Source organism: Oncorhynchus mykiss, chromosome 2, assembly GCF_013265735.2.
Source record: "Oncorhynchus mykiss isolate Arlee chromosome 2, USDA_OmykA_1.1, whole genome shotgun sequence".
Classification (NCBI taxonomy): Eukaryota; Metazoa; Chordata; class Actinopteri; order Salmoniformes; family Salmonidae; genus Oncorhynchus; species Oncorhynchus mykiss.
This window is the reverse complement of record NC_048566.1, coordinates 30,871,573-31,124,228: the sequence shown is the minus strand read 5'-3', so window position 1 is coordinate 31,124,228 and position 252,656 is coordinate 30,871,573. Positions and strand designations below refer to the sequence as shown.

General features: G+C 43.3%; 2 protein-coding genes and 55 non-coding genes across 59 annotated transcripts; 56 read left to right on the top strand and 1 right to left on the bottom strand.

The window, feature by feature from the left end:
• Positions 1-24,404: 24,404 nt before the first annotated feature.
• trnas-aga lies at positions 24,405-24,486 on the top strand. Its single transcript has one exon. It is a non-coding gene; the product is annotated as a tRNA-Ser (tRNA).
• Positions 24,487-27,297: 2,811 nt separating this feature from the next.
• trnas-aga lies at positions 27,298-27,379 on the top strand. Its single transcript has one exon. It is a non-coding gene; the product is annotated as a tRNA-Ser (tRNA).
• A 2,787-nt stretch (positions 27,380-30,166) lies between these two features.
• Positions 30,167-30,248, top strand: trnas-aga. Its single transcript has one exon. It is a non-coding gene; the product is annotated as a tRNA-Ser (tRNA).
• Positions 30,249-44,511: 14,263 nt separating this feature from the next.
• On the top strand, positions 44,512-44,593 carry trnas-aga. Its single transcript has one exon. It is a non-coding gene; the product is annotated as a tRNA-Ser (tRNA).
• A 2,787-nt stretch (positions 44,594-47,380) lies between these two features.
• trnas-aga lies at positions 47,381-47,462 on the top strand. The gene has a single exon. It is a non-coding gene; the product is annotated as a tRNA-Ser (tRNA).
• A 1,682-nt stretch (positions 47,463-49,144) lies between these two features.
• trnas-aga lies at positions 49,145-49,226 on the top strand. The gene has a single exon. It is a non-coding gene; the product is annotated as a tRNA-Ser (tRNA).
• A 1,969-nt stretch (positions 49,227-51,195) lies between these two features.
• trnas-aga lies at positions 51,196-51,277 on the top strand. Its single transcript has one exon. It is a non-coding gene; the product is annotated as a tRNA-Ser (tRNA).
• Positions 51,278-53,246: 1,969 nt separating this feature from the next.
• On the top strand, positions 53,247-53,328 carry trnas-aga. The gene has a single exon. It is a non-coding gene; the product is annotated as a tRNA-Ser (tRNA).
• Positions 53,329-55,297: 1,969 nt separating this feature from the next.
• trnas-aga lies at positions 55,298-55,379 on the top strand. The gene has a single exon. It is a non-coding gene; the product is annotated as a tRNA-Ser (tRNA).
• Positions 55,380-57,348: 1,969 nt separating this feature from the next.
• Positions 57,349-57,430, top strand: trnas-aga. The gene has a single exon. It is a non-coding gene; the product is annotated as a tRNA-Ser (tRNA).
• Positions 57,431-59,382: 1,952 nt separating this feature from the next.
• On the top strand, positions 59,383-59,464 carry trnas-aga. The gene has a single exon. It is a non-coding gene; the product is annotated as a tRNA-Ser (tRNA).
• Positions 59,465-61,433: 1,969 nt separating this feature from the next.
• trnas-aga lies at positions 61,434-61,515 on the top strand. Its single transcript has one exon. It is a non-coding gene; the product is annotated as a tRNA-Ser (tRNA).
• A 2,587-nt stretch (positions 61,516-64,102) lies between these two features.
• Positions 64,103-64,184, top strand: trnas-aga. The gene has a single exon. It is a non-coding gene; the product is annotated as a tRNA-Ser (tRNA).
• A 4,362-nt stretch (positions 64,185-68,546) lies between these two features.
• On the top strand, positions 68,547-68,628 carry trnas-aga. Its single transcript has one exon. It is a non-coding gene; the product is annotated as a tRNA-Ser (tRNA).
• A 1,964-nt stretch (positions 68,629-70,592) lies between these two features.
• Positions 70,593-70,674, top strand: trnas-aga. The gene has a single exon. It is a non-coding gene; the product is annotated as a tRNA-Ser (tRNA).
• Positions 70,675-72,648: 1,974 nt separating this feature from the next.
• On the top strand, positions 72,649-72,730 carry trnas-aga. The gene has a single exon. It is a non-coding gene; the product is annotated as a tRNA-Ser (tRNA).
• A 1,981-nt stretch (positions 72,731-74,711) lies between these two features.
• Positions 74,712-74,793, top strand: trnas-aga. Its single transcript has one exon. It is a non-coding gene; the product is annotated as a tRNA-Ser (tRNA).
• A 1,981-nt stretch (positions 74,794-76,774) lies between these two features.
• On the top strand, positions 76,775-76,856 carry trnas-aga. The gene has a single exon. It is a non-coding gene; the product is annotated as a tRNA-Ser (tRNA).
• Positions 76,857-78,837: 1,981 nt separating this feature from the next.
• Positions 78,838-78,919, top strand: trnas-aga. Its single transcript has one exon. It is a non-coding gene; the product is annotated as a tRNA-Ser (tRNA).
• A 1,981-nt stretch (positions 78,920-80,900) lies between these two features.
• On the top strand, positions 80,901-80,982 carry trnas-aga. The gene has a single exon. It is a non-coding gene; the product is annotated as a tRNA-Ser (tRNA).
• Positions 80,983-82,963: 1,981 nt separating this feature from the next.
• trnas-aga lies at positions 82,964-83,045 on the top strand. Its single transcript has one exon. It is a non-coding gene; the product is annotated as a tRNA-Ser (tRNA).
• A 1,981-nt stretch (positions 83,046-85,026) lies between these two features.
• On the top strand, positions 85,027-85,108 carry trnas-aga. Its single transcript has one exon. It is a non-coding gene; the product is annotated as a tRNA-Ser (tRNA).
• A 5,284-nt stretch (positions 85,109-90,392) lies between these two features.
• On the top strand, positions 90,393-90,474 carry trnas-aga. Its single transcript has one exon. It is a non-coding gene; the product is annotated as a tRNA-Ser (tRNA).
• A 1,981-nt stretch (positions 90,475-92,455) lies between these two features.
• Positions 92,456-92,537, top strand: trnas-aga. The gene has a single exon. It is a non-coding gene; the product is annotated as a tRNA-Ser (tRNA).
• A 1,981-nt stretch (positions 92,538-94,518) lies between these two features.
• Positions 94,519-94,600, top strand: trnas-aga. The gene has a single exon. It is a non-coding gene; the product is annotated as a tRNA-Ser (tRNA).
• A 1,930-nt stretch (positions 94,601-96,530) lies between these two features.
• Positions 96,531-96,612, top strand: trnas-aga. Its single transcript has one exon. It is a non-coding gene; the product is annotated as a tRNA-Ser (tRNA).
• A 3,273-nt stretch (positions 96,613-99,885) lies between these two features.
• trnas-aga lies at positions 99,886-99,967 on the top strand. Its single transcript has one exon. It is a non-coding gene; the product is annotated as a tRNA-Ser (tRNA).
• A 1,981-nt stretch (positions 99,968-101,948) lies between these two features.
• Positions 101,949-102,030, top strand: trnas-aga. Its single transcript has one exon. It is a non-coding gene; the product is annotated as a tRNA-Ser (tRNA).
• Positions 102,031-104,011: 1,981 nt separating this feature from the next.
• On the top strand, positions 104,012-104,093 carry trnas-aga. Its single transcript has one exon. It is a non-coding gene; the product is annotated as a tRNA-Ser (tRNA).
• Positions 104,094-107,366: 3,273 nt separating this feature from the next.
• On the top strand, positions 107,367-107,448 carry trnas-aga. Its single transcript has one exon. It is a non-coding gene; the product is annotated as a tRNA-Ser (tRNA).
• A 1,972-nt stretch (positions 107,449-109,420) lies between these two features.
• trnas-aga lies at positions 109,421-109,502 on the top strand. The gene has a single exon. It is a non-coding gene; the product is annotated as a tRNA-Ser (tRNA).
• A 2,120-nt stretch (positions 109,503-111,622) lies between these two features.
• Positions 111,623-111,704, top strand: trnas-aga. The gene has a single exon. It is a non-coding gene; the product is annotated as a tRNA-Ser (tRNA).
• Positions 111,705-113,676: 1,972 nt separating this feature from the next.
• On the top strand, positions 113,677-113,758 carry trnas-aga. The gene has a single exon. It is a non-coding gene; the product is annotated as a tRNA-Ser (tRNA).
• A 1,972-nt stretch (positions 113,759-115,730) lies between these two features.
• On the top strand, positions 115,731-115,812 carry trnas-aga. Its single transcript has one exon. It is a non-coding gene; the product is annotated as a tRNA-Ser (tRNA).
• Positions 115,813-117,784: 1,972 nt separating this feature from the next.
• On the top strand, positions 117,785-117,866 carry trnas-aga. The gene has a single exon. It is a non-coding gene; the product is annotated as a tRNA-Ser (tRNA).
• A 2,120-nt stretch (positions 117,867-119,986) lies between these two features.
• trnas-aga lies at positions 119,987-120,068 on the top strand. Its single transcript has one exon. It is a non-coding gene; the product is annotated as a tRNA-Ser (tRNA).
• A 1,973-nt stretch (positions 120,069-122,041) lies between these two features.
• trnas-aga lies at positions 122,042-122,123 on the top strand. Its single transcript has one exon. It is a non-coding gene; the product is annotated as a tRNA-Ser (tRNA).
• Positions 122,124-124,096: 1,973 nt separating this feature from the next.
• Positions 124,097-124,178, top strand: trnas-aga. Its single transcript has one exon. It is a non-coding gene; the product is annotated as a tRNA-Ser (tRNA).
• A 1,972-nt stretch (positions 124,179-126,150) lies between these two features.
• On the top strand, positions 126,151-126,232 carry trnas-aga. The gene has a single exon. It is a non-coding gene; the product is annotated as a tRNA-Ser (tRNA).
• Positions 126,233-128,221: 1,989 nt separating this feature from the next.
• trnas-aga lies at positions 128,222-128,303 on the top strand. The gene has a single exon. It is a non-coding gene; the product is annotated as a tRNA-Ser (tRNA).
• A 1,981-nt stretch (positions 128,304-130,284) lies between these two features.
• trnas-aga lies at positions 130,285-130,366 on the top strand. Its single transcript has one exon. It is a non-coding gene; the product is annotated as a tRNA-Ser (tRNA).
• Positions 130,367-132,337: 1,971 nt separating this feature from the next.
• On the top strand, positions 132,338-132,419 carry trnas-aga. The gene has a single exon. It is a non-coding gene; the product is annotated as a tRNA-Ser (tRNA).
• A 1,981-nt stretch (positions 132,420-134,400) lies between these two features.
• trnas-aga lies at positions 134,401-134,482 on the top strand. The gene has a single exon. It is a non-coding gene; the product is annotated as a tRNA-Ser (tRNA).
• Positions 134,483-138,128: 3,646 nt separating this feature from the next.
• Positions 138,129-138,210, top strand: trnas-aga. Its single transcript has one exon. It is a non-coding gene; the product is annotated as a tRNA-Ser (tRNA).
• A 1,971-nt stretch (positions 138,211-140,181) lies between these two features.
• trnas-aga lies at positions 140,182-140,263 on the top strand. Its single transcript has one exon. It is a non-coding gene; the product is annotated as a tRNA-Ser (tRNA).
• A 1,682-nt stretch (positions 140,264-141,945) lies between these two features.
• trnas-aga lies at positions 141,946-142,027 on the top strand. Its single transcript has one exon. It is a non-coding gene; the product is annotated as a tRNA-Ser (tRNA).
• A 2,787-nt stretch (positions 142,028-144,814) lies between these two features.
• On the top strand, positions 144,815-144,896 carry trnas-aga. The gene has a single exon. It is a non-coding gene; the product is annotated as a tRNA-Ser (tRNA).
• A 9,300-nt stretch (positions 144,897-154,196) lies between these two features.
• On the top strand, positions 154,197-154,278 carry trnas-aga. Its single transcript has one exon. It is a non-coding gene; the product is annotated as a tRNA-Ser (tRNA).
• A 4,494-nt stretch (positions 154,279-158,772) lies between these two features.
• On the top strand, positions 158,773-158,854 carry trnas-aga. Its single transcript has one exon. It is a non-coding gene; the product is annotated as a tRNA-Ser (tRNA).
• A 28,757-nt stretch (positions 158,855-187,611) lies between these two features.
• Positions 187,612-187,693, top strand: trnas-aga. Its single transcript has one exon. It is a non-coding gene; the product is annotated as a tRNA-Ser (tRNA).
• A 22,922-nt stretch (positions 187,694-210,615) lies between these two features.
• Positions 210,616-210,697, top strand: trnas-aga. Its single transcript has one exon. It is a non-coding gene; the product is annotated as a tRNA-Ser (tRNA).
• Positions 210,698-212,670: 1,973 nt separating this feature from the next.
• On the top strand, positions 212,671-212,752 carry trnas-aga. Its single transcript has one exon. It is a non-coding gene; the product is annotated as a tRNA-Ser (tRNA).
• Positions 212,753-226,820: 14,068 nt separating this feature from the next.
• On the top strand, positions 226,821-226,892 carry trnae-cuc. The gene has a single exon. It is a non-coding gene; the product is annotated as a tRNA-Glu (tRNA).
• A 996-nt stretch (positions 226,893-227,888) lies between these two features.
• Positions 227,889-234,414, top strand: c2h8orf37 (chromosome 2 C8orf37 homolog). Of its 2 annotated transcripts, XR_002468109.2 has the most exons (8): positions 227,889-228,423; positions 228,710-228,806; positions 229,110-229,159; positions 229,607-229,672; positions 230,187-230,282; positions 231,529-231,682; positions 232,720-232,794; positions 234,348-234,414. XR_002468109.2 is itself a non-coding variant. In XM_021558578.2 (7 exons), exons 1-7 carry the CDS (start codon positions 228,242-228,244, stop codon positions 232,738-232,740), a joined length of 666 nt encoding a protein of 221 aa, XP_021414253.2. In that variant the 5' UTR covers positions 227,889-228,241; the 3' UTR covers positions 232,741-234,288. The 2 variants fall into 2 exon arrangements, 1 of the variants encoding a protein (XP_021414253.2); XM_021558578.2 differs by lacking the exon at positions 234,348-234,414 and having other exon boundaries at positions 232,720-234,288.
• On the top strand, positions 228,005-228,086 carry trnas-aga. The gene has a single exon. It is a non-coding gene; the product is annotated as a tRNA-Ser (tRNA).
• On the top strand, positions 229,267-229,348 carry trnas-aga. Its single transcript has one exon. It is a non-coding gene; the product is annotated as a tRNA-Ser (tRNA).
• Positions 232,843-250,496, bottom strand: LOC110534689 (T-cell differentiation antigen CD6). Of its 2 annotated transcripts, none has more exons than XM_036945585.1 (13): positions 250,297-250,496; positions 245,410-245,490; positions 244,080-244,379; positions 243,496-243,810; positions 240,719-240,778; positions 240,430-240,576; positions 239,785-239,898; positions 239,542-239,658; positions 239,252-239,398; positions 238,923-239,006; positions 238,672-238,806; positions 236,737-236,838; positions 232,843-233,080 (listed from the first exon to the last, which is right to left on the bottom strand). In XM_036945585.1, exons 1-13 carry the CDS (start codon positions 250,346-250,348, stop codon positions 232,938-232,940), a joined length of 1,797 nt encoding a protein of 598 aa, XP_036801480.1. In that variant the 5' UTR covers positions 250,349-250,496; the 3' UTR covers positions 232,843-232,937. The 2 variants fall into 2 exon arrangements, with proteins under 2 accessions (XP_036801480.1, XP_036801482.1); XM_036945587.1 differs by having other exon boundaries at positions 240,430-240,573.
• Between the last annotated feature and the right edge of the window lie 2,160 nt (positions 250,497-252,656).

Below are 252,656 nucleotides of genomic sequence, written 5' to 3'. Positions count from 1 at the left end.
ATCATGTTTTTCATAAAAAGTGCATTTACGTTTCTTGGAAAGAGTCATTGTATCTCCTCTGTCTGTTCTTCACTCTCCTTGTGTCACTCTTCTTACTCTCTTAACTTTTTCTTCTCCTCCTCTTTTCTTCACTCGTCTTCCTTTCCTTCTCTTCACCTTTCCACCTCACTATTCTACACTCTCCTTGCTTCACTCTTTTTACTCCCTTTATTTTTCATTCTCCTTCCTCTCCAATCTGTATTTATAAATATCATTATTAGATTAAATACTTTGGTTAACAGATTCCCATTGCTTGCCTCATTTCTGTATTTTATCTCAAAAACATTGTTTGGAATAATAAATTGGCAGGCTCTGTAACCATATCTTTACTTTTCCTCCACTGTCTCCTTCACTCTTCTTCCTATCCAGTCTTCCTCCTCATCTTTCTCTCCACTGATAATGTTATCCATGAACATTTCTAAATATATTTTCACACTACTTATAATGCCAAACCATTAAAATTGTAATCTACAAAAATATTCTCAGAATTAATTGTGCATTCATTTAATATAATCATATTTTCAAAATAGCCAGTCCACTGCATGTTTACATGTGAATGTTTTTTAACCTAGCTACCATAACAGTAGCTAGCTAACTTAACTTAGCTAGCTAACGTAGTCTACATAGCTAGTGTTCGCTAGCATAACCTATTTAAAAACTTATAGAGCAGACCATCTATCTATATAATACATTTTGACATTATAACAGCACTAGCTAGTATTTCAAACGATTGTAACTTACCTGACTTGAAAAGACGTTTGAGGTGATGTTGTGGATTCACTTGTGTTGTAATAACATATTAAAACATGTAATGACGCATTCACTGACTGTTGTCTGCCTGGGCTTAACCATACAATTTTGGCTTGTACTCTGTGTTATACCCTCTCTCTCTCTCTGTTTCTCAATATACTAACTGCACGGGAAACCCCCACCAGGGTGGCGGAATAAGATAAAACACACTGACAACCCATAAATAAACACTGCTCAAAACCCTTTGGGATGGGCTCCAAAGACAAAGAACTCTGTCGAGAACCAATGGGATACTGACGCCAGGCTGGAGAGGACTGTCTATCACCTACAAACAACCAACCAGGAGCCAGGACTACTAGAATCTACCTACGTCATTTCAATGTATAATTCTACTGCCCAAATATGTCGTACCTCCTCTTTTTCCGAAAGCTCCCTAAGGGTTGGACGAATAGGAGCCGTGCTGCACGTTTGCCAGATATTATTATGCTTGATTAAAGGCCTCTAATATACCGTATCCGCCTTGTCCAGAGTCTCATCTTGGTCTTGTTTCTCCAATAACTAATCATTTACAAATTGGTAGCTAGAGGATGGTAGAAATCCATGAATTCGGTCCATAGATTTGATGAGAGAAAAGACAAGTTGACGACAGATTCTAGAAGGACGGGCGACCTGTCTACAGGAGCCATCGGGGATTCAACTCGCCTCAGGAAACTGACCAAAGAGCTCGACACTATAAAGGTAAGCAGAACCTGTTTAATCGAAATCTGCATATTATAGTATAATCAGTATCCAAATTATGGTCAGAAGTACTGAGTGCGTGAGTATGAATTGCCGTTAAATTTATGAAAAATGTTCCGATAACCAAAGGCATTTGCATAATGATATCTGTGTAAATATATTGTTCAAATCTGATTCAAATAGTCCAGCAACAGTAATATGTAAATTTGCTGGGTGTCATGGTGAGGAATTATTGTTTAAAATCTAATCCATATAGGCTGGCAATAGTTGATATGTAAATCGACTAGGTGTTACGGTGAAGGATTTGATAACAGAATTTGATGGAATGTGATGCACTGTTTTAATCGGGTCCAAATAGTCTGCCAATTTTCGATGTGGCAATCGTTTAGGTGTTACGGTGAGGGATTCGATATCTCAGTGAAATGAAATATGAATGAGATGATGAAATGTTTTGTTAATTGATCGAGACGTATATTTAAGACTGTAACTAGTGGAGTAGCATCCCACTAGGAGCATCAGTTAATAAGCTAAATAATTGGACTAGGAGTGAAGGAATTAAACCTGATCTCTCCAGATTAATGTCACTGATTCACCGTTCCATGAGACCGAGGGATACTGACCACCGGCTCTAAATTTGACCGCCGAGTCAAAAGTTTGGGCGGGGTTGTGCGGCCGCCGTGCCGTGTAACGAATTGATTTCTGTTCTCTTTGTGCTGTTGGGGTTGCCTAGAATTAATTTGACAAATATTATAGAAGGCATCTGAATGCATTGACATTGACCCAAAAGTAGGCGTTTGGGACACTAACATTTCGCCAGGCAGTAGAAATGTGTGAACCTGTAAAATTACTCCAGTAAAATACCCTAGACGCATAATTATCTCGCGAATATCCCTTTGCGATATTATAGTACAGTAATTCTACAAAACTCTGTGTGCACGAGGGTGAGACACGAGAGATAAGTCTGTGTGGGCACCAGGGATACATCGCTGGTTTCGACCAAGTGACGGGCTAAGTGCACATAGTTGCGGAGGGCCATAGTGCAATGTCTTGTTAGCACATTTAGTTGTTTTTTAATTGTTTTACATAATTTTTTATCGGACCCAGACATAGTGAATCGTCAATATGGCCTCAATTACCGTTCCCAAACTCAAATTCAATGAATATTTAGATCAGAGAATACAGGAAAGGACAGGAGGAAAACAGGAATATAAATCAATAAAGAAGATATGGGGGGAAATTAGGCTAAGATGGACCCAGGCAGGTTACATTAGTGGAGTTGCCCCATCAAGGGAACAACTCAGCACTATGGAAAGAGAGTGAGGCAGAAAAGAATAGCAGCCATTTTTTCAAGAAGAAAGGAACGAAGGAGAGAGAGAGAGCGGAGGCGGAGCTGAGAATAGGGACATGGGCAATAGAGGAGACAAAAAGGACACGCCCACAAAAGAAACCTGATATGATGGGGGTGCTTGCTGGGGCCTCAGATGACGTCAGAGAAGGCACAATCAACAACCACAACACACCACCGCCCACCGTGACCACCCCATCGGCCCCGCTCTCTCTATACCCGCCACTGCCACAGGAAGAGAAGACTGAAGTGCCACCTCCCTATTCACAAAATCCATTCGCATACTCCCACACAACCCATTTAAAACCCACACCACACCAGCAGCCATACAGGCCCCGGTCTTCATGATGCAGGGAGGGCAGCTAAAAGGGAACATGACTGTGGGGATTCAAGAAGGCCACCTCGTCTGTGAAGAAAGGCCCGATTGCTCAAGCCCCACAGCACTACAAGGCCCAGGTGGGTCCCTGCTGAACTACCCACAAGGAAGGGAAGGTGAATCACAAACGGGCCTCCTAAAGAGAGAAGGCCACGATCTTATTCAGTTCTCCTCTACTCCAAACACAGACAATTAGCTGAAATCATAGGCTTGACACAAGCACTGAAAGGAGCAGGAAGGGGCCTACCAACTTCCCCTACGCCCAGCAGTTGATCCACGCTTCGTTGAGTACCAGCCTTGGAAGACCGCTTTGATGGGACAGATGCCCAGCCTACATGGAGGAGCCTCTACATGGCTACACCAACTGCAATGAAAACACTACTACCCAAAGCCACGAACACAGGATGAGGAGGAGGAGGAAGAGGACCCCCTCCTCTACAATACAACCACCCAGGGCCCAGCCACATGCAGCAGCAACAGCAAGATTACAACCAACCACAGTTTCAAGGTATGGCAGGGAACACCATGCCCTGGCCATAAAAGATGCCCACACTGTCTGAAACCCCAGAAGTGTACTGGCTAAAATGCCTACCCACAGAGCCTGCCACCCCTCACATCCAGTTTAAGTTCAACCAACGGAAAGCTCAAATCTACACTGCACCCATATAAGACTCCCCAAGCTGAGATCCATTGCACACTCAATGCAACAGAAACCAATGACTGCCTCTACACTGCAGACTGGGACGAAGACAGGATGCACCTGACCCCTCCTATCAGGTGTTGTACCATTGTGTGTGGCCCAGAGGGGGTGGCAGCACCGGTCATCCTACGATCAAGGAACCTCCATGCACCCCTGGCCTGGACGGCTGAAGCATCAACAGCCATAGCACTCCTGAAAACAGATCTATCAGCGGCAGCAGCTCTGACTGCACCTGACTACAACAACAAGTTCCATTTGGATGTTTCTGAAAGGGAGGGATTTACCTCATCCGTCCTATTCCAGAAACAAGAGGGGGAGAGAAGGGTCTTGATGTACTACTCTTCCAAACTTGACCACATTGAGGTAGAACAGACAACATGCTCCAGATACGTTGCTGCAGTAGCAAAAGCTATTGAAAAAAAAACAGCTCACCTCGTGATGTCACCCTTCAATCAGCCATCATCCCTCAACCAGCATCGGCCCAATTAGCTGAAATCATCGGATTGACGCAGGCCCTCATCAGAGGAAAAGGAAAGACTGTGAATATCTATAGAGACTCAGCCCATGCCCATGAAGCAGTCCACACTGATGGACCCAGAACTTTTATGAGAAGCACATGGCCCCACACACACGAAGGCAAACTAAAGACCCTCCAAAAGGCCCTCACATAAAAAATATGACTGACTTATTTATTTTATGATTTATTTTGTGACGAATGCAATGTTTGTGACAGACACAACCCAAAGAAACCATATCGAACACCAATGGGATCATAACCATTACCTAATGCATGATTTCAGGATATTAGAATAGATTACACTGACATGGGGACGAATAAGGTGGTTAATGGGAAACAATACCTATTAGTGATGGTGGATAGGTTTTCCAAATGGGTAGAGGCAATTCCAATGGCGGGGGAGGATGCGAAGTCAGTTATAGGCCACAATCCCAAGGTCTCATGGAACGCGCAAGTCAAACGTTTGTGCCGGGTCGAAGTTGAAATGGGTCGAAGCCCTGCCCCTGGCGTTGATGGCCATGAGAGCCTCACCAGGATCAGGCACCCATCTCTCTCCTCATGAGATAATGACTGGTAGAGTCATGCCTGGCCCACCAAGGGAGGGAGGTCATATGCCCGCCCTTGATGTGCAATAAATTGTAATGTCTAATTATGTGAAAAAACTGACGGTTCTCTCTGCAGCACTCTCTACCCAGGTTCACAAGGTCCAGGAGGGGGAGCTGCCGGGGGACACGCCACCACTGAAGGTAAAACTTGGAGACTGTGTAAGGGTAAAGGTCCACAAGAGAAAGTGGCTGGAACCCAGGTGGACTGGTCCGTACAAAGTGAAGGAGGTTACTTCACACTCAGTCCAGGTCAAAGGTAAATTGGGCGCACCTTGGCACCACCTCACACATTGTACACCAGCTCCAACCCCTTCCCGCACACTGACGGAAGTCAGAACCGACCTAAGTGGTCTACATTCGGCCCCAAATCTTGCACCTCCTTAGTCAGGGAAAATGGGAGGTTCAGCCCCATATTCACTGACTAAGTCACACCGTACTCCTTGGGAACGGTTGGGGATCTCCGGACCCCTGTTTGTTATTTTTCTTCTCATGGGAGGAGTCACTGTATGTACACTCACATGGCTTATAAACCAACAGATGCACCCACTACAGACTCACACACTGAATTCTACTCTGCCAGGTTAAACTAACTCTCTCTCTTTTCCCTCTTATCTACCACAAGACCATACCGTTTCTAGGCGTGAGGTGGGGGTCACTAAGTGCACCCCCCAGGAGTTGAAGAGCACCACCTTGTGTTTGCCTTTCAATGCCACCACCACCGTTAACCTGCCTTGGGGCCTTTTGGGTCATGCGCAAAATAGTTTGGGGCTACCTGCCTGGACCTATTCCAGTTTTAACTGGTATATAACCAAAGGGGGATATGGTGAGTGGTCTTGGAAAAACCTGGTGGCGGAAACAGGGCATGACTGGTCCAGCTATTCCAAGGGACGGGTTGTTCTTGCCTGGCGCAAACGGCTTACATTTTCACGCACTGGTTTTCAACTAAAGCTGATTGTACGACCTGGGACCACTATGGGTTGTCAGGTTTTTACGTTGGCCCCATATGTAGATACCGACAGGGCTGAAGTCCATTTCACACTATATATCTGTGTTACGCCACAACCACAGCCTACTTCTGTGACGGTGCGTGATGATATGGCAAAGCCACATACCCTACCCCAGCACAGGGATGGGTGGGGTTCTGCTGTTTTAGTGGTCACCACCCCTACCCCGGATGAGAACATTCGGGTTGCTTCAGGTATCTCAGGTTTGTCTAACAATTAGTTATTATTGACCGAACAAGCAGCCAATACAACCCCCACTAGTTGTGTAGTTTGCATGGGTGCCCGACCATTGCTCCGCATTGTCCCGGCTACTGTCGAGATCGGATGTTTAATGCCCCTTATGGACAAAGACAATCCAACTGGTAATTGTTTCTTGTGGGATGCAGTTTACCCTGTTGTCTCCGCTACGGACAGGGCACCAGTATTTTCCTCTGATGTTGCCAGGGCCGAATTCTCCTGTATTAACATGACAGGGGGTATACTACAGTTAGGTTTGCTCCCTGTTGGTTGGTGTACAAATACTATCGTAGTAGTTGGTGGTTTTAAGCCAGTGATCAGGGCTGACATCTGGTGGTGGTGTGGGGGACCTCGGCTTTTTGACAGACCTCCCAATAAGGCTACGGGTACTTGTGCGCTTGTAACACTTCTACTGCCTATCTCTGTTTACCCTATAGGTGTGGGTGATTTGGTGACCCGGATACAGGCTGTGGACCCACAGTTTCTGCCTACCAGAACCAAGCGGGAAGCCCTGACTGTTGGGGATCCCACGTATATTGATGCTATAGGTGTTCCTAGGGGGGTCCCTGATGAGTACAAGCTGGTGGACCAGGTCGCTGCAGGTTTTGAATCATCTCTCTGCTGGTGGTGCACTGTGAATAAAAATGTTGACCGCATTAACTATATACATTTCAATGTCCAAAAATTAGGAAACTGGACTCAACAAGGTTTTGAGGCCGTACATGGTCAACTGGCGGCTACCTCCCTTATGGCTTTTCAAAATCGCATTGCCGTTGACATGTTGCTGGCTGAGAAGGGTGGGATATGTTTTATGTTTGGGGAGCAATGTTGCACATTTATCCCCAATAACACAGCCTCTGATGGCAGTCTCACTGTTGCGTTAGAAGGACTACGTACCCTGAATGGTAAAATGAAATCCCACTCTGGGGTTGATACCAGCACGTGGGATTCCTGGATGGATGCATTTGGTAAATATAAGGTCCTGGTCTCTTCTATTCTGGTCTCTATCTCTGTGTTTGTTGCAATATTAACCCTCTGTGGCTGTTGTTGCATCCCATGTGCCCGCTCCCTGCTTTCTCGAGTTATTACTTCTGCTATTGCACCAAATAATGACCCTGCACTGATGTTCCCCCTCCTACAACAGGAGGATCCTCTGGTGGAGTTTGAAACATGCACATATGAGTAATTTTCACGTCTCTTTGAAGACGTGAAGAGGGGGACTACAAATTTCCTAAAATTGACTATTCTATTTTTCTTACTTTTAGTTTTTGTCACGTCTAGTAGACGTGAAGAGGGGGTGTTGTAATAACATATTAAAACATGTAATGACGCATTCACTGACTGTTGTCTGCCTGGGCTTAACCATACAATTTTGGCTTGTACTCTGTGTTATACCCTCTCTCTCTCTCTGTTTCTCAATATACTAACTGCACGGGAAACCCCCACCAGGGTGGCGGAATAAGATAAAACACACTGACAACCCATAAATAAACACTGCTCAAAACCCTTTGGGATGGGCTCCAAAGACAAAGAACTCTGTCGAGAACCAATGGGATACTGACGCCAGGCTGGAGAGGACTGTCTATCACCTACGAACAACCAACCAGGAGCCAGGACTACTAGAATCTACCTACGTCATTTCAATGTATAAATGTACTGCCCAAATATGTCGTACCTCCTCTTTTTCCGAAAGCTCCCTAAGGGTTGGACGAATAGGAGCCGTGCTGCACGTTTGCCAGATATTATTATGCTTGATTAAAGGCCTCTAATATACCGTATCCGCCTTGTCCAGAGTCTCATCTTGGTCTTGTTTCTCCAATAACTAATCATTTACACTTGATACTCGCTAGCTTCTTGCCGAGTTTCCCACTGCAGTTCTCTTAAGAACTATCGCGAGCAAGTAGTTAGTAGAAGTAGAGTGAATGAAGCCGCACAGTTAAAAACGGGGACATTTCCGGGGACAGGTCACCAAAAACGGGGACTGTCCCCGGAAAAACGGGGACGTCTGGTCACCCTAGGCTATCCGCATCTGCCAAGAAGTTATGCCTGCAGAGAAGAACAAAGTTGGTGATACCATCGACGTTGTGCATCGCCTCGGCAAGAAGCAACAGCAAAACGATTCAAGACCAATATTATCATCCTCTTCACTGCCAGATTCTACAGGGATGCTGTCTGGAAAGCTGCTGGGAAGAATGCCTTCCTTCAGAGCCATGGTATGCGTTTCGCTGAGCATCTCAGCCCGGAGGACATAGCAAGAAGGAACAAGTTGTGGCCAACGATCAAGATAGCACGAAATGAGGGAAAAGCTGCTTACTTCGTCGGAGGACGAGGCTTCATCAATGGTTCAGAAATCAATATTCCTCCCTAAAATCTCACCAGAAGGAACAGATTGATGGTTTCAGCCATGATATTCGCATTTTCCTTATATTGTTAACCTAACAAGCATCAGGTGACTATTTTTCGGAAATACTCAGGTACTTACATTTATTAGTTTGTTCTAGAGGTTGACCGATTAATTGAAATGGCCAATTAATCAGGGCCGATTTCAAGTTTTCATAACAATCGGAAATCTGTATTTTTGGGCGCTGATTTGCCGATTTAATTTTTTACATTTTTTTTATACCTTTTATTTAACTAGGCAAGTCAGTTAAGAACACATTCTTATTTTCAATGACGACCTAGGAATGGTGGGTTAACTGCCTCGTTCAGGGGCAGAACGACAGATTTTCACCTTGTCAGCTCGGGGGATCCAATCTTGCAACGTTACAGTTAACTAGTCCAACGCAATAACGACCTGCCTCTCTCTCGTTGCACTCCACAAGGAGACTGCCTGTTATGCGAATGCAGTAAGCCGAAGTAAGTTGCTAGCTAGCATTAAACTTATCTTATAAACACAATCAATCATAATCACTACACATGGTTGATGATATTACTAGAGATTATCTAGCGTGTCCTGCGTTGCATATAATCTGACTGAGCATACAAGCATACAATTATCTAAGTATCTGACGGAGCGGCGGTAGGCAGTAGCAGGCTCGTAAACATTCATTCAAACAGCACTTTCTTTGCGTTTTGCCAGCAGCTCTTCGTTGTGCGTCAAGCATTGCGCTGTTTATGACTTCAAGCCTATCAACTCCTGAGATGAGGCTGGTGTAACCGAAGTGAAAGCGTGCGCTAATAGCGTTTCAAACGTCACTCGCTCTGAGCCTTCTAGTAGTTGTTCCCCTTGCTCTGCATGGGTAACGCTGCTTTGATGGTGGCTGTTGTCATTGTGTTGCTGGTTCGAGCCCAGGGAGGAGCAAGGAGAGGGATGGAAGCCATACTGTTACACTGGCAATACTAAAGTGCCTATAAGAACATCCAATAGTCAAAGGTTAATGAAATACAAATGGTATAGAGGGAAATAGTCCTATAATTCCTATAATAACTACAACCTAAAACTTCTTACCTGGGAATATTGAAGACTCATGTTAAAAGGAACCACCAGCTTTCATATGTTCTCATGTTCTGAGCAAGGAACTGAAACGTTAGCTTTCTTACATAGCACATATTGCACTTTTACTTTCTTCTCCAACACTTTGTTTTTGCATTATTTAAACCAAATTGAACATGTTTCATTATTTACTTGATTTAATTTATGTATTATATTAAGTTAAAATAAGTGTTCATTCAGTATTGTTGTAATTGTCATTGTTACAAATAATAAAATTAAAAAATCTTCCGATTATTCGGTATCTGCTTTTTTGGTCCTCCAATAATCGGTATCGGCGTTGAAAAATCATAATCGGTCGACCTCTAGTTTGTTCTTGTATGACCAGAATAACTATTTTGTTTACAAACTTACAAAGAAGACTGAAAAGCAGTATTTATTTTTTATGTATACAGTAACTAAGATACTGTTTTAAAGGGCATACAGGTCTGCTCTGACTTTACACGGGTATTGTTCTATTTTGTTATTAATACTTATTTCCAAGTGAAAAAGGTCTTAGGAACATGTTTAAACCAGTTTTTTATTCAACTTTTTTATGATCAGTTTTCATATGCACTTAAAATAGTAGGTACCCTTTTATTTAAATTATTATTTTGTATTTTATTTCTCAGAATAGTTCCTGATTACATTAAAGAGGGTTTTTAGTCTCTCTTACTACAAGAACCCTTGGTTTGGTCTTGAACATCATTTTCAGTTGAGTTGGATTTTAAAGCCAGAAAACGTCTAGCTCAAAGGTTATGGAATAAGTTATTTTCACTTTAAATTGACTTAAATGGTGCAGATCTCGGTTCCTTATCGTTTACGTTCACTGCTCCTACGTCTTTGACTCATCATACTACAGTTTATACTTTTATATAATCATTGTTTTGTCTATAGTTTCTCTTAATGCTAGGGGGTTACGAAACAATGTGAAGCGCAAGGCCTTATTTATATTTGCTAAACAATTTCGAACAGATGTTTTCTTTTTTCAAGTCACTCAATTTCGGCTGATGCCAACTTCCTATTTCTTTAGCCTTGAGAAATTTCACTCTAAAAATAACACTATCCATTAGTTAAATACTACGTACTGTCAGGAATCCACAGATATGTTTTTTTTACTCACTGAATAATGAGTTAATCAGAGATATAGAATCTAAACAGTTGAAGAGATTATAGTCTATCAAGCATCTAAAGAACAATAAATCACCAGGTGTTGATGGAATTACATCAGAATTTTACTAATTATTTTCTAAGCAAGTGGTTAGAGCGTTAGACTAGTAACCGAAAGGTTGCAACTTCAAATCCTCAAGCTGACAAGGTACGAATCTGTTGTTCTGCCCCTGAACAGGCAATTAACCCAAAGTTTCTAGGCCTTCGTTGAAAATAAGAACTTGTTCTTAACTGACTACTTAAATAAAGGTAAAATAATAATTGTAGGAGGGAGAACATTGTTTTTAATACTCTCTATAAAGACTTCAAATAGGAATTATTTTAGAGAGTATTAAAAAAAAAATCTCCCTCCTACAATTATTATTTCAATTTCACCTTTATTTAAGTAGTCAGTTAAGAACAAGTTCTCGAAGGCCTAGAAATTTTGGGCTAATTGCCTGGATTTGAACTTGCAACCTTCCGGTTACTAGTCTAACGCTCTAACCACTAGGCTACCCTGCCACCCCAAATGGTGAGTCAGGGGTTAATGAGTCAGGGATTAATAACACTAAGCCTAAAAAAGAAGTGCTGCTCATCGATAACTGCCGCCAATTTGTCTTCTTAATAATGACTATAAGATATTAGCCTTACTACTTGCAAAAATAATTAAAGAAGTCCTAGATGCAATCATTGAGGAAACACAGTCTGGCTTCATGAGGAACAGACATATTTCTAACAATGTCAGACTAGTATTAGCTTCATATTATTTTTTTGATTTTTATAAAGCATTTGACACAGTAGAGCATCAGTTCCTTTTCCACTCCCTTGAGAGACTTGGCTTTGTGGATGTTTTCTGAAAGGCTATTAAGACTCTCTATGCAAATGGTAACAGCTCTATCAAATTGAAATATGGCACCTCACCTAGATTTGAGTTAAAGAGAGGAATTAGGCAAGGTTGTCCTATCTCTCCGTATCTGTTTTTATTAATCACCCAACTTCTTGCAAATTCTTTAAATAATAATCCTGTATAAGGTATTTCCATAGCTGGTAAAGAAATTATTATAAGCCAGCTGGCTGACGATACTACACTTTTTCTGAAAGACACTAACCAAATTCCCATATCGATCAATGTGATACAATCCTTTTCCAAAGCATCTGGTCTATATCTTAACATGAATAAATATGAACTCATGGCTGTCAAAGATTGTGTGACACCTTCATATTATGGTATTCCAGTAAAAGAAGAACTTACAGTGGGGCAAAAAAGTATTTAGTCAGTCACTAATTGTGCAAGTTCTCCCACATAAAAAGATGAGACATTTTCATCATAGGTACACTTCAACTAGGACAGAAAAATTGAGAAAAGAAATCCAGAAAATCACATTGTAGGATTTTTTATGAATTTATTTGCAAATTATGCTGGAAAATAAGTATTTGGTCAATAACAAAAGTTTATCTCAATACTTTGTTATATACCCTTTCTTTGTTGGCAATGACAGAGGTCAAACGTTTTCTGTAAGTCTTCACAAGGTTTTCACACACTGTTGCTGGTATTTTGGCCCATTCCTCCATGCAGATCTCCTCTAGAGCAGTGATGTTTTGAGGCTGTTGCTGGGCAACACAGACTTTCAACTCCCTCCAAAGATTTTCTATGGGGTTGAGATCTGGAGACTGGCTAGGCCACTCCAGGACCTTGAAATGCTTCTTACGAAGCCACTCCTTTGTTGCCCGGGCGGTGTGTTTGGGATCATTGTCATGCTGAAAGACCCAGCCACGTTTCATCTTCAATGCCCTTGCTGATGGAAGGATTTTATTCCTCATGTTTTCTTTACTTTTGGTGGCCTTAACTTCATGTTGTTTTGCAATTATAATATTGACAAAGTTCCAGTGAAACTTTCTATTTTCATCGACAGGTTTTCTTGTCATGGTCCTTAATGTATAAACACACATTTTCTGTACACAGATATTATATATGGAACAATCGGGATATATTGTATAAAAATACCTCTTTGTTTTTAGAATATTGGTTCCAAAATAATATGCTATTGGTGAGCCAACTGGTAAATGCAGAGGGTCTTTTACTCAGTTATAAGGCATTTTTTTTTATCACTTTACAAGGTCCCTGTAACACCAAAATATTTTGCAATTGTTTTAGATAACATTCCCTCAGGTGTTGCTCTGTTATTCAGGAACGTGTCAAAACCTGACACTCAGAGCCTACCTTCTATTAACCCTGTTGACTCATCAGTAGGAAAGATTTGTTTCTCTTTTGGTCTTTTCAACAACAGAGCGATATGAACCTTGTTTCAGCAGGAAACAAGTAGGTATGTGTGTGGCAACATCCAAACTTTTTTCCAACAGATATTATCAATAAGGCAATGACATAAGGTATACAAGATACCTTATGTCATGCCTTATTGGAATGGATTTATTGATAATATCTGTTGGAAAAAAAGTTTGGATGTTGCCACACACACTTGTTAACAAAATTAAGGAAGTTTCCTTTAAAATTGTTCATAAATATTATCCTGCCAACCATTATATGAAGAAGTTTAAGGAAAATATTAACTCAAATTGTACCTTTTTTTAATGACCACCAAGAAACAGTGTTGCATCTTTTTTGACATTGTATTCATGTAAGAAAACTGGCAAGACATCAGTAGATTTATAATTGAACACATTTATGAAGATTTTACACTATTGTGGAGAGATGTACTGCTTGGATTGGAAGGACTAAAAACATGGCATGTGCTTCATCACAGTGGGTGTAGACGGGCACTTCCACTTCATTAAGATGTAAATGTGATCACATAGAATTGCACACACACCTGAGACGATCACACCAAAATATGTAATTCTATGGGATCACATTGACCCTGGCTGTCTTAATTTCTTACCTGTCTACACCCACTATGTCGAAGCACAAGCATGTTTTTAGTCCTTTGCAGACGGACTGCACTCTACGGGAATCCCCATAGTTTCACTTCCATTTTAGCCTATTATATAAACTGATTCACTCCTGTTCTCGATCATCATCTTCATTGCTGTAGTTCTACAAATATGTTTTTTCAACTCGTCTGCATTCTAGGTATGTTGTCATTTATTTTAAACAATGACTTTGATATCAGTCTAACTGCAGACTCATCTGAAATGATGATTTACCTTGTGTTTGTCTATATCTGCCTCTTTGCAAGGTGGGCTCATACAGGATAGGTCTACAGAAGAGGTGAAGTCAGTTTGTGGAGAGGACTCAATTCTGAAATGTAAAGCAATATGTAAGCCTGGGGTCCAATACCGGGCGGTGAGGTGGTACAAGGTAAGCTTTCTATTATTGTGATAGCACAAACTGTGTGTTTTGAACCATTATTTATATGCAAAAAATATACAGCACTGGTCCTAGACCAGCAACTTGTCTCAGAGCATTTTGTATTATTCTGTACGTAAATCCGAGACACTCCATTTATTGTGATATGTTACGTTTGGTATGGTTACATTAGACAGATGGTTACTTAAAAACTTCTTAGGGCTGCAATCCCGTTAACAGGATTGATATGACAGCCAGTAAAAGTGCAGAGCGCCAAATTCAAACAACAGAAATCTCATAATTAAAATTCCTCAAACATACATGTATCTTATACCATTTTAAAGGTAATCTTGTTGTTAATCCCACCAAAGTGTCCGCTTTCAAATAGGCTTTACAGTGAAAGCACCACAAATGATTATGTCACCGCCAAGTCACAGAAATATTCAGCCATTTTCCAGACAAAGAGAGGAGTCACAAAAAGCACAAATAGAGATAAAATGAATCACTAACCTTTGATGATCTTCATCGGATGACACTCATAGGACTTCATGTTAGACAATACATATGTTTTGTTCGATAAAGTGCTTATTTATATAAAAAAAATCTCAGTATACATTGGCACGTCATGTTCACTAGTTCCAAAAACATCCGGTGATATTGCAGAGAGCCACATCATTTTACAGAAATACTCATTATAAATGTTGATGAAAATACAATTGTTAGACATGGAAATATAGATACACTTCTCCTTAATGCAACCGCTGTGTCAGATTGAAAAAAACTTTACGGAAAAAACAAACCATGCAATAATCTAAGTACAGATTTCAGACAACAAAGCAACCAAAAAGATATCCGCCATATTAGGTAGTCAACAGAAGTCAGAAATAGCATTAGAAATATTCACTTACCTTTGATGATCTTCATCAGAATGCACTCCCAGGAATCCCAGTTCCACATTAAATGTTTGATTTAGTTCGATAATGTCCATCATTTATGTCCAAAGAGCTACTTTTGTTAAACAAATCCAAAGTCCTGAAGCGCGTCCCTAGTTGCAGACGAAATGTCAAAAAGTTCCGTTACTGTCCGTAGAAACATGTCAAACGATGTATGGAATCTATCTTTAGGCTGTTTTTAACATAAAACGTCAATAATGTTAACCGGAGAATTCCTATGTCTGTAGAAAAGCAATGGAATGAGAGCTAACTCTCTCGTGACCGCGCCTCAGAGCCTGTGGCACTCTGCCAGAAACCTGGCTCAAACAGCCCTTATGAGCCCCCACTTCACAGCAGAATCCTCAAACAAGTTTCTAAAGACGGTTGACATCTAGTGGAAGCCTTAGGAACTGCAACATAACCAATATCCCACTGTGTATTCAATAGGGGCTGGGTTGAAAATCGACCAACCTCAGATTTACAACTTCTTGTTTGGATTTCTTCTCAGGTTTTTGCCTGCCATATGAGTTCTGTTATACACACATACATCATTCAAACAGTTTTTAGAAACTTCAGAGTGTTTTTTATCCAATGCTAATAATAATATGCATATATTAGCAACTGGGACTGAGGAGCAGGCCATTTACTCTACGCACCTCTTGGCACCTTTCATCCAAGCTACTCAATACTGCCCCTGCAGCCATAAGAAATTAAGGCAAAAACTAAAGGAGGTTGATTGGTCGGGTTGAATAGGTGGTAGTATAACACAAATATTTAGCAAACCAAAGGTTAAGAGTTTGAATCTCACCATCGCCAATTTTAGCTCATTAGCAACTTTTTAACTACTTAGCATGTTAGCTAACCCTAACCCTAATAATCCTTTTAGCTAACTCCTAAACTTAACCCTAACCCCTAGCCTAGATAACATTAGCTAAAATAGCCAGAATTCATAACATATCATACATACGTTTTGCAAATTTGTAACATATAATAAGAATGGTAATTTATCATACAAAATGGGTGACAGACATCCACAAATTAATATATACCATTCTTATATAATATATATAACATTATACTTAATGTGGGGCGGCAGGTAGCCTAGTGCTGAGAGCGTTGGATTTGTAACCGAAAGGTTGCAAGATCAAATCCCTGAGCTGACAAGGTAAAAATATGTCGTTCTGCCCCTGAACAAGGCAGTTAACCCACTGTTCCCAGGCCATCATTGAAAATAAGAATTTGTTCTTAACTGACTTGCCTAGTTACATAAAGGTAAGATTTTAAAAAAATGTAGTGTCTTGGATTTATGTACAAAATTAAATGCTTTAAGACCAGCTGTTAGAGGCATAGAGTAACCTCACACCCTTTTCTCCCAGCTCAATGAGGAGCCCTCTAATAAGGTGTCTGGTCTATTGATGAAGAGGCTATCACCTAACAGCACCACCCAATGGTACGCAGGTCTGGAGTGTAAAGTGGAACTTTTGGCTGATGATTCTTTCGATATCTTCCTGCCCAATGTAACGGCTGTTGATAGCGGGAGGTACAAGTGTCTCCTGGCAGCACCTGTAGGAGAGCAGAACCAGGAGGGGCAGGTTCACCTCAGCGTGACAGGTGAGTGTGTTCTATTCTCATTGTGTGCTTGTTTTGATATGTAGACCTACTGAATACTCTGTGAGTGTTTTAAATTGGACCCAGAGAGAGATTTCATCTATGCTGTTAAATTCTTTAAAAATGTTTCCAGTGATGCTCAAAGATTTGTGGATACTTGTTTTGTAGATTGCCTTGAGTCCACAGACCAATCAGAAGAAAGGGATACCATTCTAGTTCTTTCCATTGTGGGGATTGTGGCGGCATTGCTGATATTCACCATCAGCTATGTGAGTTACAACACGGCCAGTTGTTCCTCTGACTTATTTGTTTTTTAAACAGATGAAAGAAACTAACATTTTATGGTGATGGTTTCCATGTATTTCATTTTCCTTATTTACTTAATAATCCTCATCTTTACCATAGGTCATCCTAAGGAATATGTTATTGCAAAGGAGTAAGAAGTATCCACAAGAACCACTTCTAGATGCACCCCTTGAGAAGAAAGATTTAATGTTGATTTACACTCTGGGGCCAAACTGGTCGAGACAGGGTTCCATAAAACATGTCTGTGTGTGAGAGCCTGTTCTGCTAGTTTGGGCTCATTGTATACTTGAACGTAGAGAGGAAATGCAGAGAAAGACTAGGGCACATTTGAAGCTGTGCAAGGAGCTTAAGAGTTATGTCTACTTTCCAGGAGAATAATTCATCTTTAGAGCAGATGGAGGCAGACAACCCTCTGGCCGGTCCTGTAGAACTAAGATGTTTAGGCTTTTCAAAGAAATGAAACAAAAACAGTAACCTACACCCTTTCACTCAGGCAGCAAAACAACAGCAGTACAGCAAGGCTAGGGCAGCAGTTCTCCAGCAACGAGTGCCTGTCTGCAGCATCCACGTGTCTGTGATGCACAAGGAGCAGGGCCTTGTGAAGGGACCCCACGATCTAAGCCCCAGCAAGGTGCTTCAGGAAAGGGAGAAGGAATAATTCATGATAAGGGGTCATTTTGCAGGGTCGCTCCATGGCAATGTTGGGGTTAATTCCATTTACATTTCAGTCAATTGAAGTTTCAGTAATTTAAGTTGACATTGATTTTGAACTGGAAAACGATCAATGTGTACTGCATTTAATTTCATGCCTAATTAAATTCTTGTATTGACTGGTATTAAAATGGAATTGATCTGAGCACTGTTTCATGCGGCTCCCGTGTTGGAAGGATTTGGTGGGACACGCTGGACTCTGCACAGAGAGATGAAACCAAACAAGACTGCATTCCATCTGAGCCAAGCAAATCTCTCAATTAACTCTAATGTTCAGGCATTACCGATAACTTTAAGTTATTTTGTGAGGCCAAAACAGTATATAATTTTTTTTAATGCAGAACCAAAAAATAGAATTTTCATCCAAGCAATACAAAAGTGGGCTTTTGTGAATATTGACAAAAAGTAATTGACAGAAAATAAATCTTTGTATAAAACTTTATCCAGTTTTTGAATATGATCAGCAATTCTGTGTATACGTTGAAAATAAAGATGACATAATTAATTTGTAATGTACTGTATCTGACGTACATGTGTTATGTGTTCTTAGATAAATGTTTCTTAACTTTTTCTTAAGACGAGTCCTCACTTTTTTAGTCACCACAGTAGTGATGTTTCTCTTAGATAAGTTGATTGTTACTCAGAATATTTCATGTTATTAAGATAAATGATTTACCCTGCCATTTTACAGAGGCTTACAAACTAGATACATAACTATTTTTCTGCATAGTATACTGTTTGAGGTGCTAAATGGCTGGCAAAAATGTCTACCTTGTCACGTTCTGACCATAGTTATTTTGTGTTTTCTTTGTTTTAGTGTTGGTCAGGACGTGAGCTGGGTGGGCATTCTATGTTGTGTGTCTAGTTTTCCCGTTTCTATGTTTGGCCTGATATGGTTCTCAATCAGAGGCAGGTGTTAGTCAATGTCTCTGATTGGGAACCATATTTAGGTAGCCTGTTTTGTGTTGGGTTTTGTGGGTGGTTGTCTTCGTGTGTCTGCACCAAACAGAACTGTTTTGGTTTTTCCACAGTTGTTATTTTGTAGTGTTCAAGTGTATCATCTTTATTAAACATGATGAACACTAACCACGCTGTGTTTTGGTCCTCTCCTTCGTCCACAGAAGAAAGCCGTTACATACCTATTTCACACAACTCATTCTGTTAGATTTTATACTTAACCTTGTCATTAGTCATTTCCATCACCTGTCAATGTTGTAATGTGCACATTCTCAAAGGGGATGATCACAATTATCCTCAAGGGCTAACACAAAAGTGTTAGCTGAAATATATTTTTCGATAGCTATTTTAATTGTTAAATACATAAATACCTCTTCACTAATCTTTTGAGTGACAACAATTCTGTGAAGTCTCTGTCATTCACCGACAATCACATTACCCCAAACACATTACAAGGTAACATCACACAGCATAACATGTAAGCCAGGTTACATGTGGTCTAAACCACATTAAACATTAAATTCCATGTCGCTTAAAAAAATGTAATACTATAAAATGACTAAATATTTGTTTTTTTATTGCGTCACCATATCACAGGACAGATTTGACATGAGGAGTGCATGGATATGGGTCATATACAATAACAGTGACATTTTTTTTCATGACACCTGTGTGATCATAGCACACAACACATTATTGCACAATAATAATAAACTTAACAGAGTTAAAGAGTGCAAATGCAAAGCAACAGACCTAAAAAAAAAACATGTGCTTATTCGCTGCTCATGTAATACTAGTGTGTATCAAATGACGTCTGTCAGTTAATATAAATAAGAGGAATTAGAAAAACTGATATTTGGTAAGTCTCTTTGAAATGTACAAGGTGATATCAACCTATTCAGTTAGTCACTTGTCTCTAAGCTAATTGTCTGAAAGGGATAAGTGTAGCTTGGAACTTCAACAACAAATGTATTTCCATACCAATAATAAATTGCAGATTATATAGTGGACAGTATAAAAGTATGTGATTAAAAAAAAAAATCCTTGCTAATTTTGACACAGGTTAAGTGAGTATCTTCCTTATACCACAACAGCATTAGGATTTCAGACCAGTAACTCCCCAATTGCCAATTATTTTCATCACTTCGAAGTCCAAGATGAACCGATTTACCTTGAGAGCTTTCTGTTACTGCTTTGCATCTCTAACATCTATAGTGCCTTCTGAAAGTATTCATACCCCTTGACTTATTCCACATTTTGTTGTGTTACAGCCTGAATTCAGAATGGATTAAATACATTTTTCTCTCTCACCCATTTACACACAATACCCCATAATGACAAAGTGAAAACATTTCTTTAGAATAAATAAATAATAATAATACAGAAATATCTAATTTACATAAGTATTCACACCCCTGAGTCAATCAATACATGTTAGAATCACCTTTTGCAACAGTGAGTCTTTCTGGGTAAGTCTCTAAAGAGCTTTACACACCTGGATTGTACAATATTTGCACATCATTATTTTTTGAATTCTTCAAGCTCTGTCAAATTGGTTGTTGATCATTGCTAGACAGCCATTTTCAGGTCTTGCCATAGATTTTCAAGTCGATTTAAGTCATAACTGTAACTAGGCCACTCACAAACATTCAATGTCGTCTTGGTAAGCAACTCCAGTGTATATTTGGCCTTGTGTTTTTAGGCTGTTGTTCTGCTGAAAGGTGAATTTGTCTTCCAGTGTCTGTTGGAAAGCAGACTGGGCCAGGTTTTCCTCTAGGATATTGCCTGTGCTTACCTCTATTCCGTTTCTTTGTATCCTAAAAAACTCCCTAGTCCCTGCCAATGACAAGCATACCCAAAACATGATGCAGCCATTACCATGCTTGAAAATATGAAGAGTGGTAATCAGTGATGTGTTGTGTTGGATTTGCAGCAAACATAATGCTTTGTATTCAGGACATCTACTACTTTCACATTAGACCATCTGACATTAGACCTATTATGGAATATTGTTGTAGACTTCAGACTACTGTCACAGAGCCACATTTAGCCAGCAGCATACCACCCTGCATCCCACTGCTGGCTTGCATCTGAAGCTAAGGTCTCTGGATGATTCTGAACAGGTTTCGGAGGACCAATGCCCCAGGGCAGTGATTGGGGACATTGCCCTGTGTAGGGTGCATGCTTTGCGATTGTTAAACAGGTGTCCCGACTCTCTGTGGTCACTAAAGAGTCCATGGCACTTATCGTGTCCTGGCTAAATTCCCAAACTGGCCCTCATACCATCATGGTCACCTAATCATCCTCAGCTTCCAATTGGCTCATTTAACACCCCCCCCCCAGTCAATTTACCTTGTAAAAAAAAGTGATAAGTGGTTCTCAACCAAGGGACGTAGGACCCCAGGGGAGAGGGACCCAAAGCTTTTAGGAGCCCTTGAAAAAGTAGGGCGAAAACTAAGAAATAGAAAAAAACTGGAGCACAAACTAGAGTTTCACACGCATTAAAATATAAAAAACAATGTTCAATTTTATATACTGAGTGTCAACAATGAATATCAAGCCGTTTACTCTTAAAAATTGCATCTATAATGTTGGAGGACCCCAGATTTTCTTTAACTGTTTTAAGGGGCCTCGGAAAAGAAAATATTGAGATGCCCTGGCCCTCAGGGAAAAGATCAGCCAATGATTTGACTTTTTATTCAAATACCTGTGCTGTGAGGGAAAACTGACTATACTGAGATTAGATGTAAATTAACATTTTGGTGGACCTTTAAAAGAATACCAGTGACTCAACTCCTGCCAGGGGAAGTCCCTGCTAGGGGAACACTAGAGCGTGGAGAGCACTGTCGACCCTGGTTCAGAGCAAGGGGAATTCCTCACCTGGAAAATTCCACCAAAACAGCAGAAAAAGGCCTCGGCTAACGCCTTTTAAATATGGTTAAAATGTAAATTATTAAATTTTCTTCGAAACACAGACCTATATGCGGTCACACACAGGCAGCCAACCCTCGTCGCCATTGCGCACAGGGCAATAAGAGGAGTTACTGTCTGGTGCATGAGACTACAGCAGCCTAGTGGTCTCGATACATTTTTCTCATCAAAATTAGGTTCATGTTACAGTTACAGTCTGAAATATATTACATAGAGGAAATAACTATGTTTCCTGTCAATTGCGTTTTACGTTTCCTTTCCTACTTACCAAAAAAAGTTCAATCAAAGACAAGAGCTCCATGTTTGATGCTTGATGTGCCATCTGTGAAGTGCACGAGTTAATCAATAAATTCTCGGCGAGGAAATAAGATCGTCAACAGATTTACTGTAGTCAAAGATTGTGGATATACTGACAAGATACATGTCTCTCTGCCCTAACAATGGGAGTCGGCTCCCGCTTCTTCTTTCTTTGGATTGGTGGACACATCTCATTATTGTAACAATATTTTTTAAATATTCAATGAGGGTTGGTGACGTCACGGCCCGTATTCAATGGAGAGAGACGCTACACTACTAGCCTCAATGCATGAATACGCATAGCCATCTTGAGACTCTGATGTAAAGTATTTTTTCTCAAAGTTGCCGGGATGTCACGTATCCTACTTATATTAGTACACTCGTATCAACTTCATCATTATGAAATTATTTATATTCGATCAAATAAACCTTTCGTAGCAAACTAATAAGCCATGCGGGCTCTCCTTCACTGCAGCTAACGTGAGTAAAACATTTAAACGTGTTAACCCTCGCAAGGCTGCCGGCCCAGACGGCATCCCCAGCCGCGTCCTCAGAGCATGCGCAGACCAGCTGGCTGGTGTGTTTACGGACATATTCAATCAATCCTTATCCCAGTCTGCTGTCCCCACTGTTCCTGTTTCCAAGAAAGCGAAGGTAACTGAGCTAAATGACTATCGCCCCGTAGCACTCAATTCCGTCATCACAAAGTGCTTTGAGAGACTAGTCAAGGACCATATCACCTCCACCCAACCTGACACCCTAGACCCACTCCAATGTGCTTACTGCCCCAATAGGTCCACAGACGACGCAATCACACTGCACACTGCCCTAACCCATCTGGACAAGAGGAATACCTATGTAAGAATGCTATTCATTGACTACAGCTCAGCATTTAACACCATAGTACCCTCCAAGCTCGTCATTAAGCTCAAGACCCTGGGTCTCAACGCCACCCTGTGCAACTGGGTCCTGGACTTCCTGACGGGCCGCCCCCGCTGATCCTCAACACTGGGGCCCCACAAGGGTGCGTTCTCAGCCCTCTCCTGTACTCCCTGTTCACCCATGACTGCGTGGCCATGCACGCCTCCAACTCAATCATCAAGTTTGCAGACGACACTACAGTGGTAGGCTTGATTACCAACAGCGACGAGACGGCCTACAGGGAGGAGGTGAGGGCCCTCGGAGTGTGGTGTCAGGAAAATAACCTCACACTCAATGTCAACAAAACAAAGGAGATGATCGTGGACTTCAGCAAACAGCAGAGGGAGAAGCCCCCTATCCATATCGACGGGACAGTAGTGGAGAAGGTGGAAAGTTCCTCGGCGTACACATCACGGACAAACTGAAATGGTCCACCCACACAGACACACAGCGTGGTGAAGAAGGCGCAGCAGCGCCTTTTCAACCTCAGGAGGCTGAAGAAATTTGGCTTGTCACCAAAAACACTCACAAACTTTTACAACTGCACAATCGAGAGCATCCTGTCGGATAGTACAGATAATTCTGTACTAACAGTTTTCACCAATGTTCTCTTTATAATACTATGATAATGTTATATCAGTGGAGGCTGCTGAGGGGAGGACGGCTCATAATAATGTCTGGAATGGAGCAAATGGAATCAAACTATGTGTTTGATGCATTTGATACCATTCCACTGATTCCGCTTCCAGCCATTACCACGAGCTCCTCCTCCCAAATGTATTTTACCTTTATTTAACTACGCAAGTCAGTTAAGAACAAATTCTTATTTTCAGTGACGGCCTAGGAACAGTGGGTTAACTGTCAGTTCAGGGGCAGAACGACAGATTTGTACCTTGTCAGCTCGGGGATTTGAACTTGCAACCTTCCGGTTACTAGTCCAACACTTTAACCACTAGGAGGTGCCACCAATCTCCTGTGTTTTCTGTTTGAACAATAAGTAAGGCTTGAGCCTTGGGGTACTCCCTTGGTGACAGGCAGTGGCTGAGACAAAAAAAAACAGATTGCATACCAGAGAGAATACTATAGACATCAAGAAAGCCAGTCAATTGATTATTGACAAGTTTTCCAACACTTTTGATAAACGGGGAAAAATAGAAATAGGCCTATAACAGTTAGGATCAGCTTGATCTCCCCCTTTGGCGATATACCACAATCCCCCGAGGTGCCTTATTGCTATTTTTATTTATTTATTATTTAACTAGGCAAATCAGTTAAGAACAAATTCGTATTTTCAATGAAGGCCTACACCTGCCAAACACGGATGACGCAGGGCCAATTGTGCGCTGCCCTCTGGGCCTATCAATCACTGACGGTTGTGATGATACAGCCTGGAAAAAATGGTTACCAACGTAATTTGAGTTTTGCTAAAACATAATATCAGTCAGTGTCTGATATATTTGTAATTTTATGTTGGCTATTACCGGTTTCTGTCTTCAATAGCATCAGCAGTTGTCGTGGCCGAGTGGTTAAGGCGATGGACTAGAAATCCATTGGGATCTTCCCGCGCAGGTTCGAATCCTGCCGACAACGTGATATTTTTCTCCTGTGATTGGTAATGCCCAGGCGTTTACATTGTATCAGCCTTCCTAAAATGCATTGTTATTTCATCAAGCATGTTAGCTAAATCACGTAGTTAGCTATGTAACGTTAGCTTGCTAAAACTGTTCGACGCTTCACACCGTCAGCACCACTGACGATACACCCAGAAAAACGGACAGCGAAGATATAGATGCCCTTCTTGAGGACATACTTGACGATGGTTTCGATTCCCTTGCGCTAAACGTGAGTAAATAACCTTAGCTACATCGCCTTGCAATGTTGAATGCAGTTTTTTGTTGTTGTTGCTAACAGCATCTACTGTCCAGTAGTAGTAGCTAGCTAAAGTTAGCTGTTTGGATATCACACGGATGTATTAGCTAGCTATAATGAGATAAATATGAGGCTATGTTTGATTGTTTTTAGCCTGTTTCCAATGGAAAGGTTGCTTTCATTTTTGTCCTTCTGACTACAATGCATTAGCTAACGTTACATTGCAAAAGGGCCGGCCCGTAGGTGGTGAATGTAGGAAACAACATCTCCACCCCGCTGATCCTCAACACTGGGGCCCCACAAGGGTGCGTTCTCAGCCCTCTCCTGTACTCCCTGTTCACCCATGACTGCGTGGCCATGCACGCCTCCAACTCAATCATCAAGTTTGCAGACGACACTACAGTGGTAGGCTTGATTACCAACAGCGACGAGACGGCCTACAGGGAGGAGGTGAGGGCCCTCGGAGTGTGGTGTCAGGAAAATCGGATAGTACAGATATTTCTGTACTAACAGTTTTCACCAATGTTTTCTTTATAATACTATGATAATGTTATATCAGTGGAGGCTGCTGAGGGGAGGACGGCTCATAATAATGTCTGGAATGGAATCAAACTATGTGTTTGATGCATTTGATACCATTCCACTGATTCTGCTTCCAGCCATTACCACGAGCTCCCAAATGTATTTTACCTTTAAATCAAATCAAATTTTATTTGTCACATACACATGGTTAGCAGATGTTAATGCGAGTGTAGCGAAATGCTTGTGCTTCTAGTTCCGACAATGCAGTAATAACAAGTAATCTAACTAACAATTCCAAAACTACTGTCTTGTACACAGTGTAAGGGGATAAAGAATATGTACATAAGGATATATGAATGAGTGATGGTACAGAGCAGCATAGGCAAGATACAGTAGATGGTATCGGGTACAGTATGTACAAATGAGATGAGTATGTAAACAAAGTGGCATAGTATAGTATAAAGTGGCTAGTGATACATGTATTACATAAGGATACCGTCGATGATATAGAGTACAGTATATACGTATGCATATGAGATGAATAATGTAGGGTAAGTAACATTTATATAAGGTAGCATTGTTTAAAGTGGCTAGTGATATATTTACATCATTTCCCATCAATTCCCATTATTAAAGTGGCTGGAGTTGAGTCAGTGTCAGTGTGTTGGCAGCAGCCACTCAGTGTTAGTGGTGGCTGTTTAACAGTCTGATGGCCTTGAGATAGAAGCTGTTTTTCAGTCTCTCGGTCCCAGCTTTGATGCACCTGTACTGACCTCGCCTTCTGGATGATAGCGGGGTGAACAGGCAGTGGCTCGGGTGGTTGACGTCCTTGATGATCTTTATGGCCTTCCTGTGACATCGGGTGGTGTAGGTGTCCTGGAGGGCAGGTAGTTTGCCCCCGGTGATGCGTTGTGCAGACCTCACTACCCTCTGGAGAGCCTTACGGTTGAGGGCGGTGCAGATGCAATACCAGGCGGTGATACAGCCCGCCAGGATGCTCTCGATTGTGCATCTGTAGAAGTTTGTGAGTGCTTTTGGTGACAAGCCGAATTTCTTCAGCCTCCTGAGGTTGAAGAGGCGCTGCTGCGCCTTCTTCACGATGCTGTCTGTGTGAGTGGACCAATTCAGTTTGTCTGTGATGTGTATGCCGAGGAACTTAAAACTTGCTACCCTCTCCACTACTGTTCCATCGATGTGGATAGGGGGGTGTTCCCTCTGCTGTTTCCTGAAGTCCACAATCATCTCCTTAGTTTTGTTGACGTTGAGTGTGAGGTTGTTATTTAACTACGCAAGTCAGTTAAGAACAAATTCTTATTTTCAGTGACGGCCTAGGAACAGTGGGTTAACTGTCAGTTCAGGGGCAGAACGACAGATTTGTACCTTGTCAGCTCGGGGATTTGAACTTGCAACCTTCCGGTTACTAGTCCAACACTTTAACCACTAGGAGGTGCCACCAATCTCCTGTGTTTTCTGTTTAAACAATAAGTAAGGATTGAGCCTTGGGGTACTCCCTTGGTGACAGGCAGTGGCTGAGACAAAAAAAAACAGATTGCATACCAGAGAGAATACTATAGACATCAAGAAAGCCAGTCAATTGATTATTGACAAGTTTTCCAACACTTTTGATAAACGGGGAAAAATAGAAATAGGCCTATAACAGTTAGGATCAGCTTGATCTCCCCCTTTGGCGATATACCACAATCCCCCGAGGTGCCTTATTGCTATTTTTATTTATTTATTTTTATTTATTTATTATTTAACTAGGCAAATCAGTTAAGAACAAATTCGTATTTTCAATGAAGGCCTACACCTGCCAAACACGGATGACGCAGGGCCAATTGTGCGCTGCCCTCTGGGCCTATCAATCACTGCCGGTTGTGATGATACAGCCTGGAAAAAATGGTTACCAACGTAATTTGAGTTTTGCTAAAACATAATATCAGTCAGTGTCTGATATATTTGTAATTTTATGTTGGCTATTACCGGTTTCTGTCTTCAATAGCATCAGCAGTTGTCGTGGCCGAGTGGTTAAGGCGATGGACTAGAAATCCATTGGGATCTTCCCGCGCAGGTTCGAATCCTGCCGACAACGTGATATTTTTCTCCTGTGATTGGTAATGCCCAGGCGTTTACATTGTATCAGCCTTCCTAAAATGCATTGTTATTTCATCAAGCATGTTAGCTAAATCACGTAGTTAGCTATGTAACGTTAGCTTGCTAAAACTGTTCCTCGCTTCACACCGTCAGCACCACTGACGATACACCCAGAAAAACGGACAGCGAAGATATAGATGCTCTTCTTGAGGACATACTTGACGATGATTTCGATTCCCTTGCGCTAAACGTGAGTAAATAACCTTAGCTACATCGCCTTGCAATGTTGAATGCAGTTTTTTGTTGTTGTTGCTAACAGCATCTACTGTCCAGTAGTAGTAGCTAGCTAAAGTTAGCTGTTTGGATATCACACGGATGTATTAGCTAGCTATAATGAGATAAATATGAGGCTATGTTTGATTGTTTTTAGCCTGTTTCCAATGGAAAGGTTGCTTTCATTTTTGTCCTTCTGACTCCAATGCATTAGCTAACGTTACATTGCAAAAGGGCCGGCCCGTAGGTGGTGAATGTAGGACCACCCCGCTGATCCTCAACACTGGGGCCCCACAAGGGTGCGTTCTCAGCCCTCTCCTGTACTCCCTGTTCACCCATGACTGCGTGGCCATGCACGCCTCCAACTCAATCATCAAGTTTGCAGACGACACTACAGTGGTAGGCTTGATTACCAACAGCGACGAGACGGCCTACAGGGAGGAGGTGAGGGCCCTCGGAGTGTGGTGTCAGGAAAATCGGATAGTACAGATATTTCTGTACTAACAGTTTTCACCAATGTTTTCTTTATAATACTATGATAATGTTATATCAGTGGAGGCTGCTGAGGGGAGGACGGCTCATAATAATGTCTGGAATGGAATCAAACTATGTGTTTGATGCATTTGATACCATTCCACTGATTCTGCTTCCAGCCATTACCACGAGCTCCCAAATGTATTTTACCTTTAAATCAAATCAAATTTTATTTGTCACATACACATGGTTAGCAGATGTTAATGCGAGTGTAGCGAAATGCTTGTGCTTCTAGTTCCGACAATGCAGTAATAACAAGTAATCTAACTAACAATTCCAAAACTACTGTCTTGTACACAGTGTAAGGGGATAAAGAATATGTACATAAGGATATATGAATGAGTGATGGTACAGAGCAGCATAGGCAAGATACAGTAGATGGTATCGGGTACAGTATGTACAAATGAGATGAGTATGTAAACAAAGTGGCATAGTATAGTATAAAGTGGCTAGTGATACATGTATTACATAAGGATACCGTCGATGATATAGAGTACAGTATATACGTATGCATATGAGATGAATAATGTAGGGTAAGTAACATTTATATAAGGTAGCATTGTTTAAAGTGGCTAGTGATATATTTACATCATTTCCCATCAATTCCCATTATTAAAGTGGCTGGAGTTGAGTCAGTGTCAGTGTGTTGGCAGCAGCCACTCAGTGTTAGTGGTGGCTGTTTAACAGTCTGATGGCCTTGAGATAGAAGCTGTTTTTCAGTCTCTCGGTCCCAGCTTTGATGCACCTGTACTGACCTCGCCTTCTGGATGATAGCGGGGTGAACAGGCAGTGGCTCGGGTGGTTGACGTCCTTGATGATCTTTATGGCCTTCCTGTGACATCGGGTGGTGTAGGTGTCCTGGAGGGCAGGTAGTTTGCCCCCGGTGATGCGTTGTGCAGACCTCACTACCCTCTGGAGAGCCTTACGGTTGAGGGCGGTGCAGTTGCCATACCAGGCGGTGATACAGCCCGCCAGGATGCTCTCGATTGTGCATCTGTAGAAGTTTGTGAGTGCTTTTGGTGACAAGCCGAATTTCTTCAGCCTCCTGAGGTTGAAGAGGCGCTGCTGCGCCTTCTTCACGATGCTGTCTGTGTGAGTGGACCAATTCAGTTTGTCTGTGATGTGTATGCCGAGGAACTTAAAACTTGCTACCCTCTCCACTACTGTTCCATCGATGTGGATAGGGGGGTGTTCCCTCTGCTGTTTCCTGAAGTCCACAATCATCTCCTTAGTTTTGTTGACGTTGAGTGTGAGGTTGTTATTTAACTACGCAAGTCAGTTAAGAACAAATTCTTATTTTCAGTGACGGCCTAGGAACAGTGGGTTAACTGTCAGTTCAGGGGCAGAACGACAGATTTGTACCTTGTCAGCTCGGGGATTTGAACTTGCAACCTTCCGGTTACTAGTCCAACACTTTAACCACTAGGAGGTGCCACCAATCTCCTGTGTTTTCTGTTTAAACAATAAGTAAGGATTGAGCCTTGGGGTACTCCCTTGGTGACAGGCAGTGGCTGAGACAAAAAAAAACAGATTGCATACCAGAGAGAATACTATAGACATCAAGAAAGCCAGTCAATTGATTATTGACAAGTTTTCCAACACTTTTGATAAACGGGGAAAAATAGAAATAGGCCTATAACAGTTAGGATCAGCTTGATCTCCCCCTTTGGCGATATACCACAATCCCCCGAGGTGCCTTATTGCTATTTTTATTTATTTATTATTTAACTAGGCAAATCAGTTAAGAACAAATTCGTATTTTCAATGAAGGCCTACACCTGCCAAACACGGATGACGCAGGGCCAATTGTGCGCTGCCCTCTGGGCCTATCAATCACTGCCGGTTGTGATGATACAGCCTGGAAAAAATGGTTACCAACGTAATTTGAGTTTTGCTAAAACATAATATCAGTCAGTGTCTGATATATTTGTAATTTTATGTTGGCTATTACCGGTTTCTGTCTTCAATAGCATCAGCAGTTGTCGTGGCCGAGTGGTTAAGGCGATGGACTAGAAATCCATTGGGATCTTCCCGCGCAGGTTCGAATCCTGCCGACAACGTGATATTTTTCTCCTGTGATTGGTAATGCCCAGGCGTTTACATTGTATCAGCCTTCCTAAAATGCATTGTTATTTCATCAAGCATGTTAGCTAAATCACGTAGTTAGCTATGTAACGTTAGCTTGCTAAAACTGTTCCTCGCTTCACACCGTCAGCACCACTGACGATACACCCAGAAAAACGGACAGCGAAGATATAGATGCTCTTCTTGAGGACATACTTGACGATGATTTCGATTCCCTTGCGCTAAACGTGAGTAAATAACCTTAGCTACATCGCCTTGCAATGTTGAATGCAGTTTTTTGTTGTTGTTGCTAACAGCATCTACTGTCCAGTAGTAGTAGCTAGCTAAAGTTAGCTGTTTGGATATCACACGGATGTATTAGCTAGCTATAATGAGATAAATATGAGGCTATGTTTGATTGTTTTTAGCCTGTTTCCAATGGAAAGGTTGCTTTCATTTTTGTCCTTCTGACTCCAATGCATTAGCTAACGTTACATTGCAAAAGGGCCGGCCCGTAGGTGGTGAATGTAGGACCACCCCGCTGATCCTCAACACTGGGGCCCCACAAGGGTGCGTTCTCAGCCCTCTCCTGTACTCCCTGTTCACCCATGACTGCGTGGCCATGCACGCCTCCAACTCAATCATCAAGTTTGCAGACGACACTACAGTGGTAGGCTTGATTACCAACAGCGACGAGACGGCCTACAGGGAGGAGGTGAGGGCCCTCGGAGTGTGGTGTCAGGAAAATCGGATAGTACAGATATTTCTGTACTAACAGTTTTCACCAATGTTTTCTTTATAATACTATGATAATGTTATATCAGTGGAGGCTGCTGAGGGGAGGACGGCTCATAATAATGTCTGGAATGGAATCAAACTATGTGTTTGATGCATTTGATACCATTCCACTGATTCTGCTTCCAGCCATTACCACGAGCTCCCAAATGTATTTTACCTTTAAATCAAATCAAATTTTATTTGTCACATACACATGGTTAGCAGATGTTAATGCGAGTGTAGCGAAATGCTTGTGCTTCTAGTTCCGACAATGCAGTAATAACAAGTAATCTAACTAACAATTCCAAAACTACTGTCTTGTACACAGTGTAAGGGGATAAAGAATATGTACATAAGGATATATGAATGAGTGATGGTACAGAGCAGCATAGGCAAGATACAGTAGATGGTATCGGGTACAGTATGTACAAATGAGATGAGTATGTAAACAAAGTGGCATAGTATAGTATAAAGTGGCTAGTGATACATGTATTACATAAGGATACCGTCGATGATATAGAGTACAGTATATACGTATGCATATGAGATGAATAATGTAGGGTAAGTAACATTTATATAAGGTAGCATTGTTTAAAGTGGCTAGTGATATATTTACATCATTTCCCATCAATTCCCATTATTAAAGTGGCTGGAGTTGTGTCAGTGTCAGTGTGTTGGCAGCAGCCACTCAGTGTTAGCGGTGGCTGTTTAACAGTCTGATGGCCTTGAGATAGAAGCTGTTTTTCAGTCTCTCGGTCCCAGCTTTGATGCACCTGTACTGACCTCGCCTTCTGGATGATAGCGGGGTGAACAGGCAGTGGCTCGGGTGGTTGACGTCCTTGATGATCTTTATGGCCTTCCTGTGACATCGGGTGGTGTAGGTGTCCTGGAGGGCAGGTAGTTTGCCCCCGGTGATGCGTTGTGCAGACCTCACTACCCTCTGGAGAGCCTTACGGTTGAGGGCGGTGCAGTTGCCATACCAGGCGGTGATACAGCCCGCCAGGATGCTCTCGATTGTGCATCTGTAGAAGTTTGTGAGTGCTTTTGGTGACAAGCCGAATTTCTTCAGCCTCCTGAGGTTGAAGAGGCGCTGCTGCGCCTTCTTCACGATGCTGTCTGTGTGAGTGGACCAATTCAGTTTGTCTGTGATGTGTATGCCGAGGAACTTAAAACTTGCTACCCTCTCCACTACTGTTCCATCGATGTGGATAGGGGGGTGTTCCCTCTGCTGTTTCCTGAAGTCCACAATCATCTCCTTAGTTTTGTTGACATTGAGTGTGAGGTTGTTATTTAACTACGCAAGTCAGTTAAGAACAAATTCTTATTTTCAGTGACGGCCTAGGAACAGTGGGTTAACTGTCAGTTCAGGGGCAGAACGACAGATTTGTACCTTGTCAGCTCGGGGATTTGAACTTGCAACCTTCCGGTTACTAGTCCAACACTTTAACCATTAGGAGGTGCCACCAATCTCCTGTGTTTTCTGTTTAAACAATAAGTAAGGATTGAGCCTTGGGGTACTCCCTTGGTGACAGGCAGTGGCTGAGACAAAAAAAAACAGATTGCATACCAGAGAGAATACTATAGACATCAAGAAAGCCAGTCAATTGATTATTGACAAGTTTTCCAACACTTTTGATAAACGGGGAAAAATAGAAATAGGCCTATAACAGTTAGGATCAGCTTGATCTCCCCCTTTGGCGATATACCACAATCCCCCGAGGTGCCTTATTGCTATTTTTATTTATTTATTATTTAACTAGGCAAATCAGTTAAGAACAAATTCGTATTTTCAATGAAGGCCTACACCTGCCAAACACGGATGACGCAGGGCCAATTGTGCGCTGCCCTCTGGGCCTATCAATCACTGCCGGTTGTGATGATACAGCCTGGAAAAAATGGTTACCAACGTAATTTGAGTTTTGCTAAAACATAATATCAGTCAGTGTCTGATATATTTGTAATTTTATGTTGGCTATTACCGGTTTCTGTCTTCAATAGCATCAGCACTTGTCGTGGCCGAGTGGTTAAGGCGATGGACTAGAAATCCATTGGGATCTTCCCGCGCAGGTTCGAATCCTGCCGACAACGTGATATTTTTCTCCTGTGATTGGTAATGCCCAGGCGTTTACATTGTATCAGCCTTCCTAAAATGCATTGTTATTTCATCAAGCATGCTAGCTAAATCACGTAGTTAGCTATGTAACGTTAGCTTGCTAAAACTGTTCCTCGCTTCACACCGTCAGCACCACTGACGATACACCCAGAAAAACGGACAGCGAAGATATAGATGCTCTTCTTGAGGACATACTTGACGATGATTTCGATTCCCTTGCGCTAAACGTGAGTAAATAACCTTAGCTACATCGCCTTGCAATGTTGAATGCAGTTTTTTGTTGTTGTTGCTAACAGCATCTACTGTCCAGTAGTAGTAGCTAGCTAAAGTTAGCTGTTTGGATATCACACGGATGTATTAGCTAGCTATAATGAGATAAATATGAGGCTATGTTTGATTGTTTTTAGCCTGTTTCCAATGGAAAGGTTGCTTTCATTTTTGTCCTTCTGACTCCAATGCATTAGCTAACGTTACATTGCAAAAGGGCCGGCCCGTAGGTGGTGAATGTAGGACCACCCCGCTGATCCTCAACACTGGGGCCCCACAAGGGTGCGTTCTCAGCCCTCTCCTGTACTCCCTGTTCACCCATGACTGCGTGGCCATGCACGCCTCCAACTCAATCATCAAGTTTGCAGACGACACTACAGTGGTAGGCTTGATTACCAACAGCGACGAGACGGCCTACAGGGAGGAGGTGAGGGCCCTCGGAGTGTGGTGTCAGGAAAATCGGATAGTACAGATATTTCTGTACTAACAGTTTTCACCAATGTTTTCTTTATAATACTATGATAATGTTATATCAGTGGAGGCTGCTGAGGGGAGGACGGCTCATAATAATGTCTGGAATGGAATCAAACTATGTGTTTGATGCATTTGATACCATTCCACTGATTCTGCTTCCAGCCATTACCACGAGCTCCCAAATGTATTTTACCTTTAAATCAAATCAAATTTTATTTGTCACATACACATGGTTAGCAGATGTTAATGCGAGTGTAGCGAAATGCTTGTGCTTCTAGTTCCGACAATGCAGTAATAACAAGTAATCTAACTAACAATTCCAAAACTACTGTCTTGTACACAGTGTAAGGGGATAAAGAATATGTACATAAGGATATATGAATGAGTGATGGTACAGAGCAGCATAGGCAAGATACAGTAGATGGTATCGGGTACAGTATGTACAAATGAGATGAGTATGTAAACAAAGTGGCATAGTATAGTATAAAGTGGCTAGTGATACATGTATTACATAAGGATACCGTCGATGATATAGAGTACAGTATATACGTATGCATATGAGATGAATAATGTAGGGTAAGTAACATTTATATAAGGTAGCATTGTTTAAAGTGGCTAGTGATATATTTACATCATTTCCCATCAATTCCCATTATTAAAGTGGCTGGAGTTGTGTCAGTGTCAGTGTGTTGGCAGCAGCCACTCAGTGTTAGCGGTGGCTGTTTAACAGTCTGATGGCCTTGAGATAGAAGCTGTTTTTCAGTCTCTCGGTCCCAGCTTTGATGCACCTGTACTGACCTCGCCTTCTGGATGATAGCGGGGTGAACAGGCAGTGGCTCGGGTGGTTGACGTCCTTGATGATCTTTATGGCCTTCCTGTGACATCGGGTGGTGTAGGTGTCCTGGAGGGCAGGTAGTTTGCCCCCGGTGATGCGTTGTGCAGACCTCACTACCCTCTGGAGAGCCTTACGGTTGAGGGCGGTGCAGTTGCCATACCAGGCGGTGATACAGCCCGCCAGGATGCTCTCGATTGTGCATCTGTAGAAGTTTGTGAGTGCTTTTGGTGACAAGCCGAATTTCTTCAGCCTCCTGAGGTTGAAGAGGCGCTGCTGCGCCTTCTTCACGATGCTGTCTGTGTGAGTGGACCAATTCAGTTTGTCTGTGATGTGTATGCCGAGGAACTTAAAACTTGCTACCCTCTCCACTACTGTTCCATCGATGTGGATAGGGGGGTGTTCCCTCTGCTGTTTCCTGAAGTCCACAATCATCTCCTTAGTTTTGTTGACATTGAGTGTGAGGTTGTTATTTAACTACGCAAGTCAGTTAAGAACAAATTCTTATTTTCAGTGACGGCCTAGGAACAGTGGGTTAACTGTCAGTTCAGGGGCAGAACGACAGATTTGTACCTTGTCAGCTCGGGGATTTGAACTTGCAACCTTCCGGTTACTAGTCCAACACTTTAACCATTAGGAGGTGCCACCAATCTCCTGTGTTTTCTGTTTAAACAATAAGTAAGGATTGAGCCTTGGGGTACTCCCTTGGTGACAGGCAGTGGCTGAGACAAAAAAAAACAGATTGCATACCAGAGAGAATACTATAGACATCAAGAAAGCCAGTCAATTGATTATTGACAAGTTTTCCAACACTTTTGATAAACGGGGAAAAATAGAAATAGGCCTATAACAGTTAGGATCAGCTTGATCTCCCCCTTTGGCGATATACCACAATCCCCCGAGGTGCCTTATTGCTATTTTTATTTATTTATTATTTAACTAGGCAAATCAGTTAAGAACAAATTCGTATTTTCAATGAAGGCCTACACCTGCCAAACACGGATGACGCAGGGCCAATTGTGCGCTGCCCTCTGGGCCTATCAATCACTGCCGGTTGTGATGATACAGCCTGGAAAAAATGGTTACCAACGTAATTTGAGTTTTGCTAAAACATAATATCAGTCAGTGTCTGATATATTTGTAATTTTATGTTGGCTATTACCGGTTTCTGTCTTCAATAGCATCAGCACTTGTCGTGGCCGAGTGGTTAAGGCGATGGACTAGAAATCCATTGGGATCTTCCCGCGCAGGTTCGAATCCTGCCGACAACGTGATCTTTTTCTCCTGTGATTGGTAATGCCCAGGCGTTTACATTGTATCAGCCTTCCTAAAATGCATTGTTATTTCATCAAGCATGCTAGCTAAATCACGTAGTTAGCTATGTAACGTTAGCTTGCTAAAACTGTTCCTCGCTTCACACCGTCAGCACCACTGACGATACACCCAGAAAAACGGACAGCGAAGATATAGATGCTCTTCTTGAGGACATACTTGACGATGATTTCGATTCCCTTGCGCTAAACGTGAGTAAATAACCTTAGCTACATCGCCTTGCAATGTTGAATGCAGTTTTTTGTTGTTGTTGCTAACAGCATCTACTGTCCAGTAGTAGTAGCTAGCTAAAGTTAGCTGTTTGGATATCACACGGATGTATTAGCTAGCTATAATGAGATAAATATGAGGCTATGTTTGATTGTTTTTAGCCTGTTTCCAATGGAAAGGTTGCTTTCATTTTTGTCCTTCTGACTCCAATGCATTAGCTAACGTTACATTGCAAAAGGGCCGGCCCGTAGGTGGTGAATGTAGGACCACCCCGCTGATCCTCAACACTGGGGCCCCACAAGGGTGCGTTCTCAGCCCTCTCCTGTACTCCCTGTTCACCCATGACTGCGTGGCCATGCACGCCTCCAACTCAATCATCAAGTTTGCAGACGACACTACAGTGGTAGGCTTGATTACCAACAGCGACGAGACGGCCTACAGGGAGGAGGTGAGGGCCCTCGGAGTGTGGTGTCAGGAAAATCGGATAGTACAGATATTTCTGTACTAACAGTTTTCACCAATGTTTTCTTTATAATACTATGATAATGTTATATCAGTGGAGGCTGCTGAGGGGAGGACGGCTCATAATAATGTCTGGAATGGAATCAAACTATGTGTTTGATGCATTTGATACCATTCCACTGATTCTGCTTCCAGCCATTACCACGAGCTCCCAAATGTATTTTACCTTTAAATCAAATCAAATTTTATTTGTCACATACACATGGTTAGCAGATGTTAATGCGAGTGTAGCGAAATGCTTGTGCTTCTAGTTCCGACAATGCAGTAATAACAAGTAATCTAACTAACAATTCCAAAACTACTGTCTTGTACACAGTGTAAGGGGATAAAGAATATGTACATAAGGATATATGAATGAGTGATGGTACAGAGCAGCATAGGCAAGATACAGTAGATGGTATCGGGTACAGTATGTACAAATGAGATGAGTATGTAAACAAAGTGGCATAGTATAGTATAAAGTGGCTAGTGATACATGTATTACATAAGGATACCGTCGATGATATAGAGTACAGTATATACGTATGCATATGAGATGAATAATGTAGGGTAAGTAACATTTATATAAGGTAGCATTGTTTAAAGTGGCTAGTGATATATTTACATCATTTCCCATCAATTCCCATTATTAAAGTGGCTGGAGTTGTGTCAGTGTCAGTGTGTTGGCAGCAGCCACTCAGTGTTAGCGGTGGCTGTTTAACAGTCTGATGGCCTTGAGATAGAAGCTGTTTTTCAGTCTCTCGGTCCCAGCTTTGATGCACCTGTACTGACCTCGCCTTCTGGATGATAGCGGGGTGAACAGGCAGTGGCTCGGGTGGTTGACGTCCTTGATGATCTTTATGGCCTTCCTGTGACATCGGGTGGTGTAGGTGTCCTGGAGGGCAGGTAGTTTGCCCCCGGTGATGCGTTGTGCAGACCTCACTACCCTCTGGAGAGCCTTACGGTTGAGGGCGGTGCAGTTGCCATACCAGGCGGTGATACAGCCCGCCAGGATGCTCTCGATTGTGCATCTGTAGAAGTTTGTGAGTGCTTTTGGTGACAAGCCGAATTTCTTCAGCCTCCTGAGGTTGAAGAGGCGCTGCTGCGCCTTCTTCACGATGCTGTCTGTGTGAGTGGACCAATTCAGTTTGTCTGTGATGTGTATGCCGAGGAACTTAAAACTTGCTACCCTCTCCACTACTGTTCCATCGATGTGGATAGGGGGGTGTTCCCTCTGCTGTTTCCTGAAGTCCACAATCATCTCCTTAGTTTTGTTGACATTGAGTGTGAGGTTGTTATTTAACTACGCAAGTCAGTTAAGAACAAATTCTTATTTTCAGTGACGGCCTAGGAACAGTGGGTTAACTGTCAGTTCAGGGGCAGAACGACAGATTTGTACCTTGTCAGCTCGGGGATTTGAACTTGCAACCTTCCGGTTACTAGTCCAACACTTTAACCATTAGGAGGTGCCACCAATCTCCTGTGTTTTCTGTTTAAACAATAAGTAAGGATTGAGCCTTGGGGTACTCCCTTGGTGACAGGCAGTGGCTGAGACAAAAAAAAACAGATTGCATACCAGAGAGAATACTATAGACATCAAGAAAGCCAGTCAATTGATTATTGACAAGTTTTCCAACACTTTTGATAAACGGGGAAAAATAGAAATAGGCCTATAACAGTTAGGATCAGCTTGATCTCCCCCTTTGGCGATATACCACAATCCCCCGAGGTGCCTTATTGCTATTTTTATTTATTTATTATTTAACTAGGCAAATCAGTTAAGAACAAATTCGTATTTTCAATGAAGGCCTACACCTGCCAAACACGGATGACGCAGGGCCAATTGTGCGCTGCCCTCTGGGCCTATCAATCACTGCCGGTTGTGATGATACAGCCTGGAAAAAATGGTTACCAACGTAATTTGAGTTTTGCTAAAACATAATATCAGTCAGTGTCTGATATATTTGTAATTTTATGTTGGCTATTACCGGTTTCTGTCTTCAATAGCATCAGCACTTGTCGTGGCCGAGTGGTTAAGGCGATGGACTAGAAATCCATTGGGATCTTCCCGCGCAGGTTCGAATCCTGCCGACAACGTGATATTTTTCTCCTGTGATTGGTAATGCCCAGGCGTTTACATTGTATCAGCCTTCCTAAAATGCATTGTTATTTCATCAAGCATGCTAGCTAAATCACGTAGTTAGCTATGTAACGTTAGCTTGCTAAAACTGTTCCTCGCTTCACACCGTCAGCACCACTGACGATACACCCAGAAAAACGGACAGCGAAGATATAGATGCTCTTCTTGAGGACATACTTGACGATGATTTCGATTCCCTTGCGCTAAACGTGAGTAAATAACCTTAGCTACATCGCCTTGCAATGTTGAATGCAGTTTTTTGTTGTTGTTGCTAACAGCATCTACTGTCCAGTAGTAGTAGCTAGCTAAAGTTAGCTGTTTGGATATCACACGGATGTATTAGCTAGCTATAATGAGATAAATATGAGGCTATGTTTGATTGTTTTTAGCCTGTTTCCAATGGAAAGGTTGCTTTCATTTTTGTCCTTCTGACTCCAATGCATTAGCTAACGTTACATTGCAAAAGGGCCGGCCCGTAGGTGGTGAATGTAGGACCACCCCGCTGATCCTCAACACTGGGGCCCCACAAGGGTGCGTTCTCAGCCCTCTCCTGTACTCCCTGTTCACCCATGACTGCGTGGCCATGCACGCCTCCAACTCAATCATCAAGTTTGCAGACGACACTACAGTGGTAGGCTTGATTACCAACAGCGACGAGACGGCCTACAGGGAGGAGGTGAGGGCCCTCGGAGTGTGGTGTCAGGAAAATCGGATAGTACAGATATTTCTGTACTAACAGTTTTCACCAATGTTTTCTTTATAATACTATGATAATGTTATATCAGTGGAGGCTGCTGAGGGGAGGACGGCTCATAATAATGTCTGGAATGGAATCAAACTATGTGTTTGATGCATTTGATACCATTCCACTGATTCTGCTTCCAGCCATTACCACGAGCTCCCAAATGTATTTTACCTTTAAATCAAATCAAATTTTATTTGTCACATACACATGGTTAGCAGATGTTAATGCGAGTGTAGCGAAATGCTTGTGCTTCTAGTTCCGACAATGCAGTAATAACAAGTAATCTAACTAACAATTCCAAAACTACTGTCTTGTACACAGTGTAAGGGGATAAAGAATATGTACATAAGGATATATGAATGAGTGATGGTACAGAGCAGCATAGGCAAGATACAGTAGATGGTATCGGGTACAGTATGTACAAATGAGATGAGTATGTAAACAAAGTGGCATAGTATAGTATAAAGTGGCTAGTGATACATGTATTACATAAGGATACCGTCGATGATATAGAGTACAGTATATACGTATGCATATGAGATGAATAATGTAGGGTAAGTAACATTTATATAAGGTAGCATTGTTTAAAGTGGCTAGTGATATATTTACATCATTTCCCATCAATTCCCATTATTAAAGTGGCTGGAGTTGTGTCAGTGTCAGTGTGTTGGCAGCAGCCACTCAGTGTTAGCGGTGGCTGTTTAACAGTCTGATGGCCTTGAGATAGAAGCTGTTTTTCAGTCTCTCGGTCCCAGCTTTGATGCACCTGTACTGACCTCGCCTTCTGGATGATAGCGGGGTGAACAGGCAGTGGCTCGGGTGGTTGACGTCCTTGATGATCTTTATGGCCTTCCTGTGACATCGGGTGGTGTAGGTGTCCTGGAGGGCAGGTAGTTTGCCCCCGGTGATGCGTTGTGCAGACCTCACTACCCTCTGGAGAGCCTTACGGTTGAGGGCGGTGCAGTTGCCATACCAGGCGGTGATACAGCCCGCCAGGATGCTCTCGATTGTGCATCTGTAGAAGTTTGTGAGTGCTTTTGGTGACAAGCCGAATTTCTTCAGCCTCCTGAGGTTGAAGAGGCGCTGCTGCGCCTTCTTCACGATGCTGTCTGTGTGAGTGGACCAATTCAGTTTGTCTGTGATGTGTATGCCGAGGAACTTAAAACTTGCTACCCTCTCCACTACTGTTCCATCGATGTGGATAGGGGGGTGTTCCCTCTGCTGTTTCCTGAAGTCCACAATCATCTCCTTAGTTTTGTTGACATTGAGTGTGAGGTTGTTATTTAACTACGCAAGTCAGTTAAGAACAAATTCTTATTTTCAGTGACGGCCTAGGAACAGTGGGTTAACTGTCAGTTCAGGGGCAGAACGACAGATTTGTACCTTGTCAGCTCGGGGATTTGAACTTGCAACCTTCCGGTTACTAGTCCAACACTTTAACCATTAGGAGGTGCCACCAATCTCCTGTGTTTTCTGTTTAAACAATAAGTAAGGATTGAGCCTTGGGGTACTCCCTTGGTGACAGGCAGTGGCTGAGACAAAAAAAAACAGATTGCATACCAGAGAGAATACTATAGACATCAAGAAAGCCAGTCAATTGATTATTGACAAGTTTTCCAACACTTTTGATAAACGGGGAAAAATAGAAATAGGCCTATAACAGTTAGGATCAGCTTGATCTCCCCCTTTGGCGATATACCACAATCCCCCGAGGTGCCTTATTGCTATTTTTATTTATTTATTATTTAACTAGGCAAATCAGTTAAGAACAAATTCGTATTTTCAATGAAGGCCTACACCTGCCAAACACGGATGACGCAGGGCCAATTGTGCGCTGCCCTCTGGGCCTATCAATCACTGCCGGTTGTGATGATACAGCCTGGAAAAAATGGTTACCAACGTAATTTGAGTTTTGCTAAAACATAATATCAGTCAGTGTCTGATATATTTGTAATTTTATGTTGGCTATTACCGGTTTCTGTCTTCAATAGCATCAGCACTTGTCGTGGCCGAGTGGTTAAGGCGATGGACTAGAAATCCATTGGGATCTTCCCGCGCAGGTTCGAATCCTGCCGACAACGTGATATTTTTCTCCTGTGATTGGTAATGCCCAGGCGTTTACATTGTATCAGCCTTCCTAAAATGCATTGTTATTTCATCAAGCATGCTAGCTAAATCACGTAGTTAGCTATGTAACGTTAGCTTGCTAAAACTGTTCCTCGCTTCACACCGTCAGCACCACTGACGATACACCCAGAAAAACGGACAGCGAAGATATAGATGCTCTTCTTGAGGACATACTTGACGATGATTTCGATTCCCTTGCGCTAAACGTGAGTAAATAACCTTAGCTACATCGCCTTGCAATGTTGAATGCAGTTTTTTGTTGTTGTTGCTAACAGCATCTACTGTCCAGTAGTAGTAGCTAGCTAAAGTTAGCTGTTTGGATATCACACGGATGTATTAGCTAGCTATAATGAGATAAATATGAGGCTATGTTTGATTGTTTTTAGCCTGTTTCCAATGGAAAGGTTGCTTTCATTTTTGTCCTTCTGACTCCAATGCATTAGCTAACGTTACATTGCAAAAGGGCCGGCCCGTAGGTGGTGAATGTAGGACCACCCCGCTGATCCTCAACACTGGGGCCCCACAAGGGTGCGTTCTCAGCCCTCTCCTGTACTCCCTGTTCACCCATGACTGCGTGGCCATGCACGCCTCCAACTCAATCATCAAGTTTGCAGACGACACTACAGTGGTAGGCTTGATTACCAACAGCGACGAGACGGCCTACAGGGAGGAGGTGAGGGCCCTCGGAGTGTGGTGTCAGGAAAATCGGATAGTACAGATATTTCTGTACTAACAGTTTTCACCAATGTTTTCTTTATAATACTATGATAATGTTATATCAGTGGAGGCTGCTGAGGGGAGGACGGCTCATAATAATGTCTGGAATGGAATCAAACTATGTGTTTGATGCATTTGATACCATTCCACTGATTCTGCTTCCAGCCATTACCACGAGCTCCCAAATGTATTTTACCTTTAAATCAAATCAAATTTTATTTGTCACATACACATGGTTAGCAGATGTTAATGCGAGTGTAGCGAAATGCTTGTGCTTCTAGTTCCGACAATGCAGTAATAACAAGTAATCTAACTAACAATTCCAAAACTACTGTCTTGTACACAGTGTAAGGGGATAAAGAATATGTACATAAGGATATATGAATGAGTGATGGTACAGAGCAGCATAGGCAAGATACAGTAGATGGTATCGGGTACAGTATGTACAAATGAGATGAGTATGTAAACAAAGTGGCATAGTATAGTATAAAGTGGCTAGTGATACATGTATTACATAAGGATACCGTCGATGATATAGAGTACAGTATATACGTATGCATATGAGATGAATAATGTAGGGTAAGTAACATTTATATAAGGTAGCATTGTTTAAAGTGGCTAGTGATATATTTACATCATTTCCCATCAATTCCCATTATTAAAGTGGCTGGAGTTGTGTCAGTGTCAGTGTGTTGGCAGCAGCCACTCAGTGTTAGTGGTGGCTGTTTAACAGTCTGATGGCCTTGAGATAGAAGCTGTTTTTCAGTCTCTCGGTCCCAGCTTTGATGCACCTGTACTGACCTCGCCTTCTGGATGATAGCGGGGTGAACAGGCAGTGGCTCGGGTGGTTGACGTCCTTGATGATCTTTATGGCCTTCCTGTGACATCGGGTGGTGTAGGTGTCCTGGAGGGCAGGTAGTTTGCCCCCGGTGATGCGTTGTGCAGACCTCACTACCCTCTGGAGAGCCTTACGGTTGAGGGCGGTGCAGTTGCCATACCAGGCGGTGATACAGCCCGCCAGGATGCTCTCGATTGTGCATCTGTAGAAGTTTGTGAGTGCTTTTGGTGACAAGCCGAATTTCTTCAGCCTCCTGAGGTTGAAGAGGCGCTGCTGCGCCTTCTTCACGATGCTGTCTGTGTGAGTGGACCAATTCAGTTTGTCTGTGATGTGTATGCCGAGGAACTTAAAACTTGCTACCCTCTCCACTACTGTTCCATCGATGTGGATAGGGGGGTGTTCCCTCTGCTGTTTCCTGAAGTCCACAATCATCTCCTTAGTTTTGTTGACGTTGAGTGTGAGGTTGTTATTTAACTACGCAAGTCAGTTAAGAACAAATTCTTATTTTCAGTGACGGCCTAGGAACAGTGGGTTAACTGTCAGTTCAGGGGCAGAACGACAGATTTGTACCTTGTCAGCTCGGGGATTTGAACTTGCAACCTTCCGGTTACTAGTCCAACACTTTAACCACTAGGAGGTGCCACCAATCTCCTGTGTTTTCTGTTTAAACAATAAGTAAGGATTGAGCCTTGGGGTACTCCCTTGGTGACAGGCAGTGGCTGAGACAAAAAAAAACAGATTGCATACCAGAGAGAATACTATAGACATCAAGAAAGCCAGTCAATTGATTATTGACAAGTTTTCCAACACTTTTGATAAACGGGGAAAAATAGAAATAGGCCTATAACAGTTAGGATCAGCTTGATCTCCCCCTTTGGCGATATACCACAATCCCCCGAGGTGCCTTATTGCTATTTTTATTTATTTATTATTTAACTAGGCAAATCAGTTAAGAACAAATTCGTATTTTCAATGAAGGCCTACACCTGCCAAACACGGATGACGCAGGGCCAATTGTGCGCTGCCCTCTGGGCCTATCAATCACTGCCGGTTGTGATGATACAGCCTGGAAAAAATGGTTACCAACGTAATTTGAGTTTTGCTAAAACATAATATCAGTCAGTGTCTGATATATTTGTAATTTTATGTTGGCTATTACCGGTTTCTGTCTTCAATAGCATCAGCAGTTGTCGTGGCCGAGTGGTTAAGGCGATGGACTAGAAATCCATTGGGATCTTCCCGCGCAGGTTCGAATCCTGCCGACAACGTGATATTTTTCTCCTGTGATTGGTAATGCCCAGGCGTTTACATTGTATGAGCCTTCCTAAAATGCATTGTTATTTCATCAAGCATGTTAGCTAAATCACGTAGTTAGCTATGTAACGTTAGCTTGCTAAAACTGTTCCTCGCTTCACACCGTCAGCACCACTGACGATACACCCAGAAAAACGGACAGCGAAGATATAGATGCTCTTCTTGAGGACATACTTGACGATGATTTCGATTCCCTTGCGCTAAACGTGAGTAAATAACCTTAGCTACATCGCCTTGCAATGTTGAATGCAGTTTTTTGTTGTTGTTGCTAACAGCATCTACTGTCCAGTAGTAGTAGCTAGCTAAAGTTAGCTGTTTGGATATCACACGGATGTATTAGCTAGCTATAATGAGATAAATATGAGGCTATGTTTGATTGTTTTTAGCCTGTTTCCAATGGAAAGGTTGCTTTCATTTTTGTCCTTCTGACTCCAATGCATTAGCTAACGTTACATTGCAAAAGGGCCGGCCCGTAGGTGGTGAATGTAGGACCACCCCGCTGATCCTCAACACTGGGGCCCCACAAGGGTGCGTTCCCAGCCCTCTCCTGTACTCCCTGTTCACCCATGACTGCGTGGCCATGCACGCCTCCAACTCAATCATCAAGTTTGCAGACGACACTATAGTGGTAGGCTTGATTACCAACAGCGACGAGACGGCCTACAGGGAGGAGGTGAGGGCCCTCGGAGTGTGGTGTCAGGAAAATCGGATAGTACAGATATTTCTGTACTAACAGTTTTCACCAATGTTTTCTTTATAATACTATGATAATGTTATATCAGTGGAGGCTGCTGAGGGGAGGACGGCTCATAATAATGTCTGGAATGGAATCAAACTATGTGTTTGATGCATTTGATACCATTCCACTGATTCTGCTTCCAGCCATTACCACGAGCTCCCAAATGTATTTTACCTTTAAATCAAATCAAATTTTATTTGTCACATACACATGGTTAGCAGATGTTAATGCGAGTGTAGCGAAATGCTTGTGCTTCTAGTTCCGACAATGCAGTAATAACAAGTAATCTAACTAACAATTCCAAAACTACTGTCTTGTACACAGTGTAAGGGGATAAAGAATATGTACATAAGGATATATGAATGAGTGATGGTACAGAGCAGCATAGGCAAGATACAGTAGATGGTATCGGGTACAGTATGTACAAATGAGATGAGTATGTAAACAAAGTGGCATAGTATAGTATAAAGTGGCTAGTGATACATGTATTACATAAGGATACCGTCGATGATATAGAGTACAGTATATACGTATGCATATGAGATGAATAATGTAGGGTAAGTAACATTTATATAAGGTAGCATTGTTTAAAGTGGCTAGTGATATATTTACATAATTTCCCATCAATTCCCATTATTAAAGTGGCTGGAGTTGTGTCAGTGTCAGTGTGTTGGCAGCAGCCACTCAGTGTTAGTGGTGGCTGTTTAACAGTCTGATGGCCTTGAGATAGAAGCTGTTTTTCAGTCTCTCGGTCCCAGCTTTGATGCACCTGTACTGACCTCGCCTTCTGGATGATAGCGGGGTGAACAGGCAGTGGCTCGGGTGGTTGACGTCCTTGATGATCTTTATGGCCTTCCTGTGACATCGGGTGGTGTAGGTGTCCTGGAGGGCAGGTAGTTTGCCCCCGGTGATGCGTTGTGCAGACCTCACTACCCTCTGGAGAGCCTTACGGTTGAGGGCGGTGCAGTTGCCATACCAGGCGGTGATACAGCCCGCCAGGATGCTCTCGATTGTGCATCTGTAGAAGTTTGTGAGTGCTTTTGGTGACAAGCCGAATTTCTTCAGCCTCCTGAGGTTGAAGAGGCGCTGCTGCGCCTTCTTCACGATGCTGTCTGTGTGAGTGGACCAATTCAGTTTGTCTGTGATGTGTATGCCGAGGAACTTAAAACTTGCTACCCTCTCCACTACTGTTCCATCGATGTGGATAGGGGGGTGTTCCCTCTGCTGTTTCCTGAAGTCCACAATCATCTCCTTAGTTTTGTTGACGTTGAGTGTGAGGTTGTTATTTAACTACGCAAGTCAGTTAAGAACAAATTCTTATTTTCAGTGACGGCCTAGGAACAGTGGGTTAACTGTCAGTTCAGGGGCAGAACGACAGATTTGTACCTTGTCAGCTCGGGGATTTGAACTTGCAACCTTCCGGTTACTAGTCCAACACTTTAACCACTAGGAGGTGCCACCAATCTCCTGTGTTTTCTGTTTAAACAATAAGTATGGATTGAGCCTTGGGGTACTCCCTTGGTGACAGGCAGTGGCTGAGACAAAAAAAAACAGATTGCATACCAGAGAGAATACTATAGACATCAAGAAAGCCAGTCAATTGATTATTGACAAGTTTTCCAACACTTTTGATAAACGGGGAAAAATAGAAATAGGCCTATAACAGTTAGGATCAGCTTGATCTCCCCCTTTGGCGATATACCACAATCCCCCGAGGTGCCTTATTGCTATTTTTATTTATTTATTATTTAACTAGGCAAATCAGTTAAGAACAAATTCGTATTTTCAATGAAGGCCTACACCTGCCAAACACGGATGACGCAGGGCCAATTGTGCGCTGCCCTCTGGGCCTATCAATCACTGCCGGTTGTGATGATACAGCCTGGAAAAAATGGTTACCAACGTAATTTGAGTTTTGCTAAAACATAATATCAGTCAGTGTCTGATATATTTGTAATTTTATGTTGGCTATTACCGGTTTCTGTCTTCAATAGCATCAGCAGTTGTCGTGGCCGAGTGGTTAAGGCGATGGACTAGAAATCCATTGGGATCTTCCCGCGCAGGTTCGAATCCTGCCGACAACGTGATATTTTTCTCCTGTGATTGGTAATGCCCAGGCGTTTACATTGTATGAGCCTTCCTAAAATGCATTGTTATTTCATCAAGCATGTTAGCTAAATCACGTAGTTAGCTATGTAACGTTAGCTTGCTAAAACTGTTCCTCGCTTCACACCGTCAGCACCACTGACGATACACCCAGAAAAACGGACAGCGAAGATATAGATGCTCTTCTTGAGGACATACTTGACGATGATTTCGATTCCCTTGCGCTAAACGTGAGTAAATAACCTTAGCTACATCGCCTTGCAATGTTGAATGCAGTTTTTTGTTGTTGTTGCTAACAGCATCTACTGTCCAGTAGTAGTAGCTAGCTAAAGTTAGCTGTTTGGATATCACACGGATGTATTAGCTAGCTATAATGAGATAAATATGAGGCTATGTTTGATTGTTTTTAGCCTGTTTCCAATGGAAAGGTTGCTTTCATTTTTGTCCTTCTGACTCCAATGCATTAGCTAACGTTACATTGCAAAAGGGCCGGCCCGTAGGTGGTGAATGTAGGACCACCCCGCTGATCCTCAACACTGGGGCCCCACAAGGGTGCGTTCTCAGCCCTCTCCTGTACTCCCTGTTCACCCATGACTGCGTGGCCATGCACGCCTCCAACTCAATCATCAAGTTTGCAGACGACACTATAGTGGTAGGCTTGATTACCAACAGCTACGAGACGGCCTACAGGGAGGAGGTGAGGGCCCTCGGAGTGTGGTGTCAGGAAAATCGGATAGTACAGATATTTCTGTACTAACAGTTTTCACCAATGTTTTCTTTATAATACTATGATAATGTTATATCAGTGGAGGCTGCTGAGGGGAGGACGGCTCATAATAATGTCTGGAATGGAATCAAACTATGTGTTTGATGCATTTGATACCATTCCACTGATTCTGCTTCCAGCCATTACCACGAGCTCCCAAATGTATTTTACCTTTATTTAACTACGCAAGTCAGTTAAGAACAAATTCTTATTTTCAGTGACGGCCTAGGAACAGTGGGTTAACTGTCAGTTCAGGGGCAGAACGACAGATTTGTACCTTGTCAGCTCGGGGATTTGAACTTGCAACCTTCCGGTTACTAGTCCAACACTTTAACCACTAGGAGGTGCCACCAATCTCCTGTGTTTTCTGTTTAAACAATAAGTAAGGATTGAGCCTTGGGGTACTCCCTTGGTGACAGGCAGTGGCTGAGACAAAAAAAAAGCAGATTGCATACCAGAGAGAATACTATAGACATCAAGAAAGCCAGTCAATTGATTATTGACAAGTTTTCCAACACTTTTGATAAACGGGGAAAAATAGAAATAGGCCTATAACAGTTAGGATCAGCTTGATCTCCCCCTTTGGCGATATACCACAATCCCCCGAGGTGCCTTATTGCTATTTTTATTTATTTATTATTTAACTAGGCAAATCAGTTAAGAACAAATTCGTATTTTCAATGAAGGCCTACACCTGCCAAACACGGATGACGCAGGGCCAATTGTGCGCTGCCCTCTGGGCCTATCAATCACTGCCGGTTGTGATGATACAGCCTGGAAAAAATGGTTACCAACGTAATTCGAGTTTTGCTAAAACATAATATCAGTCAGTGTCTGATATATTTGTAATTTTATGTTGGCTATTACCGGTTTCTGTCTTCAATAGCATCAGCAGTTGTCGTGGCCGAGTGGTTAAGGCGATGGACTAGAAATCCATTGGGATCTTCCCGCGCAGGTTCGAATCCTGCCGACAACGTGATATTTTTCTCCTGTGATTGGTAATGCCCAGGCGTTTACATTGTGTCAGCCTTCCTAAAATGCATTGTTATTTCATCAAGCATGTTAGCTAACTCACGTAGTTAGCTATGTAACGTTAGCTTGCTAAAACTGTTCCTCGCTTCACACCGTCAGCACCACTGACGATACACCCAGAAAAACGGACAGCGAAGATATAGATGCCCTTCTTGAGGACATACTTGACGATGATTTCGATTCCCTTGCGCTAAACGTGAGTAAATAACCTTAGCTACATCGCCTTGCAATGTTGAATGCAGTTTTTTGTTGTTGTTGCTAACAGCATCTACTGTCCAGTAGTAGTAGCTAGCTAAAGTTAGCTGTTTGGATATCACACGGATGTATTAGCTAGCTATAATGAGATAAATATGAGGCTATGTTTGATTGTTTTTAGCCTGTTTCCAATGGAAAGGTTGCTTTCATTTTTGTCCTTCTGACTCCAATGCATTAGCTAACGTTACATTGCAAAAGGGCCGGCCCGTAGGTGGTGAATGTAGGAAACAACATCTCCACCCCGCTGATCACTGGGGCCCCACAAGGGTGCGTTCTCAGCCCTCTCCTGTACTCCCTGTTCACCCATGACTGCGTGGCCATGCACGCCTCCAACTCAATCATCAAGTTTGCAGACGACACTACAGTGGTAGGCTTGATTACCAACAGCGACGAGACGGCCTACAGGGAGGAGGTGAGGGCCCTCGGAGTGTGGTGTCAGGAAAATAACCTCACACTCAATGTCAACAAAACAAAGGAGATGATCGTGGACTTCAGGAAACAGCAGAGGGAGAAGCCCCCTATCCATATCGACGGGACAGTAGTGGAGAAGGTGGAAAGTTCCTCGGCGTACACATCACGGACAAACTGAAATGGTCCACCCACACAGACACACAGCGTGGTGAAGAAGGCGCAGCAGCGCCTTTTCAACCTCAGGAGGCTGAAGAAATTTGGCTTGTCACCAAAAACACTCACAAACTTTTACAACTGCACAATCGAGAGCATCCTGTCGGATAGTACAGATATTTCTGTACTAACAGTTTTCACCAATGTTCTCTTTATAATACTATGATAATTTTATATCAGTGGAGGCTGCTGAGGGGAGGACGGCTCATAATAATGTCTGGAATGGAATCAAACTATGTGTTTGATGCATTTGATACCATTCCACTGATTCTGCTTCCAGCCATTACCACGAGCTCCCAAATCTATTTTACCTTTATTTAACTACGCAAGTCAGTTAAGAACAAATTCTTATTTTCAGTGACGGCCTAGGAACAGTGGGTTAACTGTCAGTTCAGGGGCAGAACGACAGATTTGTACCTTGTCAGCTCGGGGATTTGAACTTGCAACCTTCCGGTTACTAGTCCAACACTTTAACCACTAGGAGGTGCCACCAATCTCCTGTGTTTTCTGTTTAAACAATAAGTAAGGATTGAGCCTTGGGGTACTCCCTTGGTGACAGGCAGTGGCTGAGACAAAAAAAAAACAGATTGCATACCAGAGAGAATACTATAGACATCAAGAAAGCCAGTCAATTGATTATTGACAAGTTTTCCAACACTTTTGATAAACGGGGAAAAATAGAAATAGGCCTATAACAGTTAGGATCAGCTTGATCTCCCCCTTTGGCGATATACCACAATCCCCCGAGGTGCCTTATTGCTATTTTTATTTATTTATTATTTAACTAGGCAAATCAGTTAAGAACAAATTCGTATTTTCAATGAAGGCCTACACCTGCCAAACACGGATGACGCAGGGCCAATTGTGCGCTGCCCTCTGGGCCTATCAATCACTGCCGGTTGTGATGATACAGCCTGGAAAAAATGGTTACCAACGTAATTTGAGTTTTGCTAAAACATAATATCAGTCAGTGTCTGATATATTTGTAATTTTATGTTGGCTATTACCGGTTTCTGTCTTCAATAGCATCAGCAGTTGTCGTGGCCGAGTGGTTAAGGCGATGGACTAGAAATCCATTGGGATCTTCCCGCGCAGGTTCGAATCCTGCCGACAACGTGATATTTTTCTCCTGTGATTGGTAATGCCCAGGCGTTTACATTGTGTCAGCCTTCCTAAAATGCATTGTTATTTCATCAAGCATGTTAGCTAACTCACGTAGTTAGCTATGTAACGTTAGCTTGCTAAAACTGTTCCTCGCTTCACACCGTCAGCACCACTGACGATACACCCAGAAAAACGGACAGCGAAGATATAGATGCCCTTCTTGAGGACATACTTGACGATGATTTCGATTCCCTTGCGCTAAACGTGAGTAAATAACCTTAGCTACATCGCCTTGCAATGTTGAATGCAGTTTTTTGTTGTTGTTGCTAACAGCATCTACTGTCCAGTAGTAGTAGCTAGCTAAAGTTAGCTGTTTGGATATCACACGGATGTATTAGCTAGCTATAATGAGATAAATATGAGGCTATGTTTGATTGTTTTTAGCCTGTTTCCAATGGAAAGGTTGCTTTCATTTTTGTCCTTCTGACTCCAATGCATTAGCTAACGTTACATTGCAAAAGGGCCGGCCCGTAGGTGGTGAATGTAGGAAACAACATCTCCACCCCGCTGATCACTGGGGCCCCACAAGGGTGCGTTCTCAGCCCTCTCCTGTACTCCCTGTTCACCCATGACTGCGTGGCCATGCACGCCTCCAACTCAATCATCAAGTTTGCAGACGACACTACAGTGGTAGGCTTGATTACCAACAGCGACGAGACGGCCTACAGGGAGGAGGTGAGGGCCCTCGGAGTGTGGTGTCAGGAAAATAACCTCACACTCAATGTCAACAAAACAAAGGAGATGATCGTGGACTTCAGGAAACAGCAGAGGGAGAAGCCCCCTATCCATATCGACGGGACAGTAGTGGAGAAGGTGGAAAGTTCCTCGGCGTACACATCACGGACAAACTGAAATGGTCCACCCACACAGACACACAGCGTGGTGAAGAAGGCGCAGCAGCGCCTTTTCAACCTCAGGAGGCTGAAGAAATTTGGCTTGTCACCAAAAACACTCACAAACTTTTACAACTGCACAATCGAGAGCATCCTGTCGGATAGTACAGATATTTCTGTACTAACAGTTTTCACCAATGTTCTCTTTATAATACTATGATAATTTTATATCAGTGGAGGCTGCTGAGGGGAGGACGGCTCATAATAATGTCTGGAATGGAATCAAACTATGTGTTTGATGCATTTGATACCATTCCACTGATTCTGCTTCCAGCCATTACCACGAGCTCCCAAATCTATTTTACCTTTATTTAACTACGCAAGTCAGTTAAGAACAAATTCTTATTTTCAGTGACGGCCTAGGAACAGTGGGTTAACTGTCAGTTCAGGGGCAGAACGACAGATTTGTACCTTGTCAGCTCGGGGATTTGAACTTGCAACCTTCCGGTTACTAGTCCAACACTTTAACCACTAGGAGGTGCCACCAATCTCCTGTGTTTTCTGTTTAAACAATAAGTAAGGATTGAGCCTTGGGGTACTCCCTTGGTGACAGGCAGTGGCTGAGACAAAAAAAAAACAGATTGCATACCAGAGAGAATACTATAGACATCAAGAAAGCCAGTCAATTGATTATTGACAAGTTTTCCAACACTTTTGATAAACGGGGAAAAATAGAAATAGGCCTATAACAGTTAGGATCAGCTTGATCTCCCCCTTTGGCGATATACCACAATCCCCCGAGGTGCCTTATTGCTATTTTTATTTATTTATTATTTAACTAGGCAAATCAGTTAAGAACAAATTCGTATTTTCAATGAAGGCCTACACCTGCCAAACACGGATGACGCAGGGCCAATTGTGCGCTGCCCTCTGGGCCTATCAATCACTGCCGGTTGTGATGATACAGCCTGGAAAAAATGGTTACGAACGTAATTTGAGTTTTGCTAAAACATAATATCAGTCAGTGTCTGATATATTTGTAATTTTATGTTGGCTATTACCGGTTTCTGTCTTCAATAGCATCAGCAGTTGTCGTGGCCGAGTGGTTAAGGCGATGGACTAGAAATCCATTGGGATCTTCCCGCGCAGGTTCGAATCCTGCCGACAACGTGATATTTTTCTCCTGTGATTGGTAATGCCCAGGCGTTTACATTGTGTCAGCCTTCCTAAAATGCATTGTTATTTCATCAAGCATGTTAGCTAACTCACGTAGTTAGCTATGTAACGTTAGCTTGCTAAAACTGTTCCTCGCTTCACACCGTCAGCACCACTGACGATACACCCAGAAAAACGGACAGCGAAGATATAGATGCCCTTCTTGAGGACATACTTGACGATGATTTCGATTCCCTTGCGCTAAACGTGAGTAAATAACCTTAGCTACATCGCCTTGCAATGTTGAATGCAGTTTTTTGTTGTTGTTGCTAACAGCATCTACTGTCCAGTAGTAGTAGCTAGCTAAAGTTAGCTGTTTGGATATCACACGGATGTATTAGCTAGCTATAATGAGATAAATATGAGGCTATGTTTGATTGTTTTTAGCCTGTTTCCAATGGAAAGGTTGCTTTCATTTTTGTCCTTCTGACTCCAATGCATTAGCTAACGTTACATTGCAAAAGGGCCGGCCCGTAGGTGGTGAATGTAGGAAACAACATCTCCACCCCGCTGATCACTGGGGCCCCACAAGGGTGCGTTCTCAGCCCTCTCCTGTACTCCCTGTTCACCCATGACTGCGTGGCCATGCACGCCTCCAACTCAATCATCAAGTTTGCAGACGACACTACAGTGGTAGGCTTGATTACCAACAGCGACGAGACGGCCTACAGGGAGGAGGTGAGGGCCCTCGGAGTGTGGTGTCAGGAAAATAACCTCACACTCAATGTCAACAAAACAAAGGAGATGATCGTGGACTTCAGGAAACAGCAGAGGGAGAAGCCCCCTATCCATATCGACGGGACAGTAGTGGAGAAGGTGGAAAGTTCCTCGGCGTACACATCACGGACAAACTGAAATGGTCCACCCACACAGACACACAGCGTGGTGAAGAAGGCGCAGCAGCGCCTTTTCAACCTCAGGAGGCTGAAGAAATTTGGCTTGTCACCAAAAACACTCACAAACTTTTACAACTGCACAATCGAGAGCATCCTGTCGGATAGTACAGATATTTCTGTACTAACAGTTTTCACCAATGTTCTCTTTATAATACTATGATAATTTTATATCAGTGGAGGCTGCTGAGGGGAGGACGGCTCATAATAATGTCTGGAATGGAATCAAACTATGTGTTTGATGCATTTGATACCATTCCACTGATTCTGCTTCCAGCCATTACCACGAGCTCCCAAATCTATTTTACCTTTATTTAACTACGCAAGTCAGTTAAGAACAAATTCTTATTTTCAGTGACGGCCTAGGAACAGTGGGTTAACTGTCAGTTCAGGGGCAGAACGACAGATTTGTACCTTGTCAGCTCGGGGATTTGAACTTGCAACCTTCCGGTTACTAGTCCAACACTTTAACCACTAGGAGGTGCCACCAATCTCCTGTGTTTTCTGTTTAAACAATAAGTAAGGATTGAGCCTTGGGGTACTCCCTTGGTGACAGGCAGTGGCTGAGACAAAAAAAAAACAGATTGCATACCAGAGAGAATACTATAGACATCAAGAAAGCCAGTCAATTGATTATTGACAAGTTTTCCAACACTTTTGATAAACGGGGAAAAATAGAAATAGGCCTATAACAGTTAGGATCAGCTTGATCTCCCCCTTTGGCGATATACCACAATCCCCCGAGGTGCCTTATTGCTATTTTTATTTATTTATTATTTAACTAGGCAAATCAGTTAAGAACAAATTCGTATTTTCAATGAAGGCCTACACCTGCCAAACACGGATGACGCAGGGCCAATTGTGCGCTGCCCTCTGGGCCTATCAATCACTGCCGGTTGTGATGATACAGCCTGGAAAAAATGGTTACCAACGTAATTTGAGTTTTGCTAAAACATAATATCAGTCAGTGTCTGATATATTTGTAATTTTATGTTGGCTATTACCGGTTTCTGTCTTCAATAGCATCAGCAGTTGTCGTGGCCGAGTGGTTAAGGCGATGGACTAGAAATCCATTGGGATCTTCCCGCGCAGGTTCGAATCCTGCCGACAACGTGATATTTTTCTCCTGTGATTGGTAATGCCCAGGCGTTTACATTGTGTCAGCCTTCCTAAAATGCATTGTTATTTCATCAAGCATGTTAGCTAACTCACGTAGTTAGCTATGTAACGTTAGCTTGCTAAAACTGTTCCTCGCTTCACACCGTCAGCACCACTGACGATACACCCAGAAAAACGGACAGCGAAGATATAGATGCCCTTCTTGAGGACATACTTGACGATGATTTCGATTCCCTTGCGCTAAACGTGAGTAAATAACCTTAGCTACATCGCCTTGCAATGTTGAATGCAGTTTTTTGTTGTTGTTGCTAACAGCATCTACTGTCCAGTAGTAGTAGCTAGCTAAAGTTAGCTGTTTGGATATCACACGGATGTATTAGCTAGCTATAATGAGATAAATATGAGGCTATGTTTGATTGTTTTTAGCCTGTTTCCAATGGAAAGGTTGCTTTCATTTTTGTCCTTCTGACTCCAATGCATTAGCTAACGTTACATTGCAAAAGGGCCGGCCCGTAGGTGGTGAATGTAGGAAACAACATCTCCACCCCGCTGATCACTGGGGCCCCACAAGGGTGCGTTCTCAGCCCTCTCCTGTACTCCCTGTTCACCCATGACTGCGTGGCCATGCACGCCTCCAACTCAATCATCAAGTTTGCAGACGACACTACAGTGGTAGGCTTGATTACCAACAGCGACGAGACGGCCTACAGGGAGGAGGTGAGGGCCCTCGGAGTGTGGTGTCAGGAAAATAACCTCACACTCAATGTCAACAAAACAAAGGAGATGATCGTGGACTTCAGGAAACAGCAGAGGGAGAAGCCCCCTATCCATATCGACGGGACAGTAGTGGAGAAGGTGGAAAGTTCCTCGGCGTACACATCACGGACAAACTGAAATGGTCCACCCACACAGACACACAGCGTGGTGAAGAAGGCGCAGCAGCGCCTTTTCAACCTCAGGAGGCTGAAGAAATTTGGCTTGTCACCAAAAACACTCACAAACTTTTACAACTGCACAATCGAGAGCATCCTGTCGGATAGTACAGATATTTCTGTACTAACAGTTTTCACCAATGTTCTCTTTATAATACTATGATAATTTTATATCAGTGGAGGCTGCTGAGGGGAGGACGGCTCATAATAATGTCTGGAATGGAATCAAACTATGTGTTTGATGCATTTGATACCATTCCACTGATTCTGCTTCCAGCCATTACCACGAGCTCCCAAATCTATTTTACCTTTATTTAACTACGCAAGTCAGTTAAGAACAAATTCTTATTTTCAGTGACGGCCTAGGAACAGTGGGTTAACTGTCAGTTCAGGGGCAGAACGACAGATTTGTACCTTGTCAGCTCGGGGATTTGAACTTGCAACCTTCCGGTTACTAGTCCAACACTTTAACCACTAGGAGGTGCCACCAATCTCCTGTGTTTTCTGTTTAAACAATAAGTAAGGATTGAGCCTTGGGGTACTCCCTTGGTGACAGGCAGTGGCTGAGACAAAAAAAAAACAGATTGCATACCAGAGAGAATACTATAGACATCAAGAAAGCCAGTCAATTGATTATTGACAAGTTTTCCAACACTTTTGATAAACGGGGAAAAATAGAAATAGGCCTATAACAGTTAGGATCAGCTTGATCTCCCCCTTTGGCGATATACCACAATCCCCCGAGGTGCCTTATTGCTATTTTTATTTATTTATTATTTAACTAGGCAAATCAGTTAAGAACAAATTCGTATTTTCAATGAAGGCCTACACCTGCCAAACACGGATGACGCAGGGCCAATTGTGCGCTGCCCTCTGGGCCTATCAATCACTGCCGGTTGTGATGATACAGCCTGGAAAAAATGGTTACCAACGTAATTTGAGTTTTGCTAAAACATAATATCAGTCAGTGTCTGATATATTTGTAATTTTATGTTGGCTATTACCGGTTTCTGTCTTCAATAGCATCAGCAGTTGTCGTGGCCGAGTGGTTAAGGCGATGGACTAGAAATCCATTGGGATCTTCCCGCGCAGGTTCGAATCCTGCCGACAACGTGATCTTTTTCTCCTGTGATTGGTAATGCCCAGGCGTTTACATTGTATCAGCCTTCCTAAAATGCATTGTTATTTCATCAAGCATGTTAGCTATGTAACGTTAGCTTGCTAAAACTGTTCCTCGCTTCACACCGTCAGCACCACTGACGATACACCCAGAAAAACGGACAGCGAAGATATAGATGCCCTTCTTGAGGACACACTTGACGATGATTTCGATTCCCTTGCGCTAAACGTGAGTAAATAACCTTAGCTACATCGCCTTGCAATGTTGAATGCAGTTTTTTGTTGTTGTTGCTAACAGCATCTACTGTCCAGTAGTAGTAGCTAGCTAAAGTTAGCTGTTTGGATATCACACGGATGTATTAGCTAGCTATAATGAGATAAATATGAGGCTATGTTTGATTGTTTTTAGCCTGTTTCCAATGGAAAGGTTGCTTTCATTTTTGTCCTTCTGACTCCAATGCATTAGCTAACGTTACATTGCAAAAGGGCCGGCCCGTAGGTGGTGAATGTAGGAAACAACATCTCCACCCCGCTGATCACTGGGGCCCCACAAGGGTGCGTTCTCAGCCCTCTCCTGTACTCCCTGTTCACCCATGACTGCGTGGCCATGCACGCCTCCAACTCAATCATCAAGTTTGCAGACGACACTACAGTGGTAGGCTTGATTACCAACAGCGACGAGACGGCCTACAGGGAGGAGGTGAGGGCCCTCGGAGTGTGGTGTCAGGAAAATAACCTCACACTCAATGTCAACAAAACAAAGGAGATGATCGTGGACTTCAGGAAACAGCAGAGGGAGAAGCCCCCTATCCATATCGACGGGACAGTAGTGGAGAAGGTGGAAAGTTCCTCGGCGTACACATCACGGACAAACTGAAATGGTCCACCCACACAGACACACAGCGTGGTGAAGAAGGCGCAGCAGCGCCTTTTCAACCTCAGGAGGCTGAAGAAATTTGGCTTGTCACCAAAAACACTCACAAACTTTTACAACTGCACAATCGAGAGCATCCTGTCGGATAGTACAGATATTTCTGTACTAACAGTTTTCACCAATGTTCTCTTTATAATACTATGATAATTTTATATCAGTGGAGGCTGCTGAGGGGAGGACGGCTCATAATAATGTCTGGAATGGAATCAAACTATGTGTTTGATGCATTTGATACCATTCCACTGATTCTGCTTCCAGCCATTACCACGAGCTCCCAAATCTATTTTACCTTTATTTAACTACGCAAGTCAGTTAAGAACAAATTCTTATTTTCAGTGACGGCCTAGGAACAGTGGGTTAACTGTCAGTTCAGGGGCAGAACGACAGATTTGTACCTTGTCAGCTCGGGGATTTGAACTTGCAACCTTCCGGTTACTAGTCCAACACTTTAACCACTAGGAGGTGCCACCAATCTCCTGTGTTTTCTGTTTAAACAATAAGTAAGGATTGAGCCTTGGGGTACTCCCTTGGTGACAGGCAGTGGCTGAGACAAAAAAAAAACAGATTGCATACCAGAGAGAATACTATAGACATCAAGAAAGCCAGTCAATTGATTATTGACAAGTTTTCCAACACTTTTGATAAACGGGGAAAAATAGAAATAGGCCTATAACAGTTAGGATCAGCTTGATCTCCCCCTTTGGCGATATACCACAATCCCCCGAGGTGCCTTATTGCTATTTTTATTTATTTATTATTTAACTAGGCAAATCAGTTAAGAACAAATTCGTATTTTCAATGAAGGCCTACACCTGCCAAACACGGATGACGCAGGGCCAATTGTGCGCTGCCCTCTGGGCCTATCAATCACTGACGGTTGTGATGATACAGCCTGGAAAAAATGGTTACCAACGTAATTTGAGTTTTGCTAAAACATAATATCAGTCAGTGTCTGATATATTTGTAATTTTATGTTGGCTATTACCGGTTTCTGTCTTCAATAGCATCAGCAGTTGTCGTGGCCGAGTGGTTAAGGCGATGGACTAGAAATCCATTGGGATCTTCCCGCGCAGGTTCGAATCCTGCCGACAACGTGATATTTTTCTCCTGTGATTGGTAATGCCCAGGCGTTTACATTGTGTCAGCCTTCCTAAAATGCATTGTTATTTCATCAAGCATGTTAGCTAACTCACGTAGTTAGCTATGTAACGTTAGCTTGCTAAAACTGTTCCTCGCTTCACACCGTCAGCACCACTGACGATACACCCAGAAAAACGGACAGCGAAGATATAGATGCCCTTCTTGAGGACATACTTGACGATGATTTCGATTCCCTTGCGCTAAACGTGAGTAAATAACCTTAGCTACATCGCCTTGCAATGTTGAATGCAGTTTTTTGTTGTTGTTGCTAACAGCATCTACTGTCCAGTAGTAGTAGCTAGCTAAAGTTAGCTGTTTGGATATCACACGGATGTATTAGCTAGCTATAATGAGATAAATATGAGGCTATGTTTGATTGTTTTTAGCCTGTTTCCAATGGAAAGGTTGCTTTCATTTTTGTCCTTCTGACTCCAATGCATTAGCTAACGTTACATTGCAAAAGGGCCGGCCCGTAGGTGGTGAATGTAGGAAACAACATCTCCACCCCGCTGATCACTGGGGCCCCACAAGGGTGCGTTCTCAGCCCTCTCCTGTACTCCCTGTTCACCCATGACTGCGTGGCCATGCACGCCTCCAACTCAATCATCAAGTTTGCAGACGACACTACAGTGGTAGGCTTGATTACCAACAGCGACGAGACGGCCTACAGGGAGGAGGTGAGGGCCCTCGGAGTGTGGTGTCAGGAAAATAACCTCACACTCAATGTCAACAAAACAAAGGAGATGATCGTGGACTTCAGGAAACAGCAGAGGGAGAAGCCCCCTATCCATATCGACGGGACAGTAGTGGAGAAGGTGGAAAGTTCCTCGGCGTACACATCACGGACAAACTGAAATGGTCCACCCACACAGACACACAGCGTGGTGAAGAAGGCGCAGCAGCGCCTTTTCAACCTCAGGAGGCTGAAGAAATTTGGCTTGTCACCAAAAACACTCACAAACTTTTACAACTGCACAATCGAGAGCATCCTGTCGGATAGTACAGATATTTCTGTACTAACAGTTTTCACCAATGTTCTCTTTATAATACTATGATAATTTTATATCAGTGGAGGCTGCTGAGGGGAGGACGGCTCATAATAATGTCTGGAATGGAATCAAACTATGTGTTTGATGCATTTGATACCATTCCACTAATTCTGCTTCCAGCCATTACCACGAGCTCCCAAATCTATTTTACCTTTATTTAACTACGCAAGTCAGTTAAGAACAAATTCTTATTTTCAGTGACGGCCTAGGAACAGTGGGTTAACTGTCAGTTCAGGGGCAGAACGACAGATTTGTACCTTGTCAGCTCGGGGATTTGAACTTGCAACCTTCCGGTTACTAGTCCAACACTTTAACCACTAGGAGGTGCCACCAATCTCCTGTGTTTTCTGTTTAAACAATAAGTAAGGATTGAGCCTTGGGGTACTCCCTTGGTGACAGGCAGTGGCTGAGACAAAAAAAAAACAGATTGCATACCAGAGAGAATACTATAGACATCAAGAAAGCCAGTCAATTGATTATTGACAAGTTTTCCAACACTTTTGATAAACGGGGAAAAATAGAAATAGGCCTATAACAGTTAGGATCAGCTTGATCTCCCCCTTTGGCGATATACCACAATCCCCCGAGGTGCCTTATTGCTATTTTTATTTATTTATTATTTAACTAGGCAAATCAGTTAAGAACAAATTCGTATTTTCAATGAAGGCCTACACCTGCCAAACACGGATGACGCAGGGCCAATTGTGCGCTGCCCTCTGGGCCTATCAATCACTGCCGGTTGTGATGATACAGCCTGGAAAAAATGGTTACCAACGTAATTTGAGTTTTGCTAAAACATAATATCAGTCAGTGTCTGATATATTTGTAATTTTATGTTGGCTATTACCGGTTTCTGTCTTCAATAGCATCAGCAGTTGTCGTGGCCGAGTGGTTAAGGCGATGGACTAGAAATCCATTGGGATCTTCCCGCGCAGGTTCGAATCCTGCCGACAACGTGATATTTTTCTCCTGTGATTGGTAATGCCCAGGCGTTTACATTGTGTCAGCCTTCCTAAAATGCATTGTTATTTCATCAAGCATGTTAGCTAACTCACGTAGTTAGCTATGTAACGTTAGCTTGCTAAAACTGTTCCTCGCTTCACACCGTCAGCACCACTGACGATACACCCAGAAAAACGGACAGCGAAGATATAGATGCCCTTCTTGAGGACACACTTGACGATGATTTCGATTCCCTTGCGCTAAACGTGAGTAAATAACCTTAGCTACATCGCCTTGCAATGTTGAATGCAGTTTTTTGTTGTTGTTGCTAACAGCATCTACTGTCCAGTAGTAGTAGCTAGCTAAAGTTAGCTGTTTGGATATCACACGGATGTATTAGCTAGCTATAATGATATAAATATGAGGCTATGTTTGATTGTTTTTAGCCTGTTTCCAATGGAAAGGTTGCTTTCATTTTTGTCCTTCTGACTCCAATGCATTAGCTAACGTTACATTGCAAAAGGGCCGGCCCGTAGGTGGTGAATGTAGGAAACAACATCCCGAGTGGTTAAGGCGATGGACTAGAAATCCATTGGGATCTTCCCGCGCAGGTTCGAATCCTGCCGACAACGTGATAATTTTCTCCTGTGATTGGTAATGCCCAGGCGTTTACATTGTATCAGCCTTCCTAAAATGCATTGTTATTTCATCAAGCATGTTAGCTAAATCACGTAGTTAGCTATGTAACGTTAGCTTGCTAAAACTGTTCCTCGCTTCACACCGTCAGCACCACTGACGATACACCCAGAAAAACGGACAGCGAAGATATAGATGCCCTTCTTGAGGACATACTTGACGATGATTTCGATTCCCTTGCGCTAAACGTGAGTAAATAACCTTAGCTACATCGCCTTGCAATGTTGAATGCAGTTTTTTGTTGTTGTTGCTAACAGCATCTACTGTCCAGTAGTAGTAGCTAGCTAAAGTTAGCTGTTTGGATATCACACGGATGTATTAGCTAGTTATAATGAGATAAATATGAGGCTATGTTTGATTGTTTTTAGCCTGTTTCCAATGGAAAGGTTGCTTTCATTTTTGTCCTTCTGACTCCAATGCATTAGCTAACGTTACATTGCAAAAGGGCCGGCCCGTAGGTGGTGAATGTAGGAAACAACATCTCCACCCCGCTGATCACTGGGGCCCCACAAGGGTGCGTTCTCAGCCCTCTCCTGTACTCCCTGTTCACCCATGACTGCGTGGCCATGCACGCCTCCAACTCAATCATCAAGTTTGCAGACGACACTACAGTGGTAGGCTTGATTACCAACAGCGACGAGACGGCCTACAGGGAGGAGGTGAGGGCCCTCGGAGTGTGGTGTCAGGAAAATAACCTCACACTCAATGTCAACAAAACAAAGGAGATGATCGTGGACTTCAGGAAACAGCAGAGGGAGAAGCCCCCTATCCATATCGACGGGACAGTAGTGGAGAAGGTGGAAAGTTCCTCGGCGTACACATCACGGACAAACTGAAATGGTCCACCCACACAGACACACAGCGTGGTGAAGAAGGCGCAGCAGCGCCTTTTCAACCTCAGGAGGCTGAAGAAATTTGGCTTGTCACCAAAAACACTCACAAACTTTTACAACTGCACAATCGAGAGCATCCTGTCGGATAGTACAGATATTTCTGTACTAACAGTTTTCACCAATGTTCTCTTTATAATACTATGATAATTTTATATCAGTGGAGGCTGCTGAGGGGAGGACGGCTCATAATAATGTCTGGAATGGAATCAAACTATGTGTTTGATGCATTTGATACCATTCCACTAATTCTGCTTCCAGCCATTACCACGAGCTCCCAAATCTATTTTACCTTTATTTAACTACGCAAGTCAGTTAAGAACAAATTCTTATTTTCAGTGACGGCCTAGGAACAGTGGGTTAACTGTCAGTTCAGGGGCAGAACGACAGATTTGTACCTTGTCAGCTCGGGGATTTGAACTTGCAACCTTCCGGTTACTAGTCCAACACTTTAACCACTAGGAGGTGCCACCAATCTCCTGTGTTTTCTGTTTAAACAATAAGTAAGGATTGAGCCTTGGGGTACTCCCTTGGTGACAGGCAGTGGCTGAGACAAAAAAAAAACAGATTGCATACCAGAGAGAATACTATAGACATCAAGAAAGCCAGTCAATTGATTATTGACAAGTTTTCCAACACTTTTGATAAACGGGGAAAAATAGAAATAGGCCTATAACAGTTAGGATCAGCTTGATCTCCCCCTTTGGCGATATACCACAATCCCCCGAGGTGCCTTATTGCTATTTTTATTTATTTATTATTTAACTAGGCAAATCAGTTAAGAACAAATTCGTATTTTCAATGAAGGCCTACACCTGCCAAACACGGATGACGCAGGGCCAATTGTGCGCTGCCCTCTGGGCCTATCAATCACTGCCGGTTGTGATGATACAGCCTGGAAAAAATGGTTACCAACGTAATTTGAGTTTTGCTAAAACATAATATCAGTCAGTGTCTGATATATTTGTAATTTTATGTTGGCTATTACCGGTTTCTGTCTTCAATAGCATCAGCAGTTGTCGTGGCCGAGTGGTTAAGGCGATGGACTAGAAATCCATTGGGATCTTCCCGCGCAGGTTCGAATCCTGCCGACAACGTGATATTTTTCTCCTGTGATTGGTAATGCCCAGGCGTTTACATTGTGTCAGCCTTCCTAAAATGCATTGTTATTTCATCAAGCATGTTAGCTAACTCACGTAGTTAGCTATGTAACGTTAGCTTGCTAAAACTGTTCCTCGCTTCACACCGTCAGCACCACTGACGATACACCCAGAAAAACGGACAGCGAAGATATAGATGCCCTTCTTGAGGACACACTTGACGATGATTTCGATTCCCTTGCGCTAAACGTGAGTAAATAACCTTAGCTACATCGCCTTGCAATGTTGAATGCAGTTTTTTGTTGTTGTTGCTAACAGCATCTACTGTCCAGTAGTAGTAGCTAGCTAAAGTTAGCTGTTTGGATATCACACGGATGTATTAGCTAGCTATAATGATATAAATATGAGGCTATGTTTGATTGTTTTTAGCCTGTTTCCAATGGAAAGGTTGCTTTCATTTTTGTCCTTCTGACTCCAATGCATTAGCTAACGTTACATTGCAAAAGGGCCGGCCCGTAGGTGGTGAATGTAGGAAACAACATCCCGAGTGGTTAAGGCGATGGACTAGAAATCCATTGGGATCTTCCCGCGCAGGTTCGAATCCTGCCGACAACGTGATAATTTTCTCCTGTGATTGGTAATGCCCAGGCGTTTACATTGTATCAGCCTTCCTAAAATGCATTGTTATTTCATCAAGCATGTTAGCTAAATCACGTAGTTAGCTATGTAACGTTAGCTTGCTAAAACTGTTCCTCGCTTCACACCGTCAGCACCACTGACGATACACCCAGAAAAACGGACAGCGAAGATATAGATGCCCTTCTTGAGGACATACTTGACGATGATTTCGATTCCCTTGCGCTAAACGTGAGTAAATAACCTTAGCTACATCGCCTTGCAATGTTGAATGCAGTTTTTTGTTGTTGTTGCTAACAGCATCTACTGTCCAGTAGTAGTAGCTAGCTAAAGTTAGCTGTTTGGATATCACACGGATGTATTAGCTAGTTATAATGAGATAAATATGAGGCTATGTTTGATTGTTTTTAGCCTGTTTCCAATGGAAAGGTTGCTTTCATTTTTGTCCTTCTGACTCCAATGCATTAGCTAACGTTACATTGCAAAAGGGCCGGCCCGTAGGTGGTGAATGTAGGACCACCCCGCTGATCCTCAACACTGGGGCCCCACAAGGGTGCGTTCTCAGCCCTCTCCTGTACTCCCTGTTCACCCATGACTGCGTGGCCATGCACGCCTCCAACTCAATCATCAAGTTTGCAGACGACACTACAGTGGTAGGCTTGATTACCAACAGCGACGAGACGGCCTACAGGGAGGAGGTGAGGGCCCTCGGAGTGTGGTGTCAGGAAAATAACCTCACACTCAATGTCAACAAAACAAAGGAGATGATCGTGGACTTCAGGAAACAGCAGAGGGAGAAGCCCCCTATCCATATCGACGGGACAGTAGTGGAGAAGGTGGAAAGTTCCTCGGCGTACACATCACGGACAAACTGAAATGGTCCACCCACACAGACACACAGCGTGGTGAAGAAGGCGCAGCAGCGCCTTTTCAACCTCAGGAGGCTGAAGAAATTTGGCTTGTCACCAAAAACACTCACAAACTTTTACAACTGCACAATCGAGAGCATCCTGTCGGATAGTACAGATATTTCTGTACTAACAGTTTTCACCAATGTTCTCTTTATAATACTATGATAATGTTATATCAGTGGAGGCTGCTGAGGGGAGGACGGCTCATAATAATGTCTGGAATGGAATCAAACTATGTGTTTGATGCATTTGATACCATTCCACTGATTCCGCTTCCAGCCATTACCACGAGCTCCTCCTCCCAAATGTATTTTACCTTTATTTAACTACGCAAGTCAGTTAAGAACAAATTCTTATTTTCAGTGACGGCCTAGGAACAGTGGGTTAACTGTCAGTTCAGGGGCAGAACGAAAGATTTGTACCTTGTCAGTTCGGGGATTTGAACTTGCAACCTTCCGGTTACTAGTCCAACGCTTTAACCACTAGGAGGTGCCACCAATCTCCTGTGTTTTCTGTTTAAACAATAAGTAAGGGTTGAGCCTTGGGGTACTCCCTTGGTGACAGGCAGTGGCTGAGACAAAAAACAAACAGATTGCATACCAGAGAGAATACTATAGACATCAAGAAAGCCAGTCAATTGATTATTGACAAGTTTTCCAACACTTTTGATAAACGGGGAAAAATAGAAATAGGCCTATAACAGTTAGGATCAGCTTGATCTCCCCCTTTGGCGATATACCACAATCCCCCGAGGTGCCTTATTGCTATTTTTATTTATTTATTACTTAACTAGGCAAATCAGTTAAGAACAAATTCGTATTTTCAATGAAGGCCTACACCTGCCAAACACGGATGACGCAGGGCCAATTGTGCGCTGCCCTCTGGGCCTATCAATCACTGCCGGTTGTGATGATACAGCCTGGAAAAAATGGTTACCAACGTAATTTGAGTTTTGCTAAAACATAATATCAGTCAGTGTCTGATATATTTGTAATTTTATGTTGGCTATTACCGGTTTCTGTCTTCAATTGCATCAGCAGTTGTCGTGGCCGAGTGGTTAAGGCGATGGACTAGAAATCCATTGGGATCTTCCCGCGCAGGTTTGACTCCTGCCGACAACGTGATATTTTTCTCCTGTGATTGGTAATGCCCAGGCGTTTACATTGTATCAGCCTTCCTAAAATGCATTGTTATTTCATCAAGCATGTTAGCTAAATCACGTAGTTAGCTATGTAACGTTAGCTTGCTAAAACTGTTCCTCGCTTCACACCGTCAGCACCACTGACGATACACCCAGAAAAACGGACAGCGAAGATATAGATGCCCTTCTTGAGGACATACTTGACGATGATTTCGATTCCCTTGCGCTAAACGTGAGTAAATAACCTTAGCTACATCGCCTTGCAATGTTGAATGCAGTTTTTTGTTGTTGTTGCTAACAGCATCTACTGTCCAGTAGTAGTAGCTAGCTAAAGTTAGCTGTTTGGATATCACACGGATGTATTAGCTAGCTATAATGATATAAATATGAGGCTATGTTTGATTGTTTTTAGCCTGTTTCCAATGGAAAGGTTGCTTTCATTTTTGTCCTTCTGACTCCAATGCATTAGCTAACGTTACATTGCAAAAGGGCCGGCCCGTAGGTGGTGAATGTAGGAAACAACATCTCCACCCCGCTGATCCTCAACACTGGGGCCCCACAAGGGTGCGTTCTCAGCCCTCTCCTGTACTCCCTGTTCACCCATGACTGCGTGGCCATGCACGCCTCCAACTCAATCATCAAGTTTGCAGACGACACTACAGTGGTAGGCTTGATTACCAACAGCGACGAGACGGCCTACAGGGAGGAGGTGAGGGCCCTCGGAGTGTGGTGTCAGGAAAATCGGATAGTACAGATATTTCTGTACTAACGGTTTTCACCAATGTTCTCTTTATAATACTATGATAATGTTATATCAGTGGAGGCTGCTGAGGGGAGGACGGCTCATAATAATGTCTGGAATGGAATCAAACTATGTGTTTGATGCATTTGATACCATTCCACTGATTCTGCTTCCAGCCATTACCACGAGCTCCCAAATGTATTTTACCTTTATTTAACTACGCAAGTCAGTTAAGAACAAATTCTTATTTTCAGTGACGGCCTAGGAACAGTGGGTTAACTGTCAGTTCAGGGGCAGAACGACAGATTTGTACCTTGTCAGCTCGGGGATTTGAACTTGCAACCTTCCGGTTACTAGTCCAACACTTTAACCACTAGGAGGTGCCACCAATCTCCTGTGTTTTCTGTTTAAACAATAAGTAAGGATTGAGCCTTGGGGTACTCCCTCGGTGACAGGCAGTGGATGAGACAAAAAAAAACAGATTGCATACCAGAGAGAATACTATAGACATCAAGAAAGCCAGTCAATTGATTATTGACAAGTTTTCCAACACTTTTGATAAACGGGGAAAAATAGAAATAGGCCTATAACAGTTAGGATCAGCTTGATCTCCCCCTTTGGCGATATACCACAATCCCCCGAGGTGCCTTATTGCTATTTTTATTTATTTATTATTTAACTAGGCAAATCAGTTAAGAACAAATTCGTATTTTCAATGAAGGCCTACACCTGCCAAACACGGATGACGCAGGGCCAATTGTGCGCTGCCCTCTGGGCCTATCAATCACTGCCGGTTGTGATGATACAGCCTGGAAAAAATGGTTACCAACGTAATTTGAGTTTTGCTAAAACATAATATCAGTCAGTGTCTGATATATTTGTAATTTTATGTTGGCTATTACCGGTTTCTGTCTTCAATAGCATCAGCAGTTGTCGTGGCCGAGTGGTTAAGGCGATGGACTAGAAATCCATTGGGATCTTCCCGCGCAGGTTCGAATCCTGCCGACAACGTGATATTTTTCTCCTGTGATTGGTAATGCCCAGGCGTTTACATTGTATCAGCCTTCCTAAAATGCATTGTTATTTCATCAAGCATGTTAGCTAAATCACGTAGTTAGCTATGTAACGTTAGCTTGCTAAAACTGTTCCTCGCTTCACACCGTCAGCACCACTGACGATACACCCAGAAAAACGGACAGCGAAGATATAGATGCCCTTCTTGAGGACATACTTGACGATGATTTCGATTCCCTTGCGCTAAACGTGAGTAAATAACCTTAGCTACATCGCCTTGCAATGTTGAATGCAGTTTTTTGTTGTTGTTGCTAACAGTATCTACTGTCCAGTAGTAGTAGCTAGCTAAAGTTAGCTGTTTGGATATCACACGGATGTATTAGCTAGCTATAATGAGATAAATATGAGGCTATGTTTGATTGTTTTTAGCCTGTTTCCAATGGAAAGGTTGCTTTCATTTTTGTCCTTCTGACTCCAATGCATTAGCTAACGTTACATTGCAAAAGGGCCGGCCCGTAGGTGGTGAATGTAGGACCACCCCGCTGATCCTCAACACTGGGGCCCCACAAGGGTGCGTTCTCAGCCCTCTCCTGTACTCCCTGTTCACCCATGACTGCGTGGCCATGCACGCCTCCAACTCAATCATCAAGTTTGCAGACGACACTACAGCGGTAGGCTTGATTACCAACAGCGACGAGACGGCCTACAGGGAGGAGGTGAGGGCCCTCGGAGTGTGGTGTCAGGAAAATAACCTCACACTCAATGTCAACAAAACAAAGGAGATGATCGTGGACTTCAGGAAACAGCAGAGGGAGAAGCCCCCTATCCATATCGACGGGACAGTAGTGGAGAAGGTGGAAAGTTCCTCGGCGTACACATCACGGACAAACTGAAATGGTCCACCCACACAGACACACAGCGTGGTGAAGAAGGCGCAGCAGCGCCTTTTCAACCTCAGGAGGCTGAAGAAATTTGGCTTGTCACCAAAAACACTCACAAACTTTTACAACTGCACAATCGAGAGCATCCTGTCGGATAGTACAGATATTTCTGTACTAACAGTTTTCACCAATGTTCTCTTTATAATACTATGATAATTTTATATCAGTGGAGGCTGCTGAGGGGAGGACGGCTCATAATAATGTCTGGAATGGAATCAAACTATGTGTTTGATGCATTTGATACCATTCCACTGATTCTGCTTCCAGCCATTACCACAAGCTCCCAAATCTATTTTACCTTTATTTAACTACGCAAGTCAGTTAAGAACAAATTCTTATTTTCAGTGACGGCCTAGGAACAGTGGGTTAACTGTCAGTTCAGGGGCAGAACGACAGATTTGTACCTTGTCAGCTCGGGGATTTGAACTTGCAACCTTCCGGTTACTAGTCCAACACTTTAACCACTAGGAGGTGCCACCAATCTCCTGTGTTTTCTGTTTAAACAATAAGTAAGGATTGAGCCTTGGGGTACTCCCTTGGTGACAGGCAGTGGCTGAGACAAAAAAAAACAGATTGCATACCAGAGAGAATACTATAGACATCAAGAAAGCCAGTCAATTGATTATTGACAAGTTTTCCAACACTTTTGATAAACGGGGAAAAATAGAAATAGGCCTATAACAGTTAGGATCAGCTTGATCTCCCCCTTTGGCGATATACCACAATCCCCCGAGGTGCCTTATTGCTATTTTTATTTATTTATTATTTAACTAGGCAAATCAGTTAAAAACAAATTCGTATTTTCAATGAAGGCCTACACCTGCCAAACACAGATGACGCAGGGCCAATTGTGCGCTGCCCTCTGGGCCTATCAATCACTGCCGGTTGTGATGATACAGCCTGGAAAAAATGGTTACCAACGTAATTTGAGTTTTGCTAAAACATAATATCAGTCAGTGTCTGATATATTTGTAATTTTATGTTGGCTATTACCGGTTTCTGTCTTCAATAGCATCAGCAGTTGTCGTGGCCGAGTGGTTAAGGCGATGGACTAGAAATCCATTGGGATCTTCCCGCGCAGGTTCGAATCCTGCCGACAACGTGATAATTTTCTCCTGTGATTGGTAATGCCCAGGCGTTTACATTGTATCAGCCTTCCTAAAATGCATTGTTATTTCATCAAGCATGTTAGCTAAATCACGTAGTTAGCTATGTAACGTTAGCTTGCTAAAACTGTTCCTCGCTTCACACCGTCAGCACCACTGACGATACACCCAGAAAAACGGACAGCGAAGATATAGATGCCCTTCTTGAGGACATACTTGACGATGATTTCGATTCCCTTGCGCTAAACGTGAGTAAATAACCTTAGCTACATCGCCTTGCAATGTTGAATGCAGTTTTTTGTTGTTGTTGCTAACAGCATCTACTGTCCAGTAGTAGTAGCTAGCTAAAGTTAGCTGTTTGGATATCACACGGATGTATTAGCTAGCTATAATGAGATAAATATGAGGCTATGTTTGATTGTTTTTAGCCTGTTTCCAATGGAAAGGTTGCTTTCATTTTTGTCCTTCTGACTCCAATGCATTAGCTAACGTTACATTGCAAAAGGGCCGGCCCGTAGGTGGTGAATGTAGGAAACAACATCTCCACCCCGCTGATCCTCAACACTGGGGCCCCACAAGGGTGCGTTCTCAGCCCTCTCCTGTACTCCCTGTTCACCCATGACTGCGTGGCCATGCACGCCTCCAACTCAATCATCAAGTTTGCAGACGACACTACAGTGGTAGGCTTGATTACCAACAGCGACGAGACGGCCTACAGGGAGGAGGTGAGGGCCCTCGGAGTGTGGTGTCAGGAAAATAACCTCACACTCAATGTCAACAAAACAAAGGAGATGATCGTGGACTTCAGGAAACAGCAGAGGGAGAAGCCCCCTATCCATATCGACGGGACAGTAGTGGAGAAGGTGGAAAGTTCCTCGGCGTACACATCACGGACAAACTGAAATGGTCCACCCACACAGACACACAGCGTGGTGAAGAAGGCGCAGCAGCGCCTTTTCAACCTCAGGAGGCTGAAGAAATTTGGCTTGTCACCAAAAACACTCACAAACTTTTACAACTGCACAATCGAGAGCATCCTGTCGGATAGTACAGATATTTCTGTACTAACAGTTTTCACCAATGTTCTCTTTATAATACTATGATAATTTTATATCAGTGGAGGCTGCTGAGGGGAGGACGGCTCATAATAATGTCTGGAATGGAATCAAACTATGTGTTTGATGCATTTGATACCATTCCACTGATTCTGCTTCCAGCCATTACCACAAGCTCCCAAATCTATTTTACCTTTATTTAACTACGCAAGTCAGTTAAGAACAAATTCTTATTTTCAGTGACGGCCTAGGAACAGTGGGTTAACTGTCAGTTCAGGGGCAGAACGACAGATTTGTACCTTGTCAGCTCGGGGATTTGAACTTGCAACCTTCCGGTTACTAGTCCAACACTTTAACCACTAGGAGGTGCCACCAATCTCCTGTGTTTTCTGTTTAAACAATAAGTAAGGATTGAGCCTTGGGGTACTCCCTTGGTGACAGGCAGTGGCTGAGACAAAAAAAAACAGATTGCATACCAGAGAGAATACTATAGACATCAAGAAAGCCAGTCAATTGATTATTGACAAGTTTTCCAACACTTTTGATAAACGGGGAAAAATAGAAATAGGCCTATAACAGTTAGGATCAGCTTGATCTCCCCCTTTGGCGATATACCACAATCCCCCGAGGTGCCTTATTGCTATTTTTATTTATTTATTATTTAACTAGGCAAATCAGTTAAAAACAAATTCGTATTTTCAATGAAGGCCTACACCTGCCAAACACAGATGACGCAGGGCCAATTGTGCGCTGCCCTCTGGGCCTATCAATCACTGCCGGTTGTGATGATACAGCCTGGAAAAAATGGTTACCAACGTAATTTGAGTTTTGCTAAAACATAATATCAGTCAGTGTCTGATATATTTGTAATTTTATGTTGGCTCTTACCGGTTTCTGTCTTCAATAGCATCAGCAGTTGTCGTGGCCGAGTGGTTAAGGCGATGGACTAGAAATCCATTGGGATCTTTCCGCGCAGGTTCGACTCCTGCCGACAACGTGATATTTTTCTCCTGTGATTGGTAATGCCCAGGCGTTTACATTGTATCAGCCTTCCTAAAATGCATTGTTATTTCATCAAGCATGTTAGCTAAATCACGTAGTTAGCTATGTAACGTTAGCTTGCTAAAACTGTTCCTCGCTTCACACCGTCAGCACCACTGACGATACACCCAGAAAAACGGACAGCGAAGATATAGATGCCCTTCTTGAGGACATACTTGACGATGATTTCGATTCCCTTGCGCTAAACGTGAGTAAATAACCTTAGCTACATCGCCTTGCAATGTTGAATGCAGTTTTTTGTTGTTGTTGCTAACAGCATCTACTGTCCAGTAGTAGTAGCTAGCTAAAGTTAGCTGTTTGGATATCACACGGATGTATTAGCTAGCTATAATGAGATAAATATGAGGCTATGTTTGATTGTTTTTAGCCTGTTTCCAATGGAAAGGTTGCTTTCATTTTTGTCCTTCTGACTCCAATGCATTAGCTAACGTTACATTGCAAAAGGGCCGGCCCGTAGGTGGTGAATGTAGGAAACAACATCTCCACCCCGCTGATCCTCAACACTGGGGCCCCACAAGGGTGCGTTCTCAGCCCTCTCCTGTACTCCCTGTTCACCCATGACTGCGTGGCCATGCACGCCTCCAACTCAATCATCAAGTTTGCAGACGACACTACAGTGGTAGGCTTGATTACCAACAGCGACGAGACGGCCTACAGGGAGGAGGTGAGGGCCCTCGGAGTGTGGTGTCAGGAAAATAACCTCACACTCAATGTCAACAAAACAAAGGAGATGATCGTGGACTTCAGGAAACAGCAGAGGGAGAAGCCCCCTATCCATATCGACGGGACAGTAGTGGAGAAGGTGGAAAGTTCCTCGGCGTACACATCACGGACAAACTGAAATGGTCCACCCACACAGACACACAGCGTGGTGAAGAAGGCGCAGCAGCGCCTTTTCAACCTCAGGAGGCTGAAGAAATTTGGTTTGTCACCAAAAACACTCACAAACTTTTACAACTGCACAATCGAGAGCATCCTGTCGGATAGTACAGATATTTCTGTACTAACAGTTTTCACCAATGTTCTCTTTATAATACTATGATAATGTTATATCAGTGGAGGCTGCTGAGGGGAGGACGGCTCATAATAATGTCTGGAATGGAATCAAACTATGTGTTTGATGCATTTGATACCATTCCACTGATTCCGCTTCCAGCCATTACCACGAGCTCCTCCTCCCAAATGTATTTTACCTTTATTTAACTACGCAAGTCAGTTAAGAACAAATTCTTATTTTCAGTGACGGCCTAGGAACAGTGGGTTAACTGTCAGTTCAGGGGCAGAACGAAAGATTTGTACCTTGTCAGTTCGGGGATTTGAACTTGCAACCTTCCGGTTACTAGTCCAACGCTTTAACCACTAGGAGGTGCCACCAATCTCCTGTGTTTTCTGTTTAAACAATAAGTAAGGGTTGAGCCTTGGGGTACTCCCTTGGTGACAGGCAGTGGCTGAGACAAAAAACAAACAGATTGCATACCAGAGAGAATACTATAGACATCAAGAAAGCCAGTCAATTGATTATTGACAAGTTTTCCAACACTTTTGATAAACGGGGAAAAATAGAAATAGGCCTATAACAGTTAGGATCAGCTTGATCTCCCCCTTTGGCGATATACCACAATCCCCCGAGGTGCCTTATTGCTATTTTTATTTATTTATTATTTAACTAGGCAAATCAGTTAAGAACAAATTCGTATTTTCAATGAAGGCCTACACCTGCCAAACACGGATGACGCAGGGCCAATTGTGCGCTGCCCTCTGGGCCTATCAATCACTGCCGGTTGTGATGATACAGCCTGGAAAAAATGGTTACCAACGTAATTTGAGTTTTGCTAAAACATAATATCAGTCAGTGTCTGATATATTTGTAATTTTATGTTGGCTATTACCGGTTTCTGTCTTCAATAGCATCAGCAGTTGTCGTGGCCGAGTGGTTAAGGCGATGGACTAGAAATCCATTGGGATCTTTCCGCGCAGGTTCGACTCCTGCCGACAACGTGATATTTTTCTCCTGTGATTGGTAATGCCCAGGCGTTTACATTGTATCAGCCTTCCTAAAATGCATTGTTATTTCATCAAGCATGTCAGCTAAATCACGTAGTTAGCTATGTAACGTTAGCTTGCTAAAACTGTTCCTCGCTTCACACCGTCAGCACCACTGACGATACACCCAGAAAAACGGACAGCGAAGATATAGATGCCCTTCTTGAGGACATACTTGACGATGATTTCGATTCCCTTGCGCTAAACGTGAGTAAATAACCTTAGCTACATCGCCTTGCAATGTTGAATGCAGTTTTTTGTTGTTGTTGCTAACAGCATCTACTGTCCAGTAGTAGTAGCTAGCTAAAGTTAGCTGTTTGGATATCACACGGATGTATTAGCTAGCTATAATGAGATAAATATGAGGCTATGTTTGATTGTTTTTAGCCTGTTTCCAATGGAAAGGTTGCTTTCATTTTTGTCCTTCTGACTCCAATGCATTAGCTAACGTTACATTGCAAAAGGGCCGGCCCGTAGGTGGTGAATGTAGGAAACAACATCTCCACCCCGCTGATCCTCAACACTGGGGCCCCACAAGGGTGCGTTCTCAGCCCTCTCCTGTACTCCCTGTTCACCCATGACTGCGTGGCCATGCACGCCTCCAACTCAATCATCAAGTTTGCAGACGACACTACAGTGGTAGGCTTGATTACCAACAGCGACGAGACGGCCTACAGGGAGGAGGTGAGGGCCCTCGGAGTGTGGTGTCAGGAAAATAACCTCACACTCAATGTCAACAAAACAAAGGAGATGATCGTGGACTTCAGGAAACAGCAGAGGGAGAAGCCCCCTATCCATATCGACGGGACAGTAGTGGAGAAGGTGGAAAGTTCCTCGGCGTACACATCACGGACAAACTGAAATGGTCCACCCACACAGACACACAGCGTGGTGAAGAAGGCGCAGCAGCGCCTTTTCAACCTCAGGAGGCTGAAGAAATTTGGCTTGTCACCAAAAACACTCACAAACTTTTACAACTGCACAATCGAGAGCATCCTGTCGGATAGTACAGATATTTCTGTACTAACAGTTTTCACCAATGTTCTCTTTATAATACTATGATAATGTTATATCAGTGGAGGCTGCTGAGGGGAGGACGGCTCATAATAATGTCTGGAATGGAATCAAACTATGTGTTTGATGCATTTGATACCATTCCACTGATTCCGCTTCCAGCCATTACCACGAGCTCCTCCTCCCAAATGTATTTTACCTTTATTTAACTACGCAAGTCAGTTAAGAACAAATTCTTATTTTCAGTGACGGCCTAGGAACAGTGGGTTAACTGTCAGTTCAGGGGCAGAACGAAAGATTTGTACCTTGTCAGTTCGGGGATTTGAACTTGCAACCTTCCGGTTACTAGTCCAACGCTTTAACCACTAGGAGGTGCCACCAATCTCCTGTGTTTTCTGTTTAAACAATAAGTAAGGGTTGAGCCTTGGGGTACTCCCTTGGTGACAGGCAGTGGCTGAGACAAAAAACAAACAGATTGCATACCAGAGAGAATACTATAGACATCAAGAAAGCCAGTCAATTGATTATTGACAAGTTTTCCAACACTTTTGATAAACGGGGAAAAATAGAAATAGGCCTATAACAGTTAGGATCAGCTTGATCTCCCCCTTTGGCGATATACCACAATCCCCCGAGGTGCCTTATTGCTATTTTTATTTATTTATTATTTAACTAGGCAAATCAGTTAAGAACAAATTCGTATTTTCAATGAAGGCCTACACCTGCCAAACACGGATGACGCAGGGCCAATTGTGCGCTGCCCTCTGGGCCTATCAATCACTGCCGGTTGTGATGATACAGCCTGGAAAAAATGGTTACCAACGTAATTTGAGTTTTGCTAAAACATAATATCAGTCAGTGTCTGATATATTTGTAATTTTATGTTGGCTCTTACCGGTTTCTGTCTTCAATAGCATCAGCAGTTGTCGTGGCCGAGTGGTTAAGGCGATGGACTAGAAATCCATTGGGATCTTTCCGCGCAGGTTCGACTCCTGCCGACAACGTGATATTTTTCTCCTGTGATTGGTAATGCCCAGGCGTTTACATTGTATCAGCCTTCCTAAAATGCATTGTTATTTCATCAAGCATGTTAGCTAAATCACGTAGTTAGCTATGTAACGTTAGCTTGCTAAAACTGTTCCTCGCTTCACACCGTCAGCACCACTGACGATACACCCAGAAAAACGGACAGCGAAGATATAGATGCCCTTCTTGAGGACATACTTGACGATGATTTCGATTCCCTTGCGCTAAACGTGAGTAAATAACCTTAGCTACATCGCCTTGCAATGTTGAATGCAGTTTTTTGTTGTTGTTGCTAACAGCATCTACTGTCCAGTAGTAGTAGCTAGCTAAAGTTAGCTGTTTGGATATCACACGGATGTATTAGCTAGCTATAATGAGATAAATATGAGGCTATGTTTGATTGTTTTTAGCCTGTTTCCAATGGAAAGGTTGCTTTCATTTTTGTCCTTCTGACTCCAATGCATTAGCTAACGTTACATTGCAAAAGGGCCGGCCCGTAGGTGGTGAATGTAGGAAACAACATCTCCACCCCGCTGATCCTCAACACTGGGGCCCCACAAGGGTGCGTTCTCAGCCCTCTCCTGTACTCCCTGTTCACCCATGACTGCGTGGCCATGCACGCCTCCAACTCAATCATCAAGTTTGCAGACGACACTACAGTGGTAGGCTTGATTACCAACAGCGACGAGACGGCCTACAGGGAGGAGGTGAGGGCCCTCGGAGTGTGGTGTCAGGAAAATAACCTCACACTCAATGTCAACAAAACAAAGGAGATGATCGTGGACTTCAGGAAACAGCAGAGGGAGAAGCCCCCTATCCATATCGACGGGACAGTAGTGGAGAAGGTGGAAAGTTCCTCGGCGTACACATCACGGACAAACTGAAATGGTCCACCCACACAGACACACAGCGTGGTGAAGAAGGCGCAGCAGCGCCTTTTCAACCTCAGGAGGCTGAAGAAATTTGGTTTGTCACCAAAAACACTCACAAACTTTTACAACTGCACAATCGAGAGCATCCTGTCGGATAGTACAGATATTTCTGTACTAACAGTTTTCACCAATGTTCTCTTTATAATACTATGATAATGTTATATCAGTGGAGGCTGCTGAGGGGAGGACGGCTCATAATAATGTCTGGAATGGAATCAAACTATGTGTTTGATGCATTTGATACCATTCCACTGATTCCGCTTCCAGCCATTACCACGAGCTCCTCCTCCCAAATGTATTTTACCTTTATTTAACTACGCAAGTCAGTTAAGAACAAATTCTTATTTTCAGTGACGGCCTAGGAACAGTGGGTTAACTGTCAGTTCAGGGGCAGAACGAAAGATTTGTACCTTGTCAGTTCGGGGATTTGAACTTGCAACCTTCCGGTTACTAGTCCAACGCTTTAACCACTAGGAGGTGCCACCAATCTCCTGTGTTTTCTGTTTAAACAATAAGTAAGGGTTGAGCCTTGGGGTACTCCCTTGGTGACAGGCAGTGGCTGAGACAAAAAACAAACAGATTGCATACCAGAGAGAATACTATAGACATCAAGAAAGCCAGTCAATTGATTATTGACAAGTTTTCCAACACTTTTGATAAACGGGGAAAAATAGAAATAGGCCTATAACAGTTAGGATCAGCTTGATCTCCCCCTTTGGCGATATACCACAATCCCCCGAGGTGCCTTATTGCTATTTTTATTTATTTATTATTTAACTAGGCAAATCAGTTAAGAACAAATTCGTATTTTCAATGAAGGCCTACACCTGCCAAACACGGATGACGCAGGGCCAATTGTGCGCTGCCCTCTGGGCCTATCAATCACTGCCGGTTGTGATGATACAGCCTGGAAAAAATGGTTACCAACGTAATTTGAGTTTTGCTAAAACATAATATCAGTCAGTGTCTGATATATTTGTAATTTTATGTTGGCTATTACCGGTTTCTGTCTTCAATAGCATCAGCAGTTGTCGTGGCCGAGTGGTTAAGGCGATGGACTAGAAATCCATTGGGATCTTTCCGCGCAGGTTCGACTCCTGCCGACAACGTGATATTTTTCTCCTGTGATTGGTAATGCCCAGGCGTTTACATTGTATCAGCCTTCCTAAAATGCATTGTTATTTCATCAAGCATGTCAGCTAAATCACGTAGTTAGCTATGTAACGTTAGCTTGCTAAAACTGTTCCTCGCTTCACACCGTCAGCACCACTGACGATACACCCAGAAAAACGGACAGCGAAGATATAGATGCCCTTCTTGAGGACATACTTGACGATGATTTCGATTCCCTTGCGCTAAACGTGAGTAAATAACCTTAGCTACATCGCCTTGCAATGTTGAATGCAGTTTTTTGTTGTTGTTGCTAACAGCATCTACTGTCCAGTAGTAGTAGCTAGCTAAAGTTAGCTGTTTGGATATCACACGGATGTATTAGCTAGCTATAATGAGATAAATATGAGGCTATGTTTGATTGTTTTTAGCCTGTTTCCAATGGAAAGGTTGCTTTCATTTTTGTCCTTCTGACTCCAATGCATTAGCTAACGTTACATTGCAAAAGGGCCGGCCCGTAGGTGGTGAATGTAGGAAACAACATCTCCACCCCGCTGATCCTCAACACTGGGGCCCCACAAGGGTGCGTTCTCAGCCCTCTCCTGTACTCCCTGTTCACCCATGACTGCGTGGCCATGCACGCCTCCAACTCAATCATCAAGTTTGCAGACGACACTACAGTGGTAGGCTTGATTACCAACAGCGACGAGACGGCCTACAGGGAGGAGGTGAGGGCCCTCGGAGTGTGGTGTCAGGAAAATAACCTCACACTCAATGTCAACAAAACAAAGGAGATGATCGTGGACTTCAGGAAACAGCAGAGGGAGAAGCCCCCTATCCATATCGACGGGACAGTAGTGGAGAAGGTGGAAAGTTCCTCGGCGTACACATCACGGACAAACTGAAATGGTCCACCCACACAGACACACAGCGTGGTGAAGAAGGCGCAGCAGCGCCTTTTCAACCTCAGGAGGCTGAAGAAATTTGGCTTGTCACCAAAAACACTCACAAACTTTTACAACTGCACAATCGAGAGCATCCTGTCGGATAGTACAGATATTTCTGTACTAACAGTTTTCACCAATGTTCTCTTTATAATACTATGATAATGTTATATCAGTGGAGGCTGCTGAGGGGAGGACGGCTCATAATAATGTCTGGAATGGAATCAAACTATGTGTTTGATGCATTTGATACCATTCCACTGATTCCGCTTCCAGCCATTACCACGAGCTCCTCCTCCCAAATGTATTTTACCTTTATTTAACTACGCAAGTCAGTTAAGAACAAATTCTTATTTTCAGTGACGGCCTAGGAACAGTGGGTTAACTGTCAGTTCAGGGGCAGAACGAAAGATTTGTACCTTGTCAGTTCGGGGATTTGAACTTGCAACCTTCCGGTTACTAGTCCAACGCTTTAACCACTAGGAGGTGCCACCAATCTCCTGTGTTTTCTGTTTAAACAATAAGTAAGGGTTGAGCCTTGGGGTACTCCCTTGGTGACAGGCAGTGGCTGAGACAAAAAACAAACAGATTGCATACCAGAGAGAATACTATAGACATCAAGAAAGCCAGTCAATTGATTATTGACAAGTTTTCCAACACTTTTGATAAACGGGGAAAAATAGAAATAGGCCTATAACAGTTAGGATCAGCTTGATCTCCCCCTTTGGCGATATACCACAATCCCCCGAGGTGCCTTATTGCTATTTTTATTTATTTATTATTTAACTAGGCAAATCAGTTAAGAACAAATTCGTATTTTCAATGAAGGCCTACACCTGCCAAACACGGATGACGCAGGGCCAATTGTGCGCTGCCCTCTGGGCCTATCAATCACTGCCGGTTGTGATGATACAGCCTGGAAAAAATGGTTACCAACGTAATTTGAGTTTTGCTAAAACATAATATCAGTCAGTGTCTGATATATTTGTAATTTTATGTTGGCTCTTACCGGTTTCTGTCTTCAATAGCATCAGCAGTTGTCGTGGCCGAGTGGTTAAGGCGATGGACTAGAAATCCATTGGGATCTTTCCGCGCAGGTTCGACTCCTGCCGACAACGTGATATTTTTCTCCTGTGATTGGTAATGCCCAGGCGTTTACATTGTATCAGCCTTCCTAAAATGCATTGTTATTTCATCAAGCATGTTAGCTAAATCACGTAGTTAGCTATGTAACGTTAGCTTGCTAAAACTGTTCCTCGCTTCACACCGTCAGCACCACTGACGATACACCCAGAAAAACGGACAGCGAAGATATAGATGCCCTTCTTGAGGACATACTTGACGATGATTTCGATTCCCTTGCGCTAAACGTGAGTAAATAACCTTAGCTACATCGCCTTGCAATGTTGAATGCAGTTTTTTGTTGTTGTTGCTAACAGCATCTACTGTCCAGTAGTAGTAGCTAGCTAAAGTTAGCTGTTTGGATATCACACGGATGTATTAGCTAGCTATAATGAGATAAATATGAGGCTATGTTTGATTGTTTTTAGCCTGTTTCCAATGGAAAGGTTGCTTTCATTTTTGTCCTTCTGACTCCAATGCATTAGCTAACGTTACATTGCAAAAGGGCCGGCCCGTAGGTGGTGAATGTAGGAAACAACATCTCCACCCCGCTGATCCTCAACACTGGGGCCCCACAAGGGTGCGTTCTCAGCCCTCTCCTGTACTCCCTGTTCACCCATGACTGCGTGGCCATGCACGCCTCCAACTCAATCATCAAGTTTGCAGACGACACTACAGTGGTAGGCTTGATTACCAACAGCGACGAGACGGCCTACAGGGAGGAGGTGAGGGCCCTCGGAGTGTGGTGTCAGGAAAATAACCTCACACTCAATGTCAACAAAACAAAGGAGATGATCGTGGACTTCAGGAAACAGCAGAGGGAGAAGCCCCCTATCCATATCGACGGGACAGTAGTGGAGAAGGTGGAAAGTTCCTCGGCGTACACATCACGGACAAACTGAAATGGTCCACCCACACAGACACACAGCGTGGTGAAGAAGGCGCAGCAGCGCCTTTTCAACCTCAGGAGGCTGAAGAAATTTGGTTTGTCACCAAAAACACTCACAAACTTTTACAACTGCACAATCGAGAGCATCCTGTCGGATAGTACAGATATTTCTGTACTAACAGTTTTCACCAATGTTCTCTTTATAATACTATGATAATGTTATATCAGTGGAGGCTGCTGAGGGGAGGACGGCTCATAATAATGTCTGGAATGGAATCAAACTATGTGTTTGATGCATTTGATACCATTCCACTGATTCCGCTTCCAGCCATTACCACGAGCTCCTCCTCCCAAATGTATTTTACCTTTATTTAACTACGCAAGTCAGTTATGAACAAATTCTTATTTTCAGTGACGGCCTAGGAACAGTGGGTTAACTGTCAGTTCAGGGGCAGAACGAAAGATTTGTACCTTGTCAGTTCGGGGATTTGAACTTGCAACCTTCCGGTTACTAGTCCAACGCTTTAACCACTAGGAGGTGCCACCAATCTCCTGTGTTTTCTGTTTAAACAATAAGTAAGGGTTGAGCCTTGGGGTACTCCCTTGGTGACAGGCAGTGGCTGAGACAAAAAACAAACAGATTGCATACCAGAGAGAATACTATAGACATCAAGAAAGCCAGTCAATTGATTATTGACAAGTTTTCCAACACTTTTGATAAACGGGGAAAAATAGAAATAGGCCTATAACAGTTAGGATCAGCTTGATCTCCCCCTTTGGCGATATACCACAATCCCCCGAGGTGCCTTATTGCTATTTTTATTTATTTATTATTTAACTAGGCAAATCAGTTAAGAACAAATTCGTATTTTCAATGAAGGCCTACACCTGCCAAACACGGATGACGCAGGGCCAATTGTGCGCTGCCCTCTGGGCCTATCAATCACTGCCGGTTGTGATGATACAGCCTGGAAAAAATGGTTACCAACGTAATTTGAGTTTTGCTAAAACATAATATCAGTCAGTGTCTGATATATTTGTAATTTTATGTTGGCTATTACCGGTTTCTGTCTTCAATAGCATCAGCAGTTGTCGTGGCCGAGTGGTTAAGGCGATGGACTAGAAATCCATTGGGATCTTTCCGCGCAGGTTCGACTCCTGCCGACAACGTGATATTTTTCTCCTGTGATTGGTAATGCCCAGGCGTTTACATTGTATCAGCCTTCCTAAAATGCATTGTTATTTCATCAAGCATGTCAGCTAAATCACGTAGTTAGCTATGTAACGTTAGCTTGCTAAAACTGTTCCTCGCTTCACACCGTCAGCACCACTGACGATACACCCAGAAAAACGGACAGCGAAGATATAGATGCCCTTCTTGAGGACATACTTGACGATGATTTCGATTCCCTTGCGCTAAACGTGAGTAAATAACCTTAGCTACATCGCCTTGCAATGTTGAATGCAGTTTTTTGTTGTTGTTGCTAACAGCATCTACTGTCCAGTAGTAGTAGCTAGCTAAAGTTAGCTGTTTGGATATCACACGGATGTATTAGCTAGCTATAATGAGATAAATATGAGGCTATGTTTGATTGTTTTTAGCCTGTTTCCAATGGAAAGGTTGCTTTCATTTTTGTCCTTCTGACTCCAATGCATTAGCTAACGTTACATTGCAAAAGGGCCGGCCCGTAGGTGGTGAATGTAGGAAACAACATCTCCACCCCGCTGATCCTCAACACTGGGGCCCCACAAGGGTGCGTTCTCAGCCCTCTCCTGTACTCCCTGTTCACCCATGACTGCGTGGCCATGCACGCCTCCAACTCAATCATCAAGTTTGCAGACGACACTACAGTGGTAGGCTTGATTACCAACAGCGACGAGACAGCCTACAGGGAGGAGGTGAGGGCCCTCGGAGTGTGGTGTCAGGAAAATAACCTCACACTCAATGTCAACAAAACAAAGGAGATGATCGTGGACTTCAGGAAACAGCAGAGGGAGAAGCCCCCTATCCATATCGACGGGACAGTAGTGGAGAAGGTGGAAAGTTCCTCGGCGTACACATCACGGACAAACTGAAATGGTCCACCCACACAGACACACAGCGTGGTGAAGAAGGCGCAGCAGCGCCTTTTCAACCTCAGGAGGCTGAAGAAATTTGGCTTGTCACCAAAAACACTCACAAACTTTTACAACTGCACAATCGAGAGCATCCTGTCGGATAGTACAGATATTTCTGTACTAACAGTTTTCACCAATGTTCTCTTTATAATACTATGATAATGTTATATCAGTGGAGGCTGCTGAGGGGAGGACGGCTCATAATAATGTCTGGAATGGAATCAAACTATGTGTTTGATGCATTTGATACCATTCCACTGATTCCGCTTCCAGCCATTACCACGAGCTCCTCCTCCCAAATGTATTTTACCTTTATTTAACTACGCAAGTCAGTTAAGAACAAATTCTTATTTTCAGTGACGGCCTAGGAACAGTGGGTTAACTGTCAGTTCAGGGGCAGAACGAAAGATTTGTACCTTGTCAGTTCGGGGATTTGAACTTGCAACCTTCCGGTTACTAGTCCAACGCTTTAACCACTAGGAGGTGCCACCAATCTCCTGTGTTTTCTGTTTAAACAATAAGTAAGGGTTGAGCCTTGGGGTACTCCCTTGGTGACAGGCAGTGGCTGAGACAAAAAACAAACAGATTGCATACCAGAGAGAATACTATAGACATCAAGAAAGCCAGTCAATTGATTATTGACAAGTTTTCCAACACTTTTGATAAACGGGGAAAAATAGAAATAGGCCTATAACAGTTAGGATCAGCTTGATCTCCCCCTTTGGCGATATACCACAATCCCCCGAGGTGCCTTATTGCTATTTTTATTTATTTATTATTTAACTAGGCAAATCAGTTAAGAACAAATTCGTATTTTCAATGAAGGCCTACACCTGCCAAACACGGATGACGCAGGGCCAATTGTGCGCTGCCCTCTGGGCCTATCAATCACTGCCGGTTGTGATGATATAGCCTGGAAAAAATGGTTACCAACGTAATTTGAGTTTTGCTAAAACATAATATCAGTCAGTGTCTGATATATTTGTAATTTTATGTTGGCTCTTACCGGTTTCTGTCTTCAATAGCATCAGCAGTTGTCGTGGCCGAGTGGTTAAGGCGATGGACTAGAAATCCATTGGGATCTTTCCGCGCAGGTTCGACTCCTGCCGACAACGTGATATATTTCTCCTGTGATTGGTAATGCCCAGGCGTTTACATTGTATCAGCCTTCCTAAAATGCATTGTTATTTCATCAAGCATGTTAGCTAAATCACGTAGTTAGCTATGTAACGTTAGCTTGCTAAAACTGTTCCTCGCTTCACACCATCAGCACCACTGACGATACACCCAGAAAAACGGACAGCGAAGATATAGATGCCCTTCTTGAGGACATACTTGACGATGATTTCGATTCCCTTGCGCTAAACGTGAGTAAATAACCTTAGCTACATCGCCTTGCAATGTTGAATGCAGTTTTTTGTTGTTGTTGCTAACAGCATCTACTGTCCAGTAGTAGTAGCTAGCTAAAGTTAGCTGTTTGGATATCACACGGATGTATTAGCTAGCTATAATGAGATAAATATGAGGCTATGTTTGATTGTTTTTAGCCTGTTTCCAATGGAAAGGTTGCTTTCATTTTTGTCCTTCTGACTCCAATGCATTAGCTAACGTTACATTGCAAAAGGGCCGGCCCGTAGGTGGTGAATGTAGGAAACAACATCTCCACCCCGCTGATCCTCAACACTGGGGCCCCACAAGGGTGCGTTCTCAGCCCTCTCCTGTACTCCCTGTTCACCCATGACTGCGTGGCCATGCACGCCTCCAACTCAATCATCAAGTTTGCAGACGACACTACAGTGGTAGGCTTGATTACCAACAGCGACGAGACGGCCTACAGGGAGGAGGTGAGGGCCCTCGGAGTGTGGTGTCAGGAAAATAACCTCACACTCAATGTCAACAAAACAAAGGAGATGATCGTGGACTTCAGGAAACAGCAGAGGGAGAAGCCCCCTATCCATATCGACGGGACAGTAGTGGAGAAGGTGGAAAGTTCCTCGGCGTACACATCACGGACAAACTGAAATGGTCCACCCACACAGACACACAGCGTGGTGAAGAAGGCGCAGCAGCGCCTTTTCAACCTCAGGAGGCTGAAGAAATTTGGTTTGTCACCAAAAACACTCACAAACTTTTACAACTGCACAATCGAGAGCATCCTGTCGGATAGTACAGATATTTCTGTACTAACAGTTTTCACCAATGTTCTCTTTATAATACTATGATAATGTTATATCAGTGGAGGCTGCTGAGGGGAGGACGGCTCATAATAATGTCTGGAATGGAATCAAACTATGTGTTTGATGCATTTGATACCATTCCACTGATTCCGCTTCCAGCCATTACCACGAGCTCCTCCTCCCAAATGTATTTTACCTTTATTTAACTACGCAAGTCAGTTAAGAACAAATTCTTATTTTCAGTGACGGCCTAGGAACAGTGGGTTAACTGTCAGTTCAGGGGCAGAACGAAAGATTTGTACCTTGTCAGTTCGGGGATTTGAACTTGCAACCTTCCGGTTACTAGTCCAACGCTTTAACCACTAGGAGGTGCCACCAATCTCCTGTGTTTTCTGTTTAAACAATAAGTAAGGGTTGAGCCTTGGGGTACTCCCTTGGTGACAGGCAGTGGCTGAGACAAAAAACAAACAGATTGCATACCAGAGAGAATACTATAGACATCAAGAAAGCCAGTCAATTGATTATTGACAAGTTTTCCAACACTTTTGATAAACGGGGAAAAATAGAAATAGGCCTATAACAGTTAGGATCAGCTTGATCTCCCCCTTTGGCGATATACCACAATCCCCCGAGGTGCCTTATTGCTATTTTTATTTATTTATTATTTAACTAGGCAAATCAGTTAAGAACAAATTCGTATTTTCAATGAAGGCCTACACCTGCCAAACACGGATGACGCAGGGCCAATTGTGCGCTGCCCTCTGGGCCTATCAATCACTGCCGGTTGTGATGATACAGCCTGGAAAAAATGGTTACCAACGTAATTTGAGTTTTGCTAAAACATAATATCAGTCAGTGTCTGATATATTTGTAATTTTATGTTGGCTATTACCGGTTTCTGTCTTCAATAGCATCAGCAGTTGTCGTGGCCGAGTGGTTAAGGCGATGGACTAGAAATCCATTGGGATCTTTCAGCGCAGGTTCGACTCCTGCCGACAACGTGATATTTTTCTCCTGTGATTGGTAATGCCCAGGCGTTTACATTGTATCAGCCTTCCTAAAATGCATTGTTATTTCATCAAGCATGTCAGCTAAATCACGTAGTTAGCTATGTAACGTTAGCTTGCTAAAACTGTTCCTCGCTTCACACCGTCAGCACCACTGACGATACACCCAGAAAAACGGACAGCGAAGATATAGATGCCCTTCTTGAGGACATACTTGACGATGATTTCGATTCCCTTGCGCTAAACGTGAGTAAATAACCTTAGCTACATCGCCTTGCAATGTTGAATGCAGTTTTTTGTTGTTGTTGCTAACAGCATCTACTGTCCAGTAGTAGTAGCTAGCTAAAGTTAGCTGTTTGGATATCACACGGATGTATTAGCTAGCTATAATGAGATAAATATGAGGCTATGTTTGATTGTTTTTAGCCTGTTTCCAATGGAAAGGTTGCTTTCATTTTTGTCCTTCTGACTCCAATGCATTAGCTAACGTTACATTGCAAAAGGGCCGGCCCGTAGGTGGTGAATGTAGGACCACCCCGCTGATCCTCAACACTGGGGCCCCACAAGGGTGCGTTCTCAGCCCTCTCCTGTACTCCCTGTTCACCCATGACTGCGTGGCCATGCACGCCTCCAACTCAATCATCAAGTTTGCAGACGACACTACAGTGGTAGGCTTGATTACCAACAGCGACGAGACAGCCTACAGGGAGGAGGTGAGGGCCCTCGGAGTGTGGTGTCAGGAAAATAACCTCACACTCAATGTCAACAAAACAAAGGAGATGATCGTGGACTTCAGGAAACAGCAGAGGGAGAAGCCCCCTATCCATATCGACGGGACAGTAGTGGAGAAGGTGGAAAGTTCCTCGGCGTACACATCACGGACAAACTGAAATGGTCCACCCACACAGACACACAGCGTGGTGAAGAAGGCGCAGCAGCGCCTTTTCAACCTCAGGAGGCTGAAGAAATTTGGCTTGTCACCAAAAACACTCACAAACTTTTACAACTGCACAATCGAGAGCATCCTGTCGGATAGTACAGATATTTCTGTACTAACAGTTTTCACCAATGTTCTCTTTATAATACTATGATAATGTTATATCAGTGGAGGCTGCTGAGGGGAGGACGGCTCATAATAATGTCTGGAATGGAATCAAACTATGTGTTTGATGCATTTGATACCATTCCACTGATTCCGCTTCCAGCCATTACCACGAGCTCCTCCTCCCAAATGTATTTTACCTTTATTTAACTACGCAAGTCAGTTAAGAACAAATTCTTATTTTCAGTGACGGCCTAGGAACAGTGTGACAGGCAGGCGTTTACATTGTATCAGCCTTCCTAAAATGCATTGTTATTTCATCAAGCATGTTAGCTAAATCACGTAGTTAGCTATGTAACGTTAGCTTGCTAAAACTGTTCCTCGCTTCACACCGTCAGCACCACTGACGATACACCCAGAAAAACGGACAGCGAAGATATAGATGCCCTTCTTGAGGACATACTTGACGATGATTTCGATTCCCTTGCGCTAAACGTGAGTAAATAACCTTAGCTACATCGCCTTGCAATGTTGAATGCAGTTTTTTGTTGTTGTTGCTAACAGCATCTACTGTCCAGTAGTAGTAGCTAGCTAAAGTTAGCTGTTTGGATATCACACGGATTTATTAGCTAGCTATAATGAGATAAATATGAGGCTATGTTTGATTGTTTTTAGCCTGTTTCCAATGGAAAGGTTGCTTTCATTTTTGTCCTTCTGACTCCAATGCATTAGCTAACGTTACATTGCAAAAGGGCCGGCCCGTAGGTGGTGAATGTAGGAAACAACATCTCCACCCCGCTGATCCTCAACACTGGGGCCCCACAAGGGTGCGTTCTCAGCCCTCTCCTGTACTCCCTGTTCACCCATGACTGCGTGGCCATGCACGCATCCAACTCAATCATCAAGTTTGCAGACGACACTATAGTGGTAGGCTTGATTACCAACAGCGACGAGACGGCCTACAGGGAGGAGGTGAGGGCCCTCGGAGTGTGGTGTCAGGAAAATAACCTCACACTCAATGTCAACAAAACAAAGGAGATGATCGTGGACTTCAGGAAACAGCAGAGGGAGAAGCCCCCTATCCATATCGACGGGACAGTAGTGGAGAAGGTGGAAAGTTCCTCGGCGTACACATCACGGACAAACTGAAAGCAGCGCCTTTTCAACCTCAGGAGGCTGAAGAAATTTGGCTTGTCACCAAAAACACTCACAAACTTTTACAACTGCACAATCGAGAGCATCCTGTCGGATAGTACAGATATTTCTGTACTAACAGTTTTCACCAATGTTCTCTTTATAATACTATGATAATGTTATATCAATGGAGGCTGCTGAGGGGAGGACGGCTCATAATAATGTCTGGAATGGAATCAAACTATGTGTTTGAAACCATTCCACTGATTCCGCTTCCAGCCATTACCACGAGCTCCTCCTCCCAAATGTATTTTACCTTTATTTAACTACGCAAGTCAGTTAAGAACAAATTCTTATTTTCAGTGACGGCCTAGGAACAGTGGGTTAACTGTCAGTTCAGGGGCAGAACGAAAGATTTGTACCTTGTCAGTTCGGGGATTTGAACTTGCAACCTTCCGGTTACTAGTCCAACGCTTTAACCACTAGGAGGTGCCACCAATCTCCTGTGTTTTCTGTTTAAACAATAAGTAAGGGTTGAGCCTTGGGGTACTCCCTTGGTGACAGGCAGTGGCTGAGACAAAAAACAAACAGATTGCATACCAGAGAGAATACTATAGACATCAAGAAAGCCAGTCAATTGATTATTGACAAGTTTTCCAACACTTTTGATAAACGGGGAAAAATAGAAATAGGCCTATAACAGTTAGGATCAGCTTGATCTCCCCCTTTGGCGATATACCACAATCCCCCGAGGTGCCTTATTGCTATTTTTATTTATTTATTATTTAACTAGGCAAATCAGTTAAGAACAAATTCGTATTTTCAATGAAGGCCTACACCTGCCAAACACGGATGACGCAGGGCCAATTGTGCGCTGCCCTCTGGGCCTATCAATCACTGCCGGTTGTGATGATACAGCCTGGAAAAAATGGTTACCAACGTAATTTGAGTTTTGCTAAAACATAATATCAGTCAGTGTCTGATATATTTGTAATTTTATGTTGGCTATTACCGGTTTCTGTCTTCAATAGCATCAGCAGTTGTCGTGGCCGAGTGGTTAAGGCGATGGACTAGAAATCCATTGGGATCTTTCCGCGCAGGTTCGACTCCTGCCGACAACGTGATATTTTTCTCCTGTGATTGGTAATGCCCAGGCGTTTACATTGTATCAGCCTTCCTAAAATGCATTGTTATTTCATCAAGCATGTCAGCTAAATCACGTAGTTAGCTATGTAACGTTAGCTTGCTAAAACTGTTCCTCGCTTCACACCGTCAGCACCACTGACGATACACCCAGAAAAACGGACAGCGAAGATATAGATGCCCTTCTTGAGGACATACTTGACGATGATTTCGATTCCCTTGCGCTAAACGTGAGTAAATAACCTTAGCTACATCGCCTTGCAATGTTGAATGCAGTTTTTTGTTGTTGTTGCTAACAGCATCTACTGTCCAGTAGTAGTAGCTAGCTAAAGTTAGCTGTTTGGATATCACACGGATGTATTAGCTAGCTATAATGAGATAAATATGAGGCTATGTTTGATTGTTTTTAGCCTGTTTCCAATGGAAAGGTTGCTTTCATTTTTGTCCTTCTGACTCCAATGCATTAGCTAACGTTACATTGCAAAAGGGCCGGCCCGTAGGTGGTGAATGTAGGAAACAACATCTCCACCCCGCTGATCCTCAACACTGGGGCCCCACAAGGGTGCGTTCTCAGCCCTCTCCTGTACTCCCTGTTCACCCATGACTGCGTGGCCATGCACGCCTCCAACTCAATCATCAAGTTTGCAGACGACACTACAGTGGTAGGCTTGATTACCAACAGCGACGAGACGGCCTACAGGGAGGAGGTGAGGGCCCTCGGAGTGTGGTGTCAGGAAAATAACCTCACACTCAATGTCAACAAAACAAAGGAGATGATCGTGGACTTCAGGAAACAGCAGAGGGAGAAGCCCCCTATCCATATCGACGGGACAGTAGTGGAGAAGGTGGAAAGTTCCTCGGCGTACACATCACGGACAAACTGAAATGGTCCACCCACACAGACACACAGCGTGGTGAAGAAGGCGCAGCAGCGCCTTTTCAACCTCAGGAGGCTGAAGAAATTTGGCTTGTCACCAAAAACACTCACAAACTTTTACAACTGCACAATCGAGAGCATCCTGTCGGATAGTACAGATATTTCTGTACTAACAGTTTTCACCAATGTTCTCTTTATAATACTATGATAATGTTATATCAGTGGAGGCTGCTGAGGGGAGGACGGCTCATAATAATGTCTGGAATGGAATCAAACTATGTGTTTGATGCATTTGATACCATTCCACTGATTCCGCTTCCAGCCATTACCACGAGCTCCTCCTCCCAAATGTATTTTACCTTTATTTAACTACGCAAGTCAGTTAAGAACAAATTCTTATTTTCAGTGACGGCCTAGGAACAGTGGGTTAACTGTCAGTTCAGGGGCAGAACGAAAGATTTGTACCTTGTCAGTTCGGGGATTTGAACTTGCAACCTTCCGGTTACTAGTCCAACGCTTTAACCACTAGGAGGTGCCACCAATCTCCTGTGTTTTCTGTTTAAACAATAAGTAAGGGTTGAGCCTTGGGGTACTCCCTTGGTGACAGGCAGTGGCTGAGACAAAAAACAAACAGATTGCATACCAGAGAGAATACTATAGACATCAAGAAAGCCAGTCAATTGATTATTGACAAGTTTTCCAACACTTTTGATAAACGGGGAAAAATAGAAATAGGCCTATAACAGTTAGGATCAGCTTGATCTCCCCCTTTGGCGATATACCACAATCCCCCGAGGTGCCTTATTGCTATTTTTATTTATTTATTATTTAACTAGGCAAATCAGTTAAGAACAAATTCGTATTTTCAATGAAGGCCTACACCTGCCAAACACGGATGACGCAGGGCCAATTGTGCGCTGCCCTCTGGGCCTATCAATCACTGCCGGTTGTGATGATACAGCCTGGAAAAAATGGTTACCAACGTAATTTGAGTTTTGCTAAAACATAATATCAGTCAGTGTCTGATATATTTGTAATTTTATGTTGGCTCTTACCGGTTTCTGTCTTCAATAGCATCAGCAGTTGTCGTGGCCGAGTGGTTAAGGCGATGGACTAGAAATCCATTGGGATCTTTCCGCGCAGGTTCGACTCCTGCCGACAACGTGATATTTTTCTCCTGTGATTGGTAATGCCCAGGCGTTTACATTGTATCAGCCTTCCTAAAATGCATTGTTATTTCATCAAGCATGTTAGCTAAATCACGTAGTTAGCTATGTAACGTTAGCTTGCTAAAACTGTTCCTCGCTTCACACCGTCAGCACCACTGACGATACACCCAGAAAAACGGACAGCGAAGATATAGATGCCCTTCTTGAGGACATACTTGACGATGATTTCGATTCCCTTGCGCTAAACGTGAGTAAATAACCTTAGCTACATCGCCTTGCAATGTTGAATGCAGTTTTTTGTTGTTGTTGCTAACAGCATCTACTGTCCAGTAGTAGTAGCTAGCTAAAGTTAGCTGTTTGGATATCACACGGATGTATTAGCTAGCTATAATGAGATAAATATGAGGCTATGTTTGATTGTTTTTAGCCTGTTTCCAATGGAAAGGTTGCTTTCATTTTTGTCCTTCTGACTCCAATGCATTAGCTAACGTTACATTGCAAAAGGGCCGGCCCGTAGGTGGTGAATGTAGGAAACAACATCTCCACCCCGCTGATCCTCAACACTGGGGCCCCACAAGGGTGCGTTCTCAGCCCTCTCCTGTACTCCCTGTTCACCCATGACTGCGTGGCCATGCACGCATCCAACTCAATCATCAAGTTTGCAGACGACACTATAGTGGTAGGCTTGATTACCAACAGCGACGAGACGGCCTACAGGGAGGAGGTGAGGGCCCTCGGAGTGTGGTGTCAGGAAAATAACCTCACACTCAATGTCAACAAAACAAAGGAGATGATCGTGGACTTCAGGAAACAGCAGAGGGAGAAGCCCCCTATCCATATCGACGGGACAGTAGTGGAGAAGGTGGAAAGTTCCTCGGCGTACACATCACGGACAAACTGAAATGGTCCACCCACACAGACACACAGCGTGGTGAAGAAGGCGCAGCAGCGCCTTTTCAACCTCAGGAGGCTGAAGAAATTTGGCTTGTCACCAAAAACACTCACAAACTTTTACAACTGCACAATCGAGAGCATCCTGTCGGATAGTACAGATATTTCTGTACTAACAGTTTTCACCAATGTTCTCTTTATAATACTATGATAATGTTATATCAGTGGAGGCTGCTGAGGGGAGGACGGCTCATAATAATGTCTGGAATGGAATCAAACTATGTGTTTGATGCATTTGATACCATTCCACTGATTCCGCTTCCAGCCATTACCACGAGCTCCTCCTCCCAAATGTATTTTACCTTTATTTAACTACGCAAGTCAGTTAAGAACAAATTCTTATTTTCAGTGACGGCCTAGGAACAGTGGGTTAACTGTCAGTTCAGGGGCAGAACGAAAGATTTGTACCTTGTCAGTTCGGGGATTTGAACTTGCAACCTTCCGGTTACTAGTCCAACGCTTTAACCACTAGGAGGTGCCACCAATCTCCTGTGTTTTCTGTTTAAACAATAAGTAAGGGTTGAGCCTTGGGGTACTCCCTTGGTGACAGGCAGTGGCTGAGACAAAAAACAAACAGATTGCATACCAGAGAGAATACTATAGACATCAAGAAAGCCAGTCAATTGATTATTGACAAGTTTTCCAACACTTTTGATAAACGGGGAAAAATAGAAATAGGCCTATAACAGTTAGGATCAGCTTGATCTCCCCCTTTGGCGATATACCACAATCCCCCGAGGTGCCTTATTGCTATTTTTATTTATTTATTATTTAACTAGGCAAATCAGTTAAGAACAAATTCGTATTTTCAATGAAGGCCTACACCTGCCAAACACGGATGACGCAGGGCCAATTGTGCGCTGCCCTCTGGGCCTATCAATCACTGCCGGTTGTGATGATACAGCCTGGAAAAAATGGTTACCAACGTAATTTGAGTTTTGCTAAAACATAATATCAGTCAGTGTCTGATATATTTGTAATTTTATGTTGGCTCTTACCGGTTTCTGTCTTCAATAGCATCAGCAGTTGTCGTGGCCGAGTGGTTAAGGCGATGGACTAGAAATCCATTGGGATCTTTCCGCGCAGGTTCGACTCCTGCCGACAACGTGATATTTTTCTCCTGTGATTGGTAATGCCCAGGCGTTTACATTGTATCAGCCTTCCTAAAATGCATTGTTATTTCATCAAGCATGTTAGCTAAATCACGTAGTTAGCTATGTAACGTTAGCTTGCTAAAACTGTTCCTCGCTTCACACCGTCAGCACCACTGACGATACACCCAGAAAAACGGACAGCGAAGATATAGATGCCCTTCTTGAGGACATACTTGACGATGATTTCGATTCCCTTGCGCTAAACGTGAGTAAATAACCTTAGCTACATCGCCTTGCAATGTTGAATGCAGTTTTTTGTTGTTGTTGCTAACAGCATCTACTGTCCAGTAGTAGTAGCTAGCTAAAGTTAGCTGTTTGGATATCACACGGATGTATTAGCTAGCTATAATGAGATAAATATGAGGCTATGTTTGATTGTTTTTAGCCTGTTTCCAATGGAAAGGTTGCTTTCATTTTTGTCCTTCTGACTCCAATGCATTAGCTAACGTTACATTGCAAAAGGGCCGGCCCGTAGGTGGTGAATGTAGGAAACAACATCTCCACCCCGCTGATCCTCAACACTGGGGCCCCACAAGGGTGCGTTCTCAGCCCTCTCCTGTACTCCCTGTTCACCCATGACTGCGTGGCCATGCACGCATCCAACTCAATCATCAAGTTTGCAGACGACACTATAGTGGTAGGCTTGATTACCAACAGCGACGAGACGGCCTACAGGGAGGAGGTGAGGGCCCTCGGAGTGTGGTGTCAGGAAAATAACCTCACACTCAATGTCAACAAAACAAAGGAGATGATCGTGGACTTCAGGAAACAGCAGAGGGAGAAGCCCCCTATCCATATCGACGGGACAGTAGTGGAGAAGGTGGAAAGTTCCTCGGCGTACACATCACGGACAAACTGAAAGCAGCGCCTTTTCAACCTCAGGAGGCTGAAGAAATTTGGCTTGTCACCAAAAACACTCACAAACTTTTACAACTGCACAATCGAGAGCATCCTGTCGGATAGTACAGATATTTCTGTACTAACAGTTTTCACCAATGTTCTCTTTATAATACTATGATAATGTTATATCAATGGAGGCTGCTGAGGGGAGGACGGCTCATAATAATGTCTGGAATGGAATCAAACTATGTGTTTGAAACCATTCCACTGATTCCGCTTCCAGCCATTACCACGAGCTCCTCCTCCCAAATGTATTTTACCTTTATTTAACTACGCAAGTCAGTTAAGAACAAATTCTTATTTTCAGTGACGGCCTAGGAACAGTGGGTTAACTGTCAGTTCAGGGGCAGAACGAAAGATTTGTACCTTGTCAGTTCGGGGATTTGAACTTGCAACCTTCCGGTTACTAGTCCAACGCTTTAACCACTAGGAGGTGCCACCAATCTCCTGTGTTTTCTGTTTAAACAATAAGTAAGGGTTGAGCCTTGGGGTACTCCCTTGGTGACAGGCAGTGGCTGAGACAAAAAACAAACAGATTGCATACCAGAGAGAATACTATAGACATCAAGAAAGCCAGTCAATTGATTATTGACAAGTTTTCCAACACTTTTGATAAACGGGGAAAAATAGAAATAGGCCTATAACAGTTAGGATCAGCTTGATCTCCCCCTTTGGCGATATACCACAATCCCCCGAGGTGCCTTATTGCTATTTTTATTTATTTATTATTTAACTAGGCAAATCAGTTAAGAACAAATTCGTATTTTCAATGAAGGCCTACACCTGCCAAACACGGATGACGCAGGGCCAATTGTGCGCTGCCCTCTGGGCCTATCAATCACTGCCGGTTGTGATGATACAGCCTGGAAAAAATGGTTACCAACGTAATTTGAGTTTTGCTAAAACATAATATCAGTCAGTGTCTGATATATTTGTAATTTTATGTTGGCTATTACCGGTTTCTGTCTTCAATAGCATCAGCAGTTGTCGTGGCCGAGTGGTTAAGGCGATGGACTAGAAATCCATTGGGATCTTTCCGCGCAGGTTCGACTCCTGCCGACAACGTGATATTTTTCTCCTGTGATTGGTAATGCCCAGGCGTTTACATTGTATCAGCCTTCCTAAAATGCATTGTTATTTCATCAAGCATGTCAGCTAAATCACGTAGTTAGCTATGTAACGTTAGCTTGCTAAAACTGTTCCTCGCTTCACACCGTCAGCACCACTGACGATACACCCAGAAAAACGGACAGCGAAGATATAGATGCCCTTCTTGAGGACATACTTGACGATGATTTCGATTCCCTTGCGCTAAACGTGAGTAAATAACCTTAGCTACATCGCCTTGCAATGTTGAATGCAGTTTTTTGTTGTTGTTGCTAACAGCATCTACTGTCCAGTAGTAGTAGCTAGCTAAAGTTAGCTGTTTGGATATCACACGGATGTATTAGCTAGCTATAATGAGATAAATATGAGGCTATGTTTGATTGTTTTTAGCCTGTTTCCAATGGAAAGGTTGCTTTCATTTTTGTCCTTCTGACTCCAATGCATTAGCTAACGTTACATTGCAAAAGGGCCGGCCCGTAGGTGGTGAATGTAGGAAACAACATCTCCACCCCGCTGATCCTCAACACTGGGGCCCCACAAGGGTGCGTTCTCAGCCCTCTCCTGTACTCCCTGTTCACCCATGACTGCGTGGCCATGCACGCCTCCAACTCAATCATCAAGTTTGCAGACGACACTACAGTGGTAGGCTTGATTACCAACAGCGACGAGACAGCCTACAGGGAGGAGGTGAGGGCCCTCGGAGTGTGGTGTCAGGAAAATAACCTCACACTCAATGTCAACAAAACAAAGGAGATGATCGTGGACTTCAGGAAACAGCAGAGGGAGAAGCCCCCTATCCATATCGACGGGACAGTAGTGGAGAAGGTGGAAAGTTCCTCGGCGTACACATCACGGACAAACTGAAATGGTCCACCCACACAGACACACAGCGTGGTGAAGAAGGCGCAGCAGCGCCTTTTCAACCTCAGGAGGCTGAAGAAATTTGGCTTGTCACCAAAAACACTCACAAACTTTTACAACTGCACAATCGAGAGCATCCTGTCGGATAGTACAGATATTTCTGTACTAACAGTTTTCACCAATGTTCTCTTTATAATACTATGATAATGTTATATCAGTGGAGGCTGCTGAGGGGAGGACGGCTCATAATAATGTCTGGAATGGAATCAAACTATGTGTTTGATGAATTTGATACCATTCCACTGATTCCGCTTCCAGCCATTACCACGAGCTCCTCCTCCCAAATGTATTTTACCTTTATTTAACTACGCAAGTCAGTTAAGAACAAATTCTTATTTTCAGTGACGGCCTAGGAACAGTGTGACAGGCAGGCGTTTACATTGTATCAGCCTTCCTAAAATGCATTGTTATTTCATCAAGCATGTTAGCTAAATCACGTAGTTAGCTATGTAACGTTAGCTTGCTAAAACTGTTCCTCGCTTCACACCGTCAGCACCACTGACGATACACCCAGAAAAACGGACAGCGAAGATATAGATGCCCTTCTTGAGGACATACTTGACGATGATTTCGATTCCCTTGCGCTAAACGTGAGTAAATAACCTTAGCTACATCGCCTTGCAATGTTGAATGCAGTTTTTTGTTGTTGTTGCTAACAGCATCTACTGTCCAGTAGTAGTAGCTAGCTAAAGTTAGCTGTTTGGATATCACACGGATGTATTAGCTAGCTATAATGAGATAAATATGAGGCTATGTTTGATTGTTTTTAGCCTGTTTCCAATGGAAAGGTTGCTTTCATTTTTGTCCTTCTGACTCCAATGCATTAGCTAACGTTACATTGCAAAAGGGCCGGCCCGTAGGTGGTGAATGTAGGAAACAACATCTCCACCCCGCTGATCCTCAACACTGGGGCCCCACAAGGGTGCGTTCTCAGCCCTCTCCTGTACTCCCTGTTCACCCATGACTGCGTGGCCATGCACGCCTCCAACTCAATCATCAAGTTTGCAGACGACACTACAGTGGTAGGCTTGATTACCAACAGCGACGAGACGGCCTACAGGGAGGAGGTGAGGGCCCTCGGAGTGTGGTGTCAGGAAAATAACCTCACACTCAATGTCAACAAAACAAAGGAGATGATCGTGGACTTCAGGAAACAGCAGAGGGAGAAGCCCCCTATCCATATCGACGGGACAGTAGTGGAGAAGGTGGAAAGTTCCTCGGCGTACACATCACGGACAAACTGAAATGGTCCACCCACACAGACACACAGCGTGGTGAAGAAGGCGCAGCAGCGCCTTTTCAACCTCAGGAGGCTGAAGAAATTTGGCTTGTCACCAAAAACACTCACAAACTTTTACAACTGCACAATCGAGAGCATCCTGTCGGATAGTACAGATATTTCTGTACTAACAGTTTTCACCAATGTTCTCTTTATAATACTATGATAATGTTATATCAGTGGAGGCTGCTGAGGGGAGGACGGCTCATAATAATGTCTGGAATGGAATCAAACTATGTGTTTGAAACCATTCCACTGATTCCGCTTCCAGCCATTACCACGAGCTCCTCCTCCCAAATGTATTTTACCTTTATTTAACTACGCAAGTCAGTTAAGAACAAATTCTTATTTTCAGTGACGGCCTAGGAACAGTGGGTTAACTGTCAGTTCAGGGGCAGAACGAAAGATTTGTACCTTGTCAGTTCGGGGATTTGAACTTGCAACCTTCCGGTTACTAGTCCAACGCTTTAACCACTAGGAGGTGCCACCAATCTCCTGTGTTTTCTGTTTAAACAATAAGTAAGGGTTGAGCCTTGGGGTACTCCCTTGGTGACAGGCAGTGGCTGAGACAAAAAACAAACAGATTGCATACCAGAGAGAATACTATAGACATCAAGAAAGCCAGTCAATTGATTATTGACAAGTTTTCCAACACTTTTGATAAACGGGGAAAAATAGAAATAGGCCTATAACAGTTAGGATCAGCTTGATCTCCCCCTTTGGCGATATACCACAATCCCCCGAGGTGCCTTATTGCTATTTTTATTTATTTATTATTTAACTAGGCAAATCAGTTAAGAACAAATTCGTATTTTCAATGAAGGCCTACACCTGCCAAACACGGATGACGCAGGGCCAATTGTGCGCTGCCCTCTGGGCCTATCAATCACTGCCGGTTGTGATGATACAGCCTGGAAAAAATGGTTACCAACGTAATTTGAGTTTTGCTAAAACATAATATCAGTCAGTGTCTGATATATTTGTAATTTTATGTTGGCTATTACCGGTTTCTGTCTTCAATAGCATCAGCAGTTGTCGTGGCCGAGTGGTTAAGGCGATGGACTAGAAATCCATTGGGATCTTCCCGCGCAGGTTCGACTCCTGCCGACAACGTGATATTTTTCTCCTGTGATTGGTAATGCCCAGGCGTTTACATTGTATCAGCCTTCCTAAAATGCATTGTTATTTCATCAAGCATGTTAGCTAAATCACGTAGTTAGCTATGTAACGTTAGCTTGCTAAAACTGTTCCTCGCTTCACACCGTCAGCACCACTGACGATACACCCAGAAAAACGGACAGCGAAGATATAGATGCCCTTCTTGAGGACATACTTGACGATGATTTCGATTCCCTTGCGCTAAACGTGAGTAAATAACCTTAGCTACATCGCCTTGCAATGTTGAATGCAGTTTTTTGTTGTTGTTGCTAACAGCATCTACTGTCCAGTAGTAGTAGCTAGCTAAAGTTAGCTGTTTGGATATCACACGGATGTATTAGCTAGCTATAATGAGATAAATATGAGGCTATGTTTGATTGTTTTTAGCCTGTTTCCAATGGAAAGGTTGCTTTCATTTTTGTCCTTCTGACTCCAATGCATTAGCTAACGTTACATTGCAAAAGGGCCGGCCCGTAGGTGGTGAATGTAGGAAACAACATCTCCACCCCGCTGATCCTCAACACTGGGGCCCCACAAGGGTGCGTTCTCAGCCCTCTCCTGTACTCCCTGTTCACCCATGACTGCGTGGCCATGCACGCCTCCAACTCAATCATCAAGTTTGCAGACGACACTACAGTGGTAGGCTTGATTACCAACAGCGACGAGACGGCCTACAGGGAGGAGGTGAGGGCCCTCGGAGTGTGGTGTCAGGAAAATAACCTCACACTCAATGTCAACAAAACAAAGGAGATGATCGTGGACTTCAGGAAACAGCAGAGGGAGAAGCCCCCTATCCATATCGACGGGACAGTAGTGGAGAAGGTGGAAAGTTCCTCGGCGTACACATCACGGACAAACTGAAATGGTCCACCCACACAGACACACAGCGTGGTGAAGAAGGCGCAGCAGCGCCTTTTCAACCTCAGGAGGCTGAAGAAATTTGGCTTGTCACCAAAAACACTCACAAAATTTTAAAACTGCACAATCGAGAGCATCCTGTCGGATAGTACAGATATTTCTGTACTAACAGTTATCGCCAATGTTCTCTTTATAATACTATGATAATGTTATATCAGTGGAGGCTGCTGAGGGGAGGACGGCTCATAATAATGTCTGGAATGGAATCAAACTATGTGTTTGATGCATTTGATACCATTCCACTGATTCCGCTTCCAGCCATTACCACGAGCTCCTCCTCCCAAATGTATTTTACCTTTATTTAACTACGCAAGTCAGTTAAGAACAAATTCTTATTTTCAGTGACGGCCTAGGAACAGTGGGTTAACTGTCAGTTCAGGGGCAGAACGAAAGATTTGTACCTTGTCAGTTCGGGGATTTGAACTTGCAACCTTCCGGTTACTAGTCCAACGCTTTAACCACTAGGAGGTGCCACCAATCTCCTGTGTTTTCTGTTTAAACAATAAGTAAGGGTTGAGCCTTGGGGTACTCCCTTGGTGACAGGCAGTGGCTGAGACAAAAAACAAACAGATTGCATACCAGAGAGAATACTATAGACATCAAGAAAGCCAGTCAATTGATTATTGACAAGTTTTCCAACACTTTTGATAAACGGGGAAAAATAGAAATAGGCCTATAACAGTTAGGATCAGCTTGATCTCCCCCTTTGGCGATATACCACAATCCCCCGAGGTGCCTTATTGCTATTTTTATTTATTTATTATTTAACTAGGCAAATCAGTTAAGAACAAATTCGTATTTTCAATGAAGGCCTACACCTGCCAAACACGGATGACGCAGGGCCAATTGTGCGCTGCCCTCTGGGCCTATCAATCACTGCCGGTTGTGATGATACAGCCTGGAAAAAATGGTTACCAACGTAATTTGAGTTTTGCTAAAACATAATATCAGTCAGTGTCTGATATATTTGTAATTTTATGTTGGCTATTACCGGTTTCTGTCTTCAATAGCATCAGCAGTTGTCGTGGCCGAGTGGTTAAGGCGATGGACTAGAAATCCATTGGGATCTTTCCGCGCAGGTTCGACTCCTGCCGACAACGTGATATTTTTCTCCTGTGATTGGTAATGCCCAGGTGTTTACATTGTATCAGCCTTCCTAAAATGCATTGTTATTTCATCAAGCATGTTAGCTAAATCACGTAGTTAGCTATGTAACGTTAGCTTGCTAAAACTGTTCCTCGCTTCACACCGTCAGCACCACTGACGATACACCCAGAAAAACGGACAGCGAAGATATAGATGCCCTTCTTGAGGACATACTTGACGATGATTTTGATTCCCTTGCGCTAAACGTGAGTAAATAACCTTAGCTACATCGCCTTGCAATGTTGAATGCAGTTTTTTGTTGTTGTTGCTAACAGCATCTACTGTCCAGTAGTAGTAGCTAGCTAAAGTTAGCTGTTTGGATATCACACGGATGTATTAGCTAGCTATAATGAGATAAATATGAGGCTATGTTTGATTGTTTTTAGCCTGTTTCCAATGGAAAGGTTGCTTTCATTTTTGTCCTTCTGACTCCAATGCATTAGCTAACGTTACATTGCAAAAGGGCCGGCCCGTAGGTGGTGAATGTAGGAAACAACATCTCCACCCCGCTGATCCTCAACACTGGGGCCCCACAAGGGTGCGTTCTCAGCCCTCTCCTGTACTCCCTGTTCACCCATGACTGCGTGGCCATGCACGCCTCCAACTCAATCATCAAGTTTGCAGACGACACTACAGTGGTAGGCTTGATTACCAACAGCGACGAGACGGCCTACAGGGAGGAGGTGAGGGCCCTCGGAGTGTGGTGTCAGGAAAATAACCTCACACTCAATGTCAACAAAACAAAGGAGATGATCGTGGACTTCAGGAAACAGCAGAGGGAGAAGCCCCCTATCCATATCGACGGGACAGTAGTGGAGAAGGTGGAAAGTTCCTCGGCGTACACATCACGGACAAACTGAAATGGTCCACCCACACAGACACACAGCGTGGTGAAGAAGGCGCAGCAGCGCCTTTTCAACCTCAGGAGGCTGAAGAAATTTGGCTTGTCACCAAAAACACTCACAAAATTTTAAAACTGCACAATCGAGAGCATCCTGTCGGATAGTACAGATATTTCTGTACTAACAGTTATCGCCAATGTTCTCTTTATAATACTATGATAATGTTATATCAGTGGAGGCTGCTGAGGGGAGGACGGCTCATAATAATGTCTGGAATGGAATCAAACTATGTGTTTGATGCATTTGATACCATTCCACTGATTCCGCTTCCAGCCATTACCACGAGCTCCTCCTCCCAAATGTATTTTACCTTTATTTAACTACGCAAGTCAGTTAAGAACAAATTCTTATTTTCAGTGACGGCCTAGGAACAGTGGGTTAACTGTCAGTTCAGGGGCAGAACGAAAGATTTGTACCTTGTCAGTTCGGGGATTTGAACTTGCAACCTTCCGGTTACTAGTCCAACGCTTTAACCACTAGGAGGTGCCACCAATCTCCTGTGTTTTCTGTTTAAACAATAAGTAAGGGTTGAGCCTTGGGGTACTCCCTTGGTGACAGGCAGTGGCTGAGACAAAAAACAAACAGATTGCATACCAGAGAGAATACTATAGACATCAAGAAAGCCAGTCAATTGATTATTGACAAGTTTTCCAACACTTTTGATAAACGGGGAAAAATAGAAATAGGCCTATAACAGTTAGGATCAGCTTGATCTCCCCCTTTGGCGATATACCACAATCCCCCGAGGTGCCTTATTGCTATTTTTATTTATTTATTATTTAACTAGGCAAATCAGTTAAGAACAAATTCGTATTTTCAATGAAGGCCTACACCTGCCAAACACGGATGACGCAGGGCCAATTGTGCGCTGCCCTCTGGGCCTATCAATCACTGCCGGTTGTGATGATACAGCCTGGAAAAAATGGTTACCAACGTAATTTGAGTTTTGCTAAAACATAATATCAGTCAGTGTCTGATATATTTGTAATTTTATGTTGGCTATTACCGGTTTCTGTCTTCAATAGCATCAGCAGTTGTCGTGGCCGAGTGGTTAAGGCGATGGACTAGAAATCCATTGGGATCTTTCCGCGCAGGTTCGACTCCTGCCGACAACGTGATATTTTTCTCCTGTGATTGGTAATGCCCAGGCGTTTACATTGTATCAGCCTTCCTAAAATGCATTGTTATTTCATCAAGCATGTTAGCTAAATCACGTAGTTAGCTATGTAACGTTAGCTTGCTAAAACTGTTCCTCGCTTCACACCGTCAGCACCACTGACGATACACCCAGAAAAACGGACAGCGAAGATATAGATGCCCTTCTTGAGGACATACTTGACGATGATTTCGATTCCCTTGCGCTAAACGTGAGTAAATAACCTTAGCTACATCGCCTTGCAATGTTGAATGCAGTTTTTTGTTGTTGTTGCTAACAGCATCTACTGTCCAGTAGTAGTAGCTAGCTAAAGTTAGCTGTTTGGATATCACACGGATGTATTAGCTAGCTATAATGAGATAAATATGAGGCTATGTTTGATTGTTTTTAGCCTGTTTCCAATGGAAAGGTTGCTTTCATTTTTGTCCTTCTGACTCCAATGCATTAGCTAACGTTACATTGCAAAAGGGCCGGCCCGTAGGTGGTGAATGTAGGAAACAACATCTCCACTCCGCTGATCCTCAACACTGGGGCCCCACAAGGGTGCGTTCTCAGCCCTCTCCTGTACTCCCTGTTCACCCATGACTGCGTGGCCATGCACGCCTCCAACTCAATCATCAAGTTTGCAGACGACACTACAGTGGTAGGCTTGATTACCAACAGCGACGAGACAGCCTACAGGGAGGAGGTGAGGGCCCTCGGAGTGTGGTGTCAGGAAAATAACCTCACACTCAATGTCAACAAAACAAAGGAGATGATCGTGGACTTCAGGAAACAGCAGAGGGAGAAGCCCCCTATCCATATCGACGGGACAGTAGTGGAGAAGGTGGAAAGTTCCTCGGCGTACACATCACGGACAAACTGAAATGGTCCACCCACACAGACACACAGCGTGGTGAAGAAGGCGCAGCAGCGCCTTTTCAACCTCAGGAGGCTGAAGAAATTTGGCTTGTCACCAAAAACACTCACAAACTTTTACAACTGCACAATCGAGAGCATCCTGTCGGATAGTACAGATATTTCTGTACTAACAGTTTTCACCAATGTTCTCTTTATAATACTATGATAATGTTATATCAGTGGAGGCTGCTGAGGGGAGGACGGCTCATAATAATGTCTGGAATGGAATCAAACTATGTGTTTGATGCATTTGATACCATTCCACTGATTCCGCTTCCAGCCATTACCACGAGCTCCTCCTCCCAAATGTATTTTACCTTTATTTAACTACGCAAGTCAGTTAAGAACAAATTCTTATTTTCAGTGACGGCCTAGGAACAGTGTGACAGGCAGGCGTTTACATTGTATCAGCCTTCCTAAAATGCATTGTTATTTCATCAAGCATGTTAGCTAAATCACGTAGTTAGCTATGTAACGTTAGCTTGCTAAAACTGTTCCTCGCTTCACACCGTCAGCACCACTGACGATACACCCAGAAAAACGGACAGCGAAGATATAGATGCCCTTCTTGAGGACATACTTGACGATGATTTCGATTCCCTTGCGCTAAACGTGAGTAAATAACCTTAGCTACATCGCCTTGCAATGTTGAATGCAGTTTTTTGTTGTTGTTGCTAACAGCATCTACTGTCCAGTAGTAGTAGCTAGCTAAAGTTAGCTGTTTGGATATCACACGGATGTATTAGCTAGCTATAATGAGATAAATATGAGGCTATGTTTGATTGTTTTTAGCCTGTTTCCAATGGAAAGGTTGCTTTCATTTTTGTCCTTCTGACTCCAATGCATTAGCTAACGTTACATTGCAAAAGGGCCGGCCCGTAGGTGGTGAATGTAGGAAACAACATCTCCACCCCGCTGATCCTCAACACTGGGGCCCCACAAGGGTGCGTTCTCAGCCCTCTCCTGTACTCCCTGTTCACCCATGACTGCGTGGCCATGCACGCCTCCAACTCAATCATCAAGTTTGCAGACGACACTACAGTGGTAGGCTTGATTACCAACAGCGACGAGACGGCCTACAGGGAGGAGGTGAGGGCCCTCGGAGTGTGGTGTCAGGAAAATAACCTCACACTCAATGTCAACAAAACAAAGGAGATGATCGTGGACTTCAGGAAACAGCAGAGGGAGAAGCCCCCTATCCATATCGACGGGACAGTAGTGGAGAAGGTGGAAAGTTCCTCGGCGTACACATCACGGACAAACTGAAATGGTCCACCCACACAGACACACAGCGTGGTGAAGAAGGCGCAGCAGCGCCTTTTCAACCTCAGGAGGCTGAAGAAATTTGGCTTGTCACCAAAAACACTCACAAACTTTTACAACTGCACAATCGAGAGCATCCTGTCGGATAGTACAGATATTTCTGTACTAACAGTTTTCACCAATGTTCTCTTTATAATACTATGATAATGTTATATCAGTGGAGGCTGCTGAGGGGAGGACGGCTCATAATAATGTCTGGAATGGAATCAAACTATGTGTTTGATACCATTCCACTGATTCCGCTTCCAGCCATTACCACGAGCTCCTCCTCCCAAATGTATTTTACCTTTATTTAACTACGCAAGTCAGTTAAGAACAAATTCTTATTTTCAGTGACGGCCTAAGAACAGTGGGTTAACTGTCAGTTCAGGGGCAGAACGAAAGATTTGTACCTTGTCAGTTCGGGGATTTGAACTTGCAACCTTCCGGTTACTAGTCCAACGCTTTAACCACTAGGAGGTGCCACCAATCTCCTGTGTTTTCTGTTTAAACAATAAGTAAGGGTTGAGCCTTGGGGTACTCCCTTGGTGACAGGCAGTGGCTGAGACAAAAAACAAACAGATTGCATACCAGAGAGAATACTATAGACATCAAGAAAGCCAGTCAATTGATTATTGACAAGTTTTCCAACACTTTTGATAAACGGGGAAAAATAGAAATAGGCCTATAACAGTTAGGATCAGCTTGATCTCCCCCTTTGGCGATATACCACAATCCCCCGAGGTGCCTTATTGCTATTTTTATTTATTTATTATTTAACTAGGCAAATCAGTTAAGAACAAATTCGTATTTTCAATGAAGGCCTACACCTGCCAAACACGGATGACGCAGGGCCAATTGTGCGCTGCCCTCTGGGCCTATCAATCACTGCCGGTTGTGATGATACAGCCTGGAAAAAATGGTTACCAACGTAATTTGAGTTTTGCTAAAACATAATATCAGTCAGTGTCTGATATATTTGTAATTTTATGTTGGCTATTACCGGTTTCTGTCTTCAATAGCATCAGCAGTTGTCGTGGCCGAGTGGTTAAGGCGATGGACTAGAAATCCATTGGGATCTTCCCGCGCAGGTTCGACTCCTGCCGACAACGTGATATTTTTCTCCTGTGATTGGTAATGCCCAGGCGTTTACATTGTATCAGCCTTCCTAAAATGCATTGTTATTTCATCAAGCATGTTAGCTAAATCACGTAGTTAGCTATGTAACGTTAGCTTGCTAAAACTGTTCCTCGCTTCACACCGTCAGCACCACTGACGATACACCCAGAAAAACGGACAGCGAAGATATAGATACCCTTCTTGAGGACATACTTGACGATGATTTCGATTCCCTTGCGCTAAACGTGAGTAAATAACCTTAGCTACATCGCCTTGCAATGTTGAATGCAGTTTTTTGTTGTTGTTGCTAACAGCATCTACTGTCCAGTAGTAGTAGCTAGCTAAAGTTAGCTGTTTGGATATCACACGGATGTATTAGCTAGCTATAATGAGATAAATATGAGGCTATGTTTGATTGTTTTTAGCCTGTTTCCAATGGAAAGGTTGCTTTCATTTTTGTCCTTCTGACTCCAATGCATTAGCTAACGTTACATTGCAAAAGGGCCGGCCCGTAGGTGGTGAATGTAGGAAACAACATCTCCACCCCGCTGATCCTCAACACTGGGGCCCCACAAGGGTGCGTTCTCAGCCCTCTCCTGTACTCCCTGTTCACCCATGACTGCGTGGCCATGCACGCCTCCAACTCAATCATCAAGTTTGCAGACGACACTACAGTGGTAGGCTTGATTACCAACAGCGACGAGACGGCCTACAGGGAGGAGGTGAGGGCCCTCGGAGTGTGGTGTCAGGAAAATAACCTCACACTCAATGTCAACAAAACAAAGGAGATGATCGTGGACTTCAGGAAACAGCAGAGGGAGAAGCCCCCTATCCATATCGACGGGACAGTAGTGGAGAAGGTGGAAAGTTCCTCGGCGTACACATCACGGACAAACTGAAATGGTCCACCCACACAGACACACAGCGTGGTGAAGAAGGCGCAGCAGCGCCTTTTCAACCTCAGGAGGCTGAAGAAATTTGGCTTGTCACCAAAAACACTCACAAACTTTTACAACTGCACAATCGAGAGCATCCTGTCGGATAGTACAGATATTTCTGTACTAACAGTTTTCACCAATGTTCTCTTTATAATACTATGATAATGTTATATCAGTGGAGGCTGCTGAGGGGAGGACGGCTCATAATAATGTCTGGAATGGAATCAAACTATGTGTTTGATACCATTCCACTGATTCCGCTTCCAGCCATTAACACGAGCTCCTCCTCCCAAATGTATTTTACCTTTATTTAACTACGCAAGTCAGTTAAGAACAAATTCTTATTTTCAGTGACGGCCTAGGAACAGTGGGTTAACTGTCAGTTCAGGGGCAGAACGAAAGATTTGTACCTTGTCAGTTCGGGGATTTGAACTTGCAACCTTCCGGTTACTAGTCCAACGCTTTAACCACTAGGAGGTGCCACCAATCTCCTGTGTTTTCTGTTTAAACAATAAGTAAGGGTTGAGCCTTGGGGTACTCCCTTGGTGACAGGCAGTGGCTGAGACAAAAAACAAACAGATTGCATACCAGAGAGAATACTATAGACATCAAGAAAGCCAGTCAATTGATTATTGACAAGTTTTCCAACACTTTTGATAAACGGGGAAAAATAGAAATAGGCCTATAACAGTTAGGATCAGCTTGATCTCCCCCTTTGGCGATATACCACAATCCCCCGAGGTGCCTTATTGCTATTTTTATTTATTTATTATTTAACTAGGCAAATCAGTTAAGAACAAATTCGTATTTTCAATGAAGGCCTACACCTGCCAAACACGGATGACGCAGGGCCAATTGTGCGCTGCCCTCTGGGCCTATCAATCACTGCCGGTTGTGATGATACAGCCTGGAAAAAATGGTTACCAACGTAATTTGAGTTTTGCTAAAACATAATATCAGTCAGTGTCTGATATATTTGTAATTTTATGTTGGCTATTACCGGTTTCTGTCTTCAATAGCATCAGCAGTTGTCGTGGCCGAGTGGTTAAGGCGATGGACTAGAAATCCATTGGGATCTTCCCGCGCAGGTTCGAATCCTGCCGACAACGTGATATTTTTCTCCTGTGATTGGTAATGCCCAGGCGTTTACATTGTATCAGCCTTCCTAAAATGCATTGTTATTTCATCAAGCATGTTAGCTAAATCACGTAGTTAGCTATGTAACGTTAGCTTGCTAAAACTGTTCCTCGCTTCACACCGTCAGCACCACTGACGATACACCCAGAAAAACGGACAGCGAAGATATAGATGCCCTTCTTGAGGACATACTTGACGATGATTTCGATTCCCTTGCGCTAAACGTGAGTAAATAACCTTAGCTACATCGCCTTGCAATGTTGAATGCAGTTTTTTGTTGTTGTTGCTAACAGCATCTACTGTCCAGTAGTAGTAGCTAGCTAAAGTTAGCTGTTTGGATATCACACGGATGTATTAGCTAGCTATAATGATATAAATATGAGGCTATGTTTGATTGTTTTTAGCCTGTTTCCAATGGAAAGGTTGCTTTCATTTTTGTCCTTCTGACTCCAATGCATTAGCTAACGTTACATTGCAAAAGGGCCGGCCCGTAGTTGGTGAATGTAGGAAACAACATCTCCACCCCGCTGATCCTCAACACTGGGGCCCCACAAGGGTGCGTTCTCAGCCCTCTCCTGTACTCCCTGTTCACCCATGACTGCGTGGCCATGCACGCCTCCAACTCAATCATCAAGTTTGCAGATGACACTACAGTGGTAGGCTTGATTACCAACAGCGACGAGACGGCCTACAGGGAGGAGGTGAGGGCCCTCGGAGTGTGGTGTCAGGAAAATAACCTCACACTCAATGTCAACAAAACAAAGGAGATGATCGTGGACTTCAGGAAACAGCAGAGGGAGAAGCCCCCTATCCATATCGACGGGACAGTAGTGGAGAAGGTGGAAAGTTCCTCGGCGTACACATCACGGACAAACTGAAATGGTCCACCCACACAGACACACAGCGTGGTGAAGAAGGCGCAGCAGCGCCTTTTCAACCTCAGGAGGCTGAAGAAATTTGGCTTGTCACCAAAAACACTCACAAACTTTTACAACTGCACAATCGAGAGCATCCTGTCGGATAGTACAGATATTTCTGTACTAACAGTTTTCACCAATGTTCTCTTTATAATACTATGATAATTTTATATCAGTGGAGGCTGCTGAGGGGAGGACGGCTCATAATAATGTCTGGAATGGAATCAAACTATGTGTTTGATGCATTTGATACCATTCCACTGATTCTGCTTCCAGCCATTACCACGAGCTCTTTATAATACTATGATAATGTTATATCAGTGGAGGCTGCTGAGGGGAGGACGGCTCATAATAATGTCTGGAATGGAATCAAACTATGTGTTTGATGCATTTGATACCATTCCACTGATTCTGCTTCCAGCCATTACCACGAGCTCCCAAATCTATTTTACCTTTATTTAACTACGCAAGTCAGTTAAGAACAAATTCTTATTTCCAGTGACGGCCTAGGAACAGTGGGTTAACTGTCAGTTCAGGGGCAGAACGAAAGATTTGTACCTTGTCAGTTCGGGGATTTGAACTTGCAACCTTCCGGTTACTAGTCCAACGCTTTAACCACTAGGAGGTGCCACCAATCTCCTGTGTTTTCTGTTTAAACAATAAGTAAGGGTTGAGCCTTGGGGTACTCCCTTGGTGACAGGCAGTGGCTGAGACAAAAAACAAACAGATTGCATACCAGAGAGAATACTATAGACATCAAGAAAGCCAGTCAATTGATTATTGACAAGTTTTCCAACACTTTTGATAAACGGGGAAAAATAGAAATAGGCCTATAACAGTTAGGATCAGCTTGATCTCCCCCTTTGGCGATATACCACAATCCCCCGAGGTGCCTTATTGCTATTTTTATTTATTTATTATTTAACTAGGCAAATCAGTTAAGAACAAATTCGTATTTTCAATGAAGGCCTACACCTGCCAAACACGGATGACGCAGGGCCAATTGTGCGCTGCCCTCTGGGCCTATCAATCACTGCCGGTTGTGATGATACAGCCTGGAAAAAATGGTTACCAACGTAATTTGAGTTTTGCTAAAACATAATATCAGTCAGTGTCTGATATATTTGTAATTTTATGTTGGCTATTACCGGTTTCTGTCTTCAATAGCATCAGCAGTTGTCGTGGCCGAGTGGTTAAGGCGATGGACTAGAAATCCATTGGGATCTTCCCGCGCAGGTTCGACTCCTGCCGACAACGTGATATTTTTCTCCTGTGATTGGTAATGCCCAGGCGTTTACATTGTATCAGCCTTCCTAAAATGCATTGTTATTTCATCAAGCATGTTAGCTAAATCACGTAGTTAGCTATGTAACGTTAGCTTGCTAAAACTGTTCCTCGCTTCACACCGTCAGCACCACTGACGATACACCCAGAAAAACGGACAGCGAAGATATAGATGCCCTTCTTGAGGACATACTTGACGATGATTTCGATTCCCTTGCGCTAAACGTGAGTAAATAACCTTAGCTACATCGCCTTGCAATGTTGAATGCAGTTTTTTGTTGTTGTTGCTAACAGCATCTACTGTCCAGTAGTAGTAGCTAGCTAAAGTTAGCTGTTTGGATATCACACGGATGTATTAGCTAGCTATAATGATATAAATATGAGGCTATGTTTGATTGTTTTTAGCCTGTTTCCAATGGAAAGGTTGCTTTCATTTTTGTCCTTCTGACTCCAATGCATTAGCTAACGTTACATTGCAAAAGGGCCGGCCCGTAGGTGGTGAATGTAGGAAACAACATCTCCACCCCGCTGATCCTCAACACTGGGGCCCCACAAGGGTGCGTTCTCAGCCCTCTCCTGTACTCCCTGTTCACCCATGACTGCGTGGCCATGCACGCCTCCAACTCAATCATCAAGTTTGCAGACGACACTACAGTGGTAGGCTTGATTACCAACAGCGACGAGACGGCCTACAGGGAGGAGGTGAGGGCCCTCGGAGTGTGGTGTCAGGAAAATAACCTCACACTCAATGTCAACAAAACAAAGGAGATGATCGTGGACTTCAGGAAACAGCAGAGGGAGAAGCCCCCTATCCATATCGACGGGACAGTAGTGGAGAAGGTGGAAAGTTCCTCGGCGTACACATCACGGACAAACTGAAATGGTCCACCCACACAGACACACAGCGTGGTGAAGAAGGCGCAGCAGCGCCTTTTCAACCTCAGGAGGCTGAAGAAATTTGGCTTGTCACCAAAAACACTCACAAACTTTTACAACTGCACAATCGAGAGCATCCTGTCGGATAGTACAGATATTTCTGTACTAACAGTTTTCACCAATGTTCTCTTTATAATACTATGATAATGTTATATCAGTGGAGGCTGCTGAGGGGAGGACGGCTCATAATAATGTCTGGAATGGAATCAAACTATGTGTTTGATACCATTCCACTGATTCCGCTTCCAGCCATTACCACGAGCTCCTCCTCCCAAATGTATTTTACCTTTATTTAACTACGCAAGTCAGTTAAGAACAAATTCTTATTTTCAGTGACGGCCTAGGAACAGTGGGTTAACTGTCAGTTCAGGGGCAGAACGAAAGATTTGTACCTTGTCAGTTCAGGGATTTGAACTTGCAACCTTCCGGTTACTAGTCCAACGCTTTAACCACTAGGAGGTGCCACCAATCTCCTGTGTTTTCTGTTTAAACAATAAGTAAGGGTTGAGCCTTGGGGTACTCCCTTGGTGACAGGCAGTGGCTGAGACAAAAAACAAACAGATTGCATACCAGAGAGAATACTATAGACATCAAGAAAGCCAGTCAATTGATTATTGACAAGTTTTCCAACACTTTTGATAAACGGGGAAAAATAGAAATAGGCCTATAACAGTTAGGATCAGCTTGATCTCCCCCTTTGGCGATATACCACAATCCCCCGAGGTGCTTTATTGCTATTTTTATTTATTTATTATTTAACTAGGCAAATCAGTTAAGAACAAATTCGTATTTTCAATGAAGGCCTACACCTGCCAAACACGGATGACGCAGGGCCAATTGTGCGCTGCCCTCTGGGCCTATCAATCACTGCCGGTTGTGATGATACAGCCTGGAAAAAATGGTTACCAACGTAATTTGAGTTTTGCTAAAACATAATATCAGTCAGTGTCTGATATATTTGGAATTTTATGTTGGCTATTACCGGTTTCTGTCATCAATAGCATCAGCAGTTGTCGTGGCCGAGTGGTTAAGGCGATGGACTAGAAATCCATTGGGATCTTCCCGCGCAGGTTCGACTCCTGCCGACAACGTGATATTTTTCTCCTGTGATTGGTAATGCCCAGGCGTTTACATTGTATCAGCCTTCCTAAAATGCATTGTTATTTCATCAAGCATGTTAGCTAAATCACGTAGTTAGCTATGTAACGTTAGCTTGCTAAAACTGTTCCTCGCTTCACACCGTCAGCACCACTGACGATACACCCAGAAAAACGGACAGCGAAGATATAGATGCCCTTCTTGAGGACATACTTGACGATGATTTCGATTCCCTTGCGCTAAACGTGAGTAAATAACCTTAGCTACATCGCCTTGCAATGTTGAATGCAGTTTTTTGTTGTTGTTGCTAACAGCATCTACTGTCCAGTAGTAGTAGCTAGCTAAAGTTAGCTGTTTGGATATCACACGGATGTATTAGCTAGCTATAATGATATAAATATGAGGCTATGTTTGATTGTTTTTAGCCTGTTTCCAATGGAAAGGTTGCTTTCATTTTTGTCCTTCTGACTCCAATGCATTAGCTAACGTTACATTGCAAAAGGGCCGGCCCGTAGGTGGTGAATGTAGGAAACAACATCTCCACCCCGCTGATCCTCAACACTGGGGCCCCACAAGGGTGCGTTCTCAGCCCTCTCCTGTACTCCCTGTTCATCCATGACTGCGTGGCCATGCACGCCTCCAACTCAATCATCAAGTTTGCAGACGACACTACAGTGGTAGGCTTGATTACCAACAGCGACGAGACGGCCTACAGGGAGGAGGTGAGGGCCCTCGGAGTGTGGTGTCAGGAAAATAACCTCACACTCAATGTCAACAAAACAAAGGAGATGATCGTGGACTTCAGGAAACAGCAGAGGGAGAAGCCCCCTATCCATATCGACGGGACAGTAGTGGAGAAGGTGGAAAGTTCCTCGGCGTACACATCACGGACAAACTGAAATGGTCCACCCACACAGACACACAGCGTGGTGAAGAAGGCGCAGCAGCGCCTTTTCAACCTCAGGAGGCTGAAGAAATTTGGCTTGTCACCAAAAACACTCACAAACTTTTACAACTGCACAATCGAGAGCATCCTGTCGGATAGTACAGATATTTCTGTACTAACAGTTTTCACCAATGTTCTCTTTATAATACTATGATAATGTTATATCAGTGGAGGCTGCTGAGGGGAGGACGGCTCATAATAATGTCTGGAATGGAATCAAACTATGTGTTTGATACCATTCCACTGATTCCGCTTCCAGCCATTACCACGAGCTCCTCCTCCCAAATGTATTTTACCTTTATTTAACTACGCAAGTCAGTTAAGAACAAATTCTTATTTTCAGTGACGGCCTAGGAACAGTGGGTTAACTGTCAGTTCAGGGGCAGAACGAAAGATTTGTACCTTGTCAGTTCAGGGATTTGAACTTGCAACCTTCCGGTTACTAGTCCAACGCTTTAACCACTAGGAGGTGCCACCAATCTCCTGTGTTTTCTGTTTAAACAATAAGTAAGGGTTGAGCCTTGGGGTACTCCCTTGGTGACAGGCAGTGGCTGAGACAAAAAACAAACAGATTGCATACCAGAGAGAATACTATAGACATCAAGAAAGCCAGTCAATTGATTATTGACAAGTTTTCCAACACTTTTGATAAACGGGGAAAAATAGAAATAGGCCTATAACAGTTAGGATCAGCTTGATCTCCCCCTTTGGCGATATACCACAATCCCCCGAGGTGCTTTATTGCTATTTTTATTTATTTATTATTTAACTAGGCAAATCAGTTAAGAACAAATTCGTATTTTCAATGAAGGCCTACACCTGCCAAACACGGATGACGCAGGGCCAATTGTGCGCTGCCCTCTGGGCCTATCAATCACTGCCGGTTGTGATGATACAGCCTGGAAAAAATGGTTACCAACGTAATTTGAGTTTTGCTAAAACATAATATCAGTCAGTGTCTGATATATTTGTAATTTTATGTTGGCTATTACCGGTTTCTGTCATCAATAGCATCAGCAGTTGTCGTGGCCGAGTGGTTAAGGCGATGGACTAGAAATCCATTGGGATCTTCCCGCGCAGGTTCGACTCCTGCCGACAACGTGATATTTTTCTCCTGTGATTGGTAATGCCCAGGCGTTTACATTGTATCAGCCTTCCTAAAATGCATTGTTATTTCATCAAGCATGTTAGCTAAATCACGTAGTTAGCTATGTAACGTTAGCTTGCTAAAACTGTTCCTCGCTTCACACCGTCAGCACCACTGACGATACACCCAGAAAAACGGACAGCGAAGATATAGATGCCCTTCTTGAGGACATACTTGACGATGATTTCGATTCCCTTGCGCTAAACGTGAGTAAATAACCTTAGCTACATCGCCTTGCAATGTTGAATGCAGTTTTTTGTTGTTGTTGCTAACAGCATCTACTGTCCAGTAGTAGTAGCTAGCTAAAGTTAGCTGTTTGGATATCACACGGATGTATTAGCTAGCTATAATGATATAAATATGAGGCTATGTTTGATTGTTTTTAGCCTGTTTCCAATGGAAAGGTTGCTTTCATTTTTGTCCTTCTGACTCCAATGCATTAGCTAACGTTACATTGCAAAAGGGCCGGCCCGTAGGTGGTGAATGTAGGAAACAACATCTCCACCCCGCTGATCCTCAACACTGGGGCCCCACAAGGGTGCGTTCTCAGCCCTCTCCTGTACTCCCTGTTCATCCATGACTGCGTGGCCATGCACGCCTCCAACTCAATCATCAAGTTTGCAGACGACACTACAGTGGTAGGCTTGATTACCAACAGCGACGAGACGGCCTACAGGGAGGAGGTGAGGGCCCTCGGAGTGTGGTGTCAGGAAAATAACCTCACACTCAATGTCAACAAAACAAAGGAGATGATCGTGGACTTCAGGAAACAGCAGAGGGAGAAGCCCCCTATCCATATCGACGGGACAGTAGTGGAGAAGGTGGAAAGTTCCTCGGCGTACACATCACGGACAAACTGAAATGGTCCACCCACACAGACACACAGCGTGGTGAAGAAGGCGCAGTAGCGCCTTTTCAACCTCAGGAGGCTGAAGAAATTTGGCTTGTCACCAAAAACACTCACAAACTTTTACAACTGCACAATCGAGAGCATCCTGTTGGATAGTACAGATATTTCTGTACTAACAGTTTTCACCAATGTTCTCTTTATAATACTATGATAATGTTATATCAGTGGAGGCTGCTGAGGGGAGGACGGCTCATAATAATGTCTGGAATGGAATCAAACTATGTGTTTGATACCATTCCACTGATTCCGCTTCCAGCCATTAACACGAGCTCCTCCTCCCAAATGTATTTTACCTTTATTTAACTACGCAAGTCAGTTAAGAACAAATTCTTATTTTCAGTGACGGCCTAGGAACAGTGGGTTAACTGTCAGTTCAGGGGCAGAACAAAAGATTTGTACCTTGTCAGTTCGGGGATTTGAACTTGCAACCTTCCGGTTACTAGTCCAACGCTTTAACCACTAGGAGGTGCCACCAATCTCCTGTGTTTTCTGTTTAAACAATAAGTAAGGGTTGAGCCTTGGGGTACTCCCTTGGTGACAGGCAGTGGCTGAGACAAAAAACAAACAGATTGCATACCAGAGAGAATACTATAGACATCAAGAAAGCCAGTCAATTGATTATTGAAAAGTTTTCCAACACTTTTGATAAACGGGGAAAAATAGAAATAGGCCTATAACAGTTAGGATCAGCTTGATCTCCCCCTTTGGCGATATACCACAATCCCCCGAGGTGCCTTATTGCTATTTTTATTTATTTATTATTTAACTAGGCAAATCAGTTAAGAACAAATTCGTATTTTCAATGAAGGCCTACACCTGCCAAACACGGATGACGCAGGGCCAATTGTGCGCTGCCCTCTGGGCCTATCAATCACTGCCGGTTGTGATGATACAGCCTGGAAAAAATGGTTACCAACGTAATTTGAGTTTTGCTAAAACATAATATCAGTCAGTGTCTGATATATTTGTAATTTTATGTTGGCTATTACCGGTTTCTGTCTTCAATAGCATCAGCAGTTGTCGTGGCCGAGTGGTTAAGGCGATGGACTAGAAATCCATTGGGATCTTCCCGCGCAGGTTCGACTCCTGCCGACAACGTGATATTTTTCTCCTGTGATTGGTAATGCCCAGGCGTTTACATTGTATCAGCCTTCCTAAAATGCATTGTTATTTCATCAAGCATGTTAGCTAAATCACGTAGTTAGCTATGTAACGTTAGCTTGCTAAAACTGTTCCTCGCTTCACACCGTCAGCACCACTGACGATACACCCAGAAAAACGGACAGCGAAGATATAGATGCCCTTCTTGAGGACATACTTGACGATGATTTCGATTCCCTTGCGCTAAACGTGAGTAAATAACCTTAGCTACATCGCCTTGCAATGTTGAATGCAGTTTTTTGTTGTTGTTGCTAACAGCATCTACTGTCCAGTAGTAGTAGCTAGCTAAAGTTAGCTGTTTGGATATCACACGGATGTATTAGCTAGCTATAATGAGATAAATATGAGGCTATGTTTGATTGTTTTTAGCCTGTTTCCAATGGAAAGGTTGCTTTCATTTTTGTCCTTCTGACTCCAATGCATTAGCTAACGTTACATTGCAAAAGGGCCGGCCCGTAGGTGGTGAATGTAGGAAACAACATCTCCACCCCGCTGATCCTCAACACTGGGGCCCCACAAGGGTGCGTTCTCAGCCCTCTCCTGTACTCCCTGTTCACCCATGACTGCGTGGCCATGCACGCCTCCAACTCAATCATCAAGTTTGCAGATGACACTACAGTGGTAGGCTTGATTACCAACAGCGACGAGACGGCCTACAGGGAGGAGGTGAGGGCCCTCGGAGTGTGGTGTCAGGAAAATAACCTCACACTCAATGTCAACAAAACAAAGGAGATGATCGTGGACTTCAGGAAACAGCAGAGGGAGAAGCCCCCTATCCATATCGACGGGACAGTAGTGGAGAATGTGGAAAGTTCCTCGGCGTACACATCACGGACAAACTGAAATGGTCCACCCACACAGACACACAGCGTGGTGAAGAAGGCGCAGCAGCGCCTTTTCAACCTCAGGAGGCTGAAGAAATTTGGCTTGTCACCAAAAACACTCACAAACTTTTACAACTGCACAATCGAGAGCATCCTGTCGGATAGTACAGATATTTATGTACTAACAGTTTTCACCAATGTTCTCTTTATAATACTATGATAATTTTATATCAGTGGAGGCTGCTGAGGGGAGGACGGCTCATAATAATGTCTGGAATGGAATCAAACTATGTGTTTGATGCATTTGATACCATTCCACTGATTCTGCTTCCAGCCATTACCACGAGCTCTTTATAATACTATGATAATGTTATATCAGTGGAGGCTGCTGAGGGGAGGACGGCTCATAATAATGTCTGGAATGGAATCAAACTATGTGTTTGATGCATTTGATACCATTCCACTGATTCTGCTTCCAGCCATTACCACGAGCTCCCAAATCTATTTTACCTTTATTTAACTACGCAAGTCAGTTAAGAACAAATTCTTATTTTCAGTGACGGCCTAGGAACAGTGGGTTAACTGTCAGTTCAGGGGCAGAACGAAAGATTTGTACCTTGTCAGTTCGGGGATTTGAACTTGCAACCTTCCGGTTACTAGTCCAACGCTTTAACCACTAGGAGGTGCCACCAATCTCCTGTGTTTTCTATTTAAACAATAAGTAAGGGTTGAGCCTTGGGGTACTCCCTTGGTGACAGGCAGTGGCTGAGACAAACAAAAAACAGATTGCATACCAGAGAGAATACTATAGACATCAAGAAAGCCAGTCAATTGATTATTGACAAGTTTTCCAACACTTTTGATAAACGGGGAAAAATAGAAATAGGCCTATAACAGTTAGGATCAGCTTGATCTCCCCCTTTGGCGATATACCACAATCCCCCGAGGTGCCTTATTGCTATTTTTATTTATTTATTATTTAACTAGGCAAATCAGTTAAGAACAAATTCGTATTTTCAATGAAGGCCTACACCTGCCAAACACGGATGACGCAGGGCCAATTGTGCGCTGCCCTCTGGGCCTATCAATCACTGCCGGTTGTGATGATACAGCCTGGAAAAAATGGTTACCAACGTAATTTGAGTTTTGCTAAAACATAATATCAGTCAGTGTCTGATATATTTGTAATTTTATGTTGGCTATTACCGGTTTCTGTCATCAATAGCATCAGCAGTTGTCGTGGCCGAGTGGTTAAGGCGATGGACTAGAAATCCATTGGGATCTTCCCGCGCAGGTTCGACTCCTGCCGACAACGTGATATTTTTCTCCTGTGATTGGTAATGCCCAGGCGTTTACATTGTATCAGCCTTCCTAAAATGCATTGTTATTTCATCAAGCATGTTAGCTAAATCACGTAGTTAGCTATGTAACGTTAGCTTGCTAAAACTGTTCCTCGCTTCACACCGTCAGCACCACTGACGATACACCCAGAAAAACGGACAGTGAAGATATAGATGCCCTTCTTGAGGACATACTTGACGATGATTTCGATTCCCTTGCGCTAAACGTGAGTAAATAACCTTAGCTACATCGCCTTGCAATGTTGAATGCAGTTTTTTGTTGTTGTTGCTAACAGCATCTACTGTCCAGTAGTAGTAGCTAGCTAAAGTTAGCTGTTTGGATATCACACGGATGTATTAGCTAGCTATAATGATATAAATATGAGGCTATGTTTGATTGTTTTTAGCCTGTTTCCAATGGAAAGGTTGCTTTCATTTTTGTCCTTCTGACTCCAATGCATTAGCTAACGTTACATTGCAAAAGGGCCGGCCCGTAGGTGGTGAATGTAGGAAACAACATCTCCACCCCGCTGATCCTCAACACTGGGGCCCCACAAGGGTGCGTTCTCAGCCCTCTCCTGTACTCCCTGTTCATCCATGACTGCGTGGCCATGCACGCCTCCAACTCAATCATCAAGTTTGCAGACGACACTACAGTGGTAGGCTTGATTACCAACAGCGACGAGACGGCCTACAGGGAGGAGGTGAGGGCCCTCGGAGTGTGGTGTCAGGAAAATAACCTCACACTCAATGTCAACAAAACAAAGGAGATGATCGTGGACTTCAGGAAACAGCAGAGGGAGAAGCCCCCTATCCATATCGACGGGACAGTAGTGGAGAAGGTGGAAAGTTCCTCGGCGTACACATCACGGACAAACTGAAATGGTCCACCCACACAGACACACAGCGTGGTGAAGAAGGCGCAGCTAGCGCCTTTTCAACCTCAGGAGGCTGAAGAAATTTGGCTTGTCACCAAAAACACTCACAAACTTTTACAACTGCACAATCGAGAGCATCCTGTCGGATAGTACAGATATTTCTGTACTAACAGTTTTCACCAATGTTCTCTTTATAATACTATGATAATGTTATATCAGTGGAGGCTGCTGAGGGGAGGACGGCTCATAATAATGTCTGGAATGGAATCAAACTATGTGTTTGATACCATTCCACTGATTCCGCTTCCAGCCATTAACACGAGCTCCTCCTCCCAAATGTATTTTACCTTTATTTAACTACGCAAGTCAGTTAAGAACAAATTCTTATTTTCAGTGACGGCCTAGGAACAGTGGGTTAACTGTCAGTTCAGGGGCAGAACGAAAGATTTGTACCTTGTCAGTTCGGGGATTTGAACTTGCAACCTTCCGGTTACTAGTCCAACGCTTTAACCACTAGGAGGTGCCACCAATCTCCTGTGTTTTCTATTTAAACAATAAGTAAGGGTTGAGCCTTGGGGTACTCCCTTGGTGACAGGCAGTGGCTGAGACAAACAAAAAACAGATTGCATACCAGAGAGAATACTATAGACATCAAGAAAGCCAGTCAATTGATTATTGACAAGTTTTCCAACACTTTTGATAAACGGGGAAAAATAGAAATAGGCCTATAACAGTTAGGATCAGCTTGATCTCCCCCTTTGGCGATATACCACAATCCCCCGAGGTGCCTTATTGCTATTTTTATTTATTTATTATTTAACTAGGCAAATCAGTTAAGAACAAATTCGTATTTTCAATGAAGGCCTACACCTGCCAAACACGGATGACGCAGGGCCAATTGTGCGCTGCCCTCTGGGCCTATCAATCACTGCCGGTTGTGATGATACAGCCTGGAAAAAATGGTTACCAACGTAATTTGAGTTTTGCTAAAACATAATATCAGTCAGTGTCTGATATATTTGTAATTTTATGTTGGCTATTACCGGTTTCTGTCTTCAATAGCATCAGCAGTTGTCGTGGCCGAGTGGTTAAGGCGATGGACTAGAAATCCATTGGGATCTTCCCGCGCAGGTTCGACTCCTGCCGACAACGTGATATTTTTCTCCTGTGATTGGTAATGCCCAGGCGTTTACATTGTATCAGCCTTCCTAAAATGCATTGTTATTTCATCAAGCATGTTAGCTAAATCACGTAGTTAGCTATGTAACGTTAGCTTGCTAAAACTGTTCCTCGCTTCACACCGTCAGCACCACTGACGATACACCCAGAAAAACGGACAGCGAAGATATAGATGCCCTTCTTGAGGACATACTTGACGATGATTTCGATTCCCTTGCGCTAAACGTGAGTAAATAACCTTAGCTACATCGCCTTGCAATGTTGAATGCAGTTTTTTGTTGTTGTTGCTAACAGCATCTACTGTCCAGTAGTAGTAGCTAGCTAAAGTTAGCTGTTTGGATATCACACGGATGTATTAGCTAGCTATAATGAGATAAATATGAGGCTATGTTTGATTGTTTTTAGCCTGTTTCCAATGGAAAGGTTGCTTTCATTTTTGTCCTTCTGACTCCAATGCATTAGCTAACGTTACATTGCAAAAGGGCCGGCCCGTAGGTGGTGAATGTAGGAAACAACATCTCCACCCCGCTGATCCTCAACACTGGGGCCCCACAAGCGTGCGTTCTCAGCCCTCTCCTGTACTCCCTGTTCACCCATGACTGCGTGGCCATGCACGCCTCCAACTCAATCATCAAGTTTGCAGACTGACACTACAGTGGTAGGCTTGATTACCAACAGCGACGAGACGGCCTACAGGGAGGAGGTGAGGGCCCTCGGAGTGTGGTGTCAGGAAAATAACCTCACACTCAATGTCAACAAAACAAAGGAGATGATCGTGGACTTCAGGAAACAGCAGAGGGAGAAGCCCCCTATCCATATCGACGGGACAGTAGTGGAGAAGGTGGAAAGTTCCTCGGCGTACACATCACGGACAAACTGAAATGGTCCACCCACACAGACACACAGCGTGGTGAAGAAGGCGCAGCAGCGCCTTTTCAACCTCAGGAGGCTGAAGAAATTTGGCTTGTCACCAAAAACACTCACAAACTTTTACAACTGCACAATCGAGAGCATCCTGTCGGATAGTACAGATATTTCTGTACTAACAGTTTTCACCAATGTTCTCTTTATAATACTATGATAATGTTATATCAGTGGAGGCTGCTGAGGGGAGGACGGCTCATAATAATGTCTGGAATGGAATCAAACTATGTGTTTGATACCATTCCACTGATTCCGCTTCCAGCCATTAACACGAGCTCCTCCTCCCAAATGTATTTTACCTTTATTTAACTACGCAAGTCAGTTAAGAACAAATTCTTATTTTCAGTGACGGCCTAGGAACAGTGGGTTAACTGTCAGTTCAGGGGCAAAACGAAAGATTTGTACCTTGTCAGTTCGGGGATTTGAACTTGCAACCTTCCGGTTACTAGTCCAACGCTTTAACCACTAGGAGGTGCCACCAATCTCCTGTGTTTTCTATTTAAACAATAAGTAAGGGTTGAGCCTTGGGGTACTCCCTTGGTGACAGGCAGTGGCTGAGACAAACAAAAAACAGATTGCATACCAGAGAGAATACTATAGACATCAAGAAAGCCAGTCAATTGATTATTGACAAGTTTTCCAACACTTTTGATAAACGGGGAAAAATAGAAATAGGCCTATAACAGTTAGGATCAGCTTGATCTCCCCCTTTGGCGATATACCACAATCCCCCGAGGTGCCTTATTGCTATTTTTATTTATTTATTATTTAACTAGGCAAATCAGTTAAGAACAAATTCGTATTTTCAATGAAGGCCTACACCTGCCAAACACGGATGACGCAGGGCCAATTGTGCGCTGCCCTCTGGGCCTATCAATCACTGCCGGTTGTGATGATACAGCCTGGAAAAAATGGTTACCAACGTAATTTGAGTTTTGCTAAAACATAATATCAGTCAGTGTCTGATATATTTGTAATTTTATGTTGGCTATTACCGGTTTCTGTCTTCAATAGCATCAGCAGTTGTCGTGGCCGAGTGGTTAAGGCGATGGACTAGAAATCCATTGGGATCTTCCCGCGCAGGTTCGAATCCTGCCGACAACGTGATATTTTTCTCCTGTGATTGGTAATGCCCAGGCGTTTACATTGTATCAGCCTTCCTAAAATGCATTGTTATTTCATCAAGCATGTTAGCTAAATCACGTAGTTAGCTATGTAACGTTAGCTTGCTAAAACTGTTCCTCGCTTCACACCGTCAGCACCACTGACGATACACCCAGAAAAACGGACAGCGAAGATATAGATGCCCTTCTTGAGGACATACTTGACGATGATTTCGATTCCCTTGCGCTAAACGTGAGTAAATAACCTTAGCTACATCGCCTTGCAATGTTGAATGCAGTTTTTTGTTGTTGTTGCTAACAGCATCTACTGTCCAGTAGTAGTAGCTAGCTAAAGTTAGCTGTTTGGATATCACACGGATGTATTAGCTAGCTATAATGAGATAAATATGAGGCTATGTTTGATTGTTTTTAGCCTGTTTCCAATGGAAAGGTTGCTTTCATTTTTGTCCTTCTGACTCCAATGCATTAGCTAACGTTACATTGCAAAAGGGCCGGCCCGTAGGTGGTGAATGTAGGAAACAACATCTCCACCCCGCTGATCCTCAACACTGGGGCCCCACAAGCGTGCGTTCTCAGCCCTCTCCTGTACTCCCTGTTCACCCATGACTGCGTGGCCATGCACGCCTCCAACTCAATCATCAAGTTTGCAGACGACACTACAGTGGTAGGCTTGATTACCAACAGCGACGAGACGGCCTACAGGGAGGAGGTGAGGGCCCTCGGAGTGTGGTGTCAGGAAAATAACCTCACACTCAATGTCAACAAAACAAAGGAGATGATCGTGGACTTCAGGAAACAGCAGAGGGAGAAGCCCCCTATCCATATCGACGGGACAGTAGTGGAGAAGGTGGAAAGTTCCTCGGCGTACACATCACGGACAAACTGAAATGGTCCACCCACACAGACACACAGCGTGGTGAAGAAGGCGCAGCAGCGCCTTTTCAACCTCAGGAGGCTGAAGAAATTTGGCTTGTCACCAAAAACACTCACAAACTTTTACAACTGCACAATCGAGAGCATCCTGTCGGATAGTACAGATATTTCTGTACTAACAGTTTTCACCAATGTTCTCTTTATAATACTATGATAATGTTATATCAGTGGAGGCTGCTGAGGGGAGGACGGCTCATAATAATGTCTGGAATGGAATCAAACTATGTGTTTGATACCATTCCACTGATTCCGCTTCCAGCCATTAACACGAGCTCCTCCTCCCAAATGTATTTTACCTTTATTTAACTACGCAAGTCAGTTAAGAACAAATTCTTATTTTCAGTGACGGCCTAGGAACAGTGGGTTAACTGTCAGTTCAGGGGCAAAACGAAAGATTTGTACCTTGTCAGTTCGGGGATTTGAACTTGCAACCTTCCGGTTACTAGTCCAACGCTTTAACCACTAGGAGGTGCCACCAATCTCCTGTGTTTTCTGTTTAAACAATAAGTAAGGGTTGAGCCTTGGGGTACTCCCTTGGTGACAGGCAGTGGCTGAGACAAAAAAAATAATAATTGCATACCAGAGAGAATACTATAGACATCAAGAAAGCCAGTCAATTGATTATTGACAAGTTTTCCAACACTTTTGATAAACGGGGAAAAATAGAAATAGGCCTATAACAGTTAGGATCAGCTTGATCTCCCCCTTTGGCGATATACCACAATCCCCCGAGGTGCCTTATTGCTATTTTTATTTATTTATTATTTAACTAGGCAAATCAGTTAAGAACAAATTCGTATTTTCAATGAAGGCCTACACCTGCCAAACACGGATGACGCAGGGCCAATTGTGCGCTGCCCTCTGGGCCTATCAATCACTGCCGGTTGTGATGATACAGCCTGGAAAAAATGGTTACCAACGTAATTTGAGTTTTGCTAAAACATAATATCAGTCAGTGTCTGATATATTTGTAATTTTATGTTGGCTATTACCGGTTTCTGTCTTCAATAGCATCAGCAGTTGTCGTGGCCGAGTGGTTAAGGCGATGGACTAGAAATCCATTGGGATCTTCCCGCGCAGGTTCGAATCCTGCCGACAACGTGATATTTTTCTCCTGTGATTGGTAATGCCCAGGCGTTTACATTGTATCAGCCTTCCTAAAATGCATTGTTATTTCATCAAGCATGTTAGCTAAATCACGTAGTTAGCTATGTAACGTTAGCTTGCTAAAACTGTTCCTCGCTTCACACCGTCAGCACCACTGACGATACACCCAGAAAAACGGACAGCGAAGATATAGATGCCCTTCTTGAGGACATACTTGACGATGATTTCGATTCCCTTGCGCTAAACGTGAGTAAATAACCTTAGCTACATCGCCTTGCAATGTTGAATGCAGTTTTTTGTTGTTGTTGCTAACAGCATCTACTGTCCAGTAGTAGTAGCTAGCTAAAGTTAGCTGTTTGGATATCACACGGATGTATTAGCTAGCTATAATGAGATAAATATGAGGCTATGTTTGATTGTTTTTAGCCTGTTTCCAATGGAAAGGTTGCTTTCATTTTTGTCCTTCTGACTCCAATGCATTAGCTAATGTTACATTGCAAAAGGGCCGGCCCGTAGGTGGTGAATGTAGGAAACAACATCTCCACCCCGCTGATCCTCAACACTGGGGCCCCACAAGGGTGCGTTCTCAGCCCTCTCCTGTACTCCCTGTTCACCCATGACTGCGTGGCCATGCACGCCTCCAACTCAATCATCAAGTTTGCAGACGACACTACAGTGGTAGGCTTGATTACCAACAGCGACGAGACGGCCTACAGGGAGGAGGTGAGGGCCCTCGGAGTGTGGTGTCAGGAAAATAACCTCACACTCAATGTCAACAAAACAAAGGAGATGATCGTGGACTTCAGGAAACAGCAGAGGGAGAAGCCCCCTATCCATATCGACGGGACAGTAGTGGAGAAGGTGGAAAGTTCCTCGGCGTACACATCACGGACAAACTGAAATGGTCCACCCACACAGACACACAGCGTGGTGAAGAAGGCGCAGCAGCGCCTTTTCAACCTCAGGAGGCTGAAGAAATTTGGCTTGTCACCAAAAACACTCACAAACTTTTACAACTGCACAATCGAGAGCATCCTGTCGGATAGTACAGATATTTCTGTACTAACAGTTTTCACCAATGTTCTCTTTATAATACTATGATAATGGTATATCAGTGGAGGCTGCTGAGGGGAGGACGGCTCATAATAATGTCTGGAATGGAGCAAATGGAATCAAACTATGTGTTTGATGCATTTGATACCATTCCACTGATTCCGCTTCCAGCCATTACCACGAGCTCCTCCTCCCAAATGTATTTTACCTTTATTTAACTACGCAAGTCAGTTAAGAACAAATTCTTATTTTCAGTGACGGCCTAGGAACAGTGGGTTAACTGTCAGTTCAGGGGCAGAACGACAGATTTGTACCTTGTCAGCTCGGGGATTTCAACTTGCAACCTTCCGGTTACTAGTCCAACGCTTTAACCACTAGGAGGTGCCACCAATCTCCTGTGTTTTCTGTTTAAACAATAAGTAAGGATTGAGCCTTGGGGTACTCCCTTGTTGACAGGCAGTGGCTGAGACAAAAAAAAACAGATTGCATACCAGAGAGAATAATATAGACATCAAGAAAGCCAGTCAATTGATTATTGACAAGTTTTCCAACACTTTTGATAAACGGGGAAAAATAGAAATATGCCTATAACAGTTAGGATCAGCTTGATCTCCCCCTTTGGCGATATACCACAATCCCCCGAGGTGCCTTATTGCTATTTTTATGTATTTATTATTTAACTAGGCAAATCAGTTAAGAACAAATTCGTATTTTCAATGAAGGCCTACACCTGCCAAACACGGATGACGCAGGGCCAATTGTGCGCTGCCCTCTGGGCCTATCAATCACTGCCGGTTGTGATGATACAGCCTGGAAAAAATGGTTACCAACGTAATTTGAGTTTTGCTAAAACATAATATCAGTCAGTGTCTGATATATTTGTAATTTTATGTTGGCTATTACCGGTTTCTGTCTTCAATAGCATCAGCAGTTGTCGTGGCCGAGTGGTTAAGGCGATGGACTAGAAATCCATTGGGATCTTCCCGCGCAGGTTTGAATCCTGCCGACAACGTGATATTTTTCTCCTGTGATTGGTAATGCCCAGGCGTTTACATTGTATCGGCCTTCCTAAAATGCATTGTTATTTCATCAAGCATGTTAGCTAAATCACGTAGTTAGCTATGTAACGTTAGCTTGCTAAAACTGTTCCTCGCTTCACACCGTCAGCACCACTGACGATATACCCAGAAAAACGGACAGCGAAGATATAGATGCCCTTCTTGAGGACATACTTGACGATGATTTCGATTCCCTTGCGCTAAACGTGAGTAAATAACCTTAGCTACATCGCCTTGCAATGTTGAATGCAGTTTTTTGTTGTTGTTGCTAACAGCATCTACTGTCCAGTAGTAGTAGCTAGCTAAAGTTAGCTGTTTGGATATCACACGGATGTATTAGCTAGCTATAATGAGATAAATATGAGGCTATGTTTGATTGTTTTTAGCCTGTTTCCAATGGAAAGGTTGCTTTCATTTTTGTCCTTCTGACTCCAATGCATTAGCTAACGTTACATTGCAAAAGGGCCGGCCCGTAGGTGGTGAATGTAGGAAACAACATCTCCACCCCGCTGATCCTCAACACTGGGGCCCCACAAGGGTGCGTTCTCAGCCCTCTCCTGTACTCCCTGTTCACCCATGACTGCGTGGCCATGCACGCCTCCAACTCAATCATCAAGTTTGCAGACGACACTACAGTGGTAGGCTTGATTACCAACAGCGACGAGACGGCCTACAGGGAGGAGGTGAGGGCCCTCGGAGTGTGGTGTCAGGAAAATAACCTCACACTCAATGTCAACAAAACAAAGGAGATGATCGTGGACTTCAGGAAACAGCAGAGGGAGAAGCCCCCTATCCATATCGACGGGACAGTAGTGGAGAAGGTGGAAAGTTCCTCGGCGTACACATCACGGACAAACTGAAATGGTCCACCCACACAGACACACAGCGTGGTGAAGAAGGCGCAGCAGCGCCTTTTCAACCTCAGGAGGCTGAAGAAATTTGGCTTGTCACCAAAAACACTCACAAACTTTTACAACTGCACAATCGAGAGCATCCTGTCGGATAGTACAGATATTTCTGTACTAACAGTTTTCACCAATGTTCTCTTTATAATACTATGATAATGTTATATCAGTGGAGGCTGCTGAGGGGAGGACGGCTCATAATAATGTCTGGAATGGAATCAAACTATGTGTTTGATGCATTTGATACCATTCCACTGATGCCGCTTACAGCCATTACCACGAGCTCCTCCTCCCAAATGTATTTTACCTTTATTTAACTACACAAGTCAGTTAAGAACAAATTCTTATTTTCAGTGACGGCCTAGGAACAGTGGGTTAACTGTCAGTTCAGGGGCAGAACGAAAGATTTGTACCTTGTCAGTTCGGGGATTTGAACTTGCAACCTTCCGATTACTAGACCAACGCTTTAACCACTAGGAGGTGCCACCAATCTCCTGTGTTTTCTATTTAAACAATAAGTAAGGGTTGAGCCTTGGGGTACTCCCTTGGTGACAGGCAGTGGCTGAGACAAACAAAAAACAGATTGCATACCAGAGAGAATACTATAGACATCAAGAAAGCCAGTCAATTGATTATTGACAAGTTTTCCAACACTTTTGATAAACGGGGAAAAATAGAAATAGGCCTATAACAGTTAGGATCAGCTTGATCTCCCCCTTTGGCGATATACCACAATCCCCCGAGGTGCCTTATTGCTATTTTTATTTATTTATTATTTAACTAGGCAAATCAGTTAAGAACAAATTCGTATTTTCAATGAAGGCCTACACCTGCCAAACACGGATGACGCAGGGCCAATTGTGCGCTGCCCTCTGGGCCTATCAATCACTGCCGGTTGTGATGATACAGCCTGGAAAAAATGGTTACCAACATAATTTGAGTTTTGCTAAAACATAATATCAGTCAGTGTCTGATATATTTGTAATTTTATGTTGGCTATTACCGGTTTCTGTCTTCAATTGCATCAGCAGTTGTCGTGGCCGAGTGGTTAAGGCGATGGACTAGAAATCCATTGGGATCTTCCCGCGCAGGTTCGACTCCTGCCGACAACGTGATATTTTTCTCCTGTGATTGGTAATGCCCAGGCGTTTACATTGTATCAGCCTTCCTAAAATGCATTGTTATTTCATCAAGCATGTTAGCTAAATCACGTAGTTAGCTATGTAACGTTAGCTTGCTAAAACTGTTCCTCGCTTCACACCGTCAGCACCACTGACGATACACCCAGAAAAACGGACAGCGAAGATATAGATGCCCTTCTTGAGGACATACTTGACGATGATTTCGATTCCCTTGCGCTAAACGTGAGTAAATAACCTTAGCTACATCGCCTTGCAATGTTGAATGCAGTTTTTTGTTGTTGTTGCTAACAGCATCTACTGTCCAGTAGTAGTAGCTAGCTAAAGTTAGCTGTTTGGATATCACACGGATGTATTAGCTAGCTATAATGAGATAAATATGAGGCTATGTTTGATTGTTTTTAGCCTGTTTCCAATGGAAAGGTTGCTTTCATTTTTGTCCTTCTGACTCCAATGCATTAGCTAACGTTACATTGCAAATGGGCCGGCCCGTAGGTGGTGAATGTAGGAAACAACATCTCCACCGCGCTGATCCTCAACACTGGGGCCCCACAAGGGTGCGTTCTCAGCCCTCTCCTGTACTCCCTGTTCACCCATGACTGCGTGGCCATGCACGCCTCCAACTCAATCATCAAGTTTGCAGACGACACTACAGTGGTAGGCTTGATTACCAACAGCGACGAGACGGCCTACAGGGAGGAGGTGAGGGCCCTCGGAGTGTGGTGTCAGGAAAATAACCTCACACTCAATGTCAACAAAACAAAGGAGATGATCGTGGACTTCAGGAAACAGCAGAGGGAGAAGCCCCCTATCCATATCGACGGGACAGTAGTGGAGAAGGTGGAAAGTTCCTCGGCGTACACATCACGGACAAACTGAAATGGTCCACCCACACAGACACACAGCGTGGTGAAGAAGGCGCAGCAGCGCCTTTTCAACCTCAGGAGGCTGAAGAAATTTGGCTTGTCACCAAAAACACTCACAAACTTTTACAACTGCACAATCGAGAACATCCTGTCGGATAGTACAGATCATTCTGTACTAAAAGTTTTCACCAATGTTCTCTTTATAATACTATGATAATGTTATATCAGTGGAGGCTGCTGAGGGGAGGACGGCTCATAATAATGTCTGGAATGGAATCAAACTATGTGTTTGATACCATTCCACTGATTCCGCTTCCAGCCATTAACACGAGCTCCTCCTCCCAAATGTATTTTACCTTTATTTAACTACGCAAGTCAGTTAAGAACAAATTCTTATTTTCAGTGACGGCCTAGGAACAGTGGGTTAACTGTCAGTTCAGGGGCAGAACGAAAGATTTGTACCTTGTCAGTTCAGGGATTTGAACTTGCAACCTTCCGGTTACTAGTCCAACGCTTTAACCACTAGGAGGTGCCACCAATCTCCTGTGTTTTCTGTTTAAACAATAAGTAAGGATTGAGCCTTGGGGTACTCCCTTGGTGACAGGCAGTGGCTGAGACAAAAAAAAACAGATTGCATACCAGAGAGAATACTATAGACATCAAGAAAGCCAGTCAATTGATTATTGACAAGTTTTCCAACACTTTTGATAAACGGGGAAAAATAGAAATAGGCCTATAACAGTTAGGATCAGCTTGATCTCCCCCTTTGGCGATATACCACAATCCCCCGAGGTGCCTTATTGCTATTTTTATTTATTTATTATTTAACTAGGCAAATCAGTTAAGAACAAATTCGTATTTTCAATGAAGGCCTACACCTGCCAAACACGGATGACGCAGGGCCAATTGTGCGCTGCCCTCTGGGCCTATCAATCACTGCCGGTTGTGATGATACAGCCTGGAAAAAATGGTTACCAACGTAATTTGAGTTTTGCTAAAACATAATATCAGTCAGTGTCTGATATATTTGTAATTTTATTTTGGCTATTACCGGTTTCTGTCTTCAATAGCATCAGCAGTTGTCGTGGCCGAGTGGTTAAGGCGATGGACTAGAAATCCATTGGGATCTTCCCGCGCAGGTTCGAATCCTGCCGACAACGTGATATTTTTCTCCTGTGATTGGTAATGCCCAGGCGTTTACATTGTATCAGCCTTCCTAAAATGCATTGTTATTTCATCAAGCATGTTAGCTAAATCACGTAGTTAGCTATGTAACGTTAGCTTGCTAAAACTGTTCCTCGCTTCACACCGTCAGCACCACTGACGATACACCCAGAAAAACGGACAGCGAAGATATAGATGCCCTTCTTGAGGACATACTTGACGATGATTTCGATTCCCTTGCGCTAAACGTGAGTAAATAACCTTAGCTACATCGCCTTGCAATGTTGAATGCAGTTTTTTGTTGTTGTTGCTAACAGCATCTACTGTCCAGTAGTAGTAGCTAGCTAAAGTTAGCTGTTTGGATATCACACGGATGTATTAGCTAGCTATAATGAGATAAATATGAGGCTATGTTTGATTGTTTTTAGCCTGTTTCCAATGGAAAGGTTGCTTTCATTTTTGTCCTTCTGACTCCAATGCATTAGCTAACGTTACATTGCAAAAGGGCCGGCCCGTAGGTGGTGAATGTAGGAAACAACATCTCCACCCCGCTGATCCTCAACACTGGGGCCCCACAAGGGTGCGTTCTCAGCCCTCTCCTGTACTCCCTGTTCACCCATGACTGCGTGGCCATGCACGCCTCCAACTCAATCATCAAGTTTGCAGACGACACTACAGTGGTAGGCTTGATTACCAACAGCGACGAGACGGCCTACAGGGAGGAGGTGAGGGCCCTCGGAGTGTGGTGTCAGGAAAATAACCTCACACTCAATGTCAACAAAACAAAGGAGATGATCGTGGACTTCAGGAAACAGCAGAGGGAGAAGCCCCCTATCCATATCGACGGGACAGTAGTGGAGAAGGTGGAAAGTTCCTCGGCGTACACATCACGGACAAACTGAAATGGTCCACCCACACAGACACACAGCGTGGTGAAGAAGGCGCAGCAGCGCCTTTTCAACCTCAGGAGGCTGAAGAAATTTGGCTTGTCACCAAAAACACTCACAAACTTTTACAACTGCACAATCGAGAGCATCCTGTCGGATAGTACAGATATTTCTGTACTAACAGTTTTCACCAATGTTCTCTTTATAATACTATGATAATGTTATATCAGTGGAGGCTGCTGAGGGGAGGACGGCTCATAATAATGTCTGGAATGGAATCAAACTATGTGTTTGATGCATTTGATACCATTCCACTGATGCCGCTTCCAGCCATTACCACGAGCTCCTCCTCCCAAATGTATTTTACCTTTATTTAACTACACAAGTCAGTTAAGAACAAATTCTTATTTTCAGTGACGGCCTAGGAACAGTGGGTTAACTGTCAGTTCAGGGGCAGAACGAAAGATTTGTACCTTGTCAGTTCGGGGATTTGAACTTGCAACCTTCCGATTACTAGACCAACGCTTTAACCACTAGGAGGTGCCACCAATCTCCTGTGTTTTCTATTTAAACAATAAGTAAGGGTTGAGCCTTGGGGTACTCCCTTGGTGACAGGCAGTGGCTGAGACAAACAAAAAACAGATTGCATACCAGAGAGAATACTATAGACATCAAGAAAGCCAGTCAATTGATTATTGACAAGTTTTCCAACACTTTTGATAAACGGGGAAAAATAGAAATAGGCCTATAACAGTTAGGATCAGCTTGATCTCCCCCTTTGGCGATATACCACAATCCCCCGAGGTGCCTTATTGCTATTTTTATTTATTTATTATTTAACTAGGCAAATCAGTTAAGAACAAATTCGTATTTTCAATGAAGGCCTACACCTGCCAAACACGGATGACGCAGGGCCAATTGTGCGCTGCCCTCTGGGCCTATCAATCACTGCCGGTTGTGATGATACAGCCTGGAAAAAATGGTTACCAACATAATTTGAGTTTTGCTAAAACATAATATCAGTCAGTGTCTGATATATTTGTAATTTTATGTTGGCTATTACCGGTTTCTGTCTTCAATTGCATCAGCAGTTGTCGTGGCCGAGTGGTTAAGGCGATGGACTAGAAATCCATTGGGATCTTCCCGCGCAGGTTCGACTCCTGCCGACAACGTGATATTTTTCTCCTGTGATTGGTAATGCCCAGGCGTTTACATTGTATCAGCCTTCCTAAAATGCATTGTTATTTCATCAAGCATGTTAGCTAAATCACGTAGTTAGCTATGTAACGTTAGCTTGCTAAAACTGTTCCTCGCTTCACACCGTCAGCACCACTGACGATACACCCAGAAAAACGGACAGCGAAGATATAGATAGATGCCCTTCTTGAGGACATACTTGACGATGATTTCGATTCCCTTGCGCTAAACGTGAGTAAATAACCTTAGCTACATCGCCTTGCAATGTTGAATGCAGTTTTTTGTTGTTGTTGCTAACAGCATCTACTGTCCAGTAGTAGTAGCTAGCTAAAGTTAGCTGTTTGGATATCACACGGATGTATTAGCTAGCTATAATGAGATAAATATGAGGCTATGTTTGATTGTTTTTAGCCTGTTTCCAATGGAAAGGTTGCTTTCATTTTTGTCCTTCTGACTCCAATGCATTAGCTAACGTTACATTGCAAAAGGGCCGGCCCGTAGGTGGTGAATGTAGGAAACAACATCTCCACCCCGCTGATCCTCAACACTGGGGCCCCACAAGGGTGCGTTCTCAGCCCTCTCCTGTACTCCCTGTTCACCCATGACTGCGTGGCCATGCACGCCTCCAACTCAATCATCAAGTTTGCAGACGACACTACAGTGGTAGGCTTGATTACCAACAGCGACGAGACGGCCTACAGGGAGGAGGTGAGGGCCCTCGGAGTGTGGTGTCAGGAAAATAACCTCACACTCAATGTCAACAAAACAAAGGAGATGATCGTGGACTTCAGGAAACAGCAGAGGGAGAAGCCCCCTATCCATATCGACGGGACAGTAGTGGAGAAGGTGGAAAGTTCCTCGGCGTACACATCACGGACAAACTGAAATGGTCCACCCACACAGACACACAGCGTGGTGAAGAAGGCGCAGCAGCGCCTTTTCAACCTCAGGAGGCTGAAGAAATTTGGCTTGTCACCAAAAACACTCACAAACTTTTACAACTGCACAATCGAGAGCATCCTGTCGGATAGTACAGATATTTCTGTACTAACAGTTTTCACCAATGTTCTCTTTATAATACTATGATAATGTTATATCAGTGGAGGCTGCTGAGGGGAGGACGGCTCATAATAATGTCTGGAATGGAATCAAACTATGTGTTTGATGCATTTGATACCATTCCACTGATGCCGCTTCCAGCCATTACCACGAGCTCCTCCTCCCAAATGTATTTTACCTTTATTTAACTACGCAAGTCAGTTAAGAACAAATTCTTATTTTCAGTGACGGCCTAGGAACAGTGGGTTAACTGTCAGTTCAGGGGCAGAACGAAAGATTTGTACCTTGTCAGTTCGAGGATTTGAACTTGCAACCTTCCGGTTACTAGTCCAACGCTTTAACCACTAGGAGGTGCCACCAATCTCCTGTGTTTTCTATTTAAACAATAAGTAAGGGTTGAGCCTTGGGGTACTCCCTTGGTGACAGGCAGTGGCTGAGACAAACAAAAAACAGATTGCATACCAGAGAGAATACTATAGACATCAAGAAAGCCAGTCAATTGATTATTGACAAGTTTTCCAACACTTTTGATAAACGGGGAAAAATAGAAATAGGCCTATAACAGTTAGGATCAGCTTGATCTCCCCCTTTGGCGATATACCACAATCCCCCGAGGTGCCTTATTGCTATTTTTATTTATTTATTATTTAACTAGGCAAATCAGTTAAGAACAAATTCGTATTTTCAATGAAGGCCTACACCTGCCAAACACGGATGACGCAGGGCCAATTGTGCGCTGCCCTCTGGGCCTATCAATCACTGCCGGTTGTGATGATACAGCCTGGAAAAAATGGTTACCAACGTAATTTGAGTTTTGCTAAAACATAATATCAGTCAGTGTCTGATATATTTGTAATTTTATGTTGGCTATTACCGGTTTCTGTCTTCAATAGCATTAGCAGTTGTCGTGGCTGAGTGGTTAAGGCGATGGACTAGAAATCCATTGGGATCTTCCCGCGCATGTTCGAATCCTGCCGACAACGTGATATTTTTCTCCTGTGATTGGTAATGCCCAGGCGTTTACATTGTATCAGCCTTCCTAAAATGCATTGTTATTTCATCAAGCATGTTATGCATTAGCTAACGTTACATTGCAAAAGGGCCGGCCCGTAGGTGGTGAATGTAGGAAACAACATCTCCACCCCGCTGATCCTCAACACTGGGGCCCCACAAGGGTGCGTTCTCAGCCCTCTCCTGTACTCCCTGTTCACCCATGACTGCGTGGCCATGCACGCCTCCAACTCAATCATCAAGTTTGCAGACGACACTACAGTGGTAGGCTTGATTACCAACAGCGACGAGACGGCCTACAGGGAGGAGGTGAGGGCCCTCGGAGTGTGGTGTCAGGAAAATAACCTCACACTCAATGTCAACAAAACAAAGGAGATGATCGTGGACTTCAGGAAACAGCAGAGGGAGAAGCCCCCTATCCATATCGACGGGACAGTAGTGGAGAAGGTGGAAAGTTCCTCGGCGTACACATCACGGACAAACTGAAATGGTCCACCCACACAGACACACAGCGTGGTGAAGAAGGCGCAGCAGCGCCTTTTCAACCTCAGGAGGCTGAAGAAATTTGGCTTGTCACCAAAAACACTCACAAACTTTTACAACTGCACAATCGAGAACATCCTGTCGGATAGTACAGATCATTCTGTACTAACAGTTTTCACCAATGTTCTCTTTATAATACTATGATAATGTTATATCAGTGGAGGCTGCTGAGGGGAGGACGGCTCATAATAATGTCTGGAATGGAATCAAACTATGTGTTTGATACCATTCCACTGATTCCGCTTCCAGCCATTAACACGAGCTCCTCCTCCCAAATGTATTTTATCTTTATTTAACTACGCAAGTCAGTTAAGAACAAATTCTTATTTTCAGTGACGGCCTAGGAACAGTGGGTTAACTGTCAGTTCAGGGGCAGAACGAAAGATTTGTACCTTGTCAGTTTGGGGATTTGAACTTGCAACCTTCCGGTTACTAGTCCAACGCTTTAACCACTAGGAGGTGCCACCAATCTCCTGTGTTTTCTATTTAAACAATAAGTAAGGGTTGAGCCTTGGGGTACTCCCTTGGTGACAGGCAGTGGCTGAGACAAAAAAAAACAGATTGCATACCAGAGAGAATACTATAGACATCAAGAAAGCCAGTCAATTGATTATTGACAAGTTTTCCAACACTTTTGATAAACGGGGAAAAATAGAAATAGGCCTATAACAGTTAGGATCAGCTTGATCTCCCCCTTTGGCGATATACCACAATCCCCCGAGGTGCCTTATTGCTATTTTTATTTATTTATTATTTAACTAGGCAAATCAGTTAAGAACAAATTCGTATTTTCAATGAAGGCCTACACCTGCCAAACACGGATGACGCAGGGCCAATTGTGCGCTGCCCTCTGGGCCTATCAATCACTGCCGGTTGTGATGATACAGCCTGGAAAAAATGGTTACCAACGTAATTTGAGTTTTGCTAAAACATAATATCAGTCAGTGTCTGATATATTTGTAATTTTATTTTGGCTATTACCGGTTTCTGTCTTCAATAGCATCAGCAGTTGTCGTGGCCGAGTGGTTAAGGCGATGGACTAGAAATCCATTGGGATCTTCCCGCGCAGGTTCGAATCCTGCCGACAACGTGATATTTTTCTCCTGTGATTGGTAATGCCCAGGCGTTTACATTGTATCAGCCTTCCTAAAATGCATTGTTATTTCATCAAGCATGTTAGCTAAATCACGTAGTTAGCTATGTAACGTTAGCTTGCTAAAACTGTTCCTCGCTTCACACCGTCAGCACCACTGACGATACACCCAGAAAAACGGACAGCGAAGATATAGATACCCTTCTTGAGGACATACTTGACGATGATTTCGATTCCCTTGCGCTAAACGTGAGTAAATAACCTTAGCTACATCGCCTTGCAATGTTGAATGCAGTTTTTTGTTGTTGTTGCTAACAGCATCTACTGTCCAGTAGTAGTAGCTAGCTAAAGTTAGCTGTTTGGATATCACACGGATGTATTAGCTAGCTATAATGAGATAAATATGAGGCTATGTTTGATTGTTTTTAGCCTGTTTCCAATGGAAAGGTTGCTTTCATTTTTGTCCTTCTGACTCCAATGCATTAGCTAACGTTACATTGCAAAAGGGCCGGCCCGTAGGTGGTGAATGTAGGAAACAACATCTCCACCCCGCTGATCCTCAACACTGGGGCCCCACAAGGGTGCGTTCTCAGCCCTCTCCTGTACTCCCTGTTCACCCATGACTGCGTGGCCATGCACGCCTCCAACTCAATCATCAAGTTTGCAGACGACACTACAGTGGTAGGCTTGATTACCAACAGCGACGAGACGGCCTACAGGGAGGAGGTGAGGGCCCTCGGAGTGTGGTGTCAGGAAAATAACCTCACACTCAATGTCAACAAAACAAAGGAGATGATCGTGGACTTCAGGAAACAGCAGAGGGAGAAGCCCCCTATCCATATCGACGGGACAGTAGTGGAGAAGGTGGAAAGTTCCTCGGCGTACACATCACGGACAAACTGAAATGGTCCACCCACACAGACACACAGCGTGGTGAAGAAGGCGCAGCAGCGCCTTTTCAACCTCAGGAGGCTGAAGAAATTTGGCTTGTCACCAAAAACACTCACAAACTTTTACAACTGCACAATCGAGAGCATCCTGTCGGATAGTACAGATATTTCTGTACTAACAGTTTTCACCAATGTTCTCTTTATAATACTATGATAATGTTATATCAGTGGAGGCTGCTGAGGGGAGGACGGCTCATAATAATGTCTGGAATGGAATCAAACTATGTGTTTGATACCATACCACTGATTCCGCTTCCAGCCATTAACACGAGATCCTCCTCCCAAATGTATTTTACCTTTATTTAACTACGCAAGTCAGTTAAGAACAAATTCTTATTTTCAGTGACGGCCTAGGAACAGTGGGTTAACTGTCAGTTCAGGGGCAGAACGAAAGATTTGTACCTTGTCAGTTCGGGGATTTGAACTTGCAACCTTCCGGTTACTAGTCCAACGCTTTAACCACTAGGAGGTGCCACCAATCTCCTGTGTTTTCTGTTTAAACAATAAGTAAGGGTTGAGCCTTGGGGTACTCCCTTGGTGACAGGCAGTGGCTGAGACAAAAAAAAACAGATTGCATACCAGAGAGAATACTATAGACATCAAGAAAGCCAGTCAATTGATTATTGACAAGTTTTCCAACACTTTTGATAAACGGGGAAAAATAGAAATATGCCTATAACAGTTAGGATCAGCTTGATCTCCCCCTTTGGCGATATACCACAATCCCCCGAGGTGCCTTATTGCTATTTTTATTTATTTATTATTTAACTAGGCAAATCAGTTAAGAACAAATTCGTATTTTCAATGAAGGCCTACACCTGCCAAACACGGATGACGCAGGGCCAATTGTGCGCTGCCCTCTGGGCCTATCAATCACTGCCGGTTGTGATGATACAGCCTGGAAAAAATGGTTACCAACGTAATTTGAGTTTTGCTAAAACATAATATCAGTCAGTGTCTGATATATTTGTAATTTTATGTTGGCTATTACCGGTTTCTGTCTTCAATAGCATCAGCAGTTGTCGTGGCCGAGTGGTTAAGGCGATGGACTAGAAATCCATTGGGATCTTCCCGCGCAGGTTCGAATCCTGCCGACAACGTGATATTTTTCTCCTGTGATTGGTAATGCCCAGGCGTTTACATTGTATCAGCCTTCCTAAAATGCATTGTTATTTCATCAAGCATGTTAGCTAAATCACGTAGTTAGCTATGTAACGTTAGCTTGCTAAAACTGTTCCTCGCTTCACACCGTCAGCACCACTGACGATACACCCAGAAAAACGGACAGCGAAGATATAGATGCCCTTCTTGAGGACATACTTGACGATGATTTCGATTCCCTTGCGCTAAACGTGAGTAAATAACCTTAGCTACATCGCCTTGCAATGTTGAATGCAGTTTTTTGTTGTTGTTGCTAACAGCATCTACTGTCCAGTAGTAGTAGCTAGCTAAAGTTAGCTGTTTGGATATCACACGGATGTATTAGCTAGCTATAATGAGATAAATATGAGGCTATGTTTGATTGTTTTTAGCCTGTTTCCAATGGAAAGGTTGCTTTCATTTTTGTCCTTCTGACTCCAATGCATTAGCTAACGTTACATTGCAAAAGGGCCGGCCCGTAGGTGGTGAATGTAGGACCACCCCGCTGATCCTCAACACTGGGGCCCCACAAGGGTGCGTTCTCAGCCCTCTCCTGTACTCCCTGTTCACCCATGACTGCGTGGCCATGCACGCCTCCAACTCAATCATCAAGTTTGCAGACGACACTACAGTGGTAGGCTTGATTACCAACAGCGACGAGACGGCCTACAGGGAGGAGGTGAGGGCCCTCGGAGTGTGGTGTCAGGAAAATCGGATAGTACAGATATTTCTGTACTAACAGTTTTCACCAATGTTTTCTTTATAATACTATGATAATGTTATATCAGTGGAGGCTGCTGAGGGGAGGACGGCTCATAATAATGTCTGGAATGGAATCAAACTATGTGTTTGATGCATTTGATACCATTCCACTGATTCTGCTTCCAGCCATTACCACGAGCTCCCAAATGTATTTTACCTTTATTTAACTACGCAAGTCAGTTAAGAACAAATTCTTATTTTCAGTGACGGCCTAGGAACAGTGGGTTAACTGTCAGTTCAGGGGCAGAACGACAGATTTGTACCTTGTCAGCTCGGGGATTTGAACTTGCAACCTTCCGGTTACTAGTCCAACACTTTAACCACTAGGAGGTGCCACCAATCTCCTGTGTTTTCTGTTTAAACAATAAGTAAGGATTGAGCCTTGGGGTACTCCCTTGGTGACAGGCAGTGGCTGAGACAAAAAAAAAACAGATTGCATACCAGAGAGAATACTATAGACATCAAGAAAGCCAGTCAATTGATTATTGACAAGTTTTCCAACACTTTTGATAAACGGGGAAAAATAGAAATAGGCCTATAACAGTTAGGATCAGCTTGATCTCCCCCTTTGGCGATATACCACAATCCCCCGAGGTGCCTTATTGCTATTTTTATTTATTTATTATTTAACTAGGCAAATCAGTTAAGAACAAATTCGTATTTTCAATGAAGGCCTACACCTGCCAAACACGGATGACGCAGGGCCAATTGTGCGCTGCCCTCTGGGCCTATCAATCACTGCCGGTTGTGATGATACAGCCTGGAAAAAATGGTTACCAACGTAATTTGAGTTTTGCTAAAACATAATATCAGTCAGTGTCTGATATATTTGTAATTTTATGTTGGCTATTACCGGTTTCTGTCTTCAATAGCATCAGCAGTTGTCGTGGCCGAGTGGTTAAGGCGATGGACTAGAAATCCATTGGGATGTTCCCGCGCAGGTTTGAATCCTGCCGACAACGTGATATTTTTCTCCTGTGATTGGTAATGCCCAGGCGTTTACATTGTATCAGCCTTCCTAAAATGCATTGTTATTTCATCAAGCATGTTAGCTAAATCACGTAGTTAGCTATGTAACGTTAGCTTGCTAAAACTGTTCCTCGCTTCACACTGTCAGCACCACTGACGATACACCCAGAAAAACGGACAGCGAAGATATAGATGCTCTTCTTGAGGACATACTTGACGATGATTTCGATTCCCTTGCGCTAAACGTGAGTAAATAACCTTAGCTACATCGCCTTGCAATGTTGAATGCAGTTTTTTGTTGTTGTTGCTAACAGCATCTACTGTCCAGTAGTAGTAGCTAGCTAAAGTTAGCTGTTTGGATATCACACGGATGTATTAGCTAGCTATAATGAGATAAATATGAGGCTATGTTTGATTGTTTTTAGCCTGTTTCCAATGGAAAGGTTGCTTTCATTTTTGTCCTTCTGACTCCAATGCATTAGCTAACGTTACATTGCAAAAGGGCCGGCCCGTAGGTGGTGAATGTAGGACCACCCCGCTGATCCTCAACACTGGGGCCCCACAAGGGTGCGTTCTCAGCCCTCTCCTGTACTCCCTGTTCACCCATGACTGCGTGGCCATGCACGCCTCCAACTCAATCATCAAGTTTGCAGACGACACTACAGTGGTAGGCTTGATTACCAAGAGCGACGAGACGGCCTACAGGGAGGAGGTTAGGGCCCTCGGAGTGTGGTGTCAGGAAAATCGGATAGTACAGATATTTCTGTACTAACAGTTTTCACCAATGTTTTCTTTATAATACTATGATAATGTTATATCAGTGGAGGCTGCTGAGGGGAGGACGGCTCATAATAATGTCTGGAATGGAATCAAACTATGTGTTTGATGCATATGATACCATTCCACTGATTCTGCTTCCAGCCATTACCACGAGCTCCCAAATGTATTTTACCTTTAAATCAAATCAAATTTTATTTGTCACATACACATGGTTAGCAGATGTTAATGCGAGTGTAGCGAAATGCTTGTGCTTCTAGTTCCGACAATGCAGTAATAACAAGTAATCTAACTAACAATTCCAAAACTACTGTCTTGTACACAGTGTAAGGGGATAAAGAATATGTACATAAGGATATATGAATGAGTGATGGTACAGAGCAGCATAGGCAAGATACAGTAGATGGTATCGGGTACAGTATGTACAAATGAGATGAGTATGTAAACAAAGTGGCATAGTATAGTATAAAGTGGCTAGTGATACATGTATTACATAAGGATACCGTCGATGATATAGAGTACAGTATATACGTATGCATATGAGATGAATAATGTAGGGTAAGTAACATTTATATAAGGTAGCATTGTTTAAAGTGGCTAGTGATATATTTACATCATTTCCCATCAATTCCCATTATTAAAGTGGCTGGAGTTGAGTCAGTGTCAGTGTGTTGGCAGCAGCCACTCAGTGTTAGTGGTGGCTGTTTAACAGTCTGATGGCCTTGAGATAGAAGCTGTTTTTCAGTCTCTCGGTCCCAGCTTTGATGCACCTGTACTGACCTCGCCTTCTGGAGGATAGCGGGGTGAACAGGCAGTGGCTCGGGTGGTTGACGTCCTTGATGATCTTTATGGCCTTCCTGTGACATCGGGTGGTGTAGGTGTCCTGGAGGGCAGGTAGTTTGCCCCCGGTGATGCGTTGTGCAGACCTCACTACCCTCTGGAGAGCCTTACGGTTGAGGGCGGTGCAGTTGCCATACCAGGCGGTGATACAGCCCGCCAGGATGCTCTCGATTGTGCATCTGTAGAAGTTTGTGAGTGCTTTTGGTGACAAGCCAAATTTCTTCAGCCTCCTGAGGTTGAAGAGGCGCTGCTGCGCCTTCTTCACGATGCTGTCTGTGTGAGTGGACCAATTCAGTTTGTCTGTGATGTGTATGCCGAGGAACTTAAAACTTGCTACCCTCTCCACTACTGTTCCATCGATGTGGATAGGGGGGTGTTCCCTCTGCTGTTTCCTGAAGTCCACAATCATCTCCTTAGTTTTGTTGACGTTGAGTGTGAGGTTGTTATTTAACTACGCAAGTCAGTTAAGAACAAATTCTTATTTTCAGTGACGGCCTAGGAACAGTGGGTTAACTGTCAGTTCAGGGGCAGAACGACAGATTTGTACCTTGTCAGCTCGGGGATTTGAACTTGCAACCTTCCGGTTACTAGTCCAACACTTTAACCACTAGGAGGTGCCACCAATCTCCTGTGTTTTCTGTTTAAACAATAAGTAAGGATTGAGCCTTGGGGTACTCCCTTGGTGACAGGCAGTGGCTGAGACAAAAAAAAACAGATTGCATACCAGAGAGAATACTATAGACATCAAGAAAGCCAGTCAATTGATTATTGACAAGTTTTCCAACACTTTTGATAAACGGGGAAAAATAGAAATAGGCCTATAACAGTTAGGATCAGCTTGATCTCCCCCTTTGGCGATATACCACAATCCCCCGAGGTGCCTTATTGCTATTTTTATTTATTTATTATTTAACTAGGCAAATCAGTTAAGAACAAATTCGTATTTTCAATGAAGGCCTACACCTGCCAAACACGGATGACGCAGGGCCAATTGTGCGCTGCCCTCTGGGCCTATCAATCACTGCCGGTTGTGATGATACAGCCTGGAAAAAATGGTTACCAACGTAATTTGAGTTTTGCTAAAACATAATATCAGTCAGTGTCTGATATATTTGTAATTTTATGTTGGCTATTACCGGTTTCTGTCTTCAAAAGCATCAGCAGTTGTCGTGGCCGAGTGGTTAAGGCGATGGACTAGAAATCCATTGGGATCTTCCCGCGCAGGTTCGAATCCTGCCGACAACGTGATATTTTTCTCCTGTGATTGGTAATGCCCAGGCGTTTACATTGTATCAGCCTTCCTAAAATGCATTGTTATTTCATCAAGCATGTTAGCTAAATCACGTAGTTAGCTATGTAACGTTAGCTTGCTAAAACTGTTCCTCGCTTCACACCGTCAGCACCACTGACGATACACCCAGAAAAACGGACAGCGAAGATATAGATGCTCTTCTTGAGGACATACTTGACGATGATTTCGATTCCCTTGCGCTAAACGTGAGTAAATAACCTTAGCTACATCGCCTTGCAATGTTGAATGCAGTTTTTTGTTGTTGTTGCTAACAGCATCTACTGTCCAGTAGTAGTAGCTAGCTAAAGTTAGCTGTTTGGATATCACACGGATGTATTAGCTAGCTATAATGAGATAAATATGAGGCTATGTTTGATTGTTTTTAGCCTGTTTCCAATGGAAAGGTTGCTTTCATTTTTGTCCTTCTGACTCCAATGCATTAGCTAACGTTACATTGCAAAAGGGCCGGCCCGTAGGTGGTGAATGTAGGACCACCCCGCTGATCCTCAACACTGGGGCCCCACAAGGGTGCGTTCTCAGCCCTCTCCTGTACTCCCTGTTCACCCATGACTGCGTGGCCATGCACGCCTCCAACTCAATCATCAAGTTTGCAGACGACACTACAGTGGTAGGCTTGATTACCAAGAGCGACGAGACGGCCTACAGGGAGGAGGTGAGGGCCCTCGGAGTGTGGTGTCAGGAAAATCGGATAGTACAGATATTTCTGTACTAACAGTTTTCACCAATGTTTTCTTTATAATACTATGATAATGTTATATCAGTGGAGGCTGCTGAGGGGAGGACGGCTCATAATAATGTCTGGAATGGAATCAAACTATGTGTTTGATGCATTTGATACCATTCCACTGATTCTGCTTCCAGCCATTACCACGAGCTCCCAAATGTATTTTACCTTTAAATCAAATCAAATTTTATTTGTCACATACACATGGTTAGCAGATGTTAATGCGAGTGTAGCGAAATGCTTGTGCTTCTAGTTCCGACAATGCAGTAATAACAAGTAATCTAACTAACAATTCCAAAACTACTGTCTTGTACACAGTGTAAGGGGATAAAGAATATGTACATAAGGATATATGAATGAGTGATGGTACAGAGCAGCATAGGCAAGATACAGTAGATGGTATCGGGTACAGTATGTACAAATGAGATGAGTATGTAAACAAAGTGGCATAGTATAGTATAAAGTGGCTAGTGATACATGTATTACATAAGGATACCGTCGATGATATAGAGTACAGTATATACGTATGCATATGAGATGAATAATGTAGGGTAAGTAACATTTATATAAGGTAGCATTGTTTAAAGTGGCTAGTGATATATTTACATCATTTCCCATCAATTCCCATTATTAAAGTGGCTGGAGTTGAGTCAGTGTCAGTGTGTTGGCAGCAGCCACTCAGTGTTAGTGGTGGCTGTTTAACAGTCTGATGGCCTTGAGATAGAAGCTGTTTTTCAGTCTCTCGGTCCCAGCTTTGATGCACCTGTACTGACCTCGCCTTCTGGATGATAGCGGGGTGAACAGGCAGTGGCTCGGGTGGTTGACGTCCTTGATGATCTTTATGGCCTTCCTGTGACATCGGGTGGTGTAGGTGTCCTGGAGGGCAGGTAGTTTGCCCCCGGTGATGCGTTGTGCAGACCTCACTACCCTCTGGAGAGCCTTACGGTTGAGGGCGGTGCAGATGCAATACCAGGCGGTGATACAGCCCGCCAGGATGCTCTCGATTGTGCATCTGTAGAAGTTTGTGAGTGCTTTTGGTGACAAGCCGAATTTCTTCAGCCTCCTGAGGTTGAAGAGGCGCTGCTGCGCCTTCTTCACGATGCTGTCTGTGTGAGTGGACCAATTCAGTTTGTCTGTGATGTGTATGCCGAGGAACTTAAAACTTGCTACCCTCTCCACTACTGTTCCATCGATGTGGATAGGGGGGTGTTCCCTCTGCTGTTTCCTGAAGTCCACAATCATCTCCTTAGTTTTGTTGACGTTGAGTGTGAGGTTGTTATTTAACTACGCAAGTCAGTTAAGAACAAATTCTTATTTTCAGTGACGGCCTAGGAACAGTGGGTTAACTGTCAGTTCAGGGGCAGAACGACAGATTTGTACCTTGTCAGCTCGGGGATTTGAACTTGCAACCTTCCGGTTACTAGTCCAACACTTTAACCACTAGGAGGTGCCACCAATCTCCTGTGTTTTCTGTTTAAACAATAAGTAAGGATTGAGCCTTGGGGTACTCCCTTGGTGACAGGCAGTGGCTGAGACAAAAAAAAACAGATTGCATACCAGAGAGAATACTATAGACATCAAGAAAGCCAGTCAATTGATTATTGACAAGTTTTCCAACACTTTTGATAAACGGGGAAAAATAGAAATATGCCTATAACAGTTAGGATCAGCTTGATCTCCCCCTTTGGCGATATACCACAATCCCCCGAGGTGCCTTATTGCTATTTTTATGTATTTATTATTTAACTAGGCAAATCAGTTAAGAACAAATTCGTATTTTCAATGAAGGCCTACACCTGCCAAACACGGATGACGCAGGGCCAATTGTGCGCTGCCCTCTGGGCCTATCAATCACTGCAGGTTGTGATGATACAGCCTGGAAAAAATGGTTACCAACGTAATTTGAGTTTTGCTAAAACATAATATCAGTCAGTGTCTGATATATTTGTAATTTTATGTTGGCTATTACCGGTTTCTGTCTTCAATAGCATCAGCAGTTGTCGTGGCCGAGTGGTTAAGGCGATGGACTAGAAATCCATTGGGATCTTCCCGCGCAGGTTCGAATCCTGACGACAACGTGATGTTTTTCTCCTGTGATTGGTAATGCCCAGGCGTTTACATTGTATCGGCCTTCCTAAAATGCATTGTTATTTCATCAAGCATGTTAGCTAAATCACGTAGTTAGCTATGTAACGTTAGCTTGCTAAAACTGTTCCTCGCTTCACACCGTCAGCACCACTGACGATATACCCAGAAAAACGGACAGCGAAGATATAGATGCCCTTCTTGAGGACATACTTGACGATGATTTCGATTCCCTTGCGCTAAACGTGAGTAAATAACCTTAGCTACATCGCCTTGCAATGTTGAATGCAGTTTTTTGTTGTTGTTGCTAACAGCATCTACTGTCCAGTAGTAGTAGCTAGCTAAAGTTTGCTGTTTGGATATCACACGGATGTATTAGCTAGCTATAATGAGATAAATATGAGGCTATGTTTGATTGTTTTTAGCCTGTTTCCAATGGAAAGGTTGCTTTCATTTACTAACAGTTCACTAACAGTTTTCACCAATGTTCTCTTTATAATACTATGATAATGTTATATCAGTGGAGGCTGCTGAGGGGAGGACGGCTCATAATAATGTCTGGAATGGAATCAAACTATGTGTTTGATACCATTCCACTGATTCCGCTTCCAGCCATTACCACGAGCTCCTCCTCCCAAATGTATTTTACCTTTATTTAACTACGCAAGTCAGTTAAGAACAAATTCTTATTTTCAGTGACGGCCTAGGAACAGTGGGTTAACTGTCAGTTCAGGGGCAGAACGACAGATTTGTACCTTGTCAGCTCGGGGATTTGAACTTGCAACCTTCCGGTTACTAGTCCAACGCTTTAACCACTAGGAGGTGCCACCAATCTCCTGTGTTTTCTGTTTAAACAATAAGTAAGGATTGAGCCTTGGGGTACTCCCTTGTTGACAGGCAGTGGCTGAGACAAAAAAAAACAGATTGCATACCAGAGAGAATACTATAGACATCAAGAAAACCAGTCAATTGATTATTGACAAGTTTTCCAACACTTTTGATAAACGGGGAAAAATAGAAATATGCCTATAACAGTTAGGATCAGCTTGATCTCCCCCTTTGGCGATATACCACAATCCCCCGAGGTGCCTTATTGCTATTTTTATGTATTTATTATTTAACTAGGCAAATCAGTTAAGAACAAATTCGTATTTTCAATGAAGGCCTACACCTGCCAAACACGGATGACGCAGGGCCAATTGTGCGCTGCCCTCTGGGCCTATCAATCACTGCCGGTTGTGATGATACAGCCTGGAAAAAATGGTTACCAACGTAATTTGAGTTTTGCTAAAACATAATATCAGTCAGTGTCTGATATATTTGTAATTTTATGTTGGCTATTACCGGTTTCTGTCTTCAATAGCATCAGCAGTTGTCGTGGCCGAGTGGTTAAGGCGATGGACTAGAAATCCATTGGGATCTTCCCGCGCAGGTTCGAATTCTGCCGACAACGTGATATTTTTCTCCTGTGATTGGTAATGCCCAGGCGTTTACATTGTATCATAGATAGCCAGTATCTGTATCACTACACATAAATCGCTAGCTACACGGTATCAATCTTTACCTACTTGAAATTAGGTTACGCCTGTCAATCAGGCACTCCTGTTCATGACAACAGTCAATAAGCAGCAGTACCCTGAAGCTATGGCGGACGATTTGGACGAATTGCTAGATGAGGTTGAAACAAAGTTCTGTCGCAATGTATATTTGACGCCACAACTTCAAGCTCCCTCAGATTTATCGACGTCTGGGAAATGTTTTACGCAAACTGGGAAAGAAAGAAAACACTGGTGCGTAGTAAAATGCAAGTGTCAACCGGCTAACGTTAACGATAGCTAACGTTAGTACGGGGGAATGGACTAACGTTAGCAAGCAAGGTTAGCAAACCAAGTTGTTGACCATGACTGACACAGTGGAAGTTTATGCAATGTAACTAACGACGATAGCTATGTGACATTAGCTAATTAGTTGCAAACGCCAGCCTTCCTAAAATGCATTGTTATTTCATCAAGCATGTTAGCTAAATCACGTAGTTAGCTATGTAACGTTAGCTTGCTAAAACTGTTCCTCGCTTCACACCGTCAGCACCACTGACGATATACCCAGAAAAACGGACAGCGAAGATATAGATGCCCTTCTTGAGGACATACTTGACGATGATTTCGATTCCCTTGCGCTAAACGTGAGTAAATAACCTTAGCTACATCGCCTTGCAATGTTGAATGCAGTTTTTTGTTGTTGTTGCTAACAGCATCTACTGTCCAGTAGTAGTAGCTAGCTAAAGTTAGCTGTTTGGATATCACACGGATGTATTAGCTAGCTATAATGAGATAAATATGAGGCTATGTTTGATTGTTTTTAGCCTGTTTCCAATGGAAAGGTTGCTTTCATTTTTGTCCTTCTGACTCCAATGCATTAGCTAACGTTACATTGCAAAAGGGCCGGCCCGTAGGTGGTGAATGTAGGAACCAACATCTCCACCCCGCTGATCCTCAACACTGGGGCCCCACAAGGGTGCGTTCTCAGCCCTCTCCTGTACTCCCTGTTCACCCATGACTGCGTGGCCATGCACGCCTCCAACTCAAATCATCAAGTTTGCAGACGACACTACAGTGGTAGGCTTGATTACCAACAGCGACGAGACGGCCTACAGGGAGGAGGTGAGGGCCCTCGGAGTGTGGTGTCAGGAAAATAACCTCACACTCAATGTCAACAAAACAAAGGAGATGATCGTGGACTTCAGGAAACAGCAGAGGGAGAAGCCCCCTATCCATATCGACGGGACAGTAGTGGAGAAGGTGGAAAGTTCCTCGGCGTACACATCACGGACAAACTGAAATGGTCCACCCACACAGACACACAGCGTGGTGAAGAAGGCGCAGGAGTGCCTTTTCAACCTCAGGAGGCTGAAGAAATTTGGCTTGTCACCAAAAACACTCACAAACTTTTACAACTGCACAATCGAGAGCATCCTGTCGGATAGTACAGATCATTCTGTACTAACAGTTTTCACCAATGTTCTCTTTATAATACTATGATAATGTTATATCAGTGGAGGCTGCTGAGGGGAGGACGGCTCATAATAATGTCTGGAATGGAATCAAACTATGTGTTTGATACCATTCCACTGATTCCGCTTCCAGCCATTACCACGAGCTCCTCCTCCCAAATGTATTTTACCTTTATTTAACTACGCAAGTCAGTTAAGAACAAATTCTTATTTTCAGTGACAGCCTAGGAACAGTGGGTTAACTGTCAGTTCAGGGGCAGAACGACAGATTTGTACCTTGTCAGCTAGGGGATTTGAACTTGCAACCTTCCGGTTACTAGTCCAACGCTTTAACCACTAGGAGGTGCCACCAATCTCCTGTGTTTTCTGTTTAAACAATAAGTAAGGATTGAGCCTTGGGGTACTCCCTTGTTGACAGGCAGTGGCTGAGACAAAAAAAAACAGATTGCATACCAGAGAGAATACTATAGACATCAAGAAAGCCAGTCAATTGATTATTGACAAGTTTTCCAACACTTTTGATAAACGGGGAAAAATAGAAATATGCCTATAACAGTTAGGATCAGCTTGATCTCCCCCTTTGGCGATATACCACAATCCCCCGAGGTGCCTTATTGCTATTTTTATGTATTTATTATTTAACTAGGCAAATCAGTTAAGAACAAATTCGTATTTTCAATGAAGGCCTACACCTGCCAAACACGGATGACGCAGGGCCAATTGTGCGCTGCCCTCTGGGCCTATCAATCACTGCCGGTTGTGATGATACAGCCTGGAAAAAATGGTTACCAACGTAATTTGAGTTTTGCTAAAACATAATATCAGTCAGTGTCTGATATATTTGTAATTTTATGTTGGCTATTACTGGTTTCTGTCTTCAATAGCATCAGCAGTTGTCGTGGCCGAGTGGTTAAGGCGATGGACTAGAAATCCATTGGGATCCTCCCGCGCAAGTTCGAATCCTGCCGACAACGTGATATTTTTCTCCTGTGATTGGTAATGCCCAGGCGTTTACATTGTATCATAGATAGCCAGTATCTGTATCACTACACATAAATCGCTAGCTACACGGTATCAATCTTTACCTACTTGAAATTAGGTTACGCCTGTCAATCAAGCACTCCTGTTCATGACAACAGTCAATAAGCAGCAGTACCCTGAAGCTATGGCGGACGATTTGGACGAATTGCTAGATGAGGTTGAAACAAAGTTCTGTCGCAATGTATATTTGACGCCACAACTTCAAGCTCCCTCAGATTTATCGACGGCTGGGAAATGTTTAACGCAAACTGGGAAAGAAAGAAAACACTGGTGCGTAGTAAAATGCAAGCATCAACCGGCTAACGTTAACGATAGCTAACGTTAGTACGGGGGAATGGACTAACGTTAGCAAGCAAGGTTAGCAAACCAAGTTGTTGACCATGACTGACACAGTGGAAGCTTATGCAATGTAACTAACGACGATAGCTATGTAACGTTAGCTAATTAGTTGCAAACGCCAGCCTTCCTAAAATGCATTGTTATTTCATCAAGCATGTTAGCTAAATCACGTAGTTAGCTATGTAACGTTAGCTTGCTAAAACTGTTCCTCGCTTCACACCGTCAGCACCACTGACGATACACCCAGAAAAACGGACAGCGAAGATATAGATGCCCTTCTTGAGGACATACTTGACGATGATTTCGATTCCCTTGCGCTAAACGTGAGTAAATAACCTTAGCTACATCGCCTTGCAATGTTGAATGCAGTTTTTTGTTGTTGTTGCTAACAGCATCTACTGTCCAGTAGTAGTAGCTAGCTAAAGTTAGCTGTTTGGATATCACACGGATGTATTAGCTAGCTATAATGAGATAAATATGAGGCTATGTTTGATTGTTTTTAGCCTGTTTCCAATGGAAAGGTTGCTTTCATTTTTGTCCTTCTGACTCCAATGCATTAGCTAATGTTACATTGCAAAAGGGCCGGCCCGTAGGTGGTGAATGTAGGAAACAACATCTCCACCCCGCTGATCCTCAACACTGGGGCCTCACAAGGGTGCGTTCTCAGCCCTCTCCTGTACTCCCTGTTCACCCATGACTGCGTGGCCATGCACGCCTCCAACTCAAATCATCAAGTTTGCAGACGACACTACAGTGGTAGGCTTGATTACCAACCGCGACGAGACGGCCTACAGGGAGGAGGTGAGGGCCCTCGGAGTGTGGTGTCAGGAAAATAACCTCACACTCAATGTCAACAAAACAAAGGAGATGATCGTGGACTTCAGGAAACAGCAGAGGGAGAAGCCCCCTATCCATATCGACGGGACAGTAGTGGAGAAGGTGGAAAGTTCCTCGGCGTACACATCACGGACAAACTGAAATGGTCCACCCACACAGACACACAGCGTGGTGAAGAAGGCGCAGCAGCGCCTTTTCAACCTCAGGAGGCTGAAGAAATGTGGCTTGTCACCAAAAACACTCACAAACTTTTACAACTGCACAATCGAGAGCATCCTGTCGGATAGTACAGATCATTCTGTACTAACAGTTTTCACCAATGTTCTCTTTATAATACTATGATAATGTTATATCAGTGGAGGCTGCTGAGGGGAGGACGGCTCATAATAATGTCTGGAATGGAATCAAACTATGTGTTTGATACCATTCCACTGATAGGCATTACCACGAGCTCCTCCTCCCAAATGTATTTTACCTTTATTTAACTACACAAGTCAGTTAAGAACAAATTCTTATTTTCAGTGACAGCCTAGGAACAGTGGGTTAACTGTCAGTTCAGGGGCAGAACGAAAGATTTGTACCTTGTCATCTCGGGGATTTGAACTTGCAACCTTCCGGTTACTAGTCCAACGCTTTAACCACTAGGAGGTGCCACCAATCTCCTGTGTTTTCTGTTTAAACAATAAGTAAGGATTGAGCCTTGGGGTACTCCCTTGTTGACAGGCAGTGGCTGAGACAAAAAAAAACAGATTGCATACCAGAGAGAATACTATAGACATCAAGAAAGCCAGTCAATTGATTATTGACAAGTTTTCCAACACTTTTGATAAACGGGGAAAAATAGAAATAGGCCTATAACAGTTAGGATCAGCTTGATCTCCCCCTTTGGCGATATACCACAATCCCCCGAGGTGCCTTATTGCTATTTTTATTTATTTATTATTTAACTAGGCAAATCAGTTAAGAACAAATTCGTATTTTCAATGAAGGCCTACACCTGCCAAACACGGATGACGCAGGGCCAATTGTGCGCTGCCCTCTGGGCCTATCAATCACTGCCGGTTGTGATGATACAGCCTGGAAAAAATGGTTACCAACGTAATTTGAGTTTTGCTAAAACATAATATCAGTCAGTGTCTGATATATTTGTAATTTTATGTTGGCTATTACCGGTTTCTGTCTTCAATAGCATCAGCAGTTGTCGTGGCCGAGTGGTTAAGGCGATGGACTAGAAATCCATTGGGATCTTCCCGCGCAGGTTCGAATCCTGCCGACAACGTGATATTTTTCTCCTGTGATTGGTAATGCCCAGGCGTTTACATTGTATCAGCCTTCCTAAAATGCATTGTTATTTCATCAAGCATGTTAGCTAAATCACGTAGTTAGCTATGTAACGTTAGCTTGCTAAAACTGTTCCTCGCTTCACACCGACAGCACCACTGACAATATACCCAGAAAAACGGACAGCGAAGATATAGATGCCCTTCTTGAGGACATACTTGACGATGATTTCGATTCCCTTGCGCTAAACGTGAGTAAATAACCTTAGCTACATCGCCTTGCAATGTTGAATGCAGTTTTTTGTTGTTGTTGCTAACAGCATCTACTGTCCAGTAGTAGTAGCTAGCTAAAGTTAGCTGTTTGGATATCACACGGATGTATTAGCTAGCTATAATGAGATAAATATGAGGCTATGTTTGATTGTTTTTAGCCTGTTTCCAATGGAAAGGTTGCTTTCATTTTTGTCCTTCTGACTCCAATGCATTAGCTAACGTTACATTGCAAAAGGGCCGGCCCGTAGGTGGTGAATGTAGGAACCAACATCTCCACCCCGCTGATCCTCAACACTGGGGCCCCACAAGGGTGCGTTCTCAGCCCTCTCCTGTACTCCCTGTTCACCCATGACTGCGTGGCCATGCACGCCTCCAACTCAAATCATCAAGTTTGCAGACGACACTACAGTGGTAGGCTTGATTACCAACAGCGACGAGACGGCCTACAGGGAGGAGGTGAGGGCCCTCGGAGTGTGGTGTCAGGAAAATAACCTCACACTCAATGTCAACAAAACAAAGGAGATGATCGTGGACTTCAGGAAACAGCAGAGGGAGAAGCCCCCTATCCATATCGACGGGACAGTAGTGGAGAAGGTGGAAAGTTCCTCGGCGTACACATCACGGACAAACTGAAATGGTCCACCCACACAGACACACAGCGTGGTGAAGAAGGCGCAGGAGTGCCTTTTCAACCTCAGGAGGCTGAAGAAATTTGGCTTGTCACCAAAAACACTCACAAACTTTTACAACTGCACAATCGAGAGCATCCTGTCGGATAGTACAGATCATTCTGTACTAACAGTTTTCACCAATGTTCTCTTTATAATACTATGATAATGTTATATCAGTGGAGGCTGCTGAGGGGAGGACGGCTCATAATAATGTCTGGAATGGAATCAAACTATGTGTTTGATACCATTCCACTGATTCCGCTTCCAGCCATTACCACGAGCTCCTCCTCCCAAATGTATTTTACCTTTATTTAACTACGCAAGTCAGTTAAGAACAAATTCTTATTTTCAGTGACAGCCTAGGAACAGTGGGTTAACTGTCAGTTCAGGGGCAGAACGACAGATTTGTACCTTGTCAGCTAGGGGATTTGAACTTGCAACCTTCCGGTTACTAGTCCAACGCTTTAACCACTAGGAGGTGCCACCAATCTCCTGTGTTTTCTGTTTAAACAATAAGTAAGGATTGAGCCTTGGGGTACTCCCTTGTTGACAGGCAGTGGCTGAGACAAAAAAAAACAGATTGCATACCAGAGAGAATACTATAGACATCAAGAAAGCCAGTCAATTGATTATTGACAAGTTTTCCAACACTTTTGATAAACGGGGAAAAATAGAAATATGCCTATAACAGTTAGGATCAGCTTGATCTCCCCCTTTGGCGATATACCACAATCCCCCGAGGTGCCTTATTGCTATTTTTATGTATTTATTATTTAACTAGGCAAATCAGTTAAGAACAAATTCGTATTTTCAATGAAGGCCTACACCTGCCAAACACGGATGACGCAGGGCCAATTGTGCGCTGCCCTCTGGGCCTATCAATCACTGCCGGTTGTGATGATACAGCCTGGAAAAAATGGTTACCAACGTAATTTGAGTTTTGCTAAAACATAATATCAGTCAGTGTCTGATATATTTGTAATTTTATGTTGGCTATTACTGGTTTCTGTCTTCAATAGCATCAGCAGTTGTCGTGGCCGAGTGGTTAAGGCGATGGACTAGAAATCCATTGGGATCCTCCCGCGCAAGTTCGAATCCTGCCGACAACGTGATATTTTTCTCCTGTGATTGGTAATGCCCAGGCGTTTACATTGTATCATAGATAGCCAGTATCTGTATCACTACACATAAATCGCTAGCTACACGGTATCAATCTTTACCTACTTGAAATTAGGTTACGCCTGTCAATCAAGCACTCCTGTTCATGACAACAGTCAATAAGCAGCAGTACCCTGAAGCTATGGCGGACGATTTGGACGAATTGCTAGATGAGGTTGAAACAAAGTTCTGTCGCAATGTATATTTGACGCCACAACTTCAAGCTCCCTCAGATTTATCGACGGCTGGGAAATGTTTAACGCAAACTGGGAAAGAAAGAAAACACTGGTGCGTAGTAAAATGCAAGCATCAACCGGCTAACGTTAACGATAGCTAACGTTAGTACGGGGGAATGGACTAACGTTAGCAAGCAAGGTTAGCAAACCAAGTTGTTGACCATGACTGACACAGTGGAAGCTTATGCAATGTAACTAACGACGATAGCTATGTAACGTTAGCTAATTAGTTGCAAACGCCAGCCTTCCTAAAATGCATTGTTATTTCATCAAGCATGTTAGCTAAATCACGTAGTTAGCTATGTAACGTTAGCTTGCTAAAACTGTTCCTCGCTTCACACCGTCAGCACCACTGACGATACACCCAGAAAAACGGACAGCGAAGATATAGATGCCCTTCTTGAGGACATACTTGACGATGATTTCGATTCCCTTGCGCTAAACGTGAGTAAATAACCTTAGCTACATCGCCTTGCAATGTTGAATGCAGTTTTTTGTTGTTGTTGCTAACAGCATCTACTGTCCAGTAGTAGTAGCTAGCTAAAGTTAGCTGTTTGGATATCACACGGATGTATTAGCTAGCTATAATGAGATAAATATGAGGCTATGTTTGATTGTTTTTAGCCTGTTTCCAATGGAAAGGTTGCTTTCATTTTTGTCCTTCTGACTCCAATGCATTAGCTAATGTTACATTGCAAAAGGGCCGGCCCGTAGGTGGTGAATGTAGGAAACAACATCTCCACCCCGCTGATCCTCAACACTGGGGCCTCACAAGGGTGCGTTCTCAGCCCTCTCCTGTACTCCCTGTTCACCCATGACTGCGTGGCCATGCACGCCTCCAACTCAAATCATCAAGTTTGCAGACGACACTACAGTGGTAGGCTTGATTACCAACCGCGACGAGACGGCCTACAGGGAGGAGGTGAGGGCCCTCGGAGTGTGGTGTCAGGAAAATAACCTCACACTCAATGTCAACAAAACAAAGGAGATGATCGTGGACTTCAGGAAACAGCAGAGGGAGAAGCCCCCTATCCATATCGACGGGACAGTAGTGGAGAAGGTGGAAAGTTCCTCGGCGTACACATCACGGACAAACTGAAATGGTCCACCCACACAGACACACAGCGTGGTGAAGAAGGCGCAGCAGCGCCTTTTCAACCTCAGGAGGCTGAAGAAATGTGGCTTGTCACCAAAAACACTCACAAACTTTTACAACTGCACAATCGAGAGCATCCTGTCGGATAGTACAGATCATTCTGTACTAACAGTTTTCACCAATGTTCTCTTTATAATACTATGATAATGTTATATCAGTGGAGGCTGCTGAGGGGAGGACGGCTCATAATAATGTCTGGAATGGAATCAAACTATGTGTTTGATACCATTCCACTGATAGGCATTACCACGAGCTCCTCCTCCCAAATGTATTTTACCTTTATTTAACTACACAAGTCAGTTAAGAACAAATTCTTATTTTCAGTGACAGCCTAGGAACAGTGGGTTAACTGTCAGTTCAGGGGCAGAACGAAAGATTTGTACCTTGTCATCTCGGGGATTTGAACTTGCAACCTTCCGGTTACTAGTCCAACGCTTTAACCACTAGGAGGTGCCACCAATCTCCTGTGTTTTCTGTTTAAACAATAAGTAAGGATTGAGCCTTGGGGTACTCCCTTGTTGACAGGCAGTGGCTGAGACAAAAAAAAACAGATTGCATACCAGAGAGAATACTATAGACATCAAGAAAGCCAGTCAATTGATTATTGACAAGTTTTCCAACACTTTTGATAAACGGGGAAAAATAGAAATAGGCCTATAACAGTTAGGATCAGCTTGATCTCCCCCTTTGGCGATATACCACAATCCCCCGAGGTGCCTTATTGCTATTTTTATTTATTTATTATTTAACTAGGCAAATCAGTTAAGAACAAATTCGTATTTTCAATGAAGGCCTACACCTGCCAAACACGGATGACGCAGGGCCAATTGTGCGCTGCCCTCTGGGCCTATCAATCACTGCCGGTTGTGATGATACAGCCTGGAAAAAATGGTTACCAACGTAATTTGAGTTTTGCTAAAACATAATATCAGTCAGTGTCTGATATATTTGTAATTTTATGTTGGCTATTACCGGTTTCTGTCTTCAATAGCATCAGCAGTTGTCGTGGCCGAGTGGTTAAGGCGATGGACTAGAAATCCATTGGGATCTTCCCGCGCAGGTTCGAATCCTGCCGACAACGTGATATTTTTCTCCTGTGATTGGTAATGCCCAGGCGTTTACATTGTATCAGCCTTCCTAAAATGCATTGTTATTTCATCAAGCATGTTAGCTAAATCACGTAGTTAGCTATGTAACGTTAGCTTGCTAAAACTGTTCCTCGCTTCACACCGACAGCACCACTGACAATATACCCAGAAAAACGGACAGCGAAGATATAGATGCCCTTCTTGAGGACATACTTGACGATGATTTCGATTCCCTTGCGCTAAACGTGAGTAAATAACCTTAGCTACATCGCCTTGCAATGTTGAATGCAGTTTTTTGTTGTTGTTGCTAACAGCATCTACTGTCCAGTAGTAGTAGCTAGCTAAAGTTAGCTGTTTGGATATCACACGGATGTATTAGCTAGCTATAATGAGATAAATATGAGGCTATGTTTGATTGTTTTTAGCCTGTTTCCAATGGAAAGGTTGCTTTCATTTTTGTCCTTCTGACTCCAATGCATTAGCTAACGTTACATTGCAAAAGGGCCGGCCCGTAGGTGGTGAATGTAGGAAACAACATCTCCACCCCGCTGATCCTCAACACTGGGGCCCCACATGGGTGCGTTCTCAGCCCTCTCCTGTACTCCCTGTTCACCCATGACTGCGTGGCCATGCACGCCTCCAACTCAAATCATCAAGTTTGCAGACGACACTACAGTGGTAGGCTTGATTACCAACAGCGACGAGACGGCCTACAGGGAGGAGGTGAGGGCCCTCGGAGTGTGGTGTCAGGAAAATAACCTCACACTCAATGTCAACAAAACAAAGGAGATGATCGTGGACTTCAGGAAACAGCAGAGGGAGAAGCCCCCTATCCATATCGACGGGACAGTAGTGGAGAAGGTGGAAAGTTCCTCGGCGTACACATCACGGACAAACTGAAATGGTCCACCCACACAGACACACAGCGTGGTGAAGAAGGCGCAGGAGCGCCTTTTCAACCTCAGGAGGCTGAAGAAATTTGGCTTGTCACCAAAAACACTCACAAACTTTTACAACTGCACAATCGAGAGCATCCTGTCGGATAGTACAGATCATTCTGTACTAACAGTTTTCACCAATGTTCTCTTTATAATACTATGATAATGTTATATCAGTGGAGGCTGCTGAGGGGAGGACGGCTCATAATAATGTCTGGAATGGAATCAAACTATGTGTTTGATACCATTCCACTGATTCCGCTTCCAGCCATTACCACGAGCTCCTCCTCCCAAATGTATTTTACCTTTATTTAACTACGCAAGTCAGTTAAGAACAAATTCTTATTTTCAGTGACGGCCTAGGAACAGTGGGTTAACTGTCAGTTCAGGGGCAGAACGACAGATTTGTACCTTGTCAGCTCGGGGATTTGAACTTGCAACCTTCCGGTTACTAGTCCAACGCTTTAACCACTAGGAGGTGCCACCAATCTCCTGTGTTTTCTGTTTAAACAAATCAAATCAAATCAATCAAATCAAATTTTATTTGTCACATACACATGGTTAGCAGATGTTAATGCGAGTGTAGCGAAATGCTTGTGCTTCTAGTTCCGACAATGCAGTAATAACCAACAAGTAATCTAACTAACAATTCCAAAACTACTGTCTTGTACACAGTGTAAGGGGATAAAGAATATGTACATAAGGATATATGAATGAGTGATGGTACAGAGCAGCATAGGCAAGATACAGTAGATGGTATCGAGTACAGTATGTACAAATGAGATGAGTATGTAAACAAAGTGGCATAGTTTAAAGTGGCTAGTGATACATGTATTACATAAGGATACAGTCGATGATATAGAGTACAGTATATACGTATGCATATGAGATGAATAATGTAGGGTAAGTAACATTATATAAGGTAGCATTGTTTAAAGTGGCTAGTGATATATTTACATCATTTCCCATCAATTCCCATTATTAAAGTGGCTGGAGTTGAGTCAGTGTCAGTGTGTTGGCAGCAGCCACTCAATGTTAGTGGTGGCTGTTTAACAGTCTGATGGCCTTGAGATAGAAGCTGTTTTTCAGTCTCTCGGTCCCAGCTTTGATGCACCTGTACTGACCTCGCCTTCTGGATGATAGCGGGGTGAACAGGCAGTGGCTCGGGTGGTTGATGTCCTTGATGATCTTTATGGCCTTCCTGTGACATCGGGTGGTGTAGGTGTCCTGGAGGGCAGGTAGTTTGCCCCCGGTGATGCGTTGTGCAGACCTCACCACCCTCTGGAGAGCCTTACGGTTGAGGGCGGAGCAGTTGCCGTACCAGGCGGTGATACAGCCCGCCAGGATGCTCTCGATTGTGCATCTGTAGAAGTTTGTGAGTGCTTTTGGTGACAAGCCAAATTTCTTCAGCCTCCTGAGGTTGAAGAGGCGCTGCTGCGCCTTCTTCACAATGCTGTCTGTGTGAGTGGACCAATTCAGTTTGTCTGTGATGTGTATGCCGAGGAACTTAAAACTTGCTACCCTCTCCACTACTGTTCCATCGATGTGGATAGGGGGGTGTTCAAGGATTGAGCCTTGGGGTACTCCCTTGTTGACAGGCAGTGGCTGAGACAAAAAAAAACAGATTGCATACCAGAGAGAATACTATAGACATCAAGAAAGCCAGTCAATTGATTATTGACAAGTTTTCCAACACTTTTGATAAACGGGGAAAAATAGAAATAGGCCTATAACAGTTAGGATCAGCTTGATCTCCCCCTTTGGCGATATACCACAATCCCCCGAGGTGCCTTATTGCTATTTTTATTTATTTATTATTTAACTAGGCAAATCAGTTAAGAACAAATTCGTATTTTCAATGAAGGCCTACACCTGCCAAACACGGATGACGCAGGGCCAATTGTGCGCTGCCCTCTGGGCCTATCAATCACTGCCGGTTGTGATGATACAGCCTGGAAAAAATGGTTACCAACGTAATTTGAGTTTTGCTAAAACATAATATCAGTCAGTGTCTGATATATTTGTAATTTTATGTTGGCTATTACCGGTTTCTGTCGTCAATAGCATCAGCAGTTGTTGTGGCCTAGTGGTTAAGGCGATGGACTAGAAATCCATTGGGATTTTCCCGCGCAAGTTCGAATCCTGCCGACAACGTGATATTTTTCTCCTGTGATTGGTAATGCCCAGGCGTTTACATTGTATCATAGATAGCCAGTATCTGTATCACTACACATAAATCGCTAGCTACACGGTATCAATCTTTACCTACTTGAAATTAGGTTACGCCTGTCAATCAAGCACTCCTGTTCATGACAACAGTCAATAAGCAGCAGTACCCTGAAGCTATGGCGGACGATTTGGACGAATTGCTAGATGAGGTTGAAACAAAGTTCTGTCGCAATGTATATTTGACGCCACAACTTCAAGCTCCCTCAGATTTATCGACGGCTGGGAAATGTTTAACGCAAACTGGGAAAGAAAGAAAACACTGGTGCGTAGTAAAATGCAAGTGTCAACCGGCTAACGTTAACGATAGCTAACGTTAGTACGGGGGAATGGACTAACGTTAGCAAGCAAGGTTAGCAAACCAAGTTGTTGACCATGACTGACACAGTGGAAGCTTATGCAATGTAATTAACGACGATAGCTATGTAACGTTAGCTAATTAGTTGCAAACGCCAGCCTTCCTAAAATGCATTGTTATTTCATCAAGCATGTTAGCTAAATCACGTAGTTAGCTATGTAACGTTAGCTTGCTAAAACTGTTCCTCGCTTCACACCGTCAGCACCACTGACGATACACCCAGAAAAACGGACAGCGAAGATATAGATGCCCTTCTTGAGGACATACTTGACGATGATTTCGATTCCCTTGCACTAAACGTGAGTAAATAACCTTAGCTACATCGCCTTGCAATGTTGAATGCAGTTTTTTGTTGTTGTTGCTAACAGCATCTACTGTCCAGTAGTAGTAGCTAGCTAAAGTTAGCTGTTTGGATATCACACGGATGTATTAGCTAGCTATAAAGAGATAAATATGAGGCTATGTTTGATTGTTTTTAGCCTGTTTCCAATGGAAAGGTTGCTTTCATTTTTGTCCTTCTGACTCCAATGCATTAGCTAATGTTACATTGCAAAAGGGCCGGCCTGTAGGTGGTGAATGTAGGAAACAACATCTCCACCCCGCTGATCCTCAACACTGGGGCCCCACAAGGGTGCGTTCTCAGCCCTCTCCTGTACTCCCTGTTCACCCATGACTGCGTGGCCATGCACGCCTCCAACTCAATCATCAAGTTTGCAGACGACACTACAGTGGTAGGCTTGATTACCAACAGCGACGAGACGGCCTACAGGGAGGAGGTGAGGGCCCTCGGAGTGTGGTGTCAGGAAAATAACCTCACACTCAATGTCAACAAAACAAAGGAGATGATCGTGGACTTCAGGAAACAGCAGAGGGAGAAGCCCCCTATCCATATCGACGGGACAGTAGTGGAGAAGGTGGAAAGTTCCTCGGCGTACACATCACGGACAAACTGAAATGGTCCACCCACACAGACACACAGCGTGGTGAAGAAGGCGCAGCAGCGCCTTTTCAACCTCAGGAGGCTGAAGAAATTTGGCTTGTCACCAAAAACACTCACAAACTTTTACAACTGCACAATCGAGAGCATCCTGTCGGATAGTACAGATATTTCTGTACTAACAGTTTTCACCAATGTTCTCTTTATAATACTATGATAATGGTATATCAGTGGAGGCTGCTGAGGGGAGGACGGCTCATAATAATGTCTGGAATGGAATCAAACTATGTGTTTGATACCATTCCACTGATTCCGCTTCCAGCCATTACCACAAGCTCCTCCTCCCAAATGTATTTTACCTTTATTTAACTACGCAAGTCAGTTAAGAACAAATTCTTATTTTCAGTGACGGCCTAGGAACAGTGGGTTAACTGTCAGTTCAGGGGCAGAACGACAGATTTGTACCTTGTCAGCTCGGGGATTTGAACTTGCAACCTTCCGGTTACTAGTCCAACGCTTTAACCACTAGGAGGTGCCACCAATCTCCTGTGTTTTCTGTTTAAACAATAAGTAAGGATTGAGCCTTGGGGTACTCCCTTGTTGACAGGCAGTGGCTGAGACAAAAAAAAACAGATTGCATACCAGAGAGAATACTATAGACATCAAGAAAGCCAGTCAATTGATTATTGACAAGTTTTCCAACACTTTTGATAAACGGGGAAAAATAGAAATAGGCCTATAACAGTTAGGATCAGCTTGATCTCCCCCTTTGGCGATATACCACAATCCCCCGAGGTGCCTTATTGCTATTTTTATTTATTTATTATTTAACTAGGCAAATCAGTTAAGAACAAATTCGTATTTTCAATGAAGGCCTACACCTGCCAAACACGGATGACGCAGGGCCAATTGTGCGCTGCCCTCTGGGCCTATCAATCACTGCCGGTTGTGATGATACAGCCTGGAAAAAATGGTTACCAACGTAATTTGAGTTTTGCTAAAACATAATATCAGTCAGTGTCTGATATATTTGTAATTTTATGTTGGCTATTACCGGTTTCTGTCGTCAATAGCATCAGCAGTTGTCGTGGCCGAGTGGTTAAGGCGATGGACTAGAAATCCATTGGGATCTTCCCGCGCAAGTTCGAATCCTGCCGACAACGTGATGTTTTTCTCCTGTGATTGGTAATGCCCAGGCGTTTACATTGTATCATAGATAGCCAGTATCTGTATCACTACACATAAATCGCTAGCTACACGGTATCAATCTTTACCTACTTGAAATTAGGTTACGCCTGTCAATCAAGCACTCCTGTTCATGACAACAGTCAATAAGCAGCAGTACCCTGAAGCTATGGCGGACGATTTGGACGAATTGCTAGATGAGGTTGAAACAAAGTTCTGTCGCAATGTATATTTGACGCCACAACTTCAAGCTCCCTCAGATTTATCGACGGCTGGGAAATGTTTAACGCAAACTGGGAAAGAAAGAAAACACTGGTGCGTAGTAAAATGCAAGTGTCAACCGGCTAACGTTAACGATAGCTAACGTTAGTACGGGGGAATGGACTAACGTTAGCAAGCAAGGTTAGCAAACCAAGTTGTTGACCATGACTGACACAGTGGAAGCTTATGCAATGTAATTAACGACGATAGCTATGTAACGTTAGCTAATTAGTTGCAAACGCCAGCCTTCCTAAAATGCATTGTTATTTCATCAAGCATGTTAGCTAAATCACGTAGTTAGCTATGTAACGTTAGCTTGCTAAAACTGTTCCTCGCTTCACACCGTCAGCACCACTGACGATACACCCAGAAAAACGGACAGCGAAGATATAGATGCCCTTCTTGAGGACATACTTGACGATGATTTCGATTCCCTTGCGCTAAACGTGAGTAAATAACCTTAGCTACATCGCCTTGCAATGTTGAATGCAGTTTTTTGTTGTTGTTGCTAACAGCATCTACTGTCCAGTAGTAGTAGCTAGCTAAAGTTAGCTGTTTGGATATCACACGGATGTATTAGCTAGCTATAATGAGATAAATATGAGGCTATGTTTGATTGTTTTTAGCCTGTTTCCAATGGAAAGGTTGCTTTCATTTTTGTCCTTCTGACTCCAATGCATTAGCTAATGTTACATTGCAAAAGGGCCGGCCCGTAGGTGGTGAATGTAGGAAACAACATCTCCACCCCGCTGATCCTCAACACTGGGGCCCCACAAGGGTGCGTTCTCAGCCCTCTCCTGTACTCCCTGTTCACCCATGACTGCGTGGCCATGCACGCCTCCAACTCAATCATCAAGTTTGCAGACGACACTACAGTGGTAGGCTTGATTACCAACAGCGACGAGACGGCCTACAGGGAGGAGGTGAGGGCCCTCGGAGTGTGGTGTCAGGAAAATAACCTCACACTCAATGTCAACAAAACAAAGGAGATGATCGTGGACTTCAGGAAACAGCAGAGGGAGAAGCCCCCTATCCATATCGACGGGACAGTAGTGGAGAAGGTGGAAAGTTCCTCGGCGTACACATCACGGACAAACTGAAATGGTCCACCCACACAGACACACAGCGTGGTGAAGAAGGCGCAGCAGCGCCTTTTCAACCTCAGGAGGCTGAAGAAATTTGGCTTGTCACCAAAAACACTCACAAACTTTTACAACTGCACAATCGAGAGCATCCTGTCGGATAGTACAGATATTTCTGTACTAACAGTTTTCACCAATGTTCTCTTTATAATACTATGATAATGGTATATCATTGGAGGCTGCTGAGGGGAGGACGGCTCATAATAATGTCTGAAATGGAATCAAACTATGTGTTTGATACCATTCCACTGATTCCGCTTCCAGCCATTACCACGAGCTCCTCCTCCCAAATGTATTTTACCTTTATTTAACTACGCAAGTCAGTTAAGAACAAATTCTTATTTTCAGTGACGGCCTAGGAACAGTGGGTTAACTGTCAGTTCAGGGGCAGAACGACAGATTTGTACCTTGTCAGCTCGGGGATTTGAACTTGCAACCTTCCGGTTACTAGTCCAACGCTTTAACCACTAGGAGGTGCCACCAATCTCCTGTGTTTTCTGTTTAAACAATAAGTAAGGATTGAGCCTTGGGGTACTCCCTTGTTGACAGGCAGTGGCTGAGACAAAAAAAAACAGATTGCATACCAGAGAGAATACTATAGACATCAAGAAAGCCAGTCAATTGATTATTGACAAGTTTTCCAACACTTTTGATAAACGGGGAAAAATAGAAATAGGCCTATAACAGTTAGGATCAGCTTGATCTCCCCCTTTGGCGATATACCACAATCCCCCGAGGTGCCTTATTGCTATTTTTATTTATTTATTATTTAACTAGGCAAATCAGTTAAGAACAAATTCGTATTTTCAATGAAGGCCTACACCTGCCAAACACGGATGACGCAGGGCCAATTGTGCGCTGCCCTCTGGGCCTATCAATCACTGCCGGTTGTGATGATACAGCCTGGAAAAAATGGTTACCAACGTAATTTGAGTTTTGCTAAAACATAATATCAGTCAGTGTCTGATATATTTGTAATTTTATGTTGGCTATTACCGGTTTCTGTCTTCAATAGTATCAGCAGTTGTCGTGGCCGAGTGGTTAAGGCGATGGACTAGAAATCCATTGGGATCTTCCCGCGCAAGTTCGAATCCTGCCGACAACGTGATATTTTTCTCCTGTGATTGGTAATGCCCAGGCATTGTATCATAGATAGCCAGTATCTGTATCACTACACATAAATCGCTAGCTACACGGTATCATTCTTTACCTACTTGAAATTAGTTTACGCCTGTCAATCAAGCACTCCTGTTCATGACAACAGTCAATAAGCAGCAGTACCCTGAAGCTATGGCGGACGATTTGGACGAATTGCTAGATGAGGTTGAAACAAAGTTCTGTCGCAACGTATATTTGACGCCACAACTTCAAGCTCCCTCAGATTTATCGACGGCTGGGAAATGTTTAACGCAAACTGGGAAAGAAAGAAAACACTGGTGCGTAGTAAAATGCAAGTGTCAACCGGCTAACGTTAACGATAGCTAACGTTAGTACGGGGGAATGGACTAACGTTAGCAAGCAAGGTTAGCAAACCAAGTTGTTGACCATGACTGACACAGTGGAAGCTTATGCAATGTAATTAACGACGATAGCTATGTAACGTTAGCTAATTAGTTGCAAACGCCAGCCTTCCTAAAATGCATTGTTATTTCATCAAGCATGTTAGCTAAATCACGTAGTTAGCTATGTAACGTTAGCTTGCTAAAACTGTTCCTCGCTTCACACCGTCAGCACCACTGACGATACACCCAGAAAAACAGACAGCGAAGATATAGATGCCCTTCTTGAGGACATACTTGACGATGATTTCGATTCCCTTGCGCTAAACGTGAGTAAATAACCTTAGCTACATCGCCTTGCAATGTTGAATGCAGTTTTTTGTTGTTGTTGCTAACAGCATCTACTGTCCAGTAGTAGTAGCTAGCTAAAGTTAGCTGTTTGGATATCACACGGATGTATTAGCTAGCTATAAAGAGATAAATATGAGGCTATGTTTGATTGTTTTTAGCCTGTTTCCAATGGAAAGGTTGCTTTCATTTTTGTCCTTCTGACTCCAATGCATTAGCTAATGTTACATTGCAAAAGGGCCGGCCCGTAGGTGGTGAATGTAGGAAACAACATCTCCACCCCGCTGATCCTCAACACTGGGGCCCCACAAGGGTGCGTTCTCAGCCCTCTCCTGTACTCCCTGTTCACCCATGACTGCGTGGCCATGCACGCCTCCAACTCAATCATCAAGTTTGCAGACGACACTACAGTGGTAGGCTTGATTACCAACAGCGACGAGTAGGCCTACAGGGAGGAGGTGAGGGCCCTCGGAGTGTGGTGTCAGGAAAATAACCTCACACTCAATGTCAACAAAACAAAGGAGATGATCGTGGACTTCAGGAAACAGCAGAGGGAGAAGCCCCCTATCCATATCGACGGGACAGTAGTGGAGAAGGTGGAAAGTTCCTCGGCGTACACATCACGGACAAACTGAAATGGTCCACCCACACAGACACACAGCGTGGTGAAGAAGGCGCAGCAGCGCCTTTTCAACCTCAGGAGGCTGAAGAAATTTGGCTTGTCACCAAAAACACTCACAAACTTTTACAACTGCACAATCGAGAGCATCCTGTCGGATAGTACAGATATTTCAGTACTAACAGTTTTCACCAATGTTCTCTTTATAATACTATGATAATGGTATATCAGTGGAGGCTGCTGAGGGGAGGACGGCTCATAATAATGTCTGGAATGGAGCAAATGGAATCAAACTGTGTTTGATGCATTTGATACCATTCCACTGATTCCGCTTCCAGCCATTACCACGAGCTCCTCCTCCCAAATGTATTTTACCTTTATTTAACTACACAAGTCAGTTAAGAACAAATTCTTATTTTCAGTGACAGCCTAGGAACAGTGGGTTAACTGTCAGTTCAGGGGCAGAACGAAAGATTTGTACCTTGTCAGTTCGGGGATTTGAACTTGCAACCTTCCGGTTACTAGTCCAACGCTTTAACCACTAGGAGGTGCCACCAATCTCCTGTGTTTTCTGTTTAAACAATAAGTAAGGGTTGAGCCTTGGGGTACTCCCTTGGTGACAGGCAGTGGCTGAGACAAAAAAAAACCAGATTGCATACCAGAGAGAATACTATAGACATCAAGAAAGCCAGTCAATTGATTATTGACAAGTTTTCCAACACTTTTGATAAACGGGGAAAAATAGAAATAGGCCTATAACAGTTAGGATCAGCTTGATCTCCCCCTTTGGCGATATACCACAATCCCCCGAGGTGCCTTATTGCTATTTTTATTTATTTATTATTTAACTAGGCAAATCAGTTAAGAACAAATTCGTATTTTCAATGAAGGCCTACACCTGTGTTAATAATGGGATATGTAGGAGGGTGAGCCGGTCAAGGATCGATTCAGACAAGGTGGTCTATTGTATGACAAGTGACAGTTTAATTATGAGTAAAGATATCTGGTACAACGTATACGGGCCATTTCATTCGGTTCTTAAGGAACCAGCAGAAAAGAAGCGCAGATAACAGAGTGCACATGTCTCATATACAGAACAGAAAGTAGGTTGATTCTAGAAGATCGGGTCTTCGGGTTGGTTCAGGCTGAGGTGTAGTCTTCTTGGATTGGCCCTGTTGGGCCGTCCGTCATCCCTCTGAGTCTTGTTCTTTGTCACACAATGTTCAGCTAAAAAGGAGATTAGGTGTGTGCGCTGGTTTCTGCAAGTCAAGGCTGTCTCTTCCTCCCAATGTGTGGGTGTATGTCTTATCTGTGTGTCCTCGGCAGTTAGTGTGTGTAATGTGTGTGTGCTGTGTGTGTGGGTGTGGGAGCTATCCTGTATGGGACCTAACATGTTTTACTGTGAAAATACGTTGTCTCAGTTATAGCAATGTAATAGCAGTAGGCTGGTCACCTGCATAAGAAATAGCACTTCCTTACAAATCCCTCTCTTCACGTCTCCCCAGAGACGTGACACAACCTAACTAGATCCAGACACAAAAAGAAAATTTTTCCCAGAAGGAAAAGTTTTGTGATTCCCTCTCTTCACATCTCCTAAGAGATGTGACATAAACTAGGCTAACAATTACAAAGTTTAAAATACCTTCATGTTCTCCATTCGATCCCACTATGTACTAGATTGGCTACCAGCCACCTAGGAACTTGCAACCCTCATGTCAAAAGAGAACAACAGCTCATTGAAAAACAGAACAAAAGAAAATGATGTGAAATTTAAGCCCCCCTTTTTGACACCCACTAGGGTGTCACTCATTATCCCTTATTTCAGCAGTCATAGCATTTCATGAAAAGAAAAACAAAACCTAGTAGGCACTCTCAACCTCATCCTCAAATTCGGGCAGGTCATTAGCAAGCAGAGGAAACATCTGGGAAAGGGGGGAAGGGTCAATAGCTCTAGAGATAACCCTAGTGGTGAGGGAACGGATACATGGAATGCAACAGCATCCACAGAGAACCAAAATGGCCGCGAACACCGAAATGGAGACCAAATTGGAGGAGACCAGGGTTTTATATTTACCAAAGGCACTCATCCAGGAGTCCCACATTGAGGTATCAATCCCAGAATGAGATTTCATTTTACCATTAAGAGTCCTCAAACCTTCTAGGGCTACGGTCAAGCTACCATCGGAGGCTGTGTTATTAGGGATGAAAGTACAACACTGTTCACCAAACATAGTGCAAGCTCCACCTTTCTCTGCCGGTAGCATATCCACTGCAATGCGATTCTGGAATGTATTCTATCCACATTTTTATTAACAGTGCACCACCAACAAATGGAGGACTCAAACCCAGCTGCCACCTGATCCACCAACTTGTACTCGTCAGGAACTCCCCTTGGGACTCCAATGGCGTCTATGTACGTCGGATCACCACTAGATGGGGTGGTGGCACGCCTGGAACGTCCCCTCCAATATTCAGGGTTCACCCTCTGGACCCTAAGGATGAGGTCTCCAGCCTCTGTAGGGTAGATAGAAACAGGCAAAAGGAGAGTGACAAGTGCACAGCTTCCAGTAGTATTGGAGGGTAATTTATCAAACAGGACAGTGTTGCCACACCACCACCTCACATCTGCTCTGGATATTGGCCTGAAACTCCCAACAATGTTGATTGTATCCAGACACCAATTCCCAGGAACCTGTCCCACATTAGTACCGCCTCCCGTCATTTTGACACAGGTGAAATGTGCCCTGGCAACCTTGTTGGAAAACAATGGTTTCCTAGCAGTAGATTTAGTCATGGGATAGACAGCATCCCAGGCAGAGCAATTACAACTGGGGTTATCCGTAGTCATTAATGGGATTAAACATGTTAGAGTCACATCTGTAACAGACTTCTTAAAACACGGTATGATGCAAGCAGCACAACACATCAATAATAAAAATACAAGAATTAGGGTCAGAAATCCAGTAACCACCATACCAGTGTACTTACCAAACCAGGCTCCCAACCAAAAGAACAGTCCAGACTCCTCCACCCCCGCCATGGTCCTCATCTCAGCAGATAGTGCACCAAGCCCATTAAAGGCCTTAGCTATACCACCATCTGGAGTGGTGTTATTAGGAATATACGTGCAACATTGTTCACCGAACATCTTGCAGACTGTCTGGCAACCCTAGATGTGGCCTCAAGCTGTTCAGACAGACCAGTGAGTGCATCACGGGGGTAATTCACAAAACGCTGTTGATTATAGTAGATATAACTGATCCATGCAGTCTGTCTAGCATCCACTATGGCTGGACCTATAATAGGTAGTAAGTGCCAGAGTCCATCATTCCTACCCAAGGCCTGAAACTCATGAGGAACCCCCACTGGCACTCCCAACAGGTTAGTGTGTATGTCAACTACATCCTCTGTCCATGGAGCACTACATCTATGTCTCCCATGGGATGGAATGTTTTCAGGTCCCCTGGATACAGAACCCAACAGCTGTTCAGAAGTAACATCAACAATGGTCAGTGGAATTATCAAACTGGTCAGAGCACACGTACCTTGCCAGTCTCCTCTAAGAATGGGTCTCAGTACTCTTTTGGGTCCACATATTCACCACACATCAGCCAGACCACTAGTTTGGTTTAGGCCTGTAACTGGCCAAGTGGCATAAATGGTTATGTTACTGCTGCAATCAGCTTCAGGCAATCTCCCATAGTCCATGCCACTACCTGTACCCGTGATGCAACTGTAATTGCCCCCATATGCCTTAACACCCCAAGGGGCCCGATGAGGAGGTACTGTAGGAAACACAAGGCTCAAAGAGGAACAGAGGGTTGAATTGGGCTGAACCTGGTAAAAACCTCTCAGAATACACAACCACCCTTCTCCTTCTCCTTCTCCTATAGCAAATGGGTGTGTAGCCAGAACAAGTCTAGCATGACTACAAATAGTGCAGTCCTTTCTTCTCATGGTTTTAGCTGTGTACCTCATATAAGACAGCCACAAATTGTCCCTACCATCAAAACCAGTCTCAGTGCCTAATTGATCAATAGCTGTGTAGTCTCTAACATTAATTACCTGAATGGGATTTTTAACACAGTGGTGGTAGGTGGCAGGTTCGGTCCAGGGGTGGTAGAGGAGTGTGTCTGGCCCTGGTTCGTCTGGGACCTCTGGTTTTGGCAGCTCCCTAATAGAAAACACATCCATCGTGTCTGTCCCGGTCCTTTGTAGTCCGAGGGTGTAAGTGCCTGCATCAGAGAGCTTAATAGTTTTGATGGTTAGTAGGATTTCATCACCTTTACAAAGTTCAACAGTGCTCCCAGGTTTTCCCCATATGATGGAAAACCTATCCACCTTTGTGGGATCCCCTATGCTATAAGAATACCCTCTTCTCCAATCCTAGAATTGTCCCAAGTTGGTTATCATGTAATCCCCATATGGACACCCTCCCCCATTACACAGGTACACTGACACTCCTGTAAAGCCCCACCCTCTCCCAGAGAACACATCACTAGCAAGAGCCAGACACATCTTCACTTCTATGAACAAAAACAGGGGTGACAGGACAGGGAGGGTTACTTCATTCGAGAGATGGCCCCCGGAATCCTGTTAATTCCAGTTCTCCTCTCGAACACTGTTTATTGTTCGACAGTGTCATGTGTCCTACCCTCCCCCGTGCGATATGAATCCGGGTAGCTCTTTCAGCTAGCTGTCACCAGGAGTCCTTGTATGGTCCCCCCAACAAGCCTCTGGGACTGGATTGAGTGACTTCACCTGTAGTTCACCTGTAATGCATAAAATCCTGGACATACAGGCTTGGTTAACAAACAGTTTCTCATATGTTTTATCTGATTATATCTTTAGTTTCTTATCCAGTTCGCCCCATCCTATCCTAGACCACAATTTACCCATCCCCCTTTTGATACCTGGCTCTGCCCAGGTAACAACCTTACCTACTCTAAATAATGACTTAGGTAAGATTAGTATATTATCCTTCTGTTCTGACATTATCATGTAGGAGCGCCCCTTTCATTTTCCACATGTCCAATTATCCCTTTTGTCTCCACTCAGTAACTGTTATCTACACATTCTGTTATCTTTGCTCGTCCTGGCTCCCTTTTCAAACTTCTCCTCTCTGCTCTCCAACCTTCAAGGTCTCTGCAGTGCAGGGGAGGGCTCTTCTGTCTGCCTTTTCCCCTTATCTGTCTGTAGCTCGTTTTCTCATGTTTCCAAATTTGAACTAAATGTCTCACTGTTTGGCTTTATCTAAACTCATGGATTTTTTTTTTTTAGAAAAACATGTCTATGGTGGCACTTTCTAAAGTCCTTATATAGGTTAATTAAACCCCACTATAATTAATTTACCTTAAAAATAAAAAATAAAAACAAACCGTATTACCCATGACCACAAATTAAATATTCAAATGGCACCCCCTATATACAGGTGTTAAAACCAAACACAAATATCTAAATTTCTTCCCTGCCCTGTTGGCTCAAAATATGTCCCAAATACTTAACATGAGTCTACCATAAATCAAACTTATCCTAGCTAAATTTTCACACCACGTTCATCAGAGAAAATATATTGACACTATAATGTAAATTTCACTGCATTTTTGTATTAAATTACCTTAATATCAGTATTACAAATTACCCTAGATTCTCCATCCAAATGGCTTTCCAATGAGGCTGATCAGACCACAAAGGAAAGTTACAATGGAGGTCATAAGTCATACCACCTTCCCTGTGTTTGATTACCAATTTCAAACCAGTTGTAACTTTAGTTAACGTCAACCTGCTCCGCCACAGGAGTGCCATCTGATGCACTGTCCAGCTAGACCAGTCAGGACCAGTCTCTGCCACTAAATTCTTCCACGTCCATTTATTATACCCCCCTTCTGTCATGTACCACACTGATCTAGACCAACTGATTGCATGAGTACCATAACCGCCACCTGGGCTTCCAATAACACCCCAGGTAAGTATAACAGTGGTAGTAGCGTTAGGCGGGATACACAGAGTAGCTGACCTAATCAATTCTGCAGTACACTCAAAGTCATTATTCTGAACTTGACGTTTAGACAGAACATGCGTATCCGAGAATATTGAAGCATTGGTGATGTTTAGCTGGGTAGTCTGTTCCTGGTCAGTGATTATACGCTGGGCTGCCCATATCATTACTCCCAATGTCAAAACAACATTGACTATAATTAGGACAAACAATGGGCCAGAACAACCCAGTCTTTCCCATGGTCTCCTAGCCCTTCTAGCCCATGGTGCTACTCTAGTGTCCCTATCATCTGAGGATGGGAGTCTCCTCCACATGATCAGACGGGAGGGATGTCAGAATTTGAATTCGAATTGGATGTGAGTAAATCACTTCTTACTTCAGCCAGAGTTCTGGCAGGGGTTGGGGCTGGTGTACAATGTGTCAGGTGGTGCCAAGGTGCGCCCAATTCACCTTTGACCTGGACTGAGTGTGAAGTAACCTCCTTCACTTCGTACGGTCCAGTCCACCTGGGATCAGCCCACTTTCTCTTGTGGACCTTGATCCTTACCCAGTCCCCAACTTTTACCCTTGGTTGTTCCGGGACGTCAGTCAGCTCCCTCTCTGCGACTCGGTGTATCTGTTTGGAGAGAGCTGCAGACAATTCCGTCAATTTCTTCACATAGTCAGACATCCCTATCTGGTGCACATCAAGAGGGGGCATATGACCTCCCTCTCTTGGTGGCCCTGGCATTACTCTACCTGTCATTATTTCATGGGGTGAAAGATGTGTCCCTGCACCTGGTGAGGACCTCATGGCCATCAGTGCCAGGGGCAGGGCTTCCACCCAGGTCAATTTGGTTCCTGCACATACTTTAGCTATTTTAGCTTTCAGATTTTGATTACAGCGTTCCACAAGGCCCTGCGATTGCGGCCTATACACAGAGCCAAACTTGTGTGTAATGCCAAACCTCTCCTCCACCTGTCTTAGGTGCTGATTTGACGTGTTTTTTTTTAGAAATATTTTGTACACTCTTTGGATATACTTAGCCCGTCACTGGCTCGTGCCAGTGATGTATTCTTAGGAGACACTATTACTCGTACTCTGTCTTAACTCAGAGCCTCTCCGTCATATATCCAGAATTTTAAACAATAATGTTTTAATGATTAAACACGAGCCCCTAATTCAGGAAATGATTATCAACATAAACTATGTTTTAACAATTTGGATAATAGAGATTTTTTTTTTTTTTTTTTTTAGGAAATACTTTTCTCACAATAATTTTAAATATTGGTAATAATATCAGGGACTTGTGAAACGCCGTTTACATTTAGTCTATAGTCAACACACAAATATTATTACATGGACATAGTTTTAAACACAATTGTTCAATTAGAACATCTTATTCTATGACATCACACATTAGTACATTTATCACATTCATTCTGGCCACAACACAAAGCGGACTTTTCAGTCCAACATATCTTAATCATACATTAATCTATTGTAGACACCTCACCGGACACTACCAGCTATTGGATTTTAACCTCACCGGACACTACCGGCTATTGGTTCTATCTAAAACACTAATTGGATTTATCTTTTGCAGATGAATGATCGAATCATACTCAGATGTTAATGATAAAACTGATCACGCCCTTTTTCAGACGCCCGAACGAATATCACTTATACATAGAATATAATCCTGGTCACATCAATACTCAATAATAGACCACCTTACCAGACACAGCTGGACCGGTCACTAGCCGGACTATCGGTGAAAATCTATCCTAGACTATATTATTTATTCCTTACTGGTGTCTGCCACCAGACCGTTCACAGCCGGACTATCAGAATATTCTATTAATATTAGGTCTACTACTAAATATCCCTTACCGGTGTCTGCCACCGGACCGTTCTCATGCCGGACTATCGGAATATTCTAACTACTACTCATCCCTTACCGGTGTCTGCCACCGGACCGTTCTCATGCCGGACTATCGGGATATTCTAATTACCACATATGTTTACTTCACTGTCAATTTCAAGTCCATTATTTATATAAAATTTACACAAAAATTCTTACCCACACTCGGTACTACTGATCGTAATTTGGTATGACTATTCGACAATATGCAAAGTTTGATAAAACAGGTTTTGCTTACCTTATTTTGTGGTCGACCAGAGATCAGTTTCCCGAGTTGAGCAGAATTGTTGTCCACCCCCGAATGGTTTTCACCTGTCCTCCGGGAACCGTCCTTTCACCAACTCGCCCCCTCACACCCACATCAACCACTCTGGACTGGGTCGTTAGTAAACCATCCCTCTGCTACCAAGTTTCTGTTAATAATGGGATATGTAGGAGGGTGAGCCGGTCAAGGATCGATTCAGACAAGGTGGTCTATTGTATGACAAGTGACAGTTTAATTATGAGTAAAGATATCTGGTACAACGTATACGGGCCATTTCATTCGGTTCTTAAGGAACCAGCAGAAAAGAAGCGCAGATAACAGAGTGCACATGTCTCATATACAGAACAGAAAGTAGGTTGATTCTAGAAGATCGGGTCTTCGGGTTGGTTCAGGCTGAGGTGTAGTCTTCTTGGATTGGCCCTGTTGGGCCGTCCGTCATCCCTCTGAGTCTTGTTCTTTGTCACACAATGTTCAGCTAAAAAGGAGATTAGGTGTGTGCGCTGGTTTCTGCAAGTCAAGGCTGTCTCTTCCTCCCAATGTGTGGGTGTATGTCTTATCTGTGTGTCCTCGGCAGTTAGTGTGTGTAATGTGTGTGTGCTGTGTGTGTGGGTGTGGGAGCTATCCTGTATGGGACCTAACATGTTTTACTGTGAAAATACGTTGTCTCAGTTATAGCAATGTAATAGCAGTAGGCTGGTCACCTGCATAAGAAATAGCACTTCCTTACACCTGCCAAACACGGATGACGCAGGGCCAATTGTGCGCTGCCCTCTGGGCCTATCAATCACTGCCGGTTGTGATGATACAGCCTGGAAAAAATGGTTACCAACGTAATTTGAGTTTTGCTAAAACATAATATCAGTCAGTGTCTGATATATTTGTAATTTTATGTTGGCTATTACCGGTTTCTGTCTTCAATAGTATCAGCAGTTGTCGTGGCCGAGTGGTTAAGGCGATGGACTAGAAATCCATTGGGATCTTCCCGCGCAAGTTCGAATCCTGCCGACAACGTGATATTTTTCTCCTGTGATTGGTAATGCCCAGGCATTGTATCATAGATAGCCAGTATCTGTATCACTACACATAAATCGCTAGCTACACGGTATCAATCTTTACCTACTTGAAATTAGTTTACGCCTGTCAATCAAGCACTCCTGTTCATGACAACAGTCAATAAGCAGCAGTACCCTGAAGCTATGGCGGACGATTTGGACGAATTGCTAGATGAGGTTGAAACAAAGTTCTGTCGCAACGTATATTTGACGCCACAACTTCAAGCTCCCTCAGATTTATCGACGGCTGGGAAATGTTTAACGCAAACTGGGAAAGAAAGAAAACACTGGTGCGTAGTAAAATGCAAGTGTCAACCGGCTAACGTTAACGATAGCTAACGTTAGTACGGGGGAATGGACTAACGTTAGCAAGCAAGGTTAGCAAACCAAGTTGTTGACCATGACTGACACAGTGGAAGCTTATGCAATGTAATTAACGACGATAGCTATGTAACGTTAGCTAATTAGTTGCAAACGCCAGCCTTCCTAAAATGCATTGTTATTTCATCAAGCATGTTAGCTAAATCACGTAGTTAGCTATGTAACGTTAGCTTGCTAAAACTGTTCCTCGCTTCACACCGTCAGCACCACTGACGATACACCCAGAAAAACGGACAGCGAAGATATAGATGCCCTTCTTGAGGACATACTTGACGATGATTTCGATTCCCTTGCGCTAAACGTGAGTAAATAACCTTAGCTACATCGCCTTGCAATGTTGAATGCAGTTTTTTGTTGTTGTTGCTAACAGCATCTACTGTCCAGTAGTAGTAGCTAGCTAAAGTTAGCTGTTTGGATATCACACGGATGTATTAGCTAGCTATAATGAGATAAATATGAGGCTATGTTTGATTGTTTTTAGCCTGTTTCCAATGGAAAGGTTGCTTTCATTTTTGTCCTTCTGACTCCAATGCATTAGCTAATGTTACATTGCAAAAGGGCCGGCCCGTAGGTGGTGAATGTAGGAAACAACATCTCCACCCCGCTGATCCTCAACACTGGGGCCCCACAAGGGTGCGTTCTCAGCCCTCTCCTGTACTCCCTGTTCACCCATGACTGCGTGGCCATGCACGCCTCCAACTCAATCATCAAGTTTGCAGACGACACTACAGTGGTAGGCTTGATTACCAACAGCGACGAGACGGCCTACAGGGAGGAGGTGAGGGCCCTCGGAGTGTGGTGTCAGGAAAATAACCTCACACTCAATGTCAACAAAACAAAGGAGATGATCGTGGACTTCAGGAAACAGCAGAGGGAGAAGCCCCCTATCCATATCGACGGGACAGTAGTGGAGAAGGTGGAAAGTTCCTCGGCGTACACATCACGGACAAACTGAAATGGTCCACCCACACAGACACACAGCGTGGTGAAGAAGGCGCAGCAGCGCCTTTTCAACCTCAGGAGGCTGAAGAAATTTGGCTTGTCACCAAAAACACTCACAAACTTTTACAACTGCACAATCGAGAGCATCCTGTCGGATAGTACAGATATTTCTGTACTAACAGTTTTCACCAATGTTCTCTTTATAATACTATGATAATGGTATATCAGTGGAGGCTGCTGAGGGGAGGACGGCTCATAATAATGTCTGGAATGGAGCAAATGGAATCAAACTATGTGTTTGATGCATTTGATACCATTCCACTGATTCCGCTTCCAGCCATTACCACAAGCTCCTCCTCCCAAATGTATTTTACCTTTATTTAACTACACAAGTCAGTTAAGAACAAATTCTTATTTTCAGTGACAGCCTAGGAACAGTGGGTTAACTGTCAGTTCAGGGGCAGAACGAAAGATTTGTACCTTGTCAGTTCGGGGATTTGAACTTGCAACCTTCCGGTTACTAGTCCAACGCTTTAACCACTAGGAGGTGCCACCAATCTCCTGTGTTTTCTGTTTAAACAATAAGTAAGGGTTGAGCCTTGGGGTACTCCCTTGGTGACAGGCAGTGGCTGAGACAAAAAAAAACCAGATTGCATACCAGAGAGAATACTATAGACATCAAGAAAGCCAGTCAATTGATTATTGACAAGTTTTCCAACACTTTTGATAAACGGGGAAAAATAGAAATAGGCCTATAACAGTTAGGATCAGCTTGATCTCCCCCTTTGGCGATATACCACAATCCCCCGAGGTGCCTTATTGCTATTTTTATTTATTTATTATTTAACTAGGCAAATCAGTTAAGAACAAATTCGTATTTTCAATGAAGGCCTACACCTGCCAAACACGGATGACGCAGGGCCAATTGTGCGCTGCCCTCTGGGCCTATCAATCACTGCCGGTTGTGATGATACAGCCTGGAAAAAATGGTTACCAACGTAATTTGAGTTTTGCTAAAACATAATATCAGTCAGTGTCTGATATATTTGTAATTTTATGTTGGCTATTACCGGTTTCTGTCTTCAATAGTATCAGCAGTTGTCGTGGCCGAGTGGTTAAGGCGATGGACTAGAAATCCATTGGGATCTTCCCGCGCAAGTTCGAATCCTGCCGACAACGTGATATTTTTCTCCTGTGATTGGTAATGCCCAGGCATTGTATCATAGATAGCCAGTATCTGTATCACTACACATAAATCGCTAGCTACACGGTATCAATCTTTACCTACTTGAAATTAGTTTACGCCTGTCAATCAAGCACTCCTGTTCATGACAACAGTCAATAAGCAGCAGTACCCTGAAGCTATGGCGGACGATTTGGACGAATTGCTAGATGAGGTTGAAACAAAGTTCTGTCGCAACGTATATTTGACGCCACAACTTCAAGCTCCCTCAGATTTATCGACGGCTGGGAAATGTTTAACGCAAACTGGGAAAGAAAGAAAACACTGGCGCGTAGTAAAATGCAAGTGTCAACCGGCTAACGTTAACGATAGCTAACGTTAGTACGGGGGAATGGACTAACGTTAGCAAGCAAGGTTAGCAAACCAAGTTGTTGACCATGACTGACACAGTGGAAGCTTATGCAATGTAATTAACGACGATAGCTATGTAACGTTAGCTAATTAGTTGCAAACGCCAGCCTTCCTAAAATGCATTGTTATTTCATCAAGCATGTTAGCTAAATCACGTAGTTAGCTATGTAACGTTAGCTTGCTAAAACTGTTCCTCGCTTCACACCGTCAGCACCACTGACGATACACCCAGAAAAACGGACAGCGAAGATATAGATGCCCTTCTTGAGGACATACTTGACGATGATTTCGATTCCCTTGCGCTAAACGTGAGTAAATAACCTTAGCTACATCGCCTTGCAATGTTGAATGCAGTTTTTTGTTGTTGTTGCTAACAGCATCTACTGTCCAGTAGTAGTAGCTAGCTAAAGTTAGCTGTTTGGATATCACACGGATGTATTAGCTAGCTATAATGAGATAAATATGAGGCTATGTTTGATTGTTTTTAGCCTGTTTCCAATGGAAAGGTTGCTTTCATTTTTGTCCTTCTGACTCCAATGCATTAGCTAATGTTACATTGCAAAAGGGCCGGCCCGTAGGTGGTGAATGTAGGAAACAACATCTCCACCCCGCTGATCCTCAACACTGGGGCCCCACAAGGGTGCGTTCTCAGCCCTCTCCTGTACTCCCTGTTCACCCATGACTGCGTGGCCATGCACGCCTCCAACTCAATCATCAAGTTTGCAGACGACACTACAGTGGTAGGCTTGATTACCAACAGCGACGAGACGGCCTACAGGGAGGAGGTGAGGGCCCTCGGAGTGTGGTGTCAGGAAAATAACCTCACACTCAATGTCAACAAAACAAAGGAGATGATCGTGGACTTCAGGAAACAGCAGAGGGAGAAGCCCCCTATCCATATCGACGGGACAGTAGTGGAGAAGGTGGAAAGTTCCTCGGCGTACACATCACGGACAAACTGAAATGGTCCACCCACACAGACACACAGCGTGGTGAAGAAGGCGCAGCAGCGCCTTTTCAACCTCAGGAGGCTGAAGAAATTTGGCTTGTCACCAAAAACACTCACAAACTTTTACAACTGCACAATCGAGAGCATCCTGTCGGATAGTACAGATATTTCTGTACTAACAGTTTTCACCAATGTTCTCTTTATAATACTATGATAATGGTATATCAGTGGAGGCTGCTGAGGGGAGGACGGCTCATAATAATGTCTGGAATGGAGCAAATGGAATCAAACTATGTGTTTGATGCATTTGATACCATTCCACTGATTCCGCTTCCAGCCATTACCACAAGCTCCTCCTCCCAAATGTATTTTACCTTTATTTAACTACACAAGTCAGTTAAGAACAAATTCTTATTTTCAGTGACAGCCTAGGAACAGTGGGTTAACTGTCAGTTCAGGGGCAGAACGAAAGATTTGTACCTTGTCAGTTCGGGGATTTGAACTTGCAACCTTCCGGTTACTAGTCCAACGCTTTAACCACTAGGAGGTGCCACCAATCTCCTGTGTTTTCTGTTTAAACAATAAGTAAGGGTTGAGCCTTGGGGTACTCCCTTGGTGACAGGCAGTGGCTGAGACAAAAAAAAACCAGATTGCATACCAGAGAGAATACTATAGACATCAAGAAAGCCAGTCAATTGATTATTGACAAGTTTTCCAACACTTTTGATAAACGGGGAAAAATAGAAATAGACCTATAACAGTTAGGATCAGCTTGATCTCCCCCTTTGGCGATATACCACAATCCCCCGAGGTGCCTTATTGCTATTTTTATTTATTTATTATTTAACTAGGCAAATCAGTTAAGAACAAATTCGTATTTTCAATGAAGGCCTACACCTGCCAAACACGGATGACGCAGGGCCAATTGTGCGCTGCCCTCTGGGCCTATCAATCACTGCCGGTTGTGATGATACAGCCTGGAAAAAATGGTTACCAACGTAATTTGAGTTTTGCTAAAACATAATATCAGTCAGTGTCTGATATATTTGTAATTTTATGTTGGCTATTACCGGTTTCTGTCTTCAATAGTATCAGCAGTTGTCGTGGCCGAGTGGTTAAGGCGATGGACTAGAAATCCATTGGGATCTTCCCGCGCAAGTTCGAATCCTGCCGACAACGTGATATTTTTCTCCTGTGATTGGTAATGCCCAGGCATTGTATCATAGATAGCCAGTATCTGTATCACTACACATAAATCGCTAGCTACACGGTATCAATCTTTACCTACTTGAAATTAGTTTACGCCTGTCAATCAAGCACTCCTGTTCATGACAACAGTCAATAAGCAGCAGTACCCTGAAGCTATGGCGGACGATTTGGACGAATTGCTAGATGAGGTTGAAACAAAGTTCTGTCGCAACGTATATTTGACGCCACAACTTCAAGCTCCCTCAGATTTATCGACGGCTGGGAAATGTTTAACGCAAACTGGGAAAGAAAGAAAACACTGGTGCGTAGTAAAATGCAAGTGTCAACCGGCTAACGTTAACGATAGCTAACGTTAGTACGGGGGAATGGACTAACGTTAGCAAGCAAGGTTAGCAAACCAAGTTGTTGACCATGACTGACACAGTGGAAGCTTATGCAATGTAATTAACGACGATAGCTATGTAACGTTAGCTAATTAGTTGCAAACGCCAGCCTTCCTAAAATGCATTGTTATTTCATCAAGCATGTTAGCTAAATCACGTAGTTAGCTATGTAACGTTAGCTTGCTAAAACTGTTCCTCGCTTCACACCGTCAGCACCACTGACGATACACCCAGAAAAACGGACAGCGAAGATATAGATGCCCTTCTTGAGGACATACTTGACGATGATTTCGATTCCCTTGCGCTAAACGTGAGTAAATAACCTTAGCTACATCGCCTTGCAATGTTGAATGCAGTTTTTTGTTGTGGTTAATAACAGCATCTACTGTCCAGTAGTAGTAGCTAGCTAAAGTTAGCTGTTTGGATATCACACGGATGTATTAGCTAGCTATAATGAGATAAATATGAGGCTATGTTTGATTGTTTTTAGCCTGTTTCCAATGGAAAGGTTGCTTTCATTTTTGTCCTTCTGACTCCAATGCATTAGCTAATGTTACATTGCAAAAGGGCCGGCCCGTAGGTGGTGAATGTAGGAAACAACATCTCCACCCCGCTGATCCTCAACACTGGGGCCCCACAAGGGTGCGTTCTCAGCCCTCTCCTGTACTCCCTGTTCACCCATGACTGCGTGGCCATGCACGCCTCCAACTCAATCATCAAGTTTGCAGACGACACTACAGTGGTAGGCTTGATTACCAACAGCGACGAGACGGCCTACAGGGAGGAGGTGAGGGCCCTCGGAGTGTGGTGTCAGGAAAATAACCTCACACTCAATGTCAACAAAACAAAGGAGATGATCGTGGACTTCAGGAAACAGCAGAGGGAGAAGCCCCCTATCCATATCGACGGGACAGTAGTGGAGAAGGTGGAAAGTTCCTCGGCGTACACATCACGGACAAACTGAAATGGTCCACCCACACAGACACACAGCGTGGTGAAGAAGGCGCAGCAGCGCCTTTTCAACCTCAGGAGGCTGAAGAAATTTGGCTTGTCACCAAAAACACTCACAAACTTTTACAACTGCACAATCGAGAGCATCCTGTCGGATAGTACAGATATTTCTGTACTAACAGTTTTCACCAATGTTCTCTTTATAATACTATGATAATGGTATATCAGTGGAGGCTGCTGAGGGGAGGACGGCTCATAATAATGTCTGGAATGGAGCAAATGGAATCAAACTATGTGTTTGATGCATTTGATACCATTCCACTTCCAGCCATTACCACGAGCTCCTCCTCCCAAATGTATTTTACCTTTATTTAACTACGCAAGTCAGTTAAGAACAAATTCTTATTTTCAGTGACAGCCTAGGAACAGTGGGTTAACTGTCAGTTCAGGGGCAGAACGACAGATTTGTACCTTGTCAGCTCGGGGATTTGAACTTGCAACCTTCCGGTTACTAGTCCAACGCTTTAACCACTAGGAGGTGCCACCAATCTCCTGTGTTTTCTGTTTAAACAATAAGTAAGGATTGAGCCTTGGGGTACTCCCTTGTTGACAGGCAGTGGCTGAGACAAAAAAAAACAGATTGCATACCAGAGAGAATACTATAGACATCAAGAAAGCCAGTCAATTGATTATTGACAAGTTTTCCAACACTTTTGATAAACGGGGAAAAATAGAAATAGGCCTATAACAGTTAGGATCAGCTTGATCTCCCCCTTTGGCGATATACCACAATCCCCCGAGGTGCCTTATTGCTATTTTTATGTATTTATTATTTAACTAGGCAAATCAGTTAAGAACAAATTCGTATTTTCAATGAAGGCCTACACCTGCCAAACACGGATGACGCAGGGCCAATTGTGCGCTGCCCTCTGGGCCTATCAATCACTGCCGGTTGTGATGATACAGCCTGGAAAAAATGGTTACCAACGTAATTTGAGTTTTGCTAAAACATAATATCAGTCAGTGTCTGATATATTTGTAATTTTATGTTGGCTATTACTGGTTTCTGTCTTCAATAGCATCAGCAGTTGTCGTGGCCGAGTGGTTAAGGCGATGGACTAGAAATCCATTGGGATCCTCCCGCGCAAGTTCGAATCCTGCCGACAACGTGATATTTTTCTCCTGTGATTGGTAATGCCCAGGCGTTTACATTGTATCATAGATAGCCAGTATCTGTATCACTACACATAAATCGCTAGCTACACGGTATCAATCTTTACCTACTTGAAATTAGGTTACGCCTGTCAATCAAGCACTCCTGTTCATGACAACAGTCAATAAGCAGCAGTACCCTGAAGCTATGGCGGACGATTTGGACGAATTAATAGATGAGGTTGAAACAAAGTTCTGTCGCAATGTATATTTGACGCCACAACTTCAAGCTCCCTCAGATTTATCGACGGCTGGGAAATGTTTAACGCAAACTGGGAAAGAAAGAAAACACTGGTGTGTAGTAAAATGCAAGTGTCAACCGGCTAACGTTAACGATAGCTAACGTTAATACGGGGGAATGGACTAACGTTAGCAAGCAAGGTTAGCAAACCAAGTTGTTGACCATGACTGACACAGTGGAAGCTTATGCAATGTAACTAACGACGATAGCTATGTAACGTTAGCTAATTAGTTGCAAACGCCAGCCTTCCTAAAATGCATTGTTATTTCATCAAGCATGTTAGCTAAATCACGTAGTTAGCTATGTAACGTTAGCTTGCTAAAACTGTTCCTCGCTTCACACCGTCAGCACCACTGACGATACACCCAGAAAAACGGACAGCGAAGATATAGATGCCCTTCTTGAGGACATACTTGACGATGATTTCGATTCCCTTGCGCTAAACGTGAGTAAATAACCTTAGCTACATCGCCTTGCAATGTTGAATGCAGTTTTTTGTTGTTGTTGCTAACAGCATCTACTGTCCAGTAGTAGTAGCTAGCTAAAGTTAGCTGTTTGGATATCACACGGATGTATTAGCTAGCTATAATGAGATAAATATGAGGCTATGTTTGATTGTTTTTAGCCTGTTTCCAATGGAAAGGTTGCTTTCATTTTTGTCCTTCTGACTCCAATGCATTAGCTAATGTTACATTGCAAAAGGGCCGGCCCGTAGGTGGTGAATGTAGGAAACAACATCTCCACCCCGCTGATCCTCAACACTGGGGCCTCACAAGGGTGCGTTCTCAGCCCTCTCCTGTACTCCCTGTTCACCCATGACTGCGTGGCCATGCACGCCTCCAACTCAAATCATCAAGTTTGCAGACGACACTACAGTGGTAGGCTTGATTACCAACAGCGACGAGACGGCCTACAGGGAGGAGGTGAGGGCCCTCGGAGTGTGGTGTCAGGAAAATAACCTCACACTCAATGTCAACAAAACAAAGGAGATGATCGTGGACTTCAGGAAACAGCAGAGGGAGAAGCCCCCTATCCATATCGACGGGACAGTAGTGGAGAAGGTGGAAAGTTCCTCGGCGTACACATCACGGACAAACTGAAATGGTCCACCCACACAGACACACAGCGTGGTGAAAAAGGCGCAGCAGCGCCTTTTCAACCTCAGGAGGCTGAAGAAATTTGGCTTGTCACCAAAAACACTCACAAACTTTTACAACTGCACAATCGAGAGCATCCTGTCGGATAGTACAGATCATTCTGTACTAACAGTTTTCACCAATGTTCTCTTTATAATACTATGATAATGTTATATCAGTGGAGGCTGCTGAGGGGAGGACGGCTCATAATAATGTCTGGAATGGAATCAAACTATGTGTTTGATACCATTCCACTGATAGGCATTACCACGAGCTCCTCCTCCCAAATGTATTTTACCTTTATTTAACTACACAAGTCAGTTAAGAACAAATTCTTATTTTCAGTGACAGCCTAGGAACAGTGGGTTAACTGTCAGTTCAGGGGCAGAACGAAAGATTTGTACCTTGTCATCTCGGGGATTTGAACTTGCAACCTTCCGGTTACTAGTCCAACGCTTTAACCACTAGGAGGTGCCACCAATCTCCTGTGTTTTCTGTTTAAACAATAAGTAAGGATTGAGCCTTGGGGTACTCCCTTGTTGACAGGCAGTGGCTGAGACAAAAAAAAACAGATTGCATACCAGAGAGAATACTATAGACATCAAGAAAGCCAGTCAATTGATTATTGACAAGTTTTCCAACACTTTTGATAAACGGGGAAAAATAGAAATAGGCCTATAACAGTTAGGATCAGCTTGATCTCCCCCTTTGGCGATATACCACAATCCCCCGAGGTGCCTTATTGCTATTTTTATTTATTTATTATTTAACTAGGCAAATCAGTTAAGAACAAATTCGTATTTTCAATGAAGGCCTACACCTGCCAAACACGGATGACGCAGGGCCAATTGTGCGCTGCCCTCTGGGCCTATCAATCACTGCCGGTTGTGATGATACAGCCTGGAAAAAATGGTTACCAACGTAATTTGAGTTTTGCTAAAACATAATATCAGTCAGTGTCTGATATATTTGTAATTTTATGTTGGCTATTACCGGTTTCTGTCTTCAATAGCATCAGCTGTTGTCGTGGCCGAGTGGTTAAGGCGATGGACTAGAAATCCATTGGGATCTTCCCGCGCAGGTTCGAATCCTGCCGACAACGTGATATTTTTCTCCTGTGATTGGTAATGCCCAGGCGTTTACATTGTATCAGCCTTCCTAAAATGCATTGTTATTTCATCAAGCATGTTAGCTAAATCACGTAGTTAGCTATGTAACGTTAGCTTGCTAAAACTGTTCCTCGCTTCACACCGACAGCACCACTGACAATATACCCAGAAAAACGGACAGCGAAGATATAGATGCCCTTCTTGAGGACATACTTGACGATGATTTCGATTCCCTTGCGCTAAACGTGAGTAAATAACCTTAGCTACATCGCCTTGCAATGTTGAATGCAGTTTTTTGTTGTTGTTGCTAACAGCATCTACTGTCCAGTAGTAGTAGCTAGCTAAAGTTAGCTGTTTGGATATCACACGGATGTATTAGCTAGCTATAATGAGATAAATATGAGGCTATGTTTGATTGTTTTTAGCCTGTTTCCAATGGAAAGGTTGCTTTCATTTTTGTCCTTCTGACTCCAATGCATTAGCTAACGTTACATTGCAAAAGGGCCGGCCCGTAGGTGGTGAATGTAGGAAACAACATCTCCACCCCGCTGATCCTCAACACTGGGGCCCCACATGGGTGCGTTCTCAGCCCTCTCCTGTACTCCCTGTTCACCCATGACTGCGTGGCCATGCACGCCTCCAACTCAAATCATCAAGTTTGCAGACGACACTACAGTGGTAGGCTTGATTACCAACAGCGACGAGACGGCCTACAGGGAGGAGGTGAGGGCCCTCGGAGTGTGGTGTCAGGAAAATAACCTCACACTCAATGTCAACAAAACAAAGGAGATGATCGTGGACTTCAGGAAACAGCAGAGGGAGAAGCCCCCTATCCATATCGACGGGACAGTAGTGGAGAAGGTGGAAAGTTCCTCGGCGTACACATCACGGACAAACTGAAATGGTCCACCCACACAGACACACAGCGTGGTGAAGAAGGCGCAGGAGCGCCTTTTCAACCTCAGGAGGCTGAAGAAATTTGGCTTGTCACCAAAAACACTCACAAACTTTTACAACTGCACAATCGAGAGCATCCTGTCGGATAGTACAGATCATTCTGTACTAACAGTTTTCACCAATGTTCTCTTTATAATACTATGATAATGTTATATCAGTGGAGGCTGCTGAGGGGAGGACGGCTCATAATAATGTCTGGAATGGAATCAAACTATGTGTTTGATACCATTCCACTGATTCCGCTTCCAGCCATTACCACGAGCTCCTCCTCCCAAATGTATTTTACCTTTATTTAACTACGCAAGTCAGTTAAGAACAAATTCTTATTTTCAGTGACGGCCTAGGAACAGTGGGTTAACTGTCAGTTCAGGGGCAGAACGACAGATTTGTACCTTGTCAGCTCGGGGATTTGAACTTGCAACCTTCCGGTTACTAGTCCAACGCTTTAACCACTAGGAGGTGCCACCAATCTCCTGTGTTTTCTGTTTAAACAATAAGTAAGGATTGAGCCTTGGGGTACTCCCTTGTTGACAGGCAGTGGCTGAGACAAAAAAAAACAGATTGCATACCAGAGAGAATACTATAGACATCAAGAAAGCCAGTCAATTGATTATTGACAAGTTTTCCAACACTTTTGATAAACGGGGAAAAATAGAAATATGCCTATAACAGTTAGGATCAGCTTGATCTCCCCCTTTGGCGATATACCACAATCCCCCGAGGTGCCTTATTGCTATTTTTATTTATTTATTATTTAACTAGGCAAATCAGTTAAGAACAAATTCGTATTTTCAATGAAGGCCTACACCTGCCAAACACGGATGACGCAGGGCCAATTGTGCGCTGCCCTCTGGGCCTATCAATCACTGCCGGTTGTGATGATACAGCCTGGAAAAAATGGTTACCAACGTAATTTGAGTTTTGCTAAAACATAATATCAGTCAGTGTCTGATATATTTGTAATTTTATGTTGGCTATTACCGGTTTCTGTCGTCAATAGCATCAGCAGTTGTTGTGGCCGAGTGGTTAAGGCGATGGACTAGAAATCCATTGGGATTTTCCCGCGCAAGTTCGAATCCTGCCGACAACGTGATATTTTTCTCCTGTGATTGGTAATGCCCAGGCGTTTACATTGTATCGGCCTTCCTAAAATGCATTGTTATTTCATCAAGCATGTTAGCTAAATCACGTAGTTAGCTATGTAACGTTAGCTTGCTAAAACTGTTCCTCGCTTCACACCGTCAGCACCACTGACGATATACCCAGAAAAACGGACAGCGAAGATATAGATGCCCTTCTTGAGGACATACTTGACGATGATTTCGATTCCCTTGCGCTAAACGTGAGTAAATAACCTTAGCTACATCGCCTTGCAATGTTGAATGCAGTTTTTTGTTGTTGTTGCTAACAGCATCTACTGTCCAGTAGTAGTAGCTAGCTAAAGTTAGCTGTTTGGATATCACACGGATGTATTAGCTAGCTATAATGAGATAAATATGAGGCTATGTTTGATTGTTTTTAGTCTGTTTCCAATGGAAAGGTTGCTTTCATTTTTGTCCTTCTGACTCCAATGCATTAGCTAACGTTACATTGCAAAAGGGCCGGCCCGTAGGTGGTGAATGTAGGAAACAACATCTCCACCCCGCTGATCCTCAACACTGGGGCCCCACAAGGGTGCGTTCTCAGCCCTCTCCTGTACTCCCTGTTCACCCATGACTGCGTGGCCATGCACGCCTCCAACTCAAATCATCAAGTTTGCAGACGACACTACAGTGGTAGGCTTGATTACCAACAGCGACGAGACGGCCTACAGGGAGGAGGTGAGGGCCCTCGGAGTGTGGTGTCAGGAAAATAACCTCACACTCAATGTCAACAAAACAAAGGAGATGATCGTGGACTTCAGGAAACAGCAGAGGGAGAAGCCCCCTATCCATATCGACGGGACAGTAGTGGAGAAGGTGGAAAGTTCCTCGGCGTACACATCACGGATAAACTGAAATGGTCCACCCACACAGACACACAGCGTGGTGAAGAAGGCGCAGCAGCGCCTTTTCAACCTCAGGAGGCTGAAGAAATTTGGCTTGTCACCAAAAACACTCACAAACTTTTACAACTGCACAATCGAGAGCATCCTGTCGGATAGTACAGATCATTCTGTACTAACAGTTTTCACCAATGTTCTCTTTATAATACTATGATAATGTTATATCAGTGGAGGCTGCTGAGGGGAGGACGGCTCATAATAATGTCTGGAATGGAATCAAACTATGTGTTTGATACCATTCCACTGATTCCGCTTCCAGCCATTACCACGAGCTCCTCCTCCCAAATGTATTTTACCTTTATTTAACTACGCAAGTCAGTTAAGAACAAATTCTTATTTTCAGTGACGGCCTAGGAACAGTGGGTTAACTGTCAGTTCAGGGGCAGAACGACAGATTTGTACCTTGTCAGCTCGGGGATTTGAACTTGCAACCTTCCGGTTACTAGTCCAACGCTTTAACCACTAGGAGGTGCCACCAATCTCCTGTGTTTTCTGTTTAAACAATAAGTAAGGATTGAGCCTTGGGGTACTCCCTTGTTGACAGGCAGTGGCTGAGACAAAAAAAAACAGATTGCATACCAGAGAGAATACTATAGACATCAAGAAAGCCAGTCAATTGATTATTGACAAGTTTTCCAACACTTTTGATAAACGGGGAAAAATAGAAATATGCCTATAACAGTTAGGATCAGCTTGATCTCCCCCTTTGGCGATATACCACAATCCCCCGAGGTGCCTTATTGCTATTTTTATGTATTTATTATTTAACTAGGCAAATCAGTTAAGAACAAATTCGTATTTTCAATGAAGGCCTACACCTGCCAAACACGGATGACGCAGGGCCAATTGTGCGCTGCCCTCTGGGCCTATCAATCACTGCCGGTTGTGATGATACAGCCTGGAAAAAATGGTTACCAACGTAATTTGAGTTTTGCTAAAACATAATATCAGTCAGTGTCTGATATATTTGTAATTTTATGTTGGCTATTACCGGTTTCTGTCTTCAATAGCATCAGCAGTTGTCGTGGCCGAGTGGTTAAGGCGATGGACTAGAAATCCATTGGGATCTTCCCGCGCAGGTTCGAATCCTGCCTACAACGTGATATTTTTCTCCTGTGATTGGTAATGCCCAGGCGTTTACATTGTATCGGCCTTCCTAAAATGCATTGTTATTTCATCAAGCATGTTAGCTAAATTACGTAGTTAGCTATGTAACGTTATCTTGCTGAAACTGTTCCTCGCTTCACACCGTCAGCACCACTGACGATATACCCAGAAAAACGGACAGCGAAGATATAGATGCCCTTCTTGAGGACATACTTGACGATGATTTCGATTCCCTTGCGCTAAACGTGAGTAAATAACCTTAGCTACATCGCCTTGCAATGTTGAATGCAGTTTTTTGTTGTTGTTGCTAACAGCATCTACTGTCCAGTAGTAGTAGCTAGCTAAAGTTAGCTGTTTGGATATCACACGGATGTATTAGCTAGCTATAATGAGATAAATATGAGGCTATGTTTGATTGTTTTTAGCCTGTTTCCAATGGAAAGGTTGCTTTCATTTTTGTCCTTCTGACTCCAATGCATTAGCTAACGTTACATTGCAAAAGGGCCGGCCCGTAGGTGGTGAATGTAGGAAACAACATCTCCACCCCGCTGATCCTCAACACTGGGGCCCCACAAGGGTGCGTTCTCAGCCCTCTCCTGTACTCCCTGTTCACCCATGACTGCGTGGCCATGCACGCCTCCAACTCAAATCATCAAGTTTGCAGACGACACTACAGTGGTAGGCTTGATTACCAACAGCGACGAGACGGCCTACAGGGAGGAGGTGAGGGCCCTCGGAGTGTGGTGTCAGGAAAATAACCTCACACTCAATGTCAACAAAACAAAGGAGATGATCGTGGACTTCAGGAAACAGCAGAGGGAGAAGCCCCCTATCCATATCGACGGGACAGTAGTGGAGAAGGTGGAAAGTTCCTCGGCGTACACATCACGGATAAACTGAAATGGTCCACCCACACAGACACACAGCGTGGTGAAGAAGGCGCAGCAGCGCCTTTTCAACCTCAGGAGGCTGAAGAAATTTGGCTTGTCACCAAAAACACTCACAAACTTTTACAACTGCACAATCGAGAGCATCCTGTCGGATAGTACAGATCATTCTGTACTAACAGTTTTCACCAATGTTCTCTTTATAATACTATGATAATGTTATATCAGTGGAGGCTGCTGAGGGGAGGACGGCTCATAATAATGTCTGGAATGGAATCAAACTATGTGTTTGATACCATTCCACTGATTCCGCTTCCAGCCATTACCACGAGCTCCTCCTCCCAAATGTATTTTACCTTTATTTAACTACGCAAGTCAGTTAAGAACAAATTCTTATTTTCAGTGACGGCCTAGGAACAGTGGGTTAACTGTCAGTTCAGGGGCAGAACGACAGATTTGTACCTTGTCAGCTCGGGGATTTGAACTTGCAACCTTCCGGTTACTAGTCCAACGCTTTAACCACTAGGAGGTGCCACCAATCTCCTGTGTTTTCTGTTTAAACAATAAGTAAGGATTGAGCCTTGGGGTACTCCCTTGTTGACAGGCAGTGGCTGAGACAAAAACAAACAGATTGCATACCAGAGAGAATACTATAGACATCAAGAAAGCCAGTCAATTGATTATTGACAAGTTTTCCAACACTTTTGATAAACGGGGAAAAATAGAAATATGCCTATAACAGTTAGGATCAGCTTGATCTCCCCCTTTGGCGATATACCACAATCCCCCGAGGTGCCTTATTGCTATTTTTATGTATTTATTATTTAACTAGGCAAATCAGTTAAGAACAAATTCGTATTTTCAATGAAGGCCTACACCTGCCAAACACGGATGACGCAGGGCCAATTGTGCGCTGCCCTCTGGGCCTATCAATCACTGCCGGTTGTGATGATACAGCCTGGAAAAAATGGTTACCAACGTAATTTGAGTTTTGCTAAAACATAATATCAGTCAGTGTCTGATATATTTGTAATTTTATGTTGGCTATTACCGGTTTCTGTCTTCAATAGCATCAGCAGTTGTCGTGGCCGAGTGGTTAAGGCGATGGACTAGAAATCCATTGGGATCTTCCCGCGCAGGTTCGAATCCTGCCTACAACTTGATATTTTTCTCCTGTGATTGGTAATGCCCAGGCGTTTACATTGTATCGGCCTTCCTAAAATGCATTGTTATTTCATCAAGCATGTTAGCTAAATCACGTAGTTAGCTATGTAACGTTAGCTTGCTGAAACTGTTCCTCGCTTCACACCGTCAGCACCACTGACGATATACCCAGAAAAACGGACAGCGAAGATATAGATGCCCTTCTTGAGGACATACTTGACGATGATTTCGATTCCCTTGCGCTAAACGTGAGTAAATAACCTTAGCTACATCGCCTTGCAATGTTGAATGCAGTTTTTTGTTGTTGTTGCTAACAGCATCTACTGTCCAGTAGTAGTAGCTAGCTAAAGTTAGCTGTTTGGATATCACACGGATGTATTAGCTAGCTATAATGAGATAAATATGAGGCTATGTTTGATTGTTTTTAGCCTGTTTCCAATGGAAAGGTTGCTTTCATTTTTGTCCTTCTGACTCCAATGCATTAGCTAACGTTACATTGCAAAAGGGCCGGCCCGTAGGTGGTGAATGTAGGAAACAACATCTCCACCCCGCTGATCCTCAACACTGGGGCCCCACAAGGGTGCGTTCTCAGCCCTCTCCTGTACTCCCTGTTCACCCATGACTGCGTGGCCATGCACGCCTCCAACTCAAATCATCAAGTTTGCAGACGACACTACAGTGGTAGGCTTGATTACCAACAGCGACGAGACGGCCTACAGGGAGGAGGTGAGGGCCCTCGGAGTGTGGTGTCAGGAAAATAACCTCACACTCAATGTCAACAAAACAAAGGAGATGATCGTGGACTTCAGGAAACAGCAGAGGGAGAAGCCCCCTATCCATATCGACGGGACAGTAGTGGAGAAGGTGGAAAGTTCCTCGGCGTACACATCACGGACAAACTGAAATGGTCCACCCACACAGACACACAGCGTGGTGAAGAAGGTGCAGCAGCGCCTTTTCAACCTCAGGAGGCTGAAGAAATTTGGCTTGTCACCAAAAACACTCACAAACTTTTACAACTGCACAATCGAGAGCATCCTGTCGGATAGTACAGATCATTCTGTACTAACAGTTTTCACCAATGTTCTCTTTATAATACTATGATAATGTTATATCAGTGGAGGCTGCTGAGGGGAGGACGGCTCATAATAATGTCTGGAATGGAATCAAACTATGTGTTTGATACCATTCCACTGATTCCGCTTCCAGCCATTACCACGAGCTCCTCCTCCCAAATGTATTTTACCTTTATTTAACTACGCAAGTCAGTTAAGAACAATTCTTATTTTCAGTGACAGCCTAGGAACAGTGGGTTAACTGTCAGTTCAGGGGCAGAACGACAGATTTGTACCTTGTCAGCTCGGGGATTTGAACTTGCAACCTTCCGGTTACTAGTCCAACGCTTTAACCACTAGGAGGTGCCACCAATCTCCTGTGTTTTCTGTTTAAACAATAAGTAAGGATTGAGCCTTGGGGTACTCCCTTGTTGACAGGCAGTTTTCCAACACTTTTGATAAACGGGGAAAAATAGAAATATGCCTATAACAGTTAGGATCAGCTTGATCTCCCCCTTTGGCGATATACCACAATCCCCCGAGGTGCCTTCCCGCGCAAGTTTGAATCCTGCCGACAACGTGATATTTTTCTCCTGTGATTGGTAATGCCCAGGCGTTTACATTGTATCATAGATAGCCAGTATCTGTATCACTACACATAAATCGCTAGCTACACGGTATCAATCTTTACCTACTTGAAATTAGGTTACGCCTGTCAATCAAGCACTCCTGTTCATGACAACAGTCAATAAGCAGCAGTACCCTGAAGCTATGGCGGACGATTTGGACGAATTGCTAGATGAGGTTGAAACAAAGTTCTGTCGCAATGTATATTTGACGCCACAACTTCAAGCTCCCTCAGATTTATCGACGGCTGGGAAATGTTTAACGCAAACTGGGAAAGAAAGAAAACACTGGTGCGTAGTAAAATGCAAGTGTCAACCGGCTAACGTTAACGATAGCTAACGTTAGTACGGGGGAATGGACTAACGTTAGCAAGCAAGGTTAGCAAACCAAGTTGTTGACCATGACTGACACAGTGGAAGCTTATGCAATGTAACTAACGACGATAGCTATGTAACGTTAGCTAATTAGTTGCAAACGCCAGCCTTCCTAAAATGCATTGTTATTTCATCAAGCATGTTAGCTAAATCACGTAGTTAGCTATGTAACGTTAGCTTGCTAAAACTGTTCCTCGCTTCACACCGTCAGCACCACTGACGATACACCCAGAAAAACGGACAGCGAAGATATAGATGCCCTTCTTGAGGACATACTTGACGATGATTTCGATTCCCTTGCGCTAAACGTGAGTAAATAACCTTAGCTACATCGCCTTGCAATGTTGAATGCAGTTTTTTGTTGTTGTTGCTAACAGCATCTACTGTCCAGTAGTAGTAGCTAGCTAAAGTTAGCTGTTTGGATATCACACGGATGTATTAGCTAGCTATAATGAGATAAATATGAGGCTATGTTTGATTGTTTTTAGCCTGTTTCCAATGGAAAGGTTGCTTTCATTTTTGTCCTTCTGACTCCAATGCATTAGCTAATGTTACATTGCAAAAGGGCCGGCCCGTAGGTGGTGAATGTAGGAAACAACATCTCCACCCCGCTGATCCTCAACACTGGGGCCCCACAAGGGTGCGTTCTCAGCCCTCTCCTGTACTCCCTGTTCACCCATGACTGCGTGGCCATGCACGCCTCCAACTCAAATCATCAAGTTTGCAGACGACACTACAGTGGTAGGCTTGATTACCAACAGCGACGAGACGGCCTACAGGGAGGAGGTGAGGGCCCTCGGAGTGTGGTGTCAGGAAAATAACCTCACACTCAATGTCAACAAAACAAAGGAGATGATCGTGGACTTCAGGAAACAGCAGAGGGAGAAGCCCCCTATCCATATCGACGGGACAGTAGTGGAGAAGGTGGAAAGTTCCTCGGCGTACACATCACGGACAAACTGAAATGGTCCACCCACACAGACACACAGCGTGGTGAAGAAGGCGCAGCAGCGCCTTTTCAACCTCAGGAGGCTGAAGAAATTTGGCTTGTCACCAAAAACACTCACAAACTTTTACAACTGCACAATCGAGAGCATCCTGTCGGATAGTACAGATCATTCTGTACTAACAGTTTTCACCAATGTTCTCTTTATAATACTATGATAATGTTATATCAGTGGAGGCTGCTGAGGGGAGGACGGCTCATAATAATGTCTGGAATGGAATCAAACTATGTGTTTGATACCATTCCACTGATTCCGCTTCCAGCCATTACCACGAGCTCCTCCTCCCAAATGTATTTTACCTTTATTTAACTACGCAAGTCAGTTAAGAACAAATTCTTATTTTCAGTGACGGCCTAGGAACAGTGGGTTAACTGTCAGTTCAGGGGCAGAACGACAGATTTGTACCTTGTCAGCTCGGGGATTTGAACTTGCAACCTTCCGGTTACTAGTCCAACGCTTTAACCACTAGGAGGTGCCACCAATCTCCTGTGTTTTCTGTTTAAACAATAAGTAAGGATTGAGCCTTGGGGTACTCCCTTGTTGACAGGCAGTGGCTGAGACAAAAAAAAACTGATTGCATACCAGAGAGAATACTATAGACATCAAGAAAGCCAGTCAATTGATTATTGACAAGTTTTCCAACACTTTTGATAAACGGGGAAAAATAGAAATAGGCCTATAACAGTTAGGATCAGCTTGATCTCCCCCTTTGGCGATATACCACAATCCCCCGAGGTGCCTTATTGCTATTTTTATTTATTTATTATTTAACTAGGCAAATCAGTTAAGAACAAATTCGTATTTTCAATGAAGGCCTACACCTGCCAAACACGGATGACGCAGGGCCAATTGTGCGCTGCCCTCTGGGCCTATCAATCACTGCCGGTTGTGATGATACAGCCTGGAAAAAATGGTTACCAACGTAATTTGAGTTTTGCTAAAACATAATATCAGTCAGTGTCTGATATATTTGTAATTTTATGTTGGCTATTACCGGTTTCTGTCGTCAATAGCATCAGCAGTTGTCGTGGCCGAGTGGTTAAGGCGATGGACTAGAAATCCATTGGGATCTTCCCGCGCAAGTTCGAATCCTGCCGACAACGTGATATTTTTCTCCTGTGATTGGTAATGCCCAGGCGTTTACATTGTATCATAGATAGCCAGTATCTGTATCACTACACATAAATCGCTAGCTACACGGTATCAATCTTTACCTACTTGAAATTAGGTTACGCCTGTCAATCAAGCACTCCTGTTCATGACAACAGTCAATAAGCAGCAGTACCCTGAAGCTATGGCGGACGATTTGGACGAATTGCTAGATGAGGTTGAAACAAAGTTCTGTCGCAATGTATATTTGACGCCACAACTTCAAGCTCCCTCAGATTTATCGACGGCTGGGAAATGTTTAACGCAAACTGGGAAAGAAAGAAAACACTGGTGCGTAGTAAAATGCAAGTGTCAACCGGCTAACGTTAACGATAGCTAACGTTAGTACGGGGGAATGGACTAACGTTAGCAAGCAAGGTTAGCAAACCAAGTTGTTGACCATGACTGACACAGTGGAAGCTTATGCAATGTAATTAACGACGATAGCTATGTAACGTTAGCTAATTAGTTGCAAACGCCAGCCTTCCTAAAATGCATTGTTATTTCATCAAGCATGTTAGCTAAATCACGTAGTTAGCTATGTAACGTTAGCTTGCTAAAACTGTTCCTCGCTTCACACCGTCAGCACCACTGACGATACACCCAGAAAAACGGACAGCGAAGATATAGATGCCCTTCTTGAGGACATACTTGACGATGATTTCAATTCCCTTGCGCTAAACGTGAGTAAATAACCTTAGCTACATCGCCTTGCAATGTTGAATGCAGTTTTTTGTTGTTGTTGCTAACAGCATCTACTGTCCAGTAGTAGTAGCTAGCTAAAGTTAGCTGTTTGGATATCACACGGATGTATTAGCTAGCTATAATGAGATAAATATGAGGCTATGTTTGATTGTTTTTAGCCTGTTTCCAATGGAAAGGTTGCTTTCATTTTTGTCCTTCTGACTCCAATGCATTAGCTAATGTTACATTGCAAAAGGGCCGGCCCGTAGGTGGTGAATGTAGGAAACAACATCTCCACCCCGCTGATCCTCAACACTGGGGCCCCACAAGGGTGCGTTCTCAGCCCTCTCCTGTACTCCCTGTTCACCCATGACTGCGTGGCCATGCACGCCTCCAACTCAATCATCAAGTTTGCAGACGACACTACAGTGGTAGGCTTGATTACCAACAGCGACGAGACGGCCTACAGGGAGGAGGTGAGGGCCCTCGGAGTGTGGTGTCAGGAAAATAACTTCACACTCAATGTCAACAAAACAAAGGAGATGATCGTGGACTTCAGGAAACAGCAGAGGGAGAAGCCCCCTATCCATATCGACGGGACAGTAGTGGAGAAGGTGGAAAGTTCCTCGGCGTACACATCACGGACAAACTGAAATGGTCCACCCACACAGACACACAGCGTGGTGAAGAAGGCGCAGCAGCGCCTTTTCAACCTCAGGAGGCTGAAGAAATTTGGCTTGTCACCAAAAACACTCACAAACTTTTACAACTGCACAATCGAGAGCATCCTGTCGGATAGTACAGATATTTCTGTACTAACAGTTTTCACCAATGTTCTCTTTATAATACTATGATAATGGTATATCAGTGGAGGCTGCTGAGGGGAGGACGGCTCATAATAATGTCTGGAATGGAATCAAACTATGTGTTTGATACCATTCCACTGATTCCGCTTCCAGCCATTACCACGAGCTCCTCCTCCGAAATGTATTTTACCTTTATTTAACTACGCAAGTCAGTTAAGAACAAATTCTTATTTTCAGTGACGGCCTAGGAACAGTGGGTTAACTGTCAGTTCAGGGGCAGAACGACAGATTTGTACCTTGTCAGCTCGGGGATTTGAACTTGCAACCTTCCGGTTACTAGTCCAACGCTTTAACCACTAGGAGGTGCCACCAATCTCCTGTGTTTTCTGTTTAAACAATAAGTAAGGATTGAGCCTTGGGGTACTCCCTTGTTGACAGGCAGTGGCTGAGACAAAAAAAAACAGATTGCATACCAGAGAGAATACTATAGACATCAAGAAAGCCAGTCAATTGATTATTGACAAGTTTTCCAACACTTTTGATAAACGGGGAAAAATAGAAATAGGCCTATAACAGTTAGGATCAGCTTGATCTCCCCCTTTGGCGATATACCACAATCCCCCGAGGTGCCTTATTGCTATTTTTATTTATTTATTATTTAACTAGGCAAATCAGTTAAGAACAAATTCGTATTTTCAATGAAGGCCTACACCTGCCAAACACGGATGACGCAGGGCCAATTGTGCGCTGCCCTCTGGGCCTATCAATCACTGCCGGTTGTGATGATACAGCCTGGAAAAAATGGTTACCAACGTAATTTGAGTTTTGCTAAAACATAATATCAGTCAGTGTCTGATATATTTGTAATTTTATGTTGGCTATTACCGGTTTCTGTCGTCAATAGCATCAGCAGTTGTCGTGGCCGAGTGGTTAAGGCGATGGACTAGAAATCCATTGGGATCTTCCCGCGCAAGTTCGAATCCTGCCGACAACGTGATATTTTTCTCCTGTGATTGGTAATGCCCAGGCGTTTACATTGTATCATAGATAGCCAGTATCTGTATCACTACACATAAATCGCTAGCTACACGGTATCAATCTTTACCTACTTGAAATTAGGTTACGCCTGTCAATCAAGCACTCCTGTTCATGACAACAGTCAATAAGCAGCAGTACCCTGAAGCTATGGCGGACGATTTGGACGAATTGCTAGATGAGGTTGAAACAAAGTTCTGTCGCAATGTATATTTGACGCCACAACTTCAAGCTCCCTCAGATTTATCGACGGCTGGGAAATGTTTAACGCAAACTGGGAAAGAAAGAAAACACTGGTGCGTAGTAAAATGCAAGTGTCAACCGGCTAACGTTAACGATAGCTAACGTTAGTACGGGGGAATGGACTAACGTTAGCAAGCAAGGTTAGCAAACCAAGTTGTTGACCATGACTGACACAGTGGAAGCTTATGCAATGTAATTAACGACGATAGCTATGTAACGTTAGCTAATTAGTTGCAAACGCCAGCCTTCCTAAAATGCATTGTTATTTCATCAAGCATGTTAGCTAAATCACGTAGTTAGCTATGTAACGTTAGCTTGCTAAAACTGTTCCTCGCTTCACACCGTCAGCACCACTGACGATACACCCAGAAAAACGGACAGCGAAGATATAGATGCCCTTCTTGAGGACATACTTGACGATGATTTCGATTCCCTTGCGCTAAACGTGAGTAAATAACCTTAGCTACATCGCCTTGCAATGTTGAATGCAGTTTTTTGTTGTTGTTGCTAACAGCATCTACTGTCCAGTAGTAGTAGCTAGCTAAAGTTAGCTGTTTGGATATCACACGGATGTATTAGCTAGCTATAATGAGATAAATATGAGGCTATGTTTGATTGTTTTTAGCCTGTTTCCAATGGAAAGGTTGCTTTCATTTTTGTCCTTCTGACTCCAATGCATTAGCTAATGTTACATTGCAAAAGGGCCGGCCCGTAGGTGGTGAATGTAGGAAACAACATCTCCACCCCGCTGATCCTCAACACTGGGGCCCCACAAGGGTGCGTTCTCAGCCCTCTCCTGTACTCCCTGTTCACCCATGACTGCGTGGCCATGCACGCCTCCAACTCAATCATCAAGTTTGCAGACGACACTACAGTGGTAGGCTTGATTACCAACAGCGACGAGACGGCCTACAGGGAGGAGGTGAGGGCCCTCGGAGTGTGGTGTCAGGAAAATAACCTCACACTCAATGTCAACAAAACAAAGGAGATGATCGTGGACTTCAGGAAACAGCAGAGGGAGAAGCCCCCTATCCATATCGACGGGACAGTAGTGGAGAAGGTGGAAAGTTCCTCGGCGTACACATCACGGACAAACTGAAATGGTCCACCCACACAGACACACAGCGTGGTGAAGAAGGCGCAGCAGCGCCTTTTCAACCTCAGGAGGCTGAAGAAATTTGGCTTGTCACCAAAAACACTCACAAACTTTTACAACTGCACAATCGAGAGCATCCTGTCGGATAGTACAGATATTTCTGTACTAACAGTTTTCACCAATGTTCTCTTTATAATACTATGATAATGGTATATCAGTGGAGGCTGCTGAGGGGAGGACGGCTCATAATAATGTCTGGAATGGAGCAAATGGAATCAAACTATGTGTTTGATGCATTTGATACCATTCCACTGATTCCGCTTCCAGCCATTACCACGAGCTCCTCCTCCCAAATGTATTTTACCTTTATTTAACTACACAAGTCAGTTAAGAACAAATTCTTATTTTCAGTGACAGCCTAGGAACAGTGGGTTAACTGTCAGTTCAGGGGCAGAACAAAAGATTTGTACCTTGTCAGTTCGGGGATTTGAACTTGCAACCTTCCGGTTACTAGTCCAACGCTTTAACCACTAGGAGGTGCCACCAATCTCCTGTGTTTTCTGTTTAAACAATAAGTAAGGGTTGAGCCTTGGGGTACTCCCTTGGTGACAGGCAGTGGCTGAGACAAAAAAAAAACAGATTGCATACCAGAGAGAATACTATAGACATCAAGAAAGCCAGTCAATTGATTATTGACAAGTTTTCCAACACTTTTGATAAACGGGGAAAAATAGAAATAGGCCTATAACAGTTAGGATCAGCTTGATCTCCCCCTTTGGCGATATACCACAATCCCCCGAGGTGCCTTATTGCTATTTTTATTTATTTATTATTTAACTAGGCAAATCAGTTAAGAACAAATTCGTATTTTCAATGAAGGCCTACACCTGCCAAACACGGATGACGCAGGGCCAATTGTGCGCTGCCCTCTGGGCCTATCAATCACTGCCGGTTGTGATGATACAGCCTGGAAAAAATGGTTACCAACGTAATTTGAGTTTTGCTAAAACATAATATCAGTCAGTGTCTGATATATTTGTAATTTTATGTTGGCTATTACCGGTTTCTGTCTTCAATAGTATCAGCAGTTGTCGTGGCCGAGTGGTTAAGGCGATGGACTAGAAATCCATTGGGATCTTCCCGCGCAAGTTCGAATCCTGCCGACAACGTAATATTTTTCTCCTGTGATTGGTAATGCCCAGGCATTGTATCATAGATAGCCAGTATCTGTATCACTACACATAAATCGCTAGCTACACGGTATCAATCTTTACCTACTTGAAATTAGTTTACGCCTGTCAATCAAGCACTCCTGTTCATGACAACAGTCAATAAGCAGCAGTACCCTGAAGCTATGGCGGACGATTTGGACGAATTGCTAGATGAGGTTGAAACAAAGTTCTGTCGCAACGTATATTTGACGCCACAACTTCAAGCTCCCTCAGATTTATCGACGGCTGGGAAATGTTTAACGCAAACTGGGAAAGAAAGAAAACACTGGTGCGTAGTAAAATGCAAGTGTCAACCGGCTAACGTTAACGATAGCTAACGTTAGTACGGGGGAATGGACTAACGTTAGCAAGCAAGGTTAGCAAACCAAGTTGTTGACCATGACTGACACAGTGGAAGCTTATGCAATGTAATTAACGACGATAGCTATGTAACGTTAGCTATTTAGTTGCAAACGCCAGCCTTCCTAAAATGCATTGTTATTTCATCAAGCATGTTAGCTAAATCACGTAGTTAGCTATGTAACGTTAGCTTGCTAAAACTGTTCCTCGCTTCACACCGTCAGCACCACTGACGATACACCCAGAAAAACGGACAGCGAAGATATAGATGCCCTTCTTGAGGACATACTTGACGATGATTTCGATTCCCTTGCGCTAAACGTGAGTAAATAACCTTAGCTACATCGCCTTGCAATGTTGAATGCAGTTTTTTGTTGTTGTTGCTAACAGCATCTACTGTCCAGTAGTAGTAGCTAGCTAAAGTTAGCTGTTTGGATATCACACGGATGTATTAGCTAGCTATAATGAGATAAATATGAGGCTATGTTTGATTGTTTTTAGCCTGTTTCCAATGGAAAGGTTGCTTTCATTTTTGTCCTTCTGACTCCAATGCATTAGCTAATGTTACATTGCAAAAGGGCCGGCCCGTAGGTGGTGAATGTAGGAAACAACATCTCCACCCCGCTGATCCTCAACACTGGGGCCCCACAAGGGTGCGTTCTCAGCCCTCTCCTGTACTCCCTGTTCACCCATGACTGCGTGGCCATGCACGCCTCCAACTCAATCATCAAGTTTGCAGACGACACTACAGTGGTAGGCTTGATTACCAACAGCGACGAGACAGCCTACAGGGAGGAGGTGAGGGCCCTCGGAGTGTGGTGTCAGGAAAATAACCTCACACTCAATGTCAACAAAACAAAGGAGATGATCGTGGACTTCAGGAAACAGCAGAGGGAGAAGCCCCCTATCCATATCGACGGGACAGTAGTGGAGAAGGTGGAAAGTTCCTCGGCGTACACATCACGGACAAACTGAAATGGTCCACCCACACAGACACACAGCGTGGTGAAGAAGGCGCAGCAGCGCCTTTTCAACCTCAGGAGGCTGAAGAAATTTGGCTTGTCACCAAAAACACTCACAAACTTTTACAACTGCACAATCGAGAGCATCCTGTCGGATAGTACAGATATTTCTGTACTAACAGTTTTCACCAATGTTCTCTTTATAATACTATGATAATGGTATATCAGTGGAGGCTGCTGAGGGGAGGACGGCTCATAATAATGTCTGGAATGGAGCAAATGGAATCAAACTATGTGTTTGATGCATTTGATACCATTCCACTGATTCCGCTTCCAGCCATTACCACGAGCTCCTCCTCCCAAATGTATTTTACCTTTATTTAACTACACAAGTCAGTTAAGAACAAATTCTTATTTTCAGTGACAGCCTAGGAACAGTGGGTTAACTGTCAGTTCAGGGGCAGAACAAAAGATTTGTACCTTGTCAGTTCGGGGATTTGAACTTGCAACCTTCCGGTTACTAGTCCAACGCTTTAACCACTAGGAGGTGCCACCAATCTCCTGTGTTTTCTGTTTAAACAATAAGTAAGGGTTGAGCCTTGGGGTACTCCCTTGGTGACAGGCAGTGGCTGAGACAAAAAAAAAACAGATTGCATACCAGAGAGAATACTATAGACATCAAGAAAGCCAGTCAATTGATTATTGACAAGTTTTCCAACACTTTTGATAAACGGGGAAAAATAGAAATAGGCCTATAACAGTTAGGATCAGCTTGATCTCCCCCTTTGGCGATATACCACAATCCCCCGAGGTGCCTTATTGCTATTTTTATTTATTTATTATTTAACTAGGCAAATCAGTTAAGAACAAATTCGTATTTTCAATGAAGGCCTACACCTGCCAAACACGGATGACGCAGGGCCAATTGTGCGCTGCCCTCTGGGCCTATCAATCACTGCCGGTTGTGATGATACAGCCTGGAAAAAATGGTTACCAACGTAATTTGAGTTTTGCTAAAACATAATATCAGTCAGTGTCTGATATATTTGTAATTTTATGTTGGCTATTACCGGTTTCTGTCTTCAATAGTATCAGCAGTTGTCGTGGCCGAGTGGTTAAGGCGATGGACTAGAAATCCATTGGGATCTTCCCGCGCAAGTTCGAATCCTGCCGACAACGTAATATTTTTCTCCTGTGATTGGTAATGCCCAGGCATTGTATCATAGATAGCCAGTATCTGTATCACTACACATAAATCGCTAGCTACACGGTATCAATCTTTACCTACTTGAAATTAGTTTACGCCTGTCAATCAAGCACTCCTGTTCATGACAACAGTCAATAAGCAGCAGTACCCTGAAGCTATGGCGGACGATTTGGACGAATTGCTAGATGAGGTTGAAACAAAGTTCTGTCGCAACGTATATTTGACGCCACAACTTCAAGCTCCCTCAGATTTATCGACGGCTGGGAAATGTTTAACGCAAACTGGGAAAGAAAGAAAACACTGGTGCGTAGTAAAATGCAAGTGTCAACCGGCTAACGTTAACGATAGCTAACGTTAGTACGGGGGAATGGACTAACGTTAGCAAGCAAGGTTAGCAAACCAAGTTGTTGACCATGACTGACACAGTGGAAGCTTATGCAATGTAATTAACGACGATAGCTATGTAACGTTAGCTATTTAGTTGCAAACGCCAGCCTTCCTAAAATGCATTGTTATTTCATCAAGCATGTTAGCTAAATCACGTAGTTAGCTATGTAACGTTAGCTTGCTAAAACTGTTCCTCGCTTCACACCGTCAGCACCACTGACGATACACCCAGAAAAACGGACAGCGAAGATATAGATGCCCTTCTTGAGGACATACTTGACGATGATTTCGATTCCCTTGCGCTAAACGTGAGTAAATAACCTTAGCTACATCGCCTTGCAATGTTGAATGCAGTTTTTTGTTGTTGTTGCTAACAGCATCTACTGTCCAGTAGTAGTAGCTAGCTAAAGTTAGCTGTTTGGATATCACACGGATGTATTAGCTAGCTATAATGAGATAAATATGAGGCTATGTTTGATTGTTTTTAGCCTGTTTCCAATGGAAAGGTTGCTTTCATTTTTGTCCTTCTGACTCCAATGCATTAGCTAATGTTACATTGCAAAAGGGCCGGCCCGTAGGTGGTGAATGTAGGAAACAACATCTCCACCCCGCTGATCCTCAACACTGGGGCCCCACAAGGGTGCGTTCTCAGCCCTCTCCTGTACTCCCTGTTCACCCATGACTGCGTGGCCATGCACGCCTCCAACTCAATCATCAAGTTTGCAGACGACACTACAGTGGTAGGCTTGATTACCAACAGCGACGAGACAGCCTACAGGGAGGAGGTGAGGGCCCTCGGAGTGTGGTGTCAGGAAAATAACCTCACACTCAATGTCAACAAAACAAAGGAGATGATCGTGGACTTCAGGAAACAGCAGAGGGAGAAGCCCCCTATCCATATCGACGGGACAGTAGTGGAGAAGGTGGAAAGTTCCTCGGCGTACACATCACGGACAAACTGAAATGGTCCACCCACACAGACACACAGCGTGGTGAAGAAGGCGCAGCAGCGCCTTTTCAACCTCAGGAGGCTGAAGAAATTTGGCTTGTCACCAAAAACACTCACAAACTTTTACAACTGCACAATCGAGAGCATCCTGTCGGATAGTACAGATATTTCTGTACTAACAGTTTTCACCAATGTTCTCTTTATAATACTATGATAATGGTATATCAGTGGAGGCTGCTGAGGGGAGGACGGCTCATAATAATGTCTGGAATGGAATCAAACTATGTGTTTGATACCATTCCACTGATTCCGCTTCCAGCCATTACCACGAGCTCCTCCTCCCAAATGTATTTTACCTTTATTTAACTACACAAGTCAGTTAAGAACAAATTCTTATTTTCAGTGACAGCCTAGGAACAGTGGGTTAACTGTCAGTTCAGGGGCAGAACAACAGATTTGTACCTTGTCAGCTCGGGGATTTGAACTTGCAACCTTCCGGTTACTAGTCCAACGCTTTAACCACTAGGAGGTGCCACCAATCTCCTGTGTTTTCTGTTTAAACAATAAGTAAGGATTGAGCCTTGGGGTACTCCCTTGTTGACAGGCAGTGGCTGAGACAAAAAAAAACAGATTGCATACCAGAGAGAATACTATAGACATCAAGAAAGCCAGTCAATTGATTATTGACAAGTTTTCCAACACTTTTGATAAACGGGGAAAAATAGAAATAGGCCTATAACAGTTAGGATCAGCTTGATCTCCCCCTTTGGCGATATACCACAATCCCCCGAGGTGCCTTATTGCTATTTTTATTTATTTATTATTTAACTAGGCAAATCAGTTAAGAACAAATTCGTATTTTCAATGAAGGCCTACACCTGCCAAACACGGATGACGCAGGGCCAATTGTGCGCTGCCCTCTGGGCCTATCAATCACTGCCGGTTGTGATGATACAGCCTGGAAAAAATGGTTACCAACGTAATTTGAGTTTTGCTAAAACATAATATCAGTCAGTGTCTGATATATTTGTAATTTTATGTTGGCTATTACCGGTTTCTGTCTTCAATAGTATCAGCAGTTGTCGTGGCAGAGTGGTTAAGGCGATGGACTAGAAATCCATTGGGATCTTCCCGCGCAAGTTTGAATCCTGCCGACAACGTGATATTTTTCTCCTGTGATTGGTAATGCCCAGGCATTGTATCATAGATAGCCAGTATCTGTATCACTACACATAAATCGCTAGCTACACGGTATCAATCTTTACCTACTTGAAATTAGTTTACGCCTGTCAATCAAGCACTCCTGTTCATGACAACAGTCAATAAGCAGCAGTACCCTGAAGCTATGGCGGACGATTTGGACGAATTGCTAGATGAGGTTGAAACAAAGTTCTGTCGCAACGTATATTTGACGCCACAACTTCAAGCTCCCTCAGATTTATCGACGGCTGGGAAATGTTTAACGCAAACTGGGAAGGTAAGAAAACACTGGTGCGTAGTAAAATGCAAGTGTCAACCGGCTAACGTTAACGATAGCTAACGTTAGTACGGGGGAATGGACTAACGTTAGCAAGCAAGGTTAGCAAACCAAGTTGTTGACCATGACTGACACAGTGGAAGCTAATGCAATGTAACTAACGACGATAGCTATGTAACGTTAGCTAATTAGTTGCAAACGCCAGCCTTCCTAAAATGCATTGTTATTTCATCAAGCATGTTAGCTAAATCACGTAGTTAGCTATGTAACGTTAGCTTGCTAAAACTGTTCCTCGCTTCACACCGTCAGCACCACTGACGATACACCCAGAAAAACGGACAGCGAAGATATAGATGCCCTTCTTGAGGACATACTTGACGATGATTTCGATTCCCTTGCGCTAAACGTGAGTAAATAACCTTCGCTACATCGCCTTGCAATGTTGAATGCAGTTTTTTGTTGTTGTTGCTAACAGCATCTACTGTCCAGTAGTAGTAGCTAGCTAAAGTTAGCTGTTTGGATATCACACGGATGTATTAGCTAGCTATAATGAGATAAATATGAGGCTATGTTTGATTGTTTTTAGCCTGTTTCCAATGGAAAGGTTGCTTTCATTTTTGTCCTTCTGACTCCAATGCATTAGCTAATGTTACATTGCAAAAGGGCCGGCCCGTAGGTGGTGAATGTAGGAAACAACATCTCCACCCCGCTGATCCTCAACACTGGGGCCCCACAAGGGTGCGTTCTCAGCCCTCTCCTGTACTCCCTGTTCACCCATGACTGCGTGGCCATGCACGCCTCCAACTCAAATCATCAAGTTTGCTGACGACACTACAGTGGTAGGCTTGATTACCAACAGCAACGAGACGGCCTACAGGGAGGAGGTGAGGGCCCTCGGAGTGTGGTGTCAGGAAAATAACCTCACACTCAATGTCAACAAAACAAAGGAGATGATCGTGGACTTCAGGAAACAGCAGAGGGAGAAGCCCCCTATCCATATCGACGGGACAGTAGTGGAGAAGGTGGAAAGTTCCTCGGCGTACACATCACGGACAAACTGAAATGGTCCACCCACACAGACACACAGCGTGGTGAAGAAGGCGCAGCAGCGCCTTTTCAACCTCAGGAGGCTGAAGAAATTTGGCTTGTCACCAAAAACACTCACAAACTTTTACAACTGCACAATCGAGAGCATCCTGTCGGATAGTACAGATCATTCTGTACTAACAGTTTTCACCAATGTTCTCTTTATGATACTATGATAATGTTATATCAGTGGAGGCTGCTGAGGGGAGGACGGCTCATAATAATGTCTGGAATGGAATCAAACTATGTGTTTGATACCATTCCACTGATTCCGCTTCCAGGCATTACCACGAGCTCCTCCTCCCAAATGTATTTTACCTTTATTTAACTACACAAGTCAGTTAAGAACAAATTCTTATTTTCAGTGACAGCCTAGGAACAGTGGGTTAACTGTCAGTTCAGGGGCAGAACGAAAGATTTGTACCTTGTCATCTCGGGGATTTGAACTTGCAACCTTCCGGTTACTAGTCCAACGCTTTAACCACTAGGAGGTGCCACCAATCTCCTGTATTTTCTGTTTAAACAATAAGTAAGGGTTGAGCCTTGGGGTACTCCCTTGGTGACAGGCAGTGGCTGAGACAAAAAAAAAACAGATTGCATACCAGAGAGAATACTATAGACATCAAGAAAGCCAGTCAATTGATTATTGACAAGTTTTCCAACACTTTTGATAAACGGGGAAAAATAGAAATAGGCCTATAACAGTTAGGATCAGCTTGATCTCCCCCTTTGGCGATATACCACAATCCCCCGAGGTGCCTTATTGCTATTTTTATTTATTTATTATTTAACTAGGCAAATCAGTTAAGAACAAATTCGTATTTTCAATGAAGGCCTACACCTGCCAAACACGGATGACGCAGGGCCAATTGTGCGCTGCCCTCTGGGCCTATCAATCACTGCCGGTTGTGATGATACAGCCTGGAAAAAATGGTTACCAACGTAATTTGAGTTTTGCTAAAACATAATATCAGTCAGTGTCTGATATATTTGTAATTTTATGTTGGCTATTACCGGTTTCTGTCTTCAATAGCATCAGCAGTTGTCGTGGCCGAGTGGTGAAGGCGATGGACTAGAAATCCATTGGGATCTTCCCGCGCAGGTTCGAATCCTGCCGACAACGTGATATTTTTCTCCTGTGATTGGTAATGCCCAGGCGTTTACATTGTATCGGCCTTCCTAAAAATGCATTGTTATTTCATCAAGCATGTTAGCTAAATCACGTAGTTAGCTATGTAACGTTAGCTTGCTAAAACTGTTCCTCGCTTCACACCGTCAGCACCACTGACAATATACCCAGAAAAACGGACAGCGAAGATATAGATGCCCTTCTTGAGGACATACTTGACGATGATTTCGATTCCCTTGCGCTAAACGTGAGTAAATAACCTTAGCTACATCGCCTTGCAATGTTGAATGCAGTTTTTTGTTGTTGTTGCTAACAGCATCTACTGTCCAGTAGTAGTAGCTAGCTAAAGTTAGCTGTTTGGATATCACACGGATGTATTAGCTAGCTATAATGAGATAAATATGAGGCTATGTTTGATTGTTTTTAGCCTGTTTCCAATGGAAAGGTTGCTTTCATTTTTGTCCTTCTGACTCCAATGCATTAGCTAACGTTACATTGCAAAAGGGCCGGCCCGTAGGTGGTGAATGTAGGAAACAACATCTCCACCCCGCTGATCCTCAACACTGGGGCCCCACAAGGGTGCGTTCTCAGCCCTCTCCTGTACTCCCTGTTCACCCATGACTGCGTGGCCATGCACGCCTCCAACTCAAATCATCAAGTTTGCAGACGACACTACAGTGGTAGGCTTGATTACCAACAGCGACGACACGGCCTACAGGGAGGAGGTGAGGGCCCTCGGAGTGTGGTGTCAGGAAAATAACCTCACACTCAATGTCAACAAAACAAAGGAGATGATCGTGGACTTCAGGAAACAGCAGAGGGAGAAGCCCCCTATCCATATCGACGGGACAGTAGTGGAGAAGGTGGAAAGTTCCTCGGCGTACACATCACGGACAAACTGAAATGGTCCACCCACACAGACACACAGCGTGGTGAAGAAGGCGCAGGAGCGCCTTTTCAACCTCAGGAGGCTGAAGAAATTTGGCTTGTCACCAAAAACACTCACAAACTTTTACAACTGCACAATCGAGAGCATCCTGTCGGATAGTACAGATCATTCTGTACTAACAGTTTTCACCAATGTTCTCTTTATAATACTATGATAATGTTATATCAGTGGAGGCTGCTGAGGGGAGGACGGCTCATAATAATGTCTGGAATGGAATCAAACTATGTGTTTGATACCATTCCACTGATTCCGCTTCCAGCCATTACCACGAGCTCCTCCTCCCAAATGTATTTTACCTTTATTTAACTACACAAGTCAGTTAAGAACAAATTCTTATTTTCAGTGACAGCCTAGGAACAGTGGGTTAACTGTCAGTTCAGGGGCAGAACAACAGATTTGTACCTTGTCAGCTCGGGGATTTGAACTTGCAACCTTCCGGTTACTAGTCCAACGCTTTAACCACTAGGAGGTGCCACCAATCTCCTGTGTTTTCTGTTTAAACAATAAGTAAGGATTGAGCCTTGGGGTACTCCCTTGTTGACAGGCAGTGGCTGAGACAAAAAAAAACAGATTGCATACCAGAGAGAATACTATAGACATCAAGAAAGCCAGTCAATTGATTATTGACAAGTTTTCCAACACTTTTGATAAACGGGGAAAAATAGAAATAGGCCTATAACAGTTAGGATCAGCTTGATCTCCCCCTTTGGCGATATATCACAATCCCCCGAGGTGCCTTATTGCTATTTTTATTTATTTATTATTTAACTAGGCAAATCAGTTAAGAACAAATTCATATTTTCAATGAAGGCCTACACCTGCCAAACACGGATGACGCAGGGCCAATTGTGCGCTGCCCTCTGGGCCTATCAATCACTGCCGGTTGTGATGATACAGCCTGGAAAAAATGGTTACCAACGTAATTTGAGTTTTGCTAAAACATAATATCAGTCAGTGTCTGATATATTTGTAATTTTATGTTGGCTATTACCGGTTTCTGTCTTCAATAGCATCAGCAGTTGTCGTGGCCGAGTGGTGAAGGCGATGGACTAGAAATCCATTGGGATCTTCCCGCGCAGGTTCGAATCCTGCCGACAACGTGATATTTTTCTCCTGTGATTGGTAATGCCCAGGCGTTTACATTGTATCGGCCTTCCTAAAATGCATTGTTATTTCATTAAGCATGTTAGCTAAATCACGTAGTTAGCTATGTAACGTTAGCTTGCTAAAACTGTTCCTCGCTTCACACCGTCAGCACCACTGACAATATACCCAGAAAAACGGACAGCGAAGATATAGATGCCCTTCTTGAGGACATACTTGACGATGATTTCGATTCCCTTGCGCTAAACGTGAGTAAATAACCTTAGCTACATCGCCTTGCAATGTTGAATGCAGTTTTTTGTTGTTGTTGCTAACAGCATCTACTGTCCAGTAGTAGTAGCTAGCTAAAGTTAGCTGTTTGGATATCACACGGATGTATTAGCTAGCTATAATGAGATAAATATGAGGCTATGTTTGATTGTTTTTAGCCTGTTTCCAATGGAAAGGTTGCTTTCATTTTTGTCCTTCTGACTCCAATGCATTAGCTAACGTTACATTGCAAAAGGGCCGGCCCGTAGGTGGTGAATGTAGGAAACAACATCTCCACCCCGCTGATCCTCAACACTGGGGCCCCACAAGGGTGCGTTCTCAGCCCTCTCCTGTACTCCCTGTTCACCCATGACTGCGTGGCCATGCACGCCTCCAACTCAAATCATCAAGTTTGCAGACGACACTACAGTGGTAGGCTTGATTACCAACAGCGACGAGACGGCCTACAGGGAGGAGGTGAGGGCCCTCGGAGTGTGGTGTCAGGAAAATAACCTCACACTCAATGTCAACAAAACAAAGGAGATGATCGTGGACTTCAGGAAACAGCAGAGGGAGAAGCCCCCTATCCATATCGACGGGACAGTAGTGGAGAAGGTGGAAAGTTCCTCGGCGTACACATCACGGATAAACTGAAATGGTCCACCCACACAGACACACAGCGTGGTGAAGAAGGCGCAGCAGCGCCTTTTCAACCTCAGGAGGCTGAAGAAATTTGGCTTGTCACCAAAAACACTCACAAACTTTTACAACTGCACAATCGAGAGCATCCTGTCGGATAGTACAGATCATTCTGTACTAACAGTTTTCACCAATGTTCTCTTTATAATACTATGATAATGTTATATCAGTGGAGGCTGCTGAGGGGAGGACGGCTCATAATAATGTCTGGAATGGAATCAAACTATGTGTTTGATACCATTCCACTGATTCCGCTTCCAGCCATTACCACGAGCTCCTCCTCCCAAATGTATTTTACCTTTATTTAACTACGCAAGTCAGTTAAGAACAAATTCTTATTTTCAGTGACGGCCTAGGAACAGTGGGTTAACTGTCAGTTCAGGGGCAGAACAACAGATTTGTACCTTGTCAGCTCGGGGATTTGAACTTGCAACCTTCCGGTTACTAGTCCAACGCTTTAACCACTAGGAGGTGCCACCAATCTCCTGTGTTTTCTGTTTAAACAATAAGTAAGGATTGAGCCTTGGGGTACTCCCTTGTTGACAGGCAGTGGCTGAGACAAAAAAAACAGATTGCATACCAGAGAGAATACTATAGACATCAAGAAAGCCAGTCAATTGATTATTGACAAGTTTTCCAACACTTTTGATAAACGGGGAAAAATAGAAATAGGCCTATAACAGTTAGGATCAGCTTGATCTCCCCCTTTGGCGATATACCACAATCCCCCGAGGTGCCTTATTGCTATTTTTATGTATTTATTATTTAACTAGGCAAATCAGTTAAGAACAAATTCGTATTTTCAATGAAGGCCTACACCTGCCAAACACGGATGACGCAGGGCCAATTGTGCGCTGCCCTCTGGGCCTATCAATCACTGCCGGTTGTGATGATACAGCCTGGAAAAAATGGTTACCAACGTAATTTGAGTTTTGCTAAAACATAATATCAGTCAGTGTCTGATATATTTGTAATTTTATGTTGGCTATTACCGGTTTCTGTCTTCAATAGCATCAGCAGTTGTCGTGGCCGATTGGTTAAGGCGATGGACTAGAAATCCATTGGGATCTTCCCGCGCAGGTTCGAATCCTGCCGACAACGTGATATTTTTCTCCTGTGATTGGTAATGCCCAGGCATTGTATCATAGATAGCCAGTATCTGTATCACTACACATAAATCGCTAGCTACACGGTATCAATCTTTACCTACTTGAAATTAGTTTACGCCTGTCAATCAAGCACTCCTGTTCATGACAACAGTCAATAAGCAGCAGTACCCTGAAGCTATGGCGGACGATTTGGACGAATTGCTAGATGAGGTTGAAACAAAGTTCTGTCGCAACGTATATTTGACGCCACAACTTCAAGCTCCCTCAGATTTATCGACGGCTGGGAAATGTTTAACGCAAACTGGGAAAGTAAGAAAACACTGGTGCGTAGTAAAATGCAAGTGTCAACCGGCTAACGTTAACGATAGCTAACGTTAGTACGGGGGAATGGACTAACGTTAGCAAGCAAGGTTAGCAAACCAAGTTGTTGACCATGACTGACACAGTGGAAGCTTATGCAATGTAACTAACGACGATAGCTATGTAACGTTAGCTAATTAGTTGCAAACGCCAGCCTTCCTAAAATGCATTGTTATTTCATCAAGCATGTTAGCTAAATCACGTAGTTAGCTATGTAACGTTAGCTTGCTAAAACTGTTCCTCGCTTCACACCGTCAGCACCACTGACGATATACCCAGAAAAACGGACAGCGAAGATATAGATGCCCTTCTTGAGGACATACTTGACGATGATTTCGATTCCCTTGCGCTAAACGTGAGTAAATAACCTTAGCTACATCGCCTTGCAATGTTGAATGCAGTTTTTTGTTGTTGTTGCTAACAGCATCTACTGTCCAGTAGTAGTAGCTAGCTAAAGTTAGCTGTTTGGATATCACACGGATGTATTAGCTAGCTATAATGAGATAAATATGAGGCTATGTTTGATTGTTTTTAGCCTGTTTCCAATGGAAAGGTTGCTTTCATTTTTGTCCTTCTGACTCCAATGCATTAGCTAACGTTACATTGCAAAAGGGCCGGCCCGTAGGTGGTGAATGTAGGAAACAACATCTCCACCCCGCTGATCCTCAACACTGGGGCCCCACAAGGGTGCGTTCTCAGCCCTCTCATGTACTCCCTGTTCACCCATGACTGCGTGGCCATGCACGCCTCCAACTCAATCATCAAGTTTGCAGACGACACTACAGTGGTAGGCTTGATTACCAACAGCGACGAGATGGCCTACAGGGAGGAGGTGAGGGCCCTCGGAGTGTGGTGTCAGGAAGTGTGGTGTCAGGAAAATAACCTCACACTCAATGTCAACAAAACAAAGGAGATGATCGTGGACTTCAGGAAACAGCAGAGGGAGAAGCCCCCGATCCATATTGACGGGACAGTAGTGGAGAAGGTGGAAAGTTCCTCAGCGTACACATCACGGACAAACTGAAATGGTCCACCCACACAGACACACAGCGTGGTGAAGAAGGCGCAGCAGCGCCTTTTCAACCTCAGGAGGCTGAAGAAATTTGGCTTGTCACCAAAAACACTCACAAACTTTTACAACTGCACAATCAAGAGCATCCTGTCGGATAGTACAGATATTTCTGTACTAACAGTTTTCACCAATGTTCTCTTTATAATACTATGATAATGTTATATCAGTGGAGGCTGCTGAGGGGAGGACGGCTCATAATAATGTCTGGAATGGAATCAAACTATGTGTTTGATGCATTTGATACCATTCCACTGATTCCGCTTCCAGCCATTACCACGAGCTCCTCCTCCCAAATGTATTTTACCTTTATTTAACTACGCAAGTCAGTTAAGAACAAATTCTTATTTTCAGTGACGGCCTAGGAACAGTGGGTTAACTGTCAGTTCAGGGGCAGAATGACAGATTTGTACCTTGTCAGCTCGGGGATTTGAACTTGCAACCTTCCGGTTACTAGTCCAACGCTTTAACCACTAGGAGGTGCAACCAATCTCCTGTGTTTTCTGTTTAAACAATAAGTAAGGATTGAGCCTTGGGGTACTCCCTTGGTGACAGGCAGTGGCTGAGACAAAACAAAACAGATTGCATACCAGAGAGAATACTATAGACATCAAGAAAGCCAGTCAATTGATTATTGACAAGTTTTCCAACACTTTTGATAAACGGGGAAAAATAGAAATAGGCCTATAACAGTTAGGATCAGCTTGATCTCCCCCTTTGGCGATATACCACAATCCCCCGAGGTGCCTTATTGCTATTTTTATTAATTTATTATTTAACTAGGCAAATCAGTTAAGAACAAATTCGTATTTTCAATGAAGGCCTACACCTGCCAAACACGGATGACGCAGGGCCAATTGTGCGCTGCCCTCTGGGCCTATCAATCACTGCCGGTTGTGATACAGCCTGGAAAAAATGGTTACCAACGTAATTTGAGTTTTGCTAAAACATAATATCAGTCAGTGTCTGATATATTTGTAATTTTATGTTGGCTATTACCGGTTTCTGTCTTCAATAGTATCAGCAGTTGTCGTGGCCGAGTGGTTAAGGCGATGGACTAGAAATCCATTGGGATCTGTCATATATACATACAGTGCCTTGCGAAAGTATTCGGCCCCCTTGAACTTTGCGACCTTTTGCCACATTTCAGGCTTCAAACATAAAGATATAAAACTGTATTTTTTTGTGAAGAATCAACAAGTAGGACACAATCATGAAGTGGAACGACATTTATTGGATATTTCAAACTTTTTTAACAAATCAAAAACTGAAAAATTGGGCGTGCAAAATTATTCAGCCCCTTTACTTTCAGTGCAGCAAACTCTCTCCAGAAGTTCAGTGAGGATCTCTGAATGATCCAATGTTGACCTAAATGACTAATGATGATAAATACAATCCACCTGTGTGTAATCAAGTCTCCGTATAAATGCACCTGCACTGTGATAGTCTCAGAGGTCCGTTAAAAGCGCAGAGAGCATCATGAAGAACAAGGAACACACCAGGCAGGTCCGAGATACTGTTGTGAAGAAGTTTAAAGCCGGATTTGGATACAAAAAGATTTCCCAAGCTTTAAACATCCCAAGGAGCACTGTGCAAGCGATAATATTGAAATGGAAGGAGTATCAGACCACTGCAAATCTACCAAGACCTGGCCGTCCCTCTAAACTTTCAGCTCATACAAGGAGAAGACTGATCAGAGATGCAGCCAAGAGGCCCATGATCACTCTGGATGAACTGCAGAGATCTACAGCTGAGGTGGGAGACTCTGTCCATAGGACAACAATCAGTCGTATATTGCACAAATCTGGCCTTTTTGGAAGAGTGGCAAGAAGAAAGCCATTTCTTAAAGATATCCATAAAAAGTGTCGTTTAAAGTTTGCCACAAGCTACCTGGGAGACACACCAAACATGTGGAAGAAGGTGCTCTGGTCAGATGAAACCAAAATTGAACTTTTTGGCAACAATGCAAAACATTATTATGTTTGGCTTAAAAGCAACACAGCTCATCACCCTGACCACATCATCCCCACTGTCAAACATGGTGGTGGCAGCATCATGGTTTGGGCCTGCTTTTCTTCAGCAGGGACAGGGAAGATGGTTAAAATTGATGGGAAGATGGATGGAGCCAAATACAGGACCATTCTGGAAGAAAACCTGATGGAGTCTGCAAAAGACCTGAGACTGGGATGGAGATTTGTCTTCCAACAAGACAATGATCCAAAACATAAAGCAAAATCTACAATGGAATGGTTCCGTGCACGTTAAACTGCAGGACAAGATATCTTTTGACTCAATAAACTGCCTTTTTGTTACAACTGAAATCCACTCTGTCCAGCGTCCATGATTTGGTCTCACTCTCCTGTAATTCAATCATCAACAGATCTTCCCGCGCAGGTTCGAATCCTGCCGACAACGTGATATTTTTCTCCTGTGATTGGTAATGCCCAGGCGTTTACATTGTATCATAGATAGCCAGTATCTGTATCACTACACATAAATCGCTAGCTACACGGTATCAATCTTTACCTACTTGAAATTAGGTTATGCCTGTCAATCAAGCACTCCTGTTCATGACAACAGTCAATAAGCAGCAGTACCCTGAAGCTATGGCGGACGATTTGGACGAATTGCTAGATGAGGTTGAAACAAAGTTCTGTCGCAATGTATATTTGACGCCACAACTTCAAGCTCCCTCAGATTTATCGACGGCTGGGAAATGTTTAACGCAAACTGGGAAAGAAAGAAAACACTGGTGCGTAGTAAAATGCAAGTGTCAACCGGCTAACGTTAACGATAGCTAACGTTAGTACGGGGGAATGGACTAACGTTAGCAAGTGTTATATAAATATTCATACACATAGCTCATATATTATACAGCGCCAAGCCAAACCGCCTGACTCAAGTCATCGTACGTACCCTTGATAAAACAGGAACTAGCTCACACAGCCAGCAATAAAACTACCCCCTAACACTATCCCCTCAGCTTGGTTGTCTCCCGACCCCAGGAAACAAAGACATTCCATCGCAAGAACACATACACCCAGCCATAAGACTGCCCCCCTCTGCTCTCCTGTATCAGATTTCCAGACACACAAATATCTCCTTGTATAAACACACATCTCATCCCCCTCTACTGGTCGGGACTTTTGCTGTGCACCAATGGGGCCCGCTCTGGCTAGAGCAAGGCCCGCCTCCAACCCTTTGTGACCAGTCAGAAGACCAAAACGACAAGACTCCACCTACTTTATTCTATGTATAAAAATGAATGTAACCGTTGTATAAGGCCTCTTTTTCACCTGACTCCTTGCCGAGTTATATGAACTAGATCCGTGCACGTAAAACTGCGGGACAAGATATCTTTGACTCATTAAAACTGTCTTTTGTTACAACTGAAATCCACTCTGTCCAGCGTCCGTGATTTGGTCTCAACTCTCCAGTATTTAAACACTAACACAAGCAAGGTTAGCAAACCAAGTTGTTGACCATGACTGACACAGTGGAAGCTTATGCAATGTAACTAACAACGATAGCTATGTAACGTTAGCTAATTAGTTGCAAACGCTTAGTTGCGCTAAACGTGAGTAAATAACCTTAGCTACATCGCCTTGCAATGTTGAATGCAGTTTTTTGTTGTTGTTGCTAACAGCATCTACTGTCCAGTAGTAGTAGCTAGCTAAAGTTAGCTGTCTGGATATCACACAGATGTATTAGCTAGCTATAATGTAACGGCTGTTGATAGCAGGAGGTACAAGTGTCTCCTGGCAGCACCTGTAGGAAAGCAGAACCAGGAGGGGCAGGTTCACCTCAGAGTGACAGGTGAGTGTGTTATATTCTCATTGTGTGCTTGTTTTGGTATGTAAACAAACTGTATACTGCATGTGGATGTTTTAAATTGGACCCCCAGAGAGTTCCTCTGTGCTGATATATACTATTTTAAAGTTTCCAGTGGTGCTCAAGGATTTGTGTATTATTTTTTCATTTGCAGGTTGCTATGTTTGATTGTGTTTAGCCTGTTTCCAATGGAAAGGTTGCTATCATCTTTGTCCTTCTGACTCCAATGCATTAGCTAACGTTACATTGCAAAAGGGCTGGCCCGTAGGTGGTGAGGGTAGGAAACAACATCTCCACCCCGCTGATCCTCAACACTGGGGCCCCACAAGGGTGCGTTCTCAGCCCTCTCCTGTACTCCCTGTTCACCCATGACTGCGTGGCCATGCACGCCTCCAACTCAATCATCAAGTTTGCAGACGACACTACAGTGGTAGGCTTGATTACCAGCAACGACGAGACGGCCTACAGGGAGGGAGGAGGTGAGGGCCCTCGGAGTGTGGTGTCAGGAAAATAACCTCACACTCAATGTCAACAAAACAAAGGAGATGATCGTGGACTTCAGGAAACAGAAGAGGGAGAAGCCCCCTATCCACATCGACGGGACAGTAGTGGAGAAGGTGGAAAGTTCCTCGGCGTACACATCACGGACAAACTGAAATGGTCCACCCACACAGACAGCGTGGCGAAGAAGGCGCAGCAGCGCCTTTTCAACCTCAGGAGGCTGAAGAAATTTGGCTTGTCACCAAAAACACTCACAAACGTTTACAGCTGCACAATCGAGAGCATCCTGTCGGGCTGTATCACCGCCTGGTACGGCAACAGCTCCGCCCACAACCGTAAGGCTCTCCAGAGGGTAGTGAGGTCTGCACAACGCATCACCGGGGGCAAACTACCTGCCCACCAGGACACCTACACCACCCGATGTCACAGGAAGGCCAAAAAGATCATCAAGGACAACAACCACCCGAGCCATTGTCTGTTCATCCCGCTATCATCCAGAAGGCGAGGTCAGTACAGGTAAATCAAAGAGAGACTCAAAAACTGCTTCTATCTCAAGGCCAACAGACTGTTAAACAGCCATCACTAACATTGAATGGCTGCTGCCAACATAATGACTCATCTCTAGCCACTTTAAAGAATGCCACTTTATATAATGTTTATATACCCTACATTACTCATCTCATATGTATATGCTGTACTCTATACCATCTACTGCATCTTGCCTATGCTGTTCGGCCGTATGTATAAGGTTGTTGTTGTGAAATTGTAAGATTACTTGTTAGATATTACTGCATGGTCGGGAAACTAGAAGCACAAGCATTTCGCTACACTCGCATTAACATCTGCTAACCATGTGTATGTGACAAATAAAATTTGAGTTGATTTGTTGACCAAATTCGACACTCTCATTGACCTCTATACCAACACTCTTTGCTTGGTGGGCAAGACAACGAAAAACCGCCACCTGCTGGAGGGAAACACATTTCCCGCCGATTTGGCCCTTTCTCTTCCTCAACAGATAGCCCAGTATACTTTCACTTTGACGGCTACTTTGACTTTTATATTCTAGTAGGATATATCCACGCCTTGAATTAGACAACGAAATATAGAAAACGCTGAACAAAAATTGCGTACCCTAGGAAATCAGTCAATTGAGATAAATTCATTAGGCCCTAATCTATGGATTTCACATGACTGGGAATACAGTCACGCATTTGTTGGTCACAGATACCTTTAAAAAAGGTAGGGGCGTGGATCAGAAAACCAGTCAGTGTCTGGTGTGACCACCATTTTCCTCATGCAGCATGACACATCTCCTTTGCATAGAGTTGATCAGACTGTTGATTGTGGCCTGTGGAATGTACCGCTCCTCTTCAATGGCTGTGTGAAGTTGCTGGATAGTGTTGGGAACTGGAACACTCTGTTGTAAACGTTGTTCCAGAGCACCCCAAACATGCTCAATGGGTGACATGTCTGTGAGTATGCAGGCCAAGAAAGAAATGGGACGTTTTCAGCTTCCAGGAATTGTGTACAGCTCCTTGAGACATGGGACTGTGCATTATAATGCTGAATCATGGGGTGATTGCGCAGGATGAATGGCTCGACGATGGGTCTCAGGATCTCGTGTACAATACCTTTGAGCTAATATTTTATGAGATGCAGTAGAAAATGCAGTAGAAAATCTGAGGTGCTGATACTCAGTTCTGGTGAGCTCCTGCCCAAGTTAAGCACTGCTTGATACTCAATACATTTGGATAAATTCAACTTCTCACTTGTCCAGGTTAATTTACAATCATGAATTTTAGATATGCAAATAATAAACCAGATTGCCTGACAGTGAAGCTGTTGCCATTTATCACTATTCTGGTTAAATAACTATTGTTGTTTCATGAGCCATGTTACTTTCTGTTAAGTTCGAAGTGTCGACATGAGCTGTATAACTGGTCCCTGGTGGTCTAGTGGTTAGGATTCGGCGCTCTCACCGCCGCGGCCCGGGTTCGAAAACATACTGTTTTCCTTTGCTCTGAACAGATATTTCTGTACTTTAACAGTTTGCACCAATGTTCTCTTTATAATGCTATGATAATTTTATATCACTGTAGACTGCTGAGGGGAGGACGGCTCATAATAATGTCTGGAATGGCATCAAACTATGTGTTTGATGCATTTGATACCATTCCACTGATTCTGCTTCCAGCCATTACCACGAGCTCATCCTCCCAAATGAAGGTGCCACCAACCTCCTGTGTTTTCTGTTTAAACTAGAGGTCGACCGATTATGATTTTTCAACGCCAATACCGATACCGATTATTGGAGGACCAAAAAAGCTGATACCTATTAATCGGCCAATTTTGTACAATTTATTTGTAATAATGACAATTACAAGAATATTGAATGAACACATATTTTAACTTAATATAATACATCAATAAAATCAATGTAGCCTCAAATAAATAATGAAACATGTTCAATTTGGTTTAAATAATGCAAAAACAAAGTGTTGGAGAAGAAAGTAAAAGTGCAATATTTGCCATGTAAGAAAGCTAACGTTTCAGTTCCTTGCTCAGAACATGAGAACATATGAAAGCTGGTGGTTCCTTTTAACATGAGTCTTCAATATTCCCAGGTAAGAAGTTTTAGGTTGTAGTTATTATAGGAATTATAGGACTATTTCTCTCTATACCATTTGTATTTCATTAACCTTTGACTATTGGATGTTCTTATAGGCACTTTAGTATAGCCAGTGTGACAGTATAGCTTTCGTCCATCTCCTCGCTGGGCTCGAACCAGGAACACAACGACAACAGCCACCCTCGAAGCAGCGTTACCCATGCAGAGCAAGGGAAACAACCACTCCAAGGCTCAGAGCGAGCTGGTGACATTTGAAACGCTATTAGCGCGCGCTAACTAGCTAGCCATTTCACTTCAGTTACACAAGCCTCATCTCGGGAGTTGATAGGCTTGAAGTCATAAACAGGCAATGCTTGATGCACAAGGAAGGGCTGCTGTCAAAACGCGCGAAAGTGCTGTTTGAATGAATGTTTACGCGCCTGCTTCTGCCTACCACCGCTCAGTCAGATACTTGTATGCTCAGTCAGATTATACGCAACGCATGACACGCTAGATAATATCTAGTAATATCATCAACCATGTGTAGTTAACTAGTGATTATGATTGATTGATTGTTTTTTTATAAGATAAGTTTAATGCTGGCTAGCAACTTACCTTGGCTTACTGCATTCGTGTAACAGGCAGTCTCCTTGTGGAGTGCAACAAGAGGCAGGTCATTATTGCGTTGGACTAGTTAACTGTAAGGTTGCAAGATTGGATCCCCGAGCTGACAAGGTGAAAATCTGTCTTTCTGCAACTGGGTCCTGTACTTCCTGACGGGCCGCCCCCAGGTGGTGAGGGTAGGAAACAACATCTCCACCCCGCTGATCCTCAACACTGGGACCCCACAAAGGTGCGTTCTCTGCCCTCTCCTGTACTCCCTGTTCATTAACATTGCTAACCATGTGTATGTGACAAATAAAATTTGATTTGATTTGTTGACCAAATTCGACACTCTCATTGACCTCTATACCAACACTCTTTGCTTGGTGGGCAAAACAACGAAAAAATTCCACCTGCTGGAGGGAAACACATTTCCCGCCGATTTGGCCCTTTCTCTTCCTCAACAGATAGCCCAGTATACTTTCACTTTGACTGCTACTTTTACTTTTATATTCTAGTAGGATATATCTACGCCTTGAATTAGACAACAAAATATAGAAAACGCTTTGGTACTGACCAAAATATGCGTACCCTAGTCTTTCTCCATGCCTTTGCACTAGGTGAGTTCAAATTTCATTTTAGGGATAACAAGGCTTTATGTCCTCCCTTACAAAAAAAGATTGCAGTTTTGAAACTGCAGTAACTTCAGTCGACTGTGGTATTTTGGACGCAGTAATTGCAAAATTGCAGTTATACTGCACTCTAACTGCAGTTACATTGCAAATTTACTGCAGTAAAAAAAAGTGTTATTTTGGATGCAGTATTGCAGCATACTGCAGTTATACTGCACTCTGACAGCCATCTTTTTTTCGTAAGGGCTGCCCATCAAGGTAGCGTTTCGACGTTTGCCTTCCATTTTTCCAGTTTGCGTACACAGCAGGATTATGAAGGATGCTGAAAATACAAGGTCAATATGCGGCAAGGATTCGGTTCTGAGATGTAAAGAAAATTCTTTACCTGGGGCCAAGTACCGGTCAGTGAGGTGGTACAAGGTAAACTACTTTGCGTTGCTCTTTTCCAGGGCAGTAGTGTGGCTTGCTAACGCTGCCTAAAGCCCTGGATCAGAGTCCTCAGGGCTGGTATAGTGCCGAAAATCTCCCCGTCAGAATTCTCCCCCCACCTTCGCGTTCTTCATTGCTGCGACTTGCTTGCTTTTCTGCTCTTCACCCCGTCAGTTTAGCCTACATTTCACCCGTACCTAAATCCGCTACTGGTTTATATTGGTCTTTTAATAAATCTCTTTGCCAAAATTCGTCATCTCTCCCATGTCTTATTCGACTAGTACTTTTTAAAGTGTAAGGATAAGGATAATAATTCATCCATAGTTGTTCTGAAATGTTTATTGCTTGCCAACATTTTACTCCTTCTATGTTTAATATAACGCATATACATTAATTATTAATTTTGGTTGCCTATCCTGGCGTGAAGTTTGTTCTGTAGAAAGTATTTGACTCTGATGTGTGCCACAGAAAGTATTTGACTCTAGTAACAAAATTAAGTAAATTAGAAGGGGGAGAATTCTGACTGGGGAGAGATTTTCGGCACAACATTTGTTCGCTCATTATAGGCAGGATTAGGCGGATTGATGAGGGCGACATTTTCAGAGCTAAACTGACCAAGACGCACCTCCAACAACACATAAAACCTCACAGAATTATGAGACACCACATTAAAATAGAGACACCAAACCATCTTTCACATGTTCAGGCTATCCTAACTTCCAATTCTTGAAAACTTTAAACAACTATAACTATAGACATTTGCATAAATTAGCACTAAATCACTCACCGACAGTAACTCTTGAACCATTCATGCTAGATACACCAAACCAACTTTCACAGGTTTAGGCTATCCTGACTTCAAATTATTAGAAGTGGTTAACAACTATAACTATATAAATTAGCATAAAGTCAAACTAGAGACACCAAACCAATCAAAACATTTTTACAGCTACCTACTTTTTCAACTATAACCAGTCATTATCATTACTACTGCAGTCAGTACCACTACACTAACTTATTTCAAAACCATAGTTTAAAACAAGTTAGCAAGCACACCACATTTTCTTCAGGAAATGTACATTTCCAGTATTGTAGATTGCCTTTGTCTAGCCACTTAATCATATCAATCTTCATCCACTCTTTCTTCCATCTAAAGATAGCAGAACTCATAACTTTTATGAATCCCAGACAATTTAACCTCAGGTTTTTCTCCTGCTGTCTGAGTTAATTTTAGCAATTGAACCATGGAATTTGATTTGACTACTAGACTATCTGCCTTTTGCTGTTTTTCTGGAGATCTTTGGCTGCTCACACATAAGTGGCTCATTCTAGTGATTTACGATCTGTGATGTCCTCATTGTAATCATCATTATTGAAACAACAGCACTGGCTCCAGACCAGCTGTTAGGGGCATAAAGTAACCTCACACCCTCTTCTTGCAGCTGGTTGAGGAGCCCTCTAATAAGGAGTCCGGACTATTGATGAAGAGGCTATCACCTAACAGCACCACGCAATGGTACGCAGGCCTGGAGCGTAAAGTGGAACTTTTGGCTGATCATTCTTTTGATATCTTCCTGCTCAATGTAACAGCTGTTGATAGTGGGAGGTACAAGTGTCTCCTGGCAGCACCTGTAGGAGAGCAGAACCAGGAGGGGCAGGTTCACCTCAGTGTTCTATTCTCATTCTGTGCTTGTTTTGGTATGTAAACAAACTGTATACTGCATGTGGATGTTTTAAATTGGACCCCCAGAGAGTTCCTCTGTGCTGATATATACTCTTTTAAAGTTTCCAGTGGTGCTCAAGGATTTGTGTATTATTGTTTCATTTGCAGGTTGCCTTTACAATAAGTCCACAGACCAATCAGAAAGCAGCAGAAAGCAGTCCTAGTTCTTTCCATTGTGGGGCTTGTGGCAGCATTGCTAAGCTTTGTTACTTTTAAGTTCCAAGCGTCGACATGAGCTATACAACTGGTCCCTGGTGGTCTAGTGGTTAGGATTCGGCGCTCTCACCGCCGCGGCCCGGGTTCGATTCCCGGTCAGGGAACATACTTTTTTTCTTTGCTCTGAACAGATATTTCTGTACTAACAGTTTTCACCAATGTTCTCTTTATAATACTATGATAATGTTATATCAGTGTAGGCTGCTGAGGGGAGGACGGCTGATAATAATGTCTGGAATGGCATCAAACTATGTGTTTGATAACATTCCACTGATTCCGCTTCCAGCCATTATCACGAGCACCTCCTCCCAAATTTATTTTATTTTACTAGGCAAGTTAGTTAAGAACAAATTCTTATTTTCAGTGACGGCCTAGGAACAGTGGGTTAACTGTCAGTTCAGGGGCAGAACGACAGATTTGTACCTTGTCAGCTCGGGGATTTGAACTTGCAACCTTCCGGTTACTAGTCCAACGCTTTAACCACTAGGAGGTGCGACCAATCTCCTGTGTTTTCTGTTTAAACAATAAGTAAGGATTGCGCCTTGGGGTCTCCCTTGGTGACAGGCAGTGGCTGAGACAGCAGATTTTCTGACTTTTTACACTGCACTCTTTGAGAGAGGTAGTTAGCAAACCAGGCCAAAGACCCCTCAGACACTAATACTCCTTAGCCGCCCACAAGAATGGAATGGTCTACCGTATCAAAAGCTTTGGCCAAGTCAATAAAAATAGCAGCACAACATTGCTTAGAATCAAGGGCAATGGTGACATCACTGAGGACCTTTAAGGTTGCAGTGACACATCCATAACCTGAGCCGAAAAACCAGATTGCATACCAGAGAGAATACTATAGACATCAAGAAAGCCAGTCAATTGATTATTGACAAGTTTTCCAACACTTTTGATAAACAGGAAAAATAGTTAGGATCAGCTTGATCTTCCCTTTGGCGATATACCACAATCCCCCGAGGTGCCTTATTGCTATTTTTATTTATTTATTATTTAACTAGGCAAATCAGTTAAGAACAAATTCGTATTTTCAATGAAGGCCTACACCTGCCAAACCCGGATGACGCAGGGCTGCCGGTTGTGATACAGCCTGGAAAAAATGGTTACCAATGTAATTTGAGTTTTGCTAAAACACAATATCAGTCAGTGTCTGATATATTTGTAATTTTATGTTGGCTATTACCGGTTTTTGTCTCCAATAATATCAGCAGTTGTCGTGGCCGAGTGGTTAAGGCGATGGACTAGAAATCCATTGGGATCTTCCCGCGCAGGTTCGAATCCTGCCGACAACGTGATTTTTTCTCCTGTGATTGGTAATGCCCAGGCGTTTACATTGTATCATAGATAGCCAGTATCTTGTATCACTACACATAAATCGCTAGCTACACGGTATCAATCTTTACCTACTTGAAATGAGGTTACGCCTGTCAATCAAGCACTCCTGTTCATGACAACAGTCAATAAGCAGCAGTACCCTGAAGCTATGGCGGACGATTTGGACGAATTGCTAGATGAGGTTGAAACAAAGTTCTGTCGCAATGTTTCATTGACGCCACAACTTCAAGCTCCCTCAGATTTATCGACGGCTGGGAAATGTTTAACGCAAACTGGGAAAGAAAGAAAACACTGGTGCGTAGTAAAATGCAAGTGTCAACCGGCTAACGTTAACGATAGCTAACGTTAGTACGGGGGAATGGACTAAAGTTAGCAAGCAAGGTTAGCAAACCAAGTTGTTGACCATGACTGACACAGTGGAAGCTTATGCAACGTAACTAACGACAATAGCTATGTAACGTAGTTGCAAACGCCAGCCTTCCTAAAATGCATTGTTATTTAATCAAGCATGTTAGCTAAATCACGTAGTTAGCTATGTAACGTTAGCTTGCTAAAACTGTTCCTCGCTTCACACCGTCAGCACCACTGACGATACACCCAGAAAAACGGACAGCGAAGATATAGATGCCCTTCTCGAGGACATACTTGACGATGATTTCGATTCCCTTGCGCTAAACGTGAGTAAATAACCTTAGCTACATCGCCTTGCAATGTTGAATGCAGTTTTTTGTTTTTGCTAACAGCATCTACTGTCCAGTAGTAGTAGCTAGCTAAAGTTAGCTGTCTGGATATCACACGGATGTATTAGCTAGCTATAATGAGATAAATATAAGGCTATATTTGATTGTTTTTAGCCTGTTTCCAATGGATAGGTTGCTATCATCTTTGTCCTTCTGACTCCAATGCATTAGCTAACGTTACATTGCAAAAGGGCTGGCCCGTAGGTGGTCTCATATTTGCTTAACTCTACACAATTGCAGACTGGACAGCTTCCTAAAATGACGAAGACATTGCCACAGTCCACAAGAAAGTAAGTTTTCTTACAACCCTATTAAAAAAAACATTTTTAAAAAACAACATAACTTATTCATGCAAACATAGTTAGTTGTCCTGGCTGAGTCGTCGAACGTGTAGGCAGTTGTCGTGGCCGAGTGGTTAAGGCGATAGACTAGAAATCTATTGGGATCTTCCCGCGCAGGTTCGAATCCTGCCGACAACGGTTTGTTTTGTGTTGCAGCCTGTTGAATCACATGTCATACTGCAAAAAGTCAATGTGTTCATATGACGTTATTATTGAGGCATCTGTATATCTCTGTTGCATGCAGTCAATGTAATTGTATGTTTTACAGTTGTCATTATTTTAGGCAGACCAAAATGGTCATTCACGGGGAGCCGTAAAATCTAGTAGTGAGCCTTTGGTAAAGCATGTATTTGATAAAAGCTCTCTTTTGATCCCCATTTGTTCTTATGTGAGCAGGTGCTGCCCAGTTTTCCTTGGTGGAAGCTCCATTGCAAATGGTGTAGGAACAGCTGTTTCACAAAGGTAAAAGTGCTGTTTAATTGTTGTGCAGGGATCATCAACTGGATTCAGCCGAGGGCCATTTTTTTTCTTGAGAGGATGGTCAGGAGGCCAGAACATAATTATGGATAATTAGTCAACTGCAATTTGATTGCAAGAAGCCCAAACCGACATAATATTTAACTACAACAGACTAATTTCAAACCCTGCTTTCATTTTGTGTATGATCACATACTGTATCTCTCTATATTATGCGTGGGAATTCTTTGGATCAGATTTCCTAAATTAAAATCACTTGGTTGGTGCTGATTTGCTGGTGTTTTTACAGTCTTATGTCCAACAATACAATTATAAAATGTATTTACTTATTTTGCTCAAAAAACGCTGGAGACCAAATAAAATCACCTAAGGGCCGCCAGTTGGGGAACCCTGTTGTAATTGTGTGCGTGTGTGTGTGTGTGTGTGTGTGTGTGTGTGTGTGTGTGTGAAAGCATGGATCACATTTTAATTTGACTCACTGTTTAACATGTGCTGACAGGTCGTGTGATCAGCTGAGATGTATCTCCTGTGACTTTCGGGTGGCCATGTTTGACGATCATGAATGGGACCCCTCTTGTGATTACCTCTTCTTCAGGTGAGCCTCCTTTCATTGGGCCCAATGTATCTTTATGGGGTAACAAACTATTTGCGGAATTTAAATATTGTTATTATCTTGAAACAAGTTGGAAGTTGATACAGAAAACAAAATCCCACATTTCTCAGATTTGAACAGAAGAGGGCAGTGTAAACCTTTTTATTTTGGGACTTCGTGAAAATAAACTGGAATAATCTTCATTTGATTCTTAATGTAAAATACCTTTTAAGTGGGGATTGTGACTTTAACCTTGATTGATATCCACCTGTTCAGAAAAACAGGTAACCTTTTGCCAAAGTGGTTTAATTTAAAACGTTTTTTAACCGTGCTCTGAGATCGGTGCATGGCAGATAGGAATTTCATAGGACAACTGGTACTAGTGGATGGAGACAGACATTAGAAAGGCAGTCAAACAACACAACAATGCCACCTTGGGTGCCTCTCTGGTTCAATATTGTGTTGTTTCACTGACAGAGAGCTTGTCCATGATAACAAAGACTGACACTTAAGCTTAGTTAAGGAAGTGAAGTGGAAGACCTCATAGCAGTAGCGGTGTGAGTATGCAGGCATTGGTATTTGGTGCTCTTAACACCAAGACAGTAATTAAATTCTTCTAGGCTACACGAATTTGATACAATTGGTGAGAGTTGACTTGAAATGCAAACTAAGAAAGACAACAGACAGAAGGGCTGTGCTCATATGGGAGAAAAACATTTTAAAATAGAAAAACAAAGAAGGCTATCTCAACCACAATGTTGTTGGTGTTTTGGTGCACGTTCCAAGCATGTGTGTTTTGCTGTCGGTGTTATCACAGCAGTGAACTAATTATCTGTTCTGGTGGACACTTGGGTGGTTTCAGGCTTTGTGCTGACGTATAGAGGTTACTAAGTGTCTGAGAGCCCAGGGCTCCTCTACAAGACATGGGGATTCATTTATCATTCAAATGTGCTTGTTAAATGCAACGTAATGTATTGTGCAAATGATGCTTCCACTCAGATTAATTCCTTCAGCTGTAAATTACAGGTTAACTCTTGAATATGTGTGATGTTTCCAATCATTCCACAATCTTTCAGGGGTTCTTGGAGGCTGGTTTTGTTCCATGCACATGACCAACTTAAATAATCAAGTACTTTGTGAATTTAGTACTACTTATCCTATCTATAACTCTACATACCAATACTGTGAGAGATATTCACCTACTGCTCATTGCTTAGCTAACCAGCCTTGTCTCTTTGTATCTCTGCAGGAACAACATGCCAGACTGTCAGAAGCTGCGGGCTAAGCTGAGGAGAAGAAAAGGGGCGCGGGCGTACGCCTGCCAGTGTAGCTGGCACTCTGCTCGAGACCTCAACGACCTGAGAGAACAGCACCAGCTCAAGTGGGTCTGTGGGAAGCATGAAGTATGACAGCCTTCTCTCTATCACACACACACACACACACCATCACTTTGCAGTTACTTGAAAACCAATGTCCTCTTGTTATAGACATCCCAACACACATTTTTTCTGCCTTGAGAATGATGTAGGTCTTTCTCTGCATTACATTTAGTGTGTTCTGGGTTTAAATGTAAATGAACAAGGTAGGTCTTCTGCTATCTTTAGAGATGTGATTTTAGCTAGCTCAGTTTTAAGAGCAGGTATATGCCAGACCATACTTGTGTGAAAACGGTACTTAGGAAAGATGAGGCTAAATTGAATAGAGTCTTTTATGTATAAAATAAAAATAGTAATGAAGACATTCCATTATCTGGTAGTATTTCATATACAATGCTGTTACATGCTTTTCTGTAGCCTTTCCTTCTCTGTCTTAGTTTCTAATTCCCTTGTCCTTTTGTTTATTTCCTCTTCTGTCCCTTTGAGTCAAATGCATTCTCTGTTTTAAGGGATTTCTGATCTTACCATTCATGTATTGTGTATAGTATGAAGGTGAGGTTAGTGTGAAGTTAAATGACCCTAACCTTTCCTGTTGCATCTGTGCTAGACATTTAGAAGAAAAAAAACATTAAACATAAAATAATCACTTCACTCTGACAGTCTAGTAGTTGATACTTTATAAATGAATGATAATCAAATTAAGTAGTCTGTGGATAGTTTATTAAATATCTACTAATTCTACTAATCCCAAAAAAAAGCTTAACTTCCAAAGACATTTGTTGTGATAGCCCAGTCAGAAGTATATATTTTAGATTGCAAAACATGTGCTCATATTATGTACAAAGCATCTGCATATGTGTTTATACACTAGACTATTCACATAAAGTCTTAGTTGAATAAATGTTGTATGCACTTCATTTTTGTTGCTTTTTCTCCCTGATAATATTAACACAATTGAATTTCAAGTTTAAAAAGTTTGACTGTGCTTTGTGTGGCTCAGGTCACCGTATGAATCAATATCAGTGACAGTGCTGTTTGTTCACAATGCTGGTCATTCTGTGCAGTGGAGAAGCGAAGGTGGTTAAGACCGTTGGGCCAGTAACCGAAAGGTCGCTGGTTTGAATCCACACGCTAACGAGGTGAGAAAAAAAATATGTCTGCGCTCTTGAGCAAGGCAATTAAACATAATTGCTCCTGTTTGTCTTTCTGGATAATAACAACTGCTAATATGTAAATGACTCTGTTTTATAGTTCTCACTTCACTGCTATGTTTGATGAAATGCTAGTAATTTGTTATGTCATCGTAGTCACTGTCAGAAAGAGACTGGTCCGGGTCTTCTTTCACAGTAGCATCACCAATCCCCTCTTCATCTTGGACTTCTATGTTCTCATAAAGCTCAGAGGAAGATGAGCTGCTTGAATCTTCTGTATAAAGGATTCACATTACCATTTACATACATCCACAATAAGCTACATGTTTTCAGCAATTTGCATCTACAATACCTTCAGAAAGTATTTACACCCATTGACTTTTTCCATATTATGTTGTTACACAGCCTTAATTTAAAATGGATTAAATTTAGATTTTGTGTCACTGGCCTACACACAATACCCCATAATGTCAAAGTGGAATTATGTTTGTAGCAACAGTATGTGCAATAATAGTGTTCAACATGATGTTTGAATGACTACCACACGCAATTATCTGTAAGGTCCCTCAGTAAAGCAGTGAACTTCAAACCGATTCAACTTCAAAGACATTCAAGGTTTCCCATTGCCTCGTAAAGAAGGGCACCTATTGGTAGATGGGGAAAAATAAAAAAGCACACATGGAATATCCCTTTGAGAATAGTGAAGTTTTTCATGACACTTTGGATGGTGTATCAATATACCCAGTCACTACAAAGATACATCCTTCCTACTCAGTTGCCGAAGAGGAAGGAAACCGCTAAGGGATTTCACCATGAGGCCAATGGTAACTTTAAAACAGTTACAGAGTTTAATGACTGTGATGGGAGAAAATTGAGGATAGATTAACAACATACTCCACAATACTAACCTAAATGGGGGAAAAAAGGAAACCTGTACAGAATAAATATATTTCAAAACATGCATCCTGTTTGCAATAAGGCACTAAAGTAAAACTGCAAAACATGTGACAAAGAAATTAACTTTATGTCCTAAATACAGAGTGTTATGTTTGGGATAAATCCAACACTTCACTGAGTACCACTCTTCATTTTGTCAAGTATGGTGGTTGCATCATGTTAAGGGTATGCTTGTCATCAGCAAGGAGTAGAGAGTTTTTTAGGATAAAAATAAACAGAATTGAGCCAAGCACAGGCAAAATACTAGAGGAAAACCTGGTTCAGTCTGCTTTTCAATAGACACAGGGAGACAAATTCACCTTTCAGCAGGACAAAAACCTAAAACACAAGGCAAAATATACATTGGCCTAGTTAAAGTTTTGATTTAAATTGGCTTAAATATATGGCATGACTTGGAAATTGTCACACCCTGATCTGTTTCACCTATCCGTGTGCTTGTCTCCACCCCCTCCAGGTGTCACCCATCTTCCCCTGGGTATTTAAACTTGTGTTTTCTGTCTGTCTGTTGTCAGTTTGTCTTGTATGTTCCAAGTCAACCAGTGTGTTTTCCCTGTGGTCGTGCCTTTTCTATTCTCTTTTACTAGTCCTCCCGGTTTTGACTCTTGCCTGTTTTCTGGACTTTACCCACCTGCCTGACCATTCTGCCTGCCCTGACCTCGAGCCTGCCTGCCACACTGTACCTCCTGGACTCTGAACTGGTTTTGACCTTTTGCCTCTCCACGACCATTCTCTTGCCTACCCCTTTTGGATTATTAATAAATATCAAAGACTCAAACTATCTGCCTCCTGTGTCTGCATCTGGGTCTCGCCTTTTGCCCTTATAGAAATGGCTGTCTAGCAATGATAAACAACCAACTTGACAGAGCTTGACTGTAATCACTGCCAAAGGTGATTCTAACATGTATTAACTCGGGTGTGAATACTTATTTAAATAGATATTTTTTTTAAATCAAATATTTCTAAAAACATGTTTTCACTTTTGTCATTATGGAGTATGTGTTTTTAATTAGTTTTATCCATTTTGAATTCAGACTGTAACAACTAAGTCAAAAGGGTATGACTACTTTATGAAGGCAATGTACATTACAGACAGTACATGACTCTAGAATCTACTGCACAGTTGTGATCCATGTAGGGGAATACAGGTACTTGGTGCTGCCATTGAACATGACTTAATGTCAAGGACTAGGCTTAATCTTTCTCAAGGGAACGTACCCTTAATCGTAATGCATCAATGTTTGAACATTTTAATCACCCCTTTGCATGAACGGCATAGCCACAGCAAATAGTGGTGCTGCAGCACCCCCTAATAAATTGAAATGAAGTCATAAATAATACATAAAAATCACAATTAGAGAACTAGGGCTTAATTACTCCTGTATGAGTAGAGAAAAATACTCTTCTTTACTCACAGTTGCATAGCAGCCTAGGCCTACTCCCAACCGAAAGCCTGTGACTTGTCAATGTGATTTTGTTTAACTGACTCTCCATCTGTATATTTGGTTAATTCTCTGGCTGGGCAAATAAGTAGAGGTGGTAACTCATCTATTTGTTTGCTCATCTATCACTGATTAGAAACATTTAGCATGCAGTAATGTGCCTTACATCAAGCGTAGGCCTATTGTTATGCTCAATAGCGAATAGGCAACTCCAAAAGCCTACAGAGGTTGTGAAATATGAACAGGAGACTCATGCTTTTGAAAATATAGATTGCTATTATTCTCTTATCAGTATCATGATGAAGATACTCTCAATGTAAGACCCTACGCCTGCTCCCTATCAAAGCGGAGGGAGGGTAGAAAAGAGATGAAACGTGGATGAAAAAAGCATGGGCTTGCCTTGGGCTCTGTTTCAAAATCACTTTTTTTTATATGACAGCAGTTCCACACGTTGCTGTGATGCAAGTTGTGTGGGAAAAATATGATGTCTTTTATTCTGTTATATTTCATTATAGTCTCAGCCTACTACAAAATATATGTGTGTTGACTGTGATCAGTGTAGCCCAAGTGTCTTGTCTGTTTAAGGAACAAAATAACTTGATTGTATATGCATGGCGCAGCCATGTAGCCTATCGGCTGCACAGACCAGTAACATCATTCATCTCAAAATATGCCATTCTATTATTTTGAAAATAAATTGTATTGGTCCTATAATGTTTCTTAGGACCTGCCAAAAAACTCATTAATTCTGGATTTCTTTGTGGTGGTGTATATTTAATTTATTTATTAGAACAGACATCCACCCACATCTACTCCCACTCCTAATTATGCCGGCATGTGCATGGGAGATATATAAGGCTTATCTCTGCAATAATGTGGTAAAAATGGGACTGTGAATTGGGTCTGTAAAACATTTGCCAGATAAATAAATAAAAATACAGGCAAAATGCCTTAAAGTCTGTCTATAACGGGTATTAGTGTCTGTAATCTAACCGACTCTGTCATTCTGAGGTGTAGCTCTCCATAGCTTAATGGCAGATTAGAGTAAAAAACAGAGCCAGGCAATTTCCTCCATCTGAATGAGGACCGTCTCTCTCTTCAACTCTCTCTCCCTCCTCTCTGTTGGATTCAAGCATGTGCCTGCCAGAAATACTACCCTTTCCATTATTCACTATGATAGTAAATCTGGCGAAAACTAAAGGAATTAAATACAATTTAAATCCTCACAGATGTTTATGCCCCATACCCAATGGCTCCATCTGTCAGACTACCTTAACTCTTTGAATTTAGTTTTGACACAACTTGAAATCACATTGGCTTATAAACGTAAAGAAACCTTTGAATATGATTTGTTCTGTTTCTTTCAGAGATTACACCGATGGCGCCAAATTAATTTGGCAGGTTTTGAAACACAATATGACACAAGAAAGGGGACTGAGAATTAGTCTCTGCAGGGAACATTACACGGTTCAATGGAAATTCGGTCCACCTTTGAAACACACATGCACAGACTCATCAGAAATGTATCAGGTACCTTGATTTTGACTGCTCAGTAGGTGGCAGTTGCTGTTCACAGGCTGTTGCTGATCCTGGTGTGCACTGGTTGATTGCACAGGGGAATGTGTATAGGTGTTCTCTGAGGAGAAAATTAGAAAATGTGCTCCCAATGAAGTAATGAATTACTAATCTACATACAGTGCCTTGCGAAAGTATTCGGCCCCCTTGAACTTTGCGACCTTTTGCCACATTTCAGGCTTCAAACATAAAGATATAAAACTGTATTTTTTTGTGAAGAATCAACAACAAGTGGGACACAATCATGAAGTGGAACGACATTTATTGGATATTTCAAACTTTTTTAACAAATCAAAAACTGAAAAATTGGGCGTGCAAAATTATTCAGCCCCTTTACTTTCAGTGCAGCAAACTCTCTCCAGAAGTTCAGTGAGGATCTCTGAATGATCCAATGTTGACCTAAATGACTAATGATGATAAATACAATCCACCTGTGTGTAATCAAGTCTCCGTATAAATGCACCTGCACTGTGATAGTCTCAGAGGTCCGTTAAAAGCGCAGAGAGCATCATGAAGAACAAGGAACACACCAGGCAGGTCCGAGATACTGTTGTGAAGAAGTTTAAAGCCGGATTTGGATACAAAAATATTTCCCAAGCTTTAAACATCCCAAGGAGCACTGTGCAAGCGATAATATTGAAATGGAAGGAGTATCAGACCACTGCAAATCTACCAAGACCTGGCCGTCCCTCTAAACTTTCAGCTCATACAAGGAGAAGACTGATCAGAGATGCAGCCAAGAGGCCCATGATCACTCTGGATGAACTGCAGAGATCTACAGCTGAGGTGGGAGACTCTGTCCATAGGACAACAATCAGTCGTATATTGCACAAATCTGGCCTTTATGGAAGAGTGGCAAGAAGAAAGCCATTTCTTAAAGATATCCATAAAAAGTGTTGTTTAAAGTTTGCCACAAGCCACCTGGGAGACACACCAAACATGTGGAAGAAGGTGCTCTGGTCAGATGAAACCAAAATTGAACTTTTTGGCAACAATGCAAAACGTTATGTTTGGCGTAAAAGCAACACAGCTCATCACCCTGAACACACCATACCCACTGTCAAACATGGTGGTGGCAGCATCATGGTTTGGGCCTGCTTTTCTTCAGCAGGGACAGGGAAGATGGTTAAAATTGATGGGAAGATGGATGGAGCCAAATACAGGACCATTCTGAAAGAAAACCTGATGGAGTCTGCAAAAGACCTGAGACTGGGACAGAGATTTGTCTTCCAACAAGACAATGATCCAAAACATAAAGCAAAATCTACAATGGAATGGTTCAAAAATAAGCATATCCAGGTGTTAGAATGGCCAAGTCAAAGTCCAGACCTGAATCCAATCGAGAATCTGTGGAAAGAACTGAAAACTGCTGTTCACAAATGCTCTCCATCCAACCTCAATGAGCTCGAGCTGTTTTGCAAGGAGGAATGGGAAAAAAATTCAGTCTCTCGATGTGCAAAACTGATAGACATACCCCAAGCGACTTACAGCTGTAATCGCAGCAAAAGGTGGCGCTACAAAGTATTAACTTAAGGGGGCTGAATAATTTTGCATGCCCAATTTTTCCGTTTTTGATTTGTTAAAAGTTTTAAATATCCAATAAATGTCGTTCCACTTCATGATTGTGTCCCACTTGTTGTTGATTCTTCACAAAAAAATACAGTTTTATATCTTTATGTTTGAAGCCTGAAATGTGGCAAAAGGTCGCAAAGTTCAAGGGGGCCGAATACTTTCGCAAGGAACTGTATTTTCTCCCCAAAACTTTCAAGACAATACTTTCATGTACTGTTCTGTAGTGCAAAAAGCCTTTGCTGTTGTGTCTACCCCATCCAGTGCTTAGACACAGCCAGATGAATTGTGTGTTGTTGTTCCTGTGTATTTGACTTGAACGGACCTGACTGTAGATGCTGTTCCACTGCCATCCCCACGTTGTAGTAGGATTCCCCTGATGTTGTACTACTACTCGATCCCAAGGATGGCTCTCTTCCACATATCAAGTCTGTGAGGGCAGTTTCTCTCAAATCTGGACCTGGGTGGTTAGCATTCCACACAGTTACTCTGTTATCGTTGATTCATGAGAATGGATTTCATAGATGCACTGACTGAGTCTGTTGCAGCATTTGCCATTGAGCATTTTGGACTGACCTGAGTCCAGCAGCTCCTTCTCCAGTGTCTCAATGTTCTCATAGCATTCCCCAGAAGACGTGCTGGATGACACCAGCGAATGCACTGGACATACAAATGGTTGTTAGTGTTAGTATGTTACGATAGGGCTCTTATTCAACTTTTCTGTCACCATGGCAAGTTTCAGCAAATTATACCTTTTCCGATTCCTTGTCCTGCAAACGGTTGTTGAAAAGTCTCAGATTTTAAGTGGACATTATGTCCTTTTAGGACTAAGAAGAAACCTGTCGGACATGGACACAATATGATCATGGTAAAAATCTGGTTCACCCCACCCGACAGTAACTTACGACTTTGGGTGGCAGGGTTTTTTCTCTCAATGCCGTTGATTGTCTCAGCAACAATATTATATTTCTCAGGAGCGTCAGAAGTCTCTGCTGTCTGCGTGGTTTCCCATGGCTCTCTGCTTGTGCCTACTCCATTGTCAAGGACCCTGACTAATGAAAACATAAAAGGCCATTTGGTTGGCACTGTGAGTGAGTCCTTGGACCACTTTCTCCCTTAATAGCCATGTGTCACTTCCCATCTTTTTTTCTTTTAGAATTACACTATTTATCCAAAACTATAAAGATGAACTGACCAAGTGCAGTAGCCATGGCAACAGAGGGTTGGTCATTGAAGTCATAGTTTTCATAGTCAGAGTCACATGAGGCATCGGTGTCATTCTGAGTGGGTTGTTGGGAAAGGTACTGTGGAGCTGCATGAAAGGTCACATAGAGAAAATGTATTCTGACAAATGGGACACTTGAACTAATAAGACATTTCCTGAAATTGCAAGTAACTAATGGGCACAGAGAGGACAAGTGCATCAGTAGGAACTCACTGTAATCAGCTGTGTCTGTGGTGACTGTGAGGAGGTTGACTCTCTCCCCTCGGTCAGTGTGTTGAGACTGGATGGACAGCAGGCGGCCATCTTGTCTTTGGTGAACCAGAAGTGCTAGTAATGAAGGGAAAGTTTTGCCTTTGAAACTTCTCTTTACCGAAACTAGGATAATAGATTTGTTGGCCTTTGTTGTCTTTGATGTTGGACAAGAAAAAAAGGACAATACATCTCAAAACCAATTAAATGTTTTAATTAGACCGCCGTCACATATGGCACATATTCAAAGCATTATCATCCCTGTGAAATAAAATATGCTGCTTTTTTAAGTTGGTGTGAAAACAACACTGGTGGTGGGACTCTCTTAATGAGCAATCAACCAACCCAGGGGTATGAATACTGTTCCAGTTGAGTGATTTGCTTTGTGTACTGTATTGAATCACATTGCATTGTGTTGTTGTATTATCATAATTGGCAAACCATTGAGAAGAATATGTAATACCCTTCAGACAAAGCAGTTTCTCAGTGTTAATTACTGCTCATTGATGATAGCATGTTTGTTGTTGTTGGTGTGAACAAATGGGAAGAGTGACAGTTGAGTATGAGGCAATGAAAGAGAAAGAAAAATGGAGAAAAACAATGACTCACCAGCTCTCCTCCTGTAAGACAGGAAGAGTGAAGCATTGGAGAGGAGTGTGAGGAGGAGGGCTATAGACAATGCGATGCAGCCCCAGACAGCAGCTGCTGGAGGAGAGGACCGGCTCTCTGCACTGGTGACTAGTAGAACTGAGTCTGCTGGAAACAAGAACAAATCATAGTGCAGAGTACAGACCAAATAACAAATTCTTCTTGACATGTTCTAATGAGCAGAGCAGACACTCTTGGTGTATTATTACACAGATGGAGGGTCATGTGTGCCAGCATCTATTGAATGTACCTGTGGTTGAAGTCTGGGTGTTCTGTTCTGCCGTCTCGTTGCCTGGTTGAGATGGAATTCCTGTCAGGGAAATCGAAAAGTCCTAGAGGTGTTAGAGAACTAGAATGTATAACAGATGCATGGCTCACTTCTCCTGAGTAATCAAGGCACTCTTGTTTGAAAGACGGGTAAAAAGGTTTGTTTAAACAAAAACATTTGCTAAAAAATTGAAAATCCAAGAGGACTTGTGTTTGTCCATCTGTGTATCTAATGATCTACTGAATCAATATCTGACTCTTATTCAAGAGTCATTTGGCAATTACTGCAAGGAATGTGTGTGTTTTCTCTTAAAAAATGTACTTGAAATGTGTAGGACTCCCAGATTGATGGATGTAGCCTTCTGAGTAGGCCTACATAATAAACTTGATAGTAGGCCTACATAATAAATCACTTGAGGTGTTCGAAATGAATCGGAAACATGGTCAACAAATGTGCTGGTTGATAAAATACCTGTATTTATGGGAAAGATGTTTGAAAATGGTATTTTGTTCTTAAATGATATTGTAATGGTAGAGTTATGTCCTTCATGGAGTTGTTCGGGAAGGTCTGCTCAATCCAAGAGTACAACCAATTGATTACAGCATTGCCCCAAAAATGGAGGAGGCGGGTGGCAGCGGGAGGAGGTAGGGAACTGGTCTGTCTGTCCAATATAAAGAATCATGACTGGATGACTGGAGGAGGCAGGTGGCAGCGGGAGGAGGTAGGGAACTGGTCTGTCTGTCCAATATAAATAATCAAAACTGGCGGAGGAATAAAAATAGCATAAATAGGAAAGTATACCAGTTTCATTTGAGGACCAGGATGTTGACAACTATGCCATACAGATTGCAAAATAGTTGGGAAGAGATTTTTGATGTACTGATTCCATGGTACAGGGTGTTTGGGTTGAAATATAAAACAACGCAAGATTCAAGACTTTGTGTTTTTCAACTAAAAATATTATATAGAATTCTTGCCACTAACAAAATATTGAATATTTGGGGCATAAAATCATCGAAGCTCTGCAGATTTTGTTGTGAGGATACAGAATCAATAGACCATTTATTTTGGTATTGCCCTCAGGTAGTCTGTTTCTGGTCTCAGGTTCAGGAATGGCTGAAAATGCATAGCATTGATCTAAAACTGACCCTAGAAATAGTACTGTTAGGAGATCTGGAGAGACCGGGTCAGTCAATTACTAATATACTAACATTCTTAGTAAAAGTATTTATCTTCAACTCGCAATCTGTAGATTCTATTCGATTAGATAGATTGAAATTGTACATTAAACATCATAGCATAGTTGAAAGATATGTGTTGCGTAGAAACACGAAGTGGGTGGCCAGCAGAGATAGATGGGATGGACAGAGGGAAGCTGAGGGTTGGGATGTGGAACTGGACACAAGTGGGATTGGAGTTGCTGTGTGAGAGAGAGAATGATGGGATGGACAGAGGGAAGCTGAGGGTTGGGATGTGGAACTGGAGATAAATGGGAGTGGAGTTGCTGTGTGAGAGAGAGAATGATGGTCAAAAGATAAAGGGGAAAAAAAGTAAAAATAAAACATAATAAAAGTACATTTGAATGACGCTAATTGGCAGTGTTTTTACAACTAATGCCGGTTTGCCTGAGGCTGATGCCGTGAAGGTGTTTGTACACATGCATATACACACACTCTCATTCAAATGAACACATACAAGAACACACACACATACATGTAATTGTGCCAGACATGCACACAAACATATAAAGTAGGCATTGCTGTTATGATTTCAGTTGTTCTTGATGTCCTTTGTTTTAAATTTAATATTTAAAAAATAAATAATTTGCATTGTTGCTTGCTGTTTTCTTCTGTCTCTTCCTCTCTTTCTCTTTAGTTCATTCTCTTGGTTGTTGGTGCATTGGAGTTGGGGGGGGGGGGGGGCACGAATGGTTGAGGGACAGCTATTGGGGAACTGTGGGGGGATCTTGGAGGTTTCGGATTTCACATCTAATTTAGATGCAAGATTTAAAACCCATGGAAGTGCCAAACAACTGTTGTTATGTTGAGGTCAAGGCAGTTTGGATGTTTTCTCACCAAGGAACTCTTGAACTTGGCTCCCAGGTTGAACATCTTTCATTGAGGATCTTCCTCAGACAGAGCTGTTGCGACGTGGTATTGACATGGTTTGTCTACTTTCTGAGTGACATGCATTACTTTGGCCTGTGTGTTTTTGTGCTGCCTGTGTGTTTCATCTTCTTTTCCCGTTAATAAAAATAACAATAATTAATATGCAAAGCAGCTGTCTCTTTTCGGCTTATGACCTTTCACATCACCTGATCTCTGCATTACTGTAGGAGGATTTGAAGCTTGTTCGTCAGTATCAGTGTTGAGCGTGACTGAGACTTTGCTATCCATTCAGACATGCTGATAAGGTCACGAGCCAAATCATTCTTGATTCGCAATCATCAGAACCCTGATTGTCGACAGCGTTTAGCATGCTGAAAATCAGCGCTAAGATGATGGGGACTTGGTTCGCCACCAAGACACCGGATGTTCAGTCATGGTAACGTGTTTTACATGTTATTACTGCACTATCCATATTCAGACTAATCTAAGGAGAATATACACACATCATGTAACAGCATAGCTATTTTAAGTAGTGGACATGACATTGACTTAGCTTCTATTCACATTTAAAATGTTTTTAAATGACATGATTGTGAATACAGTAACTGACAATGATAATATTATAGAATAATATGATAGCTGCAGGCTTACCTGAACAAACCACTGCAGCGTCCTCTTTGTGTCCACAGTCGTTGACTGTCCCCATGGAGGGACACTCCCATAGGTTCCTCTCGCTCCCCCCACAGTTCACCTCATCTAAGAGAACCAGACCAACACCCGCTTCAAAGGACCCGTCCTGCCCGCTCACATTCAGGGCAGAGCCACAGCCCAATTGGGCACAGACCACGCCCCCATCTCTCAGGTCCCAACTATCGTCACACACCGTTCCCCATTTTTCCTCTCTCCACAACTCCACCCGTCCTTCACAGTGGTGTGAGCCTCCAACCAATCGCACGGCCTGGTGCCCTGAGGAATGGACAGATCAACCAATCAGTTCATAGATAATCAGTTAACCTCGATAGAAGTTGGGCCTCACTCATCATTAAAAAGCAGCTTGAAAATGGAATCGCGCTGGAAGGAGGAACTTGTTGCAAAGCGTCCACAAAACACTTGGAGAGCCATCCATACGATGGTTCTCCATTGCATGCAATTTGCAGGCGTTACTGCAACAACGTGTTTGTGGTTGCTCAAGATGCTTGCCGATCCAAGCATAAGCTTTGCAATGACGGTCTTACCACAGGTTATCTCAGTCAGGTTAGAGCAGTCTGTGTATGAGAGCTCTGTACAGTTCTCCACCAGTAGGTCTCTGTAGACACACTGGCTCAGACACGTTGAGCTGGAGTAGTTTAATGTAGCTGTGCCATTCTGTCGGCGCTCGTACACTGCCCCGCAGCTCAGGTTGGTGCATATGTCCTCCACCACTTTGGCCCACTCTGCAGACCCAAGGTCAAAGGTCACTGGCCTCCACAGCCCTCGATGGAGCACCTCGACAACCCCAGAGCAGTGCTGAGATAGCCTGGGGGGGTGAGATATGGCTGGAGGGATGGAGAGATGCAGAATCAATATGAGAATGAATACAGATGACTGTTTACATTTCCCCATGTAGTGTAGTCACATGTACAGTACATGTTATACAGCATAATACACACACATACCCAGACACATTGAATGCCCTAGCTGTTTGTTGGCCTATCGGTTTCTGTGCTATTTGCAGATGTTCAGCAGAGCAGCCACATCCTGTGAGTCATGTCCTGTGGAAATGTCACTGGGTGGTGAATTCGAAGGGGGACACTGAAGTCGACCAACCTGATTCTAGAAACACCACGGGACCAAATACTCTCAGTGGTTTCAAACCATGTGACACTGGAGCCTTTGGTTCTGCATTTCACTCTTCAGTCTTCACTTTTTTCCCTGTTTAAATGTGGTGGATGGAATTGCACTTCATTGAGGTTCAACAAATAGAGAATGAAAACCAGGTTAATGTAGTATGATTATAACTGAATAACTGATTGATAGTATTTTCCTTAATAACCTGACTCCACTGGACCATTTGATATCCTCTATGACACGAATGACAATTGACCCATTATTTTTATTTTATGTTTGTGTGGGATGTTCCTCCCACTTTGCACTAGTGGAGCCTTACGCATCACCATCACCCTGGGAACAATGAAAATATCGTCTCACTATGGCTTAATTGCTGGTGACCTGTATCATTATAGTAAAAAAAAAAGCCTTTGCCTCGTCTCATTTCGATCTCAGTATAATGACTTGTGAGCAATCAAGTTTTCTGCAGGATCGTTGCTTGAGGTTGTGTCTCCTCCCTCTAAGAAGCACACAGACACCTTACCCATTCATCCCTCTATTTTTGCACCTAGCAATTTGACTGGATGGGCACGAGGGATTGGAATTTGGGGTTTAGGAAGGAATTAGGTGTGGTATTCAGAGAGTAAGATCGATGTAGATTGCAGTGGCCTCCGGAACCAAATGAAGCTTGATTGGAGGCTCGGGTTCTGAGGATCTTTTTAGCATAATACCAACCATTTAAATAAAACTGGAACTCACTTAGATTGGATGTCTGCTGCTCATCAGTCTCTCTCGACCCAGAGAAGTTCCCCGGAACAGAGTGGTCTTCATTTAGAAAGGCTGAAATATGACAAACAACAACAACAAACTAAACTAAGATAAATGAAACATTATTGTAGTTATGTGTAGATGGGAGTATTCATGCAACTGTCCAATCAGTTATTTCAGCCAACTTCATGTTGCCAATGCTATATGAAGCCCAGGGCACATACATTACAAACAAGTTATTGAATTTGGCTCTAAGTAGAATCATCTTTTCCATTTTGTAAACTGTCTGTTGGTGGTATTTCAAGGTGGCTACACAATATTCCCATTAGAAGGATATAATATGGAGTCTGTAAATCACAATATTTACACTGGTTTTCACAACAGCTATTATCAACTGCCTCAATTGGTTAATTTAGTTGTTAGATGGGTATGCCATGAATAACATCTGTGGCTCATTGTTGAATTAATCGATGCAGATAATGCATCATCTTTGTCAAGCAAAATAATAGTTTGTTCATGCTTTAACCCATGTCACAGCTCTCCTCCTCAGAAAGCAATTCATTTTGAACTATCACTTCGTTTATGTATCACTCTGTGACAAACTAGTGAGTCATACAAAAACAATTACGCTTCAGCCAATCATTGTTGACTATGATTGGTTGAATTTGAATTCCCTGCACTTTTATGTTGCTTCAAGCGGCCTTTGAATTTTAGCTAGCTAGTGTTCGATGAATCGTATTGGTTGTTGCAGTAAACACCTTACATTGGGAAGTAAAGTAATCCTCTGTAGGATTATGCAGCATTTAGCCTACACCTAGTTGGCATCACTACGGTCAGCCCCTTTTTGTAGGATTATGCAGCATATAGCCTACACCTAATTGGCATCACTAGGGTCAGACCCTTTTTGTAGGATTATGCAGCATTTAGCCTACACCTAATTGGCATCACTACGGTCAGCCCCTTTTTGTAGGATTATGCAGCATTTAGCCTACACCTAGTTGGCATCACTACGGTCAGCCCCTTTTTGTAGGATTATGCAGCATTTAGCCTACACCTAATTGGCATCACTACGGTCAGCCCCTTTTTGTAGGATTATGCAGCATTTAGCCTACACCTAATTGGCATCACTAGGGTCAGCCCCTTTTTGTAGGATTATGCAGCATTTAGCCTACACCTAGTTGGCATCACTACGGTCAGCCCCTTTTTGTAGGATTATGCAGCATTTAGCCTACACTTAATTGGCATCACTAGGGTCAGCCCCTTTTTGTAGGATTATGCAGCATTTAGCCTACACCTAATTGGCATCACTAGGGTCAGCCCCTTTTTGTAGGATTATGCAGCATTTAGCCTACACCTAGTTGGCATCACTACGGTCAGCCCCTTTTTGTAGGATTATGCAGCATTTAGCCTACACTTAATTGGCATCACTAGGGTCAGCCCCTTTTTGTAGGATTATGCAGCATTTAGCCTACACCTAATTGGCATCACTAGGGTCAGCCCCTTTTTGTAGGATTATGCAGCATTTAGCCTACACTTAATTGGCATCACTAGGGTCAGCCCCTTTTTGTAGGATTATGCAGCATTTAGCCTACACTTAATTGGCATCACTACGGTCAGCCCCTTTTTGTAGGATTATGCAGCATTTAGCCTACACCTAATTGGCATCACTAGGGTCAGCCCCTTTTTGTAGGATTATGCAGCATTTAGCCTACACCTAGTTGGCATCACTACGGTCAGCCCCTTTTTGTAGGATTATGCAGCATTTAGCCTACACTTAATTGGCATCACTAGGGTCAGCCCCTTTTTGTAGGATTATGCAGCATTTAGCCTACACCTAATTGGCATCACTAGGGTCAGCCCCTTTTTGTAGGATTATGCAGCATTTAGCCTACACCTAGTTGGCATCACTACGGTCAGCCCCTTTTTGTAGGATTATGCAGCATTTAGCCTACACTTAATTGGCATCACTAGGGTCAGCCCCTTTTTGTAGGATTATGCAGCATTTAGCCTACACCTAATTGGCATCACTAGGGTCAGCCCCTTTTTGTAGGATTATGCAGCATTTAGCCTACACTTAATTGGCATCACTAGGGTCAGCCCCTTTTTGTAGGATTATGCAGCATTTAGCCTACACTTAATTGGCATCACTAGGGTCAGCCCCTTTTTGTAGGATTATGCAGCATTTAGCCTACACCTAATTGGCATCACTACGGTCAGCCCCTTTTTGTATGAATATTTTATTATTTGCTTGAACACACCAACGCGTGGTGTCAACAAGTAGAATAAAACGACATGCTCTTGTACATTCAGACATGAATAAGAAGCAAACAGAAATTCATTAAAAAATATGGTGATGTAGAAGCATAATAAAAAACCAAATGTGACTCCACTGCAGACTATTTTGATGTGCATATCTTCAGTATTATCCAACAACTCGTACAAACAATTCTAAAATACATTTGATGCTGTGTTTGATGTGCATAGAGTACAACCGTCATACTTTCCATCAAAAGAGCCACTGAAAATAATATAATTGAATACAATCAAAGTCGAAATATTAACATCCTTTTACAGTGGATTAGTGATAAGGTTCCTTCTATTAAAGATTGGCATAAGATACTATTTGAATGGGTGCCTCTGGAATATCTGACATGTACATTGCATTCTAAAACAGACCAGTTCTACAAAGTATGGGAACCTTATCTAAATTACCTAGAACCCGAGGTATCAGCTATTATGCTGCAAGGATTCTCTTAGAATGGCGGGGATCTATGTATTTCAGAACTACACTGTACGTTCCATGTGTGGAACCTAACCTCTTGGTTTAAACTGAGCTTTTTTGTTTAATTTCTATTTGTAAGTTTGTTTAAAATGTATGTATTGAGAGACGCAATGATGGGGATGGGGTGAGAGAAGCACCGAGCGGGAAGAGGGAAATGGTGTACGTATGTATGGGTGTGTGTGGTATGTATGTATGTATGTGTGTGTATGTATGTGCATGTGCGTATATATGTGTATATGCATGAGTGTATGTATATGTATGTGTGTGTGTATATACAGTGCCTTGCGAAAGTATTCGGCCCCCTTGAACTTTGCCACCTTTTGCCACATTTCAGGCTTCAAATATAAAGATATAAAACTGTATTTTTTTGTGAAGAATCAACAACAAGTGGGACACAATCATGAAGTGGAACGACATTTATTGGATATTTCAAACTTTTTTGACAAATCAAAAACTGAAAAATTGGGCGTGCAAAATTATTCAGCCCCCTTAAGTTAATACTTTGTAGCGCCACCTTTTGCTGCGATTACAGCTGTAAGTCGCTTGGGGTATGTCTCTATTAGTTTTGCACATCGAGAGACTGACATTTTTTCCCATTCCTCCTTGCAAAACAGCTCGAGCTCAGTGAGGTTGGATGGAGAGCATTTGTGAACAGCAGTTTTCAGTTCTTTCCACAGATTCTCGATTGGATTCAGGTCTGGACTTTGACTTGGCCATTCTAACACCTGGATATGTTTATTTTTGAACCATTCCATTGTAGATTTTGCTTTATGTTTTGGATCATTGTCTTGTTGGAAGACAAATCTCCGTCCCAGTCTCAGGTCTTTTGCAGACTCCATCAGGTTTTCTTCCAGAATGGTCCTGTATTTGGCTCCATCCATCTTCCCATCAATTTTAACCATCTTCCCTGTCCCTGCTGAAGAAAAGCAGGCCCAAGCCATGATGCTGCCACCACCATGTTTGACAGTGGGGATGGTGTGTTCAGCTGTGTTGCTTTTACGCCAAACATAACGTTTGCATTGTTGCCAGAAAGTTCCATTTTGGTTTCATCTGACCAGAGCACCTTCTTCCACGTTTGGTGTGTCTCCCAGGTGGCTTGTGGCAAACTTTAAACAACACTTTTTATGGATATCTTTAAGAAATGGCTTTCTTCTTGCCACTCTTCCATAAAGGCCAGATTTGTGCAATATACGACTGATTGTTGTCCTATGGACAGAGTCTCCCACCTCAGCTGTAGATCTCTGCAGTTCATCCAGAGTGATCATGGGCCTCTTGGCTGCATCTCTGATCAGTCTTCTCCTTGTATGAGCTGAAAGTTTAGAGGGACGGCCAGGTCTTGGTAGATTTGCAGTGGTCTGATACTCCTTCCATTTCAATATTATCGCTTGCACAGTGCTCCTTGGGATGTTTAAAGCTTGGGAAATATTTTTGTATTCAAATCCGGCTTTAAACTTCTTCACAACAGTATCTCGGACCTGCCTGGTGTGTTCCTTGTTCTTCATGATGCTCTCTGCGCTTTTGACGGACCTCTGAGACTATAACAGTGCAGGTGCATTTATACGGAGACTTGATTACACACAGGTTGATTGTATTTATCATCATTAGTCATTTAGGTCAACATTGGATCATTCAGAGATCCTCACTGAACTTCTGGAGAGAGTTTGCTGCACTGAAAGTAAAGGGGCTGAATAATTTTGCACGCCCAATTTTTCAGTTTTTGATTTGTTAAAAAAGTTTGAAATATCCAATAAATGTCGTTCCACTTCATGATTGTGTCCCACTTGTTGTTGATTCTTCACAAAAAAATACAGTTTTATATCTTTATGTTTGAAGCCTGAAATGTGGCAAAAGGTCGCAAAGTTCAAGGGGGCCGAATACTTTCGCAAGGCACTGTATATATATATATATATATATATATATATATATATATATATATATATATATATATATATATATGCGTAGATATGTGTAAGTGAGTGCTGTTTTTTGTGTGTTTTTTTTTGTGTGCTTTGTCTCTGTTGGTGAAAATTGTGAAATTCCAATAAAAATACTGTTACAAAAAAAAAGAATCTAAATATTAGATTAAACTGTGTTACCTTGAGAGAGGACCAGAACTGGCAGAAGTATTGTCGTCCTGAACAATTCCATCTCACAGAAAACAGTCAGGCCGGGGTCCTTTGAGCATACTCCTCAACAGAAACAACTTTGTTCTTTTAATATTAATAACAATCAAATGAAAAATAATGCACGTTACTGATCTTATCATGAGTCAAGCAGTGTGCTATATGTCAGAACTTGTGTACTCACTCTATTTCTGTTTGCACTGCTGCAACTTGTGGTTTCCATGAGCACAAAATCAAATGACACAAAATCAAATAGGCTTCTGTCTGTAGAGCACACTACTTTCTCAGACACATAGACTGGCTGTGAGATACACCCACTGCCGTACACACAACTACAAGAGGTTCAATTGTTGACTAACACCCTGAACTGTCATGTTGTGTCTTGTCTCTGTCCTTTCCCTTCACCCTGTCTCCCTCTGCTGGTCGTTGTTAGGTTACCTTTTCTCCCCCTCTTTCCCCCAGCTGTGCCTTGTCTCCTCCTAACCACCTCGTCACCCCTTTTCCCACCTGTTCCCTTTTTCCCTCTGATTAGGTCCCTATATCTCTCTCTGTTTCTGCTCCTGTCCTTGTCGGATTCTTGTTTGTTGTGTTTCATGCCTGAACCAGACTGTCGTCATGTTTGCTGTAACCTTGTCTTGTCCTGTCGGAATCTGCCGGTCCGTCTGAGCCTACCTATGTTTGGTAATTAAAGAAGCTCTGTTTAAGTTAATTCGCTTTTGGGTCCTCATTCACGCACCGTAACAGAAGAATCCGACCAAGAATGGACCCAGCGACTTCGGATCCTCTCCATTCAGCCGTCGGGATCCAGGGAGCGATGCTAGGCAGACACGAGCAGGAAGTGTCTGCTGCTCGACATGCCGTTGAGACCCTGGCCACCCAAGTCTCCAACCTCACAGAACAGGTTCACCATCTCCGCCTCGATCCACCGGCCACTTCCAGGGCTTTCGAATCTCCGGAGCCCAGAATCAATAACCCGCCGTGTTACTCTGGGGAGCCCACTGAATGCCGCTCGTTCCTCACCCAGTGTGATATTGTGTTTACTCTCCAGCCCAACACTTACTCCAGGAGCACTGCTCGTGTCGCCTACGTCATATCTCTCCTTATTGGACGGGCTCGTGAGTGGGGCACGGCAATCTGGGAGGCAAGGGCTGAGTGTACTAACCAGTATCAGGACTTTAAGGAGGAGATGATACGGGTTTTTGATCGATCTGTTTTTGGGGAGGAGGCTTCCAGGGCCCTGTCTTCCCTATGTCAAGATAATCGATCCATAACAGACTACTCCATTGAGTTTCGCACTCTTGCTGCCTCCAGTGGCTGGAACGAGCCGGCTTTGCTCGCTCGTTTTCTGGAGGGTCTCCGCGCAGAGGTAAAGGATGAGATTCTCTCCCGGGAGGTTCCTTCCAGCGTGGATTCCTTGATTGAACTCGCTATTCGCATTGAGCGACGGGTTGATCTTCGTCACCGAGCTCGTGGAAAGGAGCTCGCGTTCTCCGTTGCCCCCCTCTCCGCATCACTACCATCTTCCTCTGCCGGCTCGGGTGCTGAGCCCATGCAGCTGGGAGGTATCCGCATCTCGACTAAGGAGAGGGAACGGAGAATCACCAACCGCCTCTGTCTCTATTGCGGTTCCGCTGGTCATTTTGTCACTTCATGTCCAGTAAAAGGCCAGAGCTCGTCAGTAAGCGGAGGGCTACTGGTGAGCGCTACTACTCCTGTCTCTCCTTCAAGATCCTGCACTACCTTGTCGGTCCATCTACGCTGGACCGGTTCGTCAGCTTCCTGCAGTGCCTTAATAGACTCTGGGGCGGAGGGCTGTTTTATGGACGAGACCTGGGCTCGGGAACATGACATTCCTCTCAGACAGTTAAAGGAGCCCACGGCCTTGTTCGCCCTGGATGGTAGTCCTCTCCCCAGGATTCAGCGTGAGACGCTACCTTTAACCCTCACTGTTTCTGGTAATCATAGTGAAACCATTTCTTTTTTAATTTTTCGTTCACCTTTTACACCTGTTGTTTTGGGCCATCCCTGGCTAGTTTGTCATAATCCTTCCATTAATTGGTCTAGTAATTCTATCCTCTCCTGGAACGTCTCTTGTCATGTGAAATGTTTAATGTCTGCTATCCCTCCTGTTTCCTCTGTCTCTTCTTCACAGGAGGAGCCTGGTGATTTGACAGGGGTGCCGGAGGAATATCACGATCTGCGCACGGTGTTCAGTCGGTCCAGGGCCACCTCTCTTCCTCCACACCGGTCGTATGATTGTAGTATTGATCTCCTTCCGGGAACCACCCCCCCCCCCCGGGGTAGACTATACTCTCTGTCGGCTCCCGAACGTA

Excerpts from the sequence above, each read along its gene's own strand:
- c2h8orf37 (XM_021558578.2), top strand. The coding sequence starts at position 228,242 with ATGACAACAGTCAATAAGCAGCAGTACCCTGAAGCTATGGCGGACGAT. Across the intron at positions 228,807-229,109 it reads TCGATTCCCTTGCGCTAAAC|ACTGGACAGCTTCCTAAAAT; the intron begins GTGAGTAAATAA and ends ACACAATTGCAG. Across the intron at positions 230,283-231,528 it reads TGTGATTACCTCTTCTTCAG|GAACAACATGCCAGACTGTC; the intron begins GTGAGCCTCCTT and ends GTATCTCTGCAG.
- LOC110534689 (XM_036945585.1), bottom strand. The coding sequence starts at position 250,348 with ATGGAATTGTTCAGGACGACAATACTTCTGCCAGTTCTGGTCCTCTCT. Across the intron at positions 240,577-240,718 it reads CACCCAGACTTCAACCACAG|CAGACTCAGTTCTACTAGTC; the intron begins GTACATTCAATA and ends TCTTGTTTCCAG. Across the intron at positions 239,899-240,429 it reads GTCTTACAGGAGGAGAGCTG|CACTTCTGGTTCACCAAAGA; the intron begins GTGAGTCATTGT and ends CTTCATTACTAG.